Raw genomic sequence first — 288,358 nt, forward strand, 5'->3', positions numbered from 1 at the left:
AAATAAATTTTCTCTTTTAAATGTGGGATATGTTTTTCTTGTGTGGCAAACATTGTTATATCATTGTAGGTAAAAAGTTCCTGCTGATATGCACTGCCAATATGTTATCACTGTTTGAAGACTCAAGTTGGTGCATATCTAAATTATGTTTAGTGTGTCTGATCCTTTCTATGTTGGAATAATTCATTGGTGCAGACATCAACATATTTACACTGACATGTTATTGAAGTGGTGAAATTGATTTTATCGTCAGGTCCAAGATTATTGCACTTATATAGCAAGTGCAAGCACGTGTGTGGGTGTGGGTGTGTTTGTGTGTGTGCGTGCGTGGGTGTGTGCGTGCGTGCGTGCGGTCTCCTTGTACTACTCCGAACTGATGCTCACTGAGATACCACTGACCGAGCGCCAGACAGGGTAACAACAAGTACCATATTTTAACATATTTTGGTGTGACGCGGCCTGCGATCGAACCCCGGAGCTCAGGTTATCGACATGAGGATTGTGAAAATATACGGGAAACACCTACCAGTACATAAAATGGACTTGTCCGACAATCCGGTCGGATTCTATTCAGGGAGTCATCATTATTTAAATACGGGTACATATTTTAAAGTGTCGTTTTTACTAACCTCCTTAAAGCAGCAGTACGCAATGTTGATTTCGCATAAGAAATAAACGATGAGTGGGAGTTGTTTAGGGGATAATAAAACACTGCAGGGTGAATAAACCATGAAGGTTTGGCTAGTCGGGTGAGGGTGGCAAATATGGCTTGTTTGATCTGAGGATGGTGGTTTGACATGTAGTGAATGTACTGGTCCGTGCGAGTGCATCTTTATAGTGGTAGCCACAAGAACAATTTAGATAAGCTGCCACATTTTAAACCTACAACCGAGGAGCCAAGTCCCAGGCGACAGTACACAACTTGGTTGAACATAAAGCCATAATTAAAATCAAAATTGTTGTAATGCATTTTCAGCTTTTATCATTCCTTTAAAATCTTTCAATGTACTGGCTTCAGTAAATGCAGTAGGCAAGGTCTTAGCGAATCAAAGTTTAGTTTTTCAAGCATCAGTGACTGCTCCTTCGAGCTGTTATCCCAGATGTGACAGCAGTTGTCCATCTTTGGCATATAGAATGCGTGTGCATAGTTTCTAATGTTTTAAACCATATTTAAAATTTCTGAGACAATTTATCACAGGATTAACTGTTTTAACTACTTCACTGATATGATCTCTCCAAAAGTAATCGTGTTGGAGAATAATTCCTAAATGTTTGTGGAATTAAACTTCCTTGATGATATTGTCACTGGGGGAGGGGGGGGGGGGGGAACGCCCTTTGCTTTGAATCATTTAAATAATTTACCCTTAATGCCATATGAATAACGTTTGTGTATGATCCCCCTGTGTCAAACCTTTTCGATAGTTTTACTGATATCACAAAAACGGCTCTAATTTCGTTGCCGTCCTCTACAGCACGTGCTATGAAGTCGTACAAATACGTTAATCGATTTGAACTGGAATGACCAGGCATAAAGCCAGGCCAGATTGTAAATTAGTCAACATAGTTTTATCTCTAAAGTAACTGAATACATACTTAAATATACATTTTTCAAATACCCTGGCCACTCAGCTTGTAAGCGCCACAGGTCTATAATAAGAACAGTCATTTTCGTTACTTTTCTTTTGGATAGGAATAACTGATGCCTCTTTCCAAATGACCCAATTATGGAGTGAAATATTAACCATTGTTACCAATATTGGCGCTACACAGGTGGCAGTTGCTTTATGTAATCTTTTTCCTCTCCCATTACGCCCTGTTGCTTTAGTCGTGCCGACTGAAAGAAGGATAACCTCAACTTTTTACAACTTAGTATAATTCACATAAGGGGCTATCTATATTTTTATCAATATCGAGAGAGGTTTTATCTGGATAATCCACTACTGCCTGGTCATGTAATACATTTGCTATGTCTTCTATGTCGTACAATTTGTTTAGATAAATCAATGGAGTAAAGTGTACATCTTTGGTACTCTTCAGAAAATGTTTCACTAGTTGCCACCCCATTTTTTGTTATATGTGTATCATTTATTTTTCTGTCAATAGTTTAAACATTCTTTCACGGACAGCAGAAGTGTCTTCATTTTTTAGTTACCTAAATGATGCCCAGTCGGTTGGCAAACTTCACCTTTCTGGTCATTCTGTAAACCTCGTTTTTCATCCAAGGTGGATCCCTAGGTCTTATTCTTACATCTTTATTTGGTATATGTTTGGTATATACGTTTGTAACTGAACAGGTCGAAATTTCTGCTGTTACGTTTACGTCTTCCGAGGACGACAAAGAGTCCCATTTGATGTTATCACACGCGTTTTTCAGACCATCTACATCAGCAAGGACATAAGTGTAAAATTTCCTTTTATAGTTTTTATAGTCTTCCTTGATGCGCGTAGATATTGGACAGTAGTCACTTCAGATCGGACATACAGCACCTGAGTCCCGTACACTGTCAACATTTGTCACAAATAATCAATCATTCAAAGTGCAGGAAGTAGCTAAGTGTAACTCGGGTAGAATCACTAGTAATCTGGGTCAAACTGTACATTGATTTTAGATAATCTATTTTAAGTTTTCTGTCATTAAGAATGTCTAAATTAAAATCTCCAGTTAAAAAATATAGATATTTCAATCAATAGCGTTTCCGACTGACAGATCAATGAGTTCCCAATAAGCTTCACTCCGATCTGCCCGGTAAAATGTACTAAACGACGTTTGCACTTAATCTGTACCCGCAAAGTCACCAGGCCAGAGATGTTCAATGTATCCATACACCTGACACACAGGCTGCTTTTAACATACACAGCAGTGCCTCGCCCCCTCCTTTTGCCTTTCTTTTCTTAAGGTGTATGAAATCCAGGAATATAATACCACTATTACATTCCACAATGAAGCCATGTTTCAGTTAAATAAATTACATCAAAAGAGTGAAATTCCACATGTAATAAACAACATTGTCCTTCAACCTTCGTACATTCAGGGCGATGATATCAAAATTTCCACAGTGATTTTGAGACGACCCCGGGTTGGGCTAAATGTCCCCACAACATGAGAGGGCAGATACTGCATTGACAAGATATACAAACACAACAGCCGACAACTGATAACCAAATATCTTGATCAACACAATGAGAAGAAAAACGAGTGTAAAAGTGTTGAAATATGTACAGTATAGAAATACAAACATGTACAGTATAGAAATACAAACATGTACAGTGTTGAAATACAAACCTGTAAAGTGTTGAAATACACACATGTACAGTGTTGAAATACAAACATCTACAGTGTAGAAATACGAACATGTACAGTGTAGAAATACAACCATGTACAGTGTAGAAATACAACCATGTACAGTGTAGAAATACAAACATGTACAGTGTAGAAATACAAACATGTACAGTGTAGAAATACAAACATATACAGTGTAGAAATACAAACGTACAGTGTAGAAATACACATGTACAGTGTAGAAATGCAAACATGTACAGTGTAGAAATACAAACATGTACAATGTAGAAATACAAACATGTACAGTGTAGAAATACACATGTCCAGTGTAGAAATGCAAACATATCCAGTGTAGAAATACAAACATGTACAATGTAGAAATACAAACATGTACAGTGTAGAAATACAAACATGTACAGTGTAGAAATACAAACATGTACAGTGTAGAAATACAAACATGTACAGTGTAGAAATACAAACATATACAGTGTAGAAATACAAACGTACAGTGTAGAAATACAAACATGTACAGTGTAGAAATGCAAACATGTACAGTGTAGAAATACAAACATGTACAATGTAGAAATACAAACATGTACAGTGTAGAAATACACATGTCCAGTGTAGAAATGCAAACATATCCAGTGTAGAAATACAAACATGTACAATGTAGAAATACAAACATGTACAGTGTAGAAATACAAACATGTACAGTGTAGAAATACAAACATGTACAGTGTTGAAATACAAACATGTACAGTGTTGAAATACAAACATGTACAGTGTTGAAATACAAACATGTACAGTGTAGAAATACAAACATGTACAGTGTAGAAATACAAACATGTACAGTGTTGAAATACAAACATGTACAGTGTTGAAATACAAACATGTACAGTGTAGAAATACAAGCTACAAAGGGAAGGCGGATTGATGTTAATCATCATTCCTCAATAATGTATATAAGAAATGTGAAGTTTTGACATCATGAGATGAACATATATATTTTATAATCAAGAAACGCGGGCAAATGCTTCCAGCCAACAGAAAAGCGTCAATAATTTATGGCAACTTTTTACTAAGTAACAGGTTAAACGTGGCGCACGTGCTTCACGCTTTGCACAGTGAGAAAACGATTTCGATTTCATTGAGAAGAGATGTCACCTTCAGGCCGCTGGATTTGTACCACCCGACCAGATTACCACAGTGAGTTTCACTACATTAGTTAATGAGAAACTGGAAGCTGGATGTCTCACTGAGGTTGACACACTATTGCAGAGTAATTTTTATGTAGAAGAAAAAACATATGGACCATTTTCAATTTAAACATAAGGAAGTAAGTGAGAACTTTCATTTGAAAATAAACTATACTCTTCAAAAAAAGAAACTTGACATAGATGTAAAACTACTTTTTGCCAAATATCTAAAATAATTACATTAAATGAGAACCTACTAAGTCAAACAGAAAGATGATGTGTCTATAATTCGCGAAAACACATGCAAAGCACGTAAACGTAGCGTTTGGGGATCAATTTTACAGCTTCATCCAAACGCAATCGCCTGTAAAAAACGTGCAGCACAGGATCCTGCATTTAGACATGCAGGCCCCCCTTCTGAATGGGTATAAAAATCCACATCAACGGCTGTTCATGCAGTCCTTATAACGGCAGTAGAGGCGGTGACAGAATGCCAAGACTGAATGCAGCTCAACGGAACAACGCCATTGGGAGATTACAAGCTGGAGCAACTCAGCAAGAAGTGGCCAGGCACTTTGGCGTATCCAGACAGACAATTTCCGCACTGTGGACCCGATACAACAACACCGACAGAGTTGACGACAGACCAAGGTCAGGAAGACCAAGGGTGACAACCCAAGCACAAGATCGATACATCCGGCTGCGACACCTCCGAGACCGCACTACCACAGCCACGTCTACAACCACACAGATCCCTGGGGTACGCAGAATATCAGATCAAACGGTACGCAACAGACTGAGGGAGGCTGGACTTTTTGCACGAAGACCTGTTCGACGTCATGTATTGACCCCACGTCATCTGGTGGACCGTCTGCTTTGGTGCCAACAGAGGATTAGATGGGCACGTGCAAGGTGGAGAAATGTACTGTTTACTGACAAGTCCCGTTTCCTACTCACACGTGCTGATGGGCGCGCACGTGTCTACAGACGTCGGGGTGAACGCAACGCCCCCAACTGTGTGCAGCAGGTTGTCCAATTGGCGGCGGGAGTGTCATGGTATGGGCCGGAATTCATCACGGTGGTAGGACGCCTCTCGTGCATGTGGCCGGTGCATTGACAGGTGTGCGTTACAGAGACTTGATCCTACAGCCTTACGTTCTTCCTCACGTCAACGTTCATGGCGGACAGTTCCAGCAGGACAACGATAGACCGCATATTGCACGTGTTTGTCAGGACTTCTTACAGCACAACAACATCTAGACATTACCTTGGCCAACCCGGTCACCAGATTTGTCCCCGATTGAGCATCTGTGGGACGAGTTGGATCGACGCGTTCGCAGAAGGAATCCACCGCCCCAAACACTTCCGGCGCTTCTTGATGCACTTCAGCATGAATGGCAGCACATCAAACAGCGTGTTATTGACAACTTGATTGCATCTATGGGTCGTCGGTGTCAAGCGGTGACTGATGCACGTGGTGGGCACAACCGATACTGACATTTTCTGTAACCCTGTGACATTAACTGTATCGTGTACGTGTCTGTCTAGGTGACACGATTAATGTTTTGAACATTGTATACATTGATCTTCAAACAGTGTTTCAATTATGGTTTCTGTGTCCTATTTTGAAACAATCGCATTATATCACATTTTGAAAGTCTGTGTCAAGTTTCTTTTTTTGAAGAGTATATAATAAACATCAGCTCACATTAATGAGTCCTGTACACGACGGAAATATTGCCGATGAGACGTTAAAACTCACTCACCCTAATGAATCCTGTGAAATTTATACTATATGTATGTATCAACCCACATTAGTGAGTCTTTTGAAGTTTAAAATATATTTCAACTGGCATTAATAAGTCCTGTAAAATGTATATTAAATATCAACTCACGTTAATGTGTCCTGTAAAAGTCATGTTAAATATCAACTCATATTAGGTACTTCTGTGTGATTTATAATAATTATCAATTCACAGTAATGAGTCTTTTGAAGTTTCAAAGATATTTCAACTTACTTTGAAAAGTCCTGTAAAATATATTATAAGCATCAACCCACATTAATTGGTATTGTGAAACCTATGGTAAACATCAACTCTCATTAGTGAATCTTGTGAAAATGTTTAACAAATATCAACTCAACTTAATGATTATTGTAAATATAGCGACAAACCCCTTTTCATATCCAATAGAAATCTCTGCATAAAGCAGCGTCGATTGTACAATTCCGAGCATGTGTTTATGAATCACTATCAAATAGTAATGATACCAGGTGTTCGCGAAAAGGTGAGCGTGTCCTGCCATACCGGTGGCACCCGTCACAAACACATGCATAGGCAATTCAATTGTTCACCTGGAAAAAAAACATGGGAACATATGACACAAGTCAAAATAGGGAATTGCATCGGACATAATTTTTGTCACTGATAGGTCAAATTTGGAAATGTCCTCCACATGTCTACCATGAAACTTTTTGAAAGCTTTACTGAGGCCTCGGGTGCTGTAAACCTTGATCAAACAACTTCTGAATTAAACTTGTGAACTACCAACCGTCATGAATGAGTCTTGTTAGACTTGTGACATGTAAAATAAATATCAATCCACATTAATGAGTCTTGTTAGTCGCCTCTTACGACAAGCACAGTCACCTGTTACGCCAAGCATGGTTTGCTGAAGATCTATTCTATCTTCAGACTGGTACGAGAACGTGGAATTTAAATCGTCAACGTCAGAAAAGTGTAGTTTGTCACACAACACTAGGTGCAGATTATGTTTGACGCCAATTCATGAAGTTGTTGCAGATTGAACACCCAGTGTGTCTCCCATTGATTGTGGCGCATATTTAGCACTGGGAACGATGTCAACACAGGTCAATGAGATTGATATGGTTGATAGCCAGTGTTTAGCTGGAATTTAGCAAACATTGAATCGGACTCTTTGCCACTGTCAAGATCAACAGTTGAGGTTTGACTGTTCGGTGTCAGTTTGAGTTTGATCTTGATTTGAGGGACTCCATGAGCTCATCTGGCAGCGTTTGTCTGGTGATGATCAAGATTTCATCCTTGTTCTCAACCTATAGTGATGACATTTAGTAACATTTGATTCAGAGGCGGCTAACGGGATCTGGTGGGGAGACCAAGACTTAGTTGATGCAGGTCATCATATCCCAATTGCGTGGATGGATGCTCATGCTTTCAACCACTGGATTGTCTGGTCCAGACGCGATTATTTACAGACCGCCGTCATATAGCTGGAATATTGCTGAGTGCGGCGTTAAACAACAAACAAACAAACAAACACACAAACAAACAAACAAACATGTCATCCGCAGAGGAGTATCAGATTCAATGATAAACCTGATGTGTATAGTGATAACACTTGGTTACATGTGGTTCACAGAGAGGCGTATCAGATACAAGGATTACACGTTATGTTGGCGTATACGTAGTGATGACTTGATTCACGCTCCACATTGTATACATATGTATACACTGGTGTCGCCTGGTGCTCACGTCATTAATTGATTCCAAGGAAAAGTCTCCTTGTTCCCACAGTTTACTATTAGACCCAGTTATAGATTATAGATGAGCTGTATGTCAGTCTTCAACACATGGCGACGTGGTCCGCTGTTGTGTGGCACTCACGGGTTGGTCTGCCAGTCGCGGCGAGGTCAGTGGTAGAACCATGTCTTCTGTGTTGACAACCATGACAGCAGCCAACTCAACCATAGCCGGGTCGATGGCAGGAGAAAGGACCGAGTTTCAAAGATGTTAAAAAGCTCTTATCGATTTCCAGGCAAAACACTGGTTGACAAGCTTTTTGTGTTGCACTCGAAAAACTGAGTTAGTTTAGTGAGAGACGAGAAGGCTTGATAATTATGCAGTTTACACAGTGCTTTAAACAAACACGACTGACCCTTCGTAATTATATTCTTTGTTGCAGTCCTGTAAAGGAGGCACGCCTGGCTTATCAAGGTACATCATAACAATGGTAAACACACATTTCCCCGCCCTCCTGACTCTAATTGGGGACGCCCTGTATACACCCCATGTTATATTAGAGTATGTCCTAACACAACTCGTTATGGTTTAAACAGCGAAGTCAATGAATCTTCTGTAAGGTAACCGATCAAACATCAGTTTCACAAGGGAGTGTACCCCGACAGCGACACGTGACAGAAGTGCTAGGGCACGACGACAACGACGTCAATACATCCCCATGCACGAGGGTCACATTGACTGGGTGAACTGTCTGTCCAGGATCTGTCTACTTCATTCGGATAACCCTGGTGGTCACCTGCATCTGGACATGACCGGTCATCACTGACAATGGAGGTAGGATATATGAAGGTTATCAAGCAAGTGTGTTTTGGGATGGTAAATATCCTGTATATGGAAAAAAACATAGTGTTTAGCGAGCATTGTCGAGTTAAATACATAATATATATTCCTAATACACGATGTTTATCATCCCCAAACACACAAGCGTGATGACGTCTTTATCTTTATTTCTGTCGGGGCACGGGTCGCCCAGTTGTCTGTGGGGCCGCGATTCGCTGCGCAGAGTTGCGTCCCTTGGCATGCCAGAAACCTATGATTGTGGGTTCGAATCCCGGTTCGTCCCGATTATGTTTCCAGGTTTGTCAGCACCATACCCGCGCTCGTGGGTTTCACCGAAGTGGTAAAAGTCTGAGATCTGCATCACTTCGGGCTTTCCTCCCACATTAAGCTGACACAGCTGATACTGGAATACTGTTAAATGCGGCGTTAAACCAAACTCACTCACTTAATTTCTGTCGTCGAAAAACCTGTTCTCCTCCCTCATAAACACTGACCTAAACATTGCCAGTTTCCCTGCAAATCTTGGACAGTGGCGAAACTGCATTTAGGCAAAATAACAATTGCCTACACATATCGTTTCTTCTTGCCTTGGGCGGCAGTCCATCGGTCCGCCCGCTAGAATAACTGTCTTTTATCAAAGGAAAGCTACTCTAACCCTAGCCTATGAGACGTCACGTTTGTTTATTCGGCCTGTCCTGTCATAACGTTACGAAGTGCAGTCAGATGTACACACAACAACAAAATGAAACAAAGTAACAACTGGGACATATTTCGGCCAAATCCAACTGTTTTGAATTCGAGAAAAGGACCCAACCAGCAGAGGTCCACAAGCATAGTTAAGGGAACTGATCCCGCTTGGCTTTTTCCTCGCTAAATTATCTCCAAAGTTGCCCAAACTTGTAAAATACCCCAGCTATGTCCCCGATAGACACTGATTTTCAGTATCTTTGACTATTGTTTCGATAATAATAGCAATTATCCCTGTCGTTTCTCCAGATTCCCGATGATTAATTCACGGATTGACAAGGCCGACGCCATGTTTGTTGATAAACACTGAAAGCACCTGCCTGTCCTTTGTATCTTCATCCGTGTATCCCCAACGTATAGTGTTATTGGTTTTATCCTACCAATTAGATGATCAACATCACTATATCTTCCATTGACACTACACATAGCACTATGACGGTAGGGTATACATCACTATATCTTCCACTGACACTACACATAGCACTTTGACGGTAGGGTATACATCACTATATCTTCCACTGACACGACACATGGCACTATGACGGTATGGTGTTATGGTATACATATATATCCACCAACAACACAACAAGATATATCCACAAGCAACACATGGTGTATAACAAGATATATGCACCAACGACACATGGTGTATAGCAAGATATATCCACATGCAACACATGGTACATAACAAGATATATCCACATGCAACACATGGTGTATAACAAGATATATCCACATGCAACACATGATGTATAACAAGATACATCCACATGCAACACATGGTGTATAACAAGATATATGCACCAACAACACATGGTACATAACAAGATATATGCACCAACGACACATGGTGTATAACAAGATATATCCACATGCAACACATGGTGTATAACAAGATATATGCATCAACAACACATGGTGTATAACAAGATATATCCACATGCAACACATGGTGTATAACAAGATATATGCATCAACAACACATGGTGTAAAACAAGATATATCCACATGCAACACACGATACATAACAAGATATATCCACATGCAACACATGGTGTATAACAAGATATATGCATCAACAACACATGGTGTAAAACAACATATATCCACATGCAACACATGGTGTATAACAAGATATATGCACCAACAACACATGGTGTATAACAAGATATATACACATGCAACACATGGTGTATAACAAGATATATGCATCAACAACACATGGTGTATAACAAGATATATACACATGCAACACATGGTGTATAACAAGATATATGCATCAACAACACATGGTGTATAACAAGATATATCCACATGCAACACATGGTGTATAACAAGATATATCCACATGCAACACATGGTGTATAACAAGATATATCCACATGCAACACATGGTGTATAACAGGATATATGCATCAACAACACATGGTGTATAACAAGATATATGCATCAACAACACATGGTGTATAACAAGATATATCCTCATGCAACACATGGTGTATAACACGATATATGCATTAACAACACATGATATATAACAAGATATATCCACCAACAACACATGGTGTATAACAAGATATATCCACCAACAACACATGGTGTATAACAAGATATATCCACCAACAACACATGATACATAACAAGACATATCCCCCACAACACATGGTGTATAACAAGATATATGCATCAACAACACATGGTGTGTAACAAGATATATCCTCATGCAACACATGGTGTATAACACGATATATGCATCAACAACACATGATATATAACAAGATATATCCACCAACAACACATGGTGTGTAACAAGATATATCCACCAACAACACATGGTGTATAACAAGATATATCCACCAACAACACATGATACATAACAAGATATATCCCCCACAACACATGGTGTATAACAAGATATATCCACCGACAGTACATGGTGTATAACAAGATTATACACCTACAACACATCGTATATAACAAGGTATAGCCACCTAAAACACATGGTCTATAAAAAGATATGTATCCATCTAAAACAATGGCATATAACAATATACCCACCTGCAACACATGGTATATAACTAGATATATATCCATCTACATCACATGGTATATAGCAAGATATATCCACCCTCAACACATAGCGAATAACAAGATATATCCACCTACAACACCGGGTATATAACAAGATATATATCCACCTACAACACATGGTTTATAACAAGATATATCCACCTACAACACATGGTTTATAACAAGATATATCCACCAACAACACATGGTTTATAACAAGATATATCCACCTACAACACATGGTGTAGAAGAAGCTACATTTTGTATTCTTATTTCCAGAGCAACCGTAGGCGTTATGTGGACGTGGGGATGTCATTGACGTCGATTGACTTCGGTGACGCCGACGGCCTGGGGGTTCAGGGAAGGGCGGCGTCTGTTCACCCCGCCTATGCCAGGGAGAGCAAGGCTGACTACACCCCCCGATGGAGACCCACCCCAAGGAAACAGGCTGAGGACTTTGAAAGGTACTCCTTGTAATTTGAATGGGTTGAATGACAACGTCTGTTCCTCACAAATAAGGGATTTTCTGACAGTGAAGTCCTTTGTCGCGGACATTACATGATGACATAGAGGTATATCCATACAAACAATTTGGCACATTGCAGTGATCAAGCACTTGCAGAATATTGGCTTAACGCTAAAAGCCATGCATGAAGATATGAGTACAACCCTAGGAAAGGATGTCCCTTCCTATGTCATCTAAGACACAAACATCACCCCTACCTCATCCTCGCCTCCACCGTTGTACTGATACCTCGCCTTTCCTTTTAACATCATACTGATACCTCACCTCCACCTGTAACATCATACTGATACCTCGCCTCACAATTTAACATCATACTGATACCTCATCTCCACCTGTAACATCATACCGATACCTCCCCACCATCTTTTACATTTTATTGATACCTTTAACATCATACTGATACCTTGCCTCCACCTGTAACATCATACTGATACCTCGTCTTCACATGTAACATCATACTGATACCTCGCCACCATCTTTAACATCATACTGATACCTCACCTCCACCTGTAACATCATACTGATACCTCGCCTCACAATTTAACATCATACTGATAACTCATCTCCACCTGTAACATCATACTGATACATGTACCTCTCCTTTCCTTTTGAAAATCAAACTGATACCCCGCCTCCATCTTTCACATTATACTGATACCTCGCCCCCACCTTTAACATCATACTGATACCTCATCTCCACCTGTAACATCATAATGATACCTTGCCTCCACCTGTAACATCATACTGATACCTCGCCTCTATCTTTAACATCATGCTGATAACTCACCTCCACCTTTAACATCATACTGATACCTCGCCTCTATCTTCAACATCATGCTGATAACTCACCTCCACCTTTAACATCATACTGATACCTCGCCTCTATCTTTAACATCATACTGATAACTCACCTCCACCTTTAACATCATACTGATACCTCGCCTCTATCTTTAACATCATGCTGATAACTCACCTCCACCTTTAACATCATACTGATACCTCGCCTCTATCTTTAACATCATGCTGATAACTCACCTCCACCTTTAACATCATACTGATACCTCGCCTTCACATGTAACATCATACTGATACCTCGCCACCATCTTTAACATCATGCTGATACCTCGCCACCATCTTTAACATCATACTGATACCTCACATCAACCTGTAAAATCATACTGATACCTCACCTCCAACCGTAACATCATACTGATACCTCGCCTTCACATGTAACATCATACTGATACCTCACCTCCAACTGTAACACCATACTGATACCTCGCCTCCACCTGTAACATCATACTGATACCTCACCTCCACATGTAGCATCATTCTGATACCTCGCCATCATCTTTAACATCATACTGATACCTCGCCTCCATCTTTAACATCATACGGATACCTCACCTCCACCTGTAACATCATACTGATACCTCGCCTTCACATGTAACATCATACTGATACCTCACCTCCACCTGTAACATCATACTGATACCTCACCTCCACATGTAGCATCATTCTGATACCTCGCCATCATCTTTAACATCATACTGATACCTCGCCTCCATCTTTAACATCATACGGATACCTCGACTCCACCTGTTACCTGTAACATCATCCTGATATCTCGCCTCCATCGTTAACATCATCCTGATACCTCGCCATCATCTTTAACATCATACTGATACCTCGCCTCCATCTTTAACATCATACTGATACCTCACCTCCACCTGTAACATCATACTGATACCTCGCCTTCACATGTAGCATCATTCTGATACCTCGCCATCATCTTTAACATCATACGGATACCTCGCCTCCATCTTTAACATCATACGGATACCTCGACTCCACCTGTTACCTGTAACATCATCCTGATATCTCGCCTCCATCGTTAACATCATACGGATACCTCGCCTCCACCTGTAACCTCGCCTCCATAATCTGTGTAGGTGTATCATTAATCTGTGTAGGTGCATCATTGATCTGTGTAAGTGTGTCATTAAACTATGTAGGTGCATCATTAATCTGTGTGGGTGCATCATTAATCTATGTAGGTGCATCATTAATCTGTGTAGCTGCATCATTAATCTATGTAGGTGCATCATTAATCTATGTACATGTAGGTGCGCCATTAATCTGTGTGGGTGCATCATTAATCTGTGTAGGGGCATCATAAATCTATGTAGGTGCATCATTAATCTATGTAGGTGCGTTATTAATCTGTGTAGGTGCTTCATTCTCCTGTGTAGGTGCGTCATTAATCTGTGTAAGTGTATCATTAATCTGTGTAGGTGCATCATTAATCAGTGTAGCTGCATCATTAATCTATGCAGGTGCATCATTAATCTGCGTAGGTGCATCATTAACCTGTGTAGGTGGATCATTAATCTGTGTAGGTGCATCATTGATCTGTGTAAGTGTGTCATTAATCTGTGTGAGTGTATCATTAATCTATGTAGGGGCATCATAAATCTATGTAGGTGCATCATTAATCTATGTAGGTGCGTCATTAATCTGTGTAAGTGCATCATTAATCTGTGTAGGTGCATCATTGATCTGTGTACGTGTGTCATTAATCTATGTAGGTGCATCATTAATCATGTAGGTGCATCATTAATCTGTGTAGGTGCATCATTGATCTGTGTAAGTGTGTCATTAATCTATGTAGGTGCATCATTAATATGTGTGGGTGCATCATTAATCTATGTAGATGTATCATTTATCTGTGTAGGTGAATCACTAATCTATGTAGGTACATCATTAATCTATGTAGGTATATCATTGATCTATGTAGGTGCATCATTAGTCTGTGCAGGTGCATCATTGATCTGTGTAAGTGTGTCATTAATCTGTGTGGGTGCATCATTAATCTGTGTAGGGGCATCATATATCTATGTAGGTGCGTCATTAATCTGTGTAGGTGCTTCATTCTCCTGTGTAGGTGCGTCATTAATCTGTGTAGGTGTATTATTAATCTATGTAGGTGCATCATTAATTTGTGTAGGTGTATCATTAATCTATGTAGGTGTATCATTAATCTATGCAGGTGCATCATTAATCTATGCAGGTGCATCATTAATCTGTGTACAAAGAATAAAAAAGTTGCTATCCATAACAAAAGTGTCATGCATTCAAACATATTATAGTCATTTGCATTTGATGGCGTCAATAAGAAATTATATCTATGAATGTTTTGTTATTTTTTTAACATCTATTTTATTTAATATTTTGAACACACTGACAAGACATAAACTCATTTCCGATTGCACCAAAACTGCATCAAAACTATGCACAGTTTCAATTGTTTACTAATGACATTTCATATGTTGCTGGGGACCTATATTTGTACCCGGAATCCTACGTGTTAGAGTTGTAGTGAAACTTTTTATCTTGCAAACTATATCATCAAACACTCTCGACCATTTGAATTTATTAGTAAAACAGAATGCTAGGTATTTACAACCAATAACTAGGTGTAGTACCTTTAGTACCTTTACAGAACCTTTTTCAAACCTTGTTAACAATTTACCTCACCTTAATACATCAATGTTTTTTTTAGATAAATTTAACAGCTATCCTTCAATCAAAAACAGTACAACGTTACAACACATGAAACTGTATTTGTAGGCCCTGTATTACAGAACAAATTGACGTCACCAGTAAACACGAGTAGGAAACTATGTACTATAACATAATTAAAACTTCCGGTGCATTTTAAATTCCTTGATTACATCACGAAAAAACATATCTCCTGTCCCCACTGGGAAAAGGCCATATTATTTGACCCGAAACAATATTACTGCACGACGATATCATATTCTGTACGCATTGTGCGGGGGAGAGGGGGTTGCCCATGGTAACCGATCGTGCTTGTCTGTCTATCATTATGTTGGCCCTAGCGTGACCAAGCGGAACTCATTATTACATGGTGTCCTATATGTACTTGTAAACTCTGAACACGACTTTGCAAAGTGTAACAGTTTAATCAATATTTGAATTTGTCGGCTAAAGTTCAGTATTGATTCTTCGACTTGCCTCAAACACCCGTCTTGTTTACCTGCCTTCTGTTGACGCTCGGGTGTGCCAAGAACTCCGCACATCGAGCAGCCTCGCGTCGTTGTCACCAGAATACATAGTTACACTGAAAACTACATGAAGGACAATAAATATTATGATCTTTGTGTTTTGTTGGCCCGACAACGGGTACAAATCAATGTGGTGGCATTGGTCCATCATTAGAGCTTCTATATGTTATTGGTCGATAATGTGTCTTGTCAGACGGTCATACTAAATAAGAGGACATAATATGAGGCCGCGACGGTCATGGTGTGGGCATCTAGGTCATGGTGTTGGCATCTAGGTCATGGTCTAAGTCATGGTGTAGGTCATGGTGTGGGCTTCTAGGTCATGGTGTTGGCATCAAGGTCATGGTCTAGGTCATGGTGTGGGTCATGGTGTAGGCGTCAAGGTCATGGTGTGGGTATCTAGGTCATGGTGTGGGCCTCTAGGTCATGGTGTAGGTCATGGTGTGGACTTCTAGGTCATGGTGTTGGCATCAAGGTCATGGTCTAGGTCATGGTGTAGGCGTCAAGGTCATGGTGTTGGTATCTAGGTCATGGCGTAGGTAATGGTGTGGGCATCTGTGTTATGGTGTGGGCCTCTAGGTCATGGTGTAGGTAATGGTGTGGGCATCTGTGCTATGGCGTGGTCATCTAGGTCATAGTGTGGGCATCTAGGTCATGGTGTTGGTCATTGTGTGGGCCCCTAGGTCATGGTGTGGGCAGCTAGGTCATGGTGTGCGCATCGAGGTCATGGTATTAGTCGTGGTGTGGGCATCTAGGTCATAATGTGGGCATCTAGGTCATGATGTGGGCATCTAGGTCATGGTGTGGGCATCTAGGTCATGATGTGGGCAACTAGGTTATGATGTGGGCATCTAGGTTATTGTGTGGGCATCTAGGTCCTGGTGTGGTCATGGTGTGGGCGTCTAGGTCATGTTGTAGGTCATGGTGTGGGCATCTATGTCATGGTGTGGACACTAGGTCATTGTGTGGGCATCTATGTCATGGTGTAGGCATCTTGGTCGTGGTATGGGCATCTAGGTTATAGTGTGGGCATCTAGGTCGTGGTGTGGGCATCTAGATCATGGTCTAGGTCATGGTGTGGGCTTCTAGGTAATGATGTGGGCATCTGGGTTATTGTGTGGGCATCTAGGTTATGGTGTTGGCTTCTAGGTCATAATGTGGGCATCTAGGTTATGGTGTGGGCATCTAGATCATGATGTGGGCATCTATGTCATGGTCGGGGTCATGATGTGGGCGTCTAGGCCATGGTCTCGGTCGTGTTGTTGGCATATAGGTCGTGGCGTGGTCATGTAGGTTATGGTGTTGGCTTCTAAGTCATGGTTTAGGTCATGGTGTGGCCCTCCATGTCATGGTCTAGGTCATGGTGTTGGCTTCTCGGTCATGGTCTAGGTCGGTGTGTGGGCATCTAGGTGATGGTCTAGGTCATGGTGTGGACATCTAGGTCATGGTGTGGGCTTCTAGGCCATAGTCTAGGTCGTGGTTTGGGCATTTATGTCGTGGTGTGGGCATCTTGGTCATAGTGTGGACTTCTAGGCCATGGTCTAGGTCATGGTGTGGGCTTCTAGGTCATGATATGGGCTTCTAGGCCATGGTCTAGGTCGTGGTGTGGGCATCTAGGTCATGGTGTGGGCTCCTAGGTCATGGTGTGGGCTTCTAGGCCATGGTCTAGGTCATGGTGTGGGCTTCTAGGCCATGGTCTAGGTCGTGGTGTGGGCATCTAGGGCATGATCTAGGTCGTGGTGTGGGCATTTAGGTCGTGGTGTGGGCACCTATGTATCTGAAGCTCAAACATTGACCAATGTGTTTCAAACATAGACCAATGTATCTCAAACAAAGAACAATGTATCTCAAACATTGACCAATGTATCTCAAATATAGACCAATGTATCTGAAGCTCAAACATTCTTCTCTTACGTCGGTTTCCTCCAAATCCTACGATTCCATGCACTCTCTGATGAACGTGGTCATACCCTGGAACATACGACGTCAAACACATACACCGTCGCGCACAGCGTCAAACTCATACACTGTCACACACGGCGTCAAACACATAAACTGTGGCACACGGCGTCAACACATAAACTGTGGCACACGCCGTCAAACACATACACTGTCACACACAGCGTCAAACACATGAACTGTGGCACACGGCGTCAAACACACACTGACACACACGGCGTCAAACACATACATTGTCACACACGGCGTCAAACACATACATTGTCACACACGGCGTCAAACACATACACTGTCACACACGGCATCAAACACATACATTGTCACACACGGCGTCAAACACATACGCTCAATATGAGACCTCAGTATGAGCAATACCTCTTTACATTGTGTTGCCTTTAGTCGTAGAGACCTATATCCTCCAGACTACCCGTTACACAGACACAGCAAGGGTATATAAATTCGTCGGAATCACTTTTAAGACTCTGATGTGACATTAAAGCAGGACAGTTACATAACAGTTAGAGCTGTAACACCTGCCACGCCAAACAACCAGCAACGTGCTGTCCTGGGTTTAAATTACTCGTAACTTCATCTATTGCTAGTCAGATCAGATTGGCTTCTGTCCAAATATAGGGAAAATGTCTTGTCACTAAAGGCTTGAACGCGAAATTCTTGAAATACTGCTGGCACGCAACTGTGACGTTAGTCTATGAAACCTTATGGCATGATAGCTATCTCCCGTGTCAAACTAACAGAAAGTAGAATCTACAAACTTTCACCTATCCTCGTGCACACCCTGTAGGCGAGCTGTGACGCCGGCCGACTGCACGCACTCTCACCACTGTGATACCCGTCCTGGATAACACGAAAGACGATCAATAATTCAATAGAAATCAAAACGCATCGTCGCGTGCGGCAGAGTGAGATGTAGATGCTTGAGGCGGCTGGTGTTACAAATTCGGGTGAGATTTGAGTAGGAGAAGAACATCAGCCTAAATCTGTGCTTACTGGACGCTGTGACGGGATGTCGGACTGGGCGAGGACAGATTCCCAGGAGGCCAGGTAAGACCAACCAGTATTGGGAGTATAACGTATCCACCAGATTAACACTGGATAACAACTCCACCTGATTCACAAGGGGTTGAACCACTCCACCAGATAAACAATGGGTAACCACTCCACCAGATCCACGAGGAGTTAAACCACTCCATCAGATTCACACGGGGCTGAACTGGGTAACCATTCCACCAGATGATATTAATGTATGTATATAAATCTCTGCCGCCCTCTCACACTAGAATAATTGTTAATTGAGACAGTACAGTACATTATACCTGGTGGCAATGCATTATACCTGGTGACAATTCATTTTCCATTGTGACAACACATTATACCTGTGACAATTCATTATACCTGGTGACAATGCCTTATACCTGGTGACAGTACATTATACCTAGTGACAACACATTATACATGGTGACAATTCATTATACCTGGTGACAGTACATTATACCTAGTGAGTGAGTGTATGACAGGTAAAGTGCGGGAATACAATGTCGACTGTTTCACTCGAGTTCCACATAGGTCAGAGGACTGGCTGAACATAGCTGTGCCTTAACTGTGATGGATTGCGTTGTTGTTTGTTTGTTGTTTAACGCCACACTCAGCAATATTCCAGCTAAATGACGGCGGTCTGTAAATAATCGAGTCTGGACCAGAAAATCCAGTAATTGACATCATGAAAATCGGTCCACGCAATTGGGATACGATGACATGTATCAACCAAGTCAGCGAGCCTGACCACCCGATCCCGTTAGTCGCATCTTATGACAAGCATAGTCGCCTTTTAAAGCAAGCATGGGTTGCTGGAGACCTATTCTACCCCGGATCTTCACGGGTCGACTGCGTTGATGTAGTTGGTTATTAAAAATTTATATTTAAAACAATCGCCCCCGAGTATTGGAAATCTGACGGTGCTAAATCTGGTGAATACGGAGGATGATCAATGAGTTCAAAGCAACAGTCATGCACTGCAGCCATGGCGACTACAGACTTGTGCACAGGTGCATTGTCCTGGTGGAATAACACCCCTTTAGTGAGTTTTCCACGTCGTTTAGCCTTGGTGGTCTCACACAGTTGTCTAAGCAGATCAGCATTATGTTGGCCATTAAAGGCGTGACCTTTCGTCCTTCTTCGGGCGTTAGATGATTCCACTTTTATGATGTGATATAAACATATTTTTTTCCTTAAAGTGGAGGGATTGGCAAACAAGCAAATTTTGCTTATCTGAATGCCTCTCCCAAACATGATACATATACAAATAGCAATGTGTTGAAAGTGACATGAGAAACAGCATACATTGTATAATTGGCAGTAAAGATAAGTATTGTTCTGTAAGTGTTTAATTACTGGATTATCTTCCATATCTACAGTTACATTATTATTTACATCCAGCACAACAACATCGCAGTATCATATAGCAAAGACAACATCTCAGACAAAATCTCTAAATCGACAAGAAGATAGAATAAAACTGTGCACCGATTTCAAAATTTCAAGATTTGTTACTGTCGTTACCATTGAATTACCATTTAGAATTGAATTTAAATCGTAGCCCTTTACGAAATAATACATGTTTTGCCTTACTGTACTGTTTAAGGGACACGTAAGAAAGAAATGAAGGGCATGATAGCCACAACAACATCTCGGGCTGTCTGATATAAATCCGATATTGTCGGCGTTTAGATCACTGCAGCCAAGCCTGAGACGGGAGTGTATAACCTGAAAGAATCTTGATCCATAATTTGTATCAAAGTATATACCATTCCTATCATTGTTTTTTATAAAACTTTTAAAGCTTCCGAAGCTGTTATGATGTTGTTTACTCCCTGGCTGATATTGGTGACCCAAAGACTCGTCAGTGGTTATAAACGGCTGAACAAAATCAGCTGTGTCTGTTTCAAAACGGAGTAAATTCTCACGGAGATGATGAACCTGGGGCGTTTTTAATCAGGGGTCAGGAGCCGTGGAGCCCAGCGTGCTGAAACTTTTGTCAAGCTTCATTCGTCAGAATGTTGTCACCTCCCTCATGAACGAAAGACTTTAGCTCGTTAGATCAGGTTTTAATCACCTGTGGTAAGATAAATGGTTTCTGATAGGCACGGGTGCAGTAATCTGTTCTTACACACGATATAATCGCACATTTTTAGCATCGAATTGGTGCAGATTTGTCTTCTCTCAGAATCGCAGTAACGTATGAACACATAACATCATGAGTGACGTCGTCCGGCATACTACTCACTACTCATACCTCATTCATTCTCCGTTAACAGCACAATATGTAAAAAATCAAGTTACCTTTTTCCAACTCAAAATACTACCTACATAAAAGTAAACGATTGACATATTTGATCATAGAATAGCTTACTCTAACCCTCTCCAATATATTATTATAATCACTTTAATTGGACCCTTTACCGAAACAGACAGGTTACGAGTATAAATTTAGTAAATAATCACATCTATCCCCTGAAGTGTTATATATTATTGCAAATGCACTTATTCTCTTCAGAAACCCACATTTAATAGAAGAAAATGGGAATGCCTGCAGATGTGAGTGAATGTCAATGACCATATGAGAAGATCATGTAACCAATTATTTTTAATGATTTCAGATATACACTTGAATCAAAATAACATAAAATAAAAGCACTGTCATAACGGACAAGAGGAATTGTGTTTACACATGTGGCGGGGCAAACATTTGAATCCGGGACAGTGGTGGGATGAGGTTTTGCATTTATTCAATAACCAACCAGGTACCCTTGATTACAGAAAATGTGTCACGAGTGAACTTATTGCTAATTAATGAGTGACAGATTTTCCGTATTCACGAATACCAAGTGGGTTCTTCTGTGCATTACCCACTTACATTCTGAACACGCCAATTTGAAGATACATTTCTGTGAGGCGGCATACTTGTCTCCTGTCGAGATCTGACGTTGCCTGTTGTTATATGACGCCATTACGTTACAAAATGACCTCATTCAACTTTTTGGTTCAAGTTGTCATTTTTACTGACCAATCAGCAGTTATCATAACACTACAGATGAAGCTGGGCATCACTTAGATACAATGCCTTTGAAACATTGTCAACCTCTGCACTGGATGTATTCAGTAAATATGTAGCCAGGTCTTATTTGTTCAAACCTGAACGAGTAACTTCAGTGAACAGTGCATCCCAGCCTTTTCTCCAGATTTCAGAAGCCTTTTATTAAAGGAATTATAGTAATTTATTCTATCTATGTTACGTACAAAGGATAATGAAAGAGTAGCGTAAATTGCTGGACTAGTTAGCTATAAAAAATGATTTCATCAAATAGGGAAATTTTGTGCTGCGATAATATATGCAATTTCAGTCCTCTGAAGAAATTAAATATTTTCGAAAACGTGTTCAAATTACACTAATCAGAACAATATTGATCCAGCACAACATCTTTTTATTTACTTTACATAAATGAAATACCTTTTCTATTTGACATTTCTTCTTAAAATAACGTTTTAAAACTTTATGAATCTGTCTGAATAGTGTAAGAATAATTCCGCATGTTTCAATCGGATTACGGCCCACATTGTTAGTATGCTGGGTACAGCTGGTTGCCATGCTCAACCATGGCACAGAGTAAAAATAGTGCAATTACTTGTTCATTTTGCAATCCAATTTCTAATCAAACTAAATATTTGCAGTGACCATATATCTGTATATGGTAACTACTGTGCGTTTATGAATAACACATTGTTGACATCGTGAAGGGTTTATAATGAACGTGCCTTTTCGACGTCATAATATTGTCTCTGCACATTCGCTTCCAGTAGTTTATAGTGTTCAGTCGCGGCATGGAAAACAAACAAACTGATGATGTATGAAATTATTGACGATTCTCATAAATGAATATGCTTTAATTCTTCTTGGATATTTTTACATTAGAAGGAAATTATTTTATCATACTTCAAACATATACTTAAACATCTCAGTATACAAACATGGCGCTAAGTATCGGACACCGCAAACTTGTACATAAACAGTTAATGTAAACGGTTACCAAGTTTCACGAAAACATTTCTAAATTAATTTTACTAAACGTTTCAAAATAAGTCGCCTGCTTCAACTTCCAAACAGAAAACGTGTCAAATGATCAAAGTCTTGCATTTTCTAGCTACGAAACGTGATACTAAAGCTTCAGTGAAGTGGGAAATTTGAAATTCTTTTCATACCTGGAAACAAGTAACGAAAAGAAGTACCTAAAACAATTTATCTTAATGAATTTTAGCTCTGCTCGTTGACATCAAAACACATTCAGTTGACATCATGCATAATACATCACTATCGACTCAACACTGTTGGTTGGAAATAAGTCTATGATGTTGACACACAGTGTTGCCATTGAGACAGTGTGTAGCGGGGATCGATCGTCCATCTGTACAGCAGGGGCCCTTCCGGAAAGCGATCTTAGCGCAACGCTATCGAAAGCTTATGTATAAGATGGGAGTTACGATCACCTTAGCGCTGAGATCACTTGGTAGAGCGGGGCCCAGACAGGCTGTACACCGTACAAAACAATCGCAAAGATTTTGCACCTGTTTTTAAAAACAATATTACTTGTAAGAAACAAAAGATAAATTGGGCTCTTCCTGTCAAAGAAAGAAACAGTATTCAAGCAGGGATATGTTTACTCACGCTAATGGTAGAAGGATATCCTATTCAGGGTCAGACAGACAGATAGACATTGTAAATAGCTTATCAACAGATTGTAACTGGAGAGATGCGTAGTTAATAAACAACAATAGCACGAGATGCAACTGACAGCGGCGTCAAATAAATTACACCACTTGTAAAATGGTATTGCCTAACAAAGTCTGTTATTGATAAATATGACATTGCTATAAAAATTCCTATGATATGATCAAAACAAACGAAACAAATATAAAATTAAAAACTAGCAATTCGATCACCTCCACCGAACCTGTACGCTGTGAAATGTTAATGAAGAATATGCATGTTAACACAATTGCAATTAATATTTGCATCCTTAAGATATTTTCTACAGGTTTCCCATCCATGAATGCTCACAGAATTCCATTATATAGATTTACAGTAAATAAAGGAGTTGTTATCCATAAATTGTCTCTACTTTGTCATCCGTCAACTTTTAAGTAATGCCTATCAAACAATTCACCTGTACATTATTAAAAAAACGCAATTACATATACAACAAAATAAAGTTTGGTGAGTTTCCATACAAACGCTTACTTAATTAATGTACACACTACCACTAAAGCTGTCAAAGGATTGCGAACCTAAGCACCTTCTGTTTGAGTTATTTTGCCCGAGCCAAAAGGGAGTTTCTTCACGATCTTCATTCGACGAACTATAAATAGAATGTTGGGATATTCCATGTGACGTCACAATGTACATAGCAACGTTGTAGCGATCCAATATGGCGGCTGACACGATGAGGAACTTTGAATTAGAAAAGCTTCGTGCAGAAATTCAGCAAGAAAACCAAATGAAGTAAGGCTTTATTTCGTGTATAGAAAAGACGAATAGTTATTTGAACTCATTTCACCGTTATATGTGCATTTACAACAAGAAGTCATGACGTGCGAAATGTCAAGGCGCACTGCTCGGGTTAGATACTTGTCAGATCTGATTTCAATCAAAATACAGCACGTTCACTGTGCCGCTAAGGCCGCTAAGGCTATATGACTATGTTATATATTGTAACTGTAGATGGTATATATGTTTATAACCCCCCTGTTTACTTACCCATGTTGTTGCTTCAGGGAGATGCTTGATCAGTCAGCTTCAGAACTCAAATCTACAGTAGAGGAGCTGGAAAAGAGATTTGATGCTATCGAAAATGAAGGTAAAAGACATTTCCAGAATGAAGGAAACACACATATTCAGAATGAAGTTAACACACACCCATCCAAAATGAAGGTAACACACATATTCAGAATGAAGAATATAACACACACACATTAAACTTGAAGTTGACACACATCCAGATTAAAAGTAACACACACACATCCAGAATGAAGGTAACACACACCCATCCAGAATGACGCTAACACACACACATCCAAAATGAATGTAACACATATTCAGAATAAAGGTATAAAACACATCGAGATAAAATAAAGGTAACACACACGCATCCACTTATCAAGAATTAAGGTCATGCATCCACATATACAGAATGAAGGTAACATACCCACATATATACAGAATGAAGGTAACGTACCAGCACATCCAGAATGAATCTAACAAACACACACACACATATATATAGAATGAAGGTGACACACATGCAGAATGAAGGCAACATGCACAAATACAGAATAAAGGTGACCCGATTCAGAATGAAGGTAACATGTACATATACAGAATGAAGGTGACACATACAGAATGAAGGTGACACATACAGAATGAAAGTAACACACATACAGAATGAAGGCAACACACACATATACAGAATGAAGGTGACACATATACAGAATGAAGGCAACATGCACAAATACAGAATAAAGGTGACACACATTCAGAATGAAGGTAACATGCACATATACAGAATGAAGGTGACACATACAGAATGAAGGTGACACATGCAGAATGAAGGTAACACACATACAGAATGAAGGCAACACACATACAGAATGAAGGCAACACACACATATACGGAATGAAGGTGACACATATACAGAATGAAGGCAACACACACCAATACAGAATAAAGGTGACACACACACATAAAGAATGAAGGTCGCACACATACAGAATGAAGGTGACACATGTACAGAATGAAGGCAATATGCACATATACAGATTGAAGGTGACACACATACAGAATGAAGGTGACACATATACAGAATGAAGGTGACACACATACAGAATGAAGGTGACACACACACATAAAAAAATACAGAATGAAGGTGACACACACACAGCATGAAGGTGACATACAGAATGAAGGCAACGTGCACATATACAGAATGAAGGTGACACACATACAGAATGAAGGTGGCACATATACAGAATGAAGGTGACACGCATACCGAATGGAGGTAACACATACAGAATGAAGGTGACACACACACATACAGAATGAAGGTGACACACATACAGAATGAAGGTGACACATACAGAATGAAGGTGACACACATACAGAATGAAGGCAACATGTGCATATACAGATTGAAGGTGACACACATACAGAATGAAGGTGACACATATACAGAATGAAGGTGACACACATACAGAATGAAGGTGACACACACACACATAAAAAAATACAGAATGAAGGTGACACACACACACAGAGACTGAAGGTGGCACACATACAGCATGAAGGTGACATACAGAATGAAGGCAACGTGCACATATACAGAATGAAGGTGACACACATACAGAATGAAGGTGGCACATATACAGAATGAAGGTGACACGCATACCGAATGGAGGTAACACATACAGAATGAAGGTGACACACACACATACAGAATGAAGGTGACACACATACAGAATGAAGGTGACACATACAGAATGAAGGTGACACACATACAGAATGAAGGCAACATGCGCATATACAGAATAAAGGTGACATACATACAGAATGAAGGTGACACATACAGAATGAAGGTGACACACATACAGAATGAAGGCAACATGCACATATACAGAATGAAGGTAACACACATACAGAATGAAGGCAACACACACATGTACAGAATGAAGGTGACACACATACAGATTGAAGGTAACATGCACATATACAGAATGAAGGTGACTCACCCATGCAGAATAAAGGTAATATGCACATATACAGAATGATGGTGACACATATACAGATTGAAGGTAACACACTCATATACAGAATGATGGTAGCAGACATATACAGAATGATGGTGACACATATACAAAATGAAGGTAACACACATATACAGAATGAAGGAAACACGTACAGAATGAAGGTAAATATACACACATATACAGAAGAAAGGTAACACACACATATACAAAATGAAGGTGACACATTCAGAATGAAGGTAAATATACACACATACAGAATGAAGGTAACAAGCACATATACAGAATGAAGGTGACACACACGTATATACAGAATGAAGGTAACATGCAAATATATACAGAATGAGGGTAACACACATCCTGAATGAAGGTAACGCACAAACGTATACACAGAATGAAGGTAACATGCACATGTATAGAATGAAGGTGACACACATACAGAATGAAGGTGGCACATATACAGAATGAAGGTGACACGCATACCGAATGGAGGTAACACATACAGAATAAAGGTGACACACACACATACAGAATGAAGGTGACACACATACAGAATGAAGGTGACACATACAGAATGAAGGTGACACGCATACAGAATGAAGGCAACATGCGCATATACAGAATAAAGGTGACATACATACAGAATGAAGGTGACACATACAGAATGAAGGTGACACACATACAGAATGAAGGCAACATGCACATATACAGAATGAAGGTAACACACATACAGAATGAAGGCAACACACACATGTACAGAATGAAGGTGACACACATACAGATTGAAGGTAACATGCACATATACAGAATGAAGGTGACTCACCCATGCAGAATAAAGGTAATATGCACATATACAGAATGATGGTGACACATATACAGATTGAAGGTAACACACTCATATACAGAATGATGGTAGCAGACATATACAGAATGATGGTGACACATATACAAAATGAAGGTAACACACATATACAGAATGAAGGAAACACGTACAGAATGAAGGTAAATATACACACATATACAGAAGAAAGGTAACACACACATATACAAAATGAAGGTGACACATTCAGAATGAAGGTAAATATACACACATACAGAATGAAGGTAACAAGCACATATACAGAATGAAGGTGACACACACGTATATACAGAATGAAGGTAACATGCAAATATATACAGAATGAGGGTAACACACATCCTGAATGAAGGTAACGCACAAACGTATACACAGAATGAAGGTAACATGCACATGTATAGAGAAAGAAGGTCACACACATCCAGAACGTAGGTAACACACACACACACACACACACACTGACACACACACACACACATATATACAGAATGAAGGTGAAACATATATACAGAATGAAGGTATCACACATATCTAGAATAAAGGTAAAGCACATATGTACAGAATAAAGGTAACACACACATGTACAGAATGAAGGTAATACACACACATATCAAGAATGAAGGTAACATATCATGAATAAAGATAACACACACATATATTCCAGAAGGAAGGTGACACATATACAGAATGAAGGTAACATGCACACACATACAGAATGAAGGTAACACACACATATACAGAATGAAGGTAACATGCAAATATATACAGAATGAGGGTAACACACATCCTGAATGAAGGTAACGCACAACCGTATATACAGAATGAAGGTAACATGCACATGTATAGAGAATGAAGGTAACACACAACCAGAATGTAGGTAACACACACATGCTCACACACATATACAAAATAAACATATCTAGAATAAAGGTAAAGCAAACACAAATATATACAGAATGAAGGTTACACACACATATCAAGAATGAAAGTAACATATCATGAATAAAGGTAACACACACATATATACAGAAGGAAGACGACACATATACAGGATGAAGGTAACACACATACCCTGAATAAAGGTAATGTCCACATGTATATACTGAATTAAGGTGACACACATCCAGAATAAAGGTAACATGCACACATGTACAGGATAAAGGTAACACACACACGTCATATACAGAATGAAGGTAACACATATTCAGAATGAGGGTAACATGCACATATACAGAATAAAGGTAACATGCACATTTACAGAATAAAGGTAACACACACACACATGTATATACAGTATGAAGGTAACACACATACAGAATGAAGGTAACACATATACGGAATGAAGGTAACACATATACAGAATGAAGATAACGCACATACGCATATACAGAATGAAGGTAACACACACACACATGTATATACAGTATGAAGGTAACACACATACAGAATGAAGGTAACACACATACAGAATGAAGGTAACACATATACAGAATGAAGGTAAACAGACCCAATTATCAAGATGGAAAGTAACACACACACATATATAGAATGAAGGTAACACACACATATATAGAATGAAGGTAACACACACATATGCATAATGAATGTAACACACACACATATATAGAATGAAGGCAACACACACACATATACAGAATGAAAGTAACACACACACATACAGAATGAAGGTAACACACACATATATAGAATGAAGGTAACACACACACATATATAGAATGAAGGTAACACACACACATATACATAATGAAGGTAACACACACACATATATAGAATGAAGGTAACACACACACATATATAGAATGAATGTAACACACTCATATATAGAATGAAGGTAACACACACACATATATAGAATGAAGGTAACACACACACATATACATAATGAATATAACACACACACATATACATAATGAATGTAACACACTCATATATAAAATGAAGGTAACACACACACATATATAGAATGAATGTAACACACTCATATATAGAATGAAGGTAACACACACACATATATAGAATGAATGTAACACACTCATATACAGAATGAAGGTAACACACACACATATATAGAATGAAGGTAACACACACACATATACAGTATGAAGGTAACACACACACACATATATAGAATGAAGGTAACACACACATATACATAATGAATGTAACACACACATATACATAATGAATGTAACACACACACATATACAGAATGAAGGTAACACACACACACATATATAGAATGAAGGTAACACACACACACACATACATACAAAATGAAGGTAACAGACCCAATTATCAAGAATGAAGGAATCAAAGATATTAAGATCATCACAATATGGCTGAAATATTGTCGGTGTTACATTAAACTTTAACTCACTTACTCAAATATATACAGAGTGAAAGGTAATCCACATATCCACAATGAAAATAACACACACACATATATAGAATGAAGGTAGCATACACATATATACAGATTGAAGGTTACACACATATCCAGAATGAAAATAACATGAAAACATATACAGAATGAAGGTAGCATACACATATATACAGAATGAAGGTTACACACACATTCAGAATGAAGGTAACACATACACACACATCCAGAATGAAGGTAACATGCACATATTTACAGAATGAAGGTAACACACACACATCCAGAATGAAGGTAACATGCACATATATACAGAATGAAGGTAACACACACACATCCAGAATGAAGGCAACATACACACACACACATCCAGAATGAAGGTAACACACATATACAGAATATGGGTAACACACATATATATAAAATGAAGGTAACACGCACACACATCCAGAATGAAGTTAACACAAATGCACATAATGTTGCAATCTAGTATGTGTGATGTGATGAGCAGAACAAGAAAAGGAAGTTTGATGTGACTATGTGTTTCGGACAATGAGAGATGTGACTGTGTGTTTCAGGCAATGAGAGGAGATGTGACTGTGTGTTTCAGGCAATGAGAGGAGATGTGATTGTGTGTTTCAGGCAACGAGTGGAAGACACGGTTTGAGACCCAGCAGGAGATGAATCAGCAGCTGGAGAGGCAGATACTTATCTTCCAGAACAAGGTGGAGGAGGCACGCAGAAATGTCCGGGAAGGTAAGTCGCACATCTGTGAGAGTAAGTCACACATCTGTGGGGGTAGGTCACACATCTGTGAGAGTAAGTCACACATCTGTGACGGTAGGTCACACATCTGTGAGAGTAAGTCACACATCTGTGATGGTAGGTCACACATCTGTGAGTAAGTCACACATCTGTGAGAGTAAGTCACACATCTGTGAGAGTAAGTCACACATCTGTGAGGACAGGTCACACATATGTGAGGGTAGGTCACACATCTGTGAAAATAATTCACATCTGTGAGGGCAGGTCACACATCTGTGAAGACAGGTCACACATCTGTGAGGGTAGGCCACACATCTGTGAGGACAGGTCACACATATGTGAAAATAATTCACATCTGTGAGGGTAGGTCATAGATCTGTAAAAATAATTCACATCTGTGAGGGTAGGTCTCACAAAGGTGAGGTACGACAGCATATATCTATGAGTGTAGGTCACACATAGGTGAGGTACGGAAGCATATATCTATGAGTGTAGGTCACACATAGGTGAGGACAGGTCACACATATGTGAGTGTAGGTCACACATCTGCGAGGTCACATATGAAACTACATGCATGAATGAGATGTCCTGTCCACTAGTTTAACATTGGAGTATGTATTTCAGCTAACAAGTCCCCACGGGACAATCGCAACTATGATGACATGGAGGCCAGTCCGCAGATGATCAAGAACCTGGAGAAGGAGAAGCAGAGTCTGTATAACCAACTACGTGACCTGGAGTGGAGGTTGGACCAGGAGTCCAAGGTGGGTGTGTCACACTTGGACATAGAGCAGAATGAAAGTTGGTAATTAAAAAACACAACAGACCTCTTATTGTGCTAAGCCTGGTGCAGTCAAAGTGTTTCAGGACATTCTGACAAATTCTGGTTCCTGTTGCAGGCCTACCACAAGGCCAACGATGAGCGGAAACAGTATGTGCTGGAGATAAATGCCACCAAGGGCCACTTGGAAGATGTGAGGATGCGGCAGAAGATGGCACTCCTGGATGGTAGTAGCACAGCAAGGACAGCAAGAGATTCAGGAGGGTGAGTAAATCGGCAAGAGATTGAAGAACATGTGGTACAAGTCAAAATCATTTTTGTCTCTGATATGTCAAATTTTGAATTGTCCTCCACAGGTGGCCATAAAACTTTTCGAAAGCTTTACTGGGGCCTTGAATGTGCAATTTGAGCAAGCGTCATAAGATTCACTTTGAAATCTTGGTGAAAACTGCATGTTCAAATGTACCTTCAAATTTGTGAAATGTAGACAGCAAAGCCTGGAGCTGCTGGAGCATTGCTTGCCATATAGGCAAAGCTGACTATTGGGAAGATGAAATCATCCCTCTTGTTAATGTAGCCTTGTTGATAGTTTTTTGTCACTTTGAATCTGAAACATCCAGGAAAGGGTTTTTGGCTTACATTATATTTACATTTTTCATTCAGGAATATTCCCGATGATCAAAGAGTGCTTGACCCGAGGCGTGGACCAATCAAGAAAACAGCAGGAGTCAAGAACCTCCCGAGTCTGGAGATGGTGTGATAAAGGGAGACAACCATGTCAGTTACTGGAACCAATGGAAGCATGAACACATGGCCTGTTACTGGTGTGAAGATTATATCTTCCACAGACCCGTGTGGTGGAAAGAAAGCTATCTGTGATAACTTATTTATTATCTGTAGTCACACTGGCAGACTCAATACATACACTGGATTATAGATGGGTGCAGGGATTGTGCAGAAGTATTTCTACTTAGCAGGCACAGATCAGCTGCAGTTTGTCTGTATTCTTAATGGTTCACTATTTTGAAAATATAACACTCTGATCCAGTAAGGAAACAACTCTGTGTCCTCCTGCCATGTGTCCTACAACCATGTGTAGAATAGCCTGAGACACAGGGACTTCACATACAGACACAGGGACTTCACATACAGACACAGGGACTTCACATACAGACACAGGGACTTCACATACAGACACGGGGACTTTAAATATAGACCCACAGGGACTTTACACATGAGAAATATATTCCTGATCTCTTGATTTGTGTGTAAAGCTGGATGATTTTGATTGAGAAAAGTGAATGTTGAAGCCATGCCATACTGTGGTAGTGACGATGTCAACCATGTCTCCAGTAACACGCACTGTTGTGAACTCAAGGATTTGGTGCCCGTCTCCGTGACGACAGAGACAACTGTACAACTACGCAAGCTTCATCAACAAAACAGGGTTCTATTGTAACCAATGCTTATTAATGAGAAATTTTCAAAATAATTTATTATTGAATAAGAATATATATTCTCCCTCCAAAGACACTTATAGTCCTTTCATGACTCAGTAGGTCAATCAATTTTGACTATTATCCATTCTGATTAAGAGATAGAGTTTAAAAAATTGATAACATTGTACATGTGTGGATACTATATATAGATTTTGAGAATATTGGAAATTTCCTGATAACTTTATATTTATGTCGATACTTGATTCATGAAATACTTGTATAATTACCTTGAATGGTCCCAGTTTGTTTTACGATGGAATTCATATCAATCATGCTGTTATGTATCCCACAATGTTATTATAATATACAGAGATTCATTGTAATGATTATAAGCTATATTATGAATGTCAGTGCACCTTGACCTCCAGTCAAGATAAATAGATGGGACTGTTGTAGCAGAGAACAACACCATAACACATCACTGTAGTCACACTCATAGACAGAGCAGAAGAAATCAAACAAGCTAGAACTTGTCGACTCCCTCCTTACCCAGGACACATAGATGAGGAAACTTCATTTCCAAGGTATAATTCAACTCTTAAATCCATCTAAAATGATACACTGAAAACTATCGATATACATGTATATCGCAATAGTTGCTTGCAATATCAATAGTTATCACAATGGTTTCTTTCCAGACCAATAGTCACCCCTATTATTAACAGACCGCCGCATATAGTGGAATATTGCTGAGTTCAATGTTTAACAACAAGCAGGATGAGTAAAGTTAACTCTCGTTCTTACCAAGGACACTACTGTGTAGCTCATTACTGTTACATATGCTTGTATAGGGCACAGCTGTGTGTTGACTTCTGTTACAAGGGCTGGTGGGTTAGCCTCGGGGACAAAGCATTCTCTTGTCACGGCGAAGACAATTCCCCATGAAGCCCATTTCTGGTGTCATCTGCCTCAATATTGCTGGAATATTGCTAAAAGAGGCGAAAAGCAATACTTACTCATTTATTTCTGTTACATATGCTTGTACCGGGTACAACTGTGTAGTTGACTACTGTTATATATGGGGGGCACTGGTGGCCCAGTCGTCTAAGGCGCCACGATTCGCTGTGCAGAGTTGCGTCCCTTGGGCACGCCAGAAACCTATGATTGTGGGTTCGAATCCTGGTTCACCCCACTTGTGTTTCTAGGTTTGTCAGCACCATACCTGTGCTTGTGGGTTTCACTGAAGTGGTAAACATCTGAGACCTGCATCACTTCGGGCTTTCCTCCCACATTAAGCTGACACGCCATAATATAACTGGAATACTGTTATAAGAGGCGTTAAACCCAATTCACTCACTCACTGTTATATATGCCTGCACAGGGCACCACTGTGTAGTTGACTGCTGTTATATATGCTTGTACAGGGCACAACTGTGTAGCTCATCACTGTTACAATTGCTTGTACTGCTGAATGTAGCCCTCTGCACAGTATTATATAAAAGACCATGTTATTCTATTATTCTACTATTGATAGAACATGTTATATTTGACTTTAAATGAATTCATGAAACAGACTTTAATGATTGACTTGAATAATATCTTTTTACTTTAGTCTTATTTTTAAAATAAAACTACATCCTCGTCTGTGTGAAATTTGTTTGTAGTTCATATTGGGAATGCTATGACACACTACACGAACACGGAATAGAAAGACGGGAACATCTCACTGGACAGTGCTTTATAAAACATACTAGGGACACAAAATAGAAAGACGGGAACATCTCACTCTACAGTGCTTTATATTACATACTAGGGACACGGAATAGAAAGACGGGAACATCTCAATCTACAGTGCTTTATATAACATACTAGGAACGCGGAATAGAAAGACGGGAACATCTCACCGGACAGTGCTTTATATAACATACTAGGTACACGGAATAGAAAGACGGGAACACCTCACTCTACAGTGCTTTATATAACATACTATGTACACTGAATAGAAAGACGGGAACATCTCACTGGACAGTGCTTTATATAACATACTAGGGACACGGAATAGAAAGACGGGAACATCTCACTGGACAGTGCTTTATATAACATACTATGAACACTGAATAGAAAGACGGGAACATCTCACTGGACAGTGCTTTATATAATATATTAGGAACACTGAATAGAAAGACGGGAACATCTCACTCTACAGTGCTTTATATAACATACTAGGAACGCGGAATAGAAAGACGGGAACATCTCACTGGACAGTGCTTTATATTACATACTAGGGACACAGAATAGAAAGACGGGAACATCTCACTGGACAGTGCTTTATATAACATACTAGGAACGCGGAAAAGAAAGACGGGAACATCTCACTGGACAGTGCTTTATATAACATACTAGGAACGCGGAAAAGAAAGACGGGAACATCTCACTGGACAGTGCTTTATATAACATACTAGGTACACGGAATAGAAAGACGAGAACATCTCACTCTACAGTGCTTTATATTACATACTATGTACACTGAATAGAAAGACGGGAACATCTCACTGGACAGTGCTTTATATAACATACTAGGGACACGGAATAGAAAGACGGGAACATCTCACTGGACAGTGCTTTATAAAACATACTAGGGACACGGAATTGAAAGACGGGAACATCTCACTGGACAGTGCTTTATATAACATACTAGGAACGCGGAATAGAAAGACGGGAACATCTCACTTGACAGTGCTTTATATAACATATAAGGAACACAGAATAGAAAGACGGGAACATCTCACTCTACAGTGCTTTTATATAACATACTAGGAACGCGGAATAGAAAGACGGGAACATCTCACTGGACAGTGCGTTATATAGTGAGTGAGTTGGGTTTAACGCCGCTTTTAACAGTATTCCAGTTATATCACGGCGTGTCAGCTTAATGTGGGAGGAAAGCCCGAAGTGATGCAGGTCTCGAGACGTTTTGCGTTATATAACATACTAGGGACACGGAATAGAAAGACGGGAACATCTCAATCTACAGTGCTTTATATAACATACTAGGAACGCGGAATAGAAAGACGGGAACATCTCACCGGACAGTGCTTTATATAACATACTAGGTACACGGAATAGAAAGACGGGAACACCTCACTCTACAGTGCTTTATATAACATACTATGTACACTGAATAGAAAGACGGGAACATCTCACTCTACAGTGCTTTATATAACATACTAGGGACACGGAATAGAAAGACGGGAACATCTCACTGGACAGTGCTTTATATAACATACTATGAACACTGAATAGAAAGACGGGAACATCTCACTGGACAGTGCTTTATATAATATATTAGGAACACTGAATAGAAAGACGGGAACATCTCACTCTACAGTGCTTTATATAACATACTAGGAACGCGGAATAGAAAGACGGGAACATCTCACTGGACAGTGCTTTATATTACATACTAGGTACACGGAATAGAAAGACGGGAACATCTCACTGGACAGTGCTTTATATAACATACTAGGAACGCAGAAAAGAAAGACGGGAACATCTCACTGGACAGTGCTTTATATAACATACTAGGAACGCGGAAAAGAAAGACGGGAACATCTCACTGGACAGTGCTTTATATAACATACTAGGAACGCGGAAAAGAAAGACGGGAACATCTCACTGGACAGTGCTTTATATAACATACTAGGTACACGGAATAGAAAGACGAGAACATCTCACTCTACAGTGCTTTATATTACATAATATGTACACTGAATAGAAAGACGGGAACATCTCACTGGACAGTGCTTTATATAACATACTAGGGACACGGAATTGAAAGACGGGAACATCTCACTGGACAGTGCTTTATAAAACATACTAGGGACACGGAATTGAAAGACGGGAACATCTCACTGGACAGTGCTTTATATAACATACTAGGAACGCGGAATAGAAAGACGGGAACATCTCACTTGACAGTGCTTTATATAACATATAAGGAACACAGAATAGAAAGACGGGAACATCTCACTCTACAGTGCTTTTATATAACATACTAGGAACGCGGAATAGAAAGACGGGAACATCTCACTGGACAGTGCGTTATATAGTGAGTGAGTTGGGTTTAACGCCGCTTTTAACAGTATTCCAGTTATATCACGGCGTGTCAGCTTAATGTGGGAGGAAAGCCCGAAGTGATGCAGGTCTCGAGACGTTTTGCGTTATATAACATACTAGGGACACGGAATAGAAAGACGGGAACATCTCACTGGACAGTGCTTTATATAACATACTAGGAACACGGAATAGAAAGACGGGAACATCTCACCGGACAGTGCTTTATATTACATACTAGGAACACGGAATAGAAAGACGAGAACATCTCACTGGACAGTGCTTTATATTACATACTAGGGACACGGAATAGAAAGACGGGAACATCTCACTGGACAGTGCTTTATATAACATACTAGGGACACGGAATAGAAAGACGGGAACATCTCACTGGACAGTGCTTTATATTACATACTAGGGACACGGAATAGAAAGACGGGAACATCTCACTGGACAGGTGAGGTGAAATGTGGTTCAACTTGTATAATGATGTGCATGCACGTGTATATGTACGTGTGTGGGGGTGGGTGCACGTGTATATGTACGTGTGTGTGGGTGGGTGCACGTGTATGTGTGTGGGGCAGGGTGTACTAGTGAGAGATCTGTGGAGATCCATGGTAGAACAGGTCTTCAACAACCATTGCTTGCCGTAAAATGCGACTTTGCTTGTTGAAAGAGGCGACTGTGGGGACCGGTCGGTCAGGCTCGCTGACTTGGTTGATGCATGTCATCGTATTCCAATTCGGGATTGATGCTCATAATGTCAATCACTGAATTGTCTGGTCCAGATTCGATTATTTACAGACCGCCGTCATATAGCTGGAATATTGCTGAGTGCGGCGTTAAACAAGTAATTAAACAAACAAACAAACAAACAAAACTAGTGCTGCCTAATGCTGGTCCTATAGTGCACACCCAGTGAGATGAAAACCCGATTCAGACATAGTACACTGACTATAGTGTTTAAGACTCTTAATGCTGAGAGCCAGGCAGGGTAACAACAAGTTCCATCTTTGAACGTCTTTTGGTATGACGCGGCCGAGGATCGAACCCCGATCTTCCACTCTCCGGGTTGATGCTCTACCACTAGACCACGAAGGTGGCCCCCCCTCTAGAACTGTGCTCTATGTAACACTATGAACACATGCAATAGAAGACCGGAACAGGTCATAATCGTATCCCGGTGGATTCGTAAGATGCAACTAACGGGATCGGGTGGTCAGGCTCGTTGACTTGGTAGATGCATGTCATCGTATCCCAATTGCTTGGATCGATGCTCATATCAATCACTGGATTGTCTGGTCCAGATTCGATTATTTATAGATCGCCGTCATATAGCTGGAATATTGCTGAGTGCGGCATAAAACAACAAACCAAAACCAAAACGTATCTCGGTAGTTTCGCTACCTGTAGTTCAAGTCTTTGAAAGGCATTTAGAAGTGATACACATAAGGAAGAAAATATATGGATGTCAACTTCTTTATTATGAGGAACACAACGTTTCGGAGTATGTGCTTACTCCTTCATCAGATGAATGAATGTGTGATGAGGAGTGCGATGACATAATAAAGCACCAACTGCTATGTTGTGCAGCTTTAGCTGATGCAAGGAACACCCGCTATGAACATCTATTTGACTCTTTAAACCTCGAACAATACATGCGTATTGAAGACTGTGCAGATGACGAAGTCAAACTTGTGACATTGCTAGGTGGTATAACCCCTATTGTAGAGGATATGAGCCTTGACAGATGGGCTGAATTCATATCTTCTGTATCACGAGACATAAGCTCCTGGAACCTGCGATCAATGCTCCATCTATAGACAGTATATCTCATACCAGGACCACGACATGTAAATATTCAGTATTGCCAATTTCTCTGCATAATGTTCGTGTAAATATGCTGTGTTAACATGATTCCAAATGTATATCACTCTCCGAAATTAATGGAGGAAATAAAGATCATTCATATGAGGCAGAGAGCATATATATGTACACGTAAGAACAAGAAAAGTAATAAGATAACAAAAGGTGGAAACTTGACAAAGGAAGCCAACAGATAATTGGCGCTGATAGGTGACTAGCAATAGACAATGGAAGCCAACACTAATTACTGTAAAGTGTGGGCTTTCATTGTCTGTTGCTAATCGCGCGACACCGGCCCTGTCAAGCTCCCCACACTGACAGCCCGTTCGCGGGGCTCTCAATACTATAGAGTTAGTTCGGTCTTGACTGCCGTCGTGTTCGGGCGTCTTTTGCTTCCCAGCAGCTTGTCCAGTGTTATAAAACACACTTGATCTTTTATGGTAGTTCCTTATTGGTTGTTTTATATTTGATTTCCCCTGTGTTGGAGTGCATTCAAACTTTTATTTTTGTTGTTGGTGTTTGCTGATTGTTAAAGTCAGTTGTTTGGGGTTGTTCTCGGCAATGGCTGACAACAGAATGGAATATGAGGACGGATTCAAAGTGGTGGCTTCAGGAAGGAAGCGAATCGGTCGTATTCCAGATGAAAAAAGTCTGTGTTGCCAAGCAACCAAATACTGTCCCTCCTACTGCGTGGCCTGATCTTACTTTTGTATTTGATGAGACAGTGCGGGTCAAATCAACCACTGTCATCTTTAAAGCCGAAGTAGATGAATCTGATGATGGTTCAACGACCCTCTGTCAACTGATGACCCAGCGTGCTTTGGCTAGAGCATTAGCTAAGGTCACTACGGAAATAGTCCGTGTTAAGCGGGTGGCCAGGGGAGGTGTTAGTGTCACAGCAAAAACTGTTGAGGCTGCCTAAACACTAAAGCAAGTCACAGAACTTGATGAACATTTTGTCGCCTAAACACTAAAGCAAGTCACAGAACTTGATGAACATTTTGTCACCACTCATAAACCTGAATCATTAATGAGAACCCGTGGAGTAATCTCTGGCCTTGATCTGGATATTGAGATAAGTGAAATTGAGGACGAGTTAAAACCTGCGTTTCCTCTAATTAATGTGCTCTGCTGTGCTTCTGACTCGTGGACCTGATAAAGTTCCCACCAAATCTGATCTGCTTACATTTACTGGTCAGTCTTTATCAGATCATGTTGTCATTTTCTTTCAGAGGTTTCCAATCCGGCTGTTTGTTCCTCCTGCTCTGCGATGCTTCAAGTGTCAGTCCTTTGGACATGTTTCTGCCAGGTGTAGGAGCACTCGTCATGTGGTGTGGGAAGCACAAATTAATATGAGGAGTGCAATGAAAGTTCTCTTAAATGTAAGAACTGTGGTGGTGCTCACTCTGCGGCGTACAAAGGTTGTATTAAATACCAGGAAGCTGTCCTGATTCAGAAAGTCCGAGTTGAGGGTAAACTGCCTGATTCTCAGGCGGTTCGAAAGGTGCGTGGAGATTTAGATATCGTTTATGATCAGGTTCGAGAAGTCAATAAACCACTGTCTCAGGTTGTTCTGATGTGGTATCTCCTCCAGTCATGGTGACTGCTATAGTACTCAGACTGAAACTCCGGAAGTTGAATGTCAGACTGATACTGTTATTGCCTGAATCTTCTTGCAAACCTCTATTCAACAATGTCTCTCCTGTTGATTTTCTAAACTACACGTGCATTCAAGTCTGATGGTCTCCAGAAGACAGCATCAGCTCCCCAGTCCCTCTTGGGGTTAAAATTGTCCCCTGATGATCTGACGAGCATGGTTAAGGGTCAACAATGGAAGTCTTAATCCATCTTTCTTATGGCTGTCTTGATGCTAGAACAATAAATGCTTATGGTCCAGGATTTAAGGTTTTTATTAACAGTCTTGACCCAATGCCAGATGTTATGTCTTCAGGAGACGTTCTTGCATCCTAAACAGCAATTCCGTTGGGAAGGTTATGTTTGCATACGTAAAGATCGCCAGTTTGGGTTTAGCGGTGGTAGTGCTAAACTCACTCACTGTCATTTAATAAATAAGGTTCCACTATCCCACTTAAAAGGGATAAAATATCGGTCTACATTTTTAATGTGTATAATAATGCTCTTGCTACCTATGATGACTATACTTCTCTACTGAATATGTCAGACAATCTTAAAGTAGTGTGTGGTGATTTTAAAGCGTGTGGCAGTTTTACTACTCTATGAACTATCTAGGTACTTAGCAAACCTTCATTATGGGCAAGGTGTAAATGGGCCTAGTTGCCCGAACCCATATAATCATTATGGGCAAGGTGTAAATGGGCCTAGTTGCCCGAACCCATATAAAACTTTAAATAATCTACCAATCAATCTCTATACTATATTTATCGATAGCGTAACAAAGGTGTCACGCGCTGGGGAGGAGTTTGAGCGAGTTACAATCCAAGGGAGATAACTTCCCAGCAATTTCGAAACCGGAAATAGCGTTTCTCCATCGTCAACAAATACAACATGTGCAGCATCGTGTGTGTCGGTTGTTGAAGTTGTAGAACACAATGTCGGACGCTAATTTTAGAAGATGTCTGCAGGCTCTGAGGTCGGCTCAGTCGGATAATGAACGGTTTGCCGCATTGATGATGGTATTGAATCTTCCTCGTTCTACTGCGACTGAGTGAGAATCGATAACGGGAGTTGATCCAATGATCTATCCAGTTGTTCACTCAAGATATACATCCAATTAGGACAGGGACGGGTAACTCGGGTACTCGGATCGGGTGGGTCTTGGGTATGACCCGGGTACCCACAGGACTATCTGGACCCGTGGTTGGTCACGTTGTTTATGTAAGAAAACGTACAGCTTTATGGGTAACAACTTCTGGTTTATTACAAATAGCGACGTTTCGTTTGAAAATTTAATCAAGCAATAGACTATTTTAATTAGGATCCAACCAGCTTGTCACTACTGTTTAATCCTTTTAATCCTCTATATCCTTATCCTCATACGGGGGCACGGGTGGCCCAGTCGTCTAAGGCGCCGCGATTCGCTGTGCAGAGTTGCGTCCCTTGGGCACGCCAGAAACCTATGATCTTGGGTTCGAATCCCGGTTCGCCCCGATTATGTTTCTAGGTTTGTCAGCACCATACCCGTGCTCGTGGGTTTCACCGAAGTGGTAAACGTCTGAGACCTGCATCACTTCGGGCTTTCCTCCCACATTAAGCTGAGACGCCGCGATATAACTGGAATACTGTTAAAAGCGGCGATAAACCCAACTCACTCACTCACTCATTATCCTCATACTGTACATCTGGCTTCATTACCCGTGTGCTATTTGTTATCCGTACTGGACATTTGGCTTCATCCAATTATCTGTATGTTAATCTGCTGCTTATCACAACATGTCATGCATATATACCTCTCATCACTTGGTCGGTGTCACTCCAGCTTAATAACGGTGTAAGAATCTACATCACAACATGTCATGCATATATACCTCTCATCGCTTGGTCGGTGTCACTCCAGTCTGATAACAGTGTAAGAATCTACATCACAACATGTCATGCATATATACCTCTCATCGATTGGTCGGTGTCACTCCAGTCTGATAACAGTGTAAGAATCTACATCACAACATGTCATGCATATATACCTCTCATCACTTGGTCGGTGTCACTCCAGTCTGATAACGGTGTAAGAATCAACATCACAACATGTCCTGCATATATACCTCTCATCACTTGGTCGGTGTCACTCCAGCCTGATAACAGTGTAAGAATCTACATCACAACATGTCCTGCATATATACCTCTCATCACTTGGATGTTGTCACTCCAGTCTGATAACAGTGTAAGAATCTACATCACAACATGTCCTGCATATATACCTCTCATCACTTGGTCGGTGTCACTCCAGCCTGATAACAGTGTAAGAATCTACATCACAACATGTCCTGCATATATACCTCTCATCACTTGGATGTTGTCACTCCAGTCTGATAACAGTGTAAGAATCTACATCACAACATGTCATGCACATATACCTCTCATCACTTGGTCGGTGTCACTCCAGCCTGATAATGGTGTAAGAATCTACATCACAACATGTCATGCATATATACCTCTCATCACTTGGTCGGTGTCACTCCAGTCTGATAACAGTGTAAGAATCTACATCACAACATGTCATGCACATATACCTCTCATCACTTGGTCGGTGTCACTCCAGCCTGATAATGGTGTAAGAATCTACATCACAACATGTCATGCACATATACCTCTCATCACTTGGTCGGTGTCACTCCAGCTTAATAACGGTGTAAGAATCTACATCACAACATGTCCTGCATATATACCTCTCATCACTTGGTCGGTGTCACTCCAGCTTAATAACGGTGTAAGAATCTACATCACAACATGTCATGCATATATATCTCTCATCACTTGGTCGGTGTCACTCCAGCCTGATAACAGTGTAAGAATCTACATCACAACATGTCATGCATATATACCTCTCATCACTTGGTCGGTGTCACTCCAGTCTGATAACAGTGTAAGAATCTACATCACAACATGTCATGCATATATACCTCTCATCACTTGGTCGGTGTCACTCCAGTCTGATAACAGTGTAAGAATCTACATCACAACATGTCATGCATATATACCTCTCATCACTTGGTCGGTGTCACTCCAGCCTGATAACAGTGTAAGAATCTACATCACAACATGTCATGCATATATACCTCTCATCACTTGGTCGGTGTCACTCCAGCTTAATAACGGTGTGAGAATCTACATCACAACATGTCATGCATGTATACCTCTCATCACTTGGTCGGTGTCACTCCAGTCTGATAACAGTGTAAGAATCTACATCACAACATGTCATGCACATATACCTCTCATCGCTTGGTTGGTGTCACTCCAGTCTGATAACAGTGTAAGAATCTACATCACAACATGTCATGCATGTATACCTCTCATCACTTGGATGTTGTCACTCCAGCCTGATAATGGTGTAAGAATCTACATCACAACATGTCATGCACATATACCTCTCATCACTTGATTCTTGTTGCTCCAGCTTGATTACAGTGTAATAATCTACATCAAAATGAGACCCGTGAGAATCTGGGGTAGAATAGGTCTTCAGCAACCCATGCTTGTCATAAAAGGCGACTGACAGGATCGGATGGTCAGGATCACTGAGATGGTTGATGCATGTCATCGTATCTCAATTGCGTGTGTAGCAGGGCGTGAAGTCATCCCACAGATGACATCCTTACCTTGTCAGCTTGCTGGACGGGGTTAACCTCTTTGGTCATGTGGACAAGGCGTCCGACCTAGGATCAGAAGGTCTGTGGTTCGAATCCCATCATGGGACTCGGAAATTTTATGGCCGTTACACATGGATCGAGGCTCATGATATCAATCACTGGATTGTCTGGTCCAGACTTGATTATTTACGGACCGCAGTCATATAGCTTGAACATTGCTGAGTGGCGTTAAAGAACAAATAAACAATCAAATAAAACATCGAAATAAACCAGAAGTTGTTATCCTCAAGGTTGTACGTTTTCTAACTTACTTCACAAACTTCTAGAATGGCAATCAAACAGTAAAACAGTTGACACTATTAACAATAAAACGAAACATGCTAAATGCATGGCTACACTATAAATCGCTAATCATGTTCATATTGCTTTCTGACTATGCATGCATCCCTGATTTTTATATATTTGAGTAAAGATAAAGTGGGCGCCCAGGTAGGGCCGGGTAATAGAAGATCGGGTACCCAGGTAGTAAATTTAGACTCGTCCAAGGCCTACATCCAATCACTATTAATTACAATACATACACTTTACTTTTATTTGCAACAATGCAGTTTTTACCGGGTGCTGTTTACATATATATATTGGCTCCGGCTGCCGATATAGCTTCACTCTCACAGATCTCCCTGACCTCTTTGATCTTTATTTCTACCCCGAACTCTATCCTTAGCTATGGGATCACCCACTCTCATTAAGAGTCAGATCTAAGTTATCGCTGTCGCTGAACAAAAATCTGAGGACATCCCATTACGGGTCACGTCAGAATGACCTTTCGCGAACTTTGACCGACCACTGATATGACTTACATGAAGTCGACATCAGCGAATTAGAAAGCAGCTTTCTCGAGCCTTATGGCAATCATTTCAACCTGGCGACTTCCATTTCAAACTATGCTTGAAAAATATGTTGACACAGTAATCAATTAAATTTTTGAAAACTGAGCAAACGAACATTCCGGAATGTCTAATATATGGTTGAGATTGTATGGCAGTGCTTCCCACCTACTGTGTAACGCCTCCTCCGTTCAAATGTTTATTCCATGAAAGCGAGATAGATGATAATTTTGACGGAATCAGCCGTATGGGCTGTAACTGTCGTTCGGAATACCCCGTGTTAACATTTTCGAGGTTGCATGATTAGAAAACTCATTCAGACTGTCACTTTTATGATCTGGTAAGCGACGCTTTGATTGGTTGGATGACAGGTCATTCTGATGTGACCCGTAATGGGATGTCGTCATTATCTTTGTTACGCGATACCGAGAACTAAGATCTGATCTTAATGAGATTGTTGGATCACCTTTCCGATCAAACACCCCTTTGCAATGGGAACAGGTCAAAAGGGCCACATGTCAAAAGGGCCAGATAAGAACTATAAATATAAAGCATAAGTAGTAGTAGTTTCTAATTTTTGTTTTGGTCTTTCATTAATTCCAAGTATTTACAATAAACTTTGGTCAATAGTAAAACCTGTGTGTGTTGTCTCGTTGTGGCATTAAGTGTTTAAGACGTCACCTTCTGCCTAAGCAATTTTGGCTGACTTGTCCCTCAAGGTAGATACAATTTTATGGATAACAACTCCTTTAATACAGTAAAAAGCAACATTTTGGTATAGATCTTTATACCATTGTCAAGCAAGACTGAATGAGGGTTGTTGTTGTTGCATTAAGTGTTCAAGAGGTCGCCTTCTGCCTAAGCAATTTCGGCTGACCTGTCCCTCTTTGGGACTCATGTGTGTGAGTAGGGTACACATATGTGAGTTTGGTATTCACATAATTTCTATTTTTGTATTGGTATGAATTCTTTTTTCGTATATAGATATAATTTCATGTTTATCTTTGGCTGCTCTGTTTATATACATTCGAGTAGCTGTCCATCTCTCAGAAATAGAGTTAGTTTGGCCTTCGCTATTGCATCTCTTGGCTTTAGGAGATCCGACAGATAGCAGATCTAACTGCAATTCTTGTTTTAACAGAGCTCGGGCTGGGGCATGGTCTTGACATACCAGTAACAAGTGAGCAATGGATTCAGGTTGATTGCAAGATGGACAAACCTTGTCATATTCCTTTTTGTGACTGAGTCTGAGGCGTGAGATAGCAATTTCAACTTTCCTATCATATAAGTATGAGTTTGGCTTTTGTTGGATCTTGGGTTGAATTTTGTATAGCTATCTGCTGATCTTACTTGCATCCCACTGGGCTTGCCATCTTTGGGCTATAGAGGCTTAGATTTTGCTTTTTATCTCCAGTTTACTGAAGGGAATAGGCTGTATCTCCACTTTGTCTGGAGCTAGTTTCGCAAGTGTGTCTGCTGTTTCATTTCCATTGATATCTATGTGAGAAGGGATCCAACACAGCTCCACCTGTTGCCCTTGGTCCGATAGTTTTGTATATTTGTATAGAATATTATTGACTGTGTTTGGCCTGGAGTTTGAGTTTCTGCCTCTGATGGCTTGAAATGCACTTAGCGAGGCTGATAGGACGACTGCCTTTGCTTCTGGAAGTTCCGGAATGAGTTTGAGTGCATGATGAATTGCCTCCAATTCAGCCGTGAATACTGACTGACCATCAGGCAAGCGAACTGAATGTGCTTGGGGTTTGGAGCTGCGGATACGGATCCCGTAACCAGCACTGTTGTTGATAGGATTCTTGGATCCATCAGTGTATATATGGGCCCAGCTGTCCCAGGTAGTTTGGATTTTAGTGATAGCTACTGATCGTAGGTGGGTTGGGTTTTCCTTTTTAGTGACTTCTGACGTTAAACTGTCAACTTTGGGAGTTTTTAAAGTCCAGGGAGGGTGTAACCCTTTTGAGTGACTTTCTGGTGGCTGAATCGAGTCTGGACCAGATAATCAATCCAGTGATTGACATTATGAGCATCGATCCACGCAATTGGGATACGATGACATGCATCAACCAAGTGAGTGTACCTGACCATCCGATCCCTTAAGTCGCCTCTTACGACAAGAATAGTCGCCTTTTACGGCAAGCATGGGTTGCTTCTGCCCTGGATCTTCTCAGGTCGACAACTACAATTAACTCAGACAAATGAAACAGAACTCTGATGAAAAGAAGATATGCTTTGTGGTGCTGATGCAAGCCTACTATTAAAGATATTTGTTTGTTTTGATATGAATAAGTATAGAAGACACACAAAATGTATACTTTATATTTATCACCACTTTTGGTTGGTATCCCTTTTTAACTTTTTGTGTGGACGTTTTGACGAATGTGTTCATGGTCTTTTGAAAATGTGTTCATGGTCTTTTGACGAATGTGTTCATGGTCTTTTGACCAGTGTTTTCATGGTCTTTGACCAATGTTTTCATGGTCTTCTGACGTGTGGTCCTTTTGACTGCAACCCTTCACGATTCTTAGGGTTGGGCACCATTTGCCAATGAAACACCACTTTATCATCTCTAGGTTTAGGCACCCCTTTGAAATCCTTAGGGTTGGTTCTGAATTATGGTATGGGTTAAAAAAAAGTCCCGTGCATGAGCAATAAGGTAAACAATCGGGTGCTGATTACTTGGTAAATGAGCACTATCTATTTGTGATGTGTTAGCTTCAAGTTTGCAAAGTGATTTAGATCCTTCATCAACACAGGTGTTCTGATATGTCGTTATCACAGTTGTTGTGTTTTGCCAGGTGACCAGGGCTGTGAAGGAGGAGGACTGTGATGAGGACATGAAAAGAGAGATGCTCGATGCCCTGGGGTTCCGCTTCCTCACACGGCTCATGAAGACAGGTGACTCCAAACTCCCTCACTTCACTTCCTGCCTACCTCCACATCCTGTCTACCTCCATGTCCTCCATGTCCTGTCTACCTTCATGTCCTCCATGTCCTGTCTACCTTCATGTCTTCTATGTCCTGTCTACCTCCATGTCCCGCCTACCTCCATGTCCTGCCTACCTCCAATCCTGTCTACCTCCATGTCCTGCCTACCTCCATGTCCTGCCTACCTCCACGTCCTGCCTACCTCCATGTCCTCCATGTCCTGTCTACCTTCATGTCCTCCATGTCCTGTCTACCTTCATGTCCTCCATGACCTGCCTAACTCCATGTCCTGCCTACCTCCATGTCCTCCATGTCCTGTCTACCTTCATGTCCTCCATGTCCTGTCTACCTTCATGTCCTCCATGACCTGCCTAACTCCATGTCCTGCCTACCTTCATGTCCTCCATGTCCTGTCTACCTTCATGTCCTCCATGACCTGCCTAACTCCATGTCCTGTCTACCTCCATGTCCTCCATGTCCTGTCTACCTCCATGTCTTCCATGTCCTGCCTACCTCCACATCCTCCATGTCCTGCCTACCTCCATGTCCTCCATGTCCTGCATACCTCTATGTCCTGCATACCTCCATGTCCTGTCTACCTCCATGTCCTGTCTACCTCCATGTCCTGCCTACCTCCATGTCCTGCCTACCTCCATGTCCTGTCTACCTCCATGTCCTGCCTACCTCCATGTCCTGCCTACCTCCATGTCCTCCATGTCCTGCCTACCTCCATGTCCTCCATGTCCTGCATACCTCCATGTCCTCCATGTCCTGCCGACCCCCATGTCCTGCCTACCTCCACATCCTGTCTACCTTCATGTCCTGCCTACCTCCATGTCCTGCCTACTTCCACGTCCTGCCGACCTCCACGTCCTCCATGTCCTGTTTACCTCCATGTCCTCCATGTCTTGCCGACCCCCATGTCCTGCCTACCTCCACATCCTGTCTACCTCCATGTCCTGCCTACTTCCACATCCTGCCGACCTCCACGTCCTCCATGTCCTGCCTACCTTCATGTCCTCCATGTCCTGCCGATCCCCATGTCCTGCCTACCTCCACATCCTGCCTACCTCCATGTCCTGCCTACCTCCATGTCCTGCCTACCTCCATGTCCTCCATGTCCTGACTACCTCCATGTCCTGCCTACTTCCACGTCCTGCCGACCTCCATGTCCTCCATGTCCTGTCTACCTCCATGTCCTCCATGTCCTGCCGACCCCCATGTCCTGCCTACCTCCACATCCTGTCTACCTCCATGTCCTGCCTACTTCCACGTCCTGCCGACCTCCACGTCCTCCATGTCCTGCCTACCTCCATGTCCTCCATATCCTGCCAACCCCCATGTCCTGCCTACCTCCACATCCTGCCTACCTCCATGTCCTCCATGTCCTGACTACCTCCATGTCCTGCCTACCTCCATGTCCTGCCTACCTCCATGTCCTGCCTTCCTCCATGTCCTGCCGACCTCCACATCCTGCCTACCTCCATGTCCTGCCTACCTCCACATCCTGCCTACCTCCATGTCCTGCCTACCTCCACATCCTGCCTACCCCCATGTCCTGCCTACCTCCACATCCTGCCTACCTCAAACATCCCACCTGGTTAAACACTCACCACAGGAGCAAGCCTCAAACATCCCACCTGGTTAAACACTCACCACAGGAGCAAGCCTCAAACATCCCACCTGGTTAAACACTCACCACAGGAGCAAACCTCAAACATCCCACCTGGTTAAACACTCACCACAGGAGCAAACCTCAAACATCCCACCTGGTTAAACACTCACCACAGGAGTAAACCTCAAACATCCCACCTGGTTAAACACTCACCACAGGAGTAAACCTCAAACATCCCACCTGGTTAAACACTCACCACAGGAGCAAACCTCAAACATCCCACCTGGTTAAACACTCACCACAGGAGCAAGCCCCAAACATCCCTTGTGGTTAAACACTCACCACAGGAGCAAACCCCAAACATCCCACCTGGTTAAACACTCACCACAGGAGTAAACCTCAAACATCCCACGTGGTTAAACACTCACCACAGGAGTAAACCTCAAACATCCCACCTGGTTAGACACTCACCACAGGAGCAAACCCCAAACATCCCACGTGGTTAAACACTCACCACAGGAGTAAACCTCAAACATCCCATGTGGTTAAACACTCACCACAGGAGTAAACCTCAAACATCCCACGCGGTTAAACACTCACCACAGGAGCAAACCCCAAACATCCCACGTGGTTAAACACTCACCACAGGAGCAAGCCTCAAACATCCCACGTGGTTAAACACTCACCACAGGAGCAAACCCCAAACATCCCACGTGGTTAAACACTCACCACAGGAGCAAACCCCAAACATCCCACGTGGTTAAACACTCACCACAGGAGTAAACCTCAAACATCCCACGTGGTTAAACACTCACCACAGGAGTAAACCTCAAACATCCCACGTGGTTAAACACTCACCACAGGAGTAAACCTCAAACATCCCACGTGGTTATACACTCACCACAGGAGCAAACCCCAAACATCCCACCTGGTTAAACACTCACCACAGGAGCAAGCCTCAAACATCCCACGTGGTTAAACATTGTGTTGAGTGTGTGCTGTAACCAGTGTAACTATTGTGTTTCAGCCAGTGTTCCTGAAGGATGTCCTCCCACCATCTTCAAGTCCATCGCTCTCAGCATCCTGGCCAGCTTCGCCCAGGACACACAAGTGGTCAGTAGACTTACTAGAAGATGATGGTGATGGTGTGGTCAGTAGAATGTTGATGGTGTGTCATCATGCCCTGATGGTGTGTGACCTGTCTGATTGTGGGTCATCATGCCCTGATGGTGTGTGACCTGTCTGATTGTGGGTCATCATGCCCTGATGGTGTGTGACCTGGCTGAATGTGTGTCATGACCTGATGGTGTGTGACCTGTCTGATTGTGGGTCATCATGTCCTGATGGTGTGTGACCTGACTGAATGTGTGTCATGCCCTGATGGTGTATGACCTGTCTGAATGTGTGTCATGCCCTGATGGTGTGTGACCTGTCTGAATGTGTGTCATGCCCTGATGGTGTGTGACCAGGCTGATTGTGTGTAATGACCTAATGGTGTCTGACCTGACTGAGTGTGTGTCATGACCTGATGGTGTGTGACCTGGCTGATTGTGTGTCATGCTCTGATGGTGTGTGACCTGGCTGATTGTGTGTCATGCTCTGATGGTGTGTGACCTGACTGAATGTGTGTCATCATACCCTGATGGTGTGTGACCTGACTGAATGTGTGTCATGCCCTGATGGTGTATGACCTGACTGAATGTGTGTCATCATACCCTGATGGTGTGTGACCTGGCTGAATGTGTGTCATGACCTGATGGTGTGTGACCTGACTGAATGTGTGTCATGACCTGATGGTGTGTGACCTGGCTGAATGTGTGTCATTACCTGATGGTGTGTGACCTTTCTGAATGTGTGTTATGACCTGATGGTGTGTGACCTGGCTGATTGTGGGTCATCATGCCCTGACGGTGTGACCTGGCTGATTAAGGTCGTATAGCCCTGATTAAGTCAGACACTGTGGTTTGCAGTTTTATTGATGCTGCAGCATAAAACAACAAACATGCAACTGAGGATGTCTGAGTGTATGGAAATATGATGATCACAGTGTAACATGATCATAACCTGTGGGTTTCAGCTGTCCAACAAAGAGATGAAAAAACAAGTGTCAGTGTTGAATGAGATCATTCTCTGCAATATCAGGTAAGCCACTGTGGTACTGGTGTAGAAGACCGCCTCCGTGGTCTTGTGGTAGAGCGTCCGCCCGGAGAGCGGAAGGTCCGGGGTTCGATCCCGGGCCGCGTCATACAAAAAGACGTTAAAAGATTGTACTTGTTGTTACCCTGTCTGGCGCTCGGCATTAAGGGGCTAAAACAAGGACTGGTCGGCTCGGAGTCAGTATACTGTGTCTGAGTGGGGTATTCATGTTAAACTGCGGCATGGTATCTCAGTGAGCTAGCACTATAAATCGGCATCAGTCCGGACTAGTACAAGCAGCCACACACACACATACACGTGCATGCACGTCGCTATATAAGTGCAATAATCTTGGACGCGACGTTAAACCCCATTTCACCTCACCACCTCACTGGTGTAGAGGTGGGATTAGTGAGGGTACTGGTGTAGAATTGAGATAAGGGAGAGTACTGGTGTAGAATTGAGATAGGGGAGAGTCCTGCTGTAGAGGGATTAGGGAGAGTACTGGTGTAGAGGGATTAGTGAGAGTACTGGTGTAGAGAGATTAGTGAGAGTACTGGTGTAGGGGGATTAGGGAGAGTACTGGTGTAGAGGGATTAGGGAGAGTACTGGTGTAGAGAGATTAGTGAGGATACTGGTGTAGAGGGATTAGTGAGAGTACTGGAGGAGAGTTAAAATATGTGAAAGTACTGGTGTTGAGGTGGGATTAGTGAGAGAACTGATGTAGAGGGATTAGTGAGAGTACTGGTGTATAGGTGGGATTAGTGAGGGTACTGGTGTAGAATTGAGATAAGGGAGAGTACTGGTGTAGAATTGAGACAGGGGAGAGTACTGGTGTAGAGGGATTAGGGAGAGTACTGGTGTAGAGGGATTAGTGAGAGTACTGGTGAAGAGAGATTAGTGAGAGTACTGGTGTAGAGGGATTAGGGAGAGTACTGGTGTAGAGGGATTAGGGAGAGTACTGGTGAAGAGGGATTAGGGAGAGTACTGGTGTAGAGGGATTAGGGAGAGTACTGGTGTAGAGGGATTAGGGAGAGTACTGGTGTAGAGGGATTAGGGAGAGTACTAGTGTAGAGGGATTAGGGAGAGTACTGGTGTAGAGGGATTAGGGAGAGTACTGGTGTAGAGAGATTAGTGAGGATACTGGTGTACTGGAGGAGAGTTGAAATATGTAAAAGTACTGGTGTTGAGGTGGGACTAGTGAGAGAACTGGTGTAGAGGGATTAGTGAGAGTACTGGTGTATAGGTGGGATTAGTGAGAGTATTGGTGTATTGTGTGCCGTGGTGTTCCATGTCTCTCATTGTGTGCCGTGGTGTTCCATGTCTCTTATTGTGTGCCGTGATGTTCCATGTCTCTCATTGTGTACCATGTTCTTCACTGTGTGCTGTTGTGTTCCATGTTTCTCATTGTGTGCTGTGGTGTCCCCTGTCTAACATTGTGTTCCATGTCTCTCATTGTGTGCCTTGGTGTCCCCTGTCTAACATTGTGTTCCATGTCTCTCATTGTGTGCCTTGGTGTTCCATGTCTAACATTGTGTTCCATGTCTCTCACTGTGTGCCGTGGTGTTCCATGTTTCTCATTGTGTTCCATGTTTCTCATTGTGTTCCATGTCTCACTGTGTAAGGTGGTGTTCCATGTCTCTCATTAAGTTCCATGTCTCTCACTGTGTGCCGTGGTGTTCCATGTTTCTCATTGTGTTCCATGTCTCACTGTGTGCTGTTGTCTTCCATGTCTCTCATTGTGTGTTGTGGTGTCCCATGTCTAACATTGTGTTCCATGTCTCTCATTGTGTTCCATATCTCTCATTGTGTGCCTTGGTGTTCCATATCTCTCATTGTGTGCCTTGGTGTTCCATATCTCTCATTGTGTTCCATGTTTCTCATTGTGTGCTGTTGTGTTCCATGTTTCTCATTGTGTGCCTTGGTGTTCCATATCTCTCATTGTGTGCCTTGGTGTTCCATATCTCTCATTGTGTTCCATGTTTCTCATTGTGTGCTGTTGTGTTCCATGTCGCTCATTGTGTGCCATGGTGTTCCATGTCTCTCATTGTGTTCACTGTTTCTCATTGTGCTATGGTGTTTCTTTGTCTCTCATTGTGTGCCGTGGCGTCCATGTCGCTCATTGTGTGCCATGGTGTTCCATGTCGCTCATTGTGTTCCATGTTCCTCGATGTGTGCTGTGGTGGTCCATGTCTCTCATGGTCTATGTCTCTCATTGTGTTCCATGTCTCTCATTGTGTGCTGTGGTGTTCCATGTCTCTCATTGTGTGCTGTGGTGTCCCTTGTCTCTCATTGTGTGCTGTGGTGTCCCTTGTCTCTCATTGTGTGCTGTGGTGTTCCATGTCTCTCATTGTGTGCTGTGGTGTTCCATGTCTCTCATTGTTTGCTGTGCTGCTGCAGTGGAGACGACACTGACATGGAGGCCAGCCTGTGGTGTTCCATGTCTCTCATTGTGTGCTGTGGTGTTCCATGTCTCTCATTGTTTGCTGTGCTGCTGCAGTGGAGACGACACTGACATGGAGGCCAGCCTGCTGTCTGACTGCTATGACTGTCTGCAGGGCATGATACTCTCTCCGGTCAGCAGACATTATCTCATACAGGGTGGGTCTGTGTCAGCCCTGGTGGAAGTCATTGTCTCCCAACAAACAGGTACACCACTATTATATTAAGTCCTTCTGTTGGATGTACAAGTCTGTTTAACATAGGATGCAAAATTGGTCACAGTCCTGATTTTTTAAAGAAATATTCATAAATTTCTTTATTGCAAATATCTCTACTACTTTGTGGTTGAATTTTGGCCGTGTGACCGAAGAACATATATGTATTGTGACTGACATCAATATGTACTTCTGCCTGAGACTGAAGTTTATGGGTTCCTTTGTCCAGGGAGTCATATCTTAGTTTGCAACTGGGCAACAGTGTGTTTTATGCAGAGATGTATAAGGGGTCTAGGTAGGTTTTACCCCCATGTCAATGTCATCATGGCTATACCATGATTGGCTATCAAGGGGCGGGATCGATACACGTGTTTCCCCCATCACCACCAAGGCAATGTGACTCTGTGCTGCAGGACATGACAAGGCCCGGGACTTGGTGGTGGAGCTGCTGAGGTGGGAAAGGGCAGGGGTGTGGGCGGGGCGCCCGGGGGATGCACAGAAGTTGCTGCAGTGTCTGGTATCCAGATTCAAGGAAAAGCAGGTACACAGAGTTCCACAAGCACCACACATCTCCTCCACACAGATCCACCCATCTCCATACAGATCCACACATCTCCTCCACACAGATCCACCCATCTCCTCCACACAGATCCACACATCTCCATACAGATCCACCCATCTCCTCCACACAGATCCACCCATCTCCACACAGATCCACCCATCTCCATACAGATCCACACATCTCCTCCACACAGATCCACCCATCTCCTCCACACAGATCCACACATCTCCACACAGATCCATCCATCTCCATACAGATCCACCCATCTCCACACAGATCCACACACCTCCACACAGATCCACCCATCTCCATACAGATCCACCCATCTCCATACAGATCCACCCATCTCCACACAGATCCACCCATCTCCACACAGATCCACCCATCTCCTCCACACAGATCCACCCATCTCCTCCACACAGATCCACACATCTCCATACAGATCCACCCATCTCCTCCACACAGATCCACCCATCTCCATACAGATCCACACATCTCCATACAGATCCACACATCTCCTCCACACAGATCCACCCATCTCCTCCACACAGATCCACACATCTCCACACAGATCCACCCATCTCCATACAGATCCACCCATCTCCACACAGATCCATCCATCTCCATACAGATCCACCCATCTCCACACAGATCCACACACCTCCACACAGATCCACCCATCTCCATACAGATCCACCCATCTCCATACAGATCCACCCATCTCCACACAGATTCACACAGATCCACCCATCTCCATAGAGATCCACCCATCTCCATACAGATCCACCCATCTCCATACAGATCCACCCATCTCCACACAGATCCACCCATCTCCACACAGATCCACCCATCTCCACACAGATCCACCCATCTCCACACAGATCCACCTATCTCCATACAGATCCACCCATCTCCATACAGATCCACCCATCTCCACACAGATCCACCCATCTCCTCCACACAGATCCACCTATCTCCACACAGATCCACCCATCTCCATACAGATCCACCCATCTCCATACAGATCCACCCATCTCCATACAGATCCACCCATCTCCACACAGATCCACCCATCTCCACACAGATCCACCCATCTCCACACAGATCCACCCATCTCCTCCACACAGATCCACACATCTCCACACAGATCCATCCATCTCCATACAGATCCACCCATCTCCACACAGATCCACACACCTCCACACAGATCCACCCATCTCCATACAGATCCACCCATCTCCATACAGATCCACCCATCTCCACACAGATTCACACAGATCCACCCATCTCCATACAGATCCACCCATCTCCATACAGATCCACCCATCTCCATACAGATCCACCCATCTCCTCCACACAGATCCACCCATCTCCACACAGATCCACCCATCTCCGCCACACAGATCCACCCATCTCCTCCACACAGATCCACACATCTCCATACAGATCCACCCATCTCCTCCACACAGATCCACCCATCTCCATACAGATCCACACATCTCCATACAGATCCACACATCTCCTCCACACAGATCCACCCATCTCCTCCACACAGATCCACACATCTCCACACAGATCCACCCATCTCCATACAGATCCACCCATCTCCACACAGATCCATCCATCTCCATACAGATCCACCCATCTCCACACAGATTCACACAGATCCACCCATCTCCATACAGATCCACACATCTCCATACAGATCCACCCATCTCCATACAGATCCACCCATCTCCACACAGATTCACACAGATCCACCCATCTCCATACAGATCCACCCATCTCCATACAGATCCACCCATCTCCACACAGATCCACCCATCTCCACACAGATCCACCCATCTCCATACAGATCCACCTATCTCCACACAGATCCACCCATCTCCACACAGATCCACCCATCTCCATACAGATCCACCCATCTCCACACAGATCCACCCATCTCCTCCACACAGATCCACCTATCTCCACACAGATCCACCTATCTCCATACAGATCCACCATCTCCATACAGATCCACCCATCTCCACACAGATCCACCCATCTCCACACAGATCCACCCATCTCCACACATATCCACCAATCCCCACACAGATCCACCCATCTCCACACAGATCCACCTATCTCCATACAGATCCACCCATCTCCACACAGATCCACCCATCTCCACACAGATCCGCCCATCTCCTCCACACAGATCCACCTATCTCCATACAGATCCACCCATCTCCACACAGATCCACCCATCTCCACACAGATCCACCCATCTCCATACAGATCCACCTATCTCCACACAGATCCACCCATCTCCACACAGATCAACCCATCTCCTCCACACAGATCCACCTATCTCCACACAGATCCACCTAATTCCATACAGATCCACCCATCTCCATACAGATCCACCTATCTCCATACAGATCCACCCATCTCCACACAGATCCACCCATCTCCACACAGATCCACCCATCTCCACACAGATCCACCCATCTCACCACAGATCCACCCATCTCCACACAGATCCACCTATCTCCAAACAGATCCACCCATCTCCTCCACACAGATCCACACATCTCCTCCAAACTGATTAAATATCATTCTCTGCTTCAGGATGCAACCAAGTTTGAAATTGGAGAAGTTATGACATTTGTGCTATCCACAGTAGAGAAGGTATGAATAGGTTCAGTATATCACTGTTCATGGGTTCAGTAAATCACTGTTCATGGGTTCAGTATATCACTGTCCATGTGTTCAGTATATCACTGTCCATGTGTTCAGTATATCACTGTCCATGTGACCAGTACATCACTGTCCATGTGTGTAGTACATCATTGTCCATGTGTTTAGTATATCACTGTCCATGTGTTCAGTATATCACTGTCCATGTGTTCAGTATATCACTGTCCATGGGTTCAGTATATCACTGTCCATGTGTTCAGTACATCACTGTCCATGTGTTCAGTATATCACTGTCCATGTGTGTAGTATATCACTGTCCATGTGTGTAGTACATCACTGTCCATGTGTTCAGTATATCACTGTCCATGTGTTCAGTATATCACTGTCCATGTGTTCAGTACATCACTGTCCATGTGTTCAGTACATCACTGTCCATGTGTTCAGTATATCACTGTCCATGTGTTCAGTACATCACTGTCCGTGTGTTCAGTATGTATCTGTCCATGTGTTCAGTATATCACTGTCCATGGGTTCAGTATAACACTGTCCATGTGTTCAGTATATCACTGTCCATGGGTTCAGTACATTCCAGGGTAGAATAGGTCTTCAGCAACCCATGCTTGCCGTTAAAGGTGACTCTGCTTGTTGTAAAAGGCGACTAGTGGGATCGGGTGGTCAGGCTCGCTGACTTGGTTGATGCATGTCATCGATCCCAATTGCGAGGATCGATGCTCATGATATTAATCACTGGATTGTCTGGTCCAGACTCGATTATTTACAGACCGCTGTCATATAGCTGGAATATTGCTGAGTGCACGCGGAGTCACTGGTGCCTCAGTTGTCTAAGGGTCCGCGATTCGTCGTGCAGAGTTACCTCCCAGAAACCTATGATTGTGGTTGCCCCGATTATGATTCTAGGTTTGTCAGCACAATGCCCTTGCTCAAGGGTTTCACCTAAGTGGTAAACATCTGAGACCTGCATCAACTCGGGCTTTCCTCCCACATTAAGCTGACACGCTGTGATATAAATGGAATACTGTTAAAAGTGGCATGAAACCAAAGCCACTCACTCATGCTGCACGCAGTGTCTGTCAGCAGCATTATTGTTTATGTGCTGTTGAAAATACTTTTAACTCTTGATTTTACAGGAGGAAGACGAATGCAAGTCACCATGGTTACAGGATCTGGTGCTGGAGGTCTACAGTATCATCAGAAGTAAACTTGGTATGCAGTCACCTACACATCTCACTCATGTCTCACGTCTCACACATGTCAAATGTCTCATTTATCTCACTCATATCTTGTCTCAATCAATTCTCATTTCACATCTCACTCATCTGTAGCATCTCACCCATTCGCATCATCACACACGTCTCACCCATCTCACCCATCTCACATGTTTCACTCATCTCACATGTCTCACCCATCTCACATGTCTCACCCATCTCATTCATCTCACACGTGTCACACGCCTCACTCATCTCACACGTCTCATTCATCTCACACGTGTCACCCATATCACAAGTCCTACTTATCACTCAACCTACACGTCTCACTCATCTCACATATCACTCATCTCATACGCCTTACCCATCTCACACCTGCCACCCATCTCATACGTCACCCATTTTATAAGTGTCACCCATCTCACAAGGCCTACATATCACTCAACTCACATATCTCACTCATCTCACAGACCGCCTCTCCGTGGCCTAGTGGTAAAGCGACCGCCCGGAGAGCTGAAGGTCCAGGGTTCGTTCCCCAGCTGCATCATACCAAATGACGTTTAAAGATGGTCCTTGTTGTTACCCTGTCTGCCGCTCGGCATTAAAGGGACAAAACAAGGACTGGTTGGCTCGGAGTCAGTATACTGCGTTTGAGTGGGGTATTCATGTTAAACTGTGGCATGGTATCTCAGTGGGCTAGCATTATAAATCGGCATCAGCTTGGACTAGTACAAGCACAAGCAGCCACATACACACACGCATGCATGCACGTCGCTATATAAGTGCAATGATCTTGGATGCAACGTTAAACAGCAATTCTCCTCACCTCACCTCACTTATCTCACATGTCTCACTCATCTCACATGTCTCACTCATCTCACATGCCTCACTCATCTCACGTCTCACTCATCTCACACGTCTCACTCATCTCACACGTCTCACTCATCTCACATGTCTCACTCATCTCACACGTCTCACTCATCTCACACGTCTCACTCATCTCACATGTCTCACTCATCTAACATGTCTCACATGTCTCACTCATCTAACATGTCTCACTCATCTCACATGCCTCACTCATCTAACATGTCTCACTCATCTCACATGTCTCACTCATCTAACATGTCTCACTCATCTCACATGTCTCACTCATCTCACATGTCTCACTCATCTAACATGTCTCACTCATCTCACATGTCTCACTCATCTCACATGTCTCACTCATCTAACATGTCTCACTCATCTAACATGTCTCACATGTCTCACTCATCTAACATGTCTCACTCATCTCACATGTCTCACTCATCTCACATGCCTCACTCATCTCACACGTCTCACATGCCTCACTCATCTCACATGTCTCACATGCCTCACTCATCTCACATGTCTCACTCACCTCACCTCACTCATCTCACATGTCTCACTCATCTCACATGTCTCACTCATCTAACACGTCTCACTCATCTCACATTTCTCACATGTCTCACTTATCTCACATGTCTGACTCATCTCACATGCCTCACTCATCTCACACGTCACACTCATCTCACTCATCTCACATGCCTCACTCATCTCACATGTCTCACTCATCTCACACGTCTCACTCATCTCACACGTCTCACTCATCTCACATGCCTCACTCATCTCACACGTCTCACTCATCTCACACGTCTCACTCATCTCACACGTCTCACTCATCTCACATGCCTCACTCATCTCACACGTCTCACTCATCTCACACGTCTCACTCATCTCACACCTCTCACTCATCTCACACGTCTCAACTCATCTCACATTTCAGACAGTAGACTGAGGGACTCCACGCTGTGTCTGGCTGCCTCCCTGGTCAGTTGTCAGGGCATTGCCTGTCTCCTGCCTCCTGTCACTGACGACCTCAAGATGCTTCTGTTGCTCACTCACATGGCCTGCATAGAGGTCAGGATGGTGCTTGAGGATGGGCGAATTGAACAGGTAGGTTGCCCATGGAGGTCAGGATGGTGCTTTAGGATTGGCGAATTGAAGATGTAGGTTGTCCATGGGGGTCAGGATGGTGCTTGATGATGGGCGAATTGAACAGGTAGGTTGCCCATGGAGGATAGGATGGTGCTTGAGAATGGGCGAATTGAACATGGAGGTTACCCATGGGGGTCAGGATGGTGCTTGATGATGGGCGAATTGAACAGGTAGGTTGCCCATGGAGGATAGGATGGTGCTTTAGAATGGGCGAATTGAACAGGTAGGTTAGCCATGGAGGTCAGGATGGTGCTTGAGGATGGGCGAATTGAACAGGTAGGTTAGCCATGGAGGTCAGGATGGTGCTTGATGATGGGAGAATTGAACAGGTAGGTTAGCCATGGAGGTCAGGATGGTGCTTGAGGATGGGTGAATTGAAGATGTATGTTAGCCATGGAGGTCAGGATGGTGCTTGAGGATGGGTGAATTGAAGATGTATGTTACCCATGGAGGTCAGGATGGTGCTTGAGGATGGGTGAATTGAAGATGTATGTTACCCATGGAGGTCAGGATGGTGCTTGAGGATGGGTGAGTTGAAGAGGTAGGTTACCCATGGGGGTCAGGATGGTGCTTTTGAGGATGGGCGAATTGAAGATGTAGGCTGCCCAGTCAGGATGGTTTGGTTTGTTTGTTTCTTGTTTAACACTGCATGCAGCAATGTTCCAGCTATATGACAGCTGTCTGTAAATACTCGATGGTGTGTAGGTGTTTCAAGAGGATGTCCTACATTGATCTGGGGGTGTTCCTAGAGGATGTCCTACATTGATCTGGGGTTGTTCCTAGAGGATGTCCTACATTGATCTGGGGGTGTTCCTAGAGGATGTCCAACATTGATCTGGGGGTGTTCCTAGAGGATGTCCAACATTGATCTGGGGGTGTTCCTAGAGGATGTCCTACATTGATCTGGGGGTGTTCCTAGAGGATGTCCTACATTGATCTGGGGGTGTTCCTAGAGGATGTCCTACATTGATCTGGGGGTGTTCCTAGAGGATGTCCTACATTGATCTGGGGGTGTTGGGATGTTTCTGGAGGTTACAGTTATGTCTTTGCAGGTGAAGAGTAAAGCCGGCGTGGTGTGTTCCTGTTACGGCCTCCTGGAGAACATCATTGGTCACATGACTGCCGGCATCTCCCTGGGGCTGGAGAAGAAGCAGGTGCTGCAGCTGCACTCCGCCATGCTCGGTGCCTTCAACAGCGTCATCTTCTTCCTGTCACAGGTGTCGCAACAGGAGATAGAAATGGTGGGTGGACACCCGGGGTGGGTGGGATGTGAAGAGGGCAGATGCAGGTGTTTGGTGGATCGGAAGTTATGGATTGAGTTTTGTTGTTGAAGGTGCTTTACGGACTGGTCAAGGATGTTCAGGATGATGATGTTGATATTTAGTGATTGACTGCATTTTGACCAACCATATGTGTACCGAACCGCAAAAGAAACATCACGATGGATAGATATATGAGAAACCTTAATTGTTGAAAAACTGACATATTAAAAAGATAAAACTTGGCAAAACTGATCATCAAGGTTGAAATTAAAGTGTCAAATGTTCTTAAAGCGAAACACAGCACTAGTCTCTGAGAAAATGGCATCACAGGTCAGTATCTTTTGTGTCCACCATGTGCATTGATGACTGCCGTGCAACGTCGATACATGGAATGGATGAGGCGGTTGATGAAGGCCATAGGCACTTGAGCCCACACTCTGAGGAACGCCTGACACAGTTCTGCTGCAGTTGTCCGCCTTGGTCGGACGTCATTCAACAGTCTTTTGAATCTTGTCCCACAGGTGCCCAATGGGATTTAAATTGGGACTGAGGGTAGACCAATGCATGGTTCTGATGCAATTCTGCTGGAGGAAGTCTCTTGTGGGCACAGGCGTTATCATGCTAAAACTTGTGGTTGCGGAGACGTGCCAGTTGAGGTATGGCATGTGGTCTCAAGGCTTGATCAATGTACCGAGCTGCTGTGACACCATTGCCTCTCCCTGGAACGATGTTCTGGAAGACCACAGGGCCGACCCTCTGTGCAAGACCGATTCCACTCCACACCATGATACTTGGACCACCCGAGTCTCTCTCAACAACACAAGCATCCGAATAACATTCCCCATGACGTCGCCAGACTCTCTCACTGCCATCTGCTGTTGAGATACAGTAACGGCTCTCGTCTGAGAAGATGACTGTTCTCCACTGCTGGTGGTGCCAATGCTGGTGCTGTGTTGCCCACTGAAGACGGTCCCAGTGATGATGTGGTGTCAGAATGTGTCCTCGGTGTGGCCTGTGACAGTGGAGGTGTCTGCTTGTCAATAGTCGATGCACAATGTCTGCACTAATGTGTCGCTGGTGTGTCCCCATGGTCTGTTGAGCAGTTTCCGCAGCTGTAACAAAGCAATCTTGAAGATGTGGTCGCACAATCTGACGGGTGGTAACCCTTGGTCTTCCACTACGTGGTCGGTCATCTGTAGTGTTGGTGGTAGGGTACCGTTGCTGGAGCCTGTATATGGTCCTTATGTGGACTTGAAATGCATTGGCTACTTGCCGGCCGTTTTGTCGAGCATGCAATCGTCCAAGGGCTTGATGTCGCTGATTTCTTGTTAATCTTGGCATGTGGTAGCAATTCAGTAACGAATGAATGTTATCCGATCTGGGTGGATTTTTATAGGGCAAGAAATGGGGGAACGCATATGCATTTCAATTTGCACAGAACTCACGTGCATCGGGTTACCATGGCTGTTGCTGTGATGAGTTATGGCGAACGGTTTCATTGTCACAGCTTTGTTTTTTTATCATCAAATTTAATTTTTCCGGACAAGGTAATGTTAAATTTGAGAAACTTTGACAAAAATTACCAAGATATTTAAATGACAACTTATCATGCAATGGTTCAGTATATATGTATTGTAAGACAAGTTGTCGGACCCTCTCTCTATGTTGTGGGATGAGCTTCATGTAGAAGATGACACACTGAAACATTCTCTCTTGCAGTCCAGAACGTCCCTGCTGGTGACGGCGTCAGTGCGGGTGCTGGGGGCGTGGCTGGCAGAGGAGACATCTGCACTACGTGAAGAGATATACAACCTGCTTCCATTCCTTGTACAGATATGGTAATAACACCCTTCTTTCTGTGGAGACCGTGTATAATGTAAACCACTGAGAAACATTAATTCCTGATTTGATTAATTTCATTTGTTCAGGGAATCACACTTGATGCTTGGTTTTTTAAACTGAAAATCAAGATAATTAATTAACTATTAAAAACCTACATCAGTTTGATTCTGGTTAGAATAGGTCCCCACCACTATATTGCTTGTCACAATGTGGGACCCAGGTAAGAATAGGTCCCCACCACTGTATTGCTTGTCACACCATGAGGACCTGGGTTAGAATAGGTCCCCATTCTTTATTGCTTGTCACACCGTGAATACCTGTACATTCTTCCTTATCCATTTCAGCAAAGCTCAAGTGCAAGGTATTCAAGTAGAATATGAAGAGACACCAGAGACAATACCCAGTCTAGACAGCCTGACCCTGGGTGCCCAGCCTCACGTAGAGACGCAGCCGACAGTTACTCAGGAGGAGGAGGTCACATCAAAGAACACGGATGGGGATCAAGCAGCTAGTTCTGAAGGTCAAGGTCAGAAGTATGTCCGGTTTGACCCAGCTACTACAGAAGGTGAAGGACATCCTGTGTTGAGTGCAGACAGCCCCCAGTTCTCTGGGATGGACCAGTGCAAGGACCAGCAGTGCATGGACCAGCAGTGCATGGACCAGTGCAAAGACCAGTGCAAGGACCAGTGCATGGACCAGTGCATGGACCAGTGCAAGGACCAGTGCATGGACCAGTGCTGCACCTCAGAGCAGTGTTCCAGCATAGAGCAGTGCTGCGGTGTGGATCTGGTGCGGTTCCTCCTGCCAGGTTTCTGCCACCTCACTGCAGAGGACAAGTCACGGACTATTTTGTTGGGTGAAAGTATTCACGTGTTTCTGCTGGAGTATTTCCGCCAACAGATGCTATACTTCCTGGACAACAGAGATGACCTTGATACTAAGGTAATGCCAAGGTCATTCTTTTCCAAGGTAAAATTCAGGGTCATTGATTGCCATGGTGACAATTGCCATTGATGTCAATGTCAAAAAGTCAGTTTGTAATATACTTCCAATCAGCTGTGTTTGTGTTGTGATGGATATCCTACTGTGAACCAGCTATTGTCACAAGGATCCGACTGTTGTAGGACTGTATCGCCAGCCTGTGTGGGATATTCCTGAACCTGTCGGTCACCGAGCCGGACACAGCCTCCTCCCACCACACATTTCATCAGCTCCTGGATATGGTCTGCCACTATCTCACCAAAACAGGTACCTCACCCTACCCCAGACTACCTTACCCCACCCTACCCTACCTGACCCTACTCACCACCCGACCCTACCTCACCCCACCCTTCTGGACATGGTCTGCCACTATCTCACCAAGACAGGTACCTCACCCTACCCCAGACTACCTCGCCCCACCCTACCCTACCTCTCCCCACCCTACCTCACCACCCCACCCTACCTCACCCGACCCTCCTGGACATGGTCTGCCACTATCTAACCAAGACAGGTACCTCACCCTACCCAAAACAACCTCACCCCACCCAACCCTACCTCACCCTACCCTACCTCACCACCTGACCCTACCCCTACCCACCCTGCTGGATATGGTCTGCCACTACCTCACCAAGACAGATACCTCACCTTACCCAAGACTACCTCACACCGTCCTAATCCACCTTATCCTACCCCATTCTGACCAATCCAACTCCACCCAAAACCTACCTTCCCACCCCACCCCAACCAGCCCCACCAACCACACCTCATTCTGACCAAACCAACCAAACTCTAAACCTACCTTCCCACCCCAACCCACCCAGGCCTTACTTGACCAACCACACCTAATTCTGACCAAACCAACCCAACTCTAAACCTACCTTCCCACCCCACCCTACCTACACTACATAAACCCACCCAACCCTTACACCAACCTTCTATACATCCCTGATTGCAATAAAAGACATTAACGTGAGAATGTATGCACTGATAATGTCAGGTATCTACACGTGTGATTCTTTTTCAGTGCATGACTTCAATCTGCTGGTCATGTCGGGAAACTTTGTCACCATCGGGCTCATGCTGCTTCGGCACCAGAAACACAGAACAGGTTAGTACTGGACACTGCTCCAACACCAGAAACACAGAACAGGTTAGTACTGGACACTGCTCCAACACCAGAAACACAGAACAGGTTTGTGTTGGACACTGCTCCAACACCAGAAACACAGAACAGGTTTGTGCTGGACACTGCTCCAACACCAGAAACACAGAACAGGTTAGTACTGGACACTGCTCCAATGCTAGAAACACAGAACAGGTTAGTACTGGACACTGCTCCAACACCAGAAACACAGAACAGGTTAGTACTGGACACTGCTCCAATGCTAGAAACACAGAACAGGTTAGTACTGGACACTGCTCCAATGCTAGAAACACAGAACAGGTTAGTACTGGACACTGCTCCAACACCAGAAACACAGAACAGGTTAGTACTGGACACTGCTCCAACACCAGAAACACAGAACAGGTTAGTACTGGACACTGCTCCAATGCTAGAAACACAGAACAGGTTAGTACTGGACACTGCTCCAACACCAGAAACACAGAACAGGTTAGTACTGGGTACTGCTCTAACACCAGAAACACAGAACAGGTTTGTGCTGGACACTGCTCCATCGCCAGAAACACAGAACAGGTTAGTACTGGACACTGCTCCATCACCAGAAACACAGAACAGGTTAGTACTGGACACTGCTCCAACACCAGAAACACAGAACAGGTTAGTACTGGACACTGCTCCATCACCAGAAACACAGAACAGGTTAGTACTGGACACTGCTCCATCACCAGAAACACAGAACAGGTTAGTACTGGACACTGCTCCATCACCAGAAACACAGAACAGGTTAGTACTGGACACTGCTCCATCGCCAGAAACACAGAACAGGTCAGTACTAAACACTGCTCCAACACTAGAAACACAGAACAGGTTTGTGTTGGACACTGCTCCAACACCAGAAACACAGAACAGGTCAGTACTAAACACTGCTCCAACACTAGAAACACAGAACAGGTTTGTGTTGGACACTGCTCCAACACCAGAAACACAGAACAGGTTGGTACCCGGTACTTGGCATTGCTCTGGTCATGTCAATGTTATACCATTATAAACTGACTCACCCATGACAGAGTGACATCATCATCTTGCAGACATCCAGCCCGAAGGGAGGGACCAGTTCTTAGCAGGGAGTATCAGCTTCCTGAGCAAGTGTCACTGTCGCGTCAGTCAGAAGCCCCCTGCCCTGGGAGTGTCGGAGACGTATCGGGCAGTGTGGGAGGACATCTCGGAGCTGTGGTTCCTCTCCATCCAAGGTAAGGCTTCACTTGTAATAGACTGTGTGTCTGTGTTTTACATGTGTGTGTCTGTGTTCTATATGTCTGTGTGTCAGTGTTCTACAGGTCTGTTTGTGTTCTACAGGTCTGTTTGTCTGTGTTCTGCAAGTCTGTGTTCTACATGTGTGTATGTCTGTGTTCTACAGGTCTGTCTGTGTTCTACATGTGTTTGTGTCTGTGTTCAAAAGCTCTATGTGTCAGTGTTATACAGGTCTGTTTGTCAGTGTTCTACAGGTTTGTCTGTGTTCTGCAAGTCTGTCTTTTTTCTACATGTGTGTGTGTCTGTGTTCTGCAGGTCTGTCTGTGTTCTGCAGGTCTGTCTGTGTTCTGCAGGTCTGTCTGTGTTCTCCAGGTCTGTCTGTGTTCTCCAGGTCTGTCTGTGTTCTCCAGGTCTGTCTGGGTACCACTCTACCCAGATGTGGCCAGACTGCTCCTGTCTGTGTTCTATATGGGTGTGTGTGTCTGTGTTCTACATGTGTGTGTCTGTCTACCCAGATGTGGCCAAACTGCTCCTGTCTGTGTTCTACACGTGTGTGTCTGTGTTGTGCAGGTCTCTGTGCCCTGGTACCGCTCTATCCAGATGTGGCCAAACTTCTCCTCAAGTCCGGTTGGTTGCCTGCACTCATCAGAATGTTGCTTGGAGTCAAAGGTGAGTGAGTCTTCTTCACAGAACATTTGAAACATAAACGGCATTGTGAATTTGAATCCAGACTGATCCCTGATCGAGGTACTCAACATAAAGGTGATCATTTCCAGGAGAAGGAGTCGACCCTGATACGGAAACAGCCTTCCTGTCCCTCATCCTGACCCTTGCCTCCCGGGATAAACCTGCCAGACTCGTCATCAGGGAAAAGAGGGGCATCGAACTGGCCCAGTAAGTAGACACATGTTGTCAGCCCATTCTCACACTCACAAAGTTCTTGTTTACCATCATGGTTCCCATATTGTCAACTGTTATTGATAAACTTCAAGGATGTGTATGGGGCACGGATGGGTTGCACCGAAGTGGAAAACGTCCGATACCTGCATCATTTTGGGCATTCCTCCCAAATTAAGCTGACACACTGGCGTTAAACCAAACTCACTCACTCACTAAAGGATGTGTATATCTTGTTTCCGCAGTATGTACCACTGTGAGGACCTGGAGAAGGCCTTGACCGATGCGTGACGAAGCCAGGATCAACCACCAACAGCTGGACCAGCATCCCGCCTTAACAGACTACCCATGTGACAGATGACGTAGGAGACTATAATATTATTATATAATAGTTCTCCATTTGTGAATCACTCCTTTATATCCCCCCCCCCCGACTTGGGACGGGGGATATAAGAATGTAGTTCATCCGTCTGTCCATCCGTCCTTCCGCTTCTCAAAGGGGACAAATTTTCTCCAAAACTATTTAAGTCAGAGTAATGAAATTTTACACACTTATGTTACTGGTCATGATTTCAAATGAGTTCGAAAAACTGGTGTTGTAAATTCATTTTTTTGCAGAGTTATGGCCCTTACTCTGTGCTTTTCAAGTTAGTGCCCACTGTGTGAAATGGGAACAAATTTTCTCCGAAACTGAAGTGACTTGAATTAAAGTCTGCATGATTAACTAAGAAATGCTTGTCAAGACGGTTTGAAAGTTGTTCCCATAAATTATTTGTTTTACAGAGTTATGTCCCTTGATCCATGTTATTGTTCTTTGTGCATAGTGTGTGCATTGGGGACAAGTTTTCTCAGAAACTACTGAAGTAAGCTTATCAAAGAAATACTTATCAAGTGTATTAATTTCACATTTAATAATTGTTTCTGATGACATAAAGTGGTCCAAGTGCCTATCTCTCTTTAAGGCTTTATATGACTCTTTTTTATAGATTATATTTACTACTATATGTACAAACAATATTCTAATGTGCCCAATAGCGGGGTATAGTGATAGTGTTGTTTTCTTGTTATTTGACTAGTGGAATATCAGGTTGCTAGGTGTGGTCCTGTTGCTAGGTGTGGTCCTGTTGCTAGGTGTGGTTGATGAACACAAGTGAAGATGTCAACTGTGATTGAATGAACACAGTTTTAAAATGAGGACAACTGATTTTATTGTAAAAATACCACAAGATTAGACCCTGCATGTTCAACACACAGTACAGAGTGTGAATAATCATCACAGACAAGAGGCTCACCACACAGCACCCAATCTCATTAAATTCAGACCTCAGTTCACACTACAGCTAAACAAAGATCTGAGGACAGAACGACCTTTCATCCGACCAATCAGAGCATTGCTTACCAGATTATGAAAGTGACAGTCGGAATGTGATTTCTGATCATGCAGCCTCGAAAACTTTAACTCCGAAGGATAGTTACGGGTTAAACAACTGTATCCATACAATCTAGACCATCTATTAGCAATTCCAGAATGTTCTTTTGTTCAGGTTTCAAATTTGTAATTGAGAATTTGTCAAAATATGTTTCGAAGCATAGTCGCCAATTTGAAATTAGTGCCGTAAAGCACGAGAAAGCTGCCTTCATTCCATTGGTCGGTCAAAGTCATGCAAGGTTGGTCTAACGTGACCCGTAATGGGATGTTCTCAGAGCTTTGTTTAGCAGTAGCGAGAACTAAGATCTGATTTTAATGAGATTGCACAGCACCAAGGCGGCCATCAGATGGTAAAATTTGTACATATTGTCATATACAAGTGTTTATGATTGCGATCTTTGCCTGAATTCATAATAAACTATTAAAACATGAATTAATGTTTTGTTGACAAGGAATCTATCTTCCTGAACAGTGGGGAGTTGCCGGACACAGTTTCAAGACCAGCACAATATTCCTGTCACACACAGACACGACACGGCCATGGAAAAACTACCGCCACCAAAATCTTACATTTCAAATCTTGACAAGAACATGTTCAAAATGACATGCTGGAACTGTGTATTGTTAGCTGGTTGATGCCCTTAGCAATATTCCAGCCATGATGGCAGCAGGACAATAATGGAGGCTGGAATAGAAAACCAGTGATTGATATTATGAACACAGTGCAACCTCATCAGGGGGATGATGACAAACAATGAACAAGTCGGACCACCTGAGTAGGTCCGCAGAACAGATGGACAGTGGATACTTGGTCTCTTCTTTTAGTTACTATCATTTGACTCCTGAGGGTGTACAGGTGTTGGAGAAGAATTGTTTGACTGGATTGTTGACTGGATCAGTAATCACTCACACACTGGCTGGACAATATCAACACACCTAGAACTACACAAGCATGATTGATGACCATGTGTCTGTGTGTTCTGACACAGTGTACCAGCTCGGACCATGTGTCTGTGTGTTCCGACACCACGTACCAGCTCGGACCATGTGTCTGTGTGTTCTGACACCACGTACCAGCTCGGTTCATGTGTCTGTGTGATCTGACACAATGTACCAGCTCGGACCATGTGTCTATGTATTCCGACACAATGTACCAGCTCGCACCATGTGTCCATGTATTCTGACAAAATGTACCAGTTTGCACCATGTGTCTGTGTATTCCGACACAACGTACCAACTCGGACCATGTGTCTATGTATTTTGACACAACTACCAGCTCGCACCAAGTGTGTGTATTTGAGGTGACTGGCCGTATCACAGATCAGGGAATGTGTGTAGTGAGACTATATCGTAAGTTAACCCGTCAAGGATACAGTGGGGTGGTGACAGTGCAAGGGTTAACAGCAACACCACAGTGTTCTACTGAGTGAGTGAATTAGTTAAAAATAGTCCAGCTATTGTGGGTAAAAACCTTTCCTGACTTTGATGATGGTGATAAACATTAACCCTCCGACTGCCAACACAGGTCTATTGACTGCTCAGCCAGAGGCGGATGATGTTCTTCTCCTGCGTGCGAGCTGCCTTCACGTAGGCTGTGTCGTCCTTGTTGGCAGCGCGCAGATCAAGGTGGTGTGCTCCGTCTGGGATCTGGATGGCTATCAAGGTGTCGGACAGGGAGTTGAGAACACCGCCGGCAGACCACGGGTCCAGCAGACCATTGCTAGAAACACAAACATAGTGTTACTGGTGTCTGCTGCAGGAAGAGGACAACTGACTGGCTACCTTTGTAGTCATATGACACTTTTATATATGACAGTTCATGATGAGATATGACACTTTTATATATGACAGTTCATGATGAGATATGACACTTTTATATATGACAGTCCATGATGAGATATGACACTTTCATATATGACAGTCCATGATGAGATATGACACTTTTATATATGACAGTCCATGATGAGATATGACACTTTTATATATGACAGTCCATGTCTAGATATGATACTTTTATACAGGACAGTCCATGATGAGATATGACACTTTTATATATATGACAGTTCATGATGAGATATGACACTTTTATACAGGACAGTCCATGATGAGATATGACACTTTATATATGACAGTCCATGATGAGATATGACACTTTAATACAGGACAGTCCATGATGAGATATGACACTTTTATAGAGGACAGTCCATGTCTAGATATGATACTTTTATATATGACAGTCCATGATGAGATATGACACTTTTATACAGGACAGTCCATGATGAGATATGACACTTTTATACAGGACAGTCCATGATGAGATATGACACTTTTATACAGGACAGTCCATGATGAGATATGACACTTTTATATATGACAGTTCATGATGAGATATGACACTTTTATATATGACAGTCCATGATGAGATATGATACTTTTATACAGGACAGTCCATGTCTAGATATGATACTTTTATACAGGACAGTCCATGATGAGATATGACACTTTTATATATGACAGTCCATGATGAGATATGATACTTTTATACAGGACAGTCCATGTCTAGATATGATGCTTGCTTCATCCACACGTAATGAAACCATTTAACACTAAAGAAGCAGAAGATATCTTGGCTCACCTAAAGATGATGTTGGTGGGGGCTTCGATGTCCTTGCCGCCATATTGTGTGGCCACCCAGTCCTGGCGTGGTCGTATCTTGTAGGAGGAGAAGCAGCTGTTGCTGAAGCTGGTGAAGTTCCACGTGGTCGGCTCAAACATGGAGGAACTGTCAGCACAGTCTGGCATCACCATCTCCGTGCACGCCTGAATCAAAACAAGCGTTGGTCAAACTATCACACATTCACCTGATAGCCCCACCCAACACCGTCACATTCACCTGATAGCCCCACCCGACACTGTCACACTTACCTGATAGGCCAACCCGACACTGTCACATTTACCTGATAGCCCCATCAGACACTGTCACACATACCTGATAGCCCCAACTGACACTGTCACATTTACCTGACAGCCCCACCTGACACTGTCACATTTACCTGACAGTCCCACCCGACACTGTCACACATACCTGATCGCCCCACCCGACACCGTCACATTTACCTGATAGCCCCACCCGACACTGTCACATTTACCTGATCGCCCCACCCGACACCGTCACATTTACCTGATCGCCCCACCCGACACTGTCACATTTACCTGATAGCCCCACCCGACACTGTCACACGTACCTGATAGCCCCACCCGACACTGTCACACGTACCTGATAGCCCCACCCGACACTGTCACACGTACCTAAAGCCCCTTCCGACACTGTCACACGTACCTAAAGCCCCACCCGACACTGTCACACGTACCTGATAGCCCCACCCGACACTGTCACACGTACCTGATAGCCCCACCAGACACTGTCACACGTACCTGATAGCCCCACCTGACACTGTCACACGTACCTGATAGCCACACCCGACACTGTCACACGTACCTGATAGCCCCACCTGACACTGTCACACGTACCTGATAGCCCCACCCGACATTGTCACACGTACCTGATAGCCCCACCTGACACTGTCACACGTACCTGATGGCCCCATCCGACACTGTCACACGTACCTGATAGCCCCACCCGACACTGTCACACGTACCTGATAGCCCCACCAGACACTGTCACACGTACCTGATAGCCCCACCCGACACTGTCACACGTACCTGATAGCCCCATCCGACATTGTCACACGTACCTGATAGCCCCACCCAGCATCACCGAGACTGGCGGTGGCATCCTGGGATGTGTTGAGGCACTTGGCCTGGCCAGTATAGTTGAAGTAGATGTTCACAGCCTTGTACAGCCCCTGCATCAGGAGCTTGTCCTCTAGGGGACTTCCTAGTGGTGCACATACAGCCTGTAACATGACACACAGTCTGTAACATGACACGCAGTCTGTAACATGACATGCAGTCTGTAACATGACACACAGCCTGTAGCATGACACACAGCCTGTAACATGACACACAGCCTGTAACATGACACACAGTCTGTAACATGACACGCAGTCTGTAACATGACATGCAGTCTGTAACATGACACACAGCCTGTAGCATGACACACAGCCTGTAACATGACACACAGCCTGTAATATGATACACAGTCTGTAACATGACACACAGCCTGTAGCATGACACACAGCCTGTAGCATGACACACAGCCTGTAACATGACACGCAGTCTGTAACATGACATACAGCCTGTAACATGACACACAGTCTGTAACATGACACGCAGTCTGTAACATGACACACAGTCTGTAACATGACACACAGCCTGTAACATGACATGCAGCCTGTAACATGACACACAGTCTGTAACATGACACACAGTCTATAACATGACATGCAGCCTGCAACATGACACACAGCCTGTAACATGACACACAGCCTGTAACATGACACACAGCCTGTAACATGACACAGCCTGTAACATGACACACAGTCTGTAACATGACACACAGCCTGTAGCATGACACACAGCCTGTAGCATGACACACAGCATGTAGCATGACACACAGCATGTAGCATGACACACAGCCTGTAGCATGACACACAGCCTGTAACATGACACACAGTCTGTAACATGACACACAGTCTGTAACATGACACACAGCCTGTAGCATGACACACAGCCTGTAGCATGACACACAGCCTGTAACATGACACACAGTCTGTAGCATGACACACAGTTTGTAACATGACACACAGCCTGTAGCATGACACACAGCCCGTAGCATGACACACAGCCTGTAACATGACACACAGTCTGTAGCATGACACACAGTCTGTAACATGACACACAGTCTGTAACATGACACACAGCCTGTTGCATGACACACAGCCCGTAGCATGACACACAGTCTGTAACATGACACACAGCCTGTAACATGACACACAGCCTGTAATATGATACACAGTCTGTAACATGACACACAGCCTGTAGCATGACACACAGTCTGTAACATGACACACTTGATAGGTGAGGGGGGTTACCTGGACAGCTGAGGGGGGTTATGTTACCTTGACAGGAGAGGCGGATATGTTAATTTGACAGGTGAGAGGGGGTAATGTTACCTGGACAGGTGAGGGGGGTTATGTTACCTTGACAGGTGAGGGGGGTTATGTTACCTGGACAGGTGAGGGGGGTTATGTTACCTGGACAGGTGAGAGGGGGTTATGCTACCTGGACGGGTGAGAGGGGGTTATGTTACCTTTACAGGTGAGAGGGGGTTATGTTACCTTGACAGGAGAGGGGGATATGTTTATTTGACAGGTGAGAGGGGGTAATGTTACCTGGACAGGTGAGGGGGGGTTATGTTACCTGGACAGGTGAGGGGGGGATATGTTACCTTGACAGGTGAGAGGGGGTTATGTTACCTTGACAGGTGAGAGGGGGTTATGTTACCTTGACAGGTGAGAGGGGGTTATGTTACCTTGACAGGTGAGAGGGGGTTATGTTACCTTGACAGGTGAGAGGGGGTTATGTAACCTGGACAGGTGAGGGGGGTATGTTACCGGGACAGGTGAGAGGAGGTTATGTTACCTTTACTGGCCAGGCAGGCAGTGGTTCCAGGAAGTTGGCAGGATAGGGGTAGTTGACCATGGCCAGGTCAAACCAAGCATTAGCCAGCCAGGCCTTGAAGTTGCCAACATCATCCGCTGTCTTCAGAGGGGCACACAGGTGAAATGTGTTGTAGATGAAGTTCCTGCCGTCCGCTGACAACACAAGATATGATACATTACCCATCAACTACAGACCATGTAGAGAAGTGTTCCCTATTCTCCAGTTAGTACCTGGCCAGTCCCTTTGTCTGGGATGGGAGTGAGGTGTTGAGCAGGACGTCATCACATCACAGCGAGTCAACCAGATGCAGACTATCTACATTCACCACTTTGGTGAAACCCACAGGCACTTTGTAATGCTGACAAACCTGGAAACATGGCCAGGGCAAATCTGGGATTCAAACTCACGATCATAGGTTTCTGGCATGCACAAGGCAGACAACTCTGCACAATAATTGGGCTACCAATGCCCTTGTATGGAATGGGCCAGAGTGGCACATGTAGTCTGTGTTATCCCTGGGCGATCGTACCACCTCTGACACAGACTTGTACATACCTATGACAGATTTGTGGTGAGGTGAGGTGAAACTGAGATACCAAGCCACAGTTTAACATGAATACCCCACTCAGACACAGTATACTGACTCCGAGCCGACATGTCCTTGTTTCAGACCATTAATGCCGAGCACCAGACAGGGTAACAACAAGTACCATCTTTTAACATCTTTTGCTATGACACAGCCGGGACCTTCTGCTCTCTGTGCAGACGCTCTACCACTAGAGTGAGTGAGTTGTGTTTAACGCCGCTTTTAACAGTATTCCAGTTATATCACGGTGTGTCAGCTTAAAAGTATTTTCAACGGCACATTAACAATATTGCTGCTGACAGACATAGCGTGCAGCGTGAGTGAATGAGTTAAGGTTTAACGCCACTTTTAACAGTATTCCAGTTTTATCACAGCGTGTCAGCTTAATGTGTGAGGAAAGCCCCAAGTGATGCAGGTCTTAGACGTTTACCTCTTCGGTGAAACCCACGAGCACGGGTAAGATGCTGACAAACCTAGAAATATAATCGTGTGAACCGGGATTTGAACCCATAATCATAGATTTCTGTTGTGCCCAAGGGACGCAACTCTGTGCAGCGAATTGTGGCGCCTTAGACGACTGGGTCGCTCGTGCCCCCCTCTACCACTAGACCATGGAGGCGGTTGTGACAGACTTGTGCATACCTGTGGCAGCTATTTTATCGATGGTGGTCCATGACTGGCGGATGTTGTCAACACATGGTGGGGAGGCCTTCATGAAGGACTTTGTGACTGTGTCCATCAGGGCGGAGCATTTGGTCAGACCAGTGAAATCCCATATAGGAGCCGAGGCTGCAAGCGCACTGAGGACAAATTACATTGCAGCTAACAGCATTTTAACCATAGGAGATAGAGCATTTGAAACAGTCATATTGCAGATAAAATTTAATCAATAAGGTCGCAAATAAAAACATCTTAAGCAATCATATTACATACATATAACAGGAATGATCAATCAGGTTTGTTATGTTGCCATGGCGATCCTTACCCTACGCCTGAACTGAGTCAGCCAATGTGGGTTTTGTTCTGTTGCCATGGTGATCCTTACCCTACGCCTGAACTGAGTCAGCCAATGTGAGTTTTGTTCTGTTGCCATGGTGATCCTTACCCTACGACTGAGCTGAGTCTGCCAATGTGGGTTTTGTTATGTTGCCATGGCGATCCTTACCCTACGACTGTGCTGATTCAGCCAATGTGGGTTTTGTTATGTTGCCATGGCGATCCTTACCCTACGCCTGAACTGAGTCAGCCAATGTGGGTTTTGTTCTGTTGCCATGGTGATCCTTACCCTACGCCTGAACTGAGTCAGCCAATGTGGGTTTTGTGCTGTTGCCATGGTCTATCTTACCCTACGACTGAGCTGAGTCTGCCAATGTGGGTTTTGTTATGTTGCCAAGGCGATCCTTACCCTACGACTGTGCTGATTCAGCCAATGTGGGTTTTGTTATGTTGCCATGGCGATCCTTACCCTACGCCTGAACTGAGTCAGCCAATGTAGGTTTTGTTCTGTTGCCATGGTGATCCTTACCCTACGACTGTGCTGATTCAGCCAATGTGGGTTTTGTTCTGTTGCCAAGGTGATCCTTACCCTACGACTGTGCTGATTCAGCCAATGTGGTTTTTGTTCTGTTGCCAAGGTGATCCTTACCCTATGACTGCGCTGGGGTACTTCATCCTCATCCATGCAGACAACATTCCCCCATACGAGCCCCCGAAAGCAACGACTGGGCTGTCATTTGTCCCAGGAATGGATGACTTGAGGTATCGGATCAGCACAGCAAAGTCGGCCAGAGCTTGCTCAGAGGTCAGGTAGTTCAACTTGCTGGGATCCTGAAGGGGGATACAGACATACAGGTGAGTTCAGACACTGCATTTATAAGTGAGACACTGGTTTACATAAGTGAGACATTGGTTTACATAAGTGAGACACTGGTTTACATAAGTGAGACATTGGTTTACATAAGTGAGACATTGGTTTACATAAGTGAGACATTGGTTTACATAAGTGAGACATTGGTTTACATAAGTGAGACATTGGTTTGCATAAGTGAGACATTGGTTTACATATGTGAGACATTGGTTTACATAGCTGAGACAAAGAGTATATAGTTCAAACATTGGTTTACATAAGTGAGACACTGGTTTACATAAGTGAGACATTGGTTTACATAAGTGAGACATTGGTTTACATAGCTGAGACAAAGAGTATATAGTTCAAACATTGGTTTACATAAGTGAGACACTGGTTTACATAAGTGAGACATTGGTTCAAATAAGTGAGACATTGGTTTACATAGGTGAGCTAAAGATTATACAATTCAAACATTGGTTTTCATTGGTGAGACACTGGTTTACATAAGTGAGACATTGGTTCAAATAAGTGAGACATTGGTTTACATAGGTGAGCTAAAGAGTATACAATTCAAACATTGGTTTACATAAGTGAGACACTGGTTTACATAAGTGAGACATTGGTTCAAATAAGTGAGACATTGGTTTACATAGGTGAGCTAAAGAGTATACAATTCAAACATTGGTTTACATAAGTGAGACACTGGTTTACATAAGTGAGACATTGGTTCAAATAAGTGAGACATTGGTTTACATAGGTGAGCTAAAAAGAGTATACAATTCAAACATTGGTTTACATAAGTGAGACACTGGTTTACATAAGTGAGACATTGGTTCAAATAAGTGAGACATTGGTTTACATAGGTGAGCTAAAAAGAGTATACAATTCACACATTGGTTTACATAGGTGAGACATTAGTTTACAGAGGTGAGACACTGGTTCACATAAGTGAAGAAATTCTTTATGATTGAGACACTGGTTTACATAGGTGAGCTAAATACAATTCAAACATTGGTTTACATAGGTGAGACATTAGTTTACAGAGGTGAGACACTGGTTTACATAAGTGAAGAAATTCTTTATGATTGAGACACTGGTTTACAGAGCTGACACAAAGGGTATATGGTTGAGACATACAGGTGACACGGTGGTATATGGCTTCACACTGTTTCAGTAAACAACATCAAGACCTGAAGGTGTGACTGAATCCTACCTTAAAAGCTTGTGAGCCGTAGGGTATCGACGATCCATAGTATCGGTGCTCAGCAAACACCAGTAGAGCTCGGAATTCAGGTGCGATATCCCACATAAAACCCTGAAAAAACATGGAATTCAGGTGCGATATCCCACATCAATCCCTGTAATTAACACTCAATTCAGGTGTGACATCCAACATAAAACCCTGTAATTAACACTCAATTCAGGTGTGACATCCAACATAAAACCCTGTAATTAACACTCAATTCAGGTGTGACATCCAACATAAAACCCTGTAATTAACACACAATTCAGGTGTGACATCCAACATCAAACCTTGTAATTAACACACAATTCAGGTGTGACATCCAACATAAAACCCTGTAATTAACACACAATTCAGGTGTGACATCCCACATAAAACCCTGTAATTAACACACAATTCAGGTGTGACATCCCACATAAAACTATGTAAATAAATAGGAAGAGGTTACTATGCTTAGTTATATATTACTGTATTGAATGAAATCTCAAAATACAATGTTAAAATGGGCCAACCTCTGAATTAAAAAAATAAGAACTTCCCAATTTTGAACAAAATTATTTTTCAGAAATTACCAAGCTGCCAGGGGATTCGCTAGAAATCCTAGAACAATCCATGAATGGTGACACAGATGCTTGTATCAGTCGTGAACATGATGAAGAAGGGTGTAATTTGATTTGACAGGTATTTCTAAGGCTGTGTCATTCAAACCACAGTCAAGCCAAAGCTATAGTGGTTAATAGGGCCGGAGTATTTCTGGAGGTGGTGTGTTTGTGATGAATGGAGGCTGTGTGTGTGTGTGTGTGTGTGTGTGTGTGTGTGTGTGTGTGTGTGTGTGTGTGTGTGTGTGTGTGTGTGTGTGTGTGTGTGCGTGCGTGCGTGTGCGTGTGTGTGTGTGTGTGTGAGAGAAATGAAGGCTGTATGTAATGAAGGCTGTGTGTGTGAGGAATGGAGGCTGTGTGTGTGTGAGGAATGGAGGCTGTGTGTGATGCATGGAGGCTGTGTGTGATGCATGGAGGCTGTGTGTGTGTGATGCATGGAGGCTGTGTGTGTGTGATGCATGGAGGCTGTGTGTGATGCATGGAGGCTGTGTGTGATGCATGGAGGCTGTGTGTGATGCATGGAGGCTGTGTGTATGTGATGAATGGAGGCTGTGTGTGAGGAATGGAGGCTGTGTGTGTGTGAGGAATGGAGGCTGTGTGTGTGTGAGGAATGGAAGCTGTGTGTATGTGAAGAATGGAAGCTGTGTGTGTGAGGAATGGCGGCTGTGTGTGTGAGGAATGGAGGCTGTGTGTGTGAGGAATGGAGGCTGTGTGTGTGATGAATGGAGGCTGTGTGTGTGTGATGAATGGAAGCTGTGTGTGTTGAATGGAAGCGGTGTGTGTGATGAATGGAAGCTGTGTGTGTGTGAGGAATGGAGGCTGTGTGTGTGTGAGGAATGGAGGCTGTGTGTGATGCATGGAGGCTGTGTGTGATGCATGGAGGCTGTGTGTGTGTGATGCATGGAGGCTGTGTGTGTGTGATGCATGGAGGCTGTGTGTGATGCATGGAGGCTGTGTGTGATGCATGGAGGCTGTGTGTGATGCATGGAGGCTGTGTGTATGTGATGAATGGAGGCTGTGTGTGAGGAATGGAGGCTGTGTGTGTGTGAGGAATGGAGGCTGTGTGTGTGTGAGGAATGGAAGCTGTGTGTATGTGAAGAATGGAAGCTGTGTGTGTGAGGAATGGCGGCTGTGTGTGTGAGGAATGGAGGCTGTGTGTGTGAGGAATGGAGGCTGTGTGTGTGATGAATGGAGGCTATGTGTGTGTGATGAATGGAAGCTGTGTGTGATGAATGGAAGCTGTGTGTGTGTGAGGAATGGAGGCTGTGTGTGTGTGAGGAATGGAGGTTGTGTGTGTGAGGAATGGAGGCTGTGTGTGTGTGAGGAATGGAGGCTGTGTATGTGAGGAATGGAGGCTGTGTGTGTGTGAGGAATGGAGGCTGTGTGTGTGTGAGGAATGGAGGCTGTGTGTGTGTGAGGAATGGAGGCTGTGTATGTGAGGAATGGAGGCTGTGTGTGTGTGATGAATGGCGGCTGTGTGTGTGATGAATGGAAGCTGTATGTGTGTGAGGAATGAAAGCTGTGAATGTGAGGAATGGCGGCTGTGTGTGTGAGGAATGGCGGCTGTGTGTGTGAGGAATGAAAGCTGTGAATGTGAGGAATGGCGGCTGTGTGTGTGTGAGGAATGGAGGCTGTGTGTGTGATGAATGGAGGCTGTGTGTGAAAAATGGAGGCTGTTTGTGTGATGAATGGAAGCTGTGTGTGTGAGAAATGGAGGCTGTGTATGTGTGTGAGGAATAGAGGTTGTGTGTGTGAGGAATGGAGGTTGTGTGTGTGAGGAATGGAGGTTGTGTGTGTGAGAAATGGAGGCTGTGTATGTGTGTGAGGAATAGAGGTTGTGTGTGTGAGGAATGGAGGCTGTGTGTGTGTGAGGAATGGAGGCTGTGTGTTTGTGAGGAATGGAGGCTGTGTGTTTGTGAGGAATGGAGGCTGTGTGTGTGAGAAATGGAGGCTATGTGTGTGTGAGGAATGGAGGCTGTGTGTGTGGGAGGAATAGAGGCTTTGTGTATGTGATGAATGGATGCTCTGTGTATGTGATCTGTGTTAGACATTGGCACTAGTCCTTTAGTCCTTGCCAAACTGCCGAATAGTTCAGGTATCATATAAGGACTAGTAGATATTTGCCATTTTTAGGGGTTTTACTATATGGTATCATTATCAGGACAAGTAGAGTAAAACAGTTAGTTTCTACCGCTGGTGATGCAAGCTTACAGTGTTGTTACAGAACCAGGTGATGTCCCCTTCGTTGCCAGTGTAGAAGAAAATTGGTCCGCCATGATGGTTCCAGAACTGAGAAGCTATGAGATAGCGCTGCTTGAACGTGTCGCCGTTGTTGAAGCCAAAGTGATCCACCTGGAACAAGAGTCAGTTTGTAATCAAGGGTTGAACAGCACATGGGATCATGGGGGCTTCATCACCCTGTAGGTTTGCATCTCACGTGTCAGTTCGTAACCTGGTAGTTTTGTATTCCTGGGTCATATAGTATCCTGTTATTTGTTCACAAAACATGATGTTACATTTATTTAATATCAGGCGATGTTCAGGGACCTCCATAAGCAGCTGCAATGTCAGTTGAATAGTACCATTAAACAGAAGCCTGAGCGGTGGAGAAGATGCTTAATAGTTCTAGATAATCATCATTCTGCATAGTAGGTCATTATGTTGTGGCTTTTAATGTTGTGGAGTGAATCATGCAAACCAAAATCATTCACCACACACGGGACTAGAGCCATGCAGCTCTGTAGCTCACCTGATTTAGGAAGATATTTTCTTATGACATTTGAACCTTATTTTGTTACAAACATGTTTCGAAAGATAAAGAGAAATGGGTGGAAAAAAATCTAGGAGAAAAACATGCAATATCTCGAATCAATCTCATTAAAATCAGATCTTAGTTCTCGCTACTGCTAAACAAAGATCTGAGGATATCCCATTACGGGTCACGTCAGATCGTTTTTGCGACTTTTTAAATTTTTTATTGTTATAATTAGTTACATGGTCCTGTGCCCTAACTAACCCTAACGGCGCTTGGTCGGCTAGGGAATATCAACAGAGTTCTGCACTATTAACGCATAAACTGTAGCACAGGAACTCGTTATTGGTCGTTGCAGTCAAGACGTGATTTCGTTCGCCCAGTTGGGAGATATTCGATTAGTTGGACTGACTTTGCCCATTTAAGGGGTGTGCCGAACCTGAAAGTGTTCTGTACAGGAAGCTAAATCAAATGCCAGACGCATGCATTGATATACATACTTGTTGATCCAAATAGAATGTTTCATAAGAATATTCGTTGGGTAATGAAGTCTTCGTGTTATCGCTACGCGGTGACAACAACCGAGGAGACCACGCCACAGCAAATGAAATCCAACAAAAAAGTAAAAACACGGTATTATACGTCGCCATTTTGATTACGACCTCGTGATTATCACGTGGTTTGTAAATCCAATATGTAACTCCTCTACAGCGCCGTCATATCATATTCACTACACACCAAGGCGTCGCTGCAAGGAGTTTATTGATAGTATTACCAAAGGGAGAGAACTCGGTCAAGGCACCTGTTTCCGGTTTCATAGTTTTGTCTGGAAGTTGTCGGCGAAAATGAACACATTTCTGTCAAGATTGAACACCATATTTGCCTTTACACTTAGTGTAATGGCAGCTTTGACATTTTGTTGTTTTCTCACAACAGCGTTTAATCTCCATAAACAACCGCTGACCGTATCTGCAGGAAAAGTGTCTGTGTGAGTGAAGCCTGTTACCATATGTTTTGCCCAGCCGGCACACTGACGTGTCTTTTAAGCATTGGTCATAATGTATAAATTTGTAGAGTTTTTCAGATTATTTCTTGATTTCTTTTATTAGACCATTGCCCATCAAATTCGTTTTCTTTACTTTCAGCAAGAACGTCCCCGACTACTCAGCCGATAGGGAAAAGAGTGATCTTGGATTCGTTACCTTCGACCTGCAAGCTGATATCCTTTTGCGCTTTTGCCGTTGAAAGTCTTTACACGGAAAAATATACTGTACCTAACATTTTGAGACGATGCATGAAAAAACAATTTGGACAACAACCTTATGTGTGATGTGTGTGCGTGGGGGGCGGGGTTGGTGTGTGTGTGTGTGCTAATTTATATGATTAAATTTAACGCTAGTATATATGTAAAAGACTGGAATCCATCTGAGTAGTTTAACGTAACATATGGTATTAATAAGTTTGGAGCCAAGTTCAATATTTCCACATATGATAGGCACTGTTTCTTTTTTTGCATATGTTTGACGTTACTATTATGATGTTTATGTGAACCACTTGGTATATTCTACTAAATAGCCAAGTCTACATTCATTGTGGCCTACCTTTAGAATACAGTACCACAAACTTTTCAAACACATGACAATACCCTATGAAGTAATTTGTAGTATTTTGTTGCCAGTCACACCGGCGAAACAATGCCCTGTGACGTCAGGAGTCATTGAGTGTGCATAAGCTCCTCCCAGTGATCTATCATCTCTACACGCAATGTCATTGAATACTCCCAGCAGTGTTGAGAGTTTTGAATATTTGTTTACTAAATATAGCCTGCAGCGGCGCATTTTAGAACAAGCGCTAGATTATGAAAGCTGTTTTATTTTTTATATATGTTTTTATTCCGTATTTCTCGTAATTCAAGTAGATAAAAATTAAAATGGTTATAAATGGGAACTAATGTACATATGTTATTTTTCTGGTTCATTAATTTTCATTATTATGCACAAGAATGCAGTTTATTGGGGATTTAGCTGAACACATCCAAATGTCACCAGTGTTAGGGTAGGTTACCCCGAACTCTATCCTTAGCCCTTGGATCCCCTTTACGATCAATCACCCCTTTACGATCATTAGGGTTAGGTTCCCGTTTAGTGGCTATTAGATAACCCTGAACTCTATCCTTAGCCCTTGGATCCCCTTTACGATCAATGACCCCTTTACAATCATTAGGGTTAGGTACTTGTATAGTGGCCTTTTAGATTCTATAGAGGCTCCTAATATTCTTCACACAAATACGTATAGTATAAAGGATGCAATGGTTTTGTTTGGACTATTTTGGCTACTGGAAACTGTCCTAGAACATTCACACAAGCCACTTTTACCTGCTACATTATTTTCAGTACTGATTCAAAAGCGAACTCACCTTTGTGTCGTCACTAGCCATGCTCATGCCTCCCTCGTTCCTTACTATTATCCACATCATCCTTACAGTGTTCCCTACCACACTTTTCTGTCACAAAAAGTGAATTATTAAATACTATATCATTCATGCGTACGCGTCCCCCCGGAGGGCGGAAGGTCCGGTGTTCGATCCCCGGCCACGTCATACCTAAAGACGTTAAAATGCGGTACGTGTTGTTACCCTGTCTGGCACTCGGCATTAAGGGGCTAAAACAAGGACTGGTCGGCTCGGAGACAGTATACTGTGTCTGAGTGCATGGTATCTCAGTGAGCTAGCAGTATAAATCGGCATCAGTCCGGACTAGTACAAGCAGACACACATACACACACACGTGCATGCACATCGCGATATAAGTGCAATAATCTTGGACGCGACATTAAACCCAATTTCACCTCACCCCATTCATGCGTACTCGCGAGTTCAACGTCTGACGCCCGGAGAGCGGAAGGTCCGGGGTTCGATCCCCGGCTGCGTCATACCAAAAGACGTTAAAAGATGGTACTTGTTGTTACCCTGTCTGACGCTCGGCATTAAGGGGCTAAAACAAGGACTGGTCGGCTCGGAGTCAGTATACTGTGTCTGAGTGGGGTATTCATGTTAAACTGCGGCATGATATCTGAGTGAGCTAGCACTATTAATCGGCATCAGTCCGGACTAGTACAAGCAGCCACACAAACACACACATGTACATGCACATCGCTATATAAGTGCAATAATCTTGGACGCGACGTTAAACCCCATTTCACCTCACCTCAACGTCTGACGCCTGGAGCTGTTTTCAGTTCGTGCCATATCTGCTCATTCCTCACCACTCGGTATCATGTAGATTACGGAATGGGGCGAGTGTGCCAAATGGCATCGGGATCATTCGTAAGTGTCAGTAGACTAAAGTCACGAGACACCATGCCTACTCGTAACCTTCTTAAGTGTCCGTCACCTACTCGACCCTTTTCGTTCAGTTCCGTAATGTCATAGGCATGACTAGGTAAATTTTCACTTTGTTTCACAGTGTGGATGTAGCTCAGTGGGTTAGCTGTCGGCCGTGAGTTCGCATCCGACAGATTCTCACAAAAACTGGTTGCTTGTCTTTGAGACAAGTCACCTACGGCAGAGATCGTCCTCACAAGAAGTTGTGGTACTGTATTCTAAAGGTGCTCCAAAATTGAACATGTCCCTAACTATATGTATCGTCCAGTACCCTATTTTCGAACTTTATGCTAAGCAACCTAGTTAGATAATGACCAAAGGGATAATGGACTACAAGGTTGCAAAATTACTGGGCCACAAAACTACCAAGATATGAAATGACCCCATCAGAAGAAAAGTAACAAATGTTATATTTGGGATAACACTCTCTTGGTAAAGTTCAGATTCTCATACTTGGGTTGTGTCCCGTGCGGGATTCCGCTAGAGTCAGGCACCTAATCGCCAGCAGACAAAGTCAGCGATCTAACCCACTCAGCTACCGAGGCTTCCTCAAAATGAAAGATGAAAGTCTGACAACTGGTAGTTTAGATCGCTGACTTTATGTGCTGGCGATTAGGTGCCTTATTCCGGCAGGGTGGGTTCGAATCCCCCACAGGACTCTACCCAAAAAAGTACGAGAATCTGTACTTTACCAAGAGAGTGTTATCCCAAATATAACATTTGTTACTTTTGACCACTTTCTAAATGGCATTGTGTGTTCAGAAGAAAAAAAGTTATGATATTATTAAGATTGTCCATGCTGAAGAATTGTAATCACTTGCCCTTAACTGTCTCACATCTCCAGCCTCTGTTCAACTGGAATGTCAAACAGCTGTTCCTATACCTCACAGCTGAATACCAAACACCAGATTACGTAAGTGAAGTAAAATGATGGTGCAGTAGCTATAAGATGTCTGAGTCCTGTGATGGCATTTGTCCACATTACCAACCCGGTTCACCCTGTCAGCAAGTAGACAAGGTAAGGAGTTCATCTGTGGGATGCAAGCAGACAAGGTAAGGATTTCATCTGTGGGATGCAAGTAGACAAGGTAAGGAGTTCATCTGTGGGATGCAAGCAGACAAGGTAAGGATTTCATCTGTGGGATGCATGCAGAAAAGGTAAGGATTTCATCTGTGGGATGCATGTAGACAAGGTAAGGATTTCATCTGTGGGATGCAAGTAGACAAGGTAAGGATTTCATCTGTGGGATGCAAGCAGACAAGGTAAGGATTTCATCTGTGGGATGCAAGCAGACAAGGTAAGGATTTCATCTGTGGGATGCATGTAGACAAGGTAAGGATTTCATCTGTGGGATGCAAGCAGACAAGGTAAGGATTTCATCTGTGGGATGCAAGCAGACAAGGTAAAGATTTCATCTGTGGGATGCAAGCAGACAAGGTAAGGATTTCATCTGTGGGATGCATGCAGACAAGGTAAGGATTTCATCTGTGGGATGCAAGCAGACAAGGTAAGGATTTCATCTGTGGGATGCAAGCAGACAAGGTAAGGATTTCATCTGTGGGATGCTGAGTGTTTGCAGTACATGTAGTGAGACAAAGGGTTTAACTAAGAGGGTTAGCTTGGCCAATCAGTTAAGCACGTCATGGCTTGGGTATGTTATAGGACACATGAACTACATTTATTCTATCCTACCCACTTATTATACATAATAGTTAAACACACAATAGCAGACACTGAAGAATAATAACATAAATTTGGCACATGGCATGGCACGTTGCAAGGGTTCCAGGGTCTAAAAGTCTTGCACAGTCAAGTAGGATGGTATGCAAGGCCAGCAGGGGTTGTGGTGAGTCGCAAAACAGCGTAAGGTAAATTCTTAATCTTTGGATCTGTTTTAATGTCACTTGTACCCTGAAACATGATACGTATGCATGGTCATTCAGTAAAACACATCAATTGAAATAAAGGTCAACTATGTGTAGTCATAGCCAAATGGCCGTCCATAGATATGGCAGTATTCAGTTTCCATCCCCTGTTGTTTCATTTCCAGTCCTCGCTATCACATGCATCATTTTACTTTATCTTGTTGGGACAGTCGGGTAGCCTAGTGGTTAAAGCGTTCGCTTGTCATGCCGAAGACCCAGGTTCGATTCCCGACATGGGTACAATGTGTGAATCCCATTTCTGGTGTCCCCCGCCATGATATTGTTGGAATATTGCTAAAAGCGGCGTAAAACCATACTCACTCACTCGCTCACTTTATCTTGTTGGTCTTTAGAAGGATAGTCTTTAACTAGTGCTGGTGATGTTAAGATTTAATCAGTTTTGAAAATGTTAGTTTTGTTCATTACTTCTCTGCTTGGTTCATTATGCAGAGTTCTCTCTAGTTGACAAGTTGTGGGGCCATTTAAAAAAAACCAAGCCAACACAACATATGGGATCCTGTGTATAGGATGTGTTGACAATGTCATCTTTGTGTGTGCAGAAGCTGAATCAGGTCGTGCTGTGGGACAAGATTATCCAGCGCGGAGACAATGCCATCATCGACTTGAAGAGTTCCAACACCAAATACTACTTCTGGGACTATGGCAATGGGCTGAAGTAAGTTGTCATCACTTCCCAGCTAAACCAAGTCTCATCTACACATTAAGCACTTCATGGGTCTCTGGGTTAGAATGAGTCCACAGTAATCTATATTTGTTGTAAGAACTGACAGAATGACTTGATAATGATTGATTGCCTGTCATTGACCCACAACAGCATGTAATGTTGCTCATGATATCAATCACTGGTCATCACTCGATAATTGTTGTCAACTGAAATCTGGAGTGTGGAATCCAATGTTCTTCAGTTTGAATCCCAAATCTACCCTGATTTTTGGTTTGTCTAAACCTTAACAACGCTCATAGGTCTACGGCATCACTGTGTGCTCTCTCTTATGTGACACACAATGAAATAATTTGCCATAAAGCTGTAGGGATATGCCCCACTGACAAACTCCTGGACCCACTTGCACAAAGCGATCTTAGCGCAAAGATAATCGTAACTCCCATGCTTTAACATAGGCTTACAATAGTTGTAGTGCTAAGATCGCTTTGTGCAAGTGGGTCCTGGTCTATTGTGTTAATAGTTAGTGGTAAGGTGAGGTAAGAAGGGGTTTAACATTCGTTCAAGATTGTTGCTCTTATGTAGTGATGTGCATGCACATGTGTGTTTCTGTGGCTGCTGGTACTAGTTTGGACTAATGCTGCTTTTATAATGCTAGCCCACTGAGATACAATGCCAGTTTAACATGGATACCTCACTCAGACCTAGTTTACCGACTCCAAGCCGACCAATCCTTGTTGTATCCCCTTGATGCCGAGCACCAGGCAGGATAACAAGTACCATTTTTAATGTCTTTTGGCATGAAACAGCCAGAGATCGAACCCTCAACCTTCTGCTCTTTGGGCAGATGCTCTGTTCACTAGGCCATGGTGGCGGTCGTCAATAGTAAGTATGTGTATCATGATATGTATCATATCGTCTCCCATGAAGCCGTGATACATATGATATCGTGACCTTGCTGTAAAGTCAGTTCTCACATGATTAGCTAGGAGTCATTTTATGCATTTCGTCGCCAGGGGCAACAAGAATGTGACCATGACGTTATCCTGGAACGTGATTCCCAATGCTGGGACCCTGCCCAAGGTGATGGGAGACGGCAGCCATTCCTTTACCTTCCCTGACCAGTACAGTGCAGGCCGCTTCTAGCCCCGACTCCCACCAGCTCACACCTGTAGGAAGCGAGGAGTTGTTCTGTACTGCTTCATTACTTCATCATTACTGTACTTGGTCATACTTTTCACAGTTTCTCCTGTTTATTTGTTGATAATTGCTCACCCAGATAACAGCTGACCAGTTTAGTTTTGAGTCGGACGACCAGTTTAGTTTTGAGTCGGACATAAATTTTGTAAAGTAAATTTCTTTTTTAAATGCTTTGGTTTGTTTCGAATTTGTATTTTTGAAATGTTGTGTTTTGGGGAATTTGAGGGTTTATGTTTTGAAAGTTAACCTTTAAGGAAAACAGGGAACATTAAATCTGTAAGACAAGGAAACAAGTTGAGCAGGTCTTCAAGTTTCAGTTTCAAATAAGTGACGTTCAGTTATAAATATGTTACGTCCAGTGAGGAATATGTTAAATCCAGTTAGAAATAGGTTACATCCAGTTAGGAATATGTTATGTCCAGTTAGGAATATATTAAATCCATTTAGAAATACATGTAGGTTACGTCCAGTTAGGAATATGTTATGTCGAGTGAGGAATATGTTAAATCCAGTTAGGAATATGTTAAAGCCAGTTAGAAATAGGTTCAGTTAAGAGTAGGTTATGTTCAGTTATGAATAAGTTACATTCAGGTAGAAATAGGTTCAGTAGACTAAAGAATAAGTTACACTGAGCTAGGAATAAGTTATGAAATCTATTAATAAACAGCTGTTCATTTTTAACAAATATCACTGCGAGCTACTGTCTGTGTATCATGGTCCATCAGATTCACTTTCATCTCGATCCATCACTCTTGTACGTCAGTGTTTATGATGTTGGTCTGTTTTAGTGTTTAAAAATCTCTGAGACAATGTAGAGAATATGTTCCAGTGTTCACAGCTAAGTCCTATATGTCGAGGTCTTGTGTCACAACACTGACACTCAAAGTTACCAATGTCATTAAAATCAAATCGCTACTGCTAAACAAAGATCTGAGGACATCCCATTAAGGGTCACGTCAAAACGACCTTTCCAGAGTGTTCTTCTTATCAGTTTTAGTTTTTTTAATCGAGAATACGTCAAAATATTTTTCGAAGTGTAGTCGCCAGTTTGAAACTAGTGTTGTTAAGCTCGAGAAAGCTGCCTTCTGATTGGCTAATGTCGATTTTTTGTCAATCTTTCCATTGGTCGGTCAAAATTAGAGAAAGGTCGTTCTGATGTGATCCATAATGGGATGTCTTTGTTTAGAGGTAGCGAGAACTAATATCTGCTTAAAAGTTACATACACTGGGGTCCCCAGATTGGAATGCTCTACATTGCTATGGGAGCTAGCCTCAAGACCCCACTGCTTCCTTAATTGTGAACACTTGTGTACATCCTAGTTAGGCGTAGCTGGTGACTGTATGACATATGTATATCACTTCTTTGCAGGGAGAGTGTGTGTATGTGCGGTCTATTAATTCTCTCGATGAAACCGTTGTGATGATTGAAGATCCATTGATGTTAAACCTTTGTTTGTGGTGAGTGAAAGAGAATATTTAAGGATGATATTGTTTTAATGACAGATATTTGGAGCGCATCTATCAGGTAACATCTTGTGCATTCAAGACACCAGGGACAGACCAGCACAAGATTCTCCTGGCGGAATGGGTAAATGGGACTTTCGTTATTAATGTACACTAGGATTTAGAACCATGTATTTATGAAGAATGTAAGTTCATTGTTTGTTGCTACAATCATTGTTCTAAGTATGTGACGTCGGAATGTGTGTGTGTGTGTGTGTGTGTGTGTCTGTCTGTGTGTGTGTCTGTTTCGGTGTGTGTCTGTGTGTGTTTCGGTGTGTGTGTGTGTGTCGATGTGTGTCTGTGTGTGTGTGTCCGTCTGTGTGTCTGTGTGTGGGTCATCTACACCTGGTGTTGGTGTGGCTGAAAGTGCCTTGGTGTTGACTGTTGGTGGAATAATGGAGGTCGTTGAGCACCATCCATGATGTGAATGTTGTGTATTAATTTTGTTTGGGGGCTACAGTTACAGCTGTGATTTTTTAAGTAAGAATTAAAGAAATGCGTATATATCATGTAATTAGTTCTATATTAAAAAACCCATTTTGACAAGAAAAAGATCTTTAAAATAAATTTTAAGAAATTATTCTGTTTTGTGGTCATTCTGTTGTACCTTTTTAGTTACAATGGAGTTTCAACCAATGTACCAATATTTATTTGAAATTTAAAATCTGCATTTAAACATAATAAATATACTGAACAAAACAAATTAGGGATCATGAATACTTTGGGGAATATCTTTTAGTAGTGAAGGCATCATATCCAAGTTGCATGGATCGATGTTCATGATATCCATCACTAGATTGTCTGGTCCACAAACAGTCATAGGGAGTATAGCCAGTCATACCTGTCACATCTTGTGAGGGGACACTGGTATAGGCACTCATACCTCTCACATCTAATAATGTCTAAATGTAAATGTTTATATGGAACCAGAAAAAAACAATGAAAATCAACTGAGTATTTCCAAACTTTTTTCTCTTTCTCTCTCTTCTTTCTCTCTCTTCTCTTTCTCTCTCTTCTTTTTCTCTCCCCTCTCTCTCACTCACACTGTCAATCTTTTGGGAATTCAACAAAGAACAAAGATGTCTTGATTTGTAGACATTTTATAGACACTGAATAACCCCACATAATGGTGACTGAAAGTTTTCAAGAAATGACAAGACAATGAATATGTAATTGGGTACAAACTAATGTGATGTGTTGCAATCTCTTGCATTCAGTCAGTGGTTTCAAATAAAAGCAGTTTACAAAGAAGAAAATGATGAATAATACAAATAGGGTTAAGCAAATGCAAAGGGCTCAACAGTATGACCTACTGCCTGGAAGTAGTAGGTAACCATCAAGTCAATACTGGGTAACCATCAAGTCAGTACTGGGTTACCGTGAAGTCAGTACATAGTTACCATCAAGTCACTACTAGAATACCATCAAATCAGAATTTGGTTACCGTGAAGTCAGTACTGGGTTACCATCAAGTCAGTACTAGAATACCATCAAGTCAGTACTGGGTTACCATCAAGTCAGTACTGGGTTACCATCAAGTCAGTACTAGGTAACCATCAAGTCAGTACTGGGTTACCGTCAAGTCAGTACTAGGTAACCATCAAGTCAGTACTGGGTTACCGTCAAGTCAGTACATAGTTACCATCAAGTCAGGTTACTGAGTGTTTATAGAGATACCACAGGAGGGGCAAACACTCATGTTGTGTGGAACTATTAACAAATTTACACTGTACATAATATTGTTTGTTCAGATTGGTGTACAAAATAAGCATCATTTCACTGATGGCTACACTGGAATAAATAACACGCTTCTAGGCAACACAGATTAATATACATTCAGAAGAAATATCCACATCAGCGTTCTGCATCGGTGTTCCCGTGTAGGACACCAACAGACTACTGCTGTATCAACCCTATACACAACTCATACAACTCAACCTTTTCAAGCAATACTGCACTATTAAATAAAAGCACCGAGCATTAAGGGGCAAGTAAACTCAACATACCAATTTTAAAGATCTTAATACTTCAGGGCAGACTTCATCACAAAAATCTTGACCAAAATTCAGTTTGAAAAAACGGAAATAGTTAAAACGGGTTCCTGATCAGTTTGACTGCTTCCACCTCGAATTTGTAATCGCAATGCAGGGCTTAATCTGTCTGGTCATTTGTCTGATCAATGTGTTAACAACTTGTGTTAACAACTTGTGTCAACTAATTAGTAACAACACTGAAGAATCCTTCGGTTGCCTACATAGAGGATGAACCTGCCCTGACAGGCATTCATTGTGTGGAACAGGACCGAGGCCAGCAGGTTGTTTATGCTACCTGAACAGGATGTTAGTCATAAAGTACTACTTACAGATTGTTAATTGTTATTTAAATAATTCAAAATGTCAAGATCAAAGGGGACGTTTCACACATTCAACCATGTTTGCAATATTATTATTTTTGTAGGATTAACAGAATAGCAGAAACAGTATATGTACATCTGCTAAGAATCTCAAGATAGATGAAGACAGCAAACTAGTCTACATATACGCCAATGAAAACATGCACCGCTGCATCTGTTGCTTTGGGCCACGCCCTTATTAGCTTTGTTTTGGAAGCTGATAACAGTGTGTCAGTCATTTCAGCACTTTCTCATGGACATCTAAATACCTTCTCTGAATATTCTGAAGTTTTCTCTCCTGGAAATTGACTTGTCTAGGAAAATCAAACTAATTTTTTTCAGTATACTTGCCCTTTAACAGCTACAATAAACATGCATTTCTGTTTACCTTCATTAAAGCTGGAAATGTTGCACTTCCATGATTATATTGAATACTACTTGCATGACAACATCTTTCAGCAATCAATCACATTGACATTATCTGGACACTCAGACAATTTCCATAAAAGTTGAACAGTACTTAAAAACAATCATAACATGAGGGGATTAGCATGGCACTTTCCTTGACATTTTCACTGATATTTGAACAGTAAACTACGTTTAGAACGAACACGCTTACAACAAACCTTTTCTGGGTCCCGTCCATTTGCTGTTGGTATGCTGTATATATGCATACTGTATGCTGTATATATGCATATATACAGACTACGGTTATAACAAACTAAAATTAGTGGTTTCTTTGTGTTAATTATAACTGTAGTTTACTGTAGTTATAAAGGCAGATTCACAGTGTCATATCAATACATGATCAGGTCTTGAAATAGTTGAATAGGAAATAGCATATGGAGGATCACTGTCCACAAACTCAATCTCTGAACAAGTTTGAAGATTGCAATAAGCTGTTATTTGTTGCACAGCTTATTCACTGCAGTGGTACCAACCATGAACATAAAAACATGTTGTTGTTAAAACTACTTGTAACGACAAACCAATTGGTTCATTTAGACTGAAAACTCACCCGAAACACTACCTCTGCTACATTGGAGCAACATTCAAGAAACTGTATTCCATACTTGTTTCAGTCATCAGCCAAGTCTGGACAGTGACAACAAGGCAATAACAAAGGACATCTCTTCATAGTTTATATGGACAACAGTACATTGGACTGGGCAGGACTTCCTTCTGTGCATCCAAGTACATGAGTACCTCAAGAGGTCTGTCCTGGATATTCAACATCATGCAATGATCTGATGGCGATGTCACCTGTCTTACTTCATGATCTGATGGCGATGTCACCTGTCTTACTTCATGCCATGATCTGATGGCGATGTCACCTGTCTTACTTCATGCCATGATCTGATGGCGATGTCACCTGTCTTACTTCATGCCATGATCTGATGGCGATGTCACCTGTCTTACTTCATGCCATGATCTGATGGCGATGACACCTATCTTACTTCATGCCATGATCTAATGGGGATGTCACCGGTCTTACTTCATGCCATGATCTGATGGCGATGACACCTATCTTACTTCATGCCATGATCTGATGGCGATGTCACCTGTCTTACTTCATGTCATGATCTGATGGCGATGTCACCTGTCTTACTTCATGATCTGATGGCGATGTCACCTGTTTTACTTCATGCCATGATCTGATGGCGATGTCACCTGTCTCACTTCATGCCATGATCTGATGGCGATGTCACCTGTCTTACTTCATGATCTGATGGCGATGTCACCTGTCTTACTTCATGCCATGATCTGATGGCGATGTCACCTGTCTTACTTCATGCCATGATCTGATGGCGATGTCACCTGTCTTACTTCATGCCATGATCTGATGGCGATGTCACCTGTCTCACTTCATGGCTTGAGGTGATGGCAGGTTCTGTTTCACTCCAGGCTTTCTGTATTGACAATCATGTTGCTTATCCCTGACTGTGAATCCCCTGCACACTTTCTGGTTCTCTACATCATGTTAAATCACTAAATGTTCTTCAGAAATCAATGCCCTACAAATAATACAAGTTTGGTCAGATGGAAATGACACTTGGTGCTGTAGTGACTGTGACTATAAATATGTGCATACGAAACAAAATACACTGGTACAAAACTCAACACTCATTTAGGCAAATCTAAAAATATGGAATCACCTAAAAAACAGATGAACTGATAGGTTCAAGGCAAACAAACAAAGCACATCATTCACTCACTCAGTCATTCACTCAAAAATCTAAGCATGACTCACACAAAGTGAAACAGATCTTAGTCAGACCCTCTTAGTTTACACAGATCTAAGTGAAACTTACTCAATGTACATGGATCTAAGTAAGACTTGATTGGTGTACACAGATCTGAGCAAGATTCACTTGGTGTGAAACAGGTCTAAGTCAGACTCTCTCAGTGTATGCAGATCTAAGTGTCACACACTATGTACATGAATCTAAGTAAGACTTGATTGGCGTACACAGATCTGAACAAGATTCACTCAGTGTGAAACAGGTCTAAGTCAGACTCTCTCAGTGTACACAGATCTAAGTAAAACTCAGTAACACAACATCGCATCGACATGTCACTCACATCACTCTTACGTTCTCCTAAATATATTATGATAAATATTGTGTACGAACTTACATGGAGACAGTCCATGCAACAGATCAACATGTCCCAGACCTCCCATGCACAACATATGCAATCTCTAAAACATGGTAACCATGGTAACAATCAAATGTGAATCAGTCCTCGCAAATCTTAAGGAAATGTTATCACATTAGAATATGATTATTTGTGCTAGGTTAATGATGTTAAACATGTGATCCTAGTGTTTGCTATGGTGGTCCCTGGTAAAGCAGCCACAGCCAGTATGACACACTCCGCCAGACAGGGTAAACTATACTCTGTTTCTGCAGCTCATCCAATCTCATTAAAATCAGATCTCAGTCCTCGCTACTGCTAAACAAAGATCTGAGGACATCTTATTATGGGTCACGTCAGGGCGACCTTGCGCGAACTTTGACCAACCCATCCAATGACCAATCAGAAGGCAGCTTTTTCGTGCTTTATGGCACTAATTTCAAATTGGCGACTACGCTTCGAAACATATTTTGACAAATTCTTGATTAAACATTTGAAACCTGAACAAAAGAACCTTCTGGAATGGGTAATAAATGGTCTAGATTGTATGGATTCAGTCGTTAAACCCGTAACTATCATTCGGAATACCCATGTTAAAGTTTCGAGAATGCATGATTAGAACATTCCGACATTCCGACTGTCACATTCATGATCTGGGAAGCGACGCTCTCATTGGTCAGATGAAAAGTCGTTCTGACGTGACCCCTACTGGGATGTCCTTAGATCTTTAGCGGTAGCGAGAACTAAGGTCTGATTAAAATGAGATTGCAGCTCATCTGACAATCGTACCACTCACACCCAACAGACTCATCCTGGAGGCAATAATTCCATATAGATACTGGCTCTCTGTACAGCGATACTTCCTACCAATATGGCACAACCATTGACAAAACAGTTCGGGGGATCTACACCCGTGAAGAAGATCCATGTACACAACATGCAGCAGATTGGGTGGTGTTACTTGTCAAGGGGATACTCACATAGCGTTGGCTCTTGTCTTCACACAAACAATTAATGAACAAACCGATAGTCAACCCTTATCAACAACATCACATAATACTTCAGCATAGATCACTGGGAGTAGCTATAAGGCTGAAGGTTGTCAGTTGCCCTGCCACAGAGTCGGAGATAGGCTTGTATGACAGTAGGAGACTACAGCGACACACTTGGATAGACACCCACCTCAACCCCATCCAGACACCCACCTCAACCCCACCCAGACACCCACCTCAACCCCACCCAGACACCCACCTCAACCCCATCCAGACACCCACCTCAACCCCACCCAGACACCCACCTCAACCCCACCCAGACACCCACCTCAACCCCATCCAGACACCCACCTCAACCCCACCCAGACACCCACCTCAACCCCATCCAGACACCCACCTCAGCCCCACCCAGACACCCACCTCAACCTCATCCAGACACCCACCTGGATGGGCAAGCTGCACCACACGTTATGTACATGTTCAACTGGAGGACACAAGGACTCCTATAGTTGACAGACATGGAAACTCAACTTCCCAGACCTCCTAGTCATTTCCTTATCACATTATTTTATAACTTGTTAAAACCCCGCACTAACAACATCACAGAGACTCAACATTCACAATAACAACATAACAGGTGCTTCCTTCTTGAGAGAGGTAACCATGGTAACCAATACTTATATCCATCTTTACTCAAGGTGAATCTCATTTGGGGGTTTTCCCATCTCAACGAGGCAAGGGAGATAACCGACTGTAAAACTTGCAGAACTTCTGGGCTCGATCGTAGCACCACCAGTGGTTATTATGAGTTATGTCCCTTCTATGTCCCTCCTACTGACCAATCAGATTCCATCTCTCATATCACTTGCATTTGCTTCGTACAAAATGGCTGGCCCAGACAAGACAATCTAATCAATAATCAAAATCTATATTGTGATAAAATGGGTCTTGCGAAGTGCATCAAATCACGTGAGCATGATGATTAAAAACATGAAAGGATTTGGAAAATATCTGTTGGTGCTCAGTCAGCAGTACACATGCTTTGCAAATCCTGCAATCAACTGAAATGTGCATGGCAGTTTACTAATCAGATGTCAATTTTGTTACGCGAGTTTGAATGGATTATGTAAAGACTCGTAAGACCAGCCAAAATATAACTCCATAATTCCAGCATAGTTCGGGAAGGGTGGAAACTGGACTTAGTCAGGTAACGCCCCTGCCTCAGGAAGATGGGAGTTTCCCCGCCTGGGTGCACTGTCTAACCTACGTACACTTCCACATAAACAACAGCATGCAGCCTGCTCACACGCACACAGCAACAATAACTTGCTCCATCACTGTGCTGGGACTCTGTGACAAGCCAGAGTTAGCACTGCTGTGTGCAGATACTCAAACTTACAGTAGCGTACTCACTCAGTATAAAAAAATATAGTAATCAAGAAAAGATTTTCACCGTTTTGAGGGAATGAATATTCAATGTCTGCTAAGGCTTTAAACAAGTATTAGTGTTCCAATTCCACCAGCCCTGCCCACCAATGACAGTGACTGTTAAACACAGGAAAATACCACGCTCACCTTCAGCTGTACCCTTACATCTGAAACAACAAGTGTTCAGACATGTTGGAGCCAGTTTGTTTTAAACCTTACCATAATACATAAACGGTTACATTTTACCAAGACGCTCTGTGGCATCTTGGAGTCTGACATGATTAACACCTAACACGCACTGTGCGCAGCTGACAAGCACATCAAGTAGCATACGTGCAGCTGCTTCAAATGTAACATGCAAACAACATGAACATGACATTTATGAAAATCCTCTCTACATGAACATGTTCCCGAGGATAAAGCTCCTGTAACGTTTCTCAAAGGGAGATAACTCTTCCCCAACTTTATAATAGTCCTGGGCATCAACAATGTGCCTTTCATGTATGAGTGATGAATAACTGTACGTTTAACTTAATTATTAGTGTAGGATTTTGACTATGGAAGAGTTGTAGCCGTATTGGCAGTCCCAGTGCTGGAGTATTGGGGAGTCCTTAGATGGGTGTGCTCCCTTATTATCTGCACCATGGCACCTTCTAAATCTCTAACTTCAACACCGCCGTCGTGAGACAAGCCAGCCGTAACAAGGAACACCTGGAGCTGGAACAGAATCTCAGTGTTACTGGTTGCAGACTTTGAAAGTTTTGGACACTGATTAAATATTTGCCTGGACTAAAACTGCTGGTTTTCTCTGTGGTTGTGACAGGTGACCTTGGCTGGGAGGTTCAAGGTCATACAGCGACCCTGTCTGAGAGGTGCTGATACATAGCAGTACATAATGATGGACAAGTCCTGTACACCCAGTAGGCACCTGACACAGTAATGACAGCCAAGTCCCTCGCTGCTTGGGAGGGCACCCAACACACCCCACATATCTGTCAAGTTTCTTGCAGCTACTGTACTGCTCAAGTTTGTGCTTCATACTGGACATCCGGGAAATCTTCATCCCAGAAAATCACTCTCGGGACTGGTAGAACAATATGTAGCCGGACTCAGAGTTTTTCTGCATGTCTGATGGAATTCCATAGAATTCTTCAATCTGACTGGCATCAATTTTCTAGAGAAATTAACAGAAATATTGATAAAATGTTACTCATGAACAGAGGGTACAATCACCTATTAATATGAAACCAAATGTCTCAGGCCACAAACAATTATTATTTACATTTTCATCCAAATTAAGGTTAGAGGCATTATTTAAAATTTTGTAACATACTGTTTAGGCATCTGGGTACATTAGCTGGATGTCAATCACAGGAAGCATGAATGTTTGGTCATTTACTGGGTCATTTCCAGTGTGTGGTGCATGTCCTATTTTACTCACATCAACAATGTCATCATCAAATAGTAGCCAGAACCCATGACTTTTAACGATACTGATGTAGTGTCCCCTGTTCGGGCCACTCCCACAATGCACCACTACAGCTACCAAATCGTACATCCTCTCTGGGTTACAAGCATCGTCAGACTGAAATACAAGAACACAACATGTTCATCATATATAATACTATGTCCTACACACAGAGAAATTAGTTATTGGTACTTTTGTTATATTTCTACTGCAGTCAGCAATGTACACCTCCATCATGGCAGCCTGTACCTCATCCATGGAGACGCGAAGCAGTGCTTGATAACATCACAAACAAACAACAGGCACAAGAACCCATACAGGGTGAACGCCGACCCTCACTAACAGCCTGTACCTCATCCATTGATATGAGAAGCAGTGCTTGATAACATCACAAACAAACAACAGGCACAAGAACCCATACAGGGTGCAGGGATGTGAGCAGGTTTCCCCCCCCCAAAAAAAGAGGAAAAGTCTAGGGGGGTCTTACAACACATGGTGACCACTGACCCTCACAGCATGTTTACAACACATGGTGACCACCGACCCTCACAGCATGTTTACAAAACATGGTGACCACTGACTCTCACAGCATGTTTACAAAACATGGTGACCACTGACCCTCACAGCATGTTTACAACACATGGTGACCACCAACCCTCACAGCATGTTTACAAAACATGGTGACCACCGACCCTCACAGCATGTTTACAAAACATGGTGACCACTGACTCTCACAGCATGTTTACAAAACATGGTGACCACTGACCCTCACAGCATGTTTACAACACATGGTGACCACCAACCCTCACAGCATGTTTACAAAACATGGTGACCACTGACCCTCACAGTATGTTTACAAAACATGGTGACCACCAACCCTCACAGCAAGTTTACAAAACATGGTGACCACCAACCCTCACAGCATGTTTACAAAACAACCCTCACAGCATGTTTACAAAACATGGTGACCACCAACCCTCACAGCATGTTTACAAAACATGGTGACCACTGACCCTCACAGCATGTTTACAAAACATGGTGACCACCAACCCTCACAGCATGTTTACAAAACATGGTGACCACCAACCCTCACAGCATGTTTACAAAACATGGTGACCACTGACCCTTGGGGCACATTTACAACAAGTTCGGGTCAGTGCTTGCACTAAGGGCACCATGGCGGAATGACCAAGAAGACTTACTGTATTAAATAATCGCAGCTCCAGTGGAAAGACGACCCGGTAGGACACTTTGATGTATCGGTTATACTGCTCCATGTACTTGAACCTCTTTAAATGTAGCGCCAGAATCTGGGGTAACTTCTTCACTCTCATTCTGAATGAAACATAGATTGAAACTGCTTACTCAGCATTAGGCTGAAGTTAGCTGAAGCTCTAACATCGCTACCAACTACTACTCAAATTACAGTCTGCGACCGCCAGACCCACCACATCTCCACACATTATACATACTGGAGTCCACCCCGATACTTGGTAGGAATGCTTACCGCTTCTGAGCTTCCTGTTTGCTGCAGCAGACTTCACAGTAATACTTGTGTTCGGCACACAGCGTCTCGGTATTACTGAAGCCACGCAGACAGTGTGTGATGGACGTGTTCTGTTCCACATCCACGGACAGGTCCAGGAAGTCCTCGTCCTTACTGCTCACCTGAACATGGACAACAAACCTCGGATGTTATACACATCAAGTAGCTGCTACCTTGTGTCAGTACCTCCATTAGATGAGATTCGGTTTAACTGGTTTACAGATTCAATAATAATGCCACTGAATCTAATAAGACATGTGACTTCAGCCACTGAATCTAATCATAAGACATGTGACTTCAACCACTGAATCTAATCATAAGACATGTGACTTCAACCACTGAATCTAATCATAAGATGTGTGATCTCAACCACTGAATTTTATCATAAGACAAGTGATTTCAGCCACTGAATCTAATCATAAGACATGTGACTTCAACCACTGAATCTTATCATAAGATGTGTGATCTTAAGCACTGAATCTAATCATAAGATAAGTGACTTCAACCACTGAATCTTATCATAAGACAAGTGATTTCAGCCACTGAATCTAATCATAAGACATGTGACTTCAACCACTGAATCTTATCATAAGATGTGTGATCTTAAGCACTGAATCTAATCATTAGATAAGTGACTTCAACCACAGAATCTCGTCATAAGACTTGATCCTGGCACAGGTGTGGTGCTGACCATGTTATACACATCAAATATCTGCTACCTCCGCACCTCCCTCAGATGAGATTTGATTTAACTGATTTACAGACTCAAATAATGAAACGCAGGAGATGAAACTAGCCTCTGAGCTGCATGTGTGTTTGTGAGTTCATCGACATTGTGCATACAGGACTGACAAGCTGACACACTTACCGTTTCACAGTTCAAGCACCGTGTTTCATTAGTGAGAGTGCCCTGGAATATTTCATGGACCCACGTGGCCTCCTGCTTGGACTTGCTGTCCACCGCACTGTTCTTGGCCTTGTTGCCTTGCTTCTCTGCTGGGAGTAAAATACACGGGTAAGTCACACTAACATTAGCCCCCTCACAACTTGGATGCACATGACTTTGGTTCTGTCCTTCAGTGCTGTTGACCTCTCATGTGACTGTGTTGTCTCTAGAAACCTCCGGTGATGTCATCTGTTGTTTTTGGAGGTGTCTGATGTTCACATAATGACCTTCATAACTGTGTTTGGGTTTTTACAAACTTCATGTTATTGTAAAGCTTGTAAACACCTACCTTACATACAGCAGGTCTTTACAAACTTTAAAATAACATAGAGTAGGTCTTTACAAACTTTATAATAACATAGAGTCGGTCTTTACAAACTTTATAATAACATAGAGTAGGTCTTTACAAACTTAATAATAACACAAAGTACATCTTTAAAAAGTTATAACTTCCAGCTATGCTGAAGTCGGAGCTTGGAGTGTTATATACTGCAGCTGGGAGTGTACTATACTGGAGGTGGGACTGTTATATACTGCAGCTGGGAGCGTTATATACTGCAGCTGGGAGTGTAATATACTGTAGCTGGGGGTGTAATATACTGTAGCTGGGGGTGTAATATACTGAAGCTAGGAGAGTAATATACTGCAGCTGGGAGTGTAATATACTGTAGCTGGTGGTGTAATATACTGCAGCTGGGAGAGTAATATACTGCAGCTGGGAGTGTAATATACTGGAGGTGGGAGTGTTATATTCTGGAGTGTGAGTGTTATATACTGCAGCTGGGAGTGTAACATACTGGAGGTGGGAGAGTTATATACTGCTGCTGGGAGTGTAACATACTGGAGGTGGGAGTGTTATATACTGGAGTGGGAGTGTTATATACTTCAGCTGGGAGTGTTATATACTGCAGCTGGGAGTGTAATATACTGTAGCTGGGGGTGTAATATACTGTAGCTGGGGGTGTAATATACTGAAGCTAGGAGAGTAATATACTGCAGCTGGGAGTGTAATATACTGTAGCTGGTGGTGTAATATACTGCAGCTGGGAGAGTAATATACTGCAGCTGGGAGTGTAATATACTGGAGGTGGGAGTGTTATATTCTGGAGTGTGAGTGTTATATACTGCAGCTGGGAGTGTAACATACTGGAGGTGGGAGTGTTATATACTGCTGCTGGGAGTGTAACATACTGGAGGTGGGAGTGTTATATACTGGAGTGGGAGTGTTATATACTTCAGCTGGGAGTGTTATATACTGCAGCTGGGAGTGTAATATACTGTAGCTGGGGGTGTAATATACTGTAGCTGGGGGTGTAATATACTGAAGCTAGGAGAGTAATATACTGCAGCTGGGAGTGTAATATACTGTAGCTGGTGGTGTAATATACTGCAGCTGGGAGAGTAATATACTGCAGCTGGGAGTGTAATATACTGGAGGTGGGAGTGTTATATTCTGGAGTGTGAGTGTTATATACTGCAGCTGGGAGTGTAACATACTGGAGGTGGGAGTGTTATAAACTGCTGCTGGGAGTGTAACATACTGGAGGTGGGAGTGTTATATACTGGAGTGGGAGTGTTATATACTTCAGCTGGGAGTGTTATATACTGCAGCTGGGAGTGTAACATACTGGAGGTGGTAGTGTTATATACTGCAGCTGGGAGTGTTATATACTGCTGATGGGAGTGTAACATACTGGAGGTGGGAGTGTTATATACTGGAGTGGGAGTGTTATATACTGCAGCTGGGATTGCTTTATACTGCAGCTGGGAGTGTTATATACTTCAGCTGGGAGCGTTATATACTGCAGTTGGGAGCGTTATATAGTGCAGCTGGGAGTGCTTTATACTGCAGCTGGGGATGTTATAAACTGCAGTTGTGAGTGTGTTATATACTGCAGCTGGGAGTGTTATATACTGCAGCTGGGAGAGTTACCTTGGACCAGGTCCGCCACTGTGTTCAGCAGGTAGTTCAGGAATTCATGAGCATCTTGCTGCATATAGTTGTCGAACTGCTCTGAAATCAGGAAACCACATGTGACTTCAGCCACTGAATCTATTCATAAGACTTGATCCTGACACAGGGTTGGTGCTGACCATGCCGACAGGCCAAGGATCATATTCAGTGTCAATCTGAAACTGGATCCTGCAAGGGAAAGGGGCATAACTGTACATGGTAAATTTCAGTTTCTTCCTCCACTGAGCCATATGTTTCCCCTAGAACACTGAAAACCCTGTAGGCCACTACATTCAGTCAAGCAGTCATCCCCCGTGCAGGTACATGTATAACATACAGAAAAGAATGCATGGTAAGTTGAGACTCTGGGGGCTCTTCTCTCACAAGAGTCAAACATAATTAGCCAACCTACCATTCTCCTTGCGAAGACGTGTGATGAATTTCTTTGGTGCAATTGTTCCCACCTTCTTCTTCTGTGTGGCGATGCTGTAGAACAGGTCGGCCAGGCAGGTGAGGAGGGTCTCCTTCTTCTGACTCTTCTGATGCTGCTTGAACTGCAGGACCTTCTCCCGGAACGGCCGGCAGAAGTACAGAGCTTGCAGCACCGAGTTGCAGTAACATGTGTTCCCAAACTGAAACAAAGTGGCATTCTCCTACACAGGCTTGGTAATAACAGAAGACTGCAGCTATCAGTGGCAGAAACTAACATTTGTAGTCCACTAGTCCTTACAATGATAACATATAGCAAAACCCTTAAAAAGGGCAAATTTCTACTAGTCCTTACGATACATTAACCAGGGCTAGAAACTAACAGTTTTTGTCCATTAGTCCTTATAATGATAGCATATAGCCAAACCCTTAAAATGGGCCAATTTCTACTAGTCCTTAGGATACCTTTAGTATTGGACAACGCTGCCTTAACTATTGGGCAGTTTGGTAAGGTCTACAGGACTAGTGCCAATTTCTAACACTGTCTTAACTATTGGGCAGTTTGGCAAGGACTACAGGACTAGTGCCAATTTCTAACACGGCTGCTTGTCCAAGACTTGCAAAATTCAATATGTACTAAACGTGCTAAAAACATTTCCTTGTGGACTACCATTGTTACCATTAGATAGATCAGGGATTTATCGGGAAATGCAAACAAACTGCCCCTTGCAAATTGGGTAAAAATCATTATTTTGAGCAAAATTGGGAAAGTTTTACTTTCTCATATTCGGAGGTAGTTTAACATGGCAATCAAAACAACAATGACTCTCCCTCTAAAGCGGTCTTGTTGTCAGTGGAATACAAGTCACCTAAACAAGCCACAGCATCTGCTATATTTATCATGATCTATATCAACAAAAATTGCCTGTGAGAAGGTCTAGATAAATCTTTAAAGATGGCAACTCATTCTGTAGCACAGATCTATTCTTATGGACAAGAACTACAAACAACTACTCACATTGACAAGGCCGAAGTAGTGCTCATTGGCTGGGAACTGTTCTGATCCAATCTCCTTCTCGAGCTGGGATGCATTCGCTCCCTTGACAAATGAAATCAAATATGGTCACATAAAATAAACACTGAATATATTTGTTACTAAACATGCTGCTGTTTCTAAAACCAGAGCACACCAGGTACAGTAGCTCACCTTTATCAAATATAAAACAAACATAAATATTCATTTCAAGAAAAGACATTGTCAAAAAAAAACATTTTTCAAGTTCTCGAAACATTTTGTGATAACCTTTTTAATGACCTCATATATTGTTGTAAATGCTCAGAACTTTTTCTGTTTTTTATTGAGTGATGGTAGATACTGGTAGTAATTAGGCAACAGCACAGAGTGTGTTTTTTTTCAGATCAAAGTCACCTTAAGTTGTTTGTGATCAAATTGTGTGAAATATTGTAAACAAAACAAACTATGAAATCATCCTTATCAAAATATTAGACTGTTACTAGTTTTAGGGAACATTTCCTGGAATCAAATCATTGAAAAGAAGTATCAAAACATCCTAACCACTTGAGGGGTGGTCAGGTAGCCTCGTGGTTAAAGCATTCGCTCATCACGCCAAAGATCCGGGTTCGAATCCCAACATGGGTACAATGTGTGAAGCCCATTTCTGGTGTCCCTTGCAGAAACAGTGGTGTGACAACATGACGATACAGTCCTGTATCCCAGTATAAGGCCCATATCGATTTACAACCTCTGTATCGTGATACATGTGATACATGACAACCCAAGTTATGTGGGTGTAAGAACATGTGATGAGTTCTCAATATCAGTTAGTTAATGAACAGTAAATCAGTGATGGGCTTTGGTGATGTGCTCTACACATCATCAAGATCATGTTAAAACATATTTAAAGAGTTTGGAGGTGTTTCTTGATTCAGAGTTGTGATTCACATCCAAAGCAAAGGAATATCAACTTTTGAAACAAAAGTACTGTATCAGGATACAAATCGTATCAGACCCATAGTATCGAGATACATATCTTATCATGACCCAACCATATTGTTACGCCTCTGTGCAGAAAAAGCCTTGTTTGATTTCAGTGTCCGGAATTCGCCTTTTACATACACCAGGTACCTTTTGTTTGTCATACAAATACCAGTGAGTGAGTAGGTATCGTTTATGCCAGTTGTAGCAAAATATTCCAGCAATATCACAACTGGGGACACCAAAAAGTGGGCTTCACACATTGAACTTGTGCGGGGAATTGAACCTGGGTCTTCGGTGTGACGATCAAATCCTTAACCACCGCCCTACAGCAATAGAAACTAACAGTTTTAGTCGACTCGTCCTTATAATGATAACATACTGTATTCGACGTAATAAGCGCCCAGGGTCAATGTACACAAGACTTATTTGTTCCCGTATAATACGCAGTCGTGTGTTAAATGCATTCTTAATTATGGGCAATTACATTCTGGAAAAATGTATCTGTCGCATATAAACATTTCAGTGTGTCAGCATAAACCACGAAATTTATCTTTCAACTCTCTTTTTTCCACCAAAATAATATTCTAATAAGAGCCCCCTATTTCTAATTTTGAGAGCACCCTGGGCGCTTATTACGTCGAATACGGTAATTGTTTGTGAAGACAAGGGAGAAGGGAAAGGGGAGATAACTTTACCATCATCAATAATCTGCATTATCATATGTGTGGCATATGGAACGTAATCACTAAGAGCAACCTTATGAACAGATGATTGCTATTTTACAAGAAAATCACAGACAATGATATTTATATCTGCACATATACTAAAAATACCTAGCAAAACAGGAAATACATGTACAATTATTGGAAATAATCATACTGTATAAAAAGCACTTTTCCCCGAAACTTGTACCAAGTACTTGAGCGTGCATGATGCACAAGAAAATAATGCATCCTATCTGGGGATGCAACAAACAGCCCTTATCATGCATATAATGATAACATACAATGACATCTCCTGAACTGCCTAAAATTCTACAAGCACTCGAGATGCCTTTAAAGGTCAAGTAAAGTCAACATAGCGACTTTGCAGATTTTAATACTTGAGAGCATACTTAATCACAATAGTTTGAACAGAATAAAAATTTGATAAATGGAAATAGCATAAAACAGATGATAAAAAACAACTGCTTCTGCCTCGGATTAACTTATATAGTACCTATTTTTTTCTGTCTGCTCATCCATTTGATTGCTGTGTCCACAACTTAGTAACAACACTGAAGATGCCTTCAGTTGTCTACTCAGTAGATAATCCCTGATAGGCATATATTGTGTGGAATAGGGCCAAGAACAGCTAGTTGTTTATTAACCAAACAGGATGTTAGTCATGAAACATCTATAGTTGCCGATTATTAATTGTTATTTTACTTATTCACAATGTCAAGATAAAAGGTCATTTCTCACATTCAACAATTTATGTTATTTTTATAGGATTAACAGAAATAGCCGAAACAGTACATATTTATAATGACTGAGAATCACAAGATAGATAGACACTGTAAACATACGAGCCACTGAAAACAGTTGTCACCGCTGCACCGCTAGCTTCACGCCACACCCCAAAATAGGATTGTTTTGGAGGACAATTACAGAGCGTGTGATTTCAGCAAGTTTGCTTGGACATGTAAATACCTCTTATGAATATTTTGAATTTTTCTCACTTGGATATTGACTAAATGTATCGAGCAAAATCGTTAGTAGCAACAAAGGCGCATTCATTTCACTTTACTTGCACATTAACATAAGACAAACTGACTCGGGCTCGGGTGCTAGTGACAATTTGCATCCCTTTCTCATCACAAAAACTCAAATGACTGGGTAATAAGGAGTTTGTTTATGTGAAAATTATACCCATATATTCAGCAGGTTGCGAGGAGATGAGATTTCGAGTTTGAGAACCAACGGACAACCAATGGCTGAATATTCGAAAGTTCACACTTAAGACATGATGACGTCAGTTGAACTTAAAAAAAGCAACAAGGCTTTCATTTCACATAGCAGCCCATACTTTAAATGATCTGATGAATATGAACTTCAAATAGGGGAACTTAGAGCATGATTAGAATGTGGAAATACATAAACATTTGTATGTTTGACATCATTATCGATGTATTTATTCAACATGTTCAAATAAACTATTTGCATCATCAATTTTCATTTGCACACATAAAGCCAATCAGCCCTCATTAATGACACACACATTAATTACAATCCACTTGCTTGTAGTGCTAGTCTGCAGTTGACCAAAACAAGCTTTACCATGCTCATAACAAGCATGATGTTTGTTTGCTTGTTTGTTGTTTAACGCCGCACACAGCAATATTCTAGCTACATGTATATGATGGCTGTGTGTAAATAATCAAACCTGGACCAGTCAATCCAGTGATTGAAATCATGAGCATTGATCTAAGCAATTGGGATACGATGACATGCATCAACCAAGTCACCAAGCCTGACCACTGGATCCTGTTAGTCACTGGTCTACAAGCATGATCACTGAAAGTACTTGTGACAAAGTAGTAGATGCAAATGTTGAATAGTTCTTAAACGTGTTAAATGTGAGTGAGTGAGTTTGGTTTAACACCGTTTTTAACAGTATTCCAGTTATATCGCGGCATGTCAGCTTAATGTGGGAGGAAAGCCTGAAGTGATGCAGGTCTCAGACATTTACCACTTCGGTGAAACCCACGAGCATTGGTATAGTGCTGACAAACCTAGAAACATAATCGGGGCGAACCGGGATTCGAACCCACAATCATAGGTTTCTGGCGTGCCCAAGGGGCGGAACTCTGCACAGCGAATTGCAACGCCTTAGACCACTGGGCCACCCATGCCCCCTTTAACGTGTTAAAGGGATGTATTTCTCAGTTTAAGTCAATCAGCATTAAAAATGTTAAACATGTTAAAGCTGATTGACTTAAACTGAGAGGTACGTCTCTAAATTCTGTTACATGTATGATCTATTACTCTTAACACAAACAAAAACAGCCACTGGCACTGGTTTGTGTGCAGATGTAGAACAGACCTGTAGGGCTTACAACAGGGAGCTCACAGTGAAGCACCAGAAACAATTCTTTATCGAGAAATTATGAAATGAATTTAAAATATGTTCATGGCAGTTTTGACTTTTTCATGAAAACAATAAAGGGCCCCCAATAAAGTCACAGTTACACAAATAAGATTAAAATGCCACAATCGCTCAAAGAGTGTGATAACGAATATGTGAATCTGTCAAAATCATGCAAAGCGCTCACACATAAGCCCCTGTGGTCATGATTGATGAGTATGATACTTAGCTTGATAGTAGACGACCAGGTAATAGACAGAGTCCACCTGGTAAATATGCACTGGTCTCCTTGTTGGGTGAATACAACACTGTCATATCACTAGGTTCACCAACATTAAGCAGCTCGAGCTGCCATAGTAAGGAAATACAAGTTGAACTGCAATAACAGTCAGACTTCCTCTTCAAGTATCATATCACGGTTTTGCATTCATGCTCTCCAGACTACATTTGTACTTCTCCACATGTGACAGTGAGCAAACAGTACTCGAACAGATAATATACATGACATAATAGCCAAAGAATCTGGAAGATCGAAATAATAATATATTTTGTTTTCTAGTTCACACTCGACTGAGTCTTGTCAGGTGTCTTATCATTTTTCCTTGCGACCGATTGCGAGTAATCCAACACGATCTGTCCGACTTACCATCTCTCTCACCGTGCAGCAAGAGCCGAAATTTGTTGTAAGGGTCGTTATGATTGCAGTTTTACTCACACATACAGTGTAAATTGGTATTTTCCATCTTACTACAACACCGCCATATTGTTTTGGTCAAAGGCATTATGGGTAAAGAAATATCGTGCGAAATATTCAGGTATTTATTTGAGAATCATATTTCACATCAAAGTAATATATATGGGGATGTGGCCTCAAACACATCAATAATTCAATTCAGATTGCCTCCGATCTATAATATTTAATAAAATTCTCAAAAAGACATTCGCCTCGCGAGATCACGCGGCACTTCCTTTCCTGACGGCCATTCCCCAGAGCAGGTGCTTGTCTCTTGTAGTTGTGTCAAATAAGCCGTTTGTTTCCAACTTATCCAATAAAAAGTCAAATTTAGCATGTATTTCCGGTTATAAACACTCATTGTACAGCTACATGTCGAATTTTAGACTATGTCCGTTGTTTGAATGGATTTTGTGGCTATCTCAATGTCCACGAGATCACCCACGTGTTTTACAGAAGGAATGACTGAAGCGTCATAGAATCATATAGCACTTGATTATGTTGTTTAAGAGCTACCTTCATCGACGTGCAATGGCTAGACATGCCAATTTACAGGTGGTCTACTTCTGGATTTAGAAAACTTTCCGTTTCAATGCTTTTAGGGTGCTTTTGAATTGGTATCCTCTACACTAAAACCCACACACCCTAAATCAAAATGTTTTTGAAAACATTAATTCAAAGAAAAATAATTAGGTTTTGCACCTATTAGATATGTCCATTTAACAATGCACAAAACTGGTTCCTCAGAAGACTTCCAGGATGCCACACACCCTAAATCAAAATGTTTTGAAAACATTAATTCAAAGAAAAATAATTAGGTTTTGCACCTATTAGATATGTCCATTTAACAATGCACAAAACTGGTTCCTCAGAAGACTTCCAGGATGCTAAATCATGTTCAGTCAGGGCTACATGTGTATATTTTGGAATTGGAGAATCATATGAAATTTAACAATCTATTTTTGTGTTGACACCATGGTTGCCATTTTGTAGCAAACTACTTGTGCAGCATGCAAGACTTTACATCACAAATGAAACGAAAACCGGTTTTGTGCATGATTTATATGTACTCTCACAGCCACTTAAGCTCCATGCAGTGGAAAGGCTTTACCTACAAAACTAATTACAAGGGGCCTTACAGGAAATATGAGGGTCCTGTAAAGTAATGAAATGAGGTGTAGCATGCTGTAAGATTTAATAATTATTTTAATTACAGAAATTTATATTTCTTTTCAAGAGTTTGGTACAATGAATATTATTTTTACCCTCGGGATGCAATAAATATTTCTTATGCGTCCATTCTATACAATTGTTGTCAGCTGGGTATATATGAGTAGAGAGGGCCCCCAGGGTGCATTTGTGTTTTAACCTGTGCAATATTGACACATCAGTTTTATTAACTATGATAATGCTCATTAGCTGAAATATTGCTGCTTGGTGTAAATCAAAATCCACTCTTTTGGTATCTGGTCATGGTAGCTATTACCAAAGAATCTGTTAATTATGTTTTCATGAAAGATAAGTGGTCCAGGGTTTACTCTAGGAATTTTCTGACATGGGCCCTTTATGTGAAGATTTCAAATATTTGAGATGTACTCCCATACAGCGCAATGTTAAAATGCTCCATTGCAGGCCTCAAAGTTTTAAATTTTACCAAGTAGCCATATGGCTACAATTATTTTTTTCTAGGTTGCCAGTGGTGAAGTCAAGCCGATATTGTAGGTAGCCAAAAGCATGTGAAATTATCTTTATCAAGTAACTTATAATATTTACAAGTTACAGAACTAGTCTTGAAATTGTATCTTAATGGAAACAGTACTTGGATTTTGTTACTTGTGACTTGAACAGTGATGCAACTCATGTTACTAGATTATATAGGTATATCCTTGCTAATCCAATGAGCATTGTCAACTAAAATAAAGTACTAATTACATTAATTTTTATGTATTTTGGTTCATTGTTGACCTTAGAAGGAATTATTTCTGAGTACAATTATTAGGAGACATGTTTTCCAGTATCAGCTGTTATATATTTTTGTGTATACAGATGTGTAGCAATAGAATTTAGTCACCACAAGATATTTTTCTAGGTAGTCATTGGCTACCTCTGAATTTTAGACAGTAAACAAAGTGAAATTTAGGTCGCATTGGCTACCGTTTTAGTCGCATCTTTGAGGCCTGCATTGTATTTCAAAATTTGTGCCTTTTTTAAATTTAGGTGCTGAAAGCACAAGACCCCACCCTAGAATTATCCCTGGTGGTCTGACTCTGAACACTTTGGCTTGAAGATCTAATATTAGTGTAGAAATTCAGTCTAATGATAGGATCCTAATTCAAGTGTGAAATACCAACAATAATTCCTAAACATTTGTTCCCAGGCCTAAACATGACGAACACAAAGGGTTACAGGCGCGGTACGCGTTACATGTTCTCAAAGAAATTCAAGAAACATGGAGTTATCCCACTGTCAACCTATATGAAGATTTACAAGAGAGGAGACATTGTGGATATTAAGGTACATATTTAGTTTTTTGTGTACTAGTATACTGATACAACTGTTAATTTCAATGGGATATGTATCAATATTTTCATGATGAACCTTTTTTGTTTCACAAAAAATATACTGTATACCTTAATGACTTAAAGCCTTTTCATTGATACATACTGTCAAATGATACCCTAATGAGAGTAGTCTGTTACTGAGTGCTGTCCAGTGCAAACTGCACTTGTCTCAATATTCAGGGACGTATGTGTGTAGTAATGTAAGTCTAATGGAGTCATCCTGTTTACCTTGTCAGCTTGGTCATGTGGACAAGGCGTCCAACTTCGAACAAGAATGTCCATGGTTCGAATCATAATACAGGACTCTGAAATTATATGGCTGTTACATTGGCACCCAACGTAGGACTGAGCATGTTCATATTAAATTGGGGTCAAATCAGTCTCAGTGCCCTACTTTTCTGCCCAGGACATGCGTCCTGTTGACGAAGTATGTAGCTGGGTGTCAAGTCATCCCAGTGATGACATCCTTACCATGTCAGCTTGCTGACGGGCTTAACGTCTTTGGTCATGTGGATCAACAGGTCCATGGTTGGATATGCTTGTGGGTTCGAATCCCAGTTCGCCCCGATTATGTTTCTAGGTTTGTCAGCACCATACCCGTGTTCTTGGGTTTCACTGAAGTAGTAAACGTCTGAGACCTGCATCACTTCGGGCTTTCCTCCCACATTAAGCTGACACTCCCGTGATACAACTGGAATACTGTTAAAAGCAGCGATTAATCAAACTCACTCACTCCATGGTTGGAATCCCATTCTGACATTTCATGGCTGTTACATAAGTACTCGTGCAAGATGAAGAATATTAACAACATGCAGAAGGGTTGTACAGACGTAGGAACAAAGTTGATCAACATCTGCACTTGGTTAGGCTGCCATGTCTCAATACCTCAAGGAATTGCAAGTTTTTTAATCAGACATCAAACTTTTTCAACTGGTCCCTTAGTTGTTTTAAAATACAAGATTGGCTTTGCAATCACAAGAGTCAATACAGTGGATCAAATATGTGGCAGCAGCAGTAAGAAACAGGACCATGTATTAAATGTCAGTGCATTCACGAATGTCTAGAATTTGTCACCGTTGGATGTCTTGATTGAGACACATGCTCCATTCTTGAATCCGGGAAATATTGTGGGAAGATGACAAGAAGTTATTGTTTTCAGATAGTTATCCCATCCACACTGGGCAAGTAAGAAAACACATCACTTGTACAAAATGTCTAATGTTGCCCTTGGAGAACCTGTTCAAATTGTGCATTATGCAAATGAGTAATAGTTGGTAGAAATTTCTCCCGAAGGAGTTATGATGAATCTTGTGTTGTGCAGGGAGACGGTGCTGTTCAGAAGGGAATGCCGCATAAGTTCTACCATGGGAAGACAGGCAGAATCTTCAATGTCACGCCCCATGCTGTTGGTGTAATTGTCAACAAGCAGATTGGGTATGTATGTTATCATTGTGCCATCACTCAACAATTAAGCCAGATGATAGTGTTCAGTCAATTCATGTCAGTTTAGTGGGAATCAAGATATCCTATTTTATAAGCTTTCGGCTGTCAAAAGTGTGTCAAAGTATACAAGTTTTTAGTGTTTTGTGCATGAGGATCCACTGATTGTGGGGTTTACCAGACCTGTCAACCCCTCATCATGACAATGTGGGAAATTTGACTTCAAAATCGGAGAGATTTGCCTCCAAAATGGGGGAGATTTTTAAAATCGTGAAAATAAGACAATTTCCACCTTTTATTTTTATTTTTGTTACTAAGAAAACCAAATATTTAAAAACAATAAATAATTAATAACTTCTTATATGTACAGGTTGCTTAATCTCCATTTTCATTTTCCACCTCCAAGAATGAACCTAGCACAATCTTCCCTCATCACTTTCGTTCAGAAATCGTCTCAGTTTAAGGCAAACAGATATTGAAATTTAATGATCGGTAGCTTGACCAGTTGACGTGTTCAATCTGACCAGTTGTCAGACTTCGTTATGATGCAGGTTTTCGACGCAAGTTTGGTTACAAAATACGCCAAAAAAATATCAGATGCATTTATCCTGACGCAACATGATCGCCCCTAATTTCAATAACATATATTGTTTATTTCTGTCTGTTGACAGTCCTATTACTTCGCTAGAAATGTTCACGTTATTCCATTCCAAGAAATGTATGCCATATTTGGAAGTACTATTGCGTTTTACTACAATTTATAAATGAAATGAGTCTCGTTGTCGTTCTTTCTGACCTTGACGTGTATTACTATCATTGGTTGACAAGTACTGTTGTATGCAAATTAGATTTGCAGATCTGGGACACAAGCAAACTATTAGCCAATCAAATCGTGTAAAATAATCACAGGATACATTCTCGTGAAATTTGATAAAGTTCTGTGTTGATATTTCTGTGCACACAAGTCACGATGTCAGTCAAAAATAAAAAATTAATAAGTTTCACTTTAAACTTTGACTTTGAAACCCTAGCTTTGTGAAAGCCCGATTGTGTAACACATTTATTTCGACTACATAATCAACCAATTACGCAAAGTGTTTGTTCTGGACCTGTGAAGATTCCGTGGTAGAATAGGTCTTCAGCAACCCATGCTTGCCGTAAAAGGTGACTATGCTTGTCGTAAAAGGCGACTAACGGGATCGGGTGGTCAGACTCGCTGACTTGGTTGATGCATGTCATCGATCCCACTTACGTGGATCGATGCTCATGATATTAATCACTGGATTGTCTGGTCCAGACTCGATTATTTACAGACCGCCGTCATATAGCTGGAATATTGCTGAGTGCGGCGTTAAACAACAAACCAACCAACCAAATCTGAAGACGATACTTGCAGGTTATATTTTGGTTTCATTTCCGAGAGTTTAATGACGTAACTTTGTGGAATGTTGATGTTTTGACAAAGTTTCCGACAAATCTGAAAACCAATTAAGTCATGTATAACTGGACGTTCTTAAATTATGGAGGAATAAACACACTAAGAACACGAAGACAACAGTTAATTTCCGGGAGCCTACCGGACAGATCGGGACGTAAACTTCCCTTTATTTGTTTTTCCTCACGGGACAATGGAGGCAAATTTTTTAAATAATGAAGAATTCTGTTTTGCTGGAGGAAGTCTATTATGTGGGAGACTGGGAGATTTCATCAAATTGCGAGTCTCCTGCAGAATTTCGGGAGGGTTGACAGGTCTGGTTTACATCCGAGATACCAGTAAACCCAATTTACTCAGTTTATAGCTGTATACTCTGTTCACTCAGGCTGTGTGTAATGCTATTCCCCCGGGCTGTGTATGACGCTGTTCACTCGGGCTGTGTATAACGCTGTTCCCTCGGGCTTTGTATAACGCTATTTCCTCGGGCTGTGTTTAACACTATTCCCTCGGGCTGTGTTTAACACTATTACCTCGGGCTGTGTATAACACTGTTCCCTCGGGTTGTGTATAACACTGTTCCCTCGGGCTGTGTATAACACTACTTTGGGCTGTGTATAACACTGTTCCCTCGGGCTGTGTATAACACTATTCCCTCGGGCTGTGTATAACACTGTTCCCTCGGGCTGTGTATAACACTGTTCCCTCGGGCTGTGTATAACACTGTTCCCTCGGGCTGTGTATAACACTACTTTGGGCTGTGTATAACACTATTCCCTCGGGCTGTGTATAACACTATTCCCTCGGGCTGTGTATAACACTGTTCCCTCGGGCTGTGTATAACACTGTTCCCTCGGGCTGTGTATAACACTGTTCCCTCGGGCTGTGTATAACACTACTTTGGGCTGTGTATAACACTGTTCCCTCGGGCTGTGTATAACACTGTTCCCTCGGGCTGTGTATAACACTGTTCCCTCGGGCTGTGTATAACACTACTTTGGGCTGTGTATAACACTGTTCCCTCGGGCTGTGTTTAACACTATTCCCTCGGGCTTTGTATAACACTATTCCCTCGGGCTGTGTATAACACTATTCCCTCGGGCTGTGTATAACGCTATTCCCTCGGGCTGTGTATAACACTGTTCACTCGGGCTGTGTATAACACTATTCCCTCGGGCTGTGTATATCACTACTTTGGGCTGTGTATAACACTGTTCCCTCGGGCTGTGTATAACGCTACTTTGGGCTGTGTATAACGCTATTCCCTCGGGCTGTGTATAACGCTACTTTGGGCTGTGTATAACACTATTCCCTCGGGCTGTGTATAACACTGTTCCCTCGGGCTGTGTATAACACTGTTCCCTCGGGCTGTGTATAACACTGTTCACTCGGGCTGTGTATAACACTGTTCCCTCGGGCTGTGTATAACACTACTTTGGGCTGTGTATAACACTGTTCCCTCGGGCTGTGTTTAACACTATTCCCTCGGGCTGTGTATAACACTGTTCCCTCGGGCTGTGTATAACACTATTCCCTCGGGCTGTGTATAACACTATTTCCTCGGGCTGTGTTTAACACTATTCCCTCGGGCTGTGTATAACACTGTTCCCTCGGGCTGTGTATAACGCTGTTCCCTCGGGCTGTGTATAACACTGTTCCCTCGGGCTGTGTATAACACTATTCCCTCGGGCTGTGTATAACACTGTTCCCTCGGGCTGTGTATAACGCTATTCCCTCGGGCTGTGTATGACACTGTTCCCTCGGGCTGTGTATAACACTATTCCCTCGGGCTGTGTATGACACTGTTCCCTCGGGCTGTGTATAACACTGTTCCCTGGGGCTGTGTATAACACTGTTCCCTCGGGCTGTGTATAACACTACTTTGGGTTGTGTATAACACTGTTCCCTCGGGTTGTGTATAACACTGTTCCCTCGGGCTGTGTATAACACTACTTTGGGCTGTGTATAACACTGTTCCCTCGGGCTGTGTATAACACTGTTCACTTGGGCTGTGTATAACACTGTTCCCTCGGGCTGTGTATAACACTGTTCCCTCGGGCTGTGTATAACACTGTTCCCTCGGGCTGTGTATAACACTGTTCCCTCGGGCTGTGTATAACGCTATTCCCTCGGGCTGTGTATGACACTGTTCCCTCGGGCTTTGTATAACGCTATTCCCTCGGGCTGTGTATAACGCTATTCCCTCGGGCTGTGTATAACGCTATTCCCTCGGGCTGTGTATAACGCTGTTCCCTCGGGCTGTGTATAACACTGTTCCCTCGGGCTGTGTATGACACTGTTCCCTCGGGCTGTGTATAACACTACTTTGGGCTGTGTATAACACTATTCCCTCGGGCTGTGTATAATACTGTTCACTCGGGCTGTGTATAACACTATTCCCTCGGGCTGTGTATAACACTGTTCCCTCTGGCTGTGTATGACGCTGTTCACTCGGGCTGTGTTTAACGCCATTCTCTCTTGCAGTAACCGCATCATCCCCAAGAGGATCAACGTGCGAGTGGAGCATGTTAAACACTCCAACTGCAGACTCGACTTCCTCAAGCGTGCTGCAGAGAACGACCGTGCCAAGAGGGAGGCCAAGACCACTGGCATCAGGATCGAGTCCAAGAGACAGGTAATTATAGTTCACCTGGGTAACCGTGAGAGACTGAAAATACATTGTGATTAGTAATGATTTCACCTGATATGAAGGGTCTCTTTGTGTTTTCTCAAGTACAGACCTGTTTACTCTTCTGGTTTCACTGTAGTTTCTACAGATTTCTAATAAAAGCACAGTCTACAACTCCAGGTGAATTTTTTTTATAGATTTTAAGAATATCATGTAAATGAAGTTTTCAACTGATGAATTATTATTACTTCAAATTGGAACAAAATACAGTTCATATCTCTTCACAAATGCATGCATAACCGCATTGAACTATATTTTCAAATTGGTATCAACTATTGCCTGTTTTACCATGGGTGCCGCCATCTTTGAACAAAGTGTGCATGACAGAAATACACCTGTTGCCTTTGGCGTAATAATTAATGGAACCCCTTGAAGATCCGGGGTAGAATAGGTCTTCAGCAACCCATGCTTGCTGTAAAAGGCGACTATGCTTGTCAGTAGAGGCAACTATGGGGATCAAACAGACAGGCTCACTGACTTGGTTGATACATGTCATTGTATCCCAATTGCGTAGATTGATGCTCATGATGTCAGTCACTGGATTGTCTGGTCCAGACTCGATTATTTCCAGACTGCCATCATATAGCTGGCATATTGCCTAGTTAAATAGTTACATGAAGAGTGAAATTGTTTGTTTTTTTCCAGCCCAAGCAGCCCCGAACTGCCCACTTTGTGAGGACACGCTACAACAAGCCCCAGCTGGTGGAACCTATCCCATACGAGATCATGGCCTAATGTAACTGCGTGAAATAAAAAAAATGTGAAAATTAGACGTATATGTTGATTTGACTTGATGTATGTTATTTATAGATGTTGCCACCTGCACAGCATTAAAACATTTTACTTATGCTCCATAACTGAGCACATATCACTTTTCACCCAATTCAAGGCATTAAATTCACCTCCCGTGAACCACCACCTTCAGGCTACTACTGTTTTAAGGAAGGGAAGTTATGGAGGTCAACTTCTTTATTATGAGGAACACAACGTTTTGGAGTATATACTTACTCCTTCATGAGGTGAAATGTTGTGTTCCTCATAATATATATTTGGCCTCCAACCTCGGGTAGCCTAGTGGTTAAAGCGTTCGCTCCTCGCGTCGAAGACCCGGGTTCGATTCCCGACATGGGTACAATGTGTGAAGCCCATTTCTGGTGTCGCCCGCCGTGATATTGCTGGAATATTGCTAAAACCATACTCACTCACTCACTCTAAATGCCTTTCAAAGACCTACTACTGTTTTAGATTGTTGGAAAATAAACAGACCCACACACTTCTTTATGAAATGTCAAATACAAAAATACTTCGGAAGAAAAGTGTGTGTTATTCATCAATCACATTCAGCTGGCGCAGCAGACTCAACAAATGGGAACTGACCCACGGTAAGAACTTTCCCCCTCAACCTACAATACAAAGGACAATATCTCTGTCCGAAAGTCTTCCCCGATATGTTCTGAAGAGCATGGGCACTTGGATGGACTAGCATCACGGGACTCACCTCCGTTTGACATGCTGTGATGTGACTCAGGAAGGATCTATCTGTTCTGCCTGACATTGAACTTATTGGTTTGACGGTCTCCAGGCTACATGTTTACTCAACGCATGGGGAGTCTGACTTAGAATTGGTCCCCATCACCATTAATTATGTATAATGGATGGCAAGTAATGGTGTCAACATGCCCTGTTGGCATAGATTGTTGCTCATGATATCAATCACTGGATTGTTTTGTCCAGATTCAACTATTTACAGGCTGCTGTCACACAGCTGGAATATTGCTCAGATGCAGCATTCAGCAAACATAAACGTTGCAAGTTTACTCAACATTTGCAGCTCATGATCTTCTGGTGGCCCAGTCGTCTAAGGCGCCGCGATTCACATGCAGAGTTGCGTCCCTTGGGCACGCCAGAAACCTATGATTGTGGTTTCGAATCCCGGTTCGCCCCGATTATGTTTCTAGGTTTGTCAGCACCATACCCGTGCTCGTGGGTTTCACCGAGGTGGTAAACGTCTTAAGACCTGCATCACTTCGGGCTTTCCTCCCACATTAAGCTGACACGCCGCAATATAACTGGAATACTGTTAAAAGCGGCGTTAAACCCAACTCACTCATTCACTCATGATCTTCTGAATATGGGGGCATGGGTGGCCCAGTCATCCAATCCCTGTTCGCCCCGATTGTTTCTAGGTTTGTCAGCACCATACCTGTCCTCGTGGGTTTCACTGAAGTGGTAAACGTCCGAGACCTGCATCACTTGGGGCTTTCATCCCACATTAAGCTATGATATAACTGGAATACTGATCAAAGCGGCATTAACCCCAACTCACTCACTCAATTGTATATACTTTGTTTTCACAGATCGCTCAGCCTCCATTAACTAGCACTAAAACAGGTAGCACAAACTGACCAGAGAATTTTCAAAACGATCAATGCAAGTTCATTGTGTTGGTGTCAGTATATAGCACATCTTTACCTCTTATGTTTTATGTGAGTAAATAGAGTTCAGCTGTTACTCTGGTTTGCCTGATGTAATGTTGATTTAGCTTAATCCTAGGTATCACAGCAAGGTGGGAACTGACTTGGCAATAATATCTTAAAGCACAAAAGTGACCAGAGATTCAAAAAGTCTGTCACAATATGTGCAGAAAACACAAAAAATATCCCATACGAATCATTGTGTGTACCCGTGTAATACATGGGCTCGTTCAGTGCCTCTGACTACAGGACACGAGTTGCCAAGTCGTAGGCACAGCAATTCTTAATGAATCCAGGTTTGCCCCGTCTGATATAACTGACATACTGTTCACAGCCACAATAAATCCACTTCACTCATTCACACAACTACACTGCTGTCTGAGAGGGGAGTCTTGGCCTGTACTTAAAATTCGTGCCAGCATCCTCATATCCAGGAAAATTGTACGATGCACCATACCGCTATTTCAAAAGAAAAAAAGACGCCATTACATGTGACAAATTTAATTAAGAGTGAAGAAGACATTGTATTCAACATGGTGGGGCTCCTCCTTGCCAGCGGTGGTCAAGCTGCAGCCCACCTCGGCCCCACCCCCTCAAGAAGTGAAGGGTCACGTGCCATATTGACATGTTGTTTGGTTGGTTTGTTGTTCCATGCCGCGCTCAGCAATATTACAGCTATATGGCGGCGGTCTGTTAATAATTGAGTCTGGACCAGGCAATCCAGTGATTAATATCATGAGCATCAATCCACGCAATTGGGATCGATGACATGCATCAACCAAGTCAGCGATCCTGACCACCCGATCCTGTTAGTCGCCTCTTACGACAAGCATATTGACATGAAACTACATGTATGATCATTCCTTTAAAATATATTGTTGGAGGGACAATGTAAGACATGCTCAATCTGTATTTTCCAAATAGGAATTGTTGTTCCACTTTGGTGCATTTATATTTAGTTCTACACGTCAGTGCATATAAATGAGGTGTCAAAGTATAAGTTTATACCATATCTATGGTAACATAACTCTAAAATTGAAACAGTGCATTCATTTGCCATCTTGACAAAGTTGAGCCATACGTTCTTTGTATTTTCGGAGAGGTTGTGGATGATGGGACATTGGGGAAGTCACAGGGCCACGGATAGCCATACTATACTGACTCTTTTTTTTTAATGTAATCAGTACAGTCAGTATAGTATGGCATTTGGAGTCGGTAGCCGAGTAATGCGTGGGGATTTTGTGATGAATGTACACAGAGCAAACAACCAACACTCCACCCAATGAACCAGGCACAACCATAAAGACCATTTGGTCCGGCAACTTTGTCAGCACAAAACTGACCAGCACCCTTAAAAAGAATTAATCAGTCTGAAAGTTACAGTCCTACAGAGCTTGCCACTAACACATCACAGGAATACAAACGATGTCAGTCGGTGCCAGATTTCAAGATTCCTGTGGCTTCCTGAAAAGCATTTTTCAACAATGAAACATGTTTTAGATAAGTGTCACAACAGCATTTTGCAACGAACATTTGCTAAAACAGTTTATAAAACTGCCTTCTAGCGTTTTGCTTTAAGCAGTGATGCATTTTCTCAACTCAACGTCGTTAGTTAGGGGTGGAAGTGTAATGGAATGTAATGACACAAACCAATGTGAACCTTCAGTTTGGACAGTAAACACATATTTGCTAAACTAAATTAGAACTGTCGTAGCAACTTTGCAGGTTTTAATACTTTAGGGCATACCTAATCACACATGCTTTTCTAACATAAAATTTGAAAAATTGATATAGCATAAAACACACGATAAAAAAACGACAGGCAATAGCGTCCCCCAAAAGAAAAAAATCCACCAGAAAGTGATGCATATACTCAACTCAACGTCGTCAGCTAGGGGTGGAAGTGTAATGGAATGTCATGACACAAACCAATGTGAACCTTCAGTTCGGACAGTAAACACATATTTGCTAAACTAAATTAGAACTGTCGTAGCAACTTTGCAGGTTTTAATATTTTGGGCATACCTAATCACAAATACTTTTCTAAAATGAAATTTGAAAAATTGAAATAGCATAAAACAGACGATAAAATACGACAAAAGCGTCCCTAAAAGACAAATCCACCAGATAGGGGATGCCCTTCGTGGGGTTAATAGGTTCCAGCCGTTTGATGCGCTGCGCAATTACAAGGATCATGGCGATCTGGCCGACGCCCAGACTGCCTACTTCTGCCTCGGATTCTGTAATGAACTGAACTGAACTGAACTGAAATTTACACTCAGGCCGCTATCAGAGGTACAAAATTATTTCAACAACATAATACATAAAAATATGGAATAGATCAGAGGTACAAAATTATCTCAACAACATAATACATTTAATATATAATAGATACACAAACATCTTTGCCGAGCATGCATGCATATTTATACAGATTCACTAGTGTAGTAGTATATGTGCAATTCAAAAAGAGGGAGAGTAACTTGATAGGTTTAAAACAATGACATGATGATTTTACAGAATTTGGACAGTTTCTCAATGTTCCTACTCGTGAATTATTGAAAAGTAAATTCATTTTATGCCATTTGGGTTTGACGTTGTAGAATCTGTGTAAAAATTGTTTTCTTATGTTTTCTAAAGATGGACAAATAGACAAATAATGGAATTCCTCGCCTTTGTCAGATAATTTTCAAAGTTGGCATTTCCTTTTGGTTAAAGGTATTTTTCTCCATCTCCCAGTTTCAATAGGTAGATTATGGTTACAAGTTTTAAACTTAAGACTCGCAAACATTTTGCTGCAATAGGTTTAAATAATATTCAAAATTTAGGTAATCATTTTTTTAGGAAACTATACATTGCGCCTTTTGAAGACTTAACTCTTGCACTTGTCAAAACTGTAGGTTAATGTCATTTAATTTTTCATGGACTAAATGTTTTAGATAAGTAGGATTTTAAGTAGGAATACATTATTTTGTTTCTGTCTGCTCATACATTTGATTACGGTATCCACAACTTCTGTCGTCACCTTAGTAACAACACTGAAGATGCCTTCAGTTGTCTACACAGATGACTAATCCCTGACAGGTATTTATCGTGAGGAATAGGACCGAGGGCAGCTGGTGGTTTATTACCTAAACTTGTTGGTGATAAAACGCTAGTTACTGATTATTAATTGTTATTTTAATCACTCACAAGGTTAAGATCAAAGGTCGTTTTACACATTTAATAATGTATGCAATGCTGATATTAGGATTAACACAAATAGCAGAAACAGTGTGTGTATAACGGCTGAGAATCACACGATAAATAAACAAGGCAAACCTAATGAAAACAGTTGTCACGGCTGCGCCGGTAGCTTTAAGCCACGCCCCAAAATAGGTTTGTTTTGGAAGCCGATTACAGAGCATGTGATTTCAGGACTTTCTCATGGAAATTTAAAACACTTAGTATGAATATTATGAATTTTTCTCTCTCCGAAATTGACTAAATTTTTTTTGGAAAATTGATATTAATATCGAAAAGAATTTTATTCACTTACTTACACTTAAAAGATAAAGTGCAAACTTCTAACAATCAACAGTATTTCTATAAACTATAGTGACATCAAATCAATATAATATCACTCACTACAGCAACCTTTTTCCCAGCAGTAGCAGCTGCAAAACCACACATAGAAAAGAATGTGATGTCTTAAGATAGTTTCGTTACAGGAAACACACCAGATCTCTCCCTCACTCTCTTCCTCATTCATCCTCTCCGTCACTCTCTCATTCCTCTTATCGCCATGGGGATTCCAGAGTAGAATATGTCCCCAGCAACACTTGCTGACGTAAGTGTCTGTGACATCAACCACTAGGCCGAGACCCAACTCCAGCAAACATTTTTTCTATCTGGTAATATCAGCTAATAGAAGACATTGAATATCAACTTTGAAATATACTGGAGAAAGTTCAGGTCAGTTTGGGCACATGGCGGTTTACATGAGGTCACAGTGTGCCACTGTACAGTGGAAGCATGCACCATACTATCTAGCACTAGTCTACCCGGCCGAGATGCTGTCCAGGTCTCAGTAAGCCATACACCGAGCACGATGACATTGTGGTGAATACCGTGATCCTGTACAATATCAGAGAGGGACTCAAATCACAGGTGTTGCTGATTACTGATCTCTTGTTTGCTCCTCGGGTTGTCTCTGTTTTGGGGAGGTCACCTGAAAGTGAAATTTCAGAGCATGTATACTTTTGCCAGATAACTACTTTCAGAGTGATAATTCTTGAATTGTCACTGATGCAATTGCTATTTGAAAGTGATGTTAATCCTATAAAATTATAAAATGGCCATAATCATGATATCAGAGTCTTCTTCCTTATATGGGATTTGATGTCATCTAGAGTCCTCGCCACTTGAGATAGAGTCTCGAAATATTGCGATGAATAATTAACGAAGATAGCTGCATGTGTTGCCATAATGTAATACTTATAAAGTGAAAGCAAGCCATTCCGCCAATAAGGAATATTACTCATAGTAATAACAAAAAATGCCTAGAACCCCTTTCAAGAAACATCAAAATCTTAGCGATAGACTTCATTATTGAATTTTCCTCACATGGTTACAATACGGGCAAGAATCGGCGTCAGGCCACAGCAAAAATTGTTTTATGCAAACTGTGTGTGAAGAGGGTGCTACACCTTGTGAAGGATATAGTTACACTTTTAGCAAACACCTGGCGTCATCAATGATTTTCAAAGATACATTTCTATTATTTTGACTGCTGTTTTCAAACAATATTCCAGCAAGAGTCCAATCGTAATGAGTTCTTGACCTCCACTTACCCCAGATGCCATGTTCTTACATGTTGTCACATTCTGGGATGGACCTCCACTTACCCGAGATGCCATGTTCTTAGATGTTGTCACATTCCGGGCTGGACCTCCCCTTACCCCAGATGCCATGTTCTTAGATGTTGTCACATTCTGGGATGGACCTCCACTTACCCCAGATGCCATGTTCTTAGATGTTGTCACATTCCGGGCTGGACCTCCACTTACCCCAGATGCCATGTTCTTAGATGTTGTCACATTCTGGGCTGGACCTCCACTTACCCCAGATGCCATGTTCTTACATGTTGTCACATTCTGGGATGGACCTCCACTTACCCCAGATGCCATGTTCTTAGATGTTGTCACATTCCGGGCTGGACCTCCACTTACCCCAGATGCCATGTTCTTAGATGTTGTCACATTCTGGGATGGACCTCCACTTACCCCAGATGCCATGTTCTTACATGTTGTCACATTCTGGGATGGACCTCCACTTACCCCAGATGCCATGTTCTTACATATTGTCACATTCCGGGCTGGACCTCCACTTACCCCAGATGCCATGTTCTTAGATGTTGTCACATTCTGGGATGGACCTCCACTTACCCCAGATGCCATGTTCTTACATGTTGTCACATTCTGGGCTGGACCTTCACTTACCCCAGATGCCATGTTCTTAGATGTTGTCACATTCCATGGTGGACCTCCACTTACCCGAGATGCCATGTTCTTACATGTTGTCACATTCTGGGCTGAACCTCCACTTACCCCAGATGCCATGTTCTTAGATGTTGTCACATTCCATGGTGGACCTCCACTTACCCGAGATGCCATGTTTTCACATGTTGTCACATTCTGGGCTGGACCTCCACTTACCTCAGATGCTGTCTTTTCATGTTTTGTCACATTCCATGGTGGACCTACACTTTATCTGAGATGCTGTCTTCACATGTTTTGTCACATTCCGGGCTGGACCTCCACTTACCCGAGATGCCATGTTCTTACATGTTGTCACATTCTGGGATGGACCTCCACTTACCCCAGATGCCATGTTCTTACATGTTGTCACATTCTGGGATGGACCTCCACTTACCCCAGATGCCATGTTCTTAGATGTTGTCACATTCTGGGCTGGACCTCCACTTACCCCAGATGCCATGTTCTTACATGTTGTCACATTCTGGGATGGACCTCCACTTACCCCAGATGCCATGTTCTTACATGTTGTCACATTCTGGGATGGACCTCCACTTACCCCAGATGCCATGTTCTTACATGTTGTCACATTCTGGGCTGGACCTCCACTTACCCGAGATGCCATGTTCTTACATGTTGTCACATTCTGGGCTGAACCTCCACTTACCCCAGATGCCATGTTCTCACATGTTGTCACATTCTGGGCTGGACCTCCACTTACCTCAGATGCTGTCTTTTCATGTTTTGTCACATTCCTTGGTGGACCTACACTTACCTCAGATGCTGTCTTCACATGTTTTGTCACATTCTGGGCTGGACCTACACTTACCTTAGATGCTGTCTTTTCATGTTTTGTCACATTCCATGGTGGACCTCCACTTACCTTAGATGCTGTCTTCACATGTTTTGTCACATTCCTTGGTGGACCTACACTTTATCTGAGATGCTGTCTTCTCATGTTTTGTCACATTCCATGGTGGACCTACACTTACTGTATTTTCTTGAGTATAATGCGCACTTTTTTTTCTAAAAAACACAGCTGTGTAGAAGGGGTTGCGCATTATACACGAATTATGAGTTTAAATGTTTTTTTCCCCCATGGAAAGACATTACCGTGAGCACGAAACACCGGAAATACCATGTCAACAAATCCATACTGAAGTACGCAAAATAATCATGTAATTACACTGTCTGGCTATAAAAAGTGTTCTTTGTATATCTGGACTTATGTTTGTAACTTATTTCATTAATTTTATTCAAAATTCCTTATAATATTGTTTTTATTAATTTCGGCGAAATCGTGTGTGAAGCGATCGGAAGATCACACAACTCACCGTTATTAACAGCAACCACGGTCAGAATACCGCTATTGACACCTTGAAACGAACTTAAGTTGACAGAGAATGGATACATATATCATAAATGACATACTTTGACTCGTTAAAAGTCATATTTGTTTTTGTTTGACGATTCTATGTCAACATGAAATTCTCGCTATCACGCGATCACGTGCGCGTGAGCCTTGACGGTGACTGGTCAGACTGGTTCCATGTAAAAAAATAATACCCGGCAATAGCGATCAGCTGCTTCGCTTAGGGTTATTATTATTTTAAATATGTTTAGTAAAGGCTGCATATAATTAAGAAAATAATGGAATATATTATTCCTGATAAAAAAAATAGTTTCAGATACAATTGTTGCCGATCCTTGCATTAAAATCCTATGAAGTTATATCATTGGGTGTGTCTTGACCGAATCACCGGTCGATTCCAAGAAAACGTGTGTACCGCTGATTGCTGTTTCTGGGTTAGTTTACGAGAAAATACACAAGGTAATCTTAATCCCCAGATATAAAACAATGCCTAGCAGAACAATAAATACTATTTAAACGGTAAATAAACATGTCTGGTGATTTTTTATCTCAAATTTCGAATTTGTACTGACGAAGTTTCTCAGCACCCGTTCGTTTGCCGGACTTCGCTGAAAGGGTACAGTGTAAATTTTTTCTGCGCATACCGTATTCGACGTAATAAGCATCCAGGGCGCTCTCAAAATCAGAAATAGGGGGCTCTTATTAGAATATTATTTTGGTGAAAAGTTGAAAGATAAATTTCTTGGCTTATGCTGACAGCCTGAAATGTTTATATACAACAGATATATGTTTCCAGAATTGAATTGCCAATAATAAAGGGTGCATATAATACACGAGTGCGTATTATACGCGAATAGGGGAAGGAAGGGGTGCTAATTGGGATTGTTCATTAGCCAATATATCAGCAAATCTCGCCGTGGGTGCTTATTAGAGCGGGGCGCTTATTACGTCGAATACGGTAATATTCAAATTTCTTTTTTTCCAAAATATTGAACCCGCTAGAGGGGGTGCGCATTATACATGGGTGTGCACTATACTCAAGAAAATATGGTACCTCAGATGCTGTCTTTTCATGTTTTGTCACATTCCATGGTGGACCTCCACTTACCTTAGATGCTGTCTTTTCATGTTTTGTCACATTCCATGGTGGACCTCCACTTACCTCAGATGCTGTCTTCTCATGTTTTGTCACATTCCATGGTGGACCTCCACTTACCTTAGATGCTGTCTTTTCATGTTTTGTCACATTCCATGGTGGACCTCCACTTACCTTAGATGCTGTCTTTTCATGTTTTGTCACATTCCATGGTGGAACTGCACTTACCTCAGATGCTGTCTTCACATGTTTTGTCACATTCCATGGTGGAACTGCACTTACCTCAGATGCTGTCTTCACATGTTTTGTCACATTCCATGGTGGAACTGCACTTACCCGAGATGCTGTGTTCTTATGTCTTGCCACATTCCGGGCTGGACCTTATTTTACCTCAGATTCTATGTTCTCATGTCTTGTCACATTCCGGGGTGGACCTACACTTACCCGAGATGCAGTGTTCTTAGGTCTTGTCACCTTCTGGGACGGACCTCCACTTAGGTCAGATGCTGTCTTCTCATGTCTTGTCACATTCCATGGTTGACCTCCTCTTACCCAAGATGCTGTGTTCTCATGTCTTGTCACATTCCGGGGTGGACCTCCAGTCACCTCAGATGCCATCTTCTCATGTCTTGTCACATTCCGGGGTGGACCTCCAGTCACCTCAGATGCCATCTTCTCATGTCTTGTCACATTCCGGGGTGGACCTCCAGTCACCTCAGATGCCATCTTCTCATGTCTTGTCACATTCCGGGGTGGACCTCCAGTCACCTCAGATGCCATCTTCTTATGTCTTGTCACATTCCGGGGTGGACCTCCAGTCACCTCAGATGCCATCTTCTTATGTCTTGTCACATTCCGGGGTGGATACCAGTAGCATCTCCCTTGCTGATCACCTCTGTTCATCTGATTATAGACAAAATATACTGTCGTTAGTCCTATGTCAGCTCACCTTGCCATTGTCAGTCCCATTAGCCATTCATTCTTCAAACTTGTTCCTCCCAAACTGGGATGACTTTCAAATACATGTATCAGGAAATGTTCAAATGGTCGTTTCTAACATTGATGTACACTCTTCAGAACCAGATACTGCAGGTAATGAAGATCACCTTTCTTGGATAAACCTACGCTTGATTAAGGATGTACTCTTGAAGTTTGCCTTCCAACATTACATCAAGGCATAGAAATTTTACAAATCTTATAAACAAACCTCCATAAACCTTGAGATATTAATTAACTTGTTATATTATGCCTCATTTCCGAACGCATTTTCTTTCTTCCTAAAATTATTCATGATTGTTCTGTGGTACTGTATAACTGGGTATATTTTTAAACAAACATTTCCACTCATGGCATGACATTCACACATATGTGCTGTCCTATCATTTATATATGTATGGACAGGCGATGATGATATGAAGGTTGAACTCCAAAATCTTCTTTATTTTTATTAGGGATTAGCAGCTAGTGGTGATAGTATTACCATCAATAAAGAATAGCACTTGGTTTCATGTACAGATGAAATGCTCTTTTCACAAATAGATTTTGTAAGGGCAGCAAAAAATGTTACTCTTTACTTCAATATATAAAGTATGATTTGCTTTCATAAGTTTGTGTCGGATGCAACTGGTGGGGCAGGTGGGGCACTCACATGTTCGTAAACCCGCGGCATCATCGCTCTTTGATACTGATTCATACACACATCGGCTCTGAGTCAGTATACTGTGTCTGAGTGGGGTATTCATGTTAAACTACGGCATGGTATCTCAGTGTGCTAGCACTATAAATCGGCATCAGTCCGGACTAGTACAAGCAGCCACACACACACATGCATGCACGTTGCTATATAAGTGCAATAATCTTGGACACGACTTTAAACCGAATTTCACCTCACCACCTCATAAGTGATGGGTTTTAAGTTGTAATTAATTCATATATTAAAAAAACCCACATTCTTCTTGATGGTAGCGGGGCGGTTGTGTAGCCTCGTGGTTAAAGCGTTCACTCGTCACGCCAAAGACCCAGGATCGATTCCTGACATGGGTACAATGTGTGATGGCCATTTATGGTGTCCCCCGCCGTGATATTGCTGGAATATTTCTTAAAGCACCGTAAAACCGTACTCACTTAATGGTAGCAAAATCCCAGAACAGGACCAACAGTTGAAACCAACAGTATTAAGAAGTGACCTTCATGTTGCCAGGTCTAAATTGATACATATAAACAGGGACCCCCTGTCTCTTGCACCAACTGACTACAGATGTCGGAAAGTTATCCCATGTGGGCCTCTGAGACTGTATCTAAGTATCTACCCAAAATACAACAGATGACCTTACCGGAAGTCTTTGGGGACCATGATCTCTTCCAGTATGGTGTTGCAACTGTGGTTGTGGAGAGTTTGATGTTGAAGCAACAGATGAATTCTCCTCTTTGGAAGGATCATCCAAAGTGACATCATAAGCCTTTGGTCCAACCCAGCTGAAGCCAAGTACAAAATACACCTTCTTTTGCCACATATTCTTTTTCATTGGCAGCGACGTTGGGATATTGATTTCATAATGGTTTCCTCCAGGGGACTTGAAGGTGGCTAGAATCTCGCAGCCATCCATCAGTAATGTACCTTCATATCTAAGAAGTCTTTGTCTGGCTCTTGGTGTGTTCCAAAAGTCATCATTTATTCGCATTTCATCTTCACGTCCAACCAGTTGTTTCTGATAAACGATTTCATCCATTCCTTCCCCTCGGCCAAGAAAGAACAGTGTTGTATCTTTCTTCCTGAAGCGTTTTTGTTCCTCTTTCTGTTTGGGGTATCTGTTGTAAAATGCTTCCTTCCAAAGTTTCATTGTGTCTCTGAGAGTAACAGACTGACACAGGTCATACCCGTGTTTTAGTCGTGATGGAGTTGGTACATTGAACAGCAATATGTAAAGGAAGGATTCCAACATTGGTCTGTCAGGTTGATGCTGGTCAATCAACTTCTGACTTAGGCCAATGATTTCTGGAAAGGGTATCGTTTTTACAAACTCATCCTCAAACATAAACATTGCAACCAGTGCATTCAAAACTGTTGTCAGGTCAAAGGCATTACAGTGCTGTGTTGTCACATTCTGCATGATCAAATCATGCACCCTTAAAAGGTTACTGTGATCATTGTTTTTAAATCGAAGAGTCAACAGACCTTGCAGTGATGTGCCACCAAGCTGACGTACACGTCGGCGCCTAAACTCACATTGGTCTTCCTGGTTCAGATTGTCTGGAACTTTATCTGTGTTTTCCCCGTAAAAACGAAACAGTTCTTCCTTGACTGAAAGCAAATTACTGAGACTGAAGAAATCTGTATGAAGAGACTCGTGTTTGGTGTCTGCCTTTAACTGGAGGAGTTCATCTTCAAGCTTCTGGATAACCATTGAAGCAGTTTTACCACACTTTTTAACAAATTCAACATGTTCTTCATCAAGAAAGGAAAATGCCTCAGGTATGAAATCTGGGTCTACAAGAAATGCATGCAAATAACTTTCATCAGTTTGATCAGAACATTTCTCCAAAGCTTTGAAGAGCTTAATAACAACTCGAACTTCACCCAAGTAACCATTGTAATTGTGTGGAGCATTTTTTACTGTTTCGCTGATAGTCTGTTCTTTCTTAAAGATTTCAATTGCCTTTTTAACCAATTCCAGAACTTCCAACAAACATTTTTTTGTAATGATTGTGTTTGCTACTTTCCATTTGAGTTGCTGTTCAAACACCTGTGCATAGGTATCCCACAAAAAGGAATTGGACTGAACGAGATTTGTTGCTTTCGCAGCGTATTTTTCAGCTTCAGACCAGTTGCGGTAATGTATGTATAGTCGAGCAAGCTGTTGCGCAACCATAGCAACATTTGTCACCTTGAACACCTCTACGAAGACTTCAGCAGCTTTGTCTTCTCCTTCCTTCTGCATGATTTCAAGAATAAGAGGAGAAAACTTTTCCAGACGCTTGTCTTTTAGTGTTGCTCTTTTCTTCACAAGGTTATTTATGAGGCCAAGCAAAAAGTCAGTGTTTGCGTTTTCAAATTCAAAGATTTCAGATCCAAGTAGTTCCAAAATAATATCACTAAGCTTAGATGGACCAAGAAATGAAGCTAGAATCTCCCTTGACAATAAGGAATTGATGATCTGTATACTGCTTGTTTTCGCACCATACACCATTCTCTTTGAGGATTCATTCAAGAGTACTCTAATGGAGGACCCCAGTGTTGTCTCCCAACCCCTCGGTCTTTTTTCCACTCTGTAGAGCCCTGTTTGCATAAGAACTGTCTTCTTGGTCCTCACTTCCATTATAGGATCAAAACATGATACAGGTATTGCGTAAAAGTCAATGTCATATGTGTTCAGAAATGATAGATATCTCAGGATTTTCCTTTCTTTGGGATCATCGATGTCATTCATCAGTTCTTTTACAGTCCTTTTCACATAGTCTTCAGAAAAGTTTGTTTTCAGCATGTTGAATGAGATTAGCAGTTTAGGATCTACACCTTTGTGTTCATCACACATACGCTGAAGGTCATCATATTTTTTGCCAAACCAGGACAATTCTTGTGGTGACAGATCATGGCGTAGATGGATTTGCTTCCCTTCATGAGACTGTGGTAAATTTGCTCTTCTCACACAATGAAGTAAAACACAGAATACATTTGTACATTCCTCATTTCTCCTGGCACTGAGGCGTGCTATATCTTCAAGTTCTGACAGAAGACGGTCAACACTTTCCTCGTCATAATTGTCTATTAGAATCAGAGATGGTTTAGGATTTGAAGCTTCTCCAAATTTTCTCAAAGATGCAATTTGTTCTGCCGTTTCATCAGTAATTCTCTGTACAACACAGCATTTGTATTGTTGCCTGAGATCCCACAGGACTTGCTTTGATGTTGTTGTTCCACCAGCTCCAGGTTGATGTAACAATGTCACAAGGATAACCTCGTCTGCTTTAGGAGTTTTCAGTGCTTTTTCTACCTCTTGAATCAGATTAGCATGCTGCTGTCGTTTTTTAACATGATCCTCCCCAAACCAAAAATTCCACCACTCAGCTGTTCCTCCTCTAAAGAACTTCTCTTCAACCCTTCTCCTGATAGATTCCAGTTTATCTTTGTCATTGATGTCCTCGATGTCATCACATTCTCTACTGCTGAGAATCTCCAGGCCACACAAGTTGTTCCTCTCTCTTTCAGAAAGTTCTGTGAATGCACCAGTTGATAATGGCAAGTAACATGATGGAACCTTCTGTGTTTGAAAGATGTCCATGAATGTCTGATTGATGTGTGACCAAGGCATACCAATGACACAGCGTTTTTCCAAAGAATCTTTCTTCAAAACATTCCGTCTTGTCATCTCAGAGTTCCAGAGATGAGCAATAGCTTCATTCTCTGCAATGACCATCCAATGATCTTTAAACTTCAAGAGAATCTCTTCTGCTGCTTCTAGCAGTACTTCATAATTCTTTGAAAAAAGGAAAATGATGGCTAGGCCTCTGTCCAGTGGAATGTTTTGATGATAAAAATGCAGAGCTTCTTTAAAGCCTGCACTCCTTTCCTGCTTCCAGTCAAATGGCTGAAGTCCTGGCTTATGAAGGCCACTATAGCCATTATTGAAGATCCAAGCCTTATGAGCAGAAGTGGCTTCTTTGTGCAGTTTCTTATCTCGTTGTTTGAAATTGTCAGTAGTCAACACTGCATAACACTGATTCTCCTCCTCATCCAAGAACTTATAAAGACCATCATCACTACTCTCTGGGTCAAAATCAAATACTGCACTGGTATCAAAATGTTGTATGAAGGTGAGGTTTTCTTTCATAAACTCTTGATCCATATATTTATCTAGAGGGCTTGTAAATAACACTGGATAGATATCATCCTCTATTGTATCACTCCCACCTGTAACCAGATCCAGTAATTTCTGTCTAAGGTTTACTGCTGGTTGAGTTGGTGGTTTAGTTTCTTGTTCACGTCTAAGCTCTGTTAGATTTTGCTTTTTGTTCATAAAGGAGACCATGCTGTCTTCTGTCTGTGGTTGAAGTTCTCCTGAAACGAATCGATACAAGTCTTGCTTTCTTTTCCTTCTCCGTCCTCCAAGTAATTTAGTTTTTACAAAGAAAGCATTGTTTCCAATGAGGACAGCACTAGGTATAACATCAACTTCTACGACATACAGTTTTTTTACTTTCTTGGGTGATGTTTCTTGATCAGTGACTTGTATGAACTTGATATCACTGACTGCCCGCTCAGCAACATCAAGTTGTTCCTCATAAAATGACTCATTTATGTATTGTTGCACCAGTCTCTCACACTGGCCTCTGTCGATCTGAAGTCCAATGATTTCTCCCTTTTGTCCACTGTTGGTTGTAGATGGGCTTATTCCAGCATGAAGTGTCCCGTTCGTTCTGTCATTCATGCAGGCAGAGGCAAATATTACCACCTCCCTGGCCACTTTTCTGCACAGCTCTGTGCCCTCCTCCTGGGGGCTGATGAAGTGTCTCCTGGGGACAAGCATATTACCTCTGGAGTGACCGTCTACCTCAACTAATCTCCCTCTTATGTACTGGTCACTGACACAAACACTTGTGTTAAATTGGCGGAATGAATCTGGATACATTTGATTCTTCTCTCCTTCTGAGGCAGTGTCATCCTGTGTGCTTGTCCTACTGTATACAAGATCCTCTCTTGGTTGAACAAAGGATTCCACTTCAAGTTGATTCTTCATTGCTATGAACTTCAGACGTTTGCCAAGCGTCATCTCAGAAAAGTATTCTTTCAAATGGTTTTCTTCTAACAACAAAAATGCCTGGCCATCAATGTCTTCAGCTATCATGTTATCAACAATGTCTTCTTCCAAGTTTATGTCCTTGAGTCTTGGTCTGAGGAACTCTCCGAGTTGACTGGCTGACATTGTCATAATGTAGTCCTTCATCGTTGTTGTTCCTATGAACAATGTCAATGTATTAAACACTATAAGGCAAAACTTTAACAACTTTCATACAATAAAAAAACATAGACCTAAATATTCTTTTGCCCCGAAGTAAATGAAGTATATATGATATCCGAAGGGTGAATACTGTGGCAGTATAGCATGGAAAGACACTGTGTCTTGCTCCTATTCTAGGTAATCAGATAACCACTACAAAAACACAGTCTGTTTGGCTCCAAATGAGAATACTGAATAGCAAAACCACTCAAAATCGAGAATAGTCTATTAAATGTCTGTGCCCTACACGGCTATGAATACCATGTACCCAATAGCATCTGATGATTGTTATTTTTATTCCCATCACTTTAAGAAGTTGTTTAAGAAACTATCGTGTTGTTATGTGTGCAAGATGACATTTTGAACGGAGGGGGGCACAATGGTACAAACTGTACATGTGAAATACTTCAAAATATCTGAAGACGGAATAGTGCACAAGGTAAACACATGACTCTCACACTTAACATTGTATCATTTTGCTAATTTGTTGTCACACCCTAAGGACTCATACCACATTATATTCAAGTAAACAACTTGACTTGATCATCCACACTAGTGAACAGTGTGTCAGTTTGCAGGCCAGAGTATAAAACACTGGATAGAACTAAAGAAGGGAGATCTCGCATCCACATTGTAAAAGGGATTACTAAGTTTCCTTTCTCAAATAAAGGAGGCACTTATGATGACCTACTTGCATAAAGTGCTTTCCAGCACTTATGGATGTGAGAACAAAGCAGTGAGACTGATTTTTAAACATTATATTGTTATAAATAGGGTCATAACAACTGCTCTCATTTGCTGCTTTGATTTTCCATTTTCTGACTGACTTAACTGGTGGACGTTTAAATATCGGGAGTATTTTATGTATCCTTGGATATTGTTTCAATTACCATAGGTCACACATCACACAACTCAAAATGCAAGACAGCTAGTATTAGTCAGACAATTATTAGTGGATAAACTAAATCTTACCATCAGCACCTGCAGTTGGTGTTTCATCAGAATTTGCTGTGTCAGGTTTTCCTTCTTCTTCCATGTGTGTGCTGACGTCAGAAACCTGAGCTACCTTCAGACCAATGTTTCTAAAGAATGGACTGAACAATTGTGTTAAGTGCACAACGAGCCTGCATTTCTCTGTGTGTGTGTGCGTGTGTGTGTGTATGCATGTCAATGTGCGCATGTCTGTCTGTATGCATTATTGTTTCTATGTTGCATGCCTCTTAATATGTGTGCATTTCTGTCTGTGTATGTGTTTATGTCTGTATGCTTGCCTCTAAATCTATGTGTGCAGTTTTATGTGTGTGTTTATTTATCTTTCTGCTTTTTGTGTGTTATTTTGTGTCTCACAATGTGTGCCACTGTATTCCAGGTATACATATCTTTGTCTTTTCAAAGAAGCATTACACTCGACTCACAAATTCACTGTTAATGTTAATGTCTCTATGCGTTCCTTTTTGTCTCTGTGTGGGTGGGTGTTTGTTATTAGACCACTCTTATTCAGAACAAATTTGGCTGATGGTAATAACACAGCCCTGATTATTATCATAAAGGATACTTTTTCTTCTTTTTCCTTTTCTGGTATTCAACTCCAATAAATAATTCGATAACAAAGTTCCTCAGTTGGTCGACATTCCAAGTGAATTTGATGGCATCATTCTCTATCTGCTTCGCAACATGCTCCACTTCAGACAGACTACAGGTGAGACCTGTCTTATTGTCAAATGACTGCACAAGCAAACTTCGAAGCCTTTTCTTAAGGTTTCCTTCTGATGTATCTGAAAATTTCGAATTGTATCATCAAATTTGTTAGATACATAAGGCATGACTGAAAAGTTCTGAGCAAAACAATGCCTCTGATGCCCACACACACTTCTGCCAAATAGTGGCAGGATGTGTGAAAAGTCCTGAACAGTAGAAATTATGTCATCATAGTGCTTGCCAGACAGTTCTTTTTTCAAGTTTTGGAAGAGGTGGATATATGACAGTACTAAATCTGGTGAATATGGAAAATGTTCAATCAGTTCAAAAGTCATGGTCTGGTGACAATTGGTGTGCAGTCAAGCATTATCATGCTGAATTTAAAACTTTTATGTCTGGCAATGAGGGTGCAACTGCCATCCCAAAAACCTGATCGATACAAACCCTGCGTTGTCATGCCATTATTGCTACTAGCTCCACCAAATTAAAAGACGACAAAGGCAGTTTTTCAGTGGAGACCATGACAAACTGGCTTTACGAAGAGCTTTTGTTTGAGAACACAGTTGTCACTATTCCATTATTACACTCACACGACCATTAGAAATATTCACACACACAAAAAACCTTCATCTGAGAAAACAAAATGATCCGCCATTGTTGATGTCACCAATTAACTACAGCGATGGACCACTGGAGATGCCTGATGATGACGTAAGGTCAAAGAACAGCTGGTTATCACTCAAAGTATCTGCCTAAACATGGCGTCACTGATGGCACTCCCATGGTTTTCTATCATGTTTGGTGCAATTTCCATGGCCATTGATCCTTTGAACTTGCCCCAGTGGCGGAAACGTGGAGGTAATCAGTTGTACATCAGATTTGGTGTACCAAATACTCACTGTCGGATTTTATGTATACTGAACCAAATTAAAATCTTCACAATCCTAAAATTTTAACATTTTTACCAGTTATCATTGTGGCCCCTTATTGTGTATTTAAACAGTAATAGCCACGTATTGTCTTCAGATAACACCCGTTTTTGTGCAGGTGAATCGATCAAAATCATGTGCACAGCACTATAGTGGCAAAAGTGGCTTTTCATGTGCAACTGGTGACATGACCATAATACCGCACATGTTTTCAGCCATACTTGTTAGCAGTCATTACGTGAACGTGCCATCGGCATGTTGCAGACAGGAACGTCTGTAGCTGAAGTCGCAAGGATGATGGGTTGTAGTCGATGGACTGTTTATGATTTACAGACGCGTCTACAGCAAACGGGTACCACCACTGATTGCCTCGGCCAGGTCGACCACGTGTGATGTCACATGCAGAGGATCATCAGATTGTCTTACGTCACCTATGTAACCAATTTTTGATGGCTACATCAACCAGAAATGAACTGTTTAGGGGTAGATTGAGTGCGCAAACTGTTTAAAACAGTCTTGAGAACTGCTCACCTTCAAGCACAACGGCCATACTGCGGGCCGATTCTAACTCAATTACACAGACATCAACGTCAATTGTGGGCACAGCGAAACTTATGATGAACTCAGAGGAATTGGAATCAAGTTGTCTTCAGTGATGAATCCTGATTTAATCTTCGATTTGCTGATGGTAGGGCGGGGGTGTGGAGGCGCCGTTATGAACGTTACGCCCAGTGTTATGTACAGGAAGTTTCGAGGCGGAAGTGTCATGGTGTGGGGTGCTTTCTGTGGCAATGCACGTTCCAGGCTTCTTGTCATCCGTGGTAACCTCAATGCTGGTGTTTACCGCGACCAGGTACTGGCACCAGAACGTCTGCATTTTATGGCAGCACATGGACCGGGTTTGATCTTCCAACACGACAATGCCAGACCCCACACAGAAATTTTGACAAGGAATTTCCTTCAGAATGCGTGAGTCAACGTCAGGGACTGGCTGTCAAGGTCTCCCGACCTCAATCCCATCGAACAGAAGTCTGCGCACTCCCCAGAACCAACCACAGAATTTGCAAGATCTTGGCACCATTTTGCAGCAACAATGGCGTCGTCTTCCCAATCATCTGTTCACAAGCATCACAAGGTCCATGTGGAGGCGTTGTGTGGCAGTTGTCAACGCACATGGTGGCCATACACGCTACTGAACTTGTGTGCCATCAGATTCTCGTGCTTGGGACTTATGATTTAAACTGTTGATGTTATTACCGAATACCGTAAATTAAAATCCTTCTTTGGATATTAATGATTAAAAATTACCTACTATGATACATTTGTCTGTTGTATATCATATATGGGATTACTTTTTAAAATGTGAAGTTTTTAATTTGACTCAGTATATTTTAAATTTTATCCTCTATCTCACACTATGCATTTCTCATCTACTTAAAAGAAACAATTCACCCGAACACACCTAGCATCACCATGATCACCACCCAACAATCTGGGTCATGCACGCTTTTCATGCCCAGCGACCTACATGAGCTAAACACATGCTTTCCTAAGCTAACTCATTGTCTTTCTAATTGCCACAATGTGGTGATGTGTTCTGGAAGAGACTACAATTTTGGTGTTTTTTTCCTCTCTTCTGAGTATCTCCCACTTTGAAGACTTCAAGACTTTTTTCTCCGCACATGGACAAATAAGCTACACCCTTACCTGTGTCCTTCACTTGTAGGCGGAATTTTCCCCTTCAGACCCACATGATGTCTACTCGGATAGCCACGGTCACTGCAGTTCATTTGTGTATTGTTCACATGGCGAGTATGTCAACATTTATCTACACAATTCACTACGCCTTGAGCAAAACAAGCTCTAAATCCACTGACAAATTATCCAAGGTGAAGAAAACACCTGTGAAGAAGTCAACTACGCTACCTACAACTCCAACGATCAGCAGATTGTTTACCCCCTCACTTCTTACACGGTCTCTTAATAATGATGGAGTATCTGACAGCTTTCTCACGAAAGACGTTCACGTTTCGAATGTTTGCCTCTTTCAGGAGAATCTACCGTCGACATCTATTGCGATTCAACATACTGTTTAGGATGTACGGAAAGTTCTCTCAGTGTTCTTGGATCCGACCAATCCACGGTATTTTCTCCACAGTTGGTCATGCTCCCTCTTGCTCACACGAAGTCTGTCATAGACTGTTGTTCTCTTTCATCGCCCTCATTTACTGTTGTCAAGCTTCAACTGAACCTCTGGAGTTGCTCCTATGACAGCTCATCGATCCCTGTCTACCTCTCCACTTTCCAGATGCCCTGTTTGACGTTCTAAATGACCTCTCTCTTGGGGATCAGTCATTACGGGTGCTCAGACTCATAGGACGCTTCTCTCGATCAAGAATTGCATGGGTCACGTTCTTGAGAGTACTAAGCTATGGATCAGCTTGCGTAGAACCAGATTTCGGCGGATAAGCATTCCTCCACAGTTCTTTTGGTGAGTTCAAATCGATGCTGTTTGAAGAATCGATGAACTCAAGATTGGGATAAAAAATATAGGGCTCGATAATATTCTCAGACTTGCCATACTTTCGACAAAGTTCTGAGGTTCTTTGAACAAATAAAGATGCACCTCTTGACAAACTTCCAAGGTTCCATGTACCTGGCCGGATCAAAGGATTGATGCACGATCACCACTCTAAGGATCGACGTTCCACCATGATTCGATGAAGGTAAATGACCTGCATCCACACCCACTCCGACCAATATCTGGAAGGTTATTGGTAGCAGATCCAGTTCTTTCATGCATGTGGTCGTGGTTGCCAACGACAATAATGTGGCAAATCTATCAGATGTACCATTTCTTTCTTGGGACCAAAAGGTTGCGGGGAATCTCCAGAATGGGAGATATGAACAGCAAAAGACTTGACTCCTCTATAGACTGAGTGGTCAGATTGCCCGTAGGTGGAAGATTGGGTGTTTTCACAAAGAATTTTGTCATCCTGGATGACCCATTTATGTGACACCTTCTATAAATTGGTTATCATCTACCGGTCATTGCGATTCCTCCTACGTACTTCCAAAGAATGCCATAGGATAACATAGAGCACAGCTCCCACAACCCGGGGTTTCTACTCACCCATCCCATCAACACCAAAAACTCTGAGACGATTCCCACTCAAAGTCTTCAATTTATCAGGCCCTGTTCAACTTGTGCCTAGGCAACTTGTTCATGCCCCAAGATCCTTGGGTGAAGATTTAACACTCAGACAGTCACTCTTTCTGTTCGACATACAATAACACATATGCGATCCCCTATCGACAGTTAAGAGGTGATTGTTACTCACTTAATGCTTGTGTATAACTATCCCAGCCTCTTACCTTGTTACGCCATTACTTCCTTCACCATAGTTAGGATAGGTACGAGGCAGAGGTGGCTGTGGACCAATTCTAATCCAGAATCCCATGTGGTTTTATTTCTGATTACCAATGTAGCATGTTCTTTTTCATAACAGGAAGAATATTTTGAACATCCTCGGAACATTTTGAAAACATAATGCCAAATGGATCAACTGACACACAGACAAAACATTTAAGGAGGGCAAAGCATATGTGATCCATTGAACAAATATACTTACCAACACAATCCTCACTGGAGATTTGTTCATCATTAGTTTTCAAAGATACATCTGCTGCAGCCTTGTCCAAGGAATCAACGAGAAACTTGCTGTTCTGTTCGAGTAATACTTCTTTCAATTTGCTGTAAGGTCGGCATGTTGCATCTTTGTGCTTTAAAATATTCAACAACTTTTCAATCTTGTCTTCTTCAACCGGCTCTACAATTATACGTTGCTGGTCCTCAGGTTGTAAAACATCTCCTTCAATGAGCTTATCCAGGAATCTGTTCGTTATGACCAACTTGTCAATAAGCTCAGGCCAGCATTTGAGAATCACCCCCCACTCATTTTTTGGCATAGGCATAGTTGTTTGTCTTGTGTTTTACCTACAACATAAAGATAAGCCATGAAGCCAATATAAGCCATGGAGATACCTACAGTGCAACAGAAAATTCACTGCTCTCCATTTGCTACAAAAGATGTTCATCCCTTTACATAAATCTTCCCCAAATTCATCTCCTGATGCTTCTTTAATGAAAAAAATAGTGTTCAATAAAGTCTCTTTGAGCGTTTGCTCACCATCAGCTCAGGGCCCTTGTCCCCTCTACACGTAGCCCAGACAGCGAATGGGACTTCTCCCACAAAGCACTGCCTTGTCAAACCCACCCAGAACTTTTGGAGAATGTGAAGAGTCCCAAACACTGCAGCTTTCTGCACTACCTAGATTGTCAGAAGGGCTGGTAGAAAAGGTGGGTCAACAGATTGGCAGGTACCAAACCTAAGGCACCGAGAACAATGGGGAGTCGGGCAACTTGGTATTTGGGATGCAAGCGTGGCATTTCGAAAGCGAGCCCCGCATATTTGCCATGTTTTTCCTGAATCTTGTCAATCACATTATTGTCAAAAGGGACAGAAAATTAAAAAATATAAATGATTTCATTGGATTTATCAAAAAGGACGAGATCCGGTTTGTTGGCCTGGATACGTCTGAGGCTGTATACAGGCCTATTCCAAATAATTTTTGTATTTATCATTTTCCATGACGGCCTCAACATATTCCGGGTCGTACCATGGATGGACATCTGTGTCAAAACGACAAGCATGGCGAAGACGGTAATGAAAGGATCGAGCTACTCCATCGTGTTGCTTAAGATACCGTGTTTGTGCCAAAGCGGGGCATCCACTGACAATGTGTTGGACAGTCTCATTAAATTCATTGCATAATCTACATTATATATTTACGTTTGATGCAAAATCACACATTGACGGTTTCGAGTGGGACGTGACTGGTTCTGAGCAACAAACAGAAAGTATTCTGTTTCACTTTTCAGGCCAGTCGACTTCTTCAGGGTTGCTCATCTTTTCAACACACTGCACATAGACTCGATGCAGTGGTCGTTCAGATAGCCTCTCCTTGAAAAACTGAGTCTGGGCCGATTTGATATGGCACTTCAGTTGGATATACACTCATTTCTGTACCGTCCAGCAGTACAGAACCATCAACAAAATCAACACTTACATTGAGGTTATGTCCCTCATCCTTGGCTCGTTTAAGAAAACTGTGGAATGCCTTGTTTTCATCATGAGTCTTGAGATGCTTCACAAGATCATCAGACAAATAAATGTGTGTAAAAGTGCACAATACAATTCTCATAAAGAGCCTCTATGTTAATCAAACCACGCCCTCCACATGATTGGTAAATATAAGAGATTGAGGGAAGAGGGAGGGTAGTGGGATCTGTTGTCTGCCATGATTCTTTGTGTGAGGGTGTCAATACCTTGAATTTCCTCATTTCGTCCAATCAACAACATCAAAAGAATATGAAAGGACAGGTACAGCATAGGTATTTGGGGCTTTAACCTTATTGCGAGCATTCAGCTCTGAACACCCGATTTTCTTTTACTCTACATTTGTACTCTGCCCAAAATTTTTCCTTGATATTGGCATTCTGGAGTTGGTTACTAACCTGCATCCCTAGGTACGCACTGGCCTGACCTTCCACAAGATGGTCAAAAACTCCTTCCCCAAGTTAACTGACTGATCCTCCCTCTTCTATCTTGCAACGTTTCAAATGAAGAATGTTGCATTTGTCGAGTCCAAAGGAGATGCCGATATCATCTTGTTCCCTCTACATGCAGCCCAGACAGCGAATGGGACTTCTCCCAGGAAGCGCTGCCTTGTCGTACTCACTGAGAACTTTTCTGAAAATGTGACTCCCCAACACTACCGCATTACCCAAATTGTCAGAAGGGCCGTATTTCTGGTAGCAAACCCGGATACTCTCCCAATGTCAGTCAACAGATTGAAATGTACCAAACTAAAGACACTCTGCTATTTTATATACACATATAAAAAAGTTAAGCACACCCCTATTTCTGAACCATGACAAATGGCAAACGTCATGGCATGGGATGACTGACCACAGGAGCTGGGCGATACCAATGTCATCGGATAGAACAAACATTTGACAACAAATAAAGAAGATATTGGTGAGTTGTGATTGAAATTTACTGACAAAAATATCATGGTAACGACAGTGTGATGATACCCCAAATTCCGACCAATGGCATAACAAGACATTCCTGCGTTATGCATGCTGTTTATTTGCCATCTTGTGGCGTTTGATAATCGCCTTCGTGTCATTGTCACACAATGTCATGGAATAACTGTTTAAAACCGAGCTTAAGGAAGCAATTTTAACGTTTGGATATACTGTTTTTAGAGATACTCGAGGGTAGCATGCTGCACGGGCATATCATGCATGGTACGTGAGCTTTTGTCACGCATGACTGATTACATCATCTCGAGAAAACATAATTTTTCCTGTAATTATATCTTTCATGACTGTTACAAATATTGGGACCAAACAATAATGAAATATGTTAGGGTGTGCTTAACCTTTTTTTTGCATATATTTTCAACTGGGATGGAAAATCCCAGAATGTAGTCTCCAGTGGCTTCAGGTATAATGTCAACAAAAGCAGCCACTTAACAATACTTCATGTCAGCATTTTCCGTGTCACATTGCGAATACATTTACAGAAAAATATTTCTCAATTTTCAACAATGAGTGAGTGAGTGTTGTTTTACGCCGCTTTTAGCACTATTCCAGCAATATCGTGACGGGGGATACCAGAAATGGGCTTCACAAATCGTACCAATGTCGGGAATCAAACCCGGGTCTTCGGCGTGACGAGCGAACGCTTTAACCACTAGGCTACCCGACCCCCCCTTTCCACAATGAGTGTAGTATGTAATAACCCTTGAAGATCCGGGGTAGAATACATCTTCGGCAACCCATGCTTGCCGTAAAAGCTTGCGACTATGCTTGTCATTAGAGGCGGCTAACGGGATCGGGTGGTCGGGCTCGCTGACTTTGCTGATGCATGTCATCGTATCCCAATTGCTAGGCACGAGGATTGTCTGGTCCAGACTTGTTTATTTACAGACTGCCGTCATATAGCTGGAATATTGCTGCGTGCGGCGTTAACAACAAACAAACAAACAAAAACGTTTGTAATAGTGCATTTAACAATGTTATATGCAATACTTTATTCAATAATGTATGAAGTATTGTAAGTAATATTTTTGAATAAGGTAGTATGTAAAATTATATTTAGTAATGTAGCAGGAACTATGGTATGCACTTGTGAAGTATGCAATATTGTATGAAATAATGTAGTATGTAATAATGTATATAACAATATTGTATGTAATAATGTAACATTGCATGTACTAATGAACGTAATATTGCATGTAATAATGTTGTATGTAGTTTTGTATGCAGTAATAAAGTATGTAATATTTAATGTAACAGTGTAGTATGTCAGTCAAACTGCATGTGATGCAGTAAATAACATTGCATGTAATGTTGTATATAATACTGTGTGACAATGTAGATAATATTTATGTTATAATGAATGTTTTATTGTATGTAGTTAACTCATATGATGATAATATTGTATGCAGAATGCAACAATTTGGTATGCAATAATGTAAATAAAAATTTTGCATGTAAATGTTATCCAGTAGGTAGTGAGAAATATTGTATGTGCCAAGTAGGTATGCAATATTGTATGTCACGATATAATATATAATAGTGCATGTTCTAATGTGGTATGTAATACTATCTATGATAATGTAGCATGAAATATTGTATGTCATAATGTTGTATTCAATATTGTATGTAATAATCTGGCATGTATTATTGTTGTGTATTGTTTCATGTAGCAATGTAGGAAATATTACATATATTAAAGGGGCACTGATCTAACGCCATTCCCCGGACTGGTTGTTGCCTTTGTTATTGTTTTTTCCCCCGTGAGTACCCGGATGATACGCAACGCAACTGAGCGTGACCAGAGACTGGGCTACCGTCTGCAAGGACAGCTAAATAAACTTGGAGGCAGTATTTGTTTTACGCATTTTTGCATAAACTCTGATTGGTTAACTGTGATCTATAAAGATTCGACTAAGGGCGTATGTTGAATAATTTCTTCAACAGACAAAAAGAACGGCGGAGCTCATCGGAAGTCGTCATTTGGAAATACCCCAGATGGTTATAGTTTAATACTAAAAAAAGTATCCATGCAGTGAAAGCATTTTCGGATTTCGGATTGTGTAATGCGATTACTACTACCTTGTTGTCATACACGTTTTCTCGTATAACCCTACACTTGTGTATTTGTCGTCATTCACTTGATGCTCAATTAATGAATTTATTACAGGTACAATTAGTGGTAGCACCACTTAGATTACCTGACAAAGGTTCTCATTTGACATTTATTGTGTCTGGGGTAAATATTCAATCTAAATCCAGGTTTGAAGTGAGGTTATGTAATATGGACGTGGCAGCCCAGCAAGAGATGAATGATCAGTTAATTTACTTTTTTTTGTAAATTAACGGATCGTTCCTAGTCATCAAAGGATTAACAGAAAATACGTTGATTGATTAATCACTGTTATCTTGCACAGTGGATATGTCAAAAGTGAGTGTTTACATGTCTAGGTTTACTAAAACAAAGGGAATACACTCATATCATGGCGTGAAGTGCCGATGTAAAAACAACATACAATTTGTTTAAAGGGTTAACTGATAATACGTTGATTGGTTGCTCATTGTTATCAAACTCAATGGATTTTTTAGGAACCGTCGACGTAATGAAAATAGTTGTCAACTGGCCTTTCTCAGCCGACCCTTGAGACTTGACACCCGAAACGATATATATCTTTTAGAATATTTGATAGTTACAGAGACACGTGACATCGAATAAGTTATTTTGTATAGCTGCAGACGAGTGGGATATTATTCCTTTGTGTGGATATTCACAGATACATTCCTCGAATAAGGAAGCTGCCTAATTTATACACATAAATTTGGTAAGTTGTAATTATGGTATTTGCATTTTGTTTTCCTTCATTTGAACCGATTCGTTCTTGTTTTTCTACGACTTGGTTGGGAAATTCTTCAATGCGCGATAGACGTTGTTTTCACAGGTCATTTCCAATGTAAGCGTGTATAGATTACCGTCAATTTTTAAAATGTGACTCTCTCAGGCAATTTTTAAAATGTGTAAATATTTCAGTCATTTTGACTAAAAAATCTGTCCAGATTGATTAAGACGATCAAAAGGGCCTACAAACATCACAACAGATTATTATGTAGGATTAGAAGCCAAACAACATAGAAATGTACTTTTCAACATAACATTTTCAGTCTCTTGGTGATGACATCAAACATCAAAATGTTTGGAATTCGTTATCATAATATAATACAGATGGAAATGTTTTTCAGTCACTTTGTAAAATAACTGAATATTTAGACGTTTAATAAATATGTTACACATTTTGACAGTAAAAAAATATACACACTATAAAAAAAGCAATGCTCAGGTGAAATATTTACTTTTTTGTGTTGCAAGTCAAAATAGTGTAAACGAAAATCGAAAAATTACCAAGCAAGTGACTTATCCAAACTTCGTCACCATTACCGATGCTACCCACAAAGATGCCTACATTTCCTTAGTATCTCGAAAACTGTATTTCATTTTGTTGATCAATGTGACCATACACTCTCATTACTACCGGTATCCATAAAAGTGACTAATGCGCTTACGAATGGCGCAACAGAGGTCGCGAGCTAGTCTAGATTTCTGCTCTACATCCGGGTACTCACTGGGAAAAAACAATAACAAAGGCAACAACCAGTCCCGGGGAATTGCGTTAGATCAGTGCCCCTTTAATGCTGCATGAAATATTGTATGTGGTAATACACACACACCCCGTTCGAAACTTTGCATAGTAATTATTTCGTTTTAAATGAAAATCGTCCGGGAACCTAGGTTTTCGGATATTAGAAGTCCGTAGAAGCGGGGCATGACTGTATTCTGTGACTTCGAATATTATGCGCAGAAAAAATCACACCGTACCCCTTCAGCGAAGTCCGGCAAACGAACGGGTGATGAGAAACTTCGTCACTACAAATTCGAAATTTGAGATAAAATTTGTTCAGCTAGATATTGTTTTATATCCAGGGATTAAGATTACCTTCTGCATTTTCTCGTAAACTAAGTCGGACACAGCAATCAGCTGTACACAGTACTACACACGTTTTCTTAGAATCTACCGGTGATTCGGTCAAGACACACCCAATTATATAACTTTACAGGATTTTAAAATGCACGGATCGGCAAAAATTGTATCTGAAACTATTTTTTATCATGAATAATATATTCCAATATCTTGGTAATTTAGATGCAGCTTTCACTAAACATATTTAAAATAATAATAACCCTAAGCGAAGCAGCTGATCGCTATTGCCGAATATTATTTTTTACATGGAACCAGTCTGACCAGTCACCGTCAAGGCTCCCGTGCACGTGATCGCGAGAATTACGTGTTGACATAGAATCGTCCAACAAAAACAAATATGACTTTTAACGAATCAAAGTAAGGCATTTATGATATATGTATCCATTCTCTGTCAACTAAAGTTATTTCAAGGCGTCAATAGCGGTAATCTGACCGTGGTTGCTGTTAATAGCGGTGAGTTGTGCGAAAACATACGATTTCGCCGAAATTAATTAAAACAATATTAAAAGGAATTTTGAATAAAATGAATGAAATAAGTTACAAACATAAGTCCAGATATACAAAGAACACTTTTTATAACCAGACAGTGTAATTACATGAATAATTTGCGAACTTCAGTATGGATTGTTTGGAAAAAAGTGCGCACTATTCTCAAGAAAATACGGTAATTTAAGGCTTACTGATGAATTTACGCCAATTTGACTCTGAATTGGTCCAAATAAGCGCTCACCCTTTGTCTTTCTTTAAGCGCCCTGGGTATGTAATATTGCATTTAATGTATAACACACCCCCCCCCCCCCCCCCCCCCCACACACACACACACATATATATATTGCACGAAATAATTTGGTAAACAATATTGTAGTGTGCAACAGTGTATGTAATGCAATGCTGCATGTGGCAACTTATGTCTATTAATGAACTTAGGTCTTGAGGCTTGTCAACATATTGACTGAATCTTTGCAGGTCTAACATTCATAAGACCAAACCTGAATGATGCATCAGCATTTTCATGATTGGTTAACTTTGAACGCCTCTTTGTTCATCATTCATGTTTATGACAACACATGAAGAACTGAACACTGCTTAATATTTCTCAATCTATGGAGCATCAGAGTAGAAGATTGTAATGAGATCAGATAATACATCAAGAATTGTTGAGATTATATTTTTGGTGCGCCATATGTATATGAAAATGTTGGTACACAACCTTCCGACCCAAATGTGAAAGGCATGCAGGGTCCTTTAGACCTCTAGAAGACATAGAATGTCATTATTTATTTACTCAGTTTCCATATTGAGATGTAAAACGCTTAGCTGAATCATCAATGTATATCAAGTGACTTTTAGTAATCATTTCCACCATGCACAAACAGGAATTGTTGCCTACTCTTACCTAAATCAATGAGTAGGGTTTGAAAGTGGCTTGTGGCTCGTGTACCTTCTCGTATGTTCACAGGTCCTCGTCGCATGTCTTGATTACTTCTGTGCGGCGTTAGTCAACAAACACTTTCTTTTTCATATAAATTATCTGGCGTTGGCGTTTTATATTGATGCATCACAGTTCACATTGTTTTAACTTATTTCTTGCTGACATTTATTCAGAAATAAGTTCGCCTCACTACGGAGGCTTAATTATTTAGTAAAATAGACGTCATTGGTCTGGCCATCCATTCCACATTACTGGGTGGGATAAATCTGAGTTTAATACTTTATCCATTACGCAATGTATCAGATGTCTCAACAACCCGCCAGTTAACCTAGAAATCATTTGATAAGTGGACCAAACAAAACGCGCTTCCGGGTTTAACGTCAGCCATTTTGCCCGTAAGCGGCTGAGTGAACATTTCTCTATTAGAGTCATTAAACAGAATGTTATTGTTAAAACTAACCAACACTACTTGTAATTACCCTGTATGGTGTAAACCCATGTTTTCAGGCAGTATATTCACGTGTTACTAGCCTATAGTCTATGTTGTGTTGACTTCCTAGTTTAATCCACACATCACTTCACTTTTCATATTACTTATATATAATCATTTGTGAAATAATTGAAACTGATAATGTTAACATGCTGAAGGTAATGTAGTAAGTCAGACCGGAAAAGACATTTGTCTGTTGCAATTTGGATAGCCTGTGACTCGCCTGAAAATAAAATAGTCTTAAATCATTTCCTTGGACATTCCCTCAGTTGTTTGGCAAATATTCCATGTCATTCTATGACAATTTTTACTCCCACCAGGGCTACGTGTCATAGTATTCCTGGTATTGGACGTGAAACCACTGTGACTCATACTTTCTGTTTAAGATTAACGACTAGAAATGTCGACATGGTGGTTACTTTATCCATACCGTTCTTACCGGTTTAGCTATAAACTCCAACACATGTCCAACTCCAAATTGTTGTTTTCCTTCCGAACTGTATTCACTGCCTACATCAAACGCACGCCGTATAAGTCTTATGGTAAACAAATAATCGCCAAATGCAGACTAGGCCAGGTGGGTCCCGCCATTGTGGTTGTTGCACAAGTGGATTCAAGTTATCTCGATAAGGCGTCACCACATTATGAGGGATGGTATAGCAATGTAAACCCACGTGACAGGCGTGAAGAGCCATCACCCGTGATCAGACCAACAGTGGTTCCTGGGTAACCAATTAACAGATTTTGAGATATCGCAGTTTCTATGGACAAGGGCACACAGGTGAAATCTGTGCATTATAAAAAAAATATATTGCTGAATAGATGGGTATGTGCTCTTGATACAACACATCTCGCTTTGAGGGGTCGTATAATAAACATTTTGTATAGTTTTCTTTTGAAGGGTGTGTACCTTGGGTATTCGGTATATCATCTAGATTATGTCAAAGGCATCCAGGAACACAGGCCAATAAATGGCGAATAACATAAATAAATTATGAATAAAATAAACAAACGATGAACAATGAATTAAGTATCCGCCGAAGATGTTGTTCTACTGAATATTTCTTGAACTGACAACACAAGTCTGTCTGCAGGCCTACAAAATTATATTCTCCACCAGACTTTAAGCCCCAGCATGAAGCCCCAGAATTCCAAGCGTTTGTCAGGCTTTCAGCATATCATACAGGATATAGTGCAGGCTTCATCCGTGACCTCATTAAACACACCTACAGCCATTATTAGCCCTTGCAATAATTGCGATAAAAGCAAACTACATTATTTACGTCTCTATCGTGAAACCATCTCATTGCGGGACATGGTTAGGGAAGATCATTCCTCTCATAGTCCATAGTCTTCATGAGTATGCTGAGCAGAGCGTTAAATTAATGCACCAACTTAAATTTAAGATCAAATCTTATTCTCCAAATCTATAATAGTAAAGAGGATTATATTATGCCAATCAGATGCAACCGTTCTAAAGCGAATCTGCAACTTTTTCAATCTTCTCGGCCTTCAACGGCACTATACGGATAGATTTACTAATGATTGGTGTAGGAATATGGTACCACCGTCAAAATAATAATTTTCGTTACGTGACGTAAAAGTCAGGCTGTAAATTATCGATAACATAGCGTCAAATTATTTATATCCATTCTGAACTGCCCAATTACCTTCGTTTTCGAGAGTGGGCACGGGTGGCCCAGTCGTCTAAGGCGCCGCGATTCGCTGTGCAGAGTTGCGTTCCTTGGGCACGCCAGAAACCTATGATTGTGGGTTCGAATCCCGGTTCGCCACGATTGTTTCTAGGTTTGTCAGCACCATACCCGTGCTCGTGGGTTTCACCGAAGTGATAAACGTCTGAGACCTGCATCACTTCGGGCTTTCCTCCCACATTAAGCTGACACGCCGCAATATAACTGGAATACTGTTAAAAGCGGCGTTAAACCCAACTCACTCACTCACTCGTTTTCGAGAGAATCAGAAGGCAAGTATGCTCTGAAGGCTTTGCTCGCTCCTACCGATACTTTATAAGCCTTCATACTAATTAAGTAACTTCACCTGACATGGCCTACAACGAGAGGTTTGGCAGAGAAGGGTATCGACCTGGAGTAACAGAGTAAGTGAGTGACTGAGTATGGCCAAATGTCAAAGATGTTTATTGTACAAAGGCCTACGGCCAATATATACTCAACAACAAAAGTTCCGGTGACACCAATATTTTAAGTAAAGTTTGGTTTTTCAATATTGTAGTACTTGTATGGAATCAAGTCACAAAAACGCAACTGCTACAGAAAAGCATGCATTCCATGCAAAAGTTGACTTTTATGCAAGCCCCATGCATTTCACTACCCAAGAATGGGTATAAAAACATGTGCGTTAACGGGATTCCATATGCATTGTTTCGCATCGTGCTGACAACAACCACTCAAAAAAACAAGAAAATTACGCAATTATTCAACATTTACAAAATGCCACGCCTGTCCGAAAATGAGTGTCTGCGAGCCATTGGTATGCTTGAAGCAGGATCGAGTCAACCTGGTGTTGGAAGACAATTTAACGTCAACAGAAACAGCATTTGGTGTTTTTGGAAACGTTGGCAACAGATGAATGCAGTCAGAGACCATCCTCGGAGTGGCAGGCCACGCGTAACCAACTGGATTCGAACAACACACCTACGAAATCGATTCCAGCCAGCAACAGTGACTGCAAGAAGCATCCCTGGCCTTCGACGAATATCTTCACAAACCGTACGTCGCCGCCTCAGATGTGCAGGGATTGTCGCCAGAAGACCCTCCAGACGTCCCACTTTGACAAGAAACCACCGTCAAGCACGTCTACCGTGGTGCAGACAGCGTCCACGCTCGACGGCCTTGCAGTGGGGACAAGTTCTATTCACTGACGAGTCTCGTTTTCACCTCAGCCACAGCGATGGACGGATTCGAGTGTACCGACGTCGAGGTGAACGTTACGTCAATCTTTGTGTCATGGAAGAAGACCGGTTCAGGGGCGGCAGCGTTATGCTATGGGGTGGGATTACAGCAAGACAGAGGACCCGTTTGAGGGAAAACTCAATGGACAGCGCTACCGCGAAGAGATCATTGGTCCTGTTGTTCTACCGTTTTTGCATCGTCATGGCCCAGGCATTACCTTTCAACATGACAACGCCCGGCCTCATATTACTCGACTTGTTCAGGAGTCTCTTCAACAAAACAACGTGAATGTCATCCCCTGGCCTGCTCGCTCCCCTGATCTCTCACCCATCGAGCACATGTGGGATGAAATGGATCGGCGTCTTCGGCGTCAACCACGTGTTCCGCAGACACTCCAGAAACTTCAAAACATGCTCCTGTAGATATGGACACATATCCCAAAGGACTTTGTGCGACGCCACACGCTTTTTTTAAATGAAATCACGCATTTTCTGAAGACAGTATGGCAAATTAAACACTTAAATTTGAACACTTACAGGAGTCTTTTATCCGTTGCAAACCGTAATTGATTTGTGGCAAGACACCGTTACAATCTCCACAGAAAAATAAGAGTGAGTGAGTGAGTTGGATTTTACGCACCTTTTAGCAATATTATAGTTATAGCAATAACTATCAAGGCGGGGAAGAAAAAGAAGAATATGATGATAAATTTCGCCCTTTCTGCATGCTTACCTGAAGGAGTTAAAGATGAATTAGATTAGTGTAGGGCAGAAATAATTATAGATCCTTGTAATACAGTTACTGCGCGAGATAAAGTTGTTAGTAGACATTGTATAATTTGTCAGCAAACATACGCCTGTAAATAGCAAAATACTAATTGCCCATATTTTATACTTTAAACTTTATTATACATGATCATGTTTTGTAAATCTAACTTCGCCATTTTATCGATGTAGAGAACGTATTTGATAGCACTTCGCAACATAGTATATCAAAACATATTCATGTACATGATTTTGGATAGATGGCTATTTTTCATTATGTTGACTGTAGGTTAGGTCCTGTCTGTTCAGGAAGGTTCGGGTTGCAGTATTGAATTACATCTAAATGTAAGCACTACACTACATTCAAAACGGCTATGACAAAATACATCTTAAATCATCTTCATAAGGATATGTTTCTTAGTAAGCCTACGGGGGCACGGGTGGCCGAGTCGTCTAAGGCGCCGCGATTTTGCCGTGCAGAGTTGCGTCCCTTGGAATACTATGACCCCCAAGCTCCTTTCCAGCGCGTGACACCTTCGTTACACTCTCGGTAACATCGCTGCCACCAGTGTGGGCGCGGCCATTTCAAGAATCTTGAAATTTGCCCTCCAACCCCATATGTAGTAACGTTTATACTTTTGTTTATGTCTCTGGGAATGCCATCATATTTCAATTTGAAAAGGTTTACGACTGACCATGTTTTCCAGATGAATTCACTTTGTTGTTTTGATAATCAGATTGGTTCGAGATTGCAGACTAACGGAAAATCAACCAACTTCTCCCTTACATTCTTACTATATCAATAACACGATAGTTTTAATGAAACAGAAATTCAAATTGACAAACGAAGAAAGTAATTTAGCAGCGATAAGTGTATTCGGCGTCACGACAGTCGTCACTTGTTTGTAAACATAACGGTCTTCCGGTTGCGAGTTCAACTCCAAGCATGGTTGTGGCCACCTATTCACAGTGGGGAGTTTTGACTGGTGGCAGCGATAGTATAGAGAGCTCCGGGAACGTACTATCGCTGTGAGGAGCTTGACTATGACCCAAGCTCCTCACAGCGATAGTACGTTCCCGTGAGGAGCTTGACTATGACCCAAGCTCCTCACAGCGATAGTACGTTCCCGGAGCTCTCTATACTATCGCTGCCACCAATCAAAACTCCCCACTGTGAATAGGTGGCCACAACCATGCTTGGAGTTGAACTCGCAACCGGAAGACCGTTATGTTTACAAACAAGTGACGACTGTCGTGACGCCGAATACACTTATCGCTGCTAAATTACTTTCTTCGTTTGTCAATTTGAATTTCTGTTTCATTAAAACTATCGTGTTATTGATATGGTAAGAATGTAAGGGAGAAGTTGGTTGATTTTCCGTTAGTCTGCAATCTCGAACCAATCTGATTATCAAAACAACAAAGTAAATTCATCTGGAAAACATGGTCAGTCGTAAACTTTTTCAAATTGAAATATTATGGCTTTCCCAAAGACATAAACAAAGGTATAAACGTTACTACATATGGGGTTGGAGGGCAAATTTCAAGATTCTTGAAATGGCCGCACCCACACTGGTGGCTGTGATGTTACCGAGAGTGTAACGAAGGTGTCACGCGCTGGGAAGGAGCTTGACTATGATCCAAGCTCCTCACAGCGATAGTACGTTCCCGGAGCTCTCTATACTATCGCTGCCACCAGTCAAAACTCCCCACTGTGAAAAGGTGGCCACAACCATGCTTGGAGTTGAACTCGCAACCGAATGACCGTTATGTTTACAAACAAGTGACGACTGTCGAGACGCCGAATACACTTATGGCTGCTAAATTACTTTCTTCGTTTGTCAATTTGAATTTCTGTTTCATTAAAACTATCGTGTTATTGATAATGTAAGGGATAAGTTGGATGATTTTCCGTTAGTCTGCAATCCCGAACCAATCTAATTATCAAAACAACGAAGTAAATTCATCTGGAAAACATGGTCCGTCGTAAACCTTTTCAAATTGAAATATGATGGCATTCCCAAAGACATAAACTAAAGCATAAACGTTACTACATATGGGGTTGGAGGGCAAATTTCAAGATACTGGTGGCAGCGATGTTACCGAGAGTGTAACGAAGGTGTCACGCGCTGGGAAGGAGCTTGACTATGATCGTGGGTTTGCCCCGATTATGTTTCTAGGTTTGTCAGCACCATACCCGTCCTCGTGGGTTTCACCGAAGTGGAAAACGTCATCACTTCATCAGACCTGCATCGCTTCGGGCTTCGGTTAAAAGCGACTCCACTCACTCACTCACTCACTCACTCACTCACAAGCCTACGTGTGTTCCATTCCCTGGGAGCAGAATCAAAACGGGTGTTAATTCTGCAAAACTGACATTCACCCATCCTCGAAAGTCCAGTGTATTATTTCTCTATTCTGCGGCAAGCGACAGTAAATTCGAAGAGTGTCGTTAGTAAAATGTGAGTGAATATCCTTTGAAGATGTTTGTTGACATGAAAATAAAATGATTTCATTAGAACATGTATAATTTTACCGCGCACTAGTCGTACATCGCCGTAAACAAGTGAAAACAGGAAATCTGTTTGTCCATGGTATCCCCTGTTGACATTATTGGTTTGCAGATAACACAGTGAAACGATTGCTATTCCTGTTCCGTACTCAACGTGATGTAGGCTCAGTCGTCAACCTTTTGATACCAAGATCGACTAAAAAAAGAGTTCACTTAGATCTAGCACTTTTAAATTTACCGCCATAGAATCTCATTTAAGGGAGCAGCTGATTTAGACAAATGTTGTTTGATATCTGTACACGCTATTCTTAAGACATTAAGGGTGAAATGCGTATGACTATTTAAACATTATATTTTCGATATTACTTTTCACAATTGTTGCTCTGTTCGTCTGTAGGATATGAAAATAGTGTATTGTCATTAACTTCACAACGAGTACTCTGTGGCCTCGGTTTCAAAACAAAATGGCCGCGCCCTTGAATTGACATGCGACACAAACATTTTGAAACAAGTTTTGTTTGGAAATGTTAAGGAATTCAAAATGAAATACATCTTTCAGTCTCTGTGTCCATTATGTAGAACATTCATATCATGGTCTGTGAGGAAGACAATATTTGAAAGGTGCGAATAAATAATCAACGATATTTCAATGTTCACTGAATATAGTTCAGCATGCACATATCGATACACTGACAGTGATACATGGGACATTAACCATCGTCGTATGGTGTCTCAGTAGTAATCGACAATATGTACAAATAATATTTCTTCATCTCAGTTTTAGAAAATGTCTAGATCTAAATATATAGGATAGCAGTTCCAAAGAGATTTCGGAACAACATATTTTGATTGTTGTGTTTGGCCATTAGAGGCAAGATTTTCAGGATTTAAAGTTGAGCTATAATTTGGTGAACACCACAATGTGTTCAAATGGGTGTGGTAGTGCGTTGTTGCCATAGCAGAATTAATCTTGCCTGATAATATTCTGTCCAGATATCACAATGTATCGATTCAGCTGAAATAATGCAAACAATTACTTGAGAATCTACAAGAGGTTAGACCCAGGAAGATCTGGGGTAGTTCATAGAATAGGTCTTTAGCTACCTATGCTTGCCGTAAAAGGCGACTATGCTTGTCGTAAGAGGCTACAAATGGTATCAGGTGGTCAGGCTCGCTGACTTAGTTGATGCATGTCATCGTATCACAGCTGCATGGATTGATGCTCATGATGTCAATCACAGGAATGTCTGGTCCAGACTTGATTAAATACAGACCGCCGTCATATAGATGGAATATTGCTGAGTGTGGTGTTAAACAACAAATAAACAAACAAACTGCAAGAAGTTATAATAAAACTGAATACACAAGTAGTCTTAAAATTATAGTCGGGCAGGTGGGGGAAATTTGATGCTGCCCGACAGAAAAGTTACCAGCAAAGCACCTTTCCCCCAAATTGCTGAGTTCGTCCAGATTTTCTCAACTATATTAATCCAAAGCTTAAGGTGTTCATTTTCATTTTCATTACCATAAACTTGGAAATAACACAATTCTGATTGGTCATTTGGAGGGTTCAAATCACAATAACTGCCACTAATTGATTTGATGGCTTCATCATTGTGAAAGCTAATATTTACGGAAAAATACTTATTCTGCAGTCGTTGTCATTTGACATGTTTAAATAATGATATCTGCAACTATAGATAACAATTAATTTCAGTGTTGGGGTTACTGATATAGTCAATGGACGGGTGGCATTACATTTTGTGTCCCCATGTGTGACATTGTAATCGTGACATGTTTTTGAACTAAACTTTACAAGGCTTCCTTAATTTTTATGCCGACATTCAGTTCCAAATTCAGTATAGTATAGTTAAATCTACAAGTAACCCAGCTCTACGTTGCAAACACAGGATGTTTATCTCCGAAATATACACTTCCCATGGTTATGCTACTTTGTACATGCGTTTATTTGTAATTATGTGTGTGATTATATATTGATGGAATGAATGGTTAAACAATGGAATAAAGTATCTGATGTTAAATTATATTTTACAATTACAAGTTACAACTATTTACCAGGTCATTAATCTTCATGGTGTTGCCGATCAAGAATTGATTCTAAGATAAGAATAATACAGTAAACTACAGTTATAACTAAACTTAAAGGAACCACTAATTTTGGTTCGTTATGGCTGTAGTTGTATGCATATATACAACAAACACACAGCAGAAGGACTGGACCACAAAACAGTTCATTATATCTGTCAGTTTCTTATAAACGTGTTCGTTGTGAATTTAGTTTACTGTAAATACTTTGTTATCATGAATGAAATTTGTATACCATCATGTTGTAGATATTGATACAGAAATAGAATCACATATGAATATGAATATTGACAGAATGAGAAAATGACTTTCATAATTTGCCCTGATCACGTTATCCTTGGTGATACCTATATGTAAGCAGCACAGACAAGAAAGAACGTTCTGAATAACGTCTTGACTCCCTTAACATGACACGTGGTTGCCATAACCGTGTAGAGTTGCATTACTACCAGCAGCAGTAGAAGTGAAGGGGTATCCCAGCTTCCTTTAGGATTTCAGCTTTTGTATTGACTCCCTAATTTTAGTTTAACCTTTGTCAACAGGGTTATGTCATTGTTAACTTTGTACAACATGATTTTGTGAATCCCAAGAATTGCCTCAGTTATGATTTTCAGTTTGTCAGCATACAACTTGAAGATGTTTGTGACCTGCATCACATTAGTCCGATATACCCGGTAACTAAATACTGTTCAAAGCAGCGTGAGTCCTAATTCATTCATGAAAGCATCACCTGAAGTCCTTGATGTCGACCTTCATGTTGGTTCAGGGGCGGTTGGGTAGCCTAGTGGTTAAAGCGTTCGCTTGTCACGCTGAAGACCCAGGTTCGATTCCCGACGTGGGTACAATGTGTGAAGCCCATTTCTGGTGTCCCCCCACCGTGATATTGCTGGAATATTGCTAAAAGCGGCCTAAAACCATACTCACTCACTCACTCACTCACTCACTCACTCACTCACTCACTCACTCACTCACTCACTCATATTTCAATTTGAAAAGGTTTACGACTGACCTCACTCACTCACTCATGTTGGTTCACAGGTCACCTCGAGGGGTTCGATGGTATTCCAACGAAAAGATCACAAAGAAAGTAAGTATTGACCTTGAAGGTCACTCTTTGGGAATTAGGTGGCTCAGACGTCTGGCATTTCTAATTTCAGTCATGGGAAATCAAAGCATTCAAACTATGGACTGTAACAGCACCTGTCACGTCATGGTTGTGTCAACTGTTGAGGCCACTTTAAAGAGATAGTACATGGACGGTTCTGTGTGTTTTTAAATAATGCATGCAATAATTTCAGTGTGTGATGGCCGTCACATGCACCTGATTCAATTCTAAAACCCAAAGAAAAGAGCCCTGCACACTGAAGCCGACAATCTGAATCACTTTTGGCTCACCAGCAAACTCACATGCCTTGATATAACAATCAAGGTCACTCACTCATGTGAGTCTTGTTAGTGGGTGGGCACCAGTGGTGTTGGGTGCCACAATTAATTGGACCCGATTTTGTTTTTTGGTATGTCTGCACATTAAACATGCTTGTGGGTTTCACGGAAGTGGTAAACATCCGAGACCTCCATCACTTTGTTCTTCCTCCCACAGTAAGCTGACATGCTGTGATATAACTGGAAAAGTGTTTTAAGTGGTGTTAAGACTCACTCACTCAACTCACTCACTCGTTAATAGGCATTTGACCAAACGGTTTATGTTCACCTGGTTCCAGAGTGGAGAAGAGTTCCATGGTGATAGAGCTGTTTCTGGTGATGCATGGAATGCAAACACCCTTTTATCATTTTTTTGTATTTTGTACCATATTGTATTTTGCACGTTTTACAGAAACATTGTTATCTGTATGATATTGTATGCAGAATCATCAACATTGAACTGTCTTGACTTCTGCAGACAAAGTTGGAGCTTTCAAACTTTCCTGCAGAAAATATCCGGAACTTCAGCATCATCGCCCATGTGGATCATGGAAAGAGTACTCTGGCAGATCGTCTACTGGAGATCACAGGTAGGTAGATCAAGGGAAGAGAACTCTGGCAGATCGTCTACTGGAGATCACAGGTAGGTGGATCATGGGAAGAGAACTCTGGCAGATCGTCTACTGGAGATCACAGGTAGGTGGATCATGGGAAGAGAACTCTGGCAGATCGTCTACTGGAGATCACAGGTAGGTGGATCATGGGAAGAGAACTCTGGCAGATCGTCTACTGGAGATCACAGGTAGGTAGATCAAGGGGAGAGAACTCTGTCTACTGGTGATCACAGGTAGGTGGATCAAGGGAAGAGAACTCTGTCTACTGGAGATCACAGGTAGGTGCATGCTCCTTCCCAGCGCGTGACACCTTCGTTACACTCTCGGTAACATCACTGCCACCAGTGTGGGCGCGGCCATTTCAAGAATCTTGAAATTTGCCCTCCAACCCCATATGTAGTAACGTTTATACTTTTGTTTATGTCTTTGGGAATGCCATTATATTTCAATTTTGTAAACCTTTTCAAAATGAAATATCATGGCATTCCCAAAGACATCAACAAAAATATAAACGTTACTATATTTGGGGTTAGAAGGCAAATTTCAAGATTCTTGTAATGGCCGCGCCCACCCTGGTGGCAGCGATGTTACCGAGAGTGTAACGAAGGTGTCACGCGCTGGGAAGGAGCTTGAGGTAGGTGGATCAAGGGGAGAGAACTATGTCTTCTGGAGATCACAGGTAGGTGGATCAAGGGGAGTGAACTCGGGCAGATCGTTTTTTGGAGATCACAAGTAGGTGGATCAAGTGGAGAGAACTGTCAGACTGTCTACTGGGGATCACAGGTAGGTTTACCAAAGAGAGAGAACTCTGTCTAGTGGAGATCACAGGTAGGTGGATCAAGGGGAGAGAACTCTGTCCAGTGGAGATCACATGTAACTTGAGTAGTTCCACTAGCTGTCGGTGAGAGAGGCAGTACCGAGATGAGGACTCTGGGAGGAATGATGGAGGTACCTACACACAAGTGCCTCGCTATATACTCCTTTTCACTCACACCAAAGACCTTGGTTTGATTCCAGACATTGGTATAATGTGTGAAGCCCATTTCTGGTGTCCCCTGCCGTGATATTGCTGCAATATTGCTAAAAGCCGTGTGAAACCACTCTCACTCACTCACTCACTGCTTGTCACAAACAAGTGAATCCTTGGTAATTTCATGCATAAAAACCTAGATCATTATGTATATATATTCTCGTTATCATGCATAATTCAGCACTGTTTCATCACCTCGTTGTCAGGATGGGGGGTAGCTGTGATCAGTATCTGTGATTTGTGACAGGTGTGATACCGAAGACTGGCAGCAACAAGCAGGTGCTTGATCGACTGCAGGTGGAGCGAGAGCGTGGCATCACTGTCAAGGCCCAGACAGCATCACTTTTCTACCAGCTTCATGGAGTCACGTACCTGCTTAACCTCATAGACACACCGGTCAGATGATTTTACATACTTGTAATCAGCCTAAAACAGCAGTGTCCAATTTATGGGTCCTGTTTATTTTAAGATTCTCTGCTGTAGTATTTTGAGCTCGCTAGCTGGAGTGTGACTGATCAAGAAGATGTGATATCTATACATACCATGTTGATAAGACACCAAATATATGTGATGCCCGTTGGAGAGTGTCTGTGTTACAGGGTGTCTGTGTTACAGGGTGTCTGTGTTACAGGGTTTCTGTGTTACAGGGTGTCTGTGTTACAGGTTGTCTGTGTTACAGGGTGTCTGTGTTACAGGGTGTCTGTGTTACAGGTTGTCTGTGTTACAGGGTGTCTGTGTTACAGAGTTTCTGTGTTACAGGGTGTCTGTCTGTTACAGGGTGTCTGTGTTACTGGTTACAGGGTGTCTGTCTGTGTTACAGGGTGTCTGTGTTACTGGTTACAGCGTGTCTCTGTGTTACAGGGTGTCTGTGTTACTGGTTACAGTGTGTCTGCCTGTGTTACAGGGTGTCTGTCTGTGTTACAGGGCCATGTGGACTTCAACTACGAGGTGTCCCGCTCCCTTGGGGCATGTCAGGGGGTCGTGCTTCTGGTCGATGCCAATCAGGTATGCCTTGTTTCCACTGGAGTGCAATCATCAAATTGATGTGAGCTGATGGCTGCTTTTGGTGTCTGCTCTGAGTGCATGCTCTTGATGCCGACACTTTATGCCTACTCTTGGTGCCTACTCTTGGTGCCTACTCCTGGTGCCAACTCTATGACTCATTTCAGTCAGCCTATATATGGTGGTCATATTGCTGACTTAAGTCTAGAAAAGCTCTAACAGAATGTTACTTAATAGCCCTGTGAACATCAGTTGTGGCTAAATCTCTGCTGAAATACTCGATGATATTTCTCCTCTGAATGAAGGGTGTGCAGGCACAGACCATGGCCAACTTCTACCTGGCGTTTGAGTCGAACATGGTGATTCTACCGGTGCTGAACAAAGTCGACTTGAAGGGGGCCCAGCCGGAGATGGTCATGCAGCAGCTGCACAACCTGTTTGACATCCCCCCCGCCGACGTGCTGCAGGTCAGTGCCAGCGTGTGCAACAACCTTTTTGACATCCCCCCCTCCTCAAATGTGTGCAACCTTTTTGACATCCCCCCTCCGATGTGCTGCAGGTCAGTGCCAGCGTGTGCAACAACCTGTTTGACATTCCCCCCTCTCAAATGTGTGCAACCTGTTTGACATCCCCCCTCCGATGTGCTGCAGGTCAGTGCCAGCGTGTGCAACAACCTGTTTGACATTCCCCCCTCCTCAAATGTGTGCAACCTTTTTGACATCCCCCCTCCGATGTGCTGCAGGTCAGTGCCAGCGTGTGCAACAACCTTTTTGACATCCCCCCCTCCTCAAATGTGTGCAACCTTTTTGACATCCCCCCTCCGATGTGCTGCAGGTCAGTGCCAGCGTGTGCAACAACCTGTTTGACATTCCCCCCTCTCAAATGTGTGCAACCTGTTTGACATCCCCCCCCGCCGATGTGCTGCAGGTCAGTGCCAGCGTGTGCAACAACCTGTTTGACATTCCCCCCTCCTCAAATGTGTGCAACCTTTTTGACATCCCCCCTCTCACATGCTCCAGGTCATTGCCATTTCAGCACACACACCTAAAACACCATCACCTCATCACCAGTATATACGTGTTGCAGAATATATGTGTGTGAGATGTGTGTTGCAGTTTTTATGTGTGTGAGATGTGTGTTGCAGTATATATGTGTGTGAGATGTGTGTTGCAGTTTTTATGTGTGTGAGATGTGTGTTGCAGTATATATGTGTGTGAGATGTGTGTTGCAGTATATATGTGTTAGATGTTGTTGCAGTATAAGTGTCTGAGATTGTGTTGCAGTATACGTGTCTGTGTTGCAGATCTCGGCTAAGCTGGGAACGGGCATCGAGCAGCTACTCCAAGAGGTCATACTTCGGATTCCTCCGTAGGTAACCATGGCAACTGTGTATAACATGGAATGTTCTGAAGCTCATGTGCTGCATATTGGATATGATGTTTTCATGATGATTTAGTCATCATTTTCTGTGTGGAGATGTGTCCCTAAGTTTTGCTGTGCTGAGTTTGTTCCTAAGTCTTGCTGTGCCGAGTTGCGTCCCTAAGTCTTGCTGTGACAAGTTACGTCCCTAAGTCTTGCTGTGACAAGTTACGTCCCTAAGTCTTGCTGTGCCGAGTTGGTCCCTAAGTTTTGCTGTGCAGAGTTGGTCCCTAAGTTTTGCTGTGCAGAGTTGCATCCCTAAATGTTGCCATAATCCCAGGTTAAACCTGTATATTATCCTTCATATGTCAGCAGGGCGGTCGGGTAGCCTAGTGGTTAAAGCGTTCGCTCGTCACGCCGAAAACCTCGGGTTCTATTCCCGACAGGGGTACAATGTGTGAACCCATTAAGGTGTCCCCCGCCTTGATATCGCTGGAATATTGCTAAAAGCGGCGTTAAACCATACTCACTCACTCACTCATATGTCACCAATGTGGTAAACGTCGACAACCTGTGTCCCCTTTCTTCCTTCATCATGAAACTATTAATGTTACTTGCAGCCCATCAGGTGACCCTCACCAACCACTAAAAGCGTTGCTGTTTGACTCGTGGTATGACCAGTACAAGGGTGTGATAGCCCACATGGCAGTCTGTGACGGACACATCAAGAGAGGTGAGTTGTAGTCATTGTACTATGTGATGTATCGTAATATTACATTAAGTAATACGTTACCACTGTTATACCGAGGCTGTTGTCTCCCACAACTGCTGCTATAGCGAAATCTACCACAGAGATCTCAATTACCTCATGCAGCACGTGCGTAGCCACCTAGCTGCCATGTGACACCCTTCACTCTTGTCTCTTTCGTCTGCTAAGCAAGACGTGTTTTCTCCTGCTGAAGCGTTCCTGAAGATTTGGTGATATTTATTATAGTTTATTCTCTAATAAACTGTGCTTTTATGGGGCGTTGCGGTAGCTACGCTTGGTTATAATTTTCCCGCCAAACGGAAAATTTTTCCCGCCCTTTTTTCTATATACTTGCGGGGTTCGCGTATGCACGTTGTGTTTTACGTTTCCCCTGTTCTTGTATGTTTTGGGGGTTAACATAACTTATTTCTTTAATAAAAGTTATATGTGTATGTTATATGTTCACATTGCTCGTTTATTTTCTTGTGAAAATGCTCGTTTGTGAATCATTGTGGTGCGTGCGTTGTAACCATGTTTTGTTCTTTGTTTATAGCAAACAATCAATGTCTGACATGGATATGTCCCCAGTATCCACCCCCTCTACCCCTGCTCCTCGGAGTTGTGGGGTGTGCAGAAAGTTTTTGTCGTCCCGGGATCCCCACGATCGTTGCCCGCGGTGCAGGGTTCCTTGCGGGGACACCCGGTGCACCCTGTGTGAAGGTCTGGGGCCTGCGGAGTTTGAGCGGTACCGGCTGTACGTACAGTCCGTCTCCACCCCTGTGGTGGCCGGTTCGTCCGGTCGGGGTCCCCGTGCGGGTACCACCTCCTCGGCTGCGGCGGATCCCCTTGCGGCCCTCGGGCTGTCTGGGGATTCCGTCGCCGCATTGTTGTCGAAACTTGTGGACTCCAAGCTGGCGGCCTTATCGCAAGATAGGCCGCTGGCTGTTCCGTCCCCGGCCTCTTCGGTGGCCGCGGGTTCGGACGCGGGGTCCACCGGTACGGCGGCGGCTGCCGTGGTTACCGGTCCTTCCCCCGAACCGTTGCTTCCGCTATCGGTTAAGGACCGCGTGGCCATGGTGTATGACCTCTTCGAGGACATGCCAAAGCCCCTGCCGATACCGCGGGGAATCCACGGTTCCGTGGGTTCCTCCGAGGTATACGACGAGACGTCCGACAAGGCTTTCCCGGCATCAACCTTGCTGCGCGGGATTAAGCCTTCTTTGGAGAAGGCCTTCACGGCTGCCTCCGGTCGGGGTCTCCCGTTACCTCCCCCGTCGTGGAGAAAAGGGTCTTTCCCAGTACATGACCTTGCCTTTCCCGAGGCTGGTCCTTCTGCGGAAGCCCATGTGGAGCGTTTGGGGGTCCGTGCCCCACCGGTTGCCACGGTACCACAAGGTACCTTGCAACAGCTGGACACCCTCGCTCGACACTCCATGCTGGCATTGTCTCACGGAGACACATACCTGGCTGCAGCGGCCAGTCTGGTCGAAGGTTCTCCTACGGACCGAGACCAGCGCATTTACAACTGCTTGCTCGGTTTGAATGCTTCCCTGGAGTACGTTGCCGGGGCTTCGGCCTTTGTTTCCGGCACGTGCCATTTTCTTCGGCGCCAGTCGTATCTGGCTGCTTCAGGGTTGGACGCTGCCAATCAGGAGGTGCTCCTTTCGCAGCCTTGGTCTGCTCGGACCCTGTTTAATAACAAGATCCCTGGGGTTCTGAAGGAACAACAGGCCGCTGTGTCTGCCGATGCCTCTCGGCACACACTGGATCTTGTGGGGTCCTTGCATAGGCGCCTGGGTGCCGCTCCGAAGCGGAGCGCGCCCCAGGATGCTGCGTCCGGCAGGCCTAAGGGGTCGGGTCCTTCTTCCTCCGGGAAGAAGCCCCGCTCTGAGGGCTCCGGTAAGGGTTCTCAGCAGCCCTTTCGCGGGAAGAAGGGGAACTGGGGGAAGCCCAAGTCGTCTAAGGACGGCAAGGGCCCCTCCAGGTGACTCTCATTGGAGGGGTTCGTATGCCGACAGCGCCAACTTCGGTTGGCCCGTAGGCGAACCCGAGTCACTTGGCCCTGGACAGTTGCGCCTGCCGCAGCCCGTCCGGCCCCCCTCTCTGTCCCCAGTGGGAGCCAGACTCCAGACTTATTGGGAGAATTGGGAACAAGTGTTCGACGACCCGTGGGTGGTCAACACGATTCGGTACGGCTATCGGCTCGATCTCAAAGCGAATCCGCCGCTCACCGTTGCCCCGTCGGCAGGTTTCTATTCGGAAACCGATCTTCCCTTCCTCGCCGATGCCATCGGCAGGTTGGTGGAGAAGAGGGCAGTTCGGGAGTTAGCTCTACCAGAAATAACACCGGGGTTTTACTCCAGGATATTTCTCGTTCCCAAGAAGGACAGTGCCGAACTCAGAATGATTCACAACTTGAAATCGTTCAACGAGTTCTACCTGCGCAAGCCGCCCAAGTTCAGAATGTTGAGCTTGACGGACCTGAAAGCACTGATCATGCCGGCCGACTGGCTAGCTTCGATCGATCTGAAGGATGCTTATCTGCATGTTCCGATTCACTCGGATCATCACAAGTATCTCAGGTTTGTCTTTCAAGGCAGGCACTACGAGTGGGTTGTACTCCCATTCGGTCTTTCATCCGCTCCCTGGCTGTTCACCCGGTTAACCACCCCCATAGTGGGGTTCCTCCACCGGAGGGGTGTCCGGTACTTCGCGTACCTGGACGACTCGCTAGTAGCAAATCGAATGACGGACACCCTGTCACGCCATCTCGTTTTCGCACGTCGGCTCTTGGAGCAATTGGGGTGGATTGTCAATCTCCCCAAGAGCGAGTTAACCCCTTCTCAGAACTTGCAGTTCATCGGAGGTCGGTTCAACACGGTGTCCCATCGCCTATTTGTCCCCCCAGACCGGTGGCACAAAATTCAGGCGATGATTGCCAAAGTCTTAGCGGTGCAACAGACTGTTCACTTTTGGGAACAGCTGTTAGGGCTACTTGTATCAGCCCAGGACTGCACCGAACGGGGTCGTCTCCAACTCCGCCCGCTGCAACGGTTTTTAATCCAGTTGTTAGCAACGGAGGTGAACAGTGCGACCGTCGCCCTCCCGGATCGGCTCCGACCGCATCTGGAGTGGTGGACGCTCCCTTACAATGTCTTATCAGGAGTCTCTATGCGGCCCTACCGGGCCACGTTGAACCTGTATACAGACGCCTCTCTAGTGGGCTGGGGCGCCCATCTAGAGGGGGAGGTGAGCTCGGGGCTGCGGTGCGTAGACGAACTAGGTCTTCACATCAATTGTCTCGAGTTCAAGGCAGTGATCAACGCAGTCAATCACTGGAAGCATCGTCTCGTCGACGCCCGGCTCATGCTGGCGACCGACAACACGACGGTAGTGTCCTATGTGAACAAACTGGGGGGAACCCACAGTCACTCGCTACTCGATCTCACGTTCGAGTTTTACGCTCTGGTGGACAGTGTCCCGTGCCAGATACGCGCCCGTCACATCCCAGGTGTGCGGAACGTACTGGCCGATGCTCTATCGAGGCCTCAGGATCCGAGCCCCACAGAGTGGATGCTGAACCCAGTAGTGTTTCAGTGGCTGTGCGAACGTTTGGGTCGTCCGATGGTCGACCTGTTCGCAACACGGTTCAACAATCAACTCCCGTTGTTTGTATCACCAGTCCCGGACCCGAGGGCCATCGATCACGATGCTCTCGCGTTAGACTGGACGGGCTTGGACGCTTATGCTTACCCGCCGACAGCGTTGATACCACACATTCTAAGCCGGCTTCGAGGAGTTCGCTGTCGAATGTTACTGATCGCGCCCATGTGGCCGAACAGATCGTGGTACCCCGACTTGCTGACCCAGGTCACGCAGTCGCCACTCCCACTGCCTGTGAGACCGGATCTCTTGATCCACCCTCACACCCGTCAGTTTCATCCAAACGCAGGGCAGTTCAATCTGCACGCGTGGATGTTGTCACCGAGCGTCTGAGGAGTAAAGGTTTTTCTCGCCGGGCGTCTCGGGCATACGTTAGTATGCATCGTGATTCTACCCAGAAGGTGTATAATGCACGTTGGGTTATTTTCACGAAGTGGTGTTGTAAACATCACATTCCTTCGCCAGATAAGGTATCTGTGCAGGATATTGCTCGTTTCATGTCTCACTTGCGAGAGACCCGGAAACTCTCCGGGGGTTCCATTGCCAACTATGTTTCGTCCGTTGCTACGGTACGGGACGTTGCTATGGGTACCAGTCTCTCCAAAGAGCCGGTGATACGGGGTATTATCAAGGGTTTCAAACAGCACGATCTTAAGAAGGGCCGCCTTCGGGCACCGGCCTGGGATCTTTCCCTAGTGTTGCAATCACTTACGGAAGCTCCGTATGAACCCTTGCATAGTGCTTCGTTCCGGCATGTGACTTGGAAAACAGCATTTCTCCTCTCCTTTGCCACGGCGGCACGTGTATCCGAAATTCATGCACTCGATGTCGCCAAGGTACGATTCGATAGGGGTGACGAAGGAGCGGTCCGCCTGGGCCTGCTCATGGGCTTCGTCGCCAAGAATCAGAGAGTCGGGCAAACGGAGAGAGAATTCACTGTAAGATCCCTCAAAGAAATCTTACATCCTGCTGATACTGAGGACAGAGCGCTGTGTCCGGTTAGGGCCCTTAAGTATTATCTTAAGGCTTCGAATGAACGTAGACAAGGGCGTGACCGTCTGTTCATATCGTGTAACCCTAATCGCACGGTTGACATAACTCGCAACTCGATTGCGTTGTGGCTTCGTTCTGTCATCAATCTGGCGTACCGGTCTCGGGGGTTACCGGTAGCGGGGTCAAACCCGCACGAGATCAGGGCGCTAGCGGCAACATTTGCCCTACACTCGAATATCTCTGTTCACAGAATATTACGAGGTTGTTACTGGCGTTCTGACTCGGTTTTTGCCAATCATTACCTCAGAAAGGTTTCTGATGAAGACGTGGAGGGGGTGCACCGTCTTGGGCCGCTGATCGCGGCACAAGCGGTCATCTAGGGGGTGTGTCCAGCGCAATTCCAAACTCCGCAGTCGTCAGTCCTTGCACGGTGGTCAATCTGGGTCGTCTCCAATGTTCCCACGCCGTGGGTACAGGAGTGGGGGTCCTGCAAACCAGCGCACTCACACCACAGGTGAGGCGGCTTTTTGTGTGTTTTATCCTTATTTGTATTTTGACAATTATTCATTTAATTGTCTGTCGTGTATTCCAACCTTGTGATACATGCTTACGAATACTGGAATTAGGTCACGCGCCTAATGCATACTTTAAGTAGGCTTGCTCTGGGATATACGGTCTGAAGGAAATTAATTTCCCTCTTTTCGACTGTTTAACCTGATCTAAGATTAAGCTCACGCGGATACAGTGTTCTCATCCGCTGCGGCGATGAAATACCTATCCAGTGGGGCCGTTTGGAGTCACCAATCGTTTTGGCAATGACGATTGAGCCTTACGGTATGCGCTTGACAGTGCTTTGGTATTCCTATAGGGTAACGCCTAGCTAGGTGCATGCGCATCGAGTGCTTCCGCCTTGGTGTTTACTTCCGCTGGTCGGAAGGAACGCTAGCAGTCAGGATTCGGGTTGTAGGTGCTCCCCACCGCCTACTGTGGTAGTCAGCCTCGGTATAACAGTGGTAACGTATTACTTAATGTAATTTGTAGAATTTTCCTATTCGGAATATTCTATAAGTAATACGTTACCACTGGGCTGCTGCCCGCCCGTCCGTCCCCCGAGCACTTGCTCTCGCAGGAGACAAGAGTGAAGGGTGTCACATGGCAGCTAGGTGGCTACGCACGTGCTGCATGAGGTAATTGAGATCTCTGTGGTAGATTTCGCTATAGCAGCAGTTGTGGGAGACAACAGCCTCGGTATAACAGTGGTAACGTATTACTTATAGAATATTCCGAATAGGAAAATTCTACAACATTGTACCATGTGATGTATCGTAATCATTGTACCATGTGATGCATCGTAATCATTGTACTATGTGATGCATCGTAATCATTGTACCATGTCATGCATCGTAATCATTGTACCATGTGATGTATCGTAATCATTGTGCCATGTGATGTATCATAATCATTGTACCATGTGATGTATCGTAATCATTGTACCATGGGATGCATCGTAATCATTGTACCATGTCATACATCGTAATCATTGTACCATGTGATGTATCGTAATCATTGTACCATGTGATGTATCGTAATCATTGTACCATGTGATGTATCATAATCATTGTACCATGTGATGTATCGTAATCATTGTACCATGTGATGCATCGTAATCATTGTACCATGTCATGCATCGTAATCATTGTACCATGTGATGTATCATAATCATTGTACCATGTGATGTATCGTAATCATTGTACCATGTGATGCATCGTAATCATTGTACCATGTGATGTATCATAATCATTGTACCATGTTGTGGATCATGGCAGGTGTAATGTGTGTCATGGCTGGGTTAGTGTGTCACAGAATGTAGAGGCTGATGGGTGACGGAGGATGGGAGGATGGGCAACACACATAACATGTAATGTCTGCTTTGCCCTCAGGAGACAAGATCAAGTCCTGTCACGGCCAGAAGGCGTACGAGGTCCAGGAAGTTGGAATAATGCACCCCATGGAGATCCCCACATCAGCTCTGTAAGGTGCTAACTTGGGTGTATACAGTCAAGTCTCGTTAATCCGACAATCAGCTTTATCCATCACATTGATGGAAACCAATTAAATTAGTGCTATTTAGACTCGTTAATCCTACTGTCTTGCACTCAAACTCCGATACACCTAATTTGCAGGGAATTACGGAAATCACTCATTAATCCAACATAGTGATCAGCATACTCTGTGGTCACCTGCACGCGAGTACACATCAACGTGTTATGATGCGAGACAAGTCGGTTAGTAGCTGCATATTACAAAGGCTGCAGAGTTAAACTTGCTTAACAATAAACAATTAATGCTTTGAATAAACAAATCAGGAATAATCACATGCCTCGATTACCTCAATCTCATAAAAATCAGATACAAGTTCTCGCTACCGCTGAGGACATCTCATTACAGCTCATGTCAGAACGACCTTTTGTGTACTTTGATGGACCAATAAAATGATGAACAGGAAGTCTACATTAGCAGCTAAGAAAACTGCTTTCTCGAGCTTTGTGGCATTAGTTTTAAACTTGCGTCTTCCTTTCCAGACTATTCTTTTGTGTTTTTGTCTGATTTTCGATCACGAACGTTGATACAACTTACTTTCATTTAAACCCGTGAAGATCCGGGGTAGAATTAGTCTTCAGCATCCCATGCTTGCTGTAAAAGGCGACTTTGCTTGTCACAAGAGGCGACTAACGGGATCGGGTGGTCAGACTCGCTGTCTTAGTTGATGCATGTCATCGTATCCCAATTGCATGGATCGATGCTCATGATGTCAATCACTGGATTGTCTGGACTTGATTATTTACAGACCACCGTCATGTAGCTGGATTATTGCTGAGTGTGGCATAAAACAACAAACAACAACTCGTTTCGTTTATCTCACATGCTTGTTAATCCGACATAATCATATGCAACCAACCATGTTGGATTAACGGAACTTGACTATATCTGTAAGGTACTTATAGTGGTGTATACGTCTCTGGGGATTCCAAGCACTGTCTGGAGGTAGGAGGACTTGATAGCATCCTGTCTTCATTCCAAGACCCAAGCGCCACAGGCTTGTCTTGAGAGCTGGCTAGAGGGTGTAGTGGTAGCCTCGGTGACTTGTGGGATTGCATGATGTCATGCCTCCACAACAAGCATTGCTGCTAATCCTTCCATTCATTGGTTTGTTGGACGATGTGTTAGACGAATGAATGTTTCCTCTGCACCTTATCCTGATGTTGACAAACTTATCCTTGAGACACCCATATCACAGGGTGAAATTCTGGACGCCATAATGCACCTAAAAAGTGGAAAAGCTGCTGGTCCTGACAATACTGTGGTTGAAAATATAAAACGTTCCAAATTTGAGTTGATGTCTTTTCTTAATAAATGTTTCAATAGGATGTTTGACTGGTATATTCCCCAGTAGCTGGTCCCCAGTAGCTGGTATTTCCAATAGGTAAGAAAGGAGTTTTTAAGATGTTACACAGACAACAATAGGGGAATAATGAGTATTCTTGGAAAAATTTCACATCTGTACATGTTCCAGGATTACGAATTAGGCTAATATGCGAGATAAGATTCACAAAACTTAGGCTGGTTTTAGAAAAATTACTCAATGACAGATCATGTATTGACATTTTATTGTATGCATTAATCCATAAGTGTCTATCTTGATGGAATCACAAATTGTATGTAACCTAGGTCTGTTTACAAATGTTATTGACTCTGTTGATTGTTATAAACTATGGTACTGTTTAGGAACTACCAGTCTACAGGGGAAAATGTACTGTATATTGTCAGTATCAGTGTGATGTTTCAGGTATGCGGGGCAGGTGGGCTTTGTGATGGCCAACATGCGCAACACCAGGGAGGCCCAGATGGGCGACACATTCCACCTCGTTGACAGACCTGTCACCCCTCTTCCTGGCTTTAAACCAGCTAGACCCATGGTAGGTAGAACAATGTCCCCTCTGCCTGACTATAAACCAGCCAGACCCATGGTAGGTAGAACCATGTCCCCTCTGCCTGACTATAAACCAGTCAGACCCATGGTAGGTAGAACCATTTCCCCTCTGCCTGACTATAAACCAGCCAGACCCATGGTAGGTAGAACCATGTCCCCTCTGCCTGACTATAAACCAGTCAGACCCATGGTAGGTAGAACCATGTCCCCTCTGCCTGACTATAAACCAGCCAGACCCATGGTAGGTAGACCCGTGACCCCTCGTCCTGACTATAAACCAGTCAGACCCATGGTAGGTAGAACCGTGTCCCCTCTGCCTGACTATAAACCAGCTAGACCCATGGTAGGTAGAACCATGTCCCCTCTGCCTGACTATAAACCAGCCCGACCCATGGTAGGTAGAACAATGTCCTCTCTGCCTGACTATAAACCAGCCAGACCCATGGTAGGTAGACCCGTGACCCCTCTTCCTGACTATAAACCAGCCAGACCCATGGTAGGTAGAACAATGTCCCCTCTGCCTGACTATAAACCAGCCAGACCCATGGTAGGTAGACCCGTGACCCCTCTTCCTGACTATAAACCAGCCAGACCCATGGTAGGTAGAACCGTGTCCCTTCTGCCTGACTATAAACCAGCCAGACCCATGGTAGGTAGACCCGTGACCCCTCTTCCTGACTATAAACCAGTCAGACCCATGGTAGGTAGAACCGTGTCCCCTCTGCCTGACTATAAACCAGCTAGGCCCATGGTAGGTAGAACCATGTCCCCTCTGCCTGACTATAAACCAGCCAGACCCATGGTAGGTAGACCCGTGACCCCTCTTCCTGACTATAAACCAGTCAGACCCATGGTAGGTAGAACCGTGTCCCCTCTGCCTGACTATAAACCAGTCAGACCCATGGTAGGTAGAACCGTGTCCCTTCTGCCTGACTATAAACCAGGTAGACTCATGGTAGGTACGACCGTGTCCCTTCTGCCTGACTATAAACCAGCCAGACCCATGGTAGGTAGAACCGTGTCCCCTCTGCCTTTTTTTAAACCAGCCAGACTGACTATAAACCCGCCAGACCCATGGTAGGTAGATCAGTGACTTTAAACCAGCTAGGCCTAGATAGTTTGTGCCTGGCTTTGTGTTCTACACAACACATTCTGTATCATAAAATGATGTACTGTTTATTGTTGACTATCAGGAACATTTTGTAAACTTCCGACATGAACATTCCAGGTGTTTGCAGGAGTATATCCCAGTGACCAGTCAGAATACAGTGCTCTACGTAACTCAATAGAGAGGCTGACACTCAACGACTCCAGTGTCTCCATCAACATTGACAGTAGGTGAGTTGTGCAGGTCTCTGTCACATCAGCACAGGTGTCTCACCTCAGCACCAGGTGTCTGTCACATCAACACAGGTGTCTGTCACATCAACACAGGTGTCTGTCACATCAACACAGGTGTCTCATATCAACACCAGGTGTCTGTCACATCAACACAGGTGTCTGTCACATCAACACGGGTGTCTCACATCAACACAGGTGTCTGTCACATCAACACAGGTGTCTGTCACATCAACACAGGTGTCTCACATCAACACCAGGTGTCTCACACCAACACCAGGTATCTGTCACATCAACACCAGGTGTCTCACATCAACACCAGGTGTCTCACATCAACACCAGGTGTCTGTCACATCAACACAGGTGTCTCACATCAACACCAGGTGTCTCACACCAACACCAGGTGTCTGTCACATCAACACAGGTGTCTGACATCAACACCAGGTGTCTGTCACATCAACACAGGTGTCTGTCACATCAACACAGGTGTCTGACATCAACACCAGGTGTCTCACATCAACACAGGTGTCTCACATCAACACCAAGTGTGTGTCATGTCATATTCTGTAGCGTGATTGTATCATTGCTGTGTCCATTTGATTAGCTTTGTTAGAGTTATGAGTTGTTGTCAGCTGTGTTGACCTGCCTGTTTCAGTCCAGTACTAGGGCAAGGTTGGAGGCTGGGCTTCCTTGGCTTGCTGCACATGGAGGTCTTCAACCAGAGACTGGAACAGGAATACAATGCCTCCATCATTGTCACCGCCCCAAATGTTCCATACAAAGGTGAGATATAAAAATGATTTACATATTGCATTTCTGTCTCAGTCTGGTAGTGTTCTATCTGTCTGTCTGGTATTGTTCTGTCTCTCTGGTAGTATTCTGTCTGTCTGTCTGGTGGTGTTGTGTCTGTCTGTCTGGTAGTGTTCTGTCTGTCTGTCTGGTGGTGTTGTGTCTGTCTGTCTGGTAGTGTTTTGTCTGTCTGAGGGTGTCTGTCTGTCTGTCTGTCTGGCAGTGTTCTGTCTGTCTGTCTGGTTGTTCTGGATGTCAGTCTGTCTGGTAGTGTTCTGTCTGTCTGGCAGTGTTCTGTCTGTCTGTCTGTCTGTCTGGTTGTGTTCTGGATGTCTGTCTGTCTAGTGTTTTTCCATTGTATGCTCATCATAGTGAGCTGTCTGCTTTTCATTCCAGTGAAGATTTCGGGTGCCAAGAACATTAAAAAATATGGAGCCCCGGAAATAACGCTGTTGAATCCTTGCCTGGTGAGTTGATCTTCCTGTACGACACCAAATAGTTCCCCAAACATTCCTGGTGATTTGATCTTCCTGTACAACACTGAAAAATTCCCAAAACATGACTGGTGAGTTGATCTTCCTGTACAACACTGAATAGTTCCCCAAACATGCATGGTGAGTTGATCTTCCAGTACAACACTGAATAGTTCCCCAAACATTCCTGATGAGTGAATAATTTAAATCAAACCTGCCAGGCAAGACTTGTCAAACAGCCTTTAGATAACTCACTACGTTAGTTTCAAGTACAGAGGTAGCCTCTATGTTATGTAATGCTTTCAAAGGAGGAAAACTTTATGTTTGTTTTCTTGATGCTACAGCTACCAGATACTGCCATTATTGAAGATTTCCAGGAACCTATTGTCACGGGAACCATCTTGATGCCGGACTCCTACCTTGGCAGCGTCACATCTCTTTGTATGGTAATCGGCTTATATTACATGGTGTGTGTGTGTGTGTGTGTGTGTGTGTGTGTGTGTGTGTGTGTGTGTGTGTGTGTGTGTGTGTGTGTGTGTGTGTGGACTTATATTACACATCACTGGGTGTGGTAATAGACTTATATTACACATCACTGGGTGTGGTAATAGACTTATATTACACATCTGTGTGTGTAGACTTATATTACACATCACTGGGTGTGGTAATAAACTTATATTACACATCACTGTGTGTGGTAATAGACTTATATTACACATCTGTGTGTGTAGACTTATATTACACATCACTGGGTGTGGTAATAGACGTATATTAAACATCTGTGTGTGTGTAGACTTATATAGACTTATATTATTATATTATTATATTATTATATTATCATATTATTATATTACACATCACACATCAGTGTGTCTGGTAATCAACTTATCTTATACATCACTGTTTGTGGTAATAGACTTATATTACACGTCTGTGTGTGTAGACTTATATTGCACATCACTGTGTGTGGTAATTGACATATTACTTGTCTGTGTGTGGTAATAGACTTATATTACACATCACTGTGTGTGGTAATAGACTTATATTACACATCACTGGGTGTGGTAATAGACGTATGTTACACATCACTGGGTGTGGTAATAGACTTATATTACACATCACTGTGTGTGGTAATTGACATATTACTCGTCTGTGTGTGGTAATAGACTTATATTACACATCACTGTGTGTGGTAATTGACATATTACTCGTCTGTGTGTGGTAATTGACATATTACTCGTCTGTGTGTGGTAATAGACTTATATTACACATCACTGGGTGTGGTAATAGACGTATATTACATGTCTGTGTGTGGTAATAGACTTATTTTACACATCACTGTGTGTGGTAATAGGCTTATATTACACGTCACTGTGTGTGGTAATAGACTTATATTACACATCACTGGGTGTGGTAATAGACGTATATTACATGTCTGTGTGTGGTAATAGACTTATTTTACACATCACTGTGTGTGGTAATAGGCTTATATTACACGTCACTGTGTGTGGTAATAGACTTATATTACACATCACTGGGTGTGGTAATAGACGTATATTACATGTCTGTGTGTGGTAATAGACTTATTTTACACGTCACTGTGTGTGGTAATAGACTTATATTACACATCACTGTGTGTGGTAATTGACATATTACTCGTCTGTGTGTGGTAATTGACATATTACTCGTCTGTGTGTGGTAATAGACTTATATTACACATCACTGGGTGTGGTAATAGACGTATATTACATGTCTGTGTGTGGTAATAGACTTATTTTACACATCACTGTGTGTGGTAATAGGCTTATATTACACATCACTGGGTGTTGTAATAGACTTATATTATACATCACTGGGTGTGGTAATAGACGTATATTACATGTCTGTGTGTGGTAATAGACTTATTTTACACGTCACTGTGTGTGGTAATAGACTTATATTATACATCACTGGGTGTGGTAATAGACGTATATTACATGTCTGTGTGTGGTAATAGACTTATTTTACACGTCACTGTGTGTGGTAATAGACTTATGTTACACATCGCTGTGTGTGGTAATAGACATACAATGCCTATGTATCTTGGTGTTGAAAGGACCGCCGTGGCATCATCAAGGACCAGACGTACATCGATGACAAGAGGATAATGATGAAGGTGAAGTTCCCGCTGAATGAGATCCTTGTCGACTTCTTTGATCATCTCAAGTCTCTGACATCAGGCTTCGCCAGGTAGTAGCCTTCCTCAGTCTCCACAACAACCACTGTGCTCTATTCCTGCCACTTCACATCCTTTAAATGCCTGGGGCTGTTGGGTAGCCTAGTGGTTAAAGCGTTTGCTCGTCACACCGAAGACCCGGGTTTGAATCCCGACATGGGTACAATATGTGAAGACCATTTCTGGTGTCCCCCGACGTGATATTGCTGGAATATTGCTAAATCAGCGTAAAACCAAACTCACTCACTCACTCTTTAAATGCCTAGCTCGCGCCCGGTACAGGGGCCTGCTTGTTGTGTTTGCTGGCACTACAACTGATGTTAGAGATGTTTGACACTCTGTGCTTCTGTAATTGTGTAATTGTTTTTAGTAATTAAGGATAGAACTTTGGGGTCTTGATTTCATCAGGTCCTGGGTCACCTCCAGAAAAGTACCTCAAACATCAGGACATTCTGGTTTAATTAAGACATAAACGATGAGTGGGAGTTGTTAATTGTAGAATAAAACACTGCAGGGAGAATCATCAATAATACATGTGAACTGTAGGCAACTACATGACAACCTGCATTAAATACTCTTCAAAAAAAAGAAACTATACATGCATAAATTTGATGACACTGGACCGGATCGTTTTTGTATGGTGGAAAAGTAATCATCAAAATTCATTAGATTTTCAAGTAAACATGCAGATTGCCTGAAACGTAATGTTGTGACGTTGCGACTGAGCAATTCGCCCAAATGCAGCTGCAATGCCATAAACATGCAGCATGCAATTGCAATTGCATGTGGTGCAGGTGATGGGTGTGACCAGATTGACCATCTCTAACTTGTGGAGACGTTACAACACCACTGGCAACGTTCCTGACAGGCCAAGGTCTGGACAACCTCGCATTACAACGCCTGGCCAAGATCACTACATCCAGGTACGACACCTGCGGGACCGTTTCATCACAGTGACGTCAACAGCCTCACAAGTACCAGGACTGATCGAATATCGGATCAGACTGTTCGAAATCGTCTGAGAGCAGCTGGTATTCTAGCCAGTAGACCCGTGTTGCGTAACATCCTGATGCCGCATCACCTCCATGAATGTCTGCAGTGGTGTCGTCAGAGAGTCACATGGCCTCTGTTCACAGACGAGTCCTGTTTTCTGCTGAGATGTACTGATGGACTTGCCCGTGTGTACCAATGTCGTAACAAATGTTAGGCTGAAAATTGCGTTCAGCAAATGGATCGTTTTGGAGGGGAAGCGTCATGTGGTGAGGAAGCATTCATCACGGAGGCTGGACAGCTTTTGTGAGGAGGGATGGTGCTCTGAGACGAGATACTGCAGCGCCACGTTGTCTCCTTCATCAACGTCAGTGGCGGTATCTTTCAGCAGGTTAACGCCAGACCCGACGTCGCACATGTTAGCACAAAGTTTCTGCGTCATAACAACGCGCCTACGCTACCCTGGCCTGCCTGCTCGCCAGACTTGTGCCCTACTTATAATCTGTGGGACGTGCTGGATCGCCGCGTCCGTCAACGTCAACCACTGCCACAGACACTTCAGGAACTGTTTGTGGTGCTAGAGCAGGAGTGTCAGGACATACCCGTGTCTATGGTTGGTCGCTGCCATGAGGTGATAGCAGCTCGAGGAGTCAATAATCTTTACTGACTTTCCACCTACCCCAGACGTCTTTGCGCCTGTTTTTGTAAAGTGCATATTATACAGCAATAATATTTATGAAATCTAAACTCGAAAAATAAACCCAGTTGCAATCGTGATGTATTGTTTCTTTTATGAAGAGTATATATTGCTGGTGTTAAAAGTCCAGTCATGGGTGGTCCAGTCTTCGAAGATGCCACATTGTACCCATGTGGGGAATCGAACCCGGATCTTCGGTGTGACGAGCGAACGCTTTAACCAAGGATCACCGCCCCGACTGCTTGTAATCAGCTTGTTCTGTTGTTTTAATTTGTATCCAATCCGTGTGTACAACTTAATCCTTACTGTATATCTGCCTTCGTTACCTGTGTGCTACCAGCTTGTAAGATGACGTCAGTGTTCTGTCACTGTTGGCCTCCAGTGCCGGCATTAGCAACTAGAATTAACACTGCAATAACCCTAATGTGTGACTCATGTGTTTTATCTTACAGGTGTGATCCGTAACCGTAACATGTGACTTGTGTGTTTTATCTCACAGGTGTGGTCCATGACCGTAATGTGTGACGTGTGTTATATCTCACAGGTGTGGTCCATAACCGTAATGTGTGACTCGTGTGTTATATCTCACAGGTGTGGTCCATGACCGTAATGTGTGACTCGTGTGTTATATCTCACAGGTGTGGTCCATGACCGTAATGTGTGACTCGTGTGTTATATCTCACAGGTGTGGTCCATAACCGTAATGTGTGACTCGTGTGTTATATCTCACAGGTGTGGTCCATAACCGTAATGTGTGACTCGTGTGTTATATCTCACAGGTGTGATCCATGACCGTAATGTGTGACTTGTGTTATATCTCACAGGTGTGATCCATGACCGTAATGTGTGACTTGTGTGTTATATCTCACAGGTGTGATCCATGACCGTAATGTGTGACTCGTGTGTTATATCTCACAGGTGTGATCCATGACCGTAATGTGTGACTCGTGTGTTATATCTCACAGGTGTGATCCATGACCGTAATGTGTGACTTGTGTTATATCTCACAGGTGTGATCCATGACCGTAATGTGTGACTTGTGTGTTATATCTCACAGGTGTGATCCATGACCGTAATGTGTGACTCGTGTGTTATATCACACAGGTGTGATCCATGACCGTAATGTGTGACTCGTGTGTTATATCTCACAGGTGTGATCCATGACCGTAATGTGTGACTCGTGTGTTATATCTCACAGGTGTGATCCATGACCGTAATGTGTGACTTGTGTTATATCTCACAGGTGTGATCCATGACCGTAATGTGTGACTTGTGTGTTATATCTCACAGGTGTGATCCATGACCGTAATGTGTGACTCGTGTGTTATATCTCACAGGTGTGATCCATGACCGTAATGTGTGACTCGTGTGTTATATCTCACAGGTGTGATCCATGACCGTAATGTGTGACTTGTGTTATATCTCACAGGTGTGATCCATGACCGTAATGTGTGACTTGTGTGTTATATCTCACAGGTGTGATCCATGACCGTAATGTGTGACTCGTGTGTTATATCTCACAGGTGTGATCCATGACCGTAATGTGTGACTCGTGTGTTATATCTCACAGGTGTGATCCATGACCGTAATGTGTGACTCGTGTGTTATATCTCACAGGTGTGATCCATGACCGTAATGTGTGACTTGTGTGTTATATCTCACAGGTGTGATCCATGACCGTAATGTGTGACTTGTGTGTTATATCTCACAGGTGTGATCCATGACCGTAATGTGTGACTCGTGTGTTATATCTTACAGGTGTGATCCATGACCGTAATGTGTGACTCATGTGTTATATCTCACAGGTGTGATCCATGACCGTAATGTGTGACTCGTGTGTTATATCTCACAGGTGTGATCCATGACCGTAATGTGTGACTCATGTGTTATATCTCACAGGTGTGATCCATGACCGTAATGTGTGACTCGTGTGTTATATCTTACAGGTGTGATCCATGACCGTAATGTGTGACTCATGTGTTATATCTCACAGGTGTGATCCATGACCGTAATGTGTGACTCGTGTGTTATATCTCACAGGTGTGGTCCATAACCGTAATGTGTGACTCGTGTGTTATATCTTACAGGTGTGATCCATGACCGTAATGTGTGACTTGTGTGTTATATCTTACAGGTGTGATCCATGACCGTAATGTGTGACTTGTGTGTTATATCTCACAGGTGTGATCCATGACCGTAATGTGTGACTCGTGTGTTATATCTTACAGGTGTGATCCATGACCGTAATGTGTGACGTGTGTTATATCTCACAGGTGTGATCCATGACCGTAATGTGTGACTTGTGTGTTATATCTTACAGGTGTGATCCATGACCGTAATGTGTGACAGGTGTTTTATCTCACAGGTGTGATCCATGACCGTAATGTGTGACTTGTGTGTTATATCCTACATTTGTGGTCCATAACTGTAATAAATCCGTGAAGATCTGCGCTGGAATAGGTCTTCAGCAACCCATGCTTGTCATAAGAGGCGACTAACGGGATCGGGTGGTCATACTTGCTGACTTGGTTGATGCGTGTCATCGTATCCCAATTCCATGAATCAATGCTCATGATGTCAATCATTGGATTGTCTTATCCAGACTCCATTATTTACAGACCGCCGTCATGTAGCTGGAATATTGCTGAGTGCGGCGTTAAACAACAAACAAACAAACAAACAAACAAACAAACTAACTATCATGTGTGACTGCTGTGTTTCAGTTTCGACTATGAGGATGCTGGGTATGAGAGTTCAAGTCTCACAAAGGTAGGTAACTCTTGCTGTTCCAACACCTATTACCTTCAGCATTTCACAAACATTTTGTTCATCAGTACACTGTTGCTTGTGTTATTTGTTAAGCTGCCAGAAATATTGACCTTCAAGGTTTAAGTGACAGAAACCACACCAACACCCACTGGGTTCAGACCTGCTTGTGTTCACACTATCACCCACTGGGTTCAGACCTGCTTGTGTTCACACAAGCACACACTGGGTTCAGACCTGCTTGTGTTCACACTATCACCCACTGGGTTCAGACCTGCTTGTGTTCACACTATCACACATTGGGTTGAGACTGGCTGTGTTCACACTATCACCCACTGGGTTCAGACCTGCTTGTGTTCACACTTTCACCCACTGGGTTCAGACCTGCTTGTGTTCACACTTTCACCCACTGGGTTCAGACCTGCTGGTGTTCACACTATCACCCACTGGGTTCAGACCTGCTTGTGTTCACACTTTCACCCACTGGGTTCAGACCTGCTGGTGTTCACACTATCACCCACTGGGTTCAGACCTGCTTGCGTCCACACTCTCACCCACTGGGTTCAAACTGTTGTATGATCTCTGTGTTACAGGTGGACTTCTTATTGAACGGTAAGCCCGTGGAGGATCTGGCTATGATCTGTCACTCCACGAAGGCCAGGATGATGTCGAGGGGCGTGTGTGCCCGCCTCAAGGAGTCCATCCCTCGCCAGCTGTTCACCATCACCATCCAAGCAGCAGTCGGCAAACACATACTAGCCAGAGAAGACATCCGAGCCCTCAGGAAGGACGTACTAGCCAAATGTGTAAGTATGTCTGAACTAGCCAGGGAAGACATCCGAGCCCTCAGGAAGGACGTACTAGCCAAATGTGTAAGTATGTCTGAACTAGCCAGGGAAAACATCCGAGCCCTCAGGAAGGACGTTCTAGCCAAATGTGTAAGTATGTCTGAGCTAGCCAGGGAAGACATCCGAGTTCTCAGGAAGGACGTACTAGCCAAATGTGTAAGTATGTCTGAAATAGACAGAGAAGACATCCGAGCCCTCAGGAAGGACGTACTAACCAAATGTGTAAGTATGTCTGAAATAGACAGAGAAGACATCCGAGCCCTCAGGAAGGACGTACTAGCCAAATGTGTAAGTATGTCTGAACTAGCCAGGGAAGACATCCGAGCCCTCAGGAAGGACGTACTAGCCAAATGTGTAAGTATGTCTGAACTAGCCAGGGAAAACATCCGAGCCCTCAGGAAGGACGTTCTAGCCAAATGTGTAAGTATGTCTGAGCTAGCCAGGGAAGACATCCGAGTTCTCAGGAAGGACGTACTAGCCAAATGTGTAAGTATGTCTGAAATAGACAGAGAAGACATCCGAGCCCTCAGGAAGGACGTTCTAGCCAAATGTGTAAGTATGTCTGAAATAGACAGAGAAGACATCCGAGCCCTCAGAAAGGACGTACTAGCCAAATGTGTAAGTATGTCTGAAATAGACAGAGAAGACATCCGAGCCCTCAGGAAGGACGTACTAACCAAATGTGTAAGTATGTCTGAGCTAGCCAGGGAAGACATCTGAGTTCTCAGGAAGGACGTACTAGCCAAATGTGTAAGTATGTCTGAAATAGACAGAGAAGACATCCGAGCCCTCAGGAAGGACGTACTAACCAAATGTGTAAGTATGTCTGAAATAGACAGAGAAGACATCCGAGCCCTCAGGAAGGACGTACTAGCCAAATGTGGAAGTATGTCTGAAATAGACAGAGAAGACATCCGAGCCCTCAGGAAGGACGTACTAACCAAATGTGTAAGTATGTCTGAAATAGACAGAGAAGACATCCGAGCCCTCAGGAAGGACGTACTAACCAAATGTGTAAGTATGTCTGAAATAGACAGAGAAGACATCCGAGCCCTCAGGAAGGACGTACTAACCAAATGTGTAAGTATGTCTGAAATAGACAGAGAAGACATCCGAGCCCTCAGGAAGGACGTACTAGCCAAATGTGTAAGTATGTCTGAAATAGACAGAGAAGACATCCGAGCCCTCAGGAAGGACGTATTAGCCAAATGTGTAAGTATGTCTGAAATAGACAGAGAAGACATCCGAGCCCTCAGGAAGGACGTACTAGCCAAATGTGTAAGTATGTCTGAAATAGACAGAGAAGACATCCGAGCCCTCAGGAAGGACGTACTAACCAAATGTGTAAGTATGTCTGAAATAGACAGAGAAGACATCCGAGCCCTCAGGAAGGACGTTCTAGCCAAATGTGTAAGTATGTCTGAAATAGACAGAGAAGACATCCGAGCCCTCAGGAAGGACGTACTAGCCAAATGTGTAAGCCAGAGAAGTGAGTAGAATTGTCCCAGCATCTTTGTGGGGATTTCAGGTCAGGTCAGGTCATTCAAGCTGGCTGATCTGGTGGTTACAATGTGTGACTTGGATGGCTGTGTCACCCTGTCTGGATCCATGCAGACCCAACTTTGGTACATGCATAAAACAACGTTTACTCACTGACTGAGTATCTCTATAATGAAGCTTGCGTATTTGTGTAATTTATGCATTTTTCACATATTTGGCACTTAAAATAAACATTCCTGGGCTACTTGATAAGTAAAACACTATTGATGGCAACTAGATAACCTGGTGGTGAATAGCGAGGTCCTTTTTCACCAAACATGCATTTAACATTAACAAAAACAACTCATGTCTATAAATAGCACATTTCATGGAATTTGGCAGTGATTTGCTGTCTTGTCATTCAGAAATATTCCTAAAAGCGGGGAATTTAATGAGTTGTTTCAAACATTTCATTGGTTAAGCCTGGCAGTGATTTGCACAGGTCTTTCACAAGTCTGATAAGCAATGCTGGCAAACATTGTGACCTTTCCGATCGTTATTGTGGCCTTAATATTTTAAGTGGCGGTGTCAGATTTCGGGGAAGGTGAAAACGCCTTAGGAAGGAAACCTCAGAGAATCACTGACTTCTTTGAAAACATTCAGATGAATCTACATCCGTTCAATGTAATGAGTGAGATTGGATAACATGTAAAGGCTAATGATAGTCATAGTAATTTTTATATCAAATCAACCAAGGCCAAAGTGAAATGTAAATTTGTGCCAAAATGCCGAAGGGAATGGCTTGGGTAGTATGAATGGCTCGTGTAATGGGCTGTAAACTCTTCAAGACCTGTAACTTTTAATAAGAATATGTGGACTGTGGTTTGAAGAGTAGCCTCCCTTTGACCCTTAACGTCAGTCTACTGTTGTGTCAAGTTTTCATTTTAACATTTGTGATATGGATACCAGAGAGTGTAAACTTTATGGCACAATAAATTGGCCCAATACTTTTCTGCTAACCTTATATAACACTGTATACGGCAACTAAAGACACCATAACTTATAATATGTGGACTGTGTCTTGTAGAAATTGTCTTGCATCAGAATGCACTAAAAAATCAGTTACTCAGGAAAAACTTTACTCCAGCTACAGACATTGCATGCATGATTTCTGACCTGTGATGTGCATATTGGTTTTGTAACGAGGGCGTGATATATAGAGAATCTCACCCGAGTGTCTTTTGATATCAAATATATCAATACAAGATGATAAAAGTGGAAAAATTGCGAGGCTTGCCGAGGATTTTTGTCACTTTTATCAACAAGTGTTGATATATTTGATATCAAAAGACACAAGGGTGAGATTTTATTTATAATCCAACATCATCCGTCCAACTTTTTCAATTTGTAGACAGTAATTAGCAGTGTCTTCGGTGTAAAAAGTACTGCTAACAGCTTCAGTAGCAGAGCCATTAGTGATGTCATTTGATTGTGACGTCCTGGTAACCAGTGACGTCTCAATGGTCTGCAAAGCATTTTGATGTAATTTCATTGCAGCGATGTCTACAGTGTAGATATCGCTTGATCTAATCCAAGCGATATCTCTTGTGGGAGCCAGTTTGGGATGATAAATTAAGTTAAAACAAAATGTCTCCTACTTGATGAAAGCATGGATAATAATGCTTTGTGTGGTAGAGGCCCACTAGTGAAGATCCTGGGTAGTATGGGTCTTCCGCAACCCATTCTTGCCGTAAAAGGCGACTATGCTCGTCCAGAGACCATATACCGATATATGGTCTCTGGCTTGTCGTAAGAGGCGACTAACGGGATCCGGTGGTCAAGCTAGCTGTGTCCATCACATTTTGTTTCCAGGGCATAACTTTGAAACCGTTTACTATTTTATTACAAAACTTTGCACATGCATGAAGCAACATAATATATTAGCTGTTTCCAGGGCAACAAACTGGACTTGGACTCAAATATGCATAGCATTTGTTTCTTGTGCAAAACTCGGAAAACTGTCAAAACATTTTATTATTAAAGATTAATGTCTTATTTTTAAACGCTGAAGTGTTGTCTTTTGCTGTTTTCTTGGCAACAAGTTGGACTAAACCCAAATACAGGTTACTTTCATTACCTGAGCGTAACTGATAAACCAGCAGTGTTCATTTCAGGAAAATGTATCCTAATTTTTTAATATATTATCTATGAAACTTTGTACCCATATTAACAGAGTACTGAAATTGTCATGCTTTTTGAATTTTTTCTACAAAAAGATCTACACAGGGTTGTCTGAGAACTGTTACCATAATTATTTAAATCGAGAGAGGATCTTGTACAAGGTACAGGGTGACAATGAGCACAATGTACAAGTGGCACCTGAACCAGCCTTCGTCGTGACAGTGGGTTCGATCATTGTTTTAGTACTTGCTATTAGGCCATTCACAAAAAGTATCAGTGAACTTGTCAAGACAGAGTAAAAAGAAAAAAAAATGACACTGTAATGATTTCTTCTGGAGTTACCTCCCTTTCTCCTTGTATAGTCACTATCTTTGAACAAACATACTTGTAATGTGCCCCATGGCGCTAGGTTCTTGTTCATTCTGGATTCAGTAGGTAGACAGAACTGGGAAAGTAATGTTAGACGTATTCTATTTAGTTCAGGTCTTGGCTGTGCTTGGGTTTAGTTTTCTTAACCTTTCACAAGCCTGACTGAAAGATATGTACTAATAAGTACTAGATATGAACCCGTGAAGATCTGGGAAAAGAATAGGTCTTCAGCAACCCATGCCTGCTGTAATAGGCGACAATCCTTGTCGTCGGAGGCGATTCATGGGTTTGGGTTGTCAGGCTCGTTGACTTGGTTGATGCATGTCATGGTATCCCAATTGCGTAGATCATAACGTCAGTCACTGGATTGTCGGATCCAGACTCGATTATTTACAGACCACAGCTGGAATATTGCAGAGTGTGGCATCAACCAACCAACAAACACACAAACAAACACGACTTGTTATTAATTTGTACTCTATTTAAGATAACCTTAAAAGCAACAACAAATTTAAATTGTCAAAATTTAAAACTGTTACATTTCAACTATGCCTTCAAGAGTAGAAATGTACTGAAATGAAACATGTGAATGTATTTGTAAAATGTCCCTGCACTGTAGTGTATGCATTTGATGGATTTGAATCTATGGCCGTTCGTACAATAAACATTGGACCACTCAGTGCAAGTCCCCGATGCAACTGCTAATGGTTATAATGTGTTTGGATGTTTCAGTATGGTGGTGACATTTCAAGGAAAATGAAGTTGCTGAAGAAACAGGCTGAAGGTAAAAAACGTATGCGGCAGATCGGAAACGTGGAGGTGCCAAAGGATGCCTTCATTAATGCCTTGAAGAGATGACTCTAGGCACCTAGGACACTTTGGACACTTGGGTCAGGGGCTACTGGGCACCATGGCTACTTGGGACAGGGACTACTAGGCACCTTGGACACTTGGGACAGGGACTACTGGGCACCTTGGACACTTGGGAAAGGGACTACTAGGCACCTTGGACACTTGGGACTGGGACTGCTGGGCTCCTTGGACACTTGGGGCAAGGACTACTAGGCTACTTCGACACTTGGGACAGGGACTGCTGGGCTCCTTGAACACTAGGGACAGGGACTACTAGGCTCCTTGGACACTTGGGACAAGGACTACTAGGCACCTTGGACACTTGGGACAAGGACTACTGGGCACCATGGCCACTTGGGACAGGGACTGCTGAGCTCCTTGGACACTTGGGGCAAGGACTACTGGGCTCCTTGGACACTTGGGGCAAGGACTACTGGGCTCCTTGGACACTTGGGACAAGGACTACTGGGCACCATGGACACTTGGGACAGGGACTGCTGGGCTCCTTGGACACTTGGGGCAAGGACTACTGGGCTCCTTGGACACTTGGGACAAGGACTACTGGGCTCCTTGGACACTTGGGACAAGGACTACTGGGCACCATGGACACTTGGGACAAGGACTGCTGGGCTCCTTGGACACTTGGGGCAAGGACTACTGGGCTCCTTGGACACTTATGACAAGGACTACTGGGCACCATGGCCACTTGGGACAGGGACTGCTGGGCTCCTTGGACACTTGGGGCAAGGACTACTGGGCACCATGGCCACTTGGGACAGGGACTGCTGGGCTCCTTGGACACTTGGGACAAGGACTACTGGGCACCATGGACACTTGGGACAGGGACTGCTGGGCTCCTTGGACACTTGGGACAAGGACTACTAGGCACCTTGGACACTTGGGACAAGGACTACTGGGCACCATGGCCACTTGGGACAGGGACTGCTGGGCTCCTTGGACACTTGGGGCAAGGACTACTGGGCTCCTTGGACACTTGGGGCAAGGACTACTGGGCTCCTTGGACACTTGGGACAAGGACTACTGGGCACCATGGACACTTGGGACAGGGACTGCTGGGCCCCTTGGACACTTGGGGCAAGGACTACTGGGCTCCTTGGACACTTGGGGCAAGGACTACTGGGCTCCTTGGACACTTGGGGCAAGGACTACTGGGCTCCTTGGACACTTGGGACAAGGACTACTGGGCACCATGGACACTTGGGACAGGGACTGCTGGGCTACTTGGACACTTGGGGCAAGGACTACTGGGCTCCTTGGACACTTGGGACAAGGACTACTAGGCTACTTGGGACAAGGACTACTGGGCACCATGGACACTTGGGACAAGGACTACTGGGCACCATGGACACTTGGGACAAGGACTACTAGGCTACTAGGCTACTTGGGACAGGGACTACTGGGCACCTTGGACACTTGGGACAAGGACTACTAGGCTACTTGGGACAAGGACTACTTGGCACCATGGCCACTTTGGACATGCCTGTACAACTCACCTGTAAATCACACCTAGACAACGCACCTGTAAATCACACCTAGACAACACACCTAGACAACACACCTGTACAACACCCTAGTTCAACATGCCTGGACAGCATGCCTCTACAACACACCTGTAAATCACACCTAGACAACAAACCTGTAAATCACACCTAGACAACACACCTGTAAATCACACCTAGACAACACACCTGTACAACACGCCTTGACAGTATGCCTCTACAACATACCTGTAAATCACACCTAGACAACACACCTGTACAACACGCCTTGACAGTATGCCTCTACAACACACCTGTAAATCACACCTAGACAACACACCTGTACAACACGCCTTGACAGTATGCCTCTACAACACACCTGTAAATCAAACCTAGACAACACACCTGTATATCACACCTAGACAACCCACCTGTAAATCACACCTAGACAACACACCTGTACAACGCGCCTTGACGGCATGCCTGTACAACACACCTGTAAATCACACCTAGACAACACACCTGTAAATCACACCTAGACAACACACCTGTAAATCACACCTAGACAACACACCTGTTCAACCTCTGTACAACACACCTGTAAATCACACCTAGACAACACACCTGTAAATCACACCTAGACAACACACCTGTACAACACGCCTTGACAACATGCTAGTACAACATGCCTGTACAACACACCTGTAAATCACACCTAGACAACACACCTGTACAACACCCTAGTACAACATGCCTGGACAGCATGCCTCTACAACACACCTGTATATCACACCTAGACAACACACCTGTATATCACACCTAGACAACACACCTGTAAATCACACCTAGACAACCCACCCGTACAACACCCTAGTACAACACGCCTTGACGGCATGCCTGTACAACACACCTGTAAATCACACCTAGACAACACACCTGTACAACACGCCTTGACAGCATGCCTCTACAACACACCTGTAAATCACACCTAGACAACACACCTGTATATCACACCTAGACAACACACCTGTAAATCACACCTAGACAACACACCTGTACAACACCCTAGTACAACACGCCTGGACAGCATGCCTCTACAGCACACCTGTAAATCACACCTAGACAACACACCTGTAAATCACACCTAGACAACACACCTGTACAACACCTTAGTACAACACACCTGTAAATCACACCTAGACAACACACCTGTAAATCACACCTAGACAACACACCTGTACAACACCCTAGTACAACACACCTGGACAGCATGCCTCTACAGCACACCTATACAACACACCTGTAAATCACACCTAGACAACACACCTGTAAATCACACCTAGACAACACACCTGTACAACACCCTAGTACAACATGCCTGGACAGCATGCCTCTACAGCACACCTATACAACACAAGATTTGCTGCAATGCTGGCATTCCTGGGTCTTGATGACATAATAATCTACAGAACAAGCTGCTTGATTGTGAAATATGTACAGTAAATGTTATTGTCTTTATTTGGGTCTGTTGTTCTTCTGCACATTCTCTAGTTGAGCTACACAGAAACAGCACTCATCAGTCACGAGGAAGTTTTCATTGAAAAGGAAAAGAAGAAAGATAACATCACAGGGAATACTTGAGGTGCAGCTATAATATAAAATTGTATGTAACTAAAATACAGATATCTGGTGAAATTTACAAAAATGAGGTAGGTCAGAGGAGTACAGACGTCATCATCACTTGATGAATACAAGACACAAAATAACTAACTGGCATAACAAAAAGGTAGATCTCTGAGTGAAGGGTTTGTATGCAATAAATACGAGAGCTGGTCAAAAAGTTCTAAGGCTAACAAACAACAATTGAGAAAGTGTTTTTAATTGTATTTTTCAACATAATCTCCCAGTTATTTAATACACTTCTCACATCGATAGTGAAGCTTTTCAATTCAGTCAGGAACTTTACTGAAGCCACCCTGATAAACCCTTTCACGGCAGCTTTGAGGTCATCATCGTCGTCATATCGTTTTCCATGGTGTTCTTTCACTTCAGGAAATGTGGAAAAAAACTTGGAGTCATGTCTGGCGACACATTTTTCGCACAGCAGCCTTTTCAAGTCGAGGTGTTTGAGAAGAAAAGGCATTGTCAGGAAGTAGTAGAACACCAGCAATCAGCCTTCCTCACTCCTTTATTTTGAAAGTGGAAAGTGCCATTCCATGGATTGATGTTTTGACTCGGGATGATACTGGTACGGCCATGTTTCATCACCCGTTTTGTGTTTGACAAAATCCTCCTCAATTAGCTCTAAATTTTCTCTGGCAATGTCATTTCTTTTTTCCATAAGATCAGAATTTAGAAACCCTCATAGATTCTTTTATTACTGTTTACAAACTGAAACATTTGGAAGAATGGTGTTGGATGATAAATAGATTCTCTAATCATTATCACTGTTCGAACCGAGAAACATGCGTTGAGGTTAAACTTATGACACGAAATAATTAAATGATGAAATTCCACACTATTGAAAACTGCAGACTTCGAAGTTTGTTAAAGTGCTGTATTCATGTTGTATTTTGAAGTCACTTGATGGCTTTGACAAAACAGTGTCTTTAAAAACGACACGTCAACCTTGTCCATGTGTTGGTGAAGGGACACTGTGTTGCTGTTTCATTTCACTTGTGTTATTGGAACATAATTACGAATTGTATTTTTACAAAAACTTTTAGAATGTAGTAAAAAATATGTATGTTTAACAAACCCAATGTACATGTATAGCCTCTCTGTACTTCTCTGTCAACAGTTATTCCCCTAAGCTTGCTGATTCCACTAGGTCGGACAAAGACTGCATGTTCTTGAATTTGAAATTTGTAAACAAGATAATTGATGCCTTATATTTAAGTAACTTTCATTTTCCCAAAATGTCCAACAATATTCAAATTTCAGGAACCACCAAGAGTTTCACACAAACACCTGCATGGAACGTGCTGCAGAATGTGGACTTGGCAACTCATGATGTAAATTCCACTGCTTTTGGCTGTCAAGACTCGTCACCATGTTGCTAGCAGTCTCTTGTCATATCATCACAGGAGACTGCTCTAATGTTGATAATATCAACCTTCGTCTGTTATTCCAATACGGACCAACATGATATGAGCAGCCTCCAAAACATTTGGATCACAACTTAAAAATAATTATGAATGCTGTCAAAGCATATGTCCAAACATGGGCCCAAAGAGAAGGGGAATATGTTGAATGTATTTCCGAGTGGATGAAGTCAGTGCATGATGTCATTGGTAGAGTGTACAAACTGAAAAACAGGAAGCAGAATCGGAACCTATTCTGTCCCAGCCAATTGCCATCCAAAGTCTGGCTGCCGAAGAGTTTCTCGTTGTTCCCACTGACAAGGCCCCAAATAAAATAACCATTATTTTGTTAGCATCACTACATGAATTTGGTTGATCAATGAACTTGGTATGCCAGTATGTTATTTCTGGAATATGGCACAAGTACCGTCAAACGGCTTAGGGTTGTAATGCGACCTAGGCGTGGCAGGCCTATAAAATAACACCCAGGCAAGATTGTACATTAATTGCATGACGCAATAGATACAAATCTGCTTCTGTTATCAATTGAGAATTCCGTACAATTGTAGGAGGGCGAATTTCAACATCTACCGTTAAAACTGGCTTTATGCAGCCCGCCTGAAGGCAAACGTCACGTGATGGGTGTGACCCTAGCGTCAACCATAGGGGTAAAAATTGGTTTAAACATATCTATATTCACAAAAGTGTGAAAATGGATTGGTAAACAATCGAAGTGGTTATGTTAATACCGCTCCATTACAATGAATACATAAATGAAGGTTAGATGTAACAAATAAATTGTACATGCCAAGCTAGATGTGTACATATAATACATCTATTTGCAGTTTATTTTAAACAATCATTTAACTGAAAATCTGCCAGTTTTTAATATAAAGTGTTGAATAGAATCTAATGTTAGCATTTGCTCTTCCTTACTCATATACGAATTTCCGCATAGCACCGTTTGTAAAGAATATACATATTGGTAAAAATCCATTTCATTTCGAAGAGCATAGTAATTTGTACACACACAAAAGAAGTGTAGAGCATCTTCGGTATGATATCCACAGGAACAAGTTTTTGTATCAAATATATGTCTTTTATACTGATCTGCATTAAGATCGCTGCAGCCAAGCCTGAGGCGACCGTGAATGATTTGGCATAATCTGCTTCCATAATTTAAATCCCAGTAAATATTGAGTTCAGCTTGGCAACACCAGGGGCGAGTTGTGCGGCAATGATGTTACACCAAGTCTACAGTGGCGGTATCACATGCCAGGCGAACTAGTTAAGGTTGTTTTGAATGGACATTTGACTCGCTAGTGATATGTTGACGAAAGTTTGCGTTCTGTAGTTGTTCCATTCGCTCGAACTGCAAGATAAGAATGCCAGACCACATCGTGCCCACTGTGCGCCAGAGACCCAGCGCCCAGCTTGGGTAGGTCTTCATACGGAATGGCAGAGAATCCAGCATACACAGGTTAATCAACAGAATGCCATCAAGGCGTCGTGCATGTATCGCCCAACATGGTGGACACACCAGATATTGATCTACATCCCGATATCTATTTTTCACACATTTATCGTCAATTCACCTTCTTATTTGATCAGATCCCTAAATTTTGTAGGTAGTACTAGTATGTCATGTTTTGACATTTTTCATAAATATGAGGTAGTGTATATCGTAGTCTTCTGAAATGTAGGTGAAGCATGGATATTTTCTTTCTTGCCCGAGATCACTGAAACAGGGTCAGGGATGAGAAGTAAGATGATTGTTGGTATACTATTTGACTCCGTGAAAGACTGACAGAGATATGATAAAATGGCTGAGTAAACATTTTGGTATACCACTATTAGATAAGTAATAATGATCGCATACTGCTATCATATTTAGTCATCTTGTCAGAGAACAGTGTTAGTTCAGTTGTTCCCTTTGTTCAGTATGTGTCCAGTTTGTCCCTTTGTTCAGTTGTTACTTCAGTTGTTCCCTTTGTTCAGTGTTAATTCAGTTGTTCCCTTCGTTCAGCGTTAATTCAGTTGTTCCCTTTGTTCAGTGTTAATTCAGTTGTTCCCTTTGTTCAGTTGTTACTTCAGTTGTTCCCTTTGTTCAGTGTTAATTCAGTTGTTCCCTTTGTTCAGCGTTAATTCAGTTGTTCCCTTTGTTCAGTGTTAATTCAGTTGTTCCCTTTGTTCAGTGTTAATTCAGTTGTTCCCTTTGTTCAGTGTTAATTCAGTTGTTCCCTTTGTTCAGTGTTAATTCAGTTGTTCTCTTTGTTCAGTGTTAATTCAGTTGGTCCCTTTGTTCAGTGTTAATTCAGTTGGTCTCTTTGTTCAGTGTTAATTCAGTTGGTCCCTTTGTCCAGTTGTTCCCTTTGTTAAGTTTTGGTCCAGTTGTTCCCTTTATTCAGTTCTTCCCTTTATTCAGTTCTTCCCTTTGTTCAGTGTTAATTCAGTTGTTCCCTTTGTTCAGTGTTAATTCAGTTGTTCCCTTTGTTCAGTGTTAATTCAGTTGTTCCCTTTGTTCAGTGTTAATTCAGTTGGTGCCTTTGTTCTGTGTTAATTCAGTTGTTCCCTTTGTTCAGTGTTAGTTCAGTTGTTCCCTTTGTTCAGTATGTGTTCAGTTTGTCCCTTTGTTCAGTTGTTACTTCAGTTGTTCCCTTTGTTCAGTGTTAATTCAGTTGTTCCCTTTGTTCAGTGTTAATTCAGTTGTTCCCTTTGTTCAGTGTTAATTCAGTTGTTCCCTTTGTTCAGTGTTAATTCAGTTGTTCCCTTTGTTCAGTGTTAATTCAGTTGTTCCCTTTGTTCAGTGTTAATTCAGTTGTTCCCTTTGTTCAGTATGTGTCCAGTTTGTCCCTTTGTTCAGTTGTTAATTCAGTTGTTCCCTTTGTTCAGTGTTAATTCAGTTGTTCCCTTTGTTCAGTGTTAATTCAGTTGTTCCCTTTGTTCAGTGTTAATTCAGTTGTTCCCTTTGTTCAGTATGTGTCCAGTTTGTCCCTTTGTTCAGTGTTAATTCAGTTGTTCCCTTTGTTCAGTGTTAATTCAGTTGTTCCCTTTGTTCAGTATGTGTCCAGTTTGTCCCTTTGTTCAGTTGTTAATTCAGTTGTTCCCTTTGTTCAGTGTTAATTCAGTTGTTCCCTTTGTTCAGTGTTAATTCAGTTGTTCCCTTTGTTCAGTGTTAATTCAGTTGTTCCCTTTGTTCAGCGTTAATTCAGTTGTTCCCTTTGTTCAGCGTTAATTCAGTTGTTCCCTTTGTTCAGTGTTAATTCAGTTGTTCCCTTTGTTCAGTGTTAATTCAGTTGTTCCCTTTGTTCAGTGTTAATTCAGTTGTTCCCTTTGTTCAGTGTTAATTCAGTTGTTCCCTTTGTTCAGTGTTAATTCAGTTGTTCCCTTTGTTCAGTGTTAATTCAGTTGTTCCCTTTGTTCAGTGTTAATTCAGTTGTTCCCTTTGTTCAGTATGTGTCCAGTTTGTCCCTTTGTTCAGTTGTTAATTCAGTTGTTCCCTTTGTTCAGTGTTAATTCAGTTGTTCCCTTTGTTCAGCGTTAATTCAGTTGGTCCCTTTGTTCAGTTGTTACTTCAGTTGGTCCCTTTGTTCAGTGTTACTTCAGTTGGTCCCTTTGTTCAATGTTAGTTCAGTTGGTCCCTTTGTCAGTTTTTTTTCCAGTTGGTCCCTTTGTTCAATGTTAGTTCAGTTGGTCCCTTTGTTCAGTTTTTTTCCAGTTTGTCTCTTTGTTCAGTGTTAGTTCATTTGTTTCCTTTGTTCAGTTGTTCCCTTTGTTCAGTGTTAGTTCAGTTGGTCCCTTTGTTCAGTGTAAGTTCAGTTGTCCCCTTTGTTCAATGTTAGTTCAGTTGTTCCCTTTGTTCAGTTTTTTTTTCCAGTTTGTCTCTTTGTTCAGCGTTTGGTCAGTTGTTCCCTTATTTCAGTGTTTATTCACTTGTTCCCTTTGTTCAGTGTAAGTTCAGTTGGTCCCTTTGTTCGGTGTAAGTTCAGCTGTTCCCTTTGTTCAATGTTAGTTTAGTTGTTCCTGTTGTTCAGTTTTTTTCCAGTTTGTCTCTTTGTTCAGTGTTAGTTCATTTGTTTTCTTTGTTCAGTTGGTCCCTTTGTTCAGTGTTAGTTCAGTTGGTCCCTATGTTCAGTGTAAGTTCAGTTGTCCCCTTTGTTCAATGTTAGTTTAGTTGTTCCCTTTGTTCAGTTTTTTTCCAGTTTGTCTCTTTGTTCAGTGTTAGTTCATTTGTTTCCTTTGTTCAGTTGGTCCCTTTGCTCAGTGTTAGTTCAGTTGGTCCCTTTGTTCAGTGTAAGTTCAGTTGTCACCTTTGTTCAATGTTAGTTTAGTTCCCTTTGTTCAGTGTTTGGTCAGTTGTTCCCTTATTTCAGTTGTTCCCTTTGTTAGTGTTTGTCCAGTTGGTCCCTCACCACCATTGTCAAAGACTCCAAAATCAGAAAACTACAAGAAGCCATCAACATCAAAAGACTCGAAGCATCAATCAACCGTGACCAATGCTACTACATACCGCCGGAGTACCACCAATTCATCAAAGACCCAAATCAGTCACAATTCTTTTTTTTACATTACTGGCTTTACCCTTTTGTATATATACTACTCAAAAGAAGTTAAGGATCACCCGATTCTTTGATATTGGTAACGTTAATCTGTCATGGCATGAGAGATTAACTATTGTCATATGAAAGAATCAGGTGATCCGTAACTTCTTTTGAGTAGTATATTACAGGCTTCACCGGCCAATATGTTTTACCCTTCTGTGTACATAACATGCTTCTCCACTCCAGTGTAACTGCATCTTAAACTTACTCAACTGTAGAAAGACAGCCCCCTATCCTGCATGTATACTTGTCAACCTTAATCTGTACATCACTTGCTTGATAACGGTGTTAGAACATACACTGAAACCTCGCTTCTTATTGTAATAAAGAAGTTGGTCATCCATATATCTAATCCTTACTTAGTACTCCAACTTCTAAATGCCTCCCAAAGAAGTCATTTCTTGCGTGTTTCCGTTTTAGACACCATCAAACGTGGGTGTATACTTTCTTTTGCCCGGCAGCCCGGATCGTATCGGCTGGGGCACATAAAGTGTGTCACTTTGGAGACGGGTGGAACAGAGAAAAACAAATGTGTGTTAATAGCCGGCAGCTGATTCCACCAAGTCGGACAAAGACTGCTTGTTCTTGAATTGGAAATTGGCAAATAAGATAATTGATGCCTTATATTTAAGTAACTTTCTCTGACAAAAATCATTTTCCCAAAATGTTCCACAATATTCAAATTTCAGGAACCACCAAGAGTTTCACACAAACGCCAGTGTGGAACGTGCTGCAAGATGAGGACTTGGCAACTCATGATGTAAATTCCACTGCTTGTGGCTGTCAAGACTCGTCATGTTGCTAGCAGTCTCTTGTCATATCATCACAGGAGACTGCTCTAATGTTGATAATATCAACCTTCGTCTGTTATTCCAATACGGACCAACATAATATGAGCAGCCTCCAACACATTTGGATCACAACTTAAAAGAAATTATGAATGCTGTCAAAGCATATGTCCAAACATGGGCCCAAAGAGAAGGGGAATATGTTGAATGTATTTCCGAGTGGATGAAGTCAGTGCATGATGTCATTGGTAGAGTGTACAAACTGAAAAACAGGAAGCAGAATCGGAACCTATTCTGTCCCAGCCAATTGCCATCCAAAGTCTGGCTGCCGAAGAGTTTCTCGTTGTTCCCACTGACAAGGCCCCAAATAAAATAACCATTATTTTGTAAGCATCACTACATGAATTTGGTTGATCAATGAACTTGGTATGCCAGTATGTTATTTCTGGAATATGGCTCAAATACCGTCAAACGGCGTGGCAGGCCTATAAAAAGACACCCAGACAAGATTGTCTTATTACATTAATTGCATGACGCAATAGATACAAATCTGCTTCTGTTATCAATTGAGAATTCCGTACAATTATAGGAGGGCGAATTTCAACATCTACCGATAAAACTGGCTTTATGCAGCCCGCCTGAAGGCAAACGACACGTGATGGGTGTGACCCTAGCGTCAATCATAGGGGTAAAGATTGGTTTAAACATATCTATTTTCACAAATGTGTGAAAATGGATTGGTAAACAAGCGAAGTGGTTATGTTAATACCGCTCCATTACAATGAATACATAAATGAAGGTTGATGTAACAAATAAATTGTACATGCCAAGCTAGATGTGTACATATAATACATCTATTTGCAATTTATTTTAAACAATCATTTAACTGAAAATCTGCCAGTTTTTAATATAAAGTGTTGAATAGAATCTAATGTTAGCATTTGCTCTTCCTTACTCAAATACGAATTTCCGCATAGCACCGTTTGTAAAGAATATACATGTTGGTAAAAATCCATTTCATTTCGAAGAGCATAGTAATTTGTACACACACAAAAGAAGTGTAGAGCATCTTCGGTATGATATCCACAGGAACAAGTTTTTATATCAAAGATATGTCTATTATACTGATCTGCGTTAAGATCGCTGCAGCCAAGCCTGAGGCGACCGTGAATGATTTGGCATAATCTGCTTCCATAATTTAAATCCCAGTAAAGATTGAGTTCAGCTTGGCAACACCAGGGGCGAGTTGTGCGGCAATGATGTTACACCAAGTCTACAGTGGCGGTATCACATGCCAGGCGAACTAGTTAAGGTTGTTTTGAATGGACATTTGACTCGCTAGTGATATGTTGACGAAAGTTTGCGTTCTGTAGTTGTTCCATTCGCTCGAACTGCAAGATAAGAATGCCAGACCACATCGTGCCCACTGTGCGCCAAAGACCCAGCGCCCAGCTTGGGTAGGTCTTCATACGGCAGGGAATCCAGCATACACAGGTTAATCAACAGAATGCCATCAAGGCGTCGTGCATGTATCGTCCAACATGGTGGACACACCAGATATTGATCTACATCCCGATATCTATTTTTCACACATTTACCGTCAATTCACCTTCACTGTTATTTGATCAGATTTGTACGTAGTATGTCATGTTTTGACATTTTTCATAAATATGAGGTAGTGAATATCGTAGTCTTCTGAAATGTAGGTGAAGCATGGATATTTTCTTTCTTGCCCGAGATCACTGAAACAGGGTCAGGGATGAGAAGTAAGATGATTGTTGGTATACTATTTGACTCCGTGAAAGACTGACAGAGATATGATAAAATGGCTGAGTAAACATTTTGGTATACCACTATTAGATAAGTAATAATGATCGCATATTGCTATCATATTTAGTCATCTTGTCAGAGAACAGTGCTAGTTCAGTTGTTCCCTTTGTTCAGTATGTGTCCAGTTTGTCCCTTTGTTCAGTTGTTACTTCAGTTGTTCCCTTTGTTCAGTGTTACTTCGGTTGTTCCCTTTGTTCAGTTTCGTTCAGTGACAACCGAAGTTGTCATTCCCTGGCATTAACGTTTTATATATCTAATATGCCCGTTTGAAATAACTTGCTCCGTGTTTACATCAAATGCCAAATATCTTGAAGTTAATGAATGAATTTTGTGTGTAAATAGCAATGTAAAAGGTCATTTACATCATTTATGAAGTTAAGAAATGATAAGACAAGTGATATAAACAATGAACAATGGTGTCTACTGTCCACAGACTCCACATAGACTTGCACATTAGTCGTGTGGCCTGTCAGTAGTTTCTGCAGTAAAGGCTTGTAACACTACGTTCCATAATCCCTCCCTTCGAAAAACGAGCATGCCCAGAAAAAAACTTACAACAGACATACAAGTTATACTGTACTTGTGTTCGCAACAATTGTATCTAAAGACAATTCTCATTAACTCAAAAGTATACACTTGAAAATTGGATTTGACAAAACAGTCACAAACTTTATCATAACTCAACGAGGCTGAAAGCAGTGGCGGAAACACTTAAAAAAGGTCCAAAACACAACTATTATACCGTATCAAATACATGACCATCGAATAACCATTTCTTGTGTGTTTCAGTTTAAGCCACCATCAAACGTGGGTGTATACTTTCTTTTGCCCGGCCGTCCGGATCGTGTAGGCTAGGGCACATAAAGTGTGTCACTGTGGAGACAGGTGCATTAGGGAAAAAGAAATGGTTTAAACATATTAATTGTCATAAAAGTGTGAAAATGGATTGGCGACCAAGCGAAGGGCGTATGTTAATACCGCTCCATTACACATAGGAGATATTACAATAAATACATCTATGAAGGTTAGATGTAACAAATGAATTGAATATGCCAAGGAAGATGTGTATATATGATAAATATATTTGCAGTTAATATTAAACAATTCATTAAACTGAAAACCTGCCAGTTTTGAATACAATCTAATATTAGGGTTTACTCTTCCTTACTCTATTACAAATTTCCGCATAGCACTGTTTGTAAAGAATAAACATGTTTGTAAAAATACATTTCATTTCGAAGAACAAAGTAATTTGTACACACAAAAAGAAAGTGTAAAGCATCTTCGGTATGATATCCACAGGAACAAGTTTTAGTATCCAAGATATATCTATCATACTGATCTGCGTTAAGATGGCTGCAGCCAAGCCTGAGGCAACTGTAAATAATTTGACGTAACTTGTCTCCATAATTTAAATCCCAGTGTATACCATTATCTCCCCTTACGTGGAGGAAATTCTGAAATTGTGTAACGGTCTCTGGTAACATATTCCCATATAGGCATATAGGCTCTCTGGTAACATATTCCCAAGTTGTGTTATAGCTGGTATAAATGAATCTGCATAAGCTTTTGTTTTACACTTCACTGTTTGAATATTAGTTTTAACCCTTAAGTCATAATCTGTGTTTTTCGAAACTGTATCAGGAATAAGCCGACACAGATATTCCGTGGAGAAATGGTTATTCATTTTGTAAAAAATTACCAGTTTTGAATTCTATCGTCTCTCTTTTAATGACTTACAATTTGTTTCATTGTAAAGCTTCTGATGACTCGTACTCCGGACAGCGCCACGTATCGTTCTAAGAGAAAAAGAAATGTGGGTTAACCAGCCGTCAGCTGACTTATATATCGAACACAGATGTACGGTGTAGGCCAACAAGATGTTTCCAGATACCCGTTGTGATCCACAGTTATCAACTGACGGGACACTACATTAGCGTTGAACTTTCAACGTGGCTTGAAAATTAATTCTAGAAATAATTTCTGGTGAATCGCCACTATGTGCACATGTGCAGATGTGGGGTGAGGTTCCACACCTAATTGGTAACTAGCGCCATGAAAAAGTCTGACAGTTTCAAAACTAAAAGTTACTTATGTTCAGAATCAGATTCTTTATTTAAGAGATAAACGACGAGTGGGAGTTGGTTATCGTACAATACAATACTGCAGGGAGAATAAACCACGAGGGGCGCAGTGTTTAAATTTACATTTAACCCGACCTCGGCAATGTCGAACAAGTCCATTTTATGCACATGTGGGTATTTTCCGTATATTCTCACAATCCCCCTTCGAATACCTGTATCTTCTCTCCTAATAAAGATTATTATATCTCTCCCGCTTTGGGATGAGATCGTTCGGCCATCGCGTTTATCTGCGTTGCCTAGCAACATCTATGAGAACAGCTCACTCGACACCCCCCTCTTAAAACTAACGTCGTCATATATACAACGTCATGAAGTTGCGAGCGCGTGTTCGAATCTCGAGAAATGACTTCATGATAGAGCAATGTTTTATCGTGAAATAAACCACGATTCGTTCTACATTGTTCTTTACCATTTATTGCGTCGATATCTTATATTTCTCTTTTTAACACCATCGTTGGTACATGAGCAATAGTTTAACATACGATACGTAACATGTGGAACGACGAATCAATGAATCAAGATGACAGGGAGTATACATTTATATATAACCATGAGTATACACGATTAGTTAATACGACTTCAGATTGTATTCTGTAAATATGACTTCTTACTTCATTCTTTGTTAATAAGTGCTAGGAATCTACCAAGCTGCTCTAAGTATTTACATTTAGGAGACCATAAGAGGCGTTTTAGATTCGAAATGTTTGGGCAGATGAGGTATTTACTATCAATAAGTGTTATTCTTTGTTTTCTAAAAGCATCATAACGAAATAAATAGTGAAATTCATCTGCAATGCCTTGTGAGTTACATAAGTTACATATGCGATCTTCTCCAGGAGTATTGTTCCATCTTCCGGTCTCAGTGGGATGATGATGTAGTGGGTATGATACTGATTTAAGAAGCAAATGGTATTTTTCAAAAGAAGGTATATGCTTAAAATATTTGTAGTAAAATCTCTTAGAGCTCGTTGCGGCTGTACTACGCCAAGTACGTTCATTGTTCTCTCAACAGCTGGTACAACCCTGTTACAATGTTGGGGTGAACGAAATACGACTGTTAGACCACAGGAGTGGTTAGTGTCCGCGGGCCAGTAGCAATCTAATTTTTTAGTGGATTCTTTCAAAAGCTTCCGCTATTTCATATCCCAAGACTTCGGATCCATACAGCGGTATAATAAGATTTTCAATAGCCTACGTAAATCGTCTATTTTTCTGATATTTTATTCACTGCTAATTGTAACTCTAAGCTATTTCTAACTTTTTGTCTCCAAAGGAGAAGGATATGTTTACTTTAGCTATACCCCCACCAAATACAACAATTTCTTTTTGCAATATTGGCATCAAGTTTCCATTTTCTATAATAACTGTAGAATACATTTAATGAGTTGATACATTCACTCGAATTATGAAAAGTGACAACCGGCTCCAAACCTCCAAACACAAGAAGCATTGGGGACAACAAGTGACAGGTATCATTTCAACGAGACTGCTACACGCTAACTGATGAAAACAGGCCAGACATGTTGAGAAAGTAGGAATTCATTTTTCAGTATTTGGTGGTAAAAATAGGATACTTTCTTAAACTATTGAATGAATAGTCAATTTCTTTGTAGCAACTGTATGACAACACATATATGCAGTACAGCTGTTGAAGTATTTGAAACAACCACTGTAAATGGATGGTGTATCGTATTAAGCGGCTAACATGCTACTAAGACTTTAGGAAAAACTCTCTGTGACAGGACATAGATCGCAATGTCAGTTCGGTTCTACGGCAAAGGCGTCCATGTTATAATGATGACAACTCGCTGTTCATGCAAAATATGCATACTTCTGTGGTGTCAGTTATACAGTAAATTACATAAAATTAATCACTAGAAAATTATGAGACCCTACTTTCCTATGACCACAGAAAAGAAGAAAAAACTGTCCCATGAAATCAATAGAAAACAGATGGACCCAGCCATGTGACGCTGTACAGTCATGCGACTCTGCGGGGCTCCAGAACTGCGACCCACTATACGAACAAACTGTATAAATAAGGCCCCTGGATCATACTTGTCAGTAGCTGAAGAATCAAGAAGATGTTCTCCTCCAACTGCTTCGCGTTTCTCCTCCTGGCCGTCCTCGCCACACCAGCATCTGTCCTCTGCCAAGGAACAAATACAAGCTGTCCACAAAGCGGCCTCCTAAGCGCAAAGCTTTTTGCCCTCGCCACGGAACTTGCACTCATTGACGATGACATTACTTGCTCCTTGGACATCATCGAACAGCAATGTCCCTGCCTGGGTAAGTGGCTAAATATACTACAGTTCTCTTTTACAATCTTTTACATTCGTATGGTTTGACGTCCGTGCTCTGTCTAGTGGTATGATGATGATAAAGCCGCCATTATTTATACATTGAACTCCATATCCTGTTTCACACTTAATGTGCTCTTTTTCTTGTGATCATATTGACTCTAATTGTTACCAGATTTTTAGTGGTGAAACATAATTGGAAGCATTCTTGTTACATAAATAGGATTATGTTATACTTCGCCACAATATGAATATGAATTGGAGCTTGACATACCAATAGCTACACGTACAGAGGCTATCTACACAGTGTAACCCCCTGACCGCCCTTTCTCAGATGGACCTTACATGTAACCCCCTGACCGCCCTTTCAGATGGATCTTACATGTAACCCCCTGACCGCCCTTTCTCAGATGGACCTTACATGTAACCCCTGACCGCCCTTTCAGATGGATCTTACATGTAACCCCCTGACCGCCCTTTCAGATGGATCTTACATGTAACCCCCTGACCGCCCTTTCTCAGATGGACCTTACGTGTAACCCCCTGACCGCCCTTTCAGATGGATCTTACATGCAACCCCCTGACCGCCCTTTCAGATGGATCTTACATGCAACCCCCTGACTACTACCCCTGGAAGTTATACCTCCATTATGTTTCAGTAGATTGTGTCTAACGTTAGCACACACTTGGTACATATATGTACCAACATATGTATATTCAAAGTATTTAACAATTAGTTGACTGAGATACTTTAAACAAGATACACATAAGGGAGTGAGTATTGCGGAACGCCGCATCAGCAATATTCCAGCTATTCGTGGGGAAGTAAAAGACAATGAGAGAGTGAGGTGGGTTTAACGCCGCTTTTAACAGTATTCCAGTTATATCACGGCGTGTCAGCTTAATGTGGGAGGAAAGCCCGAAGTGATGCAGGTCTCAGACGTTTACCACTTCGGTGAACCCAAGAGCATGGGTATGGTGCTGACAAACCTAGAAACATAATTGGGGAGAACCGGGATTCGAACCCACAATCATAGGTTTCTGGCATGCCCAAGGGACGCAACTCTGCACAGCGAATCGCGGCGCCTTAGACGACTGGGCCACCCGTGCCCCCTAAAAGACAATGCCAAGTCTTTGTAAGTAAAGTATCCTGTGTGTTATAAAGTAAACTAATTTACGATGATGTAATGGGAAAAAATGTAAAAGTGATGCATAAAAAAACAATTAAAAAAACCTCTTTAAATGGGACGATCTCTTTCTTTTACTTGAAAAAACCTCTGTGCATTAAAGAAGAATAACGCGATTTCGTCTTTCCAGATCACTTGTGTGCCCTTGTTACTTTTTTACTTTGTTAATTTCTTATTGTTTCCAAGTACTAGCAGCATGGTTGGCACGTTCAAAAACCGGGATGCATCACATTAACGTGGATGTAATCGGTAAAACGGTAGGCACCAATTTTTGACCAGGTCTAATCTTTAACCGAGTTTGAAGTAGTATATAAAAAAATATAATTCTTGTTGCAGATGCCTCCAGCGACTGCTTCGAAACACGTGTCACAAACTTCCAAACCGCTTTACAAGACCTCATAGCGGATGTCGCCAATGTCACAGCCGACGCCCCAGTAGACTGCCCTGAACGTAGGTCTTTAAGCTACAAGTATTTTCGAATGATAAATCACTGACTCATATAGTTTTTACCACAACTTGTTTTCTGTTTCGACAAATGATCGAGATTGTTCTCTTGACCTTCATATCATTTTCGATTTGACGAACACCTATTTGCGGAGCCTAGATTGGCATCGATTGATTCAGATTCTGCATCCCTTAACGAAACAGTTATTTTTTATCTTGATGAAGACAACTTAAGCCAGGCGGGCGCTTGCTTATTCATTTCAACTAATTCTATATGAACCTGGCACTGATTCCCACTAGTACTCAGACTGCCTTGAGACACACGCTGTCCCAGTAAATGATAGCAGATCTAGTGGTGTTTGGATTCCCTGTTCACAAACAGAACGAATTGACAAGATATGTCAGACAACTAATTATATATCTATCAACTATTTTAAATGTATATTAACTTTATATAGCTATGTATACCAACTATTCTTTATGTGCTGGGCATTAGTCATTCATGTAAACGTTCTTACCTGCAATTTAGACGAGTATTGAGCGTAACATTTCTAATTCACACCTCAAAATGTTTGTTGGCCTTGGCCTTGTGTTACTTGGGTTACAACTGACTCTAATATTAGTTAAAAAACAAAAAAAACAAATTTAATATTATTCTGAACAATCCTGCATTTACTTGAAACAATCTTTTTGTAGTTTTAGAATTATTTTCATGTCAAGTTCATTTACATGAAAAAAAAACCCTCAAAGTTTTAGAACGTATAAGAACTTTGTTATAGTTATTGTGTGGCTTATTCAAGCTTTCCTTTCTATACATTGATGGTACGAGACTGGCGTCTAAAATAAGTACCAAGATCTGATGAAATAGTCGAATCACGAGATAATTTCTCATTTGTTAACTAAGGTAACTTCTTGCAATCTTTATCTGTGAATGTTTAGCAAATTTCAGAATGATATGTAACTGCAAAACTATATACGCTGAAACTATATGGCTGCTATATACTTAAAGGTACCGGTGCGGTGTTCGTGGCTTCGTGTGAGGGACCTGATGTTGCTGTGGTAGACCCCAATGGTGTCATCCAAAACGACTTCACATTAGGCGAGAATGTAACTAGATGGTCTATTTACCCCAGCGGTGATACTTATGGGGTTGAATACATTACAATCAACCCGTTTGAAGTTCGATGTCGCGCCACACCAGATGGATCAGAAATCGTATTAGGCAGTACTTCTGGTATGTGTATGACAACCTCGTTCCCACGTTTTGACCTCTCATGTCCAAGTGTGTGTTGTGAAAATGTCCTGTTCAGTCATGCATTATATACTGATGTTAAAAATCAACTGTCAGGGAATGGCCATTTATCTTGTTGGGGTTGGCTGTGTTCAACATAGCAGTATACTGTCAGGGAACGACCATTTATCATGTTGGGGTTGGCTGTATTCAACATAGCAGTATACTGTCAGGGAACGACCATTTACCACTATTCCCCAGTTACAGTTTGTCATTTATTTGTTACTAGATTCTCCACTATCATCTAAGGCAGTTGGTACTGGGATTGCGTACAATCCTGCCACAGACGAAGCCTATGTAGCCATTACGTTCAACGGTGTACAGGGTCGGAATGGCATCTATTCCTTTAATAGGACCAGCGCCACTCCAGATATCCGCATGGTTATCCTCATTTCTGGCCCGACCGGACAGATTCAGATCTCGAGCGAGTATGTGCACTCCAACACAATGTCGTAAACGTCCATATTGATTTTAAATGCACGCAGTTATGATGGATATCCCGGGATGTATTTATTACATTCAGCTATGCCAAGATGTTGATCACATACATAGAATACGTCATCGGGAGAGATTGCGTAATGTCTGTGACCGATAATAACCACTGTCAGGTATAGTTAATATAATGTTCAACCCAGATATTTGGCATTTGCCAGACATATGTTTCAATTTTTATTCAATAGACTTAACTTAAATATTCTATTCAAACAATCTGGTACATTTAAGTTAGAACAAGACAACATTATATCCATTTCAAATGTAAATGCGCTCTCTAAGTGTATTATTACTTTCTCATTCGGTGGTAGTGTCAGTGCAGACAGACAGACACATACAGACTATTTCAAACTGTGTAGCTCTCCTTGATAGTCACCCTGTACATTATGCCACGATAGTATGTACAACACAAATAGATCTGCCATACACAGGATACACAATGTCACTGATGTAGTAACAAAGTGCTGACTAAGAGTTACTATCAACATAACTTACATTTACAGACATTTTGTGCCCCCCCCCCCCCCCCCACGAAAATGTCTTTTGTAGACAATTAAATGCAATACTTTTTTGGTTGCAGTGTTGTGTACATGATCGATGGTCAGAAGATCGTGAGACTGTCTCCTACAGATCCTCCGGAGATAGTAATCTTTTTTTCAGTGGACATTGCGTCTTTTGTAGTACTCGATGATGGTAGGTATAATATTTATATTCATATAAATAACATCTAGTTGCTGTATCCCTCTTGTATTACTAGTCGCCTTGACTTGACTTACTTTGCATTTGTTAGTGACGGATGTCACTGGTGGAACAGGATACGGTCACCATCGTCACCATAAGATAGTTATTCTCAGAAAAGACCTGCTTTACCCACGGTATTGTACAACGGACGCTGCTGTTAGCAGCGAACTGATATGATTATTGAAATGGGACATTTGGCTTTTAATTGCATACGTAATTTTGATGCTCCAACCAATCCGATAGTTAATACCGTTGGAACTTTGGGCTGTGTTTGCATACAGACAGTATACAAATGACCCTAGTCTACAGACTTATACTTTAAACGCAAAGCAATCATTATTCATATGTTATTCATATATCATTCATATGTAATTCATATGTTATTCATATGTTATGCATATGTTATTCATATGTTATTCATATGTTTAGAGGGGGAATCATTTGATGTATTGGATGTTTGGAATAAGGTGGTGACTCGAACATAGTGGTTCGAATTAGAGGTGACACAGTTTTGAATAAAGACGATTCAACACAGGACATTACTTGAACGAGTTCCTTTCAACTCTTATCAAATCAGCCCTTCTATTTATGGCTTCATTGTCACACCGCAAGTAATGACGGACTCATTACTCGTTGATATTGAGGTCTTGAGGTTAATTGAACATTAATGCACAACACGCGACCTGCACTTTTAATGTGGACCAGATTATCCTGTTTGTAAATACGTTATGCCCCATTACATTTGTGGTTGAATGAGTGAAAATATTCAACGTCGAAGTTATCCCATAAATCAAGGGTTGACATATAACACTACAATACACATACTCAGTGAAATCACAGCATGGCGACCGCCTGATTCCTAAGTTACGTCGTCACGGGTAGAGCGGTCCTCAGCTCTCCAACCCTAACAGTTTCATACATCCAGTCTCTATTTCTCTCCTACAGGTCGTATCGCGTTTTGTGATGCAGCATCTGGTTCCGTGTGGGTTTTCATCCCCAGCACCTTTACCTACAGGCAGTTGAAAGTGCCGAGTGCGATCGACCGCTGTGGTTCCGTCGGAGTCAACCCCTGTAACTCCCTGCTCTACGTTGTCAACAACGACGATGCGTGAGTAAATATTATTGATATGATAGGACTTGATATGCGATAATGCAGTGAGATGAAACGAGCATCCTTACTTCTAAAATGTTATCTTAGATGTTGACCGAGCCAATACATTGTCATCATACGTATCTCAGTAACCGCATCTGCATTTATCTCCCCTGGAGTAATATCAGGGTGAAGTTTGTTTGTTTGTTTGCTTGTTGTTTGACGCCACACCCAGCAATTTTCAAACTATATGACGGCGGTCTGTAAATAATCGAGTCTGGACCAGACAATCCGGTCGGCTTGTAAATCTTTCTCACAATAAGTGAAACATTATGAACATACTTTTACGTCCATCCTCAGTTTGTTGTTAAACAATTCTAGCACTGGGCTTTGTTTTCAGTCGGAACATGTAGTTTTTAATCATTTTTCAGTTTGTTCTAGATTTGCTTGTTTGATAAGGTAAATGCTTGTCATCTGGTATCCCACACACTCCTTCCCATGACCCACTTGCACAAAGCGATCTTAGCGCTAAGATGATCGTAACTTCCCTACCTTAACATAGGCTTTCAATAGTCTTAGCGCTAAGATCGCTTTGTGCAAGTGGGCCCATGTCAGATGGCATTGTGGAGATCCTATTTGGGTCTGACGTAAACACAAACAATTGTGTGTGACAACAAGGTAGTACTGTCCATCTCCTCTAAGATGGATCGGAAACACTTGTATTCTTTTGTCTTAAGACTTACGATTTCGTTATCAGGGACCGACCATTTGAGGGCTGCATCTTATGATGATATAGAAATATACACACAGCGAGTTTTTCATCAAGTCAGGATCCAGTTTCATTTGAAGAGTCCATCTGATTGAAGAGACATGTTAATCTGCGTACTCTTACATTTAAGATGACTATTTGCAAATAGTCTGTAAATAATCGAGTCTGGACCAGACAATCCGGTCGGCGTGTAAATCTTTCTCACAATAAGTGAAACATTATGAACATACTTTTACGTCCATCCAGTTTCATTTTTGCAAACTTCTTCTTTCAGAAAAATTGCAATCTACAGCACTACAACATATGGTTTTGTAGGGACGTTAGCATACAGCACGTCACCATCTGCTTGCCCATCTGTTGGAGTGGATCCAACATTCTGGTAAGAATTTGTAACTGAAGCATTTCCTTAATAAAATAGCCAGCAATGGCAACGCCCAACTAATTACCTATCAATAGAACACAGAATTAGACATTGTAACATTTCTTCCAATATTAATTGCATTTTTAAAAAACATTTTTGATAAATTGCATTAGAATTATTGAACTGTGGTTGTGATTGTAAGTCCAACAGGTCCAATAGTATTTATAGAATAAGTTTCCTCAAACAAAACAGAAATGTAATCTAAGCCTTAAAATTCGTTATGTCAGAGATGTTTTTCATTAAGCCTCAAATTGTAATTCTGATTTTTATTTTCATGTTACAGTTGTGCATAAGCGGAGTTCGACGACGGTATGTTAATTTATGTTTATTTTTGTCTGATCCAAGATAGTTATTTCCTCATAACATGACTTGCATTAAACAGTGCGTGAATTTAGTTGTAAACTGCATTTTGCAATATTCCAGCGATCTTTGAGCTTCGTGATATTGTCAAAACTATCCTATTTTGTTTAAGATGGCATCAAATGATGAGTCTCTTTACCCTCTATGCGATGGATCATACAAGAGGCTAGCTCATGCCTGCTTGCTCGTTTGTTAATCATGAGCTTTATTTGTGAGCGCGTGAGCCTGGAAGAATATAGAGAATCACTTGTAATGTAAATTTCTCTCTTGTTTTCAGGTTGAGCTGATACCCGAAGCTACGTCATCGACATAAAAGAATGTTAAAAAGTGTAGAGGCATTGCTTTGTCAATAAACCTATCTTACACAACCAAGATTTATGTTTTTAATGTTTCAATATAACTTTAAGAACCTGAATTAGAATCTATAAGCATGTCACTAATTTAGTATCATTATGATAGCAGTATACACAGCAATATTATTATTTCATCGTATCCCAACAAATCCTGTATGAAAGACATTTGGCACAATCGTGTGGAAAGGGCGACACTCAAAAGACACACACACACACACACACACACACACACACACACACACACACACACACACACACACACACACACACACACACACACACACACACACACACACACACACACACACACTATATATATATATAAACTCACCCCTTCTAACAACACCCCCCTCCCCCTTCAAATTGTGATCTCACCCCTTTTTACAACACCACCCCTTCCCTGTCAACTCAACCCTTCTAACACCCCCCACCCCCCGATTCCACTTGTGATCTCACCCCTTCTTACAACACTACCCCTTTCCTGTCAACTCATCCCTTCTACCAACACCACCCCTTCCCTGTAATCTCACCCCTTCTAACACCCCCCACCCCCCGATTCAACTTGTGATCTCACCCCTTCTTACAACACTACCCCTTTCCTGTCAACTCACCCCTTCTAACAACACCACCCCTTCACTGTAAACTCACCCCTACTAACAACCCCCCTCCCCTTCAATATGTGATCACACCCCTTTTTACAACACCACCCCTTCCCTGTCAACACACCCCTTCTTACACCCCCCCCCTCCCCCCCAACCTTCAATATGTGATCTCACCCTTTTTACAACGCAACCCCTTCCCTGTCAACTCACCCCTTCTTACAACACACACACACCCTTCAATATGTGATCTCACCCCTTCTAACAACACCACCCCTTCCCGTTAAACTCACCACTTCTAACAACACACCCCCCTTCAATATGTGATCTCACCCCTTCTTACAACACCACCCCTTCAATATGTGATCTCACCCCTTCTAACAACACCGCCCCTTCCCTGTAAACTCACCCCTTCCCTGTTAACTCACCCCTTCTTACAACACTACCCCTTCAATATGTGATCTCACCCCTTTATCCCCCCCCCCCCCCCCCCCTTCCCTGTAAAATCACCGGTCTAACCCCGGTCCTTCTTACAACACTGCCCACACCTATATCTCCACCACTTCTTACAACACACCCCTTTCCATGTAACCCCGGTCCTTCTTACAACATTACCCCAACCCTATGTCCCCACTCCTTTTTACAGCACTACCCCATCCTCATAACCCCACCCCTTCTAACAACACTACCCCTTCCGTGTAACCCCGGTCCTTCTTACAACACTACCCCGTCCCTATAGCCCCGCCCCTTCTTACAACACTACCCCACCCATATAACCCCGTCCCTTCTTTCAACAATATCCCACCCCTGCTTACAACACTACCCCACCCATATAACCCCGCCCCTTCTTACAACACTACCCCACCCCTGATTACAACACTACCCCACCCATATAACCCTGCCCCTTCTTACAACACTACCTCTTCTCTGAAACCCCACCTCATGTCTGTTCTGGGTATCTGGCCGGTTTATTGTCTGGTTGGATTTTAAAATAAACATCAAATAAAAATGCATCTGCTCGAGATATCAGTTTCACGTCCGATGTTTCCCGACAGTGTAAATGTTGACAGTTCTTCAAGGGACGTAAGTCTCGTTCATTTGTAGGTACGACATAATTTGACTTTCCTTGCCATCTTGACCGCCTTGGAGATCTTGACTTTCCTTGCCATCTTGACCGCCTTGGAGATCTTGACTTTCCTTGCCATCTTGACCGCCTTGGAGATCTTGACTTTCCTTGCTAACTGGATCGTCTTTGAGATCGTGACTTTCCTTGCCATCTTGACTGTCTTGGAGATCTTGACTTTCCTTGCCATCTGGATGGTCTTGGAGATCTTGACTTTCCTTGCCATCTTGACTGTCTTGGAGATCTTGACTTTCCTTGCCATCTGGATGGTCTTGGGGATGTTGACTTTCCTTGCCATCTTGACTGTCTTGGAGATCTTTACGTTCCTTGCCATCTGGATCGTCTTGGAGATCTTGACTTTCCTTGCCATCTTGACTGTCTTGGAGATCTTTACGTTCCTTGCCATCTGGATCGTCTTGGAGATCTTGACTTTCCTTGCCATCTGGATGGTCTTGGAGATCTTGACTTTCCTTGCCATCTTGACTGTCTTGGAGATCTTTGCGTTCCTTGCCATCTGGATGGTCTTGGGGATGTTGACTTTCCTTGCCATCTTGACTGTCTTGGAGATCTTGACGTTCCTTGCCATCTGGATCGTCTTGGAGATCTTGACGTTCCTTGCCATCTGGATCGTCTTGGAGATCTTGACGTTCCTTGCTATCTGGACCGTCTTTACTGTCTGGGCCATCTTTATCAAACCAGAAGACTTTCTTCCCGATATAACGCAAGCCAACAATACAATGACTGTAGACGCCGAGAAGAAGGATGCTACCATGCGTCGCGCAGATGTGCATCTGTAAATTAAAAAAATAAATTTGTATATTTGAGGTGCCTACATGTTCTCCACATCGACGAGATTGCACCTGCTAAATATTCCTGAGAGATAGCGCCTGCTAAATATCCCCGTGAGATTGCACCTGCTAAATATCCCTGTGAGATTGCACCTGCTAAATATCCCTGGTAGATGGAAGATGCTCAATACCCAATGTGAGATGGAGCATGGCTAAATATCCCCGGTAGATAGCACCTGCTAAATATCCCGGTGAGATGGTGCATGCTAATTATCCGTGTAGATGGAACCCGCTAAATAACCCTGTGTATTGCAAGTGATATATATCCCTGTGAAATTGCTCTTGCTAAACATCCCTGTAAGATGGCACTTGCTAAATATCCCTGGCAGATGGCACCTGCTAATTATCCGTGGTAGATGACACCTGCTTAATATCCATGTGAGATGGTAAGTGATATATATCCCTGTGAGATTGTTCTTGCAAATTTTCCTGTAAGATGGCACTTGCTAAATATCCCTGGCAGTTTGCATCTGCTAAATATCCCAAGTAGATGGTACCTGCTAAATATCCCTTGTGGATGGCACCTGCTAAATATCCCTGGTAGATGGCACCTGCTAAATATCCCTGGTAGATGGTAGCTGCTAAATACCCCTGGTAGATGGCACCTGCTAAATATCCCAGGTAGATGGTACCTGCTAAATATCCTGGTAGATGGCACCTGCTAGATATCCCTGGTAGATGGTACCTGCTAGATATCTCTGGTAGATGGTACCTGCTAAATATCCCTGGTAGATGACACCTGCTAAATATTCCTGGTAGATGGTACCTGCTAAATATCCCTGGTAGATGACACCTGCTAAATATCCTTGGTAGATGGCACCTGCTAAATATCCCTGGTAGATGGTAGCTGCTAAATACCCCTGGTAGATGGCACCTGCTAAATATCCCAGGTAGATGGTACCTGCTAAATATCCCTGGTAGATGACACCTGCTAAATATCCCTGGTAGATGGCACCTGCTAAATATCCCTGGTAGATGGCACCTGCTAAATATCCCTGGTAGATGACACCTGCTAAATATCCCTGGTAGATGGTACCTGCTAAATATCCCTGGTAGATGGCACCTGCTAAATATCCCTGGTAGATGGCACCTGCTAGATATCCCTGGTAGATGGCACCTGCTAGATATCCCAGGTAGATGGTACCTGCTAGATATCCCTGGTAGATGGCACCTGCTAGATATCCCTGGTAGATGGTACCTGCTAAATATCCCTGGTAGATGACACCTGCTAAATATCCCTGGTAGATGGTACCTGCTAAATATCCCTGGTAGATGGCACCTGCTAAATATCCCTGGTAGATGGCACCTGCTAAATATCCCTGGTAGATGGCACCTGCTAAATATCCCTGGTAGATGGCACCTGCTAGATATCCCTGGTAGATGGCACCTGCTAGATATCCCTGGTAGATGGTACCTGCTAATTATCCCTGGTAGATGGCACCTGCTAAATATTCCTGGTAGATATTCCTAGGTAAAGCTTTGTGGAAGGCCATTTATATTGATGTTGATGACAATGCATTTGTACTTTCTCAGGCAGCAAGAATCGTGCGGAAAGAAATGTTCAATGCATCAATATCGTTTAGTGGCAAATTTTCCAAAGGCTGTCAAGTTGAAGAGGTTCCTTATGCTTTACTTACTCTTGTGGCCATGGTTCTGTATGGAGCGAGTATGATGGAACAGTTGGTTGTACCACAAAATAAAGCACTACTCAGCCTGTGTCAGTTACTACTGTTTAACGCTACAAGACACAATCCAAAGGAAATGCAACCAATACGCCACAAGTCTCTGGAGTTTTCCTTTGCCCGTGTATCTTGGGATCCTCCTTCACAACAAGACACGCAAGCGTGAACTGGTTGAAAAACCCTTTGACCTAGGATTGTCAGTGTCCTATGACCGAGTTCTTGAGATTTCAACTGATATTAGCACCAAGACTTGTAAATGTTATGAAAGATTGAACACAGTTTGTCCACCAGACTCGAAAATTGGCGTGTTTACAACATCTGCTGTGGATAAAATCAATCATCAAACAAGTGCTACCACTGCCAGGAGTTCATTCAATGGGACAGGGTTCTCAGTATTCCAGCACTTTGACAATGCTCACCAGATGGTGCTTGACACTGTAAGCAGCCTTGAAGAAACCACGATGGATATCAGTCCACCTCCGAGACATGGTGACCTTGTCAAAGCTGCACCCCGATGTCCATGCTCAGTTCTTATATGGACAGTTCACAGTGAACAAGACAACTCATGCCTACTTGATTGCTATTGATCAATCACATGAGCAGAATCATGCTGTGGTAAAATATGATGGTGGAGCTGTTGGGCTGACTGAGAATCCAGCTGCTCTCCAGAGATGGATGGTCAGTGGACCTGAGATGGCACGTCTCATCAGTGATTTGAAGTGTCATTTGATGATGCACAGAAGAAACCTGACATGCACCATCATGAACAACATCCAGGTGTGCAAAAGGCTTTCATTGGGGATGTCAATTCACTGAAATCTGTTATTAAAGAGTATGGTAATCCATTCCTTGAAACTAGTTGCGACCTTTTTGTACTTGATACACAGGACATTGCTGATAAATCTGTTAATGACAACGTGTATAAGCTTGAAAAGCTTGGATGTGAACAATACAACACATTTGTGAAAGAGCGGCTTGTAGAAAGTTCAAAACCTATAGACGACCCAATAAAAAAGAACAAACTTTATCTCTTTAGTACACCAGTGAAACAACAGAAAACTAAAGCTCAGGAACTTGTTTCAGCGCAGAAATGTGACAGAAATCTCTTTTCAAGACTCTATGTCGCTTGTCAAGTGCATGATAGGAATCTTCAAGATTTCTTTTCTCATGAGAATCAGGTATGCCCACCATCACTTTCAGACAGGAGCAAACTCAGGCTTGGCACTAAATCTGACATAGTTCAATGCCTGCAAGATGTTTTGCTGGAGCAAGATGAGATAAATACAGCAACAGAGGTTGTTGTGATAGATGGACCAGCAATAGTTCACATGTTGAAGCCAGGTTCTACAAAGACTTTCAAAGAGTATTCTCAGCATGTCTTTCTACCATACCTGACATCACAGCTTGACAAGTGCCAATGAACAGATATTGTGTGGGATGAATATAGGTCAGACTCTTTGAAAGAACCAACACGAGACAAGAGAGGTACGTGTGCCGTCGAGTATAGTCTAACAATCTAATCCAAAAAAAATGGTGAGACTTTTTTGAAACTTTCTGAGAATAAGAAAAAACTATTTGTGTTTCTCAACACAGAAGCTATCACTATCCAAACCGACAAGCAAGTCATTAGCACACTGCTCGAGGATGTTATCTGTCACCTGGCTAAAATAACAGAAGGACTAGCTCCTTGCACACATGAAGAAGCAGACAGCGGAAGTATGGTCCATGTCGCTGAGGCAGTTAAACAGTACAAGAAAGTTCTCATCCGTACAGTGGACAGTGATGTTGTTGTGCTTGCCGTACATGCGTTTGCGCAGCTAAGAATGCTACTAACCACTTTGTGGCTGGCCTTTGGCACAGGCAAACGCTTCAGGCTGATTCCTGTACATGACACCGCTTTAGCAATTGGACCAAACAAGAGACTCGCACTTCCCATGTTCCATGCCTTGACAGGATGCGACACTGTCTCCTGCATCACTGGAAGGGGAAAGAAAACAGTGTGGGATACCTGGAACATGTACCCTGAGGTCACTGCAGAGTTTGCTGCACTAATGAACCAGCCACAATTGAGAGATGTCGATACGACTATGGACACTGTAGAGAGATTTTTTGTTCTACTATATGACAAAACCAGCTTGAAGAGTCATGTGAACGAGTCAAGAGTGGATCTCTTTGCACACAAAGGAAGAGATGTGAACAACATTCCACCAACACAATCGGCCCTTCTACAGCATGTGAGAAGAGCAGCCTACCAGGTTGGGCATTGTTGGAGCCAGGCTCTTAGACCAGTGGTTGACATACCACGACCAGAAGGATGGGGTTCGACAAGAACTGATGGAGGAACATAGGAAGTCATGTGGGGCAGCCTCCCACAGGCCAGCAAAGTGTGCAGAGAACTAGTGCGATGTGGCTGCACAAAAAGTTGTCCGGCAAACTGCAAGTGCGTGAAAGCAGCATTAAGTTGTACTGCACTGTGCAAGTGTGATGGATGTTGCTAGGACATGTACATGTAACCAATAAATTGCAGTTGAAAGCTCATTTGTCTTGAGATATGAGTATTAGGTCATTTTAACCCTTATTGTGCGCACTAAGACAACAGCAGAGACAATTTAACGAACACTCCCAATATGCTTATCTTGGATGGGTTACACTTCTACAGTGACTGGTAGGAGAGTCGTCCACCATATGCGCTGATGCCACATAATCAGGGATATTTCCAATTATCAAGGGTTAATACACTCAACGACGTTTTCAACTTTCTTGCAGATAAAACACATCTATTTACACACCAATATAATGGCTCCAGCTATCTTAGTTATCAAGATATTAACAGATATTTGTCAGATTGTCGGCCATTTTTCAAGATGGCCGCCAAGGTCACCAAAGGTCAATTCAACGATGGCACTATATCTAAATTTGACCGTATTGGTATGATGTATATTGATGCCAAATTTCATGCTTCTACCACAAAGTGCACGATTTTTTTATAATATGCCATAATCAGCTGGACTAATAACAGAAGAGCAGAATTTGATGTATATGACAAAATATATAGTCCAGTTATAGAAACCTCCAGTTATATTTATCATTAGGTATGAAACTAAAGAAAATACACAAAGTTAAGTTTGATCAAAGACCTTGGATGGAGCCCTATAAGACTCCTATAAATCTTGTAACTTCAGTACTCAGTGCTGATACAACAGCTGATAACCGTGTCACACTTTCCGCTGATCTTAATCGATTTGATTTCATTTCAATCCCATCCTGATATCCAAACAAACTTTTGCTACTGCCCGGTTAAATCTTTCAACAATTGCTTGGCTATGGTGGGCCTCTTTTTTGCCACGCCTGATTGCAACATCGTGCTTTGTTAATAGTTTAGTTACTGATCCCAAAAACTCGCGACCAGGATTTATTTTAAACAACTTAGGCCATTTTTAAGGTCGGTGTTTATTTATATATGCGGCCCAGTGCATTAGCTACTTCTGTTGAATCTTTTGAGGTGAATGGTTCAGCCTCTTTTTACCGACCAGCTACATCTACTACGGTTAAAGCGTATTTATATGTTTTGCGTCTTACCTTATGATGAGGAAGAAACAAGAGGTCAGCCTGATGAACTTCATTCTTTGTAAAAATATCAATCTTTTTCCTCGGTATATGACGCGGGGCTGGTAAGTATACACAAAGAAAGCGCACCCTAATATATTTCATTATTGTTTGGTCCCAATATTTGTAACAGTCATGAAAGAAATAATTTCCAGAAGAATTATGTTTTCTCGATATGATTTAATCAGTCATGCGTGATGAAAGCTCACATGTCATGCATGGTACGCTCGTGGAGCCTGCTACCCTCGAGTATCACTAAAAAAGTATATCCAAACGTTAAATTTTTTTCCTTAAGCTCAGTTTTAAACAGTTATTCCAAGACATTGTGTGACCATGGCACGAAGGCGATTATCAAACGCCAAAGATGACAAATAATCAGCATGCATAATGCAGGAATGTAATTTGTAATTTGGGGTATCATCACACTGCCGTAAGCCGTTTAGTCGCGAAACATTCTCAGACCGGTGATGTATAGGACCGTCCCAGATCCGGAAGACCTCCTGTGATGAAACATCGCGAAGACAGGGACCTTCTTCCTCTCATACGCCGAGAACCCTTTTAACAAGTACTCGTCTGAAACAGCTTTGGTTGGCCAATCATCGTTTCAGCACCAGAACCATCAGGAACCGGCTGAAAGCAGCAGGACTGAGTCCTAGACGAGTCATAAAGCATCCCTTGTTGAGAGATGAACAAAAAGCTGCTCGTTTAGCATGAACAGAACTGGAACCTGAGAACTTGGAGACGGATCCATTGGTCAGACGAAAATAGCTTTCTGCTCAATGTCACTGATGAAAGAACGGAGTTTGGAGGCACTGGAACACGGCCTACACACACAGGAACATTAAACCGACTGTTGCTTACATCGGATGCTCGGTAATGGTTTGGGGTGTATCTCTCATGATTGCAGGTTGGATTTGGTCATCATAAGGGGCAACTTAACAGGGGCTCAGTACATCCCAAACGTTTTGGGGCCAGTAGTAGTTCCTCATTTTGACAACCGCACCGCTGCTACTCGACCTCTGTACAACGCCAGGCCTCATCGCTCACATTCAGTCGTGGATTACATGAGGGCCAATGCAATAACGACTCTACCCTGGCCAGCAATGAGAAAAGATTTGAATCCCCTTGAACATGTTTGGGATATTCTGGGGTAGCACATACAGACACGAGAACCTCCTGTACAAGACTTACGGCAATTGGAAGCAGCATTGCATCAGGAGTGGTTGTTGTTGACCCATCAACAGACCCAACGTCTGACTAGAAGCATGAGACGTAGGGTGGACTGCATCAACCGGGCACGTGGCGGTTATACCCGCTACTGATCTGTTTCATGTGTCATTTCAAGTAGAGACTTCAGAAACATTATCACATGAAACGTCAAATGTAACTCGTTTACTTAATCCTGCAGGTCCATACTTTTTTTAAGTATTGTCTAAGGTCAAAAACAGTACCTGTGTTACCATGATGTTTTTGTCGGTAAATTTCAATCACATCTCACCAATACCTTCTTTATTTGTTGTCAAATGTTTGTTCTATCCGATGACATTGGTATCGCCCAGTTCCTTTGGTCAGTCATCCCATGCCATGATTTTTGCCATTTGTCATGGTTCAGAAATAGGGGTGTGCTTAATTTTTTTTCTTTGTGTATATATTTGCCATATTGCTTGTTTCTTTAACAAATCGTTGGCATCATCTCCGACCCCGTCTTCTACCATGACACAATGATTGACGTAACGTTCACCTCGACGTCGGTACACTCGAATCCGTCCATCGCTGTGGCTAAGGTGAAAACGAGACTCGTCAGTGAATAGAACTTGTCCCCACTGCATGGCCGTCCACCGTAGACGCTGTCTGCACCACTGTAGACGTGTCTGGCGGTGGTTTCCTGTCAAAATGGTACGTCTGGCGGGTCTTCTGGCGACAATCCCTGCACATCTGAGGTGGCAGCGTACGGTTTGTGAAGATATTCGTCGAAGGCCAGGGATGCTTTTTGCAGTCACTGTTGCTGGCTGGAATCGATTTCGTACTTGTGTTGTTCGAATCCAGTTGTCTTGTCAATTATTGGTTACGCGTGGCCTGCTACTCTGAGAATGGTCTCTGACTGCATTCGTCTGTTGCCAACGTTACCATAAACACCAAATGGTGTTTCTGTGGACGTTAAATTGTCTTGCAACATCACGTTGACTCGATTTTGCTTCAAGCATACCAATGGCTCGCAGACGTTCATTTTCGGACAGGCGTGGCATTTCGTAATGTTGAATAATTGCGTTATTTTGTTGTTTTTCTGAATGGTTGTTGTCATCACGATGCTAAACAATGCATATGGAATCCTGTTAACGCACATGTTTTATACCCTTTCTTGCATGGGACTTGCTTAAAAGTCAACTTTTGCATGGAATGCATGCTTTTCTGTAGCAGTTACGTTATTATGACTTAATTCCATACATGTACTACAATATTGAAAACCAAACTTTACTTGTACACTAAAATATTGGTGTCACAGGAACTGTTGTTGTTGAGCATAGATTTTAAAGAGCATCATGCGGCTCTTTCTTAGAAGTTGTTTGATCTTGGTTAAACATTCAATGCCCCAGTAAAACTGTTAAAAGTTGTATGGTAGACATTTCCAAATTTGAACCATAAGTGACCAAAATGATGTCCAATGCAATTCCTTATCTTGACTTATTCCATATGTGACGGGTGCCACCGGTGGAGCGGGATATGCACACCTTTTCGTGAATACCTAGTTTCATCACTATTTGACATGCTCCATAAACACGACAGCAGACCCCTTAAGGAGGCTGTTTTGTTCTGTTGGCTTCTGGATCCAAAATCACCCAGGGAAAGGGGACGTGCATCAAACCAATGTCCTCAATGTTTGGTTGTACCCCGTCCATAATAAGGGTAACTACACAGGCCTGATCCATATGAATATGCTGAAAAAAGGAGTATTTCCTTAGAAGATAATCTATTGTTTCATCATCTCGTTGCACAGGGTGCAGATTGTCAGCATTCAATTTCCAGTTTCTAAAATCATTATTTTGTATAGCATTAAACACATAGATGTTGAAAGGTAAATTTGTGGGCTGCCTCTAACTGCGTCGACCACAATTGTGCTCCAACACTCATACACAACATGGAAGCAGCTCTCATTTTTCTGGTCATCATTCCTTTCTTTAGAGGACCCCACTGGCCAAAGCTCTCGTTTTCCTTGCCAAGAAATTCAGTTGGAAGCTGCAGGGCTAATGTAATGGCCAACAGACGGACGGACAAGTAAGTACAATTGATACTAACTCACAAAATGTTCTTCATTATACTCTTGTAGTTTGTCTTGTTGGAATGCTAGCGTGATATGTGATTCGTCTTTGACATTTCCTTGTTTGTTAAGATGGGAACATTTCTATGCTGTCGTTTCTCATGACATGAAGGGTCATTCAAGGTCAGGGGGCACGGGTGGCCCAGTCGTCTAAGGCGCCACGATTTGCTGTGCAGAGTTGCCTCCCTTGGGCATGCCAGAAACCTATAATTGTGGGTTTGAACCCCAGTTATCCCCAATCATGTTTCTAGGTTTTTCCACACTCATGCTCGTGGGTTTCACCGAAGTGGTAAACGTCTGAGACCTGAATCACTTCAGGCTTTCCTCCCACATTAAGCTGACACGCCGAGATATAACTGGAATACTGTTAAAAGCGGCGTTAAACTCACTCACTCATTCAAGGTCAGGATCGAATTTGTTTCCACTAAATAGTATAAAGCCTTTGACCTATGTTTGGGAACCCGATTATACCTTAAGAAGAAGAAGAGGGACGACTACAGTCAAACAGTTTACTTTCAATTGTGTCTGTGTCTCTTGTTATGTGCAGATGCCTAAATTAAAACAATATGTTAATCCAGAAATATGTACGTAAAAGAACTTAGTGTGAAACAAACAAACAAACAACCAACAAATGATATACAATTAACAATTGCATTGCAAAATTAACTAGGTTTACAAGTCAATACAAATTACTGCACAGTAATTACAATGGCAGTACATAATAGAGTGGTGTTATAATATTAACCGGCAATATATAATATGATGGCGGTGGTCAGTATCAAAAACAAAAGCATAGTGGTGACAGCAAAAGACAGTGATAATAACATATTCACCCAGTGGCGATAGCGCCTCGGCAGGGAGTACCGGGTGATGAGTGATCTTCACAGGAAAGCTGGTCTTATTGTAATGAAATGTGAGAGAGATACGAGAGGCACGCTTTTGTCTCCTTATATACAGTCCAACCAGCTACTGTAAATTTCCACACTCTCCCTCTTCTATAACGCTGTATCACAGTCCACGGTATTCCGGAAGTCACACAAGCATCTAAATATAGTAACTTCCTCAAAACTGCTTGCATTAAACACTACTACATTCTTGACAACTAATCAGTGTCCAAATTCAATGCAAAGAGGTTCTATCGAATCTCAACTGAAACAATGTAACACAGTTACAATAATTGTTTCACATTAAAATAAACTGCCATATCACACTATGATATAGATGACAATTTATATTATTGACAAGATAAAAATACATCATATTCAGAATGTTAATAACAAGAAATTATATCAATAGTTCGAAAATAGTTAGTGGGGGAATAGTTAACAAAACATGAGATTTAGAATAACTATTGAATACGTAATTTCCATGGTTGAAAGACAATAAAGGGGAAAAGCTGTAAAGGTATATGTGGAATGAATCACAATAATTATATTGTAAGCTCTGACTGAATTTGTTAACCAATAACCATATGCTTGGAGTAGAAGATAACGGTATGAATGAAGTAAGATGTGCTTTACACTAAATACAGATAAAGATTTATAAAAAAAATATGCCACAATTGCATTTGGGGTATCACAATAGTAGTGATTATCAGTTGTGTGAAGTTGATTTCTCAGAGTATTAGATTTAAATTTGTAACTTGTATGCTTTATCGTTGTTTGTATCAAATCATATAGTTGAGTATTTGAGTGACAACATCTGTAACGGCGGAACATTATATATACAGATTACGTCTCTGTGTCTTTCACCGTTCCGCCCGCTTCACGTTACTTTCATGATAAAATAGAATTCTAAAACTGTGTATGGACAAACAGACAGACAGAAGGTTAATTCAGTATAATGGCCATATTATGATGTCACGTGCATATACAGAAATTACTTGAATCTGAATGTAAAAACATGCTTAATATAAGTAGCCACTGTAAGGATAACATGTTTATTTTGTGAGTTGATAACATTTTTTAAAAACATTTCAGATTTATAGTCATGTTCAAGAATTGAAGTTATGTATATCTTAACTTGGAATAGTTGTCACACTTGAATAAGACATGGAATTCATCTTCAATTTCACCTTTGACACAACTGGTGCAAACACTATTAACAGCATCAGTATCTTTTGATTTACAACACATATTTACATTGAAATTATGTTATGAGAATTTAAATTTACAAAATGATCTTATTAATGACTTGTCTGGCAAGACAGATAAATACATTTCCTGTTGAAGATATTACTTTGATTTACTACCATGAATTTCTTTATTTGAGGCATATTTACCGATACCCCCCAAAACGTTTGAAGTATGAGGTATGTACTTTTTCTACGGCAACGTAATATTTTGTTCCCCGTATTTCCGAAAGATATAATAATATTGGTGCAATTTTACAATCAAAGATGTTGCATGTTGTTTAAAATGATACATACTTATTTTGTTTTAAACAATTTATAAACAGACATAAATGCTTTTGAAGCTGGGATAGCAAGTTGTTTACATGCTACTGTCCACATTAATATAGAAGAAAACCTATTACCCAATATTTATAGTAAGTTACAACCGTAACTTTTTTTCCCTTTTGGCATCTAAACCACCATTTCTAAAGACAAGTGTGTTTGTTATATTCAAATTTACCTCCAATCCCCATTTAAAAAAAAATGATTGGAATACATTTTATTGTTTTTGTAAACCACTGACTGCAAATGAAAACATAATTACATTGTTTATATATAATGAATTTCAATTAGTTCATTGATAAAGAAAATGAAGAAAACAGGACTCAAATACATCCTACATTTCACACCTCTGGACGTTGAAAAAAGCTTGTTCTACCCTTGTCAGTCATTATACATGCTTGTACTGATGAATACATACTTTGCAAAACATTAAACATTTTTTATTACCATTGACCTTCAATATATTTTTGCAAATTTAGCGCACAGTTACATTTTCTGAACTTGTCCAGTAGTCTGTAATTCTCATATTTGAATTGAACACAGTCATAATCAAACCAAGGAGGTTGTGATCTTCTAGTTTGCTGAGATGCTGTATTATAAGCTCCTCCATTTAGAACACTACGGATCATAATTTTGGATAATTTGTCAACGGCTTTGTTAATGTTTTTAACTAATATCAATGAGAATATTTTTATACATAGTCTGACTTGTGGTATTCCGAAAACATTGTAAGTATGACCGCAAGTTTTCAACTGGTAGAATATATCTAGGAACAGTGTCCAATTTACCATCTGTGGTTTCTGTTGATTCCATTACTTGATTGTTAATTATTTGGGTAAAGATCACTGCGAAACTATGAAATATTCTACAGTACTGCATCCTGTATGTGACACAAATGTGAAGTCACAAGGCATATCCAACAGATAATTTACACAAGTTCAGTATTAGTTATTTGTTTCACGAACATTTTGTGTAGCTGAAAAAGTATCTCTAACATAATGTGGATCAATTGGTAAATTCTTCACATCATCAAGTATAAAATCCCAGTCACAACCAGTTCTTGCATTGAAATAATTGTATAAGATGAATTTACAGGACTCATCATAATCGCGTTTACTATGTACTGCCTGATTCTCTAATTTATCTATTCCATTTTCCTCACAGTTATTGTAGAATAGAGTGAGTGAGTGAGTATAGTTTAACGCCACTTTTAGCAATATTCAAGCAATATCACGGCGGGGGACACCAGAAATGGGCTTCACACATTATACCCATGTCGGGAATCGAACCGGGCCTTCGGCGTGACGAGCGAACGCTTTAACCACTAGGCTACCCGACCGCCCCTAGAATAGAGATGATTCGGGGAGAATATAGACAAAGGCAATAAAAATGTGTATTGGACTTTCAGCATTCACAATCTTGAAAAAGACAGCATTATCCCAAATTGAATACACTCTCACTGAGAATTCTGCCAAACAGTGTTTTATGCAAACTGCAATTCCACCTGATAACCTTCCACGGTCAGAATGACGTTTTGCATCACAAACATAATTATCATAGTCACTGAATACTTTCGTAACTACATAACTAGTATCTGTACACACTGTGTCAACAAAACATAATATATTAAGATCTTGGCAAAATTCTAGTCCTTGAATGTTCCAGGATCATATATTCAATATGTTAAGTGTAGATTCACTGTTATTTTCATGAATGCCATTGAGGCTACGACCACCATCCTATTTGCCATTACTACAACCTGATGTAGACGTAGTTGATGATGACCCAGCAGCAGGTGCAGACGTCGATGATGTCTCAGTAGCATTTTAGCGATTTTGTAACTCATCTCCAGTTCCTATGCTGTCCCACCTGTCTGATTTGTGTGTAGTCGTCTCCCAGAACGAAAACAGAACTATCAACTACTAGTTTATCGTAACTCAGACAGGCAGCTGACCTTCTCATGCCTGGCACTCATCATAAAGGGAAAAAACTGGCCGAAACCCCCTCATTCTCTGAGTGTAGTCCTCTGAAACGCTGTACTCTGTATTCCCTTTCAAAAGCTTTCTGGCAGCTTCCAAGGCTGCTTTGTCCATCTATAATTAGAACTTGACAATTATCAGTCTACTTCCAGATTTTGAGTGCAGCCGATGTGCTCTTTCTATGCTGATGGATTAAACTTCGATGTTAAGGGTAACGTCCATAACATCTTTGGCACATGACACACATGTTTCACCCCTCTTTTCTTGCAAACCATGAAATATCAAATTTAATCTTCGAGACTGTGGTTCAATACTGTCTTATAGGGATTAGCCGTTCATTAACACATGCATGTGATGCTAAACCCATTTAAAATAGCATAGAAAATAAATGTATTATAAATATTCATAGAATACATACATGTTCTGGAAAACAAATATTGTAAATAAAAGCAGCATTTCACATATTGTTTTCTCTGTAAAAGTCGGATGGATTTGGTTTCATTTTTGACTAATTGGCCTGAAACACAAGTTATTGTGTATGGTCTTTCATATGGACGTAGGTAATAATAAACACGTCTTTATACAAACACACGAATCTATACGAGTATATAAAGTGCAAATATGTCTTTACATTCTCACATTATATTGTTAAAGTTAACAAGCCTTTACGCAAGCAGACAATCTAGAATATACCATCTGTATAAGGCAAAATAAATTAGTTTCCGTTGTGTTCATTTTAATTCCTGCGTACTGTTTAGCTGAATTTGTCACATGTTACTGTATTCATTTCCCAATCAATGTAAAAAATTAAGCCACTCCCACCTACGTTTATTACTACGACAAGTCGGGGAATCCCTATTACATTTCGAGAATTCCCTTTCTGCTCATGTGTATCGTCATGCACAGGACATTAAGCGAAATTCATGCATATTCTTTGTCCAAACTACCCTTTGAGTGAGTGAGTGAATGAATAGTGTTTTACGCCGCTTTTAGCAATATTCCAGCAATATCACGGTGGGGGACACCAGAAATGCTTGTACCCATGTCGGGAATCGAATCCGGGTCTTCGGCGTGACGAGCGAACGCTTTAACCACTCGGCTACCCGACCGCCCCAACTACCCTTTGAGCCGGAAGACCGAGAAGGAATGAAACATTAAACGTGCAGACTCGCCCGCCTGTTATATTCCGCTCGCCTGGGTTCCACAAATTTCATGTCTTCGGGGGTTTCATTTTTAACTTACACCTGGAATGTATATTAATCTCATCATTTTTGTCTGCTTTGATATATAACTGTTTTTGGTTAAACTATTGTAGATAACACATTTTACGTTGTCAAAATATGTTATTTACCGGTTTATTAAGGTATGAATCGAAAAACCGAAAACAATCCACTGTCAATCCTTAAATGTGTCGAATGCTAATGCGTAAATGCTTCTAACCGTAAGAAGATGAATAGTGAATGTGAATGAATTGTGCCTTTGGTGATACAAGCATGAGCTTTGGTACACTGTAAGAGCAAGACCTTTAGTTATAGGGCCCTCGCAGATTTTCCCTATGGCAACAATGGCGGCCATTTTCCAAAATGGCGATTTTCCGCAATGACCCCCAATTGCTTTTATCCTTAAAGGTATCTCAAGATCTCGACCACCTACAGCCTTGATTCCGATGGCTAATCCTACATTTTGAAGTTGTTTTTTCGTTTGTTGTTTAACGCCGCATTCCGCAATATACCAGCTATTTAACAGAGGTCTGTGATTGACCTCATGAGCATCGATTTTCGCAAAAGTGGTTCAAAGACACGCATCCACCGAGTCAGCGAGCCTGACCACCCGTTAGTCGCCTCTTGCGACAAGCATGGGTTGCTGAAGGCCTATTCTAACACGGATCTTAACGGTGCTAGGAAACCGCGGCTAATAGGTAATAGAAGTCATGAAACCTGATGGGTTTGATGGAAACGTTCGTCTTAGCTTAAAATATTATTATGGAATAATTTTTTACACTGGTATAATTAGCCTGTTTGCCCGCTATGGGGAGTCTTCACATTCACTGAAAGGTTCTGGGTAGGTTCGACTAAGTAGCACTTCTTGGGAGAAGTCCCATTCGCTGTCTGGGCTGCGTGTAGAGGTAGCAAGGGCCCTGAGCTGATAGGAACTGTCAAATGTATCAATGTTTCCTCCATTACACGCTGGATCTCTAATACCAGGTCTGCAATACACGCTACCTGTAAAGCTCCGGCGAAAAACGTGATCGGTTGGTCAGGATCTCTGACTTGGTTGATGCATGTCATCTTATCCGTAGATTGATGTTCATGATGTAAATGACTGAGTTGTCTGGTCCAGATTCGATTATTTAAAGAGCGCCGTCATATAGCTGGAATATTGCGGCGTAAAAAACAAAGAAACTCTTAGAAAACCAAGTCAAGGGCTCTCGCAGAATTAATAGACTGTCTAGCTTTTAATTGAGGAAATACTGTAGTTTGATATCGGATGTTTATGGCGACGATATAATCCTATAGGCCGTAACCCCGACTCATTCGATGATGAGATAAAAAGACTTTAGAAGCCATATCTTTTGCATACAAATGAAATGTCTTTGAAACTGTTAGGGACATGTTAGACGGCGAACAGACTCATTGAAAAAACTAACAAACAATGAGACTAAAATATGACATCATAAAAAAGTGTTTGGAGAAACTTTATTCACGACCATAAATATATTGTTTACAAGTCTTGTTGTGGTCGATATTCATTGCTTTCTCTGTCAACCAATACCGTAATGATTTGGCAGGAGGGGATTTGAAATTCAATCAGAAAACATTCTGCCCCTCGAAAGCCCAAAACGTCATGACATCACTGAAGGCACAGCACGGGAACTTGATCATAGCAACTTATCAAACTTGACGATATTCATTTAAGAACACACATAATTAACAACATTATACATGAACCACTATTTTGGGGACACAACTGTAGCATTAATTTTCGTTCACACGCTGGAGTAGAATGCGTGAAATCTTGAAATTGACAGATCAAATCAGATTCCTCTTGTCAGCCTAAAAAATGGTTGTTCAGTCATGTTCAGTCCCATTGGACATCACATCGTACCAGCAGGCTCATTCCCAGAAGAAAACTGGAGGTTACTGTTGAAGCACATCATAGATCGGGAGTGTAACTTGTCTGGGTCAAAGAGAACGTAAACAACACCATTGTCAGGCATTGACAATTGTGAGGTGTGAGTAAAGGCGATGTAGGTCAAGTTCTGCCACATCCATGTTCGGGATGGAGAGGCATTTATTTTGATTTTGTATTATTTACTGGGGGTAATTGCTAACTAACTAATAAGACTTACACATGTTAGTTTAGCTGTGTTATGAAGTTTGATGTAATCCAACTGTAGAGCAGATACCTTTTATTTATACATTTTTATAACGGGACTACATCAAATTTCAAAACACAGTAAGTTTATCTCCTAATTGAGTGCCAGTGGCGTCTTAAGTTAGAAGAAGGAAGACTGAACGTATATTATGCAGATAGGAATTGCATGTTTTGCAGAGGTAGTTCACATGATCGTCCATGGTAAGGCAAGAGTGGAGAATGATTTTCACAGTTGGAGAGAAAAATATTATTGACTGACCAGCAAGGGGATCATTTCTGCATCTTTATATCCTGGACGACGGAGCAATAGTCATGGCTTCAGTTTTGTGATCGTTTAGAACCAACATGTTGTTATGAGAAATACATGTTTTCATATTTCCACACGTCTTTCCGGAAGAATCCTAGGTCGTTTCATAGCTGTGATCGATGTACTATGCACAGAATTCTGTGGTCAGTGTAACATCAGTTCTATGTGGAAGAGTTGCATCTGATGGTATGTCTGGCAGACCATTCACTGTAGACTTCTGATGGTATGTCTGGCAGACCATTCTCTGTAGACTTCTGATGGTATGTCCGGCAGACCATTCACTGTAGACTTCTGATGGTATGTCCGGCAGACCATTCACTGTAGACTTCTGATGGTATGTCTGGCAGACCATTCACTGTAGACTTCTGATGGTATGTCTGGCAGACCATTCACTGTAGACTTCTGATGGTATGTCTGGCAGACCATTCACTGTAGACTTCTGATGGTATGTCCGGCAGACCATTCTCTGTAGACTTCTGATGGTATGTCCGGCAGACCATTCACTGTAGACTTCTGATGGTATGTCTGGCAGACCATTCTCTGTAGACTTCTGATGGTATGTCTGGCAGATTATTCACTGTAGACTTCTGATTGTATGTCCGGCAGACCATTCACTGTTGACTTCTGATGGTATGTCTGGCAGACCATTCACTGTAGACTTCTGATGGTATGTCCGGCAGACCATTCACTGTAGACTTCTGATGGTATGTCTGGCAGACCATTCACTGTAGACTTCTGATGGTATGTCCGGCAGACCATTCACTGTAGACTTCTGATGGTATGTCCGGCAGACCATTCACTGTAGACTTCTGATGGTATGTCCGGCAGACCATTCACTGTAGACTTCTGATGGTATGTCTGGCAGACCATTCACTGTAGACTTCTGATGGTATGTCTGGCAGACCATTCACTGTAGACTTCTAGATTGCCAGAATCTTTGTTGATATCCTTATTGAGATGATTTGATTTGAAACTGAAACTATGCCTTCGGTTTGATGCCTAGAGCAGAGGTAGAGTCCAGAAGTGGTTTAGTGCAGCAGTGCTTTTGCATTTTAAGTAAGAAGACATACCACCTGGACAGTTAATATTTAGATTTCGACCTCCGCTCGTGCACGCAATTACAGGTCAGTTGGTTCAACACAAGTATTCTCGTTATACCACTGGTATATATCGGGATATGTGTTCCTATTATTGTCAATGTCTAAGAGTTTTCTGCACATGTCACACACAGGTTCTGATATATACCGGGTATGTGTGTATATAAATGTTGGAATAGGGTTGTAGGTATAAGTTTCATCAACTGTCATATACTCATCCTTCCTTTTTAAAATGCTGATGTATTCATTTTTATTTTCGTGTAGCCGTTTCAAGTATGCTGCCAGATCTTTCACATTTTTATAGTCATCTGTATTTATAAACGTTCCTTTCGGGAGACTTTTTAAAAACTGGCGCCCCCCTCGTGCTATAAGAATCACATCTTTGTTATACATGTGGAAAAACTTTTCCGTAATGTAGTCGTCACACAGAGAGTTTTCAAAGGAGAGATAAAATGAATAATTGCTGGACGCCAAATCTTCGCAGGTTTCTGTTCCCTCTTTACTTCTGTTCCCGCATTTCTTTCCGCAGTCTCCAAATGTATCTACTTGAATACCTTGCTCTACCAGTCGCTTGGCAAACACGTCACGCTTGCTCTGACATGAACAGTGGCTCACGACCCAACCGGCCATTTTAGTTTTACTCTCAGCTATTTTACGGTAGTCCTTCGCGATCAGTTTCGGGTTTTTACGGAAAATTCCGTATGGCAACCATACATCGGAATCTCGTCTGTAGGTGCATGTCCAGTTAAAGGAAGACTTCCACATGTCCATTCTGTACACACTTGACCTGACGTAAACTGGAGATTCTTGAGCGTAAAACACCCATGTCTGTTCTGGGTATCTGATCGGTTTATTGTTAGCTCGGATTTTATAATGAACATCAAATACAACTGCATCTGCTCGAGATATCAGTTTTTCGTCCGTTGTTTCCCGACAGTTTAAATCTGGACAGTTCTTCAAGGGACGTAGCTCTCCTTCATTTGTAGGTACGATATAATTTGGTCGCAAATACCACAGTATCAGTTTAGTTGTATTCTTCTCAACACGTATGGTATTACCAGGGAAACCTGACCTGGAGTTTGATGTTGAGTTTAACGAATCTGAAATGAAAGCAGATCCGGGCATTGCACCAATAGACCCAAGATGGATCTTCTTGACCCCTCTTGTCTTTCCAGGAGTCATCGACTGTTTTGACATCAAGGTTGCCAACAAAATTACGACTGTAACACCGAGAAGAATTCGAAAGAATGTCTTATTTCTGGGTAACCTGAAGTTGTGTTTCTGTAAACAGAAGTAAATAACTTTCTATAGACAGACAGACAGGTTTATTTGCATTAAAGGCCACGTGATCTAAAGTACAAAACTTTTTACATCATAATTTGAGTTACCACATGAATATATACAGACTCAAATTAACAAAATGACTTATTAAGCGTAAAAGATGTCTTAAGAACTCGGTAAATGGCAATAATACATTCATATCTGACAAAGTACATCGGCCTTTAAGTGAATAATACTGCTTATTTGACAATTTAAGTAATAACAGTTTACGCTTGTCATCATAATGTTTACAGACATAAACAACATGAATTTCATCTTCAATTGCGTTGCAATGTTCACACAGAACATTATCTGTGCTTGTACTAGTCCGGACTGATGGCGATATTATACACATTTATACAGCTAACATGCACGTGCAGTTTATGCCATAGGCGGGAAACCAGTTTCACCATTTTTTTGTCACTGCACGAGCGCCGTCAAAGGTGGCACGTTCGGGTGAGGTGTTTTGTGGTACCTGTTCCTGGGCAGTCACATTCCTAATACCAACTTTCCACTAGTTATCGCTGTTTTTGGAAAATTACAAATTGCCAACCTATACTTTCTTTTGCCGCTTAGTTTATTACAACTATCTGTTATGACTATATGTTACAACTCTCTGATGTTATATGGTAGTACATTTTATTGTTGAACAAAGGTTGTAACGGTCTCACATTTTGCTGCTGAAATTCGATTTACGTTCATTGTATTGTGTTTGGACAGTGATGCGTTGTGAATAATGTAGTACTGTTTAAGGTAAGCAGTTTTGAGGAAGTAACTCTATTTAGATGCTAGTGTCATGTGTAAACGTAAACGGAATATCATGGACTTGTGTGGAATATTCTGTAGTGTTCTGGTACTGCTAGACTGCTGAGGGCTAGTTGGGCTGATACAAGGAGTGAGTGAGTGAGTGAGTTGGGTTTAACGCCGCTTTTAACAGTATTCCACTTATATCACGGCGTGTCAGCTTAATGTGGGAGGAAAGCCCGAAGTGATGCAGGTCTCAGACGTTTACCACTTCGGTGAAACCCACGAGCATGGGTATGGTGCTGACAAACCTAGAAACATAATCGGGATGAACCGGGATTCGACCCCACAACCATAGGTTTCTGGCGTGCCCAAGGGACGCAACTCTGCACAGCGAATCGCGGCGCCTCAGACGACTGGGACACCCGTGCCCCCGCTGATACAAGGAGACAAGAGCGTGTTTACGTTTCTCACACATTTCATCACATTAAGACCAGCTTTCGTGTAAGGCGCACTCATCACCCCTGAATTGCTGCTTAGGCCCGTCTCGGAAGCTTAGCCGCTGTCGCCGCTGGGGAAATACATATTATTATCACTGACGTTTGCAATCGCCACTGTATTTTTGTATTTGACACTGACCACTGCCATCACATTATGTACTTTCATTGAATAATGTACTACGGCTTTATTGCGTACTGCCTTTGTAATTGCTGTGCGGTAATTTGTATTGATTTATAGACCTAGTGAATTTTGTAATACAGTTATTGATTGTATACCATTTGTTGGTTGTTTGTTGGTTTCGCACTTAATTCTTTTAAGTACATATTTCTGGCTTAACATAAGTTTTCAATTTGGGAATCGAAACGTAACCTGTTATTACTGTATGTGTTACAGTTATCTGTTATGACTGTATGTGTTACAGCTATATATTATGACTCTATGTGTTACAGCTATCTGTTATGACTGTATGTAATACATCTATCTATTATGCCTGTATATGTTACAACTATCTCTTATGACGGTATCTGTTACATGTATATGTTATGACCCTATCTGTTACAGCTATATGTGACGACTGTATGTGTTGCAGCAGTGTGTTATGACTGTATTTTATACCTATCTGTTATGACTCTATCTGTAACAGCTATCTGTTATTTCGCTATGTGTTACAGCTATCTGTTATGACTCTATCTGTTACAGCTATCTGTCATGACTCTATCTATTACAGGTATATGTTATCATTCTTTGTGTCAAAGCTACCTGTCATGACTCTATGTGTTACAGCCATCTGTTATAACGGTATCTGTTACAACTATCTGTTATGACTGTATGTGTTACAGCTATTTGTGACGACTGTATGTGTTACAGCTATATATTATGACTCTATGTGTTACAGCTATCTGTTATGACTGTATGTAATACAGCTATCTATTATGGCTGTATATGTTACAACTATCTCTTATGACGGTATCTGTTACAGGTATATGTTATGACCCTATGTGTTATAGCTATGTGTTATGACTGTCTGTGTCGAAGCTATCTGTTATGACTGTATTTGTTACAGCTATCTGTCATGACTCTATCTATTACAGGTATATGTTATGACTCTATTTGTTACAGCTATCTGTTATGCCTCTATGTGTTACAGCTATCTGTTATGCCTCTATGTGTTATAGCTATGTGTTATGACTGTCTGTGTCAAAGCTATCTGTTATGACTGTATTTGTTACAGCTATATGTCATGACTCTATCTATTACAGGTATATGTTATGACTGTATGTGTTACAGCTATGTGTTATGACTCTTTGTGTTACAGCTATCTTTTATGGATGTATATGTTACAACTATCTCTTATGACGGTATCTGTTACAGCTATATGTGACGACTGTATGTTTTGCAGCTGTGTGTTATGCCTGTATTTTATACCTATCTGTTATGACTGTATGTGTAACAGCTATCTGTTATTTCTCCGTGTGTTACAGCTATCTGTTATGTCTCTATCTGTTACAGCTATCTGTCATGAATCTATCTATTACAGGTATATGTTATCATTCTATGTGTCAAAGCTATCTGTTATGACGATATATGTTACGACTATCTGTCATGACTCTATGTGTTACAGCCATCTGTTATAATGGCATCTGTTACAACTATCTGTTATGACTGTATGTGTTACAGCTATCTCTGATGACTGTATATATTACAGCTATATGTTATGACTGTCTGTGTTAAAGCTATCTGTTATGACTGTATGTTTTACAGCTATCTGTTATGACTGTGTTACATGTATCTGGTATGACTGTGTTACAGCTGTCGTGGATGATTATATGTGTTACAGCTTACACTTATGACTGTTTATTTTACAGCTCTCTGTTATGACATTATATATTACAGCTTTCTGTTATGACTGTATATGTTACAGCTATCTGTTATGACTGTGTATGTTACAGTTCTCTGTTATGACTGTGTATGTTACAGCTATCTGTTATGACCGTATTTGTTACAGCTATATGTTATGACTGTGTATGTTACAGCTATCTATCAAGACTGTATGTTACAGCTATCTGTTATGACCGTATTTGTTACAGCTCTCTGTTATGACTGTGTATGTTACAGCTATCTATCAAGACTGTATGTTACAGCTATGTTATGACCGTATTTGTTACAGCTCTCTGTTATGACCGTATTTGTTACAGCTATATGTTATGACTGTGTATGTTACAGCTATCTATCAAGACTGTATGTTACAGCTATGTTATGACCGTATTTGTTACAGCTCTCTGTTATGACCGTATTTGTTACAGCTATATGTTATGACTGTGTATGTTACAGCTATCTATCAAGACTGTATGTTACAGCTATGTTATGACCGTATTTGTTACAGCTCTCTGTTATGACCGTATTTGTTACAGCTATATGTTATGACTGTGTATGTTACAGCTATCTATCAAGACTGTATGTTACAGCTATGTTATGACCGTATTTGTTACAGCTCTCTGTTATGACTGTGTATGTTACAGCTATCTGTCAAGACTACAACTATCTGTTATGACTGTGTAGTTGTCTGTACCAAAGGTTTTTGACATGTCCAAGGGTTGCAACACTGCAGTAACCACACGCTATAAACCCTTAACGTATATCAATGTCATGGAAACTTAAAGAACTGAAGTAGAAATACTGTGGACGGCCTTACACTGTAAATGTACAGTGGACATCTTTAGTAATGACCTAATATCCAAGTAGCTAACCCTACAACAGGCGAGTGGGTTCTGCTCCCGTTTGTACTGACGAATATGAAGTGTACCCTTGTGGCAGCTTTACCTGAAATCCAGTAAGTAACATCAAGTGTTTGGCGTACATCTTTCTCAGTTTGGACATTCCTTCTCTCGACAATGTCGCATTTATCTGCAGCAGAAAATGTTATCCTATTTTGTGAAACAAGTGTAAATCTTGTCGATTCATAAGAGTTGAATGGTTTATTACTTCATATCTACATGACACATACTGTAACAAATACTGCCTTCATGGATCGATTATTAAACAAAAGTGAATGAAAGCATGATTTATTTAATAAACGTCAAAGCGTATGCTGTTATTAAACCAGTGGATGACAAAATACACAAGATCGACGCCGCCATGATGTGATGACCCACGCTGTCATGACGTGATGACCCACGCCGCCATAACGTGATTAACCACGCGGGCGTGACGTGATAATCTACGTTATAACCTACAGAGCGGCGTTAAACTCATCTATTAAAACCTCATTTAAGTCGACTCTTGCGACACGTGTTATAGACGGGATCCACTGTGTCCCGTAAAGAGGAGCGAAACGAGGAGAAGGAGTATATGTTGACCACTGTCTATTAATAAAAACTAAATTATAAAAAATATATCAGTACTTACGTCAACAGCAGCGTGAAAAAAATACTTTTCAAAAGAAACGTCCTCACGGTTAGTTAGAAAAAAACCTCTCACATCCTGTAGAGATGTGATCTTCAGTACACACATTCGCTCTTTGTGGAAAAAATATAAAATTAATCACCTGAGCATGAATGACGGGATGTCTCCTGGTTTGTGTCAGAAGGAACGCGGCGTCAGCTAATGTCCGTGTAAGGAGGAAGAGGATGACAGCGTCCCGCGCGGGGTTCCGAATAACCTCTGATTTTACTTATACTGTGTTCACGAGAAGAAACATTGTTTCCCGTATTACTTAAAAAGGGATCAGAGTCTTAAAACTATTGGTATTATAAGATCGTCGGTCGCGAAACTACCGTTTAACAAATCTTAGGACATTCGTCTGTCGCAGCTCATGAGCTCTAAGTTACTGCCTTGAGGAAGGGCTGATTTGTTAGTTGGAATGTGTATGTGGCGGAGGCAGGAAGTAACATTCGGTTGGACTTTATTGTGGTCGACAAATTCCACAACAGATCTAAGTAAAAGTTAGATGAAACGTGAGTAAACGATTGCGTTCACAGCAATCATTTTGATCATTTTGATCATCGAGTGAGTGAGTGATTATTGCTTAACGCCGCAAGACAATATTGCAGGTATTAGCGGCGAGTAAAGTGGAGTGAAAATAATGAAGTGTACAGATGAAGAAGAGCACTTGTTCCTGCGATTAATACAAGGAGTAGTCTCTCCACACAACTACTTCAAAGTGACACCGATACATCAACACTTGCATGGATAACGACACGTGTACAGTGATACAGCAACACTTGCATGGATAACGACACGTGTACAGTGATACCAGAAACACTTGCATGGATAACGACACGTGTAGAGTGATACTAGAAACACCTGTATAGATAACGACACGTGTACAGTGATACCAGAAACACTTGCATGGATAACGACACGTGTACAGTGATACCAGAAACACTTGCATGGATAACGACACGTGTACAGTGATACCAGCAACACTTGTATAGATAACGACACGTGTACAGTGGTACAAGCAGAACTTGTATGGACGACAACACGTGTACAGTGATACAAGCAGCACTTGTATGGACGACAACACGAGTACAGTGATACAAGCAGCACGTGCATGGATGACGACATGTGTACAGTGATACCAACAGCACTCGCACAATGATGACGACATGTGTAAGTGATACAAGCAACACTTGAATGGATGACGACACGTGTACAGTGATACAAGCAACACTTGAATAGATGACGACAAGTGTACAGTGATACAAGCAACACTTGAATAGATGACGACACGTGTACAGTGATACAAGCAACACTTGAATAGATGACGACATGTGTACAGTGATACAAGCAACACTTGCATGGATGACGACACGTGTAAGTGATACAAGCAACACGTGCATGGATGACGACACGTGTACAGTGATACCAGCAACACTTGCATGGATGACGACACGTGTAAGTGATACAAGCAACACGTGCATGGATGACGACACGTGTACAGTGATACCAGCAACACTTGTATGGATGAAGACATGTGTACAGTGATACCAGCAACACTTGTATGGATGAAGACACGTGTACAGTGATACCAGTAACACTTGTATAGATAACGACACGTGTACAGTGATACCAACAACACTTGTATGGATGACGACACGTGTACAGTGATACAGCAACACTTGTATGGATGACGACACGTGTACAGTGATACCAGTAACACTTGTATGGATGACGACACGTGTACAGTGATACCAACAACACTTGCATGGATGACGACACGTGTACAGTGATACCAGCAACACTTGTATGGATGACGACACGTGTACAGTGATACCAGCAACACTTGTATGGATGACGACACGTGTACAGTGATACGAACAACACTTGCATGGATGACGACACGTGTACAATGATACCAGTAACACTTGCATGGATGAGGACACGTGTACAGTGATACCAGCAACGCTTGTATAGATAACGACACGTGTACAGTGATACGAGCAACACTTGTATGGAAAAACGACACGTGTACAATGATACCAACAACACTTGCATGGATGACGACACGTGTACAGTGATACCAACAACACTTGCATGGATGACGACACGTGTACAGTGATACCAGAAACACTTGCATGGATAACAACACGTGTACAGTGATACAGCAACACTTGCATGGATGACGACACGTGTACAGTGATACCAGAAACACTTGCATGGATGACGACACGTGTACAGTGATACCAGCAACACTTGTATAGATAACGACACGTGTACAGTGATACCAGAAACACTTGCATGGATGACGACATGTGTACAGTGATACCAGAAACACTTGCATGGATGACGACACGTGTACAGTGATACCAGAAACACTTGTATAGATAACGGCACGTGTACAGTGATACCAGAAACACTTGCATGGATGACGACATGTGTACAGTGATACCAGAAACACTTGCATGGATGACGACACGTGTACAGTGATACCAGAAACACTTGTATAGATAACGACACGTGTACAGTGATACCAACAACACTTGCATGGATGACGACACGTGTACAGTGATACCAGAAACACTTGTATAGATAACGACACGTGTACAGTGATACCAACAACACTTGCATGGATGACGACACGTGTACAGTGATACCAGAAACACTTGTATAGATAACGACACGTGTACAGTGATACCAGAAACACTTGTATAGATAACGACACGTGTACAGTGATACCAACAAAACTTGCATGGATAACGACACGTGTACAGTGATACCAGAAACACTTGTATAGATAACGACATGTGTACAGTGATACAAGCAACACGTGCATGGATGACGACATGTGTACAATGTTACAAGCAACACTTGTATGGATGACGACACGTGTACAGTGATACCAACAACACTTGTATGGATGAGGACACGTGTACAATGATACCAGTAACACTTGTATGGATGACGACACGTGTACAGTGATACGAACAACACTTGCATGGATGACGACACGTGTACAATGATACCAGTAACACTTGCATGGATGAGGACACGTGTACAGTGATACCAGCAACGCTTGTATAGATAACGACACGTGTACAGTGATACGAGCAACACTTGTATGGAAAAACGACACGTGTACAATGATACCAACAACACTTGCATGGATGAGGACACGTGTACAGTGATACCAACAACACTTGCATGGATGACGACACGTGTACAGTGATACCAGAAACACTTGCATGGATAACAACACGTGTACAGTGATACAGCAACACTTGCATGGATGACGACACGTGTACAGTGATACCAGAAACACTTGCATGGATGACGACACGTGTACAGTGATACCAGCAACACTTGTATAGATAACGACACGTGTACAGTGATACCAGAAACACTTGCATGGATGACGACATGTGTACAGTGATACCAGAAACACTTGCATGGATGACGACACGTGTACAGTGATACCAGAAACACTTGTATAGATAACGACACGTGTACAGTGATACCAGAAACACTTGCATGGATGACGACATGTGTACAGTGATACCAGAAACACTTGCATGGATGACGACACGTGTACAGTGATACCAGAAACACTTGTATAGATAACGACACGTGTACAGTGATACCAACAACACTTGCATGGATGACGACACGTGTACAGTGATACCAGAAACACTTGTATAGATAACGACACGTGTACAGTGATACCAACAACACTTGCATGGATGACGACACGTGTACAGTGATACCAGAAACACTTGTATAGATAACGACACGTGTACAGTGATACCAGAAACACTTGTATAGATAACGACACGTGTACAGTGATACCAACAAAACTTGCATGGATAACGACACGTGTACAGTGATACCAGAAACACTTGTATAGATAACGACATGTGTACAGTGATACAAGCAACACGTGCATGGATGACGACATGTGTACAATGTTACAAGCAACACTTGTATGGATGACGACACGTGTACAGTGATACCAACAACACTTGTATGGATGAGGACACGTGTACAATGATACCAGTAACACGTGAATGGATGACGACACGTGTACAATGATACCAGTAACACGTGCACGACGACGTTGGCTGAACTTGGTCAGTCGCTGCTAGAGGAGCTGGACAGACTCCCTCCAATCGCCATTTGGAGACTCATACGCAGCATTATTCGTCGAGTAAATGAATGGTTGACAAATTGTGGCGGTATTAGGCCCCACTAGTCCAAAAACGTCAACTTTTATATTTCCCATCTTACCCCTCTCGTCCAGCAAAATCGTTGGCGGTCATAATAATATATACTGCCATACTTTACTACCGGTTGTTATTTGTTCCCAATTCGTTCATTGTTATCATACAATTATTACTAGAAACTAATCTCTTACAATTTTTGAAATTTGAAAGTATTTCCGAGACTCCCCTACTTTGTTTGAAGAGTATATACATACACGCACTTCAGACTGCACTGGGGGCGGTCGGGTAGCCTAGTGGTTAGAGCGTTCGTTCGTCACGCCGAAGACCCGGGTTCGATTCCCGACATGGGTACAATGTGTGAAGCTCATTTCTGGTGTCCCCCGCCGTGATATTGCTGGAATATTGCTAAAAGCGGCGTTAAACCATACTCACTCACTCACTCACTCAGACTGCACTGAACGATGCAAATAGGGGTTACTAATGTATCTGGGTAAATACACGCAAACACAGGTAAATTATGTTACTGGGGTAAATAAACGTAAATACAGGTACAAAATGTTACTTCGGTAAATACGGGCAAGGGGACGGAGACAACTCACAACCCACAAGACTTTTAAGACACAAGTCACAAGACTGTATGACATACCACACCCTCCATAAGACTGTATGACACAACTCACAAGACTGTATGACATACCACACCCTCCATAAGACTGTATGAAAGAACTCACAAGACTGTATGACATAACACACACTCCATAAGACTGTATGACACAACTCACAAGACTGTATGACATAACACACCCTCAATAAGACTGTATGACACAACTCACAAGACTGTATGACATACCACACCCTCCTTAAGACTGTATGACACAACTCACAAGACTGTATGATACAACACACACCCCACGAGACTGTATGACACAACAACCCTCCACAAGAGAGTATGACACAACACACCCTCCACATCTGAACTGGAAACCTAACCTCTACCCTCATGTACCTGAGACCTCCACCAGGTATATATCTGTATGTTACCTGAGACCTCCACCAGGTGTAAATGTGTATGTTATTTGAGACCTCCACCAGGTATATATGTATATGTTACCTGAGACCTCCGCCAGGTATATATGTGTATCTTACCTGGGACCGCCACCAGGTATATATGTGTATGTTACCTGAGACCTCCGCCAGGTATATATGTGTATCTTACCTGGGACCGCCACCAGGTATATATGTGTATGTTACCTGAGACCTCCACAAGGTATATATGTATATGTTCCCTGAGACCTCCACCAGGTATATTTGTGTATCTTACCTGGGACCGCCACAAGGTATATATACTGAACCAAATTAAAAACTTCACAATCCTAAAATTTTAACATTTTGATCAGTTATCATTGTGGGCCCTTATTGTGTATTGAAACATTAATGGCCACGTATTGTCTTCAGATAACACCCGTTTTTGTGCAGGTGAATCGATGAAAATCATGTGCACAGCACATTTTTCTTTTATTAAAACTGATGACCTTAAAAAATAGACTGATGGCTTAACAAGCAGTGCTGTTTCTGAAAGTTTAATTTCTTCTTATATTTCTTGCTTTGTAAGTATTTATCATAAACATTTGTTATCGAATGAACGAAACAATCTTCTCAAACTTTATGCACTTTGTGTACCTTTTGTGGTTGTCACGTCACACTAAATCAGTTTTAGAGTCACATCCCATCAATAAAGCAACACTACTTTCATATATCATAGCCATAAAACTCAGTATGCAATGCGTAAGCAACGAAGATTAGCGATTTACAAATGTGGTCCCACTTTACTTGCATCCCTTCTCACACCACTAGTGTCGCTTTGGTAATGATCTTAAGCTTAAAGGGATGGGCGTTAATGACATCCATGCTGGAGACACCCACACATTTCACTGATTTGATGAACATCCTGGAGTCTTGCTTCTTTCATCTCCACAACATAGGGAGCATACAACATCAACTGACAACAGAAGCTGTCCATCTCATGGCTAGACCCTCGGTGATGTCAGTGATTGATTTCCGCAGCAGTCTAAAGGGCAACATCGCAACAAAAACAGCGTATGCAGAACACAGCGTATGCAGGCCAATGCTGGCCGGAGGATGTACTTTTAATTCATGTCATATTTGCAATGTTACCGATTTTATGCATCCAGTGACACGTTGATAAAATATTTTTCTTCTTCTTCTTCTTCTTCTTCTGTTTTGGTCGGCTATGCTATCTGGGGCCGGGTAGCAGTATCTGCCTTAGGCCAGCAGTGGCAGCTTGTTTTGGCAGCGTGATAACGTTTCTTATAATTAAATATGCTACCACGGTCGGGCAGCGGTAGCAGCTAATCGCCATTGGCAACGGTAGCTTTTTCAAGTACTTAACTAGCAACTTAGTAACCTACTAGCACCTGCACACCCTCGGCCATTTAATACACACATCCAGTTTAGTAGTCCATGCCACACCTTTGACTTATCACGCGATAATTACCTCTGACCACCGCATATGTACACATCTAAAGGTCAGTCGGTTCAACACACGTATTCTCGTTATACCACTGGTATACATCGGGGTATGTGTTCCTATTATTGTCAATGTCTAAGAGTTTCCTGCACATGTCACACATGGGTTCTGATATATACTGTGAATGTGTGTATATGAAGGTTGGAGTAGGTTTGTAGGTAAACGTTTCATCCACTGCCATATACTCATCCTTCCTTTTTAAAAAGCTGATGTATTCATTTTTATTTTCGTGTAGCCGTTTCAAGTATGCTGCCAGATCTTTCACATTTTTATAGTCATCCGTATTTATAAACGTTCCTTTCGGGAGACTTTTTAAAAACTGGCGCCCCCCTCGTGCTATAAGAATCACATCTTTGTTATACATGTGGAAAAACTTTTCGGTAATGTAGTCGTCACACAGAGAGTTTTCAAAGGAGAGATAAAATGAATAATTGCTGGACGCCAAGTTTTCGCAGGTTTCTGTTCCATCTTTACTTCTGTTCCCGCATTTCTTCCCACAGTCTCCAAATGTATCTACCTGAATACCTTGCTCTACCAGTCGCTTGGCAAACACTTTGCGCTTGCTTTCACATGAACAGTGGCTCACGACCCAACCGGCCATTTTAGTTTTACTCTCAGCTATTTTACGGTAATCCTTTTTGGTCAGTTTCGGATTTTTAAGGATAATTCCGTATGGCATCCATACATCGGAATCTCGTCTGTAGGTGCATGTCCAGTTAAAGGAAGACTTCCATTTGTCCATTCTGTACACTCTTGACTTGACGTGAACTGGAGATTCTTGGGCGAAAAATACCCATGTCTGGTCTGGGTATCTGATCGGTTTATTGTCAGGTCGGATTTTAAAATGAACATCAAATACAACTGCATCTGCTCTAGATATCAGTTTCACGTCCGATGTTTCCCGACAGTTTAAATCTGGACAGTTCTTCAAGGGACGTAACTCTCCTTTGTGGGTGGGTGGGACATAATTTGGTCGCAAATACCACAGTATCAATTTAGTTGTATTCTTCTCAAAACGTATGGTATTACGAGGGAAACCTGACCTGGAGTTTGATGTTGTGTTCAACGAATCCGAAGTGAAGGCAGACCCGGATACTGCGTCAGCAGACTCAAGATGGATAATCATTTTGGCCGTGTTGGAGATGTTGACCTTCCCTTCCATCGGGGCCATCTTTGTCATGCCAGGAGACATTGACTTTCTTCCTAACATTAAGGAAACCAACAAACCAGCGACTGACACAACGAGAAATATAAAAGCAGTCTTTTTTCCGGGTGTGCTGGAGCTTTTCATCTGGAAATGGAAAAATAGTTACATTTATTGCAAGGATAAGAATAAGAATACGATTAACTTAAGTCTACGTTTATATTCTGTTCGAAGTTTGTCTTTGATATGGACATTCTGGAGTTTTCTCTAACCTGCATTCCTAAATACGTACAGGCCTGACCTTTCACAAGATGGACAATAACTCCTCCAAGTAAACTGACCGATCCCTAGTATCCCGGTATCGGTGGTTGTACAAGATGTTTGCTTTTGAGGCTGCTTCACAACTAGGTCTAGTATACCTCGATATGCTTCTGTCTGCTTCACAACTAGGTCTAGTATACCTCGGTATGCTTCTGTCTCCTTTACAACTAGATCTAGTTTACCTCGGTGTGCTGTTATCTGCTTGACAACTGGTCTAGTTTACCTCGGTATGCTACTATCTGCTTGATAACTGGTCTAGTATACCTCGGTATGCTGTTATCTGCTTGACAACTAAGTCTAGTATACCTCGATATGCTACTATCTGCTTGACAACTGGTCTACTATACCTCGGTGTGCTTTTATCTGCTTGACAGCTAGGTCTAGTATACCTCGATATGCTACTATCTGCTTGACAACTGGTCTAGATTACCTTGGTGTGCTGTTATCTGCTTGACAACTGGTCTAGTTTACCTCGGTGTGCTGTTATCTGCTTCACAACTAGGTCTAGTATACCTCGGTACACACTCTCTGCTTCAGAACTAGGTCTAGTATAGCTAGGTATGCTACTATCTGCTTTACAACTAGGTCTAGTATACCTCAGTATGCTACTATCTGCTTGACAACTAGGTCTAGTATACCTCGGTATACTACTCTCTGCTTCACAACTTGGTCTAGTATACCTCGGTATGCTTCTGTCTGCTTCACAACTAGGTCTAGTATACCTCGATATGCTTCTGTCTGCTTCACAACTAGGTCTAGTATACCTAGGTATGCTACTATCTGCTTTACAACTAGGTCTAGTATTCCTAGGTATGCTACTATCTGCTTTACAACTAGGTTTAGTATACCTCGATACACTACTATCTGCTTCACAACTAGGTCTAGTATATAGAGATTACTACACGAGTGTCTGTCAGATACCATTGATCTTATGAGTTGTTTCAAAACGTATCTAACGAGCGAAAGCGAGTTAGAAACGCTTTGTAACAACGAGTCATAAGATCAGTGGTATCTGACAGACACGAGTGCAGTTATCTGTTTCTTACAAACCTTTTTAGCATGGAACCGATGCATTTTGTCTATTCTCATGATTGCAGTAGCGCATTAATACATAACACCACTGTCATAAGTGACGTCATCATATGTATTGCTTACTACTCATAAATAATGTGACCCTACACAAAAAGGTTTTCGCCATATCAGTAGATTATCAAGGCGATGATGATAATGCAAACTAGACAAAACAAAGAACACGCTGGATGCCGAGTTAAAAGTTTACACCTCAAAGAAATTACAAATATGTAAACCAATGTTTACTTACGTATGACATCACTACCGGTGACCGACTTTTACAAAATGGCGTGTTCACTGACAACAGAACGCGGGATTTCCATAGGAGGATTTTTGTTGATTGAGGGGTCGTATATATATAAATGTGTCACGTAAGAAATCAGAAACATTCTGACAATCTGCGTACGGTATTTGTTTACATGTTTTCCAATGTAACAAGGAGAATTAGTCAGAAATGCAGATAACTACCGTCGTCGTTGTGAGTGATTTAGCGTCAGTCATGGCGTCACACATGACGGAAACTTTTCCGGCTTCTGTTGAATTTACTACATCATTGTAATGTATTTATGTGTAATTCCATAATTAGTGCAACGATACTCTTCCGATGAATATTCTCAAACGCGTGATCGAGCCAATGTATACTCGGACCCCGTGGTACCCCGGCATTCATCGTATCGCGGCATTTGTGATTTCCGGTAGTTCACGCGGGACACGCCTCTTAGCGGCTGTCTATTAATGCAAATCAGTAACCAGGAAGTGATCACTTCGTAAACAATTTCAATTTCCTCGGAATGTTCCGTCTGCTGTAAGTAAGGAGTTATTAATGCATTGATACTTACTTCTGGCATCTTTTTTAAAATATTGCTTTACCCCCATCTATCAATGGCCAATGGTATAACTCTATCGACCTGAACTAGATAATCTCCATATTCATGGCTACTAATAAGGTAACGGAAGTTACGTAGTCTGCACATTTTTTTTCCCGCTCTGTGCCCAGAAGCTATTGGGAGATCATAAGGGCCAGAATGCCAAACTTAGAAATACGTTCTTCACTAGCAGCCACAACATAAATACATGTTTTGGGCATACTAGGAGTGCTTTTTATATATTTATTGTTGACTTTTAACATTTTTCCATTTTGTTACAAATTATTGTCATCCAATGTTTTTTTTAAAAACCAATCTTAGAATATCATTTCTGATATTTTGTTGTTGATTCTTAAAATATTTTTCTCTTACTTTTCGGTAAATATGCATTGAATACCTATTACTGATAACACATTTAGAATTTTACTTGTGCCGTCTTTGCACTTGTCTGGACAAATCACTGATGTCTGGCATGATCATACTAAGTGGTTGGTAGAAGTATGTCCTCTTTTTGTCCAATTCGGACCTCCATACACAAGTTTTCTCTGTACCGCGGTACGATGGAGTTCTCTCCCTTGTCACCCTGAGCGCGAGGCCCGGCCTTTACTCGCAGCTACTAATGTAAATAATGAACTTTTTTCAGTAAAATATGCATTGTTAGATAAAATAAATGTCATCTGATATAGAGAACACGAATAATCATAAAGGTTAGTGAGTGCATTTTGTTCCGTTTAGCGTACATGGCAAGTACCGCGATACCCCGAGGTCGCAGGCTATGCATCAATTAGACGAAAATACCTGCTTTGTTTACATTTCAGCAAGTACAGTTTTCCGAGCACAGTTTTCGTTTCTCTGCCTAATTTATTTCGCATGACTTCATTTAGATAATTTGCATTGGTGACAAAGAGCATTTGTCATTTTGTTTCTAAAATGTATGAGGAATTTAGGGATGCATGTATAGATCTAGCAGCTGAGTTTGAAATATACCTGATCGAATAGGTACTGTCAAGTAATGAAGACACATGGCTGGCACTTGTAAGAATTCCTTATTCGGAGTGGCCTCCCTTTACATGTATCATGCTTGTGTGGATAATGGGGGCTAACATGGATATTTTAGGAGTGCTTCACAACATATATTACATAACATTACACACGTCTCATAACCGGCATTTTGTAAACACAATCCTGGTGGAACGTACACTTCGGCGTTCGTGTATGCATATTTTCCAAAACATTCTAATTGATTCTAGGCTGATCAGCGTCGTTTCAGAATTATCATTAGTGATTTGATACCCGTGATCACTAATATGCTATTTTCCTACTTCAATTATTCGAGTAAATATCCGATATTTAGATTTCTAAACACTCAGTAAATAACTCCATGAATTTGGGTTAGGCGAGATTTACAATGTACCTAATTTTCAGAAGTCACTTTCGGTAATTTTGCTTTGCCTAAAATGGCAGTTATACAACTGACAACAATCGATTCCAGCCAGCAACAGTGACTGCAAGAAGCAGCCCTGGCCTTCGACGAATATCTTCACAAACCGTACGTCGTCGCCTCAGATGGGATTGTCGCCAGAAGGGATTGTCGCCAGAAGATCCGGCAGACGTCCCATTTTGACAGGAAACCACCACCAAGCACGTCTACAGGGCTGCATACAGCGTCTACGCTAGACGGGCATGCAGCGTCTATGCAGTGGGAACAAGTTCTATTCACTGACGAGTCTCGTTTTCACCTCAGCCACAGCGATGGACGGATTCGAGTGTACCGACGTCGAGGTGAACGTTACGTCAATCATTGTGTCATGGAAGAAGATCGGTTCGGGGGCGGAAGCGTTATGGTATGGGGTGGGATTACAGCAAGACAGAGGACCCGTTTGATAGTGGTAGAGGGAAATCTCAATGGACAGCGCTACCGCGACGAGATCATCGGCCTTGTTGTTCTACCGTTTTTTGCGTCGTCATGGCCCCGGTATTACCTTTCAACATGACAATGCCCGGCCTCATATTGCTCGACTTGTTCAGGGTTCTCTTCATCAAAACAACGTGAATGTCATCCCCTGACCTGCTCGCTCCCCTTATCTCTCACCAATCGAGCACATGTGGGATGAGATGGATCAGCGCCTTCGACGTCAACCACGTGTTCAACAGACACTCCAGGAACTTCGAAACATGCCCCAGCAGATATGGACAGATACCCCACAGGACATTGTGCGACGCCTGGTCCATTCCATGAGACGATGATGTGTTGCTTGCATCGCAACCAGAGGTGGACACACACGCTATTGATTTGTAAATTGACATTTTGGCATGTTCATGTTTTTTTTTATGAAATCACGCATTTTCTGAAGTCAGTATGGCAAATTAACTATTTGAACAGCTACGGGAGTTTTTTATCTGTTGCAAATCGAAATTGTTTCAGATTTGGTCAAAAAACTAACAAACTTAGATCTACTTATGGTTATTACATCTTACAATGACCTCACCTGTAATGTCTAGCGAGTACTAAGATCTGTTTTCAAAGAGACTGGGAATTTATTGAATAGTGTCATTCTTTACCCAACCCTTTCGCGAGTCAACAGCAACAGTCAACTGTCGTCACAATTGTTATATCAAAGTTTTACAATGGGTTCTGGGGACATATTTTTAGCGCAATGAAATCAAATTTTTGTCTGAAATGATCAGTCACATAATCACATTCATAATATTGAGATCGAAGGTTGGCAAGGCATTATTATGACTATGTACATATTTAACTTTTTATACATTTTATTTAAAATGCATTAATTAAACATTAACTTCTCGGTACTTCTTAACCGGGACTGAACATTGATATGTACATTATGTTCTTAACTTTAATGTATTAATACGGTAATGAAATTGGTGAGCGGTACTCCTTTGTTCTCGTTTTATTTGCCTGGTACCGGGAGTGCCAAACCCAGTGCCAATGAACCGTGTCTGAGTCCTTACTGTTCCCAAGAGGATTTTGCCTCCTAAATATCAAATTTAGAACTCCCGGGCGAACACCGATATAATTTTCTTCTTTATATCAAAACACATTCTATGATACATCTGTGACGTGAAAGTTGATTTTCACGAGGAACACTATGGAAGCTATGTTGAGAGTACAGAGGAGGTAAGGTTTCACTTTGACGAACGAGTCCTTTTGAAATACGATTTAAAGCAATACTTGGCTGGAATTTGTCTGTAGATCTTAACATAGTTCATGATACATTTTTTCTGTTTTAATTGATTTTGACTGCTCGGGCCAAGCCGGACCGAACACTGAAAATTCCCATCAGAATTCACTGAGATGTGAGAGGAAACGGAAATGGCTTTATTTAACTTCTTTGCATAAATGAGCCTAATGCCGTAAGTTATGTCATTTCTTCTTCGTATAGAGTTAAATTAGATACAGCTATGTCGGACAGATGAAGAATTGCACCACTAGAGTTGGAAGTATTTTTCAAATCCTATTTCGTTTTAAGGTTCCTCTATTGATCTAACTCGCTTTCCCTTTTCGCGAACACCTGGTGTTATCTCTGGCTTTCAGTTTTTCATTCACATATTTTTCTGTTATGATGGTATGTGTTACAGCTATCTGTTATGACAATGTGTTACAGCTATCTGTTATGACTATGTGTTACAGCTATCTGTTATGACTGTATGTGTTACAGCTATCTGTTATGACTGTATGTGTTACAGCTATCTGTTATGACTATGTGTTACAGCTATCTGTTATGACTGTATGTGTTACAGCTATCTATTATGACTATGTGTTACAGCTATCTGTTATGACTATGTGTTACAGCTATCTGTTATGACTGTATGTGTTACAGCTATCTGTTATGACTATGTGTTACAGCTATCTGTTATGACTGTATGTGTTAAAGCTATCTGTTATGACTATGTGTTACAGCTATCTGTTATGGCTATGTGTTACAGCTATCTGTTATGACTATGTGTTACAGCTATCTGTTATGACTGTATGTGTTACAGCTATCTGTTATGACTATGTGTTACAGCTATCTGTTATGACTATGTGTTACAGCTATCTGTGATGACTATGTGTCACAGCTATCTGTTATGACTCTGTGTCACAGCTATCTGTTATGACTCTGTGTTACAGCTATCTGTTATGACTGTATGTGTTACAGCTATCTGTTATGACTATGTGTTACAGCTACCTGTAATGACTATGTGTTACAGCTATCTGTTATGACAATATGTTACAGCTATCTGTTATGACTTTATGTGTTACAGCTATCTGTTATGACTGTATGTGTTACAGCTATCTGTTATGACTGTATGTGCTAGAGCTACGTTATGACTGTATGTGTTACAGCTACGTTATGACTGTATGTGTTACAGCTACGTTATGACTGTATGTGTTACAGCTATGTTATGACTGTATGTGCTACAACTACGTTATGACTGTATGTGTTACAGCTATCTGTTATGACTGTATGTGTTACAGCTACGTTATGACTGTATGTGTTACAGCTACGTTATGACTGTATGTGTTACAGCTAAGTTATGACTATGTGTTACAGCTACGTTATGACTGTATGTGTTACAGCTACGTTATGACTGTATGTGTTAGGGTTTTCTGTCATGACTATGGTCGCTATATAAGTGCAATAATCTTGGACGCAACGTTAAACCCAATTTCACCTCACCTCACCTGTTGTGACTATGTGTTACAGCTATCTGTTATGACTGTATGTGTTACAGCTATCTGTTATGACTGTATGTGTTACAGCTATCTCTTATGACTGTATGTGTTACAGCTATCTGTTATGACTGTATTTGGCACAGCTAGCTGTGATGACTGTATGTGTCACAGCTATCTGTTATGACTGTATGTGTTATAGCTATCTGTTATGACTGTATTTGGCACAGCTAGCTGTGATGACTGTATGTGTCACAGCTATCTGTTATGACTGTATGTGTTATAGCTATCTGTTATGACTGTATTTGGCACAGCTAGCTGTGATGACTGTATGTGTCACAGCTATCTATTATGACTTTATGTGTTACAGCTATCTGTTATGACTGTATGTGTTACAGCTATCTGTTATGACTGTATGTGTTTCAGCTATCTGTTATGGTAGTGTGTTATGACTGTATGTTAAGTGAGACTCACACGGGTCGACACGTCGTAACGACCTGCCGATTTCCGTACATAGTACAACATGTTCGGTAACGAATATCGACTAATCGATTTGCTACCACTGCCGATTGAGTGTCGATCTCATGATATCTTTCCATGGTATCAAAATGTCTGAAGCAGACGTGGCAGCAGTCATCTGTTGCGTGATATTATGTGAAGATGACAATGCCAAAGCGAAGAAAAAGAGAAGTTGTTGGACGAAAGACTGGATTCGTCGTCGCGACATGCAGGGAGCGTACAGCAATCTACTTAAAGAATTAGAAATTGAGGATGAAAAGTCTTATTACAATTTCTTTCGCATGGGAAACGGAAAGTTTTGACGATCTCGTATTTAAAGTCCAGCCAGAGATCCAAAAGCAGTGCACCAATATGCGGGAATGCATTCCAGTAGGAGTGAGTGTTTGTAGTGTTAGTGTTTGTCGTACTAATGAGTGCAGTGTTAGTGTGTGTCGTGTTGGTGTGTGTAGTGTTGGTATGTGTAGTGTATGTAGTGTTAGTGTTTGTAGTGTTAGTGTTTGTAGTGTTAGTGAGTGCAGTGTTAGTGTGTGTCGTGTTAGTGTGTGTAGTGTTGGTGTGTGTAGAGTTAGTGTGTGTAGTGTTAGTGTTTGTTGTGTTAGTGTTTGTAGTATTAGTGAGTGCAGTGTTAGTGTGTGTAGTGTTGGTGTTTGTAGTATTAGTGAGTGCAGTGGTACTGTGTGTAGTGTTAGTGTTTGTAGTGTTAGAGAGTGCAGTGTTAGTGTGTGTCGTGTTAGTGTGTGTAGTGTTGGTGTGTGTAGTGTTAGTGTGTGTAGTGTTAGTGTGTGTAGTGTTGGTGTTTGTAGTATTAGTGAGTGCAGTGTTAGTGTGTGTAGTGTTAGTGTTTGTAGTGTTAGTGAGTGCAGTGTTGGTGTGTGTCGTGTTGGTGTGTGTAGTGTTGGTATGTGTAGTGTATGTAGTGTTAGTGTGTGTAGTGTTAGTGTTTGTAGTGTTAGTGTTTGTAGTATTAGTGAGTGCAGTGTTAGTGTGTGTCGTGTTAGTGTGTGTAGTGTTGGTGTGTGTAGTGTTAGTGTGTGTAGTGTTAGTGTTTGTAGTGTTAGTGTTTGTAGTATTAGTGAGTGCAGTGTTAGTGTGTGTAGTGTTGGTGTTTGTAGTATTAGTGAGTGCAGTGTTAGTGTGTGTAATGTTAGTGTTTGTAGTGTTAGTGAGTGCAGTGTTAGTGTGTGTAGTGTTGGTGTGTGTAGTGTATGTAGTGTTAGTGTGTGCACTGTTAGTTTATGGTTAGTGTTGGTAGGGTTAATGTGCAAAGTGTTAGTATGTGCAGTGTTGGTGTGTGTTTTTGTTTTGACGAATATAAAGAGCACCCTCGTGACAAAGTACCTGCAATCCAGTGGGTAATATCAAGAGTTTGGCGAACACGGTTCTCAGTTTCGACATTTCTTCTCTCAACAATGTGGTTGACTTTTTCGCTTTTAGTCGGCAACAGAGAATATTATCATTTTTATACAACATGGATAACGAATCTTCTTATCATTCTTGTGGAGTTCAAAGATTTATGATGTCATTGATACGAAATATTCCGTAACAAATACTACCTATAGGATAACTATGTACCTCGGGGATCGATAATCAAATGGGAGTGAACACTCATTATACATATTTACAAATCAATAAAAACATATAATGTATATTTCATGTGAAATATCATGTTTCTCTCATCGAGTGTCATTATTTTGCCTTGTCAGAGTGGAACTTACGTATAAAGAAAGTCAACAGTTTGTGTACGGGCCAGACACACGATACATTTCCACAACATCAGAAAACTCAAGAGTTTCACACTGAAGCATATAATATAACATTACCTACCTCAACAAAAAGTGGATTCTAAGGGAAAATCCTCACGTGAAAACGTGGTTCGCTTGGTGTTCCCTCTTTATGGGAAACATATCAACAAGAAAATCGCATCAGCATAAATATTAAACACGTGGTCTAGAACGCGGCTTCAGGTATATGTCCGTGTGATGAGGAAGAGGATGTCAGCTTTTGCGGGTTCCCGGATTACAGTTAATCCGCCTTACACGAGGAAACACTGTGTAAAGTGATCGGTGTCTTGAAACCACTTCCCACTCGTGAAACTAACGTTCAGCATCCTCTGACGAGCTCATAAGCTATAGTTAGTGAGTGGTTTTACGCCGCTTTTAGCAATATTCCAGCAATATCACGGCGGGGGACACCAGAAATGGGCTTCACACATTGTACCCATGTCGGGAATCGAACACGGGTCTTCGGCCTGACGAGCGAACAATTTAACCACTAGGCTACCCGACGGCCCCTCATAAGCTATAAATTACTACCTGGGAACAGCTCAGTTGTGTTATGTTGTGTTAACGCTGTTCTATATTGTGGTCGACAAAATTACGCAACAGATCTAAGTTAACGTTAACCATAGCTAGGGGTGTGGCCGCGGCCCTACACGCTCCGATGACCACAGCTAGGGGTGTGGCCACGGCCCTACACGCTCCGATGACCACAGTCATCAAATCAACATTTTATTTTGGAACATATAAGGACTTCCAACCAAAATTGATGATCCACATTTAATCGAATTCATTAAACGGCACGACTTTATTTCAGGTAGTGAAACATGGTGTAAGAAACCTCTTTGCCATCAATATGTTTCTGATTATCAGACGGGTGGTCGGGTAGCCTAGTGGTTAAAGCGTTCGCTCGTCACGCCGAAGACCCGGGTTCGATTCCCGACATGGCTACAATGTGTGAAGCCCATTTCTGGTGTCGTGATATCCGCCTTGATATTGCTGGAATATTGCTAAAAGCGGCGTAAAATCAAACTCACTCACTCTGCTTATCAGCAATACGTTTTACCAGCTAGTAAAGTTTCCTCATTTGGAAGACTGTCTGGGGGTAATGTGGTATTGATTAAAACTTCACTTATTCAATACGTGAAAAGCCATGTTATCGATCTGAACTGTATGTTCTTTATCGTAGATAAATCTTTACTCAATCTGGAAAGGGATATTTTGACGGCCTATTGGGTCGTCTTGGTATACTAACAAACCATCCAAGTGTGGTATAAGCCTACTGTTTGACTCTCTACTAAATGTACTAAATGACTATGTTGATTTACACCTGTTGATTGGGGGCTACCTCAACGCCAGAACAGGTACAGATGCAGACTTTATCTCCGATGACATTGCTGAACGATTAAGAATAGAAGATTTCTCTGATGACAACGTTCACATTACACGATATCCATGTGATAATATAGTGAATCAATTTGAAAGAACACTACTAAACTTTTGCAGTGCCATGAATCTAAATTTATTTAGTCAGATGTGGTGATGACTCGGGCAACGGTGAGTGAGCGAGTGGGTATGGTTTTACGCCGCTTTTAGCAATATTCCAGCAATATCACGGCGGGGGACACCAGAAATGGGCTTCGCACATTGTACCAATGTCGGGAATCGAACCCGGGTCTTCGGCCTGACGAGCGAACGCTTAAACCACTAGGCTACCCGAACGCCCCCGGGCAAAGGTGAATATACATTTATTGGTGCGAATGGTGCAAGTGTCATTGACTATATGATCTCAACAACTCGTCTGTTTGCATTGTGTTCTCGCTTCAACGTTGAAACTACACAGAATCGGAACACGTGTCAATCACTGTACATTGCAGTCACGTGACCTTATCACTTTATGTATTACAGCTATCTGTTATGACTGTATGTGTTACAGCTATCTGTTATGACTATGTGTTACAGCTATCTGATTAAAACTGATGACCTTAAAAAATAGACTGATGGCTTAACAAGCAGTGCTGTTTCTGAAAGTTTAATTTCTTCTTTTATGTCTTGCTTTGTAAGTATTTATCATAAACATTTGTTATCGAATGAACGAAACAATCTTCTCAAACTTTATGCACTTTGTGTACCTTTTGTGGTTGTCACGTCACACTAAATCAGTTTTAGAGTCACATCCCATCAATAAAGCAACACTACTTTGATATATCATAGCCATAAAACTCAGTATGCAATGCGTAAGCAACGAAGATTAGCGATTTACAAATGTGGTCCCACTTTACTTGCATCCCTTCTCACACCACATCTTACCTGGGACCCCCACCAGGTGTATATGTGTATGTTATTTGAGACCTCCACCAGGTATATATGTATATGTTACCTGAGACCTCCGCCAGGTATATATGTGTATCTTACCTGGGACCGCCACCAGGTATATATGTGTATGTTACCTGAGACCTCCGCCAGGTATATATGTGTATCTTACCTGGGACCGCCACCAGGTATATATGTGTATGTTACCTGAGACCTCCACAAGGTATATACACTTTACTTGCATCCCTTCTCACACCACTAGTGTCGCTTCGGTAATGATCTTAAGCTTAAAGGGATGGGCGTTAATGACATCCTTGCTGGAGACACCCACACATTTCACTGATTTGATGAACATTCTGGAGTCTTGCTTCTTTCATCTCCACAACATAGGGAGCATACAACATCAACTGACAACAGAAGCTGTCCATCTCATGGCTAGACCCTCGGTGATGTCAGTGATTGATTTCCGCAGCAGTCCAAAGGGCAACATCGCAAAAAAAAAACAGCGTATGCAGAACACGAAATTACGAATTGTCACAAAAAATTGCTAAATGGGCTTATTTGAACAATAAAGGCGAAAAAATACCATTTGTATACCATACAATCTCTGATAAAAGAAATTGTAATATTCCGAGTGTTAATTTGCCAATCAGTAGTAGAAAATCTGATTCATACAGAAAGTGGTCAGCAAGAAGGGTAGCACAATTGGTGCCCATGGGAATTCCGACTTCATGCTGAAATGTCCAAACCCCAATTTTCACATAGAATCTATCTCTGACGAGGATCAAGATCGTAAGTTTTCCCTTAAAATGAGATCGTGGTGTACAAAGTTGAAAAATCAATTGTTTTGACAGAATTGAACTTGTCGTTCAGTTCTAGTTTAGACCCCTCCTTCCTACAACTTCATCCAGCAGACCAGTTGAATCATATAATGAATAATGATTCAATATGTAATAAGTTAGCCGTTTTACTAACAAAAATGTATAAGCGTCGTTGTCACACACTTTTTAATATCATGTCACTACACAATTAATCCCGTTTCAATGCATTGATGTATATTTTATATTTTATATTTTAACTATTGATGTAATACGTATATTCGTGTCTTGTAGGCCAATGCTGGCCGGAGGATGTACTTTTAATTCATGTCATATTTGCAATGTTACCGATTTTATGCATCCAGTGACACATTACTAAAATATTTTTCCTCTTCTTCTTCTTCTTCTTCTTCTTCTTCTTCTTCTTCTTCTGTTTTGGTCGGCTATGCTATCTGGGGCCGGGTAGCAGTATCTGCCTTAGGCCAGCAGTGGCAGCTTGTTTTGGCAGCGTGATAACGTTTCTTATAATTAAATATGCTACCAAGGTCGGGCAGCGGTAGTAGCTAATCGCCATTGGCAACGGTAGCTTTTTCAAGTACTTAACTAGCAACTTAGTAACCTACTAGCACCTGCACACCCTCGGCCATTTAATCCACGCATCCAGTTTAGTAGTCCATCCCACACCTTTGACTTATCACGCGATAATTACCTCTGACCACCGCATATGTCCACATCTAAAGGTCAGTCGGTTCAACACACGTATTCTCGTTATACCACTGGTATACATCGGGGTATGTGTTCCTATTATTGTCAATGTCTAAGAGTTTCCTGCACATGTCACACATGGGTTCTGATATATACTGTAAATGTGTGTATATGAAGGTTGGAGTAAGTTTGTAGGTAAGCGTTTCAACCACTGCCATATACTCATCCTTCCTTTTTAAAAAGCTGATGTATTCATTTTTATTTTCGTGTAGCCGTTTCAAGTATGCTGCCAGATCTTTCACATTTTTATAGTCATCCGTATTTATAAACGTTCCTTTCGGGAGACTTTTTAAAAACTGGCGCCCCCCTCGTGCTATAAGAATCACATCTTTGTTAAACATGTGGAAAAACTTTTCGGTAATGTAGTCGTCACACAGAGAGTTTTCAAATGAGAGATAAAATGAATAATTGTTGGACGCCAAGTCTTCGCAGGCTTCTGTTCCCTCTTTACTTCTGTTCCCGCATTTCTTTCCACAGTCTCCAAATATATCTACCTGAATACCTTGCCCTACCAGTCGCTTGACAAACACTTTGCGCTTGCTTTCACATGAACAGTGGCTCACGACCCAACCGGCCATTTTAGTTTTACTCTCAGCTATTTTACGGTAATCCTTTTTGGTCAGTTTCGGATTTTTAAGGATAATTCCGTATGGCATCCATACATCGGAATCTCGTCTGTAGGTGCATGTCCAGTTAAAGGAAGACTTCCATTTGTCCATTCTGTACACTCTTGACTTGACGTGAACTGGAGATTCTTGGGCGAAAAATACCCATGTCTGGTCTGGGTATCTGATCGGTTTATTGTCAGGTCGGATTTTAAAATGAACATCAAATACAACTGCATCTGCTCTAGATATCAGTTTCACGTCCGATGTTTCCCGACAGTTTAAATCTGGACAGTTCTTCAAGGGGCGTAACTCTCCTTTGTGGGTGGGTGGGACATAATTTGGTCGCAAATACCACAGTATCAGTTTAGTTGTATTCTTCTCAAAACGTATGGTATTACGAGGGAAACCTGACCTGGAGTTTGATGTTGTGTTCAACGAATCCGAAGTGAAGGCAGATCCGGATACTGCGTCAGCAGACTCAAGATGGATAATCATTTTGGCCGTGTTGGAGATGTTGACCTTCCCTTCCATCGGGGCCATCTTTGTCATGCCAGGAGACATTGCCTTTCTTCCTAACATTAAGGAAACCAACAAACCAGCGACTGACACAACGAGAAATATAAAAGCAGTCTTTTTTCCGGGTGTGCTGGAGCTTTTCATCTGGAAATGGAAAAATAGTTACATTTATTGCAAGGATAAGAATAAGAATACGATTAACTTAAGTCTACGTTTATATTCTGTTCGAAGTTTGTCTTTGATATGGACATTCTGGAGTTTTCTCTAACCTGCATTCCTAAATACGTACAGGCCTGACCTTTCACAAGATGGACAATAACTCCTCCAAGTAAAGTGACCGATCCCTAGTATCCCGGTATCAGTGGTTGTACAAGATGTTTGCTTTTGAGGCTGATCATGCACACAGGGTGGATTATAGTTAACATATTTGAAATGGGGTTAAATATCGCGTACACTATGGCTCTTTTAGAGCTACGTGCATGCACGTGTGTGTGTGGCTGCTTGTACTATTAGTCCGGACTGATGCCGATTTATAGAGCTAGCCCACTGAGATACCATGTCATACTGACTCCGAGCCGACCACTCCTTGTTTTGGCCCCTTAATGCCGAGCGCCAGACAGTACCTGTAAGTAGTATCTTTTAACGTGTTTTGATATGACGCGGCCGGGGATCGAACCTCGTTCGCTCTCCGGCCGGACGCTTTACCACTAGACCACGGAAGCGGCCCGTGTGTATTTGACAGAACTGCAGTATTGTATTTTAGATGTTTGTTTGTTTGTTGTTTAACGCCGCACTCAGCAATATTCCAGCCATATGACGGCGGTCTGTAAATAATCGAGTCTGGACCAGACAATCCAGTGATTGACATCATGATAATCGATCCACGTAATTCGGATACGATGACATACACCAACCAAGTAAACGAGCCTTACCATCCGATCGCCTTTTACGGGAAGCATGGAATCTTCACGGGTCGATTTTACATGTAAAATGTCTATTATATCTGTGTATTATATTTATTTGTTGCAACTGTCTATAAAACTTTAACCTTATTATCTTTCTCACCCTTGTTCGTTTGTTGATGTTTATTTATCTGATGAATCAATGAATGAATGAACGATGCTGTAACCATGTATCTGTTACAAACATTTGTTGTGCCTGCTCATGCGTAACTGGTGTCGTTACTCATTTTCAGTGATTCATATATATATACTTTTCACTGCAATTTCGTCTTTTGTAGTTGTAGTTGCTGTTTTAACTGGTATACCGCTAGACCAAAAATCAGTAATAAATATGTAAGAGATCTATCTTCCTCTGTAAACCAATGACAGAATCGTCAAATAAACATAGATCCTTGGCATACAACAGTACAAGTAAATCCCTAAAAATAGTCTACAATATACCCCTAAGACCGTTCTGCAGTATGACAGCATGTTATATACATGGGAAAGAGAAAACGACTTAAAACACAGCCTTGTCGTACACTACACAGAGATTCAAAATACTCCCCATTTGATCAGTCGGAAAGCCGAACTGAGGACAGAATGTCAGAATACATATTTCTTAATACTGAGATTAAGCTGCCTTTCACACTTCATGAGAGTAATGGCCTGTTAACTGAATCGAATTCTTTCTTAAAATCAACAAACAGACAATAAACACTTTTTGAAAGCTACATCTGAACTAAACATTGCAAAGCAAATATCAGTCGTGTAATAACCTTTCCGAAATCCACCTTCTGCCTCTGGAATACTGCTTCACAACTAGGTCTAGTATACCTCGGTATGCTTCTGTCTCCTTTACAACTAGATCTAGTTTACCTCGGTGTCCTGTTATCTGCTTGACAACTGGTCTAGTTTACCTCGGTATGCTACTATCTGCTTGACAACTGGTCTAGTATACCTCGGTATGCTGTTATCTGCTTGACAACTAGGTCTAGTATATAGAGGTTATCACGCAAGTGTGTTTGGGGATGGTAAATATCCTGCATTAGGAATAAACATTGTATTTAGCGAGCCTTGGCGAGCTAAATACATAGTGTTTATTCCTAATGCAGGATATTTACCATCCCCAAACACACAAGCGTGATAACCTCTTTATCATATAATGTCATTCTTTAACTCTGTGCTTCAAAATCGCTTTCCCTCTCTCACAAACATTTACCGAAACATTGCGAGTTTTCCTGGAATGCGCGCATTAATATATATTACGTCATAGGGTAAGTGATGCGTCAGTCGGACAGTGACAGTAGCCAATATGGTTCAAACTGAAATCTCTTTCTTATACAGTGGCGAAGCAACATATACTCAAAACAACTATTGTTTTTAATTGCCTTTCGCGGCAAGCCATCGGTCTTTCCGCTAGAGTAACTGCCCTTTGTCAAAGGGAAGCTACTCTAACCCTAGTCTATGAGACGTCACGGCCACGGTCAGACGATGTTGACAGTCGGTCTGTCCTGTCATAGTTAAGAAGTGTAGTCAGATGTACACAAAGCGACAAAAGGAAACAAGGTAACAATTCAAACATATTTCGGCCAAAATCCAACTATTTTAATTTGAGGAGAAGGTTTCAAGCCGCAGAGGCCTACAAACACAGATGTGCCCTCGCAAAATTGTTCGCGAAATTTATATCTCCAAAGTTGCCAAAACTTATAAAATGCCTTAGCTACATCACAGTTAGACACTGATTTTCAGTATATTAGACTGTTCTTTTGATAATGATAGCAATTATCCCTGTAGTTTATCCAGATTCCCGATGGTTAATTCTGACTCGATCGCCGAATGACGAGGGCGACGCCATGTTTGTTTATAAACAGTGAAAATAAGTCCCTACTTGACCTTTGATATTTGCATCTCTATCCTCATATGACCCCAACGGATATCGTTTTTATCCGTTGGCTTTATCCTGCCGAGAAACCTACCCATTATATGATAAACCTCGATATGCTACTATCTGCTTGACAACTAGTCTAGTTTACCTCGGTGTGCTGTTATCTGCTTGACAACTGGTCTAGTTTACCTCGGTATGCTACTATCTGCTTGACAACAGGTCTAGTATACCTCGGTGTGCTGTTATCTGCTTGACAACTAGGTCTAGTATATCTCGGTATGCTACTATCTGCTTGACAACTAGGTCTAGTATACCACGGTGTGCTTCTGTCTGCTTGACAACTAGGTCTAGTATACCTCGGTATGCTTCTGTCTGCTTGACAACTAGGTCTAGTATACCTCGATATACTACTTTCTGCTTCACAACTAGGTCTAGTATTCCTCGGTATGCCACTATCTGCTTCACAACTAGGTTTAGTATACCTCGATATACTACTCTCTGCTTCACAACTAGGTCTAGTATACCTCGGTGTGCTGTTACCTGCTTGACAACTAGGTCTAGTATACGTCGATATGCTACTCTCTGCTTGACAACTGGTCTACTATACCTCGGTGTGCTGTTATCTGCTTGACAACTAGGTCTAGTATACCTCGATATGCTACTATCTGCTTGACAACTGGTCTAGATTACCTCGGTGTGCTGTTATCTGCTTGACAACTGGTCTAGTTTACCTCGGTGTGCTGTTATCTGCTTCACAACTAGGTCTAGTATACCTCGGTACACACTCTCTGCTTCAGAACTAGGTCTAGTATAGCTAGGTATGCTACTATCTGCTTTACAACTAGGTCTAGTATACCTCAGTATGCTACTATCTGCTTCACAACTAGGTCTAGTATACCTCGGTATACTACTCTCTGCTTCACAACTTGGTCTAGTATACCTCGGTATGCATCTGTCTGCTTCACAACTAGGTCTAGTATACCTCGATATGCTTCTGTCTGCTTCACAACTAGGTCTAGTATACCTAGGTATGCTACTATCTGCTTTACAACTAGGTCTAGTATACCTCGATATACTACTTTCTGCTTCACAACTAGGTCTAGTATACCTCGATATACTACTCTGTGCTTCACAACTAGGTCTAGTGTACCTCGGTATACTACTATCTGCTTTACAACTAGGTCTAGTATACCTCGGTACACACTCTCTGCTTCACGACTTTTACAAAATGGCGTGTTCACTGACAACAGAACGCGGGATTTCCATAGGAGGATTTTTGTTGATTGAGGGGTCGTATATATATATAAACGTGTCACGTAAGAAATCAGAAACATTCTGACAATCTGCGTACGGTATTTGTTTACATGTTTTCCAATGTAACAAGGAGAATTAGTCAGAAATGCAGATAACTACCGTCGTCGTTGTGAGTGATTTAGCGTCAGTCATGGCGTCACACATGACGGAAACTTTTCCGGCTTCTGTTGAATTTACTACATCATTGTAATGTATTTATGTGTAATTCCATAATTAGTGCAACGATACTCTTCCGATGAATATTCTCAAACGCGTGATCGAGCCAGTGTATACTCGGACCCCGTGGTACCCCGGCATTCATCGTATCGCGGCATTTGTGATTTCCGGTAGTTCACGCGTGACACGCCTCTTAGCGGCTGTCTATTAATGCAAATCAGTAACCAGGAAGTGATCACTTCGTAAACAATTTCAATTTCCTCGGAATGTTCCGTCTGCTGTAAGTAATGAGTTATTAATGTCTTGATTCTTACTTCTGGCATCTTTTTTAAAATATTGCTTTACCCCCATCTATCAATGGCCAACGGTATAACTCTATATATCGACCTGAACTAGATAATCTCCATATTCATGGCTACTAATAAGGTAACGGAAGTTACGTAGTCCGCACATTTTTCCCCCCGCTCTGTGACCAGAATCTATTGGGAGATCAAAAATATTTTTCTCTTACTTTTCGGTAAATATGCATTGAATACCTATTACTGATAACACATTTAGAATTTTACTTGTGCCGTCTTTGCACTTGTCTGGACAAATCACTGATGTCTGGCATGATCATACTAAGTGGTTGGTAGAAGTATGTCCTCTTTTTGTCCAATTTGGACCTCCATACACAAGTTTTCTCTGTACCGCGGTACACCCTGAGCGCGAGGCCCGGCCTTTACTCGCAGCTACTAATGTAAATAATGAACTTTTTTCAGTAAAATATGCATTGTTAGATAAAATAAATGTCATCTGATATAGAGAACACGAATAATCATAAAGGTTAGTGAGTGCATTTTGTTCCGTTTAGCGTACATGGCAAGTACCGCGATACCCCGAGGTCGCAGGCTATGCATCAATTAGACGAAAATACCTGCTTTGTTTACATTTCAGCAAGTACAGTTTTCCGAGCACAGTTTTCGTTTCTCTGCCTAATTTTTTTTTTTCGCATGACTTCATTTAGATAATTTGCATTGGTGACAAAGAGCATTTGTCATTTTGTTTCTAAAATGTATGAGGAATTTAGGGATGCATGTATAGATCTAGCAGCTGAGTTTGAAATATACCTGATCGAATAGGTACTGTCAAGTAATGAAGACACATGGCTGGCACTTGTAAGAATTCCTTATTCGGAGTGGCCTCCCTTTACATGTATCATGCTTGTGTGGATAATGGGGGCTAACATGGATATTTTAGGAGTGCTTCACAACATATATTACATAACATTACACACGTCTCATAACCGGCATTTTGTAAACACAATCCTGGTGGAACGTACACTTCGGCGTTCGTGTATGCATATTTTCCAAAACATTCTAATTGATTCTAGGCTGATCAGCGTCGTTTCAGAATTATCATTAGTGATTTGATACCCGTGATCACTAATATGCTATTTTCCTACTTCAATTATTCGAGTAAATATCCGATATTTAGATTTCTAAACACTCAGTAAATAACTCCATGAATTTGGGTTAGGCGAGATTTACAATGTACCTAATTTTCAGAAGTCACTTTCGGTAATTTTGCTTTGCCTAAAATGGCAGTTATACAACTGACAACAATCGATTCCAGCCAGCAACAGTGACTGCAAGAAGCAGCCCTGGCCTTCGACGAATATCTTCACAAACCGTACGTCGTCGCCTCAGATGGGATTGTCGCCAGAAGGGATTGTCGCCAGAAGATCCGGCAGACGTCCCATTTTGACAGGAAACCACCACCAAGCACGTCTACAGGGCTGCATACAGCGTCTACGCTAGACGGGCATGCAGCGTCTATGCAGTGGGAACAAGTTCTATTCACTGACGAGTCTCGTTTTCACCTCAGCCACAGCGATGGACGGATTCGAGTGTACCGACGTCGAGGTGAACGTTACGTCAATCATTGTGTCATGGAAGAAGATCGGTTCGGGGGCGGAAGCGTTATGGTATGGGGTGGGATTACAGCAAGACAGAGGACCCGTTTGATAGTGGTAGAGGGAAATCTCAATGGACAGCGCTACCGCGACGAGATCATCGGCCTTGTTGTTCTACCGTTTTTTGCGTCGTCATGGCCCCGGTATTACCTTTCAACATGACAATGCCCGGCCTCATATTGCTCGACTTGTTCAGGGTTCTCTTCATCAAAACAACGTGAATGTCATCCCCTGACCTGCTCGCTCCCCTTATCTCTCACCAATCGAGCACATGTGGGATGAGATGGATCAGCGCCTTCGACGTCAACCACGTGTTCAACAGACACTCCAGGAACTTCGAAACATGCCCCAGCAGATATGGACAGATACCCCACAGGACATTGTGCGACGCCTGGTCCATTCCATGAGACGATGATGTGTTGCTTGCATCGCAACCAGAGGTGGACACACACGCTATTGATTTGTAAATTGACATTTTGGCATGTTCATGTTTTTTTTATGAAATCACGCATTTTCTGAAGTCAGTATGGCAAATTAACTATTTGAACAGCTACGGGAGTTTTTTATCTGTTGCAAATCGAAATTGTTTCAGATTTGGTAAAAAAACTAACAAACTTAGATCTACTTATGGTTATTACATCTTACAATGACCTCACCTGTAATGTCTAGCGAGTACTAAGATCTGTTTTCAAAGAGACTGGGAATTTATTGAATAGTGTCATTCTTTACCCAACCCTTTCGCGAGTCAACAGCAACAGTCAACTGTCGTCACAATTGTTATATCAAAGTTTTACAATGGGTTCTGGGGACATATTTTTAGCGCAATGAAATCAAATTTTTGTCTGAAATGATCAGTCACATAATCACATATTCATAATATTGAGATCGAAGGTTGGCAAGGCATTATTATGACTATGTACATATTTAACTTTTTATACATTTTATTTAAAATGCATTAATTAAACATTAACTTCTCGGTACTTCTTAACCGGGACTGAACATTGATATGTACAATATGTACTTAACTTTAATGCATTAATACGGTAATGAAATTGGTGAGCGGTACTCCTTTGTTCTCGTTTTATTTGCCTGGTACCGGGAGTGCCAAACCCAGTGCCAATGAACCGTGTCTGAGTCCTTACTGTTCCCAAGAGGATTTTGCCTCCTAAATATCAAATTTAGAACTCCCGGGCGAACACCGATATAATTTTCTTCTTTATATTAAAACACATTCTATGATACATCTGTGACGTGAAAGTTGATTTTCACGAGGAACACTATAGAGGCTATGTTGAGAGTACAGAGGAGGTAAGGTTTCACTTTGACGAACGAGTCCTTTTGAAATACGATTTAAAGCAATACTTGGCTGGAATTTTTCTGTAGATCTTAACATAGTTCATGATACTTTTTTTTCTGTTTTAATTGATTTTGACTGCTCGGGCCAAGTCGGACCGAACACTGAAAATTCCCATCAGAATTCACTGAGATGTGAGAGGAAACAGAAATGGCTTTTATTTAACTTCTTTGCATAAATGAGCCTAATGCCGTAAGTTATGTCATTTCTTCTTCGTATAGAGTTAAATTAGATACAGCTATGTCGGACAGATGAAGAATTGCACCACTAGAGTTGGAAGTATTTTTCAAATCCTATTTCGTTTTAAGATTCCTCTATTGATCTAACTCGCTTTCCCTTTTCGCGAACACCTGATGTTATCTCTGGCTTTCAGTTGTTCATTCACATATTTTTCTGTTATGATGGTATGTGTTACAGCTATCTGTTATGACTATGTGTTACAGCTATCTGTTATGACTATGTGTTACAGCTATCTGTTATGACTATGTGTTACAGCTATCTGTTATGACTGTGTCACAGCTATCTGTTATGACTATGTGTTACAGCTATCTGTTATGACTGTATGTGTTACAGCTATCTATTATGACTGTATGTGTTACAGCTATATGTTATGACTATGTGTTACAGCTATCTGTTATGACTATGTGTTACAGCTATCTGTTATGACTGTATGTGTTACAGCTATCTGTTATGACTATGTGTTACAGCTATCTGTTATGACTGTATGTGTTACAGCTATCTGTTATGACAATGTGTTACAGCTATCTGTTATGACTATGTGTTACAGCTATCTGTTATGACTATGTGTCACAGCTATCTGTTATGCCTATGTGTTACAGCTACCTGTTATGACTATGTGTTACAGCTACGTTATGACTGTATGTGTTACAACTACGTTATGACTGTATGTGTTAGGGTTATCTGTTATGACTATGGTCGCTATATAAGTGCAATAATCTTGGACGCGACGTTAAACCCAATTTCACCTCACATCACCTGTTATGACTATGTGTTACAGCTATCTGTTATGACTGTATGTGTTACAGCTATCTGTTATGACTGTATGTGTTAGGGTTGTCTGTTATGACTGTATGTGTTACAGCTATCTGTTATGACTGTATGTGTTACAGCTATCTGTTATGACTGTATTTGGCACAGCTAGCTGCGATGACTGTATGTGTCACAGCTAGCGTGATGACTGTATGTGTCACAGCTATCTGTTATGACTTTATGTGTTATAGCTGTCTGTGATGACCGTATGTTACAGCTATCTGTGGTGACTATATGTGTTACAGCTATCTGTTATGACTGTGTTTGGCACAGCTAGCTGTGTGGACTGTATGTGTTACAACTACGTTATGACTGTATGTGTTACAGCTATCTGTTATGACTATGTGTTACAGCAATCTGTTATGACTATGTGTCACAGCTACCTGTAATGACTATGTGTTACAGCTATCTGTTATGACAATATGTTACAGCTATCTGTTATGACTGTATGTGTTACAGCTATCTGTTATGACTGTATGTGTTACAGCTATCTGTTATGACTGTATGTGTTACAGCTATCTGTTATGACTTTATGTGTTACAGCTATCTGTTACGACTGTATGTGTTACAGCTATCTGTTATGACTGTATGTGTTTCAGCTATCTGTTATGGTAGTGTGTTATGACTGTATGTTAAGTGAGACTCACACTGGTCGACACGTCGTAACGACCTGCCGATTTCCGTACATAGTACAACATGTTCGGTAACGAATATCGACTAATCGATTTGCTACCACTCACACCATTCGATCTGCCGATTGAGTGTCGATCTCATGATATCTTTCCAATGGTATCAAAATGTCTGAAGCAGACGTGGCAACAGTCATCTGTTGCGTGATATTATGTGAAGATGACAATGCCAAAGCGAAGAAAAAGAGAAGTTGTTGGACGAAAGACTGGATTCGTCGTCGCGACATGCAGGGAGCGTACAGCAATCTACTTAAAGAATTAGAAATTGAGGATGAATAGTCTTATTACAATTTCTTTCGCATGGGAAAGGAAAGTTTTGACGATCTCGTATTTAAAGTCCAGCCAAAGATCCAAAAGCAGTGCACCAATATGCGGGAATGCATTCCAGTAGGAGTGAGTGTTTGTAGTGTTAGTGTTTGTCGTATTAATGAGTGCAGTGTTAGTGTGTGTCGTGTTGGTGTTTGTAGTATTAGTGAGTGCAGTGTTAGTGTGTGTAGTGTTAGTGTTTGTATTGTTAGTGAGTGCAGTGTTAGTGTGTGTAGTGTTGATGTGTGTAGTGTATGTAGTGTTAGTGTGTGCACTGTTAGTTTATGGTTAGTGTTGGTAGGGTTAATGTGCAAAGTGTTAGTGTGTGCAGTGTTGGTGTGTGTTTTTGTTTTGACGAATATAAAGAGCACCCTCGTGACAAAGTACCTGCAATCCAGTGGGTAATATCAAGAGTTTGGCGAACACGGTTCTCAGTTTCGACATTTCTTCTCTCAACAATGTGGTTGACTTTTTCGCTTTTATTCGGCAACAGAAAATATTATCATTTTTATACAACATGGATAAGGAATCTTCTTATCATTCTTGTGGAGTTCAAAGATTTATGATGTCATTGATATGAAATATTCCGTAACAAATACTACCTATAGGAGAACTATGTACCTCGGGGATCGATAACCAAATGGGAGTGAACACTCGTTATACATATTTACAAATCAATAAAAATATATAGTGTATATTTCATGTGAAATATCATGTTTCTCTCATCGAGTGTCATTATTTTGCCTTGTCAGAGTGGAACTTACGTATAAAGAAAGTCAACAGTTTGTGTACGGGCCAGACACACGATAAATTTCCACAACTTCAGAAAACTAAAGTGTTTCACACTGAAGCATATAATATAACAGTACCTACCTCAACAAAAAGTGGATTCTAAGGGAAAATCCTCACGTATGGTAAGAAGTAAACAGTCGTCCTCCGAGGTGAAAACGTGGTTCGCTTGGTGTTCCCTCTTTATGGGAAACATATCAACAAGAAAATCGCATCAGCATAAATATTAAACACGTGGTCTAGAACGCGGCTTCAGGTATATGTCCGTGTGATGAGGAAGAGGATGTCAGCTTTTGCGGGTTCCCGGATTACAGTTAATCCGCCTTACACGAGGAAACACTGTGTAAAGTGATCGGTGTCTTGAAACCACTTGCCACTGGTGAAACTAACGTTCAGCATCCTCTGACGAGCTCATAAGCTATAGTTAGTGAGTGGTTTTACGCCGCTTTTAGCAATATTCCAGTAATATCACGGCGGGGGACACCAGAAATGGGTTCACACATTGTACCCATGTCGGGAATCGAACCCGGGTCTTCGGCGTGACGGGCGAACGCTTTAACCACTAGGCTACCCGACGGCCCCTCATAAACTATAAATTACTACCTCGGAACAGCTCAGTTGTGTTATGTTGTGTTGTTTTGGCAGCGTATAACGCTGTTCTATATTGTGGTCGACAAAATTACGCAACAGATCTAAGTTAACGTTAACCATAGGGGCTAGGGGTGTGGCCGCGGCCCTACACGCTCCGATGACAACAGCTAGGGGTGTGGCCGCGGCCCTACACGCTCCGATGACCACAGTCATCAAATCAACATTATTTTGGAACATATCAGGACTTTCAACCAAAATTGATGATCCACATTTAATCGAATTCATTAAACGTCACGACTTTATTTCACGTAGTGAAACATGGGGTAAGAAACCTCTTTGCGATCAATATTTTTCTAATTATCAGAAGGGCGGTCGGGTAGCCTAGTAGTTAAAGCGTTCGCCCGTCACGCCGAAGACCCGGGTTCGATTCCCGACATGGCTACAATGTGTGAAGCCCATTTCTGGTGTTGTGATATCCGCCATGATATTGCTGGAATATTGCTAAAAGCGGCGTAAAATCAAACTCACTCACTCTGCTTATCAGCAATACGTTTTACCAGCTAGTAAAGTTTCCTCATTTGGAAGACTGTCTGGGGGTAATGTGGTATTGATTAAAACTTCACTTATTCAATACGTGAAAAGCCATGTTATCGACCTGAACTGTATGTTCTTTATCGTAGATAAATCTTTGCTCAATCTGGAAAGGGATATTTTGACGGCCTAGTGGGTCGTCTTGGTATACTAACAAACCATCCAAGTGTGGTATAAGCCTACTGTTTGACTCTCTACTAAATGTACTAAATGACTATGTTGATTTACACCTGTTGATTGGAGGCTACCTCAACGCCAGAACAGGTACAGATGCAGACTTTATCTCCGATGACATTGCTGAACGATTAAGAATAGATTTCTCTGATCTCGATGACAACGTTCACATTACACGATATCCATGTGATAATATAGTGAATCAATTTGGAAGAACACTACTAAACTTTTGCAGTGCCATGAATCTAAATTTATTTAGTCAGATGTGGGGATGACGCGGGCAACGGTGAGTGAGCGAGTGGGTATGGTTTTACGCCGCTTTTAGCAATATTCCAGCAATATCACGGCGGGGGACACCGGAAATGGGCTTCGCACATTGTACCAATGTCGGGAATCGAACCCGGGTCTTCGGCCTGACGAGCGAACGCTTAAACCACTAGGCTACCCGAACGCCCCCGGGCAAAGGTGAATATACATTTATTTGTGCGAATGGTGCAAGTGTCATTGACTATATGATCTCAACAACTCGTCTGTTTGCATTGTGTTCTCGCTTCAACGTTGAAACTACACAGAATCGGAACACGCGTCAATCACTGTACATTGCAGTCACGTGACCTTATCACTTTATGTATTACAGCTATCTGTTATGACTGTATGTGTTACAGCTATCTGTTATGACTATGTGTTACAGCTATCTGATTAAAACTGATGACCTTAAAAAATAGACTGATGGCTTAACAAGCAGTGCTGTTTCTGAAAGTTTAATTTCTTCTTTTATGTCTTGCTTTGTAAGTATTTATCATAAACATTTGTTATCGAATGAACGAAACAATCTTCTCAAACTTTATGCACTTTGTGTACCTTTTGTGGTTGTCACGTCACACTAAATCAGTTTTAGAGTCACATCCCATCAATAAAGCAACACTACTTTGATATGTCATAGCCATAAAACTCAGTATGCAATGCGTAAGCAACGAAGATTAGCGATTTACAAATGTGGTCCCACTTTACTTGCATCCCTTCTCACGCCACTAGTGTCGCTTCGGTAATGATCTTAAGCTTAAAGGGATGGGCGTTAATGACATCCTTGCTGGAGACACCCACACATTTCACTGATTTGATGAACATTCTGGAGTCTTGCTTCTTTCATCTCCACAACATAGGGAGCATACAACATCAACTGACAACAGAAGCTGTCCATCTCATGGCTAGACCCTCGGTGATGTCAGTGATTGATTTCCGCAGCAGTCCAAAGGGCAACATCGCAAAAAAAAAACAGCGTATGCAGAACACGGAATTACGAATTGTCACAAAAAATTGCTAAATGGGCTTATTTGAACAATAAAGGCGAAAAAATACCATTTGTATACCATACAATCTCTGATAAAAGAAATTGTAATATTCATGGGAATTCCGACTTCATGCTTAAATGTCCAAACCCCAATTTTCAAATAGAATCTATCTCTGACGAGGATCAAGATCGTAAGTTTTCCCTTAAAATGAGATCGTGGTGTACAAAGTTGAAAAATCAATTGTTTTGACAGAATTGAACTTGTCGTTCAGTTCTAGTTTAGACCCCTCCTTCCTACATCTTCATCCAGCAGACCAGTTGAATCATATAATGAATAATGATTCAATATGTAATAAGTTAGCCGTTTTACTAACAAAAATGTATAAGCGTCGTTGTCACACACTTTTTAATATCATGTCACTACACAATTAATCCCGTTTCAATGCATTGATGTATATTTTATATTTTATATTTTAACTATTGATGTAATACGTATATTCGTGTCTTGTAGGCCAATGCTGGTCGGAGGATGTACTTTTAATTCATGTCATATTTGCAATGTTACCGATTTTATGCATCCGGTGACACGTTAATAAAATATTTTTCCTCTTCTTCTTCTTCTTCTTCTTCTCTTTTGGTCGGCTATGCTATCTGGGGCCGGGTAGCAGTATCTGCCTTAGGCCAGCAGTGGCAGCTTGTTTTGGCAGCGTGATAACGTTTCTTATAATTAAATATGCTACCAAGGTCGGGCAGCGGTAGCAGCTAATCGCCATTGGCAACGGTAGCTTTTTCAAGTACTTAACTAGCAACTTAGTAACCTACTAGCACCTGCACACCCTCGGCCATTTAATCCACGCATCCAGTTTAGTAGTCCATGCCACACCTTTGACTTATCACGCGATAATTGCCTCTGACCACCGCATATGTCCACATCTAAAGGTCAGTCGGTTCAACACACGTATTCTCGTTATACCACTGGTATACATCGGGGTATGTGTTCCTATTATTGTCAATGTCTAAGAGTTTCCTGCACATGTCACACATGGGTTCTGATATATACTGTAAATGTGTGTATATGAAGGTTGGAGTAAGTTTGTAGGTAAGCGTTTCAACCACTGCCATATACTCATCCTTCCTTTTTAAAAAGCTGATGTATTCATTTTTATTTTCGTGTAGCCGTTTCAAGTATGCTGCCAGATCTTTCACATTTTTATAGTCATCCGTATTTATAAACGTTCCTTTCGGGAGACTTTTTAAAAACTGGCGCCCCCCTCGTGCTATAAGAATCACATCTTTGTTATACATGTGGAAAAACTTTTCGGTAATGTAGTCGTCACACAGAGTTTTCAAATGAGAGATAAAATGAATAATTGTTGGACGCCAAATCTTCGCAGGTTTCTGTTCCCTCTTTACTTCTGTTCCCGCATTTCTTTCCACAGTCTCCAAATATATCTACCTGAATACCTTGCCCTACCAGTCGCTTGACAAACACTTTGCGCTTGCTTTCACATGAACAGTGGCTCACGACCCAACTGGCCATTTTAGTTTTACTCTCAGCTATTTTACGGTAATCCTTTTTGGTCAGTTTCGGATTTTTAAGGATAATTCCGTATGGCATCCATACATCGGAATCTCGTCTGTAGGTGCATGTCCAGTTAAAGGAAGACTTCCATTTGTCCATTCTGTACACTCTTGACTTGACGTGAACTGGAGATTCTTGGGCGAAAAATACCCATGTCTGGTCTGGGTATCTGATCGGTTTATTGTCAGGTCGGATTTTAAAATGAACATCAAATATAACTGCATCTGCTCTAGATATCAGTTTCACGTCCGATGTTTCCCGACAGTTTAAATCTGGACAGTTCTTCAAGGGACGTAACTCTCCTTTGTGGGTGGGTGGGACATAATTTGGTCGCAAATACCACAGTATCAGTTTAGTTGTATTCTTCTCAACACGTATGGTATTACGAGGGAAACCCTGACCTTGAGTTTGATGTTGCGTTCAACGAATCCGAAGTGAAGGCAGATCCGGATACTGCGTCAGCAGACTCAAGATGGATAATCATTTTAGCCGTGTTGGAGATGTTGACCTTCCCTTCCATCGGGGCCATCTTTGTCATGCCAGGAGACATTGACTTTCTTCCTAACATTAAGGAAACCAACAAACCAGCGACTGACACAACGAGAAATATAAAAGCAGTCTTTTTTCCGAGTGTGCTGGAGCTTTTCATCTGGAAATGGAAAAATAGTTACATTTATTGCAAGGATAAGAATAAGAATACGATTAACTTAAGTCTACGTTTATATTCTGTTCGAAGTTTGTCTTTGATATGGACATTCTGGAGTTTTCTCTAACCTGCATTCCTAAATACGTACAGGCCTGACCTTTCACAAGATGGACAATAACTCCTCCAAGTAAAGTGACCGATCCCTAGTATCCGGTATCGGTGGTTGTACAAGATGTTTGCTTTTGAGGCTGATCATGCACACAGGGTGGATTATAGTTAACATATTTGAAATGGGGTTAAATATCGCGTACACTATGGCTCTTTTATAGCTACGTGCATGCACGTGTGTGTGTGGCTGCTTGTACTATTAGTCCGGACTGATGCCGATTTATAGAGCTAGCCCACTGAGATACCATGTCATACTGACTCCGAGCCGACCACTCCTTGTTTTGGCCCCTTAATGCCGAGCGCCAGACAGTACCTGTAAGTAGTATCTTTTAACGTGTTTTGATATGACGCGGCCGGGGATCGAACCTCGTTCGCTCTCCGGGCGGACGCTTTACCACTAGACCACGGAAGCGGCCCGTGTGTATTTGACAGAACTGCAGTATTGTATTTTAGATGTTTGTTTGTTTGCTGTTTAACGCCGCACTCAGCAATATTCCAGCCATATGACGGCGGTCTGTAAATAATCGAGTCTGGACCAGACAATCCAGTGATTGACATCATGATAATCGATCCACGTAATTCGGATACGATGACATACACCAACCAAGTAAACGAGCCTTACCATCCGATCGCCTTTTACGGGAAGCATGGAATCTTCACGGGTCTATTTTACATGTAAAATGTCTATTATATCTGTGTATTATATTTATCTGTTGCAACTGTCTATAAAACTTTAACCTTATTATCTTTCTCACCCTTGTTCGTTTGTTGATGTTTATTTATCTGATGAATCAATGAATGAATGAACGATGCTGTAACCATGTATCTGTTACAAACATTTGTTGTGCCTGCTCATGCGTAACTGGTGTCGTTACTCATTTTCAGTGATTCATATATATATACTTTTCACTGCAATTTCGTCTTTTGTAGTTGTAGTTGCTGTTTTAACTGGTATACCGCTAGACCAAAAATCAGTAATAAATATGTAAGAGATCTATCTTCCTCTGTAAACCAATGACAGAATCGTCAAATAAACAAATATAAAAAAATAGTCTACAATATACCCCTAAGACCGTTCTGCAGTATGACAGCATGTTATATACATGGGAAAGAGAAAACGACTTAAAACACAGCCTTGTCGTACACCACACAGAGATTCAAAATACTCCCCATTTGATCAGTCGGAAAGCCGAACTGAGGACAGAATGTCAGAATACATATTTCTTAATACTGAGATTAAGCTGCCTTTCACACTTCATGAGAGTAATGGCCTGTTAACTGAATCGAATTCTTTCTTAAAATCAACAAACAGACAATAAACACTTTTTGAAAGCTACATCTGAACTAAACATTGCAAAGCAAATATCAGTCGTGTAATAACCTTTCCGAAATCCACCTTCTGCCTCTGGAATACTGCTTCACAACTAGGTCTAGTATACCTCGGTATGCTTCTGTCTCCTTTACAACTAGATCTAGTTTACCTCGGTATGCTTCTGTCTGCTTGACAACTAGGTCTAGTATACCTAGGTATGCTACTATCTGGTTTACAACTAGGTCTAGTATACCTCGATATACTACTTTCTGCTTCACAACTAGGTCTAGTATACCTCGGTATGCCACTATCTGCTGCACAACTAGGTCTAGTATACCTCGATATACTACTCTCTGCTTCACAACTAGGTCTAGTATAGCTAGGTATGCTACTATCTGCTTTACAACTAGGTCTAGTATACCTCGGTATACTACTCTCTGTTTCACAACTTGGTCTAGTATACCTCGGTATGCTTCTGTCTGCTTCACAACTAGGTCTAGTATACCTAGGTATGCTACTATCTGGTTTACAACCAGGTCTAGTATACCTCGATATACTACTTTCTGCTTCACAACTAGGTCTAGTATACCTCGGTATGCCACTATCTGCTTCACAACTAGGTCTAGTATACCTCGATATACTACTCTCTGCTTCACAACTAGGTCTAGTATACCTCGGTGTGCTGTTACCTGCTTGACAACTAGGTATAGTATACGTCGATATGCTACTATCTGCTTGACAACTGGTCTAGATTACCTTGGTGTGCTGTTATCTGCTTGACAACTGGTCTAGTTTACCTCGGTGTGCTGTTATCTGCTTCACAACTAGGTCTAGTATACCTCGGTACACACTCTCTGCTTCAGAACTAGGTCTAGTATAGCTAGGTATGCTACTATCTGCTTTACAACTAGGTCTAGTATACCTCAGTATGCTACTATCTGCTTCACAACTAGGTCTAGTATACCTAGGTATGCTACTATCTGCTTTACAACTAGGTCTAGTATACCTCGGTATACTACTCTCTGCTTCACAACTTGGTCTAGTATACCTCGGTATGCTTCTGTCTGCTTCACAACTAGGTCTAGTATACCTCGATATGCTTCTGTCTGCTTCACAACTAGGTCTAGTATACCTAGGTATGCTACTATCTGCTTTACAACTAGGTCTAGTATACCTCGATATACTACTTTCTGCTTCACGACTAGGTCTAGTATACCTCGATATACTACTCTCTGCTTCACAACTAGGTCTAGTATACCTCGGTACACACTCTGTGCTTCACAACTAGGTCTAGTGTACCGAGGTATACTACTATCTGCTTTACAACTAGGTCTAGTATACCTCGGTATGCTTCTATCTGCTTCACAACTAGGTCTAGTATACCTCGGTACACACTCTCTGCTTCACGACTTTTACAAAATGGCGTGTTCACTGACAACAGAACGCGGGATTTCCATAGGAGGGTTTTTGTTGATTGAGGGGTCGTATATATATAAACGTGTCACGTAACAAATCAGAAACATTCTGACAATCTGCGTACGGTATTTGTTTACATGTTTTCCAATGTAACAAGGAGAATTAGTCAGAAATGCAGATAACTACCGTCGTCGTTGTGAGTGATTTAGCGTCAGTCATGGCGTCACACATGACGGAAACTTTTCCGGCTTCTGTTGAATTTACTACATCATTGTAATGTATTTATGTGTAATTCCATAATTAGTGCAACGATACTCTTCCGATGAATATTCTCAAACGCGTGATCGAGCCAGTGTATACTCGGACCCCGTGGTACCCCGGCATTCATCGTATCGCGGCATTTGTGATTTCCGGTAGTTCACGCGTGACACGCCTCTTAGTGGCTGTCTATTAATGCAAATCAGTAACCAGGAAGTGATCACTTCGTAAACAATTTCAATTTCCTCGGAATGTTCCGTCTGCTGTAAGTAAGGAGTTATTAATGTCTTGATTCTTACTTCTGGCGTCTTTTTTAAAATATTGCTTTACCCCCATCTATCAATGGCCAATGGTATAACTCTATCGACCTGAACTAGATAATCTCCATATTCATGGCTACTAATAAGGTAACGGAAGTTACGTAGTCCGCACATTTTTGCCCCCGCTCTGTGACCAGAATCTATTGGGAGATCATAAGGGCCAGAATGCCAAACTTAGAAATACATTCTTCACTAGCAGCCAAAAGATAAATACATGTTTTGGGCATACTAGGAGTGCTTTTTATATATTTATTGTTGACTTTTAACATTTTTACATTTTGTGACAAATTATCGTCATCCAATGGTTTTTTTTAAAAACCAATCTTAGAATATCATTTCTATTTTGTTGTTGATTCTTAAAATATTTTTCTCTTACTTTTCGGTAAATATGCATTGAATACCTATTACTGATAACACATTTAGAATTTTACTTGTGCCGTCTTTGCACTTGTCTGGACAAATCACTGATGTCTGGCATGATCATACTAAGTGGTTGGTAGAAGTATGTCCTCTTTTGTCCAATTCGGACCTCCATACACAAGTTTTCTCTGTACCGCGGTACGATGGAGTTCTCTCCCTTGTCACCCTGAGCGCGAGGCCCGGCCTTTACTCGCAGCTACTAATGTAAATAATGAACTTTTTTCAGTAAAACATGCATTGTTAGATAAAATAAATGACATCTGATATAGAGAACACGAATAATCATAAAGGTTAGTGAGTGCATTTTGTTCCGTTTAGCGTACATGGCAAGTACCGCGATACCCCGAGGTCGCAGGCTATGCAACAATTAGACGAAAATACCTCTAAAAATGTTACACAGTGTTAAATCTGAATTTTGCTTTGTTTACATTTCAGCAAGTACAGTTTTCCGAGCACAGTTTTCGTTTCTGTGCCTAATTTATTTTGCATGACTTCATCTAGATAATTTGCATTGGTGACAAAGAGCATTTGTCATTTTGTTTCTAAAATGTATGAGGAATTTAGGGATGCATGTATAGATCTAGCAGCTGAGTTTGAAATATACCTGATCGAATAGGTACTGTCAAGTAATGAAGACACATGGCTGGCACTTGTAAGAATTCCTTATTCGGAGTGGCCTCCCTTTACATGTACCATGCTTGTGTGGATAATGGCGGTTAACATAGATATTTTAGGAGTGCTTCACAACATATATTACATAACATTACACACGTCTTATAACCGGCATTTTGTAAACACAATCCAATATGGTGGAACGTACACTTCGGCGTTCGTGTATGCATATTTTCCAAAACATCCCCCCCCCCCCCCCCCCCCCGTATCCGCCCATGATGTATTTGGAATTTTATTCGACTCAGAAGGGAGGGTTGACGAGGAGGGACATATGTGTCGCTGTGGCATCCAGGGGTTTACACTCTGAAAAACGATAACGTTGACAAAACAACAGATAATGCAAATGATAATAATAACAAACAAACTCGCAGACGATGACGAGTTTGTTTATTTTTATTATTAATTACACGGTCCTGTGGTTCAATACAGACGTAGGTGAACATTCGACTTAAGCACGAGCAACTTATGAATGGCTTACACACTCTCCTACCCAGAGTTCCATGCTGTGTCACCACTGCGCCGGAATGTGTGACTTACACTCAGGAAAGTAGTCCGTCATCATCCGACCTCAGGTCATCACCATGGAGTAGCCAATCACGGGCCTGGAATTCGATCTCACACAAATGTTTGATACCAACTATCTCAAATGAGTTTTTCGGCTACAGGTGTGTAAAAAAACCTCGGTATGCTGTTATCTGCTTCACAATTAGGTCCAGGTTCTGTGACGCTTGTCATGGGACGGGATTGCCTAAAAGTCGGGCCGGGCCGGGCCATGACGGGCCAAAGTGTTACTGGCTAATTACTTCATTATCGGCGATCATACCTACATATAATTGATGAAACATACACACATGACATTAATGAACAATCACCAAACAAAAAAGTGCACCATAAATAAGTAATTCGGAGAAAATCGCTTGAAAACCAGAAAGTGGAGCTGTGTGTAAGCGTCGCTGATCTTGGTAACATGCAAAAGAGCAATCGTTAAACGAAATAAGATTTGAAACGTATCAAATACTTCTAGCTATCGTGATACAAATTTCCATCTGTCGGCATAGCGTTTATATTTATAGGAACGTACTATATATAAGTAAATACTACTTTATAATGTCAAATGATCGTCGTATTTAAAGCAGACACGTTGGTTAAAGTAGACCTCTTCTCCCTATACTCTCAACAGTCACACGAGTGTTCGGTCCGACTTGGCCCGGGCTGTCAAAATCAACTTAAACCTCACAGATGTATCATCAAATGGATCCACATCTTTCGATTAGTATTATATCTACCTAAATACCACTTTATAGTGTCTCAGATCGCTATACTTAAAGAAAACAAGGGGCTCAAAGTGAAGCCCTTTTCCCTCTACATTCTCAACATAGTCTCTATCAGAAGTGTTTGGCTTGTGTTGAGTCCGACTTGGCCCGGGCCGTCAAAATCTACTTTAAACACACAGATGTATCTTCAAATGTATTTACATCTATAGATTAGTGTTATATCTACCTATATACCACTTGATAATGTCACGGTACATCGTATTTAAAGAAAACAAGGTGCTCAAAGTGAAGCCATTTTCCCTATACATTCTCAACATAGTCTCTATCAAAAGTGTTTGTCTTGTGTTGGGTCCGACATGGCCCGGGATGTCACAATCAACTTTAAACAGACAGATGCATCAGCAAATGTGTTAACATCTATAGATTTGTATTATATCTACATATATACCACTTTATAATGTCACAGTACATCGTATTTAAAGAAAACTGGTCCGTTAAAATCAAACACTTTTACTGTATTTTCTTAAGAAATTCCAAGTCAGAACTGTTTGGTCCGACTTGGCCCGGGCTGTCAAAATCAATTTTAAACACACAAATGTTTCATCAAATGTGTTTACATCTATAGACTAGCATTATACCTACCTATATACCACTTTATAGTGTCTCAAGCCGCTGTATGTAAAGAAAACATGGTTTTTAAAGTGAAGCCCTTTCCCTCTACATTCTCAACATAGTCTCTATCAGAAGTGTTTTGCTTGTGTTGGGTCCGACTTGGCCCGGGCCGTCAAAATCAACTTTAAACACACAGATGTATCTTCAAATGTGTTTACATCTATAGATTAGTGTTATATCTACCTATATACTACTTGATAATGTCATGGCACATCGTATTTAAAGAAAACAAGGGGCTCAAAGTGAAGCATTTTTACTGTATTTTCTTAAGAAAATCCAAGTCAAAGTGTTCGGTCCGACTTGTCCCGGGCTGTCAAAATCAACTTAAACCTCACAGATGTATCATCAAATGGATCCACATCTTTCGATTAGTATTATATCTACCTAAATACCACTTTATAGTGTCTCAGATCGCTATACTTAAAGAAAACAAGGGGCTCAAAGTGAAGCCCTTTTCCCTCTACATTCTCAACATAGTCTCTATCAGAAGTGTTTTGCTTGTGTTGGGTCCGACTTGGCCCGGCCTGTCAAAATCAACTTTAAACATACACATGTTTCTTCAAATGTGTTTACATCTATAGATTAGTGTTATATCTACCTATATACCACTTGATAATGTCACGGTACATTGTATTTAAAGAAAACAAGGGGCTCAAAGTGAAGCATTTTTACTGTATTTTCTTAAGAAAATCCAAGTCAGAAGTGTTCGGTCCGACTTGGCCCGGGCTGTCAAAATCAACTTAAACCTCACAGATGTATCATCAAATGGATCCACATCTTTCGATTAGTATTATATCTACCTAAATACCACTTTATAGTGTCTCAGATCGCTGTACTTAAAGAAAACAAGGTGCTCAAAGTGAAGCCATTTTCCCTCTACATTCTCAACATAGTCTCTATCAGAAGTGTTTTGCTTGTCTTGGGTCCGACTTGGCCCGGGCCGTCAAAATCAACTTTAAACACACAGATGTATCTTCAAATGTGTTTACATCTATAGATTAGTGTTATATCTACCTATATACTACTTGATAATGTCACGGTACATCGTATTTAAAGAAAACAAGGGGCTCAAAGTGAAGCATTTTTACTGTATTTTCTTAAGAAAATCTAAGTCAGAAGTGTTCGGTCCGACTTGGTCCGGGCTGTCAAAATCAACTTAAACCTCACAGATGTATCATCAAATGGATCCACATCTTTCGATTAGTATTATATCTACCTAAATACCACTTTATAGTGTCTCAGATCGCTGTACTTAAAGAAAACAAGGGGCTCAAAGTGAAGCCCTTTTCCCTCTACATTCTCAACATAGTCTCTATCAGAAGTGTTTTGCTTGTGTTGGGTCCGACTTGGCCCGGCCTGTCAAAATCAACTTAAACCTCACAGATGTATCTTCAAATGTATTTACATCTATAGATTAGTGTTATATCTACCTATATACTACTTGATAATGTCATGGCACATCGTATTTAAAGAAAACAAGGGGCTCAAAGTGAAGCATTTTTACTGTATTTTCTTAAGAAAATCCAAGTCAGAAGTGTTCGGTCCGACTTGGCCCGGGCTGTCAAAATCAACTTAAACCTCACAGATGTATCATCAAATGGATCCACATCTTTCGATTAGTATTATATCTACCTAAATACCACTTTATAGTGTCTCAGATCGCTATACTTAAAGAAAACAAGGGGCTCAAAGTGAAGCCCTTTTCCCTCTACATTCTCAACATAGTCTCTATCAGAAGTGTTTGGCTTGTGTTGAGTCCGACTTGGCCCGGGCCGTCAAAATCAACTTTAAACACACAGATGTATCTTCAAATGTGTTTACATCTATAGATTAGTGTTATATCTACCTATATACCACTTGATAATGTCACGGTACATCGTATTTAAAGAAAACAAGGTGCTCAAAGTGAAGCCATTTTCCCTATACATTCTCAACATAGTCTCTATCAAAAGTGTTTGTCTTGTGTTGGGTCCGACATGGCCCGGGATGTCACAATCAACTTTAAACAGACAGATGCATCAGCAAATGTGTTAACATCTATAGATTTGTATTATATCTACATATATACCACTTTATAATGTCACAGTACATCGTATTTAAAGAAAACTGGTCCGTTAAAATCAAACACTTTTACTGTATTTTCTTAAGAAATTCCAAGTCAGAACTGTTTGGTCCGACTTGGCCCGGGCTGTCAAAATCAATTTTAAACACACAAATGTTTCATCAAATGTGTTTACATCTATAGACTAGCATTATACCTACCTATATACCACTTTATAGTGTCTCAAGCCGCTGTATGTAAAGAAAACATGGTTTTTAAAGTGAAGCCCTTTCCCTCTACATTCTCAACATAGTCTCTATCAGAAGTGTTTTGCTTGTGTTGGGTCCGACTTGGCCCGGGCCGTCAAAATCAACTTTAAACACACAGATGTATCTTCAAATGTGTTTACATCTATAGATTAGTGTTATATCTACCTATATACTACTTGATAATGTCATGGCACATCGTATTTAAAGAAAACAAGGGGCTCAAAGTGAAGCATTTTTACTGTATTTTCTTAAGAAAATCCAAGTCAAAGTGTTCGGTCCGACTTGTCCCGGGCTGTCAAAATCAACTTAAACCTCACAGATGTATCATCAAATGGATCCACATCTTTCGATTAGTATTATATCTACCTAAATACCACTTTATAGTGTCTCAGATCGCTATAATTAAAGAAAACAAGGGGCTCAAAGTGAAGCCCTTTTCCCTCTACATTCTCAACATAGTCTCTATCAGAAGTGTTTTGCTTGTGTTGGGTCCGACTTGGCCCGGCCTGTCAAAATCAACTTTAAACATACACATGTTTCTTCAAATGTGTTTACATCTATAGATTAGTGTTATATCTACCTATATACCACTTGATAATGTCACGGTACATTGTATTTAAAGAAAACAAGGGGCTCAAAGTGAAGCATTTTTACTGTATTTTCTTAAGAAAATCCAAGTCAGAAGTGTTCGGTCCGACTTGGCCCGGGCTGTCAAAATCAACTTAAACCTCACAGATGTATCATCAAATGGATCCACATCTTTCGATTAGTATTATATCTACCTAAATACCACTTTATAGTGTCTCAGATCGCTGTACTTAAAGAAAACAAGGTGCTCAAAGTGAAGCCATTTTCCCTCTACATTCTCAACATAGTCTCTATCAGAAGTGTTTTGCTTGTCTTGGGTCCGACTTGGCCCGGGCCGTCAAAATCAACTTTAAACACACAGATGTATCTTCAAATGTGTTTACATCTATAGATTAGTGTTATATCTACCTATATACTACTTGATAATGTCACGGTACATCGTATTTAAAGAAAACAAGGGGCTCAAAGTGAAGCATTTTTACTGTATTTTCTTAAGAAAATCTAAGTCAGAAGTGTTCGGTCCGACTTGGTCCGGGCTGTCAAAATCAACTTAAACCTCACAGATGTATCATCAAATGGATCCACATCTTTCGATTAGTATTATATCTACCTAAATACCACTTTATAGTGTCTCAGATCGCTGTACGTAAAGAAAACAAGGGGCTCAAAGTGAAGCCCTTTTCCCTCTACATTCTCAACATAGTCTCTATCAGAAGTGTTTTGCTTGTGTTGGGTCCGACTTGGCCCGGCCTGTCAAAATCAACTTAAACCTCACAGATGTATCTTCAAATGTATTTACATCTATAGATTAGTGTTATATCTACCTATATACTACTTGATAATGTCATGGCACATCGTATTTAAAGAAAACAAGGGGCTCAAAGTGAAGCATTTTTACTGTATTTTCTTAAGAAAATCCAAGTCAGAAGTGTTCGGTCCGACTTGGCCCGGGCTGTCAAAATCAACTTAAACCTCACAGATGTATCATCAAATGGATCCACATCTTTCGATTAGTATTATATCTACCTAAATACCACTTTATAGTGTCTCAGATCGCTATACTTAAAGAAAACAAGGGGCTCAAAGTGAAGCCCTTTTCCCTCTACATTCTCAACATAGTCTCTATCAGAAGTGTTTGGCTTGTGTTGAGTCCGACTTGGCCCGGGCCGTCAAAATCTACTTTAAACACACAGATGTATCTTCAAATGTGTTTACATCTATAGATTAGTGTTATATCTACCTATATACCACTTGATAATGTCACGGTACATCGTATTTAAAGAAAACAAGGTGCTCAAAGTGAAGCTATTTTCCCTATACATTCTCAACATAGTCTCTATCAAAAGTGTTTGTCTTGTGTTGGGTCCGACATGGCCCGGGATGTCACAATCAACTTTAAACAGACAGATGCATCAGCAAATGTGTTAACATCTATAGATTTGTATTATATCTACATATATACCACTTTATAATGTCACAGTACATCGTATTTAAAGAAAACTGGTCCGTTAAAATCAAACACTTTTACTGTATTTTCTTAAGAAATTCCAAGTCAGAACTGTTGGGTCCGACTTGGCCCGGGCTGTCAAAATCAATTTTAAACACACAAATGTTTCATCAAATGTGTTTACATCTATAGACTAGCATTATACCTACCTATATACCACTTTATAGTGTCTCAAGCCGCTGTATGTAAAGAAAACATGGTTTTTAAAGTGAAGCCCTTTCCCTCTAAATTCTCAACATAGTCTCTATCAGAAGTGTTTTGCTTGTGTTGGGTCCGACTTGGCCCGGGCCGTCAAAATCAACTTTAAACACACAGATGTATCTTCAAATGTGTTTACATCTATAGATTAGTGTTATATCTACCTATATACTACTTGATAATGTCATGGCACATCGTATTTAAAGAAAACAAGGGGCTCAAAGTGAAGCATTTTTACTGTATTTTCTTAAGAAAATCCAAGTCAAAGTGTTCGGTCCGACTTGGCCCGGGCTGTCAAAATCAACTTAAACCTCACAGATGTATCATCAAATGGATCCACATCTTTCGATTAGTATTATATCTACCTAAATACCACTTTATAGTGTCTCAGATCGCTATACTTAAAGAAAACAAGGGGCTCAAAGTGAAGCCCTTTTCCCTCTACA

At 41.8% G+C, this 288,358-nt stretch overlaps 14 protein-coding genes and 1 pseudogene across 20 annotated transcripts; 7 read left to right on the forward strand and 8 right to left on the reverse strand.

Annotated features, from left to right (window-relative positions):
• Positions 1–8,715: 8,715 nt before the first annotated feature.
• Positions 8,716–34,918, forward strand: LOC139449544 (coiled-coil domain-containing protein 169-like). 3 transcript variants are annotated; one of them, XM_071230985.1, is made up of 7 exons: positions 8,716–8,810; positions 11,913–12,097; positions 25,050–25,132; positions 30,969–31,082; positions 31,716–31,855; positions 31,991–32,136; positions 32,536–34,918. In XM_071230985.1, exons 1-7 carry the CDS (start codon positions 8,805–8,807, stop codon positions 32,630–32,632), a joined length of 771 nt encoding a protein of 256 aa, XP_071087086.1. In that variant the 5' UTR covers positions 8,716–8,804; the 3' UTR covers positions 32,633–34,918. The 3 variants fall into 3 exon arrangements, with proteins under 3 accessions (XP_071087086.1, XP_071087088.1, XP_071087087.1); XM_071230987.1 differs by lacking the exons at positions 8,716–8,810; positions 11,913–12,097 and adding an exon at positions 19,133–19,268; XM_071230986.1 differs by lacking the exons at positions 8,716–8,810; positions 11,913–12,097 and adding an exon at positions 24,699–24,777.
• A 6,884-nt stretch (positions 34,919–41,802) lies between these two features.
• Positions 41,803–70,511, forward strand: LOC139449529 (neurochondrin-like). Its single transcript, XM_071230962.1, has 18 exons — positions 41,803–41,944; positions 48,279–48,378; positions 51,051–51,136; positions 52,101–52,165; positions 54,660–54,808; positions 55,230–55,357; positions 57,992–58,051; positions 59,209–59,284; positions 61,088–61,257; positions 62,352–62,540; positions 64,281–64,399; positions 64,748–65,345; positions 65,528–65,651; positions 66,409–66,492; positions 67,596–67,757; positions 68,329–68,427; positions 68,535–68,652; positions 68,901–70,511. Exons 1-18 carry the CDS (start codon positions 41,861–41,863, stop codon positions 68,944–68,946), a joined length of 2,457 nt encoding a protein of 818 aa, XP_071087063.1. The 5' UTR covers positions 41,803–41,860; the 3' UTR covers positions 68,947–70,511.
• LOC139449528 (lysosomal Pro-X carboxypeptidase-like) lies at positions 69,839–83,389 on the reverse strand. The gene is made up of 9 exons (XM_071230960.1): positions 83,239–83,389; positions 82,198–82,338; positions 79,358–79,459; positions 77,941–78,122; positions 76,938–77,095; positions 75,689–75,861; positions 73,840–74,001; positions 72,720–72,904; positions 69,839–71,804 (listed from the first exon to the last, which is right to left on the reverse strand). The coding sequence occupies exons 1-9, from the start codon at positions 83,386–83,388 to the stop codon at positions 71,612–71,614; spliced, it is 1,446 nt and encodes a 481-aa protein (XP_071087061.1). The 5' UTR covers position 83,389; the 3' UTR covers positions 69,839–71,611.
• A 142-nt stretch (positions 83,390–83,531) lies between these two features.
• LOC139450213 (signal peptidase complex subunit 3-like) lies at positions 83,532–91,978 on the forward strand. Its single transcript, XM_071231886.1, has 5 exons — positions 83,532–83,726; positions 83,884–83,957; positions 86,957–87,033; positions 88,607–88,722; positions 89,745–91,978. The coding sequence occupies exons 1-5, from the start codon at positions 83,584–83,586 to the stop codon at positions 89,872–89,874; spliced, it is 540 nt and encodes a 179-aa protein (XP_071087987.1). The 5' UTR covers positions 83,532–83,583; the 3' UTR covers positions 89,875–91,978.
• A 5,885-nt stretch (positions 91,979–97,863) lies between these two features.
• Positions 97,864–111,113, reverse strand: LOC139449430 (ubiquitin carboxyl-terminal hydrolase 46-like). 3 transcript variants are annotated; one of them, XM_071230818.1, is made up of 9 exons: positions 110,995–111,113; positions 106,242–106,322; positions 105,207–105,426; positions 104,774–104,854; positions 102,763–102,887; positions 101,856–102,016; positions 101,551–101,683; positions 100,322–100,465; positions 97,864–100,054 (listed from the first exon to the last, which is right to left on the reverse strand). In XM_071230818.1, exons 1-9 carry the CDS (start codon positions 110,995–110,997, stop codon positions 99,953–99,955), a joined length of 1,050 nt encoding a protein of 349 aa, XP_071086919.1. In that variant the 5' UTR covers positions 110,998–111,113; the 3' UTR covers positions 97,864–99,952. The 3 variants fall into 3 exon arrangements, with proteins under 3 accessions (XP_071086919.1, XP_071086918.1, XP_071086921.1); XM_071230817.1 differs by having other exon boundaries at positions 102,763–102,890; XM_071230820.1 differs by lacking the exon at positions 104,774–104,854 and having other exon boundaries at positions 102,763–102,890.
• Positions 111,114–113,432: 2,319 nt separating this feature from the next.
• LOC139450115 (large ribosomal subunit protein eL21-like) lies at positions 113,433–119,969 on the forward strand. The gene is made up of 4 exons (XM_071231766.1): positions 113,433–113,595; positions 114,964–115,076; positions 118,999–119,149; positions 119,849–119,969. Exons 1-4 carry the CDS (start codon positions 113,467–113,469, stop codon positions 119,936–119,938), a joined length of 483 nt encoding a protein of 160 aa, XP_071087867.1. The 5' UTR covers positions 113,433–113,466; the 3' UTR covers positions 119,939–119,969.
• Positions 119,970–123,831: 3,862 nt separating this feature from the next.
• LOC139449672 (sterile alpha motif domain-containing protein 9-like) lies at positions 123,832–152,008 on the reverse strand. Its single transcript, XM_071231158.1, has 8 exons — positions 151,848–152,008; positions 142,916–143,280; positions 138,212–138,431; positions 137,629–137,750; positions 131,995–136,613; positions 130,514–130,564; positions 130,106–130,135; positions 123,832–125,887 (listed from the first exon to the last, which is right to left on the reverse strand). Exons 2-8 carry the CDS (start codon positions 143,256–143,258, stop codon positions 125,837–125,839), a joined length of 5,436 nt encoding a protein of 1,811 aa, XP_071087259.1. The 5' UTR covers positions 143,259–143,280; positions 151,848–152,008; the 3' UTR covers positions 123,832–125,836.
• Positions 152,009–158,088: 6,080 nt separating this feature from the next.
• On the forward strand, positions 158,089–191,607 carry LOC139450188 (translation factor Guf1, mitochondrial-like). Of its 3 annotated transcripts, XM_071231862.1 has the most exons (18): positions 158,089–158,235; positions 160,759–160,807; positions 161,621–161,732; positions 163,034–163,182; positions 163,711–163,791; positions 164,094–164,255; positions 165,092–165,156; positions 165,768–165,880; positions 172,492–172,582; positions 174,399–174,528; positions 175,771–175,880; positions 176,536–176,663; positions 177,066–177,136; positions 177,487–177,588; positions 179,238–179,371; positions 183,768–183,813; positions 184,404–184,616; positions 189,420–191,607. In XM_071231862.1, exons 1-18 carry the CDS (start codon positions 158,156–158,158, stop codon positions 189,543–189,545), a joined length of 1,962 nt encoding a protein of 653 aa, XP_071087963.1. In that variant the 5' UTR covers positions 158,089–158,155; the 3' UTR covers positions 189,546–191,607. The 3 variants fall into 3 exon arrangements, with proteins under 3 accessions (XP_071087963.1, XP_071087964.1, XP_071087965.1); XM_071231863.1 differs by lacking the exons at positions 158,089–158,235; positions 160,759–160,807; positions 161,621–161,732 and adding an exon at positions 161,932–161,944; XM_071231864.1 differs by lacking the exons at positions 158,089–158,235; positions 160,759–160,807; positions 161,621–161,732 and adding an exon at positions 162,023–162,034.
• On the forward strand, positions 166,115–168,394 carry LOC139450409 (uncharacterized). The gene has a single exon (XM_071232099.1). The coding sequence runs from the start codon at positions 166,354–166,356 to the stop codon at positions 167,881–167,883; it is 1,530 nt and encodes a 509-aa protein (XP_071088200.1). The 5' UTR covers positions 166,115–166,353; the 3' UTR covers positions 167,884–168,394.
• A 13,961-nt stretch (positions 191,608–205,568) lies between the features above and the next one.
• Positions 205,569–212,916, forward strand: LOC139450718 (uncharacterized). The gene is made up of 9 exons (XM_071232521.1): positions 205,569–205,773; positions 207,308–207,421; positions 208,425–208,649; positions 208,936–209,134; positions 209,779–209,891; positions 210,885–211,047; positions 212,073–212,177; positions 212,503–212,528; positions 212,857–212,916. Exons 1-8 carry the CDS (start codon positions 205,569–205,571, stop codon positions 212,510–212,512), a joined length of 1,134 nt encoding a protein of 377 aa, XP_071088622.1. The 3' UTR covers positions 212,513–212,528; positions 212,857–212,916.
• A 1,709-nt stretch (positions 212,917–214,625) lies between these two features.
• On the reverse strand, positions 214,626–215,339 carry LOC139451108 (zinc finger protein 512B-like). Its single transcript, XM_071232907.1, has one exon. The coding sequence runs from the start codon at positions 215,337–215,339 to the stop codon at positions 214,626–214,628; it is 714 nt and encodes a 237-aa protein (XP_071089008.1).
• An 18,001-nt stretch (positions 215,340–233,340) lies between these two features.
• LOC139449463 (alpha-(1,3)-fucosyltransferase fut-5-like) lies at positions 233,341–234,462 on the reverse strand. The gene has a single exon (XM_071230872.1). It carries the CDS (start codon positions 234,442–234,444, stop codon positions 233,341–233,343), a length of 1,104 nt encoding a protein of 367 aa, XP_071086973.1. The 5' UTR covers positions 234,445–234,462.
• An 11,620-nt stretch (positions 234,463–246,082) lies between these two features.
• LOC139450672 (alpha-(1,3)-fucosyltransferase fut-5-like) lies at positions 246,083–247,381 on the reverse strand. The gene has a single exon (XM_071232470.1). The coding sequence runs from the start codon at positions 247,379–247,381 to the stop codon at positions 246,083–246,085; it is 1,299 nt and encodes a 432-aa protein (XP_071088571.1).
• A 12,898-nt stretch (positions 247,382–260,279) lies between these two features.
• LOC139450615 (alpha-(1,3)-fucosyltransferase fut-6-like) lies at positions 260,280–261,625 on the reverse strand. Its single transcript, XM_071232397.1, has one exon. It carries the CDS (start codon positions 261,623–261,625, stop codon positions 260,327–260,329), a length of 1,299 nt encoding a protein of 432 aa, XP_071088498.1. The 3' UTR covers positions 260,280–260,326.
• A 13,877-nt stretch (positions 261,626–275,502) lies between these two features.
• LOC139450645 (alpha-(1,3)-fucosyltransferase fut-6-like) lies at positions 275,503–276,800 on the reverse strand (annotated as a pseudogene).
• Between the last annotated feature and the right edge of the window lie 11,558 nt (positions 276,801–288,358).

The sequence above is a fragment of the Haliotis cracherodii genome, unplaced genomic scaffold (assembly GCF_022045235.1).
Source record: "Haliotis cracherodii isolate W230 unplaced genomic scaffold, xgHalCrac1.p SCAF_8, whole genome shotgun sequence".
In the NCBI taxonomy this organism is placed as follows: Eukaryota; Metazoa; Mollusca; class Gastropoda; order Lepetellida; family Haliotidae; genus Haliotis; species Haliotis cracherodii.

Coding starts and splice junctions, on each gene's coding strand:
- LOC139450718 (XM_071232521.1), top strand. CDS start 205,569: ATGTTCTCCTCCAACTGCTTCGCGTTTCTCCTCCTGGCCGTCCTCGCC. Junction 205,774..207,307: donor ACAGCAATGTCCCTGCCTGG/GTAAGTGGCTAA, acceptor TTCTTGTTGCAG/ATGCCTCCAGCGACTGCTTC. Junction 211,048..212,072: donor GTTGTCAACAACGACGATGC/GTGAGTAAATAT, acceptor TTCTTCTTTCAG/AAAAATTGCAATCTACAGCA.
- LOC139449529 (XM_071230962.1), top strand. CDS start 41,861: ATGTCGGACGCTAATTTTAGAAGATGTCTGCAGGCTCTGAGGTCGGCT. Junction 41,945..48,278: donor GGTTTGCCGCATTGATGATG/GTATTGAATCTT, acceptor GTGTTTTGCCAG/GTGACCAGGGCTGTGAAGGA. Junction 65,652..66,408: donor CCACTATCTCACCAAAACAG/GTACCTCACCCT, acceptor ATTCTTTTTCAG/TGCATGACTTCAATCTGCTG.
- LOC139450188 (XM_071231862.1), top strand. CDS start 158,156: ATGAAATACATCTTTCAGTCTCTGTGTCCATTATGTAGAACATTCATA. Junction 161,733..163,033: donor TCGTCTACTGGAGATCACAG/GTAGGTAGATCA, acceptor GATTTGTGACAG/GTGTGATACCGAAGACTGGC. Junction 184,617..189,419: donor AGGACGTACTAGCCAAATGT/GTAAGTATGTCT, acceptor TGGATGTTTCAG/TATGGTGGTGACATTTCAAG.
- LOC139450672 (XM_071232470.1), bottom strand. CDS start 247,381: ATGAAAAGCTCCAGCACACCCGGAAAAAAGACTGCTTTTATATTTCTC.
- LOC139449544 (XM_071230985.1), top strand. Junction 12,098..25,049: donor CAGGCTGAGGACTTTGAAAG/GTACTCCTTGTA, acceptor TTGTTGCTTCAG/GGAGATGCTTGATCAGTCAG. Junction 25,133..30,968: donor TGATGCTATCGAAAATGAAG/GTAAAAGACATT, acceptor TGTGTGTTTCAG/GCAACGAGTGGAAGACACGG.
- LOC139450409 (XM_071232099.1), top strand. CDS start 166,354: ATGTTCACATTGCTCGTTTATTTTCTTGTGAAAATGCTCGTTTGTGAA.
- LOC139449672 (XM_071231158.1), bottom strand. CDS start 143,258: ATGCCTATGCCAAAAAATGAGTGGGGGGTGATTCTCAAATGCTGGCCT. Junction 138,432..142,915: donor CTCCAGTGAGGATTGTGTTG/GTAAGTATATTT, acceptor CGAAATTTTCAG/ATACATCAGAAGGAAACCTT. Junction 130,136..130,513: donor ACTGGTATCCACCCCGGAAT/GTGACAAGACAT, acceptor CCGTCCCAGAAG/GTGACAAGACCTAAGAACAC.
- LOC139451108 (XM_071232907.1), bottom strand. CDS start 215,339: ATGGCCCAGACAGTAAAGACGGTCCAGATAGCAAGGAACGTCAAGATC.
- LOC139450115 (XM_071231766.1), top strand. CDS start 113,467: ATGACGAACACAAAGGGTTACAGGCGCGGTACGCGTTACATGTTCTCA. Junction 113,596..114,963: donor GAGACATTGTGGATATTAAG/GTACATATTTAG, acceptor TGTGTTGTGCAG/GGAGACGGTGCTGTTCAGAA. Junction 115,077..118,998: donor ATTGTCAACAAGCAGATTGG/GTATGTATGTTA, acceptor TCTCTCTTGCAG/TAACCGCATCATCCCCAAGA.
- LOC139449528 (XM_071230960.1), bottom strand. CDS start 83,388: ATGGCGACGTATAATACCGTGTTTTTACTTTTTTGTTGGATTTCATTT. Junction 78,123..79,357: donor ACGGCTCACAAGCTTTTAAG/GTAGGATTCAGT, acceptor ATCCCCCTTCAG/GATCCCAGCAAGTTGAACTA. Junction 77,096..77,940: donor TACCCCAGCGCAGTCATAGG/GTAAGGATCACC, acceptor ATTTGTCCTCAG/TGCGCTTGCAGCCTCGGCTC.
- LOC139449430 (XM_071230817.1), bottom strand. Junction 105,427..106,241: donor ACTACTTCGGCCTTGTCAAT/GTGAGTAGTTGT, acceptor ACTTTGTTTCAG/TTTGGGAACACATGTTACTG. Junction 102,017..102,762: donor GGTGCTTGAACTGTGAAACG/GTAAGTGTGTCA, acceptor GTCCATGTTCAG/GTGAGCAGTAAGGACGAGGA.
- LOC139450213 (XM_071231886.1), top strand. CDS start 83,584: ATGAACACATTTCTGTCAAGATTGAACACCATATTTGCCTTTACACTT. Junction 83,958..86,956: donor TACCTTCGACCTGCAAGCTG/ATATCCTTTTGC, acceptor TAACTGTCTCAC/ATCTCCAGCCTCTGTTCAAC. Junction 88,723..89,744: donor GACTATGGCAATGGGCTGAA/GTAAGTTGTCAT, acceptor TTTCGTCGCCAG/GGGCAACAAGAATGTGACCA.
- LOC139449463 (XM_071230872.1), bottom strand. CDS start 234,444: ATGCCCGGATCTGCTTTCATTTCAGATTCGTTAAACTCAACATCAAAC.
- LOC139450615 (XM_071232397.1), bottom strand. CDS start 261,625: ATGAAAAGCTCCAGCACACCCGGAAAAAAGACTGCTTTTATATTTCTC.